At 50.3% G+C, this 277,487-nt stretch overlaps 10 protein-coding genes, 4 long non-coding RNA genes and 1 pseudogene across 14 annotated transcripts in view; all 15 read left to right on the forward strand.

The window, feature by feature from the left end:
- Positions 1–1,206, forward strand: part of LOC134517335 (sentrin-specific protease 2-like) — a 3,577-nt gene extending 2,371 nt beyond the window's left edge. Inside the window, exons 5-6 of the mRNA XM_063338735.1 lie at positions 484–579; positions 1,144–1,206. Of these exons, the coding sequence (XP_063194805.1) occupies positions 484–579; positions 1,144–1,206 (159 nt within the window). The remainder of the gene's footprint in view (positions 1–483; positions 580–1,143) is intronic.
- Positions 1,207–10,840: 9,634 nt separating this feature from the next.
- LOC134517336 (uncharacterized) lies at positions 10,841–14,584 on the forward strand. Its single transcript, XR_010071601.1, has 4 exons — positions 10,841–11,140; positions 11,289–11,346; positions 12,343–12,505; positions 14,385–14,584. It is a non-coding gene; the product is annotated as an uncharacterized LOC134517336 (long non-coding RNA).
- Positions 14,585–46,942: 32,358 nt separating this feature from the next.
- LOC134517432 (uncharacterized) lies at positions 46,943–48,571 on the forward strand. Its single transcript, XR_010071627.1, has 3 exons — positions 46,943–47,242; positions 47,391–47,448; positions 48,447–48,571. It is a non-coding gene; the product is annotated as an uncharacterized LOC134517432 (long non-coding RNA).
- A 1,310-nt stretch (positions 48,572–49,881) lies between these two features.
- On the forward strand, positions 49,882–53,163 carry LOC134517430 (sentrin-specific protease 2-like). The gene is made up of 6 exons (XM_063338930.1): positions 49,882–50,050; positions 50,453–50,656; positions 50,776–50,855; positions 51,246–51,330; positions 52,034–52,129; positions 52,570–53,163. The coding sequence occupies exons 1-6, from the start codon at positions 49,922–49,924 to the stop codon at positions 52,630–52,632; spliced, it is 657 nt and encodes a 218-aa protein (XP_063195000.1). The 5' UTR covers positions 49,882–49,921; the 3' UTR covers positions 52,633–53,163.
- A 36,452-nt stretch (positions 53,164–89,615) lies between these two features.
- LOC134517421 (sentrin-specific protease 2-like) lies at positions 89,616–93,013 on the forward strand. Its single transcript, XM_063338880.1, has 6 exons — positions 89,616–89,744; positions 90,156–90,359; positions 90,479–90,558; positions 90,946–91,030; positions 91,734–91,829; positions 92,263–93,013. Exons 1-6 carry the CDS (start codon positions 89,616–89,618, stop codon positions 92,323–92,325), a joined length of 657 nt encoding a protein of 218 aa, XP_063194950.1. The 3' UTR covers positions 92,326–93,013.
- Positions 93,014–96,979: 3,966 nt separating this feature from the next.
- LOC134517875 (sentrin-specific protease 2-like) lies at positions 96,980–201,250 on the forward strand (annotated as a pseudogene).
- LOC134517343 (sentrin-specific protease 2-like) lies at positions 115,324–116,361 on the forward strand (the record flags this gene model as incomplete). The annotated part of the gene is made up of 3 exons (XM_063338747.1): positions 115,324–115,700; positions 115,820–115,899; positions 116,289–116,361. Coding segments are annotated over exons 1-3 (366 nt in total), but the record flags the coding sequence as incomplete, so codon positions are not given.
- LOC134518030 (sentrin-specific protease 2-like) lies at positions 130,850–139,999 on the forward strand. Its single transcript, XM_063340245.1, has 7 exons — positions 130,850–130,897; positions 136,351–136,482; positions 136,901–137,104; positions 137,224–137,306; positions 138,422–138,506; positions 139,210–139,305; positions 139,747–139,999. Exons 1-7 carry the CDS (start codon positions 130,850–130,852, stop codon positions 139,807–139,809), a joined length of 711 nt encoding a protein of 236 aa, XP_063196315.1. The 3' UTR covers positions 139,810–139,999.
- Positions 148,844–150,872, forward strand: LOC134517522 (uncharacterized). Its single transcript, XR_010071658.1, has 3 exons — positions 148,844–149,143; positions 149,292–149,349; positions 150,352–150,872. It is a non-coding gene; the product is annotated as an uncharacterized LOC134517522 (long non-coding RNA).
- On the forward strand, positions 152,332–153,234 carry LOC134517344 (sentrin-specific protease 2-like; the record flags this gene model as incomplete). Its single annotated transcript, XM_063338749.1, has 3 exons — positions 152,332–152,573; positions 152,693–152,772; positions 153,162–153,234. Coding segments are annotated over exons 1-3 (366 nt in total), but the record flags the coding sequence as incomplete, so codon positions are not given.
- Positions 164,404–179,814, forward strand: LOC134517108 (sentrin-specific protease 2-like). The gene is made up of 9 exons (XM_063338274.1): positions 164,404–164,414; positions 165,177–165,241; positions 167,781–167,854; positions 176,201–176,332; positions 176,751–176,954; positions 177,074–177,156; positions 178,272–178,356; positions 179,060–179,155; positions 179,597–179,814. The coding sequence occupies exons 1-9, from the start codon at positions 164,404–164,406 to the stop codon at positions 179,657–179,659; spliced, it is 813 nt and encodes a 270-aa protein (XP_063194344.1). The 3' UTR covers positions 179,660–179,814.
- A 1,819-nt stretch (positions 201,251–203,069) lies between the features above and the next one.
- On the forward strand, positions 203,070–227,107 carry LOC134517876 (sentrin-specific protease 2-like). Its single transcript, XM_063339862.1, has 9 exons — positions 203,070–203,209; positions 211,524–211,588; positions 215,044–215,117; positions 223,350–223,481; positions 223,900–224,103; positions 224,223–224,305; positions 225,412–225,496; positions 226,200–226,295; positions 226,859–227,107. The coding sequence occupies exons 1-9, from the start codon at positions 203,070–203,072 to the stop codon at positions 226,919–226,921; spliced, it is 942 nt and encodes a 313-aa protein (XP_063195932.1). The 3' UTR covers positions 226,922–227,107.
- Positions 227,108–247,437: 20,330 nt separating this feature from the next.
- LOC134517419 (sentrin-specific protease 2-like) lies at positions 247,438–250,740 on the forward strand. The gene is made up of 6 exons (XM_063338879.1): positions 247,438–247,566; positions 247,978–248,181; positions 248,301–248,380; positions 248,770–248,854; positions 249,557–249,652; positions 250,094–250,740. The coding sequence occupies exons 1-6, from the start codon at positions 247,438–247,440 to the stop codon at positions 250,154–250,156; spliced, it is 657 nt and encodes a 218-aa protein (XP_063194949.1). The 3' UTR covers positions 250,157–250,740.
- A 6,153-nt stretch (positions 250,741–256,893) lies between these two features.
- The window catches only part of LOC134517420 (uncharacterized), a 26,010-nt gene continuing 5,416 nt past the window's right edge, over positions 256,894–277,487 (forward strand). The window contains exon 1 of the long non-coding RNA XR_010071624.1: positions 256,894–257,057. This is a non-coding gene — a long non-coding RNA (uncharacterized LOC134517420). The remainder of the gene's footprint in view (positions 257,058–277,487) is intronic.
- LOC134517109 (sentrin-specific protease 2-like) lies at positions 262,212–276,209 on the forward strand. The gene is made up of 12 exons (XM_063338275.1): positions 262,212–262,251; positions 262,845–262,936; positions 264,403–264,537; positions 269,690–269,700; positions 270,739–270,808; positions 271,525–271,674; positions 272,754–272,885; positions 273,304–273,507; positions 273,627–273,709; positions 274,824–274,908; positions 275,610–275,705; positions 276,147–276,209. The coding sequence occupies exons 1-12, from the start codon at positions 262,212–262,214 to the stop codon at positions 276,207–276,209; spliced, it is 1,161 nt and encodes a 386-aa protein (XP_063194345.1).

Below are 277,487 nucleotides of genomic sequence, written 5' to 3' on the forward strand. Positions count from 1 at the left end.
TCTGCCACGTGAAGGTGAATTTGGCTTTGCCCCCATTTCACAAGTCAAATTTCAAGTCTCTTTAGCAGTTGTCAGAGAACGTGGGCTGCTTGTTTGCAGCCCAGATCCTGGCACGTGACAAAGCAAGGGCTTGGGCTGATGTTTCTCGACAAGTTAATAGTGAAAAGCAGCACCGAAAGCCTCGATTTAAGGGATGTCACTTTAGAAAGACACTGTAGAAACCTCCAGACACCTTGCAGGGAGGAAGCCTGCTGTCCCTTATCAGCCTGCCAGCAATTTGGCTTGTAACATCCGAGCGTAGGAAGCCGAGGGGAGGGATGATGTGCAGTTCCTGGGGTCTGTTCCTTGTGTTGGGGAGCAGTTACTGGGGATGGTGCAAGTTCAGGAGTGTCTGGTTAGGGTATTTTTGGTAATGGGTGCTGCTTCCAAGTTGCTTTTCCTTGAAGACAGAGGCAAATTCTCCATCTTCTTTGCATTCATTAGGAAATCCCTCAGCAATCAAACGGAAGCGACTGTGGCATTTTCACCTGCAAATACGCAGATTACATCTCGAGAGACAGACCGCTGACCTTTACACAGGTGAGTGAAGGTTCTAAACAGCTCCAGCCCCTTTCGCACAGAGACAAGAGCCAGGGAAGTTACGCAGCGGCTGTTCATTGCGTCTGGCGCAGCGGCTGAGGTTTTGTACCTCTCTCCGTTCTTGGGAGATAGTGGCTGGGCTGGAACTTCCAAGTGGCCTCAGCAGGGCAGAGCTGTGTTCTCCATCCTGGCGTCCGGTATCTGCTCCCAGTGAGATTCCTCTTGGGCGAGATACTGCAGCCAGGGGGTTTGTGAGATCTGGCCTTGGGATCTTTGGGAGAAATGGGTCTCACCCTTTGACCAGTGAAGACACTGGTTCTTTTCCAAGGCAGTGCTCTTCTGTGAAAGTGCTTGTGAGCTGTTGTGTGGTCAAGGATTATCTGGTTTTGGTGGCATGTCACCCTCTTAGGAGCTGTGCGGGTGAAAGCCAGGTTGTACTGGAAGGGCAAGCGTTGACAGTTCTTAAAAGGAAGTGTATATTAAGGAAGTAACTGGGTGTTTCTGCGTATTTTGTGTCTCTTTCTGCCATGATGTGTATTTAATGGATTTTTCTTTTCTTTTCAGATCCACATGCCTTATTTCCGCGAGAGGATGGTCTGGGAAATACTCCATCGAGAGCTGCTGTGAGGCATGCGCTACCAGAGTAACACTGTCATCACCTTTGGGTGACTACCTCTTCTTTTAGTTACTTTTCTACTACCTCATTTGAAATAGCAGCAGGCACACAAGTTTTTCTCTTTAGGTTAAGTAGTAGTGGTTAAGATTGTTATTTCCCCCCCTGCCTGCCCCTATTTTGGAGACAGCAACTCTCCTTGAAATTAGCTAACACACCTTAAGCGCAAGCTGGAAAGGTTGGTGTCACCTGGGCAAGGAAATGGTTAACAACAAATGCTGTGAACTTCCATCGCAGAGAGGGCTGCTCACACCTCGCAGCGCACGTGGCCGCGTTCTGGACGAATGGGACTCATCTGGTGGTGGTGACATTGCACGAGTGGAACTTCTCTCACAGCACACGTGGTCACGTTATGGACAAATGGGACTCATCTGGTGGTGGCAACAGTTGTGTGAGCTGACCTTCTCTTCCCAACAAGAAGGAGCTGAACTGCTGTTTCCTCAAAGAGAGCTTTCTTCTGTTTCTGGAGTAATCTACCATCTACTTGATGCCTACAAGTGGATTTGTGATGACCATCAGAAGAAAGCATTTACCATCTTTTGATTTGCGAGAGAAACCCCTGTGGTTGGGGTTGGTTTGTTTTATTTCTGTCTCCAGGGAGTTCTGTAATGTGACAAGAGAAGTATTTATTTATTTTAATTAAAATAAATATTTAAATTATTTAAAGAGCCTTACTGGCATGAAACTTGATCTGGTAATGAGAGTGATTTAGGGTTTTTTTGTCTTTGAAAATAAGGTTGACATATCAATGTGGGTTTTAGCTCCCTCACAGTCTATGGATGAAGAAGACTCTGGCCAGGCTGGGTATCAGAGCACCAGAACCTCCAAGCGATTGTCCCAAAATGCTGAAGGGACAACCAGGACGTTGTTCAGCAGTGAGAATCCCAGGAACAGCCAAGTAGGAGATTATTGCTGCTCTGCCGCAGGCGCTGCCTCCAGGCGTCTGCCCAATGAAGAGCTTGTGTCGATCCTCGCTCTGTTACGCTCAGACCCAGCTAGATCAGTTTAAACATGGCGTTTCCCCCTTTCTTTCATTTTGCCACGCCCCCTCTAGTTTACGCTCCAGAGCTGGAGTGGGATTTCAGGTCTTTCCTTGACCATTGTAGAGGAAAAATTGCCCAAGAGGTGGTTTGGAAGCCCCGTGTTGGAACGCTTGTACAAATGACCGTGTGGTGGTGTTTCTGTAATGGCAGTTACCATCATGTGAGGTGATTCCTGCCCGCTGATGCGGTCTCTCCTCTCCTCGTCTTCGGGGGGAAAGCTGGTGATTTTGGGGCCATGCCCTCTGTCGCCGTGGGTGGGATCAGCCTTCCCGGTGCTGCTCCTCGCCTGAAGGTCTGCTCTCCTGGGCCGGCTGACGCGGTGGTTTGGCTGTGGTGCGGGTCAGCAGCCACATCGCCCTCTGCTTTCAAAGTGATGAGCTTAATCCGTCCCCAAATCAGAGGAGGTTCTCCAAAGGAAGGACTATTGCAAAGGCAATGTGTCGCGGCTTGTCCCTCCATGAGATACTTCATCTTCCCGGGCTCCCGGAGGACGTGGAAGATTTTAGCTGTTTATTACCGCTAGGACGCAGTAGCTGAACGCTTGAAGCGTCCTTTCCCCTTCCCTTGGGTTCTCGCCATCTGGGGGCTGCAGTTTTGAGGCTGACCCTGTGCTCTGCTGAGTACAAAAGCAGGATTTTGTCCCCCGTCCTCCGTCAGGGGATCCCTGCTGCTGGTCGCTTGGCAGCGCTGGTGGCTGCTGAAAGCCTCTGCGTCTGAGGTGGTGGGGAAATGGTAGGCGTAGCAGCCACCGTCCCCTCTGTCTACAGGGTCACCTCCTGGGCTCTGGCCCTTCAGCCGGGGCTCGTGTCCTTGTGCCCCAAGGAGGTTCTCGGGGAGCAGCCCCTGGGGAGCAACAGCCTGTTAACACTGTGCTCTGGGTGAGCAGTTGGGTGGGAGCTGGGCCTCGCTTCTCCTTAGGAAATGGCCTTTTGGAGGGGACGAGCCATGGGATGAGGGGGAAGGGTTTTTCACTGGAAGAGGGGAGATTTAGATGAGATGTGAGGAAGCAATTCTTGGCTGTGAGGGCGGTGGGACGCTGGCCCAGGCTGCCCAGAGAAGCTGTGGCTGCCCCATCCCTGGAGGGGTTCAAGGCCAGGTTGGACGGGGCTGGGAGCAGCCTGGGCTGGTGGGAGGTGTCCCGGCCCAGGGCAGGGGGTGGCACTGGGTGGGCTTGAAGGTCCCTTCCAAGCCAACCCCTTCTCTGCTTCCATGAAAGACAGGATCCTGGCCTTGGCCCCGCTCGGGCGGGCAGGACCAGCTCCACCGGGCACCGGAGCTGTCTCTGAAGGGGCCGCTCGTCGGGTTCCGCCCCCCCGGCCCCCAGCAGCTCCCGAGCCCGGGCAGGAGGGGGCCACCCCCGGCGCCCGCCGCCAGCCGCCACGGCCTCCCGCCAGGGCCGCCGCGGGGCGGGGCCTCCCCTCAGGGCCGGCGGCGGGGGAGGCGGGGCCTGGCGCGGGGGCCCGCGCGCCGGCGGGGCGGCGTCACTTCCTCTGCGGAGAGCGCTGGCGCCGGGGACGGTCGGGTCGGGTCGGGTCGGGTCGGCGGTGCCGGTGGCGGGGAGCGGCGGGACGATGAGCGACAGCGGGGAGCAGAACTACGGCGAGCGGGTAATACACGGAGCCTGAGTGCGCTGCCCGGCCGGGACAGCCCGCGCTCCCCTCCATCCCTCCCTCCGCCGCCCCTCTCCGGGCGGCGCCGCGGCCCGAGGGGAGGAGCCGCCGCGGGAAGGGCCCGCCGTGGCCCCGGCGGCGGCGTCGGGGTCGGGGTCGGGGTGTGTTTCCTTTGGGAAATGAGCCTTGTTTTCCTTCGAGGTCTTTAGTTTTTACGGAGAAGTGCAGTGCCGGGGTCAGCGCTGTGGTTTGGGTGCTTTTTTCCCTCATCAGCCTGTACTTTTTGAACTTCTCGCAGCCTCAGCAGGAGCTGTGGAGGTGATGAGTAGTTTGAAGTTTTAGCCTTCACTGGAGGTGGCAAAAAATCCATTTTGAAGAGAACGTAACAATTCTGAGCAGGAAATTGGAGTGTCTTGCTTTGGGTAGGGCCTTTTCTCTTTCAGATGCCCTGTAAGAAGCTTTAATAGTGCAAGTGTTTGTCCTTCCGTGGAGCTGAGGTTAGGAAAACTTGGTCTGCGGGAGGTTAAAAATGCTGCATGGGAATGAATGCTGAAAGACAGGGATTAGAGAATAGGCTCGTGCCGCCCCCGGTCTTCCCTCTCCGTTGGTGTCTTCACGTCGTTCTTCCAACTGTTGTGTTGTTGGGGAGGAACTCTTAGTTCTGACTTGCTCAAGGTGGATTTCTGTGGGTTAGTTTTTTTTATAAAAGGTTGATTGAATTGCTGTTGTGCAAGTCCACTGAAAAGCAGTTCAAGACGGCAGCCGACCTTTAGTAAAAGTTTGGCAGGATAACCTGCGCTGTATTTCCAATCAGAAGGAGTGGAAACACGAAGACCTTTCGAGCAAAGTCTTTTGGAAAGGTAACTGTGCAGGGTGTGATAGGACAGCAATTGCTATCCCCCCTACTTCCTAGTCTGTACTTTCCCATTCTTCCTGCTTCCCTGTTCTTCCCTTTTCTATACTCGGATCTAATCTAGGATATGACTTTCCGACTGTCTGTTGAGCTGCTCCAAGTCCACGCTGCCAACAAGAATTGTGCTCCTGAAAACGTGTTCTGCTTTCTCCCTTATACTAGTGTTTGGACAGCCAGTCGGATCTGGGAATTAAATCAGCTGATTTATTTTTTTTTCCCCGATTGCGTTTCCAGCTGCATTGCTTTGCAGGCTTGACTGGACTGTGGAGCCACGAGTCCTAATGTCAGCATTGGGGATGGAGAAGAAATACCAGGTGCTTTCGCAAGTAATGGGACTTGCTATTTCAGCAGCAAAGCAAACTGAAACTGGTTTATGTCACAGTTTAAAAAGGGAGGGGTGTGTGAAAAAAAGAAGGGAAAGAAAATCCCCGCTCACATTCTCTCTCAGAGTTTATAGTCCACAGTGGGATTAAACTCCGGGAGCTCTTTTTAACTGAAGAGGCTCTAAGTTATTAGGTGCTACTAATACTTCGAATACTGGAACACACTTGAGATACCATCGGTATGCTGTAATAATTGCCACGTTTTTTCAAGTCGCTTGTATTGTGTTTTCCTTCATTGAACTTGTGCTCACTGGAGTGCATGTGATTCAGGCATGGGAGGGCTGGGAAGAAGACTAGTTAAAGGGAAAAGTAGTGAGTCTCGTTGTGTGAATTAGTTAATGGTGGTGGTGATTACTTGGTACGTGCCTGGTCAGCAATGGTTTAATATGGTAGTCGGGTCTTTTGGTTGGTTTTTTTTTTTTTAATCAGAGTAACTTGAATAGTAGAAATGCTCAAGGTATAGATGTACTTACAAGATACTTAAGGCATCTATTTTTAAAAATGCTGATTTTTATTAGTAAGTTGTGGCAGAAGAAGTAAGGAAGCAGTTTGAGAAGGTTCGAAACAATCTGATAGCTTGATGCCACCAAAAGGACAGGTCGTTCTTTGTGTTCCTCCTTCATCAGCTGCCCTTGAGCTGACTTTTTGTTGGGCCGGTCGGTACCCGAAGCTGTCAGAAAATCCTTTGCTTTTTGCTGCTGGACTAGTCTCCTGCCAGCTTGGTGGCACGGAGTGAGCCCCAGGGCCAGTGCAAGCGGCAGAGGTGGAGGGAGGAAGCTGGGCTTCCGTGCTTCTTGTCTGATAGTCTCATTTTTCAAAACACATTCTTGTCTTTTTTTAGCCTTTTTTTTTTTTTCTTTTTGGTGGAGTGTGGGAACTGTCATGGGAAGGGGCTGCTCTGCTTTCCCTCCCAGTGGATTCGCAGCCCCCCCAGCAGTGATCTGGTCTGGTGCTGGTGTGCTTCAGGGGGAGAGAGGCAAAAGCTGTTCCTTCCAGGTGTTCCAGTCCACAAGCCTGGACTTCAGGGCTTCCATCTCAATTGCAGTAGTGGCCAATGAAGGGGAAGAACTGTTGGTAACGATCAAGGGATCTGGTGATTTTGGAAATGTACACGTCGTCACAAATTGAAGGTTAGAATAAAATGGTTATTTAATAGCAAACACCAGTCGTGATCTGCTTACCGGCAGAGTTTGAATATAGGGAGGGTAAAGTCGTCTGTTTTTTCTTCTTTTGTTATTGCATATTCCTTACAGGAGCCTAGTTTGGCAAAAGAGCAAAAATTAGGCAGAGAAAATGTCTGAAGAACAACCAAAGGAGGTAGTAGAAACTCTGTGATTTCAGTGAGCTGTGGGAGTGGCTTGTAGGAGCCCTCAGTATGTGTCAGGATAATGGGGCATAAACTGCTTTTGGAGTGATGCAGGCTCCTGGTGTTTGACATTTTAGGTCGGGAGGATTTCCTGGGGCTTGGGGGGCGGGTAAGAGCTTTGACATTTTAGGGGTTATTGCCAGTCTTAGCGATAGGCGGAGCAGGTGAGGTGCCAGGAATTCCTTTGGGGCTGGAAGTACTAAAGAAGTGGCATAATCCTGTAAAATGGGGGAGATTGAAGAGAGAGGTTTCAACGAATGATGATCTGGAAACAAAAATGTGGATGTTTAAAAACTGGAAAATGTTGTAAAATCCAAAAGGGCTGAATGAACCTAAGCCAGCTGTTTAATTTTCTGGTTTAGATACACATCTGTTTCCTCTCAGATCACAGGTGTCCCGCTTCCACATCCATCTTAACGTAATGTAGCAAAGGTTGTTGTAAAAATATGTCAAAGGGATGAAGACTTCAGTCATTTGCTTAAGCTAAAATGATTTCTCTACTCATTTCTTCAAAGCTTATTAACTTCTAAACACTAGAAAGGGGTACGGGGTATGTGGATGGGCAAGATTCTCCCTGCTGCTTCCCTCCAGTTGTGCATTTCTTGTGTCCTTCTCAGTGTCAGACCACCCGTATTTCAAATTATGATTTGTTTGGAAGTGTGAAGCCTGCATACGTAATGACGCTTGTGCAGGTGTGTATATAGATGTCTCTCTGTATTTGTGTATATAGATGTCTCTCTGTATTTATAACCATTCAGTATAAACGAGAAAGTTTGCTGCAGAGTTCTCTCCCCCTTGCTGGCTGCCATCCTGAGCACTCCTTGCCCCGGTGCCGGAGCCCTGAGCCCTTCCCTTCCTCCGGACGCCGCAGCACTCGCAGGGTCCCACATTGGCTGTCCCTGCTGGGAGAGCACGGCTTCTGCTGATGGGATGGGCTGGGAATAGTCCTTGTGCATTTTCTGTTGGTATCGGGATCAATACTGGTTCTTTAGTGTTCTCAATGTTAATTGTCTAGTCTTATTCTATTAAACCTGTTTGAATTTCAGTCCTCGGCTTTCCTTGTTTTTTCCCAGTTCCCCTTCCTGGGTGGGGAGGGGCCATCGGGTGAGAGAATACCTGTCTAAACGACAGTAAATTGTTGTGGGTTTCTCAGAGCAGAAGAGGGAGTTACGTTGGAGCAGTTACAGGAAGAAGTTGCCACCCGCAGCCGACTGCTGAGCCGTTCCCAAACAAGCGGGGCTTTCCCAGGAGGCCCCCGTGGCTGCCCTGAAGGCGCTGGCCCTTCCCTGCCAGGTACCACGCAGCAGGGGAGGGAGCAGAGCCCATCTCCAGGAGTGCTGGGCACCTCTCTGGTGACACCGGGAGGACAGAGCAGGGTCTCCGCACGCCTCCCCCAAAGCCATCCTGCCAGCCCAGACCAGATGTGGAGCAGACGCTGCAGCGGGGCTTCGCTGAGCTGATGTGCCACCTCCATGCAAGCCCCTGCCATGGCAATGGTGGCGGGAAGCTGAGGGACCCCTGCCCGGCACTCCTAGTCCTTCTGGGTCCACAAAGTGGTGGTGATGGCGGTGTCCCTTCTGAGCTGAGTGACAAACACCACCGCGACAGCCCGTGGAGGAGGAGGAACGTCTGGGAGGGGTTGGTGGGCAGGGGAGAAGACGGGCAGGAATTCAGATGTGCCCTGCTCAGCTCAGGCAGGAGCCGAGTTCACGTTCTGCCATTTTACACCCCGAGTAAGACCGCCCAGACCCGTGCTTGGCCACGAGACGGAGTCTGCCTCCCGGAGTGCCCGTTTTGGGGTGGGAAGCAGGGACGAGCTGCGAGGTGCCTTTAGGTGCCGACGGGCTAAACACACACGAGCCATAAGGCAGCTGTGGTGACAAACTGACTCATATCCAGGGGGATGGTACCCAAGGCAAAGAACCGCCGAGATTAGCCAGCGAAAGCCCCAGCAAAGGCGCGCTGCGGGGAGTCGCAGTGCTGGTTTGGAGTCTGGGGTAGCGCTGTGCCACCCGGCATCATCCCGAACACATGCGAAATAAAGAGATTGAAATGCCAGATTAAGCATATTACGCTTTCCATACCTAAAAGTAGGGGTATAGCTAAAATGACCAATCCTTCCTCCAGCCCTAAGGTTAATTGTTCAGTTTGTTATGCCACTAATTGGAAATATGCTGCTTCAGCACCCAGGTGTGTGAAGCTGCTTTCACACTGAAGCTGCTCTAAAGGCACAGACTTTGGGTAACGCACAATTAATGAGCTCAGATTCTGGAATGAACCGCATTCACTATCGGATCGGAGATGGGACTCCAGTAATCCATGCGGATGTAAACATCTGGTAACGGGATTCCAGATTTTCGTGCACCAAAGAGCCTAATTTTGAGTCCTTACGCATCAATGTACTGAGCAAGAAGCTCAAAGGCACAGTAAGGAATTAAGTCATGACCATCAGCTGCATCAATTACAGGCACTGAGAAATGTAACTGATGTAAAACTGCACTGTAAAGACGTGCCAGGAATTACAACAGGCAGCCTCTGGCACATCCAGCTGTTGTATTTGCCTTTAGAAAAATGGGAATTTTTTGCCAGAGACGTGAGACAAGGGAGGGGAAAAAAAAAAGCATTTAATATAAAGTGCAACAAGAGACTCCCCTCCAAGAAGAAAGACTCTCAGTCTGGTGGCATTAATTTAATGAAATGGTAACTTCTTGATGTGTTTGGTTATTGATGTTTAGAGAGCACAGCAGTCTTCCCACCAAACACCACCCCCAAAGCAATCAGATTGCGTAACTCCACAGCCCGAGTTCAGCGCTCCGGCTTTCTCTCCACCGTGGACAGAAACGGGAGTGTTGCAGGTGAGTTTTGGCTTCACAGAGAGAAACCCAGAAAAACCTCGCATCTTTCTTTACCCAGGAACTCAAATGCCCTGTGCCCCCTCCAGCTCTCGGCTGCAGGATTCAGCTAACACCGGCGGGATGGGGAGAGGAGAGGGAGGCAGAAGCCGACTGAAGAGGCATCTCCAAGTCGCAGGCCCTGCGGGGGGCTGCCCTGCCCTCTGCCGGGCTGCTTCCACCGCCCACCCTGCCTGCAGCCTGCCTGCAGCGCCTCTGCCATGGCCACTCCTGCCTCCAGCGCTCAGGCATCTTCCTGGGCCAGAGCCCTGAAGCATAAAGTGGAGCGGCAATTAAGTTCCTCAAGTAATGAGCAAGGTCGTTGTCATTAAACCAGACACCACCACCACTTCAGACTCCCTGCAGGCATAAAAGGCTAGTGGGACCTCCTGTGACAAGGGCTGCTCCAAACGGCCATTCCTGCCCTGAGCCCTTTCATCTGCCCCCTTTGCTCCTCTTAGACTTAAAAACTTGTTTTCACGCCTCATGTGTCTCTCCAGGAGAGAAAAACCTCTCCAGGACGCGGCTGCAGCAACACATGCACATTTCCAACCCAGAGGCAACAGCTGGTAAACCATTAGGAAGCACCGTATTAAAACCCCCCCCTGGACAGCGGGGCAGGGCAAGGCATTGCCCACGAGAGCCAGCCCGGGCCACCAGGAGCCAGCTCAGCACTCGCCAGCCCCACAGCGGCCGCTTTAGCCGGGCTCCCTGCAGCGGGCCCTTGGCCGCCGCTACATCACAGTCGGTCACCAGGGTCGAACGCAGCGTCCGCGTCCCTAGTTGCAGCGGAGCCATGGCGGAACCGCACGCAGCGCCTGCAGCTCCCCAGCGGAGCGGCACAAAGCGCCGCTTGGGCCGTGAGGCCAGGGCTGGGTAAGCCCGGCAATGCCATTCCCTCACCGCCGCAGAGCACAGGAGGCAGTAGCGGGCGCGCAAGAGCCCGTGTCGCCGGGCCGTGTGGCCCGCCCCCGTCCTGCGGGAGGCGGAACGGCTTCTCCAGCCTCTGGGTCCTCCATGGGGCCCCTGCGGCCTCCGACGGGCCCCCCGGGCCTCTGTGGGTCCCCCGCGAGGTCCCTCCGGCCTCGGTTGGGCCCCTGCGGCCGCCCCTCCGGGCTCTGCGGGGCCTCTCCCTAAAGGGAGACGGGCCTCTCTCCCCCGACGTCCATCCAGGGCTCGGCTCGGGGCTTTCTGGGAGGGAAAGCTCCCCGCCTGGCCGGGGGCGGGCCGGCACAGGCCCGGCCCCAGCGGGGAGGAGGCGGCGGAGGGCTGGGCGGCCGCTCCCGCCTCCCTCAGGCGGCGCCAAGATGGCTCCGCCTGCCCGTCCCTCCCCTCCGTTTCGCAGGGGCGGGGCGGCGCTCCCCGGCAGCCAATAGGGAGGCGGCGCCGGGCGCGCGGGCCGGGCGCATTTCCGGCGCGGGGGGTGTGTCCCGATGGCTGCTGGGGGCCCTCGGCGCCCTCCTCGCCGCCGCCCGCCGCCCCGCGCCGCCCGCGGGCCTTTGGCCGGAGGGGGCAACCTTTGGGCTCTGGAAAGTACCTTTGGAAGTTTGGGCCCTGTGAAGGGAAGTCAGCCTGGTAGAAGCTGAAGGAAGTTTCAAGCCGCGGTTCTGTGTGTTCTTTCCTCAGCACTTGTGCGCCCGCGGACGATCGTGCCGAGTCTGAGGCAAAAAAGAGGAGGACAGGTATTGCACGGAACAGAAGTCTTGAATGTGCCTGGTTTTTCTGAGGTTTCGTCTGCCTTAGAAAGCTCTGGCTTCTGTGCTTGTTTTTACTTGAAAAGCAAAATTGCAAGTTGACGTATTTTTCTAATACTGCTGCTTTTCTGTGCAGGTATCACATGGGTGGATGTTTGCTGCCCAGAGCCATCTCAGGGCGATGTTGTGACCAGGTAGAGTCTCTTTTCATCATGGTTCTTGTTTCTTTTGGCTCTGTGCGCGTGTCTCTTTCCGTGCCTGTTCTTCTCCCCGCTTTAAAGCCTAGCGCTCTCTTTAGCCGTGCGGCACTGTTGTGTGCTGGGATTGTCCGTGGTTCACCTGAGCTCGAGGGGAGAGAAGGAAAGAAAGGAACTGAGAGGGTAGGATGGGTTCCAGTGAAAGGAACATTTTCTTGCCTTTTTTTGTGGATTTAACTACCAAGGGAAGTCATTTGATGAAGCTTGTGATAGCTACTCTTACCACGCTGGACTGAAAGTGGAGAATACTGTGAGAGTCTGTTGTAGGTCTCCCTCCTGGAAAAGGTCTCCCTGCCCTTGTCTTTGGTGACAAGGCAAATTCTTGGTTTTGAAGAAGGCACATGTGTACGGACAACTTTACTGTCTGTGTGTTGCTCTTCAGAGTTTGCGTGGTTTTACTGGTAATCCTCTCCAAACGGGGACAGTCACTCTCTTGACTAGCCTACAGAAGGCAAGTAAATATCCTGTAGGTGTCCCATTTTTAGTTCCCTGTGCTGGTCTTAGTTCCCGTAAGCTAACTGTATGTGGCTGCAGGTAGAGTTGCGGGTGTTCATGTTATACCTTGCAGTATAAGCCCTAGCACGCAGCATTTATCCCCAGTAGATCCCAGAGCACTTGACAGAGGAAGTGCTGGTTGCTTCCCTGTTTTCCAAATAATGAAACTGATCAAGGGAAACCAAAGGAGTCTTGCACAGGGAGGTGGGAAGGAATTTACAAAGCCTCCAGCGCTTCCTTCTATGCCAGTCTCGCTGCTCCGAAAGAACCGTGCTGGAAGCGGAGACGATGTTGTCACACGTGTGCAACCGAGGCTGTAGTCAGCAGGAGCCTTGAAAAAGCATTTCTTGTCCAGAAGGTGAATTCTTGAGAATTCCGTGGGACAGTACAGGTCCACAGCTCACTGCTCTCTCTCTTTCTCTCTCCTGCTCCTCGCAGGGGCTCCCCACCAGCAGAAGCTACTCCGCAACAGCATGGACCAGCGAAACAAGCGGTACCCCTGGCACCTGGTGAGACCAAAAAGTCACCTGCCTGTGAGGTGGAAGAAAAGAAACCGCCAAGGCTGCAGAAAAGAGCAGAAGGCTTTACTCCACTCACAGAGGTACCGTAGCTGACAGGCTGTTAGACAAAACTGAAGGCTGTGAAACAGCTGCAAGGAACTCCATTTGTTACAGGTGGTTCTTCAGGCTTTTTGAAATCTGAAGAACTTGCATTTAAGCTGTTAGGGAGTGTCTGCAGCTGTGACTTCCCAGTGCAAAGGTCAGCACTAAAGCTGGTTTGAAGGATTGAAAGGATTTAAGCATTTGATGCTCCACGCACTCCTTGAGTTGTGCTCTAACCTAAGGGTTGGTGGGTCTTCTGTTACTCGGACAAAAATGAGTCCAGGTTTAACAGCAGTCTCCCAGAGCAGTGCTGACCTGATTCCTACAGTTATATGGGATCTGCCTCTCAACCTGTCCTAGCATGAAGATAGAACTTGAAATAGAAGCTTTTACTGCTCCGTGGTGTTGCCTTGCTTGTGGGGGACCTGAGCATCTTGCGTACGTCCTCGGGATGTCACCGAGGCGTGGATGCGCTCTGGGCACGGTTGCACTGCGTGTAGCAGTGGTCACAGGAGTTCACTTAGTTACGCTATGCAACAGGGGGTGGGAGTTGAGGTTCCCCTGCTTGTCTGAATGTTGGCTGCTCTTATTCTTGGGAGTTGCCGTCTAATTGAGCGTCCCCTTTTTTGCCTCTTGAGGATTGACTTGGAAAGGGTTAGCAAGTCCAGAGTTTACAAAGTCTGCGGGGTGATGCTCAGTACAAGGAAAACCAGGGGTTTTTCTTATCCTGCTAGCCCACGTTCAACCCAGAAGAAGATGCTCTGGCAGTTCAGAGTATTTTATACTAACAGACCCAGTGGTTTATTTGCGTTCCTTAAGCGGACTTGGATGGAAACGTCCAAATGACAACCAGTTGCATGCACCGCCTGGACTCCCGATTGCCTGACTGCAGTGTAGCTGCCTCGGTTTCCCCCTTTGCTGGTACTTCAGCTCCCTTGAAGTTCCCCCACCTTCCCATTCTTTCAGGCTCCTGACGTAGCTGCCTTGGCATGGAGAATGCCTGCTGCGGTTGCCTTAAACCTCAGCGTTGCGAGGGCTGCAGCATCGCATGGGAAAGGCGTTTGCTGTGTGTTTGCTCGTCCCTGCGTTTTATCTCAGCTTCCTTGGTGAAAACAAATTGAGGCAAACCTGGGCCCTGAAGTTCCAAGTCAGGATGCTGACACCAACCAACCAACCAAAAAGGGCGATTGCTAACCTAGCCGAAAGCCGGCAAAGGCAGTTGCTCTGTCACCTGAGCTTCATTTCCAGGCCGTGTTTGAGTTGAAAGCTGCCCACAGGTTGGCATGCTCGATGCTCTGTTTCACAAGTCCTTCCCCATTTAATTGTCCATTTCAGGCCATGGAGAGAGAGGTCGTTGCCGCATTAGGCAAAGGTGAGCCAGAGGAGATAATGAGCAGTGCCTTCAAACTGAGGGTCACTCGTGAAGACATCCACACCCTAAGGAAGCTTTGCTGGCTAAATGATGAGGTAAAAGTAGCTGCAGCACAGGGATCTTCTAATGGAGCGTTTATTTCAAAATACCCCTTCAGCGTGTACACAAGTCTTTGCAAAGTTATTTGATGACCTGCACTGCAGAGCCTAGAAATCTCTGTACGGTTCTTATTTTAGGTACTGAAGGGTCCGGTGCTTCTGGCAGTTCCTTTACTTTTATTGTGCCGCTTCCAGGAGTTAGTGTAGGTTCTTGGAGTGGGTGGCAGGTGTTTTTATCAAACTGCAGATGTCACCAAGTGGGAAATTCTCACAACAAAAGCTGACAGCTGAGGCTGGAGTTCTCTCAGCTGCGTACTTCAGGGTGGCCAGAAAAGAGATGTTGCTGTGCTTTTCATTTGGTAAGCTAGTGTCTTGTTTTACATCTCAAGCTTACTCTTTATGGTACAGGTCATCAATTTCTACATGGGTCTAGTGATGGAAAGAAGTAAGAAGGAGGGATATCCATCAGTCCACGCTTTTAGTTCGTTCTTTTATGAAAAACTTGCTTCTGGGGGCTACAAAGCTGTAGGAAGATGGACGAGGCGTGTGGATGTCTTCAACAAGGACATCATCTTAGTGCCCATTAACTTGCGTTTGCACTGGACACTAGCGGTGAGTGAAACGGGCTTGTTATTTAGAGTTGGGTGGGGAGAAAAAGCTGGGAAGAAAAGTCATGTAGGTTTGTGCAGCACAAGGTGGTGCTTTGTCTAACAGTCACCTTTGAATAACAGGTCATAGACACCAGAAAGAAGACCGTCAAATACTACGACTCCCTGGGACAAGGAGGGGACAAGATTTGTGAGACTTTGCTGTAAGTAACTGCTCAGTCAGTGCTTTTGTGTTGTGAATGAGGAGAAGGTTTTTGGGATTTTGCCTCTGTGACAGGGCTGCAAGTTTCCACATGTCTTGTAGATAACAAACCAGAAATCTTGGATTCGCTTGCTGCGAGTTGTCTGACAGTGACTCCTTCCCTAGTCTCACGTCGTCCCCTCCACCCAGCGTCTTGGGTGCCTGGGTTCTGCCACCTTCCCCCTATAGCACAGACAAAGACATGGTAGCCCCGTGGCACACGGGCACCAACCTTGTTAGTGATCAATAAAACCCTCCTGCCACTCATCTTCCTGTGATCTTTCAGCAGCTCTTTTTTTCTCGGCCTGAATTACAGCGATGAAGAGTGATTTTTTTCTTTTGTTTTAACCAGCAAATACCTGCAAGAAGAAAGCTGTGAAAAAAGAAACGTGAAGCTGAATGTTTCGGAGTGGACTGTTCACAGCATGGAGCCACATGTGAGTGAGCACTGCTTGCACTTGAAACGTGAACTAGAACTCCTTGTCACGAAGTTCTTAACGCTTTCTCATAAGGCCAGGACTTTAGAGAACAGCCATAAGCATCTTCTTCTGGTACCACATCGGGCTGCAAGTGGACCAGGAAACCATGCTGGGATGAAATCTTTGCGCAGTGCCTCTCCTTGCTGGCTGAATACTTTCTTGGGTTTTTTTTAATTGCTCTGCCACGTGAAGGTGAATTTGGCTTTGCCCCCATTTCACAAGTCAAATTTCAAGTCTCTTTAGCAGTTGTCAGAGAACGTGGGCTGCTTGTTTGCAGCCCAGATCCTGGCACGTGACAAAGCAAGGGGTTGGGCTGATGTTTCTCGACAAGTTAATAGTGAAAAGCAGCACCTAAAGATTCAGTTTAAGGGATGTCACTTTAGAAAGACACTGTAGAAACCTCCAGACACCTTGCAGGGAGGAAGCCTGCTGTCCCTTATCAGCCTGCCAGGAATTTGGCTTGTAACATCCGAGCGTAGGAAGCCGAGGGGAGGGATGATGTGCAGTTCCTGGGGTCTGTTCCTTGTGTTGGGGAGCGGTTACTGGGGATGGTGCAAGTTCAGGAGTGTCTGGTTAGGGTATTTTTGGTAATGGGTGCTGCTTCCAAGTTGCTTTTCCTTGAAGATAGAGGCAAATTCTCCATCTTCTCTGCATTCGTTAGGAAATCCCTCAGCAATCAAACGGAAGCGACTGCGGCGTTTTCACCTGCAAATACGCAGATTACATCTGCAGAGACAGACCGCTGACCTTTACACAGGTGAGTGAAGGTTCTAAACAGCTCCAGCCCCTTTCGCACAGAGACAAGAGCCAGGGAAGTTACGCAGCGGCTGAGGTGTCTGCTCCCCGTGAGATTCCTCTTGGGCGAGGTACTGCAGCCAGGGGGTTTGTGAGATCTGGCCTTGGGACCTTTGGGAGAAATGGGTCTCAGCCTTTGACCAGTGAAGACACTGGTTCTTTTCCAAGGCAGTGCTCTTCTGTGAAAGTGCTTGTGAGCTGTTGTGTGGTCAAGGAGATCTGGTTTTGGTGGCATGTCACCCTCTTAGGAGCTGTGCGGGTGAAAGCCAGGCTGTACCTGAAGGGCAAGTGTTGACAGTTCTTAAAAGGAAGTGTATATTAAGGAAGTAACTGGGTGTTTCTGCGTATTTTGTGTCTCTTTCTGCCATGACGTGTATTTCACGGTGTTTTCTTTTCTTTTCAGAGCCACATGCCTTACTTCCGTAAGAAGATGGTGTGGGAAATACTCCATCAAGAGCTGCTGTGACACCTGCACTACAGGAGTAACCCTGGGGTCACCTTTGGGTGACCAACTCTTTTTCTAGTTACTTTTTTAATACTTTGTTGTTGTTGTTAGAAATTTTTCTCTGTAGGTTAAGGAAAACATTTTTCTCTGTAGGTTAAGAAGTAGTGGTTAAGATTGTTATTCCCCCCCCACCCACCCCACCTGCCCCTATTTTGGAGACAGTAACTCTCTTTGAAATTAGCTAACACACCTTAAGTGCAAGCTGGAAAGGTTGGTGTCACCTGGGCAAGGGAAAGCTTAAGAACAAATGCTGTGAACTTCCATCGCAGAGAGGGCTGCTCACACCTCGCAGCGCACGTGGCCACCTTATGGACGAATGGGACTCATCTGGTGGTGGTGACATTGCACAAGTGGAACTTCTCTCACAGCACACGTGGTCACGTTATGGACAAATGGGACTCATCTGGTGGTGGCAACAGTTGTGTGAGCTGAACTTCTCATCCCAACAAGAAGGTGCTGAACTGCTGTTTCCTCAAAGAGAGTTTTCTTCTGTTTCTGGAGTAATCTACCATCTACTTGATGCCTACAAGTGGATTTGTGATGACCATCAGAAGAAAGCATTTACCATCTTTTGATTTGCGAGAGAAACCCCTGTGGTTGGGGTTGGTTTGGTTTTTTTCTGTCTCCAGGGAGTTTTATAATGTGAAAAGAGAAGTATTTATTTATTTTTGTTGAAATATATATTTAAATTATTTAAAGAGCCTTACTGGAATGAAACTTGATCTGGTAAGGAGAGTGGTTTATTTTTTTTTGTCTTTGAAAATAAGGTTGACGTATCAATGTGGGTTTTAGCTCACTGACAGTCTATGGAGGAAGACGACTCTGGCCAGGCTGGGTATCAGAGCACCAGAACCTCCAAGCGATTGTCCCAAAATGCTGAAGGGACAACCAGGACGTTGTTCAGCAGCGAGAATCCCAGGAACAGCCAAGTAGGAGATTATTGCTGCTCTGCCGCAGGCGCTGCCTCCAGGCGTCTGCCCAATGAAGAGCTTGTGTCGATCCTCGCTCTGTTACGCTCAGACCCAGCTAGATCAGTTTAAACATGGCGTTTCCCCCTTTCTTTCATTTTTACCCCCCCCCCCTCTAGTTTACGCTCCAGAGCTGAAGTGGGATTTCAGGTCTTTCCTTGACCATCGCAGGGGAAAAATTGCCCAAGGGGTGGTTTGGAAGCCCCGTGTTGGAACGCTTGTACAAATGATCGTGTGGTGTTGTTTCTGTAATGGCAGTTACCATCATGTGAGGTGATTCCTGCCCGCTGATGCGGTCTCTCCTCTCCTCGGCTTTGGGGGAAAGCTGGTGATTTTGGGGCCATGCCCTCTGTCGCCGTGGGTGGGATCAGCCTTCCCGGGCTGCTCCTCGCCTGAAGGTCTGCTCTCCTGGGCCGGCTGACGCGGTGGTTTGGCTGTGGTGTGGGTCAGCAGCCACATCGCCCTCTGCTTTCAAAGTGATGAGCTTAATCCGTCCCCAAATCAGAGGAGGTTCTCCAAAGGAAGAACTATTGCAAAGGCAATGTGTCGTGGTTTGTCCCTCCACGAGATATTACATCTTCCCGGGCTCCCGGAGGACGTGGAAGATTTTAGCTGTTTATTACCGCTAGGACGCAGTAAGTGAATGCTTGAAGTGTCCTTTCCCCTTCCCTTGGGTTCTCGCTGTCTGGGGGCTGCAGTTTTGAGGCTGACCCTGTGCTCTGCTGAGTACAAAAGCAGAATCTGGGGGAAAAAGCCCAATGAACCAGCAAACAAGCCCTGCAGAGGGGCGAGTGGGGTAAGGACCCTGCCCAGGTCCTCCTGGGCCCCCCCTGTTAAGCAGAGGGGGCTCGGGGGTGTGATGGAAGGAGCAGGGTGATGCTGCTGTGAACACCTTACCTGGTGCCTTCTCTGTCCTCTCCGCGACCCGCCAAGGACTTGTGTGGAGTAAACCCCGTCGGGGGACACCTGCTGCCGGTCGCTTGGCAGCGCTTGTGGCTGCTGAGAGCCTCTGTGTATGAGGCGGTGGGGAAATTGTACGCGTAGCAGCCGCCGTCCCCTCTGATCCATGGCTCTGGCCCTTCAGCCGGGGCTCGTGTCCTTGTGCCCCGAGGCGGTTCCCTGAGAGCAGCCCCTGGGGAGCAACAGCCTGTTAACACTGTGCTCTGGGTGAGCAGTTGGGTGGGAGCTGGGCCTCGCTTCTCCTTAGGAGATGGCCTTTTGGAGATGACGAGCTTGCTCTTTTTCGTGCTGATGGGCAAGCGCGTGTGCGGTGTGAGTAATGCCCTGCCGCCCTCGGCGGGGCAGGGGGGACACACGCTCCTCATGGGGCTTCTTCGCACAGTTGTGACGCTGCCGGCTGCCCCGTGAGGTGGTCCTTGCTCACAGGAAGGCCGTGGAGTGACTGGTTCGTTAGTGACTGGTTGACAAAGTCCCCTGGGAGGCAGTCCTCCAGGGCAAAGGAGCCCAGGAAGCCTGGATGGTTTTCAAGAAGGAAGTCTTAGAGGCGCAGGAGCAGGCTGTCCCCATGTGCCGGAAGACAAGCCGTCGGGGAAAAAGACCGGCCTGGCTAAACAGGGAGCTAGTGTTGCAACCTAGGGAAAAAAAGAGGATCTATGGCCTTTGGAAGGAAGGGCAGGCCACTCAAGAGGACTACAAAGAGGTAGTGAAGCTATGTAGGGAAAAAATCAGGAGGGCCAAAGCCCAGCTGGAACTAGACCTGGCTTCTGTTGTCAAGGACAACAAAAAAAGTTTCTATAAATATATTAGCAATAAAAAGAGGACTAAGGACAATCCCTGTCCTCTAGTAGATGGGGCCGGTAACATAGTGACCAAGGATGAGGAAAAGGCTGAGGTACTTACTGCCGTCTTTGCCCCAGTCTTCAGCAGTAGGACCAGTTGTGCCCTGAGTACCCAGACCCCTGAGCTAGAAGACAGGGATGGGGAGCAGAATGAAGCCCCTGTAATCCAAAGGGAAATGGTGAGGGACCTGCTTCAGCGCCTGGAGGTGCACAAATCTGTGGGGCCGGATGGGATCCACCCAAAGGTACTGAAGGAGCTGGCGGAAGTGCTCGCCAGGCCACTTTGCATCATTTATGAGCAGTCCTGGACAACCGGGGAGGTCCCAGCTGACTGGAGGTTGGCAAATGTGACAGCCATCCACAAGAAGGGCCGGAAGGGGGATCCGGGGAACTACAGGCCAGTCAGTCTGACCTCGGTGCCTGGGACGGTCATGGAACAGATCCTCCTCAGTGCCATTACACGGCACGTGCAGGAGAACAGGGTGACCAGGCCCAGTCAGCATGGGTTTGTGAAGGTGACCCACTTAGTGGATGAGGGAAAGGCTGTGGATGTTGTCTACCTGGATTTTTGCACAGCTTTTGACACCGTTTCCCACAGCATTCTCCTGGAGAAACTGGCTGCTCCTGGCCTGGACAGGTGTACTCTTCGCTGGGTAAAAAACTGGTTGGATGGCCGTGCCCAGAGCGTGGTGGTAGATGGAGTTAAATCCAGTTGGTGTCCGGTCACAAGTGGCGTCCCCCAGGGCTCGGTCCTGGGGCCAGTTCTCTTTAATATCTTTACAATGACCTGGAGGAGGGGATCGAATGCACCCTCAGTAAGTTCGCAGATGACACTAAACTGGGCGGGCGTGTTGATCTGCTTGAGGGAAGGTTGGCTCTGCAGAGGGATCTGGACAGGCTGGACCGATGGGCTGAGGTCAGTGGTATGAGGTTCAACAAGGCCAAGGGCTGGGTCCTGCACTTGGGTCACAACCACCCCATGCAGCGCTACAAGATTGGGGCGGAGTGGCTCGAAAGCTGCCCGGCAGAAAAGGACCTGGGGGTGTTGGTGGACAGCCAGCTGAATATGAGCCAGCAGCGTGCCCAGGTGGCCAAGAAGGCCAACAGCCTCCTAGCCTGTATGAGGAATAGTGTGGTGAGCCGGACTAGGGAAGTGATCGTCCCCCTGTACTCGGCACTGGTGAGGCCCCACCTCGAGTACTGCGTTCAGTTTTGGGCCCCTCACTCCAAGAAGGACATTGAGGTGTCGGAGCATGTCCAGAGAAGGGCTCCAAAGCTGGTGAGGGGTCTGGAGGACAAACCTTATGAGGAACGACTGAGGGAGCTGGGGTTGTTTAGCCTGGAGAAGAGGAGGCTGAGGGGAGACCTTACCGCCCTCTACAACCACCTGAAAGGAGGTTGTAGAGAGATGGGGGCTGACCTCTTCTCCCTGGTGACAAGCGATAGGACGAGAGGAAACGGGTTCAAGTTATGTCAGAGGAGGTTTACATTGGATATGAGGAAACATTTTTTCACTGAAAGGGTTATTAAACGTTGGAATAGGCTGCCCAGGGAGGTGGTGGAGTCACCATCCCTGGAGGTGTTTAAAAAAAGGGTAGATGTGGTACTTAGGGACATGGCTTAGAAGCGGTTTTTTTGTCAGGGTAGGTTAATGGTTGGACTCGGTGATCTTAAAGGTCCCTTCCAACCTCAGCGATTCTATGATTCTGTGATTCTCTGTGTTAGTTTTTTTATAAAAAGTTGATGTAGTTGCTAGTGTGCAAGTCAACTGAAAACCAGTTCAAGACGGCAGCCGAACTTTAGTAAAAGTTTGGCAGGATAACCTGCGCTGTATTTCCAATCAGAAGGAGTGGGAACACGAAGACCTTTCGAGCAAAGTCTTTTTGAAACAGAATCATGCAGGGTACGACAGGACAGCAATTGCTATCCCACCTGCTCCCCTAGTCTCTGCTCTTCTGTTCTTCCTGCTTCCCTATTCTTCCCTTTCCTATACTTTGATTTCAAACAAAAAAATAATAAAATCCTGTGCAGACAGTCTTCAGCAAGGCTTAAAATGAGTGATGTCTGAACTTTTGTGAGTCATAAATAGGCAAGTTGTACGCAATGTAGGCATTTGTAAAATTAAGAGAGAAGAGCACAGAGCTACAACCTGCTATTTCAGACTAGATGAGGGAGCGGCTTTTCTAATGCTCTTGCTAGTGTTATTTATGACATTTTTGGCTTACTTAAGGCTTCTATTTTACCGAGTCAATGGCTTTTCTACTTTTTAAAGCGGGAAGCGCTCAAGTCTCTGCAGAGTAGCAGCAGCGTTTGGATAAAGAATCTAGGATATGACTTTCCGACTGTCTGTTGAGCTGCTCCAAGTCCACGCTGCCAACAAGAATTGTGCTCCTGAAAACGTGTTCTGCTTTCTCCCTTATACTAGTGTTTGGACAGCCAGTCGGATCTGGGAATTAAATCAGCTGATTTATTTTTTTTTCCTCGATTGCGTTTCCACCTGCACTGCTTTGCAGGCTTGACTGGACTGTGGAGCCACGAGTCCTAATGTCAGCATTGGGGATGGAGAAGAAATACCAGGTGCTTTCGCAAGTAATGGGACTTAAAAAAAATTGGAAGTTGTGGATAAGAACTAAGGAAGCAGTTTGAGAAGGTTCGAAACAATCTGATAGCTTGATGCCACCAAAAGGACAGGTCGTTCTTTGTGTTCCTCCTTCATCAGCTGCCCTTGATCTGACTTTTTGTTGGGCTGGTCGGTACCCGAAGCTGTCAGAAAATCCTTTGCTTTTTGCTGCTGGACTAGTCTCCTGCCGGCTTGGTGGCACGGAGTGAGCCCCAGGGCCAGTGCAAGCGGCAGAGGTGGTGGGAGGAAACTGGGCGTCCGTGCTTCTTGTCTGATAGTCTCATTTTTCAAAACACATTCTTGTCTTTTTTTCGCCTTTTTTTTTTTCTTTTTGGTGGATTGTGGGAACTGTCATGGGAAGGGGCTGCTCTGCTTTCCCTCCCAGTGGATTCCCAGCCCCCCAGCAGTGATCTGGTCTGGTGCTGGTGTGCTTCAGGGGGAGAGAGGCAAAAGCTGTTCCTTCTCTGTTGGATCGATTGCTAAATTGAGTAGCAGGGAGGTGGAAGGAGTGTGAAGTGAGCGCAATTACACCTTGCGTAAATGTTATCGTAGATTTGATGATGTGTAATGTGGGGCTGCAGCTTTCCTTAAGAAAACACGTGGAAATACATCATTTTATAGGAATTTAGGATTTAAAAAATACTTCAATCACTCTATTTGCCGGTATCTTCCACTAAGGAAGTGAAACCTGTAACTTGGATCCCCGTGAGGAAAACCTGGATCTCGGAAGCGCAAAGAACACGCGGTCCTCACTTCCATACCTTACGGCTGCTTCTGTCCACGGAACCCTTTTCTGTCTGCTGCCCCCCAAATAATGCTGCTGCCCTGGCATTCCCTGCCTGTGGAGCAGAGGACTGTAACGCACCTTGATGAACGTGCTCAGAAATGTCATCCCTACAGCATTCCCCGTTGTTTTCAATATGCTTCAAGGATGGAGAGAATGATTTGGAAACACACAAGCCTGGACTTCAGGGCTTCCACCTCGATGCCAGCAATGGCCAATGAAGGGGAAGAACTGTTGGTAACCATCAAGGGAGCTGGAGATTTTTAAAATGGACACGTCACAAATTCAAGGTCAGAACAAAATGGTTATTTAATACTAACACCAGTCCTGATCTGCTTACCAGCAGAGTTGGAATAGAGGGAGGATAAAGAAGTTTGGCTTTTCTTCTTTTTTCTTCCGCATTCATTCCAGGAGCCTGGTTTGGCAAGAGAGCAAGGATTAGGAAGAGAAAATGCCTGAAGAACAACAGAATGAGCGAGTAGAGACTGTGGAATTTGGGTGAGCTGTGGGAGTGGCTTGTACGAAGCCTCAATATGTGTCAGGATGCTGGGGCGTAAACTGCTTTTGGAGGGATGCAGGCTCCTGGTGTTTGACATTTTAGCCAGGGAGGATTTCCTGGGACTTTGTGGGGGGTAAGAGCTTTGCCATTGTAGGGGTTATTACCAGTCTCAGGAATATCTGGAGCAGGTGAGGTGCCAGGAGTTCCTTGGAGGCTGGAAGTACTAAAGAAGTGGCATAATCCTGTAAAATGGGGTAGATTGAAGAGGGAGGTTTCAAAGAATGATGATCTGGGAACAAAAACGTGGGTGTTCAAAAACTGGACAACGTTGTAACGTCCAAAAGAGCGGAATGGATCTAAGCCAGCTGTTTAATTTTCTGGTTTAGATACACATCTCTCTCTTCTCAGATCACAGGTGTCCCGCTTCCACATCCATCTTAACATAACAGAGCAAAGATTGTTCTAAAAATATAGCAAATAGATGAAGATGTCAGTCATTGGCTTATGCTCTTGGAATTTCTCTGCTGATTTCTTCAAAGCTTATTAACTTCTAAAAACTAACAAGGGGTACGGGGTATGTTTGTGGGCAAGATCCTCCCTGCGGCTTCCCTCCAGTTGTGCATTTCTGGTGTCCTTCTCGGTATCAGACCACCCGTATTTCGACAAGGTTCCTTCTGTCTTGCCTGATCCCGCCAAGAGGGTGAAGTTTTATGAACAGAAGTCTTTTTCCCCAAAGGAAGAACAGCCTTAGTTTGGGGTTTTGGCCCTTCTTTAATCTGGCGTTGTCTAACTCTTTTACAAAGAGTTGAAGGCTGCTTACAGCGCTATTAATGTATTAACTCAGAACTCATGTCTGTGGATTGTTTCCTTTGGAAGGGAATAACGCATTGAGGTTAAATTTGTTGTTTGTAACCTAAATTAGTTCTCAGGATTTGCACTGCCCTTTGCAGGGTTAATATGTGAGGTGGCCATAGTTTAGGACACCTCCTCCAATATTTTGATGGAGAAGAATATGGCCTTGATTCTCTTGCTCCTGGAATTCACTGAAAATCTGCTTCATCCTGCGAGTTGTGTCCCACCCCGTCCCCACAGTGTTGGATGGGAGGCAATTGTAAATAGTTCAACTTGAAGTTGTTTGGAAGTGGTTTAAGCACGATCCCATGTTGGTTTAGCAAATGAATTTCGGAATGCTTAATCTGGAATGCCCATTAGGCTGAATATTCAGGTTCAAGAGATGCTACAAAGGTAAAGCAGGTGATTTTTGAAAAAAATCCGGTACTGCGGTGTCATGGCTGAGCGTTCTTGATCAGAATTGACACAAAATTTGGAACTGTGTGGTTTCAGGAAAAAATAGAATTCTGCTGCTGCTGAACTTGAAATGTTCTTTAATCTCTTGAAAGAAAGAAAACCTTCTGGTGTGGTCAAACCAAGCGTTTAGGCAACGGGACTGAAGTTAAGCTTTATACTGATTAAAAAAAAGTCTCCAATGCTAATGAGGGTCTGTCATTACCAAAGAAGATTACAAGTAAATAACAGAGTAGAGGGGGTATTATTTGAGAACAGTGTCTGAGCGTGTGACACAGAACTGCATTTTCGGTCGGTGCAAAATGAGGATTTGTTTGGAAGTGTGAAGCCTGCACATGTAATGACGCTTGTGCCGGTGTGTGTATATATGGATATATACGCACCACGCGGCAGGGGAGGGAGCAGAGCCCATCTCCAGGAGTGCTGGGCACCTCTCTGGTGACAGCGGGAGGACAGAGCAGGGTCTCTGCACGCCTCCCCCAAAGCCATCCTCCCAGCCCAGACCAGATGTGGAGCAGACGCTGCAGCGGGGCTTCGCTGAGCTGATGTGCCACCTCCATGCAAGCCCCTGCCACGGCAATGGTGGCGGGAAGCTGAGGGACCCCTGCCCGGCACTCCTAGTCCTTCTGGGTCCACAAAGAGGTGGTGATGGCCACTAATCTGGCCACTGTTATGCCACTAATTTGAAATATGCTGCTTCAGCATCCAGTTCTATGAAGCTGCTTTCACACTTTTCTCCACCGTGGACAGAAACGGGAGTGTTGCAGGTGAGTTTTGGCTTCACAGAGAGAAACCGAGAAAAACCTCGCGTCTTTCCTCACCCAGGAACTCAAATGCCCTGCGCCCCCTCCAGCTCTCGGCTGCAGGATTCAGCTAACACCGGCGGGATGGGGAGAGGAGAGGGAGGCAGAAGCCGACTGAAGAGGCATCTCCAAGTCGCAGGCCCTGCGGGGGGCTGCCCTGCCCTCTGCCGGGCTGCTTCCACCGCCCACCCTGCCTGCAGCCTGCCTGCAGCGCCTCTGCCATGGCCACTCCTGCCTCCAGCGCTCAGGCATCTTCCTGGGCCAGAGCCCTGAAGCATAAAGTGGAGCGGCAATTCAATTAAGGTCCTAAAGTAATGAGGAAGGTCGTTGTCATTAAACCAGACACCACCACCACTTAAGACTCCCTGCAGGCGTCAAAAGCCAGGGGGACCTCCTGTGACAAGGGCTGTCCCAAAGGGCCATTCCTGCCCTGAGCCCTTTCATCTGCCCCCTTTGCTCCTCTTGCACTTAACCCTTCATTTTCATTCCTCATGTGGAAAAGGCTCTCCAGGACGTGGCTGCAGCAGCACGGGCACATTTCCACCCCAGAGGCAACACCTGATAAACCACTAGGAAGAACCCTATTAAACCCCCCACCCCTTAACAGCGGGGCAGGGCAGGGGATGGCCCCCGAGAGCCAGCCAAGGCCACCAGGAGCCAGCTCAGCACTCGCCAGCCCCACAGCGGCCGCTTTAGCCGGGCTCCCTGCAGCGGGCCCTTGGCCGCCGCTACATCACAGTCGGTCACCAGGGTCGAACGCAGCGTCCGCGTCCCTAGTTGCAGCGGAGCCATGGCGGAACCGCACGCAGCGCCTGCAGCTCCCCAGCGGAGCGGCACAAAGCGCCGCTTGGGCCGTGAGGCCAGGGCTGGGTAAGCCCGGCAATGCCATTCCCTCACCGCCGCAGAGCACAGGAGGCAGTAGCGGGCGCGCAAGAGCCCGTGTCGCCGGGCCGTGTGGCCCGCCCCCGTCCTGCGGGAGGCGGAACGGCTTCTCCCGCCTCCCTCAGGCAGCGCCAAGATGGCGCCGCCTCCCCGTCCCTCCCCTCCCTTTCGTTAGCCGCTCTGCGGGCTGGGGCGCAGTGTGGTGTCCTGCCCCGGGGTTCCCGCCACGCTCCTGGGCTGGGCTCGGCCCCTTGAGGCTTTTCCATGAGAGAAAGATGAACAATTACGGGCATGAGTGGTGAAGGTGGTGGGCAAAGGAGATAAGCGTTAGCTACTCTCGTACTGCACTGCTGCAGCGCAGTCTGCGATTTTTTGGGATGGGGGGTTACCCTGTGAAAACTTGAATTTTTTACAAATTCGAATTATAAATCTTAATGAAGTGCCCTCAACACTAGTGGGGGAGGAGGTTTTGAAAAGAGGAGGGCCTGAGCCTCTGTGGGAGCCTACAGAGTTGTTGAGTTTTCCTAATACCTTCTTTCTTTCCTGTCCTTGCTAAGGAGACAAGTCAAATGCTGGGCGTAAATAGGTGCTGTCTCCTGTAGAGCGTGGAGAAGGACATGAATGCGTCTCTCCCTGGAGAGCGGTCTCAAGTTGCTTTTATGTTCTGGCCCGTTTTTTCGGCATGTTTCAAATACTACTCAACACTCTGTGCGCTTCCCTGTTTCTGGCGGGTCCTTGGCAAAACCCCAGTTGCAATGACACAGTTTAACCTCCTCCCGGGGTTGTGTATTCCCATGGGAGACAGAGGTAGCTAGGCTTAGATTGATTTTTTCCTTCCCTTTTGTCCATGCACGTTCCCTGGCCATGCCCACTTCAGAACAGCAAAGGTTTCCACGTTTATTTCTGAACTGGCAAGAGAGAATTCATCTTTTCTTGTGATCCACGTAATTCTAGCCCTCCAAGTGTCTGTTAAAGTGCAAAAGGAGAAGACAAGGCTGTCACAGGTGTTGGGTGCTCTGGTAAAGGTGGAGAAAGAGGCACTTGTGTTCACAAACTGTGGTTATGAACCGCAGTCAGGCGTTTAAACCGTGCTTCTCTGAGGAAGTAGCCTTGAGGAGGCTGGATTGTGCCGATCCCTGCAGAAGAATGAGGCTGGAAAGCTTTCGCTGAAAAGCAGCCCAGAATGAGCTAGCTCTTGCTGAAGTCGAGCAGGAGGATACCAAGATTTTGGGTTCCTTAGTTTTGCCTTCTGCCATGTCAAATATGCTGAGTAAGGTTGCATTTTTATTATAGTGTATTTGCCTTTCAGACCTCCCTCCCCGATATTTTCTGCCTGACTTTAACAGCATAGTAAAAGCAAATATTCTTGGTATTGTATGAAAGGTGCCGCTAAGGATATCGGTTCCTTTTTGTGCTCCTGATACAGAGAGAAGATGAGATAGTCCATAAGTGGTGATAGCAGCAGGTTTTGGGGGCCTAACAGTTGAAAAGGAATGATTTTGTGTAAGAAAGACGGAAGAATTCTTCAAAGAATCCTTGGCGTCTGTCATGGCATTTTGTGGGGCAAATAGAGGAAAAAACCAACTAGGAGCAACCTTTGTGCTCCATTCCCAAAGTAAAAATGTGTACTGGATTTTATGGTTGTTATCAAGTGATAGAATATTTGGACATACGCTTAATAAGAAAGGGTGCAGCTAAGAATCCTTTGAAGAACGAGTTCCCGAGCACTGCTTTAGCAGTAAGTTATTGCAGTGGGTGTCTGCATGAGTTGCTTTCCCACCTTTTGTTTCCTGTCCTACTTAGTCTTTTCTTTGCAACTCCGTGTAGTGACTGAGGAACTTGGAAGGCTTAGTAGTGGCTGGTATGCTGCTTTCCTTGAGGAAGGAGCAAAACTTGGCATCGTAACTTCTGCAAGTTTTTGGTGATAGGAACAGATGTAAAAGGTTAGGAAGCATTAGGAGAATGAGGAAAAGAGGCCTACTAGGGTGTAGTGGGATAATGAGCTGTGTGTGAGCGGTCCGTTGCCTGGGAGAGGTTGTGGGGGGTTGATGGGGGATGCTCAGCGGTGTGCTCAGGGTGGGTGTGTGTGCCTGAGATGATCGCAGGGGTGCTCGGAGGAGGAGACCTTTGGGCTATGAAAAGTAACTTTGGAAGTTTGGGTCCTGTGAAGGGAAGTGAGCCTGGTAGAAGCCTCAGGAAGTTTCAAACCACTCTTCTGTGTGTTCTTTCCTCAGCATTTGTACACCTGCGGAGGATCCCGATGAGCCTCCAGCCAAAAAGAGAAGAACAGGTATTGGACGTTACAGAAGTCTTTAATAAGCCTGATTTTTCTTATGTGTGGAGGGGGGAGGAGGATAAATTGCACCCTGTGCTGCTTCTCCGGAAACAGGGAATGTTCCCCAAAGCAGGGTTTTTTTGCAGATCTGGCTGGCAGACTCACGGGTGGGTTAGTCTTTGAGCTGTGGCTCTTGAGGGGCTGCTCAGTGAGGCAACTAATACAAAAATTGCCACCAAGTGCTGTTGGCAGAAGGGTGTGAAACTTGAAATGGGTTACAGTGCTTTAGCTGTGGCGTTGATGCAAATAGAAATCCTAATCTCCTTTCCTATCATGTTCTTATATGGCCTGTCTTTGCTTTTTTAGATTATGACGACTCCAAGGATGGAGAGAAACCTGAACAAGTTGCCACTGTGGGAAAGTTGCAACGCAAGGCAACTAAACGCCGGAGAGCGTCAGTCAGGGATGATGCTCCGAGCAGAGAGTCTGGGGAAGAGGTTAGCAAGGGTTGGGAAAATAGGGCAAATCTGTGGAAGATGAAAGAGCAAGCGTCTCTCCCTGAAGCGTCCTGAAGTTGGGCCTGCTCTGAGCCTGTGCAGCAGTAGGTGGTTCTTTTCCATTTCTAGCAGGCAGCTCGTGTGTGCTGGGTTTGCCTTCCTCAGCTCTGCGTCCTCTGCTCTGGCACTTGCGGCCGAGGAAGGAGCAAAGCGTTTGTTGCCTTCCAGATACTTTCCCATCATCCCAGTTTATGGTTGTCCTGTGTTTGTAAACTGTTGTTACTCTCTTTCTCAAGCTTGTAGTTAAGGAATCAAAATACACTACTTTGCAAGAAAAACTGCGTACTTCCTCTGGATAAACCTCCTTCTGATAGGTTCATAATCCACCATTCCGGGGGAGGATGCCTGTAGGACTGGGACTCTGTCAAAATGAGTCATGAGCTGCTTGACTTCCCAGTTTGGTTCAAGTAGTAGTGCTATTTTTCTTATTGCCCTATAGGATAAGAGGAATAAGAATCTGTCATGCTCTGACTGTTCGTTCGTGAGAGAGTCATTCACTCTTATTTGTTCAAAATATGTTTTTGAAGGGCTAAACTACCACACTTTGGACTAGTGATAACTGCGTGACAAGCTTATATTGTTTTAATCACTGCAGGTATGAGAGCCTGTATTAAAAAACTAAAGTGTACTCGTCAGAGATCCTGCAAAGATTGTCATTCTTCTGCAGTCTGAGCGGGCAAATCATGGTCCCCAAGTCAGAACAGAGTTGACTAAATTTCAGGAAGTTTATGTTTGCTGGCGTTCACATGGAATTCATGTTTTACTCTCGTTGTTTTCATTTTTTTTGTTTGCAGTCCACCTTTTCTGAGCCTCCAGCTAAAAGACCAAGATGGTGTATGGAAGAAGGAGGAACGCTACGGATTGGTAAGGCTGACATGGAGTTATGAACTCGTTTCTTTTTCACCCGCCCTTGTGCACCGTACAGCTGGAGCCCTAGAGTTCTGTAGGGCTTATTGCAGGCACAATACTAGGCAGCGTCTGGGAATACTTGAGTGTGAGCTCTGATTCCTGCCTGCATCCTTGCATTGCCTCTGGAGTGGAGCCAGGCGTTGATCTTGTCGTCTCAGTAGACGAGCTGCCTTGGATGCAGTCCTTCAGTTCTGATATGTCCACTGTTGGCTTGCCAGAAGTCAGTTGTTTGAAAAGCTGATTTTGGGTAGTAGGTCCTGATAACCCTTTTTTATTTCGGGTTTTGGCTGGCAGTACCTTGCGTGCACAAGTTTCTGTAGTTGCCAGTATGAAACTCTGAAACTCTTCTCAAGTGACATAACACAAATAAAATTATGATGTAGGAGAGAAAATGACAAGTTTTCTTTTGTGAAGCTCTTGACTGTAAACTCATAAAACCCTTCAATTTCTTTTTGTAGTTACTGATGCCTTACGCTCACTGTCCCTTTGTGACAAGACAATTCCGCGTCTGAGGTAAAAATCCTTCCGTTTTCTTGGAGTTCTTCTCCGAAAGGTTTATTGCCTTTCACTTTGGTTGTTGAACTTCCTGCGTATTGCCTAACATTTGTATTTGTGTCCACAGAGCAATATTTCCCCAAGGTAGCCTGGAACTCCCTCAGGCTGCTGTACTAAGGGAGGTCTCCAGCTGCTTTTTTGTTTTTTTCTCCCCCAACCGATTTTAAGCTTTTTCTTTAAATCCAGATACTTCATAGCCACAGGAGATTAGATAAAGATTAAAGGTCTGTGGTAAGAGGAAGTGTAGAACTTGAGAAGAGGCTGAGCTGACAAACAGCAGTGTATCTTCAAGGCAGTTATTCTGATTTTTGCTTTGACTTCTCTGTACTTTCTACATCTAAAGGTTGTAAACCTTTATATGTGAATTGGTGTGTACTGATAACAAACGCCCTGTGTATAAAAATTGTGATTCTCCTCTGGTGTTTTTGCTGCACCAAAGGGTTGAAACCTATTCCAAGGAACCTGTGATGAGTGACCCGGAAGAAACAAAAGGAGGAGGAGAGGTTTATCCATATGCAACTCTGAGGACTGGTGAGTATCCCCATGATTCAAATCCGTTCCAGTTTGTAGGTAGACTTCAAATGAAAATAGGGCATTTCCTATACACTCCCACATGATATTCAAAGTTCACACTGCTTGCCAGAGTTCAAACATCCTAACCGTACAGTCATAATTTAAATATATTTTTTTAAATTTATCCCTCAGAAAAGGAGAGCTACGTACATCTGATGGCAATCGAAAGTTGACTTATTTTTTTAATACTACTGCTTTTCTGTGCAGGTATCAAATTGGTAGGTGTTTGCTGCCCAGAGCTGTCTCAGGGAGATGTTGTGACCAGGTAGAGTCTCTTTTAGTCATGGTTCTTGTTTCTTTTGGCTCTGTGCGCGTGTCTCTTTCCGTGCCTGTTCTTCTCCCCGCTTTAAAGCCTAGCGCTCTCTTTAGCCGTGCGGCACTGTTGTGTGCTGGGATTGTCCGTGGTTCACCTGAGCTCGAGGGGAGAGAAGGAAAGAAAGGAACTGAGAGGGTAGAATGGGTTCCAGTGAAAGGAACATTTTCTTGCCTTTTTTTGTGGATTTAACTACCAAGGGAAGTCATTTGACAAAGCTTGTGATACCTACTCTTACCACGCTGGACTGAAAGTGGAGAATACTGTGAGAGTCTGTTGTAGGTCTCCCTCCTGAAAAAGGGGGTCTTTGGTGACAAGGCAAATTCTTGGTTTTGAGGAAGGCACGTATAGACAGACAAGGTTACTGTCTGTGTATGTGTTTGCTCTTCAGAGTCTGCGTGGTTTTACTGGTAATCCTCTCCAAATGGGGACAGTCACTCTCTTGACTAGCCTACAGGAGGCAAGTAAATATCCTGTAGGTGTCCCATTTTTAGTTCCCTGTGCTGGTCTTAGTTCCCGTAAGCTAACTGTATGTGGCTGCAGGTAGAGTTGCGGGTGTTCATGTTATACCTTGCAGTATAAGCCCTAGCACGCAGCATTTATCCCCAGTAGATCCCAGAGCACTTGACAGAGGAAGTGCTGGTTGCTTCCCTGTTTTCCAAATAATGAAACTGATCAAGAGAAACCAAAGGAGTCTTGCACAGGGAGATGGGAAGGAATTTACAAAGCTCCAGCGCTTCCTTCTATGCCAGTCTGGCTGCTCCGAAAGAACCGTGCTGGAAGTGGAGACGATGTTGTCACACGTGTGCAACCGAGGCTGTAGTCAGCAGGAGCCTTGAAAAAGCATTTCTTGTCCAGAAGGTGAATTCTTGAGAATTCCATGGGACAGTACAGGTCCACAGCTCACTGCTCTCTCTCTTTCTCTCTCCCGCTCCTCGCAGGGGCTCCCCACCAGCAGAACAATCTCTGGAACAGGACGGAGAGGTGAAACAAGCTGTTGCAGTTGCAGGGGTAAGCTTGTGTTATTCATGATTTCATGTTTTAGGAAAATGTATCTGGTTGTGATCAGAAATTTTTGCGCTCCTCCCTTTCATTACTTCCTCAACAATATCTGTATTCGTCCAGGTCGTTTTTCCCAAGGGAAGCGGGAGCATGATTTGTTGAGTAGCACGATCACAAAGGGTTTCCCGCTGCCGTTCATTTTGTTTCTGGACTATGATGAGCGCACTACCCTATACTATTTTTCTTCTTCCCCTTTGATGTGTTGGGTACAGCCTCAGAGTCTTTACTGCACGGGCTTGGTTGACCTGCAGAGCTGGACTGTGGTATCTTTAGTGGTGTCTTGTTTTGTGAGATAGGAAGTACGTCTCTTTGACTTTCGTCTCTGGTCAGGATTGAGATCAAAATAAAATTTTAGTCCTGGAAATCAGAGCTATTAATCTCCATCTCAACCTGATACCTACCTGCGGAGGCTTTTCTGGGGTTCTTAACGCTACTCCAAGGCAAACTAACTTCCTGCCTCTCTTGCCTCCGTTTAGTTTTGAGTGCAGCACTACATGGGTGCGCAGTTGGAATGCAGTCCTCGACAAAAAGTAACTTTGGAGTTGGCTGGTTAGATGTGTGTACAAAAGCCCTTCCAGTTTTAGGCATGAGCAAGATTCTCTGTGCTATCCCCTAGCAAAAAAATCTGTGGTGGATTGGTAGCTTGACGTCCTTTTGTCTCACAGGAACAGCGTGGAGCTCAGATCGCAGAAGGTGTGTTACGCCAAGTACCTCTGGCACCCGCCGAGGCCAAAAAGTCACCCGCCCTTGCCATCAAAGGAAAGAAAGTCATAAGGCTGAGAAGAATAGGAAAAGACTTTACTCCGCTCACAGAGGTACCGTAGCTGACAGGCTGTTTGACAAAAGAGAAGGTTGTGAAACAGCTGCAAGGAACTCCATTTGTTATAGGTGGTTCTTCAGGCTTTTTGAAATCTGAAGAACTTGCATTTAAGCTGTTAGGGAGCGTCTGCAGCTGTGACTTGAAGTTCCCCCACCTTCCCATTCTTTCAGGCTCCTGACTTAGCTGCCCTGGCATGGAGAATGCCTGCTGCGGTTGCCTTAAACCTCAGCGTTGCGAGGGCTGCAGCATCGCATGGGAAAGGCGTTTGCTGTGTGTTTGCTCGTCCCTGCGTTTTATCTCAGCTTCCTTGGTGAAAACAAATTGAAGCAAACCTGGGCCCTGAAGTTGCAAGTCAGGATGCTGAAACCAACCAACCAACCAAAAAGGGCGATTGCTAACCTAGCCGAAAGCCGGCAAAGGCAGTTGCTCTGTCACCTGAGCTTCATTTCCAGGCCGTGTTTGAGTTGAAAGCTGCCCACAGGTTGGCATGCTCGATGCTCTGTTTCACAAGTCCTTCCCCATTCAATTGTCCATTTCAGGCCATGGAGAGAGAGGTCGTTGCCGCATTAGGCAAAGGTGAGCCAGAGGAGATCATGAGCAGTGCCTTCAACCTAAAGGTGACTCGTGAGGACGTCCACACCCTAAGGAAGGGTTGCTGGCTAAACGATGAGGTAAAACTAGCTGCAGCACAGGGATCTTCTAATTGAGCATTTCTTTAAAAATACCCCTTCACCGTGTTCTTTTCAAAGTTATTTGATGACCTGCACTGCAGAGGCTAGAAATCTCTGTGCAGTTCTTATTTTAGGTACTGAAGGGTCCAGTGTTCCTGGCAGTTCCTTTACTTGTTGTGTTATGCGCTTCCAGGAGTTAGTCCAGGTTCTTGGAGTGGGTGGCAGGTGTTTTTATCAAGCTGCAGTTTGATAAACAACTGTAACCAAGTGGGAAATTCTCACGACAAAAGCTGACAGCTGAGGCTGGAGTTCTCTCAGCTGCGTACTTCAGGGTGGCCAGAAAAGAGATGTGGCTGTATTTTTCGTTTGGTAAGCTAGCGTCTGATTTTACATCTCCGGTTTACTCTTTGTGGTACAGGTCATTAATTTCTACATGGGTCTTGTGATGGAGAGAAGTAAGAAGGCAGGATATCCATCAGTCCACGCTTTTAGTTCCTTGTTTTATGAAAAACTAGCTTCTGGGGGCTACAGGACAGTAAGAAGATTGACCAGACGTGTGGATGTCTTCCAGAAGGACATCATCTTCGTGCCCATTAACTTGAGCTTGCACTGGGCACTAGCGGTGAGTCAAACGGGCTTGTTATTTAGAGTTGGGTGGGGAGAAAAAGCTGGGAAGAAAAGTCATTGAGGTTTGTGCAGCACAAGGTGGTGCTTTGTCTAACAGTCACCTTTGAATAACAGGTCATAGACACCAGAAAGAAGACCTTCAAATACTACGACTCCCTGGGACAAGAAGGAGGGGACAAGATTTGTGAGACTTTGCTGTAAGTAACTGCTCCGTCAGTGCTTTTGTGTTGTGAATGAGGAGAACGTTTTGGGATTTTGCCCCTGTGACAGGGCTGCAAGTTTCCACATGTCTTGTAGATAACAAACCAGAAATCTTGGATTCGCTTGCTGCGAGTTGTCTGACAGTGACTCCTTCCCTAGTCTCACGTCGTCCCCTGCACCCAGCGTCTTGGATGCCTGGGTTCTGCCACCTTCCCCCTATAGCACAGACAAAGACATGGTAGCCCCGTGGCACACGGGCACCAACTTTGTTAGTGATCAATAAAATGGGGCTATTGACGAAAGGGAAGAAGTTGAGGGCAGAAGTGTTTGAAGATACCGCTGGGTGCTCTTTGTAATTCTGACATTCTCGTTCAAGACAGATACCGTGTAGCCAGCTTTTGCAGCTGTGTCAGCTGGCACGCACACCTCTCCAACGTAACGGGGACAGGTTTTCCTGTTGTGCAAGCAGGCGTCCTTAGAAGTCTCTGCCACTGATGCAGAGGTAGTCAAACCCTTAATCCAGCAGCTTTGTAGCCCAAGAGCAAGGAGAGCGGCCCCGCAGAGACAAACCAAGCGTTGGTTTAGTCCGGTGCTGTCCTGAACAGTTAAGAGCAGGTGCCTGGGAAAGGCTATAAGAACAGGTCTGCATCCAGTCCTTTTTTCCAGCAACTGGTGGCCTGGAAACTTCCTCAGCCAGAGGTGCTGGCCCAAAAGCTTTTGTATTTGTCCTTCCGGAGGCGCACGCAGTGTGTGGGACTCAGGCACGTGGTGGGCTGACGACATTAGGGTTCCTTGCTTGGTTTTTCTGTTCTTCCTCTGACAACATGGGATTTGGGGTTTTTTGACCTCTGCTAAGCAATGACCTTATTTGGAATTGTCGGAATTGTCGGTCTCATTCCTGATGGTTAGCTCGCAGCCTCTCGCGGTGTTTGTAAATTTAAGATTTGGATTTTTCCTCCAAATGCCTGAAATCAGCTGCTGTGAGGATCCTCTGACATTTTACTCTCCTGCCATTCATCTTCCTGTGATCTTTCAGCAGCTCTTTTTTTCTTGGCCTAAATTACAGCGATGAAGAGTGGTTTTTCTTTTGTTTTCAACAGCAAATACCTGCAAGAGGAGAGCCGTGAAAAAAGACACGTGAAGCTGAATGTTTCGGAGTGGACTGTTCACAGCATGGAGCCACATGTGAGTGAGCACTGCTTGCACTTGAAATGTGAACTAGAACTCCTTGTCACGAAGCTCTTAACGCTTTCTCATAAGGCCAGGACTTCAGAGAACAGCCATAAGCATCTTCTTCTGGTACCACATCGGGCTGCAAGTGGACCAGGAAACCATGCTGGGATGAAATCTTTGCGCAGTGCCTCTCCTTGCTGGCTGAATACTTTCTTGGGTTTTTTTTAATTGCTCTGCCACGTGAAGGTGAATTTGGCTTTGCCCCCATTTCACAAGTCAAATTTCAAGTCTCTTTAGCAGTTGTCAGAGAACGTGGGCTGCTTGTTTGCAGCCCAGATCCTGGCACGTGACAAAGCAAGGGGTTGGGCTGATGTTTCTCAACAAGTTAATAGTGAAAAGCAGCACCGAAAGCCTCGATTTAAGGGATGTCACTTCAGAAAGACACTGTAGAAACCTCCAGACACCTTGCAGGGAGGAAGCCTGCTGTCCCTTATCAGCCTGCCAGGAATTTGGCTTGTAACATCCGAGCGTAGGAAGCCGAGGGGAGGGATGATGTGCAGTTCCTGGGGTCTGTTCCTTGTGTTGGGGAGCGGTTACTGGGGACGGTGCAAGTTCAGGAGTGTCTGGTTAGGGTATTTTTGGTAATGGGTGCTGCTTCCAAGTTGCTTTTCCTTGAAGATAGAGGCAAATTCTCCATCTTCTTTGCATTCATTAGGAAATCCCTCAGCAATCAAACGGAAGCGACTGTGGCGTTTTCACCTGCAAATACGCAGATTACATCTCGAGAGACAGACCGCTGACCTTTACACAGGTGAGTGAAGGTTCTAAACAGCTCCAGCCCCTTTCGCACAGAGACAAGAGCCAGGGAAGTTACGCAGCGGCTGTTCATTGCGTCTGGCGCAGCGGCTGAGGTTTTGTACCTCTCTCCGTTCTTGGGAGATAGTGGCTGGGCTGGAACTTCCAAGTGGCCTCAGCAGGGCAGAGCTGTGTTCTCCATCCTGGCGTCCGGTATCTGCTCCCAGTGAGATTCCTCTTGGGGGAGATACTGCAGCCAGGGGGTTTGTGAGATCTGGCCTTGGGATCTTTGGGAGAAATGGGTCTCACCCTTTGACCAGTGAAGACACTGGTTCTTTTCCAAGGCAGTGCTCTTCTATGAACATGCTTGTGAGCTGTTGTGTGGTCAAGGAGATCTGTTTTTGGTGGCATGTCACCCTCTTAGGAGCTGTGCGGGTGAAAGCCAGGCTGTACCGGAAGGGCAAGTGTTGACGGTTCTTAAAAGGAACTTCTTAGTAAAGAATTAAGTGGGTGTTTCTGCGTATTTTGTGTCTCTTTCTGCCATGATGTGTTTTTAATGGATTTTTCTTTTCTTTTCAGATCCACATGCCTTATTTCCGCGAGAGGATGGTCTGGGAAATACTCCATCAAGAGCTGCTGTGAGGCATGCGCTACCAGAGTAACACTGTCATCACCTTTGGGTGACTACCTCTTCTTTTAGTTACTTTTCTACTACCTCATTTGAAATAGCAGCAGGCACACAAGTTTTTCTCTTTAGGTTAAGTAGTAGTGGTTAAGATTGTTATTTCCCCCGCTGCCTGCCCCTATTTTGGAGACAGCAACTCTCCTTGAAATTAGCTAACACACCTTAAGTGCAAGCTGGAAAGGTTGGTGTCACCTGGGCAAGGAAATGGTTAAGAACAAATGCTGTGAACTTCCATCGCAGAGAGGGCTGCTCACACCTCGCAGCGCACGTGGCCGCGTTCTGGACGAATGGGACTCATCTGGTGGTGGTGACATTGCACGAGTGGAACTTCTCTCACAGCACACGTGGTCACGTTATGGACAAATGGGACTCATCTGGTGGTGGCAACAGTTGTGTGAGCTGACCTTCTCTTCCCAACAAGAAGGTGCTGAACTGCTGTTTCCTCAAAGAGAGTTTTCTTCTGTTTCTGGAGTAATCTACCATCTACTTGATGCCTACAAGTGGATTTGTGATGACCATCAGAAGAAAGCATTTACCATCTTTTGATTTGCGAGAGAAACCCCTGTGGTTGGGGTTGGTTTGTTTTATTTCTGTCTCCAGGGAGTTCTGTAATGTGAAAAGAGAAGTATTTATTTATTTTTATTAAAATAAATATTTAAATTATTTAAAGAGCCTTACTGGAATGAAACTTGATCTGGTAATGAGAGTGATTTAGGGTTTTTTTGTCTTTGAAAATAAGGTTGACATATCAATGTGGGTTTTAGCTCACTGACAGTCTATGGAGGAAGACGACTCTGGCCAGGCTGGGTATCAGAGCACCAGAACCTCCAAGCGATTGTCCCAAAATGCTGAAGGGACAACCAGGACGTTGTTCAGCAGCGAGAATCCCAGGAACAGCCAAGTAGGAGATTATTGCTGCTCTGCCGCAGGCGCTGCCTCCAGGCGTCTGCCCAATGAAGAGCTTGTGTCGATCCTCGCTCTGTTACGCTCAGACCCAGCTAGATCAGTTTAAACGTGGTGTTTCTTCCCCCTTTCTTTCATTTTCCCACGCCCCCCCAGCTTACACTCTGCAGCTGGAGTGGGATTTCAGGTCTTTCCTTGACCATCGTAGAGGAAAAATTGCCCAAGAGGTGGTTTGGAAGCCCCGTGTTGGAACACTTGTACAAATGACCGTGTGGTGGTGTTTCTGTAATGGCAGTTCCATCATGTGAGGTGATTCCTGCCCGCTGATGCGGTCTCTCCTCTCCTCAGCTTTGGGGGAAAGCTGGTGATTTTGGGGCCATGCCCTCTGTCGCTGTGGGTGGGATCAGCCTTCCCGGGCTGCTCCTCGCCTGAAGGTCTGCTCTCCTGGGCCGGCTGACGCGGTGGTTTGGCTGTGGTGCGGGTCAGCAGCCACATCGCCCTCTGCTTTCAAAGTGATGAGCTTAATCCGTCCCCAAATCAGAGGTGGTTCTCCAAAGGAAGAACTATTGCAAAGGCAATGTGTCGCGGCTTGTCCCTCCATGAGATACTACATCTTCCCGGGCTCCCGGAGGACGTGGAAGATTTTAGCTGTTTATTACCGCTAGGACGCAGTAACTGAATGCTTGAAGTGTCCTTTCCCCTTCCCTTGGGTTCTCGCCGTCTGGGGGCTGCAGTTTTGAGGCTGACCCTGTGCTCTGCTGAGTACAAAAGCAGGATTTTGTCCCCCGTCCTCCGTCAGGGGATCCCTGCTGCTGGTCTCTTGGCAGCGCTGGTGGCTGCTGAAAGCCTCTGCGTCTGAGGTGGTGGGGAAATGGTAGGCGTAGCAGCCACCGTCCCCTCTGTCTACAGGGTCACCTCCTGGGCTCTGGCCCTTCAGCCGGGGCTCGTGTCCTTGTGCCCCGAGGAGGTTCTCGGAGAGCAGCCCCTGGGGAGCAACAGCCTGTTAACACTGTGCTCTGGGTGAGCAGTTGGGTGGGAGCTGGGCCTCGCTTCTCCTTAGGAAATGGCCTTCTGGAGGGGACGAGCCATGGGATGAGGGGGAAGGGTTTTTCACTGGAAGAGGGGAGATTGAGATGAGATGTGAGGAAGCAATTCTTTGCTGTGAGGGTGGTGGGACGCTGGCCCAGGCTGCCCAGAGAAGCTGTGGCTGCCCCATCCCTGGAGGGGTTCAAGGCCAGGTTGGACGGGGCTGGGAGCAGCCTGGGCTGGTGGGAGGTGTCCCGGCCCAGGGCAGGGGGTGGCACTGGGTGGGCTTGAAGGTCCCTTCCAAGCCAACCCCTTCTCTGCTTCCATGAAAGACAGGATCCTGGCCTTGGCCCCGCTCGGGCGGGCAGGACCAGCTCCACCGGGCACCGGAGCTGTCTCTGAAGGGGCCGCTCGTCGGGTTCCGCCCCCCCGGCCCCCAGCAGCTCCCGAGCCCGGGCAGGAGGGGGCCACCCCCGGCGCCCGCCGCCAGCCGCCACGGCCTCCCGCCAGGGCCGCCGCGGGGCGGGGCCTCCCCTCAGGGCCGGCGGCGGGGGAGGCGGGGCCTGGCGCGGGGGCCCGCGCGCCGGCGGGGCGGCGTCACTTCCTCTGCGGAGAGCGCTGGCGCCGGGGACGGTCGGGTCGGGTCGGGTCGGGTCGGGTCGGCGGTGCCGGTGGCGGGGAGCGGCGGGACGATGAGCGACAGCGGGGAGCAGAACTACGGCGAGCGGGTAATACACGGAGCCTGAGTGCGCTGCCCGGCCGGGACAGCCCGCGCTCCCCTCCATCCCTCCCTCCGCCGCCCCTCTCCGGGCGGCGCCGCGGCCCGAGGGGAGGAGCCGCCGCGGGAAGGGCCCGCCGTGGCCCCGGCGGCGGCGTCGGGGTCGGGGTGTTTTTCCTTTGGGAAATGAGCCTTGTTTTCCTTCGAGGTCTTTAGTTTTTACGGAGAAGTGCAGTGCCGGGGTCAGCGCTGTGGTTTGGGTGCTTTTTTCCCTCATCAGCCTGTACTTTTTGAACTTCTCGCAGCCTCAGCAGGAGTTGTGGAGGTGATGAGTAGTTTGAGGTTTTAGCCTTCACTGGAGGTGGCAAAAAATCCATTTTGAAGAGAACGTAACAATTCTGAGCAGGCAATTGGAGTGTCTTGCTTTGGGTAGGGCCTTTTCTCTTTCAGATGCCCTGTAAGAAGCTTTAATAGTGCAGGTGTTTGTCCTTCCATGGAGCTGAGGTTAGGAAAACTTGGTCTGCGGGAGGTTAAAAATGCTGCATGGGAATGAATGCTGAAAGACAGGGATTAGAGAATAGGCTCGTGCCGCCCCCGGTCTTCCCTCTCCGTTGGTGTCTTCACGTCGTTCTTCCAACTGTTGTGTTGTTGGGGAGGAACTCTTAGTTCTGACTTGCTCAAGGTGGATTTCTGTGGGTTAGTTTTTTTTATAAAAGGTTGATTGAATTGCTGTTGTGCAAGTCCACTGAAAAGCAGTTTAAGACGGCAGCCGACGTTTAGTAAAAGTTTGGCAGGATAACCTGCGCTGTATTTCCAATCAGAAGGAGTGGAAACACGAAGACCTTTCGAGCAAAGTCTTTTGGAAAGGTAACTGTGCAGGGTGTGATAGGACAGCAATTGCTATCCCCCCTACTTCCTAGTCTGTACTTTCCCATTCTTCCTGCTTCCCTGTTCTTCCCTTTTCTATACTTTTATTTACAAAAATAAAATCACGTGCGGGCAGTCTTCAGCAAGGCTTAAAATGAGTGATGTCTGAACTTTTGTGAGTCATAAGTAGGCAAGTTGTACGCAATGTAGGCATTTGTAAAATTAAGAGAGAAGAGCACAGAGCTACAACCTGCTATTTCAGACTAGATGAGGGAGCGGCTTTTCTAATGCTCTTGCTAGTGTTATTTATGACATTTTTGGCTTACTTAAGGCTTCTATTTTACCGAGTCAATGGCTTTTCTACTTTTTGAAGCGGGAAGCGCTCAAGTCTCTGCAGAGTAGCAGCAGCGTTTGGATAAAGAATCTAGGATATGACTTTCCAACTGTCTGTTGAGCTGCTCCAAGTCCATGCTGCCAACAAGAATTGTGCTCCTGAAAACGTGTTCTGCTTTCTCCCTTATACAAGTGTTTGGACAGCCAGTCGGATCTGGGAATTAAATCAGCTGATTTATTTTTTTTTCCCCGATTGCGTTTCCAGCTGCATTGCTTTGCAGGCTTGACTGGACTGTGGAGCCACGAGTCCTAATGTCAGCATTGGGGATGGAGAAGAAATACCAGGTGCTTTCGCAAGTAATGGGACTTGCTATTTCAGCAGCAAAGCAAACTGAAACTGGTTTATGTCACAGTTTAAAAAGGGAGGGGTGTGTGGAAAAAAAGAAGGGAAAGAAAATCCCCGCTCAAATTCTCTCTCAGAGTTTATAGTCCACAGTGGGATTAAACTCCGGGAGCTCTTTTTAACTGAAGAGGCTCTAAGTTATTAGGTGCTACTAATACTTCGAATACTGGAACACACTTGAGATACCATCGGTATGCTGTAATACCGATGTTACTGTTGGTAACGATCAAGGGATCTGGTGATTTTGGAAATGTACACGTCATCACAAATTGAAGGTTAGAATAAAATGGTTATTTAATAGCAAACACCAGTCGTGATCTGCTTACCGGCAGAGTTTGAATATAGGGAGGGTAAAGAAGTCTGTTTTTTCTTCTTTTGTTATTGCATATTCCTTACAGGAGCCTAGTTTGGCAAAAGAGCAAAAATTAGGCAGAGAAAATGTCTGAAGAACAACCAAAGGAGGTAGTAGAAACTCTGTGATTTCAGTGAGCTGTGGGAGTGGCTTGTAGGAGCCCTCAGTATGTGTCAGGATAATGGGGCATAAACTGCTTTTGGAGTGATGCAGGCTCCTGGTGTTTGACATTTTAGGTCGGGAGGATTTCCTGGGGCTTGGGGGGCGGGTAAGAGCTGTGACATTTTAGGGGTTATTGCCAGTCTTAGCGATACGCAGAGCGCGTGAGGTGCCAGGAATTCCTTTGGGGCTGGAAGTACTAAAGAAGTGGCATAATCCTGTAAAATGGGGGAGATTGAAGAGAGAGGTTTCAACGAATGATGATCTGGAAACAAAAATGTGGATGTTTAAAAACTGGAAAATGTTGTAAAATCCAAAAGGGCTGAATGAACCTAAGGCAGCTGTTTAATTTTCTGGTTTAGATACACATCTGTTTCCTCTCAGATCACAGGTGTCCCGCTTCCACATCCATCTTAACGTAATGTAGCAAAGGTTGTTGTAAAAATATGTCAAAGGGATGAAGACTTCAGTCATTTGCTTACGCTAATATGATTTCTCTACTGATTTCTTCAAAGCTTATTAACTTCTAAACACTAGAAAGGGGTACGGGGTATGTTTGTGGGCAAGATCCTCCCTGCTGCTTCCCTCCAGTTGTGCATTTCTTGTGTCCTTCTCAGTGTCAGACCACCCGTATTTCAAATTATGATTTGTTTGGAAGTGTGAAGCCTGCATACGTAATGACGCTTGTGCAGGTGTGTATATAGATGTCTCTCTGTATTTGTGTATATAGATGTCTCTCTGTATTTATAACCATTCAGTATAAATGAGAAAGTTTGCTGCAGAGTTCTCTCCCCCTTGCTGGCTGCCATCCTGAGCACTCCTTGCCCCGGTGCTGGGGCCCTGAGCCCTTCCCTTCCTCCGGACGCCGCAGCACTCGCAGGGTCCCACATTGGCTGTCCCTGCTGGGAGAGCACGGCTTCTGCTGATGGGATGGGCTGGGAATAGTCCTTGTGCATTTTCTATTGGTATCGGGATCAATACTGGTTCTTTATGTTCTTAATGTTAATTGTCTAGTCTTATTCTATTAAACCTGTTTGAATTTCAGTCCTCGGCTTTCCTTGTTTTTTCCCAGTTCCCCTTCCTGGGTGGGGAGGGGCCATCGGGTGAGAGAATACCTGTCTAAACGACAATAAATTGTTGTGGGTTTCTCAGAGCAGAAGAGGGAGTTACGTTGGAGCAGTTACAGGAAGAAGTTGCCACCCGCAGCCGACTGCTGAGCCGTTCCCAAACAAGCGGGGCTTTCCCAGGAAGCCCCTGTGGCCGCCCTGAAGGCGCTCGCCCTTCCCTGCCAGGTACCACGCAGCAGGGGAGGGAGCAGAGCCCACCTCCAGGAGTGCTGGGCACCTCTCTGGTGACACCGGGAGGACAGAGCAGGGTCTCCGCACGCCTCCCCCAAAGCCATCCTCCCAGCCCAGACCAGATGTGGAGCAGACGCTGCAGCGGGGCTTCGCTGAGCTGATGTGCCACCTCCATGCAAGCCCCTGCCATGGCAATGGTGGCGGGAAGCTGAGGGACCCCTGCCCGGCACTCCTAGTCCTTCTGGGTCCACAAAGTGGTGGTGATGGCGGTGTCCCTTCTGAGCTGAGTGACAAACACCACCGCGACAGCCCGTGGAGGAGGAGGAACGTCTGGGAGGGGTTGGTGGGCAGGGGAGAAGACGGGCAGGAATTCAGATGTGCCCTGCTCAGCTCAGGCAGGAGCCGAGTTCACGTTCTGCCATTTTACACCCCGAGTAAGACCGCCCAGACCCGTGCTTGGCCACGAGACGGAGTCTGCCTCCCGGAGTGCCCGTTTTGGGGTGGGAAGCAGGGACGAGCTGCCAGGTGCCTTTTGGTGCCGACGGGCTAAACACACACAAGCCATAAGGCAGCTGTGGTGACAAACTGACTCATATCCAGGGGGATGGTACCCAAGGCAAAGAACCGCCGAGATTAGCCAGCGAAAGCCCCAGCAAAGGCGCGCTGCGGGGAGTCGCAGTGCTGGTTTGGAGTCTGGGATAGCGCTGTGCCACCCGGCATCATCCCGAACACATGCGAAATAAAGAGATTGAAATGCCAGATTAAGCAGATTACGCTTTCCATACCTAAAAGTAGGGGTATAGCTAAAATGACCAAGCATTCCTCCAGCCCTAAGGTTAATTGTTCAGTTTGTTATGCCACTAATTGGAAATATGCTGCTTCAGCACCCAGGTGTGTGAAGCTGCTTTCACACTGAAGCTGCTCTAAAGGCACAGACTTTGGGTAACGCACAATTAATGAGCTCAGATTCTGGAATGATCCGCATTCACTATCGGATCGGAGATGGGACTCCAGTAATCCATGCGGATGTAAACGTCTGGTAACGGGATTCCAGATTTTCGTGCACCAAAGAGCCTAATTTTGAGTCCTTACGCATCAATGGACTGAGCAAGAAGCTCAAAGGCACAGTAAGGAATTAAGTCATGACCATCAGCTGCATCAATTACAGGCACTGAGAAATGTAACTGATGCAAAACTGCACTGTAAAGACGTGCCAGGAATTACAACAGGCAGCCTCTGGCACATCCAGCTGTTGTTTTATTTGCTTTTAGAAAAATGGGAATTTTTTGCCATATGCAGGGCAGAGAGGAGAAAAAAACCCAAAACATTTAATGTAAGGTGCAACAAGAGACTCCCCTCCAAAAAGAAAGACCCTCAGTCTGGTGGCATTAATTTAATGAAATGGTAACTTCTTGATGTGTTTGGTTATTGACGTCTAGAGATCACAACAGGCTCCACACCAAACACCACGCACAAAGGAATCCGACTGGGACAAAACCTTTGGACGGGCACCGCAGTCACACTGACCCTGCTGCCACTGTCAGGTACTTTTCTGGCACACACAAAGCCATTCACGCAGGTGTTTTCAAATCATTTAACAGCATTCAAATCCCTGTCCTGGTGTGGACAAGGAAGTGGTGTTACCAGGAAGCACAGAGGAGCTGCTTTAGAATAACCACCACAGTTCCCAGAGAAGATTTCTCATCTTTTTCTGAGCATTGTCCTGCGGTGGGTTATGCTGCAGGGTGGAAGAAACTGCGGCTGGGGGGACATGCCTGGCAGAGGAATCCTGCAGCCCCAGGGCTGGCTCCACACCTGTGCCCAGGGTAGGGGGTCCCAAGGCAGGAGAGAAGCCTCAGCATCACCCTGTGGCACAGGGCAGCTGTACGAGTCTCACGTGGGCCACATCTGCCTTGGGAGCAGGGAAGAGCCCTTCCCCAAAAGACCATCCTTCCCCCTTTCCTAGAATATTGTCCAGTGGGTTCAGCGCTCTGGCTTTCTCTCTGCTGTGGACAGAAACAGGAGTGCTGCAGGTGAGTTTTGGCTTCACAGAGCTAAACCGAGAAAAACCTGGCATCTTTCCTTATTCAGGACCTCAAACAAATGGATGGGGAGAGGAGAGGGAGGCAGAAGGCGACTGAAGAGGCATCTCCAAGTCGCAGGCCCTGCGGGGGGCTGCCCTGCCCTCTGCCGGGCTGCTTCCACCGCCCACCCTGCCTGCAGCCTGCCTGCAGCGCCTCTGCCATGGCCACTCCTGCCTCCAGCGCTCAGGCATCTTCCTGGGCCAGAGCCCTGAAGCAGAAGTGAAGCGGCAATTAAGTTCCTAAAGCAATGAGCAAGGTCGTTGTCATTAAACCAGACACCACCACCACTTCAGACTCCCTGCAGGCATAAAAGGCTAGTGGGACCTCCTGACAAGGGCTGCTCCAAACGGCCATTCCTGCCCTGAGCCCTTTCATCTGCCCCCTTTGCTCCTCTTAGACTTAAAAACTTGTTTTCACGCCTCATGTGTCTCTCCAGGAGAGAAAAACCTCTCCAGGACGCGGCTGCAGCAACACATGCACATTTCCAACCCAGAGGCAACAGCTGGTAAACCATTAGGAAGCACCGTATTAAAAAACCCCCCTGGACAGCGGGGCAGGGCAAGGCATTGCCCCCGAGAGCCAGCCCGGGCCACCAGGAGCCAGCTCAGCACTCGCCAGCCCCACAGCGGCCGCTTTAGCCGGGCTCCCTGCAGCGGGCCCTTGGCCGCCGCTACATCACAGTCGGTCACCAGGGTCGAACGCAGCGTCCGCGTCCCTAGTTGCAGCGGAGCCATGGCGGAACCGCACGCAGCGCCTGCAGCTCCCCAGCGGAGCGGCACAAAGCGCCGCTTGGGCCGTGAGGCCAGGGCTGGGTAAGCCCGGCAATGCCATTCCCTCACCGCCGCAGAGCACAGGAGGCAGTAGCGGGCGCGCAAGAGCCCGTGTCGCCGGGCCGTGTGGCCCGCCCCCGTCCTGCGGGAGGCGGAACGGCTTCTCCAGCCTCTGGGTCCTCCATGGGGATCCTCCGGCCTCCGACGGGCCCCCCGGGCCTCTGTGGGTCCCCCGCGAGGTCCCTCCGGCCTCGGTTCGGCCCCTGACGGCCGCCCCTCCGGGCTCTGCGGGGCCTCTCCCTAAAGGCAGACGGGCCTGTCGCCCTCCACGGCCGTCCAGGGCTCGGCTCGGGGCTTTCTGGGAGGGAAAGCTCCCCGCCTGGCCGGGGGCGGGCCGGCACAGGCCCGGCCCCAGCGGGGAGGAGGCGGCGGAGGGCTGGGCGGCCGTTCCCGCCTCCCTCAGAGAGCGCCAAGATGGCTCCGCCTGCCCGTCCCTCCCCTCCGTTTCGCAGGGGCGGGGCGGCGCTCCCCGGCAGCCAATAGGGAGGCGGCGCCGGGCGCGCGGGCCGGGCGCATTTCCGGCGCGGGGGGTGTGTCCCGATGGCTGCTGGGGGCCCTCGGCGCCCTCCTCGCCGCCGCCCGCCGCCCCGCGCCGCCCGCGGGCCTTTGGCCGGAGGGGGCAACCTTTGGGCTCTGGAAAGTACCTTTGGAAGTTTGGGCCCTGTGAAGGGAAGTCAGCCTGGTAGAAGCTGAAGGAAGTTTCAAGCCGCGGTTCTGTGTGTTCTTTCCTCAGCACTTGTGCGCCCGCGGACGATCGTGCCGAGTCTGAGGCAAAAAAGAGGAGGACAGGTATTGCACGGAACAGAAGTCTTGAATGTGCCTGGTTTTTCTGAGGCTTCGTCTGCCTGAGAGAACTCTGGCTTCTGTGCTTGTTTTTACTTGAAAAGTAAAATTGCAAGTTGACGTATTTTTCTAATACTGCTGCTTTTCTGTGCAGGTATCACATGGGTGGATGTTTGCTGCCCAGAGCCATCTCAGGGCGATGTTGTGACCAGGTAGAGTCTCTTTTCATCACGGTTCTTGTTTCTTTTGGCTCTGTGCGCGTGTCTCTTTCCGTGCCTGTTCTTCTCCCCGCTTTAAAGCCTAGCGCTCTCTTTAGCCGTGCGGCACTGTTGTGTGCTGGGATTGTCCGTGGTTCACCTGAGCTCGAGGGGAGAGAAGGAAAGAAAGGAACTGAGAGGGTAGGATGGGTTCCAGTGAAAGGAACATTTTCTTGCCTCTTTTTTGTGGATTTAACTACCAAGGGAAGTCATTTGATGAAGCTTGTGATAGCTACTCTTACCACGCTGGACTGAAAGTGGAGAATACTGTGAGAGTCTGTTGTAGGTCTCCCTCCTGGAAAAGGTCTCCCTGCCCTTGTCTTTGGTGACAAGGCAAATTCTTGGTTTTGAAGAAGGCACGTGTATATGGACAACTTTACTGTCTGTCTGTTTGCTCTTCAGAGTCTGTGTGGTTTTACTGGTAATCCTCTCCAAACGGGGACAGTCACTCTCTTGACTAGCCTACAGAAGGCAAGTAAATATCCTGTAGGTGTCCCATTTTTAGTTCCCTGTGCTGGTCTTAGTTCCCGTAAGCTAACTGTATGTGGCTGCAGGTGTAGTTGCGGGTGTTCATGTTATACCTTGCAGTATAAGCCCTAGCACGCAGCATTTCTCACCAGTAGATCCCAGAGCACTTGACAGAGGAAGTGCTGGTTGCTTCCCTGTTTTCCAAATAATGAAACTGATCAAGGGAAACCAAAGGAGTCTTGCACAGGGAGGTGGGAAGGAATTTACAAAGCCTCCAGCGCTTCCTTCTATGCCAGTCTGGCTGCTCCGAAAGAACCGTGCTGGAAGCGGAGACGATGTTGTCACAGGGGTGCAACCGAGGCTGTAGTCAGCAGGAGCCTTGAAAAAGCATTTCTTGTCCAGAAGGTGAATTCTTGAGAATTCCGTGGGACAGTACAGGTCCACAGCTCACTGCTCTCTCTCTTTCTCTCTCCCGCTCCTCGCAGGGGCTCCCCACCAGCAGAAGATACTCTGCAACAGGATGGACCTGGTGAGGCCAAAAAGTCACCTGCCTGTGAGGTGGAAGAAAAGAAACCGCCAAGGCTGCAGAAAAGAGCAGAAGGCTTTACTCCGCTCACAGAGGTACCGTAGCTGACAGGCTGTTTGACAAAAGAGAAGGTTGTGAAACAGCTGCAAGGAACTCCATTTGTTATAGGTGGTTCTTCAGGCTTTTTGAAATCTGAAGAACTTGCATTTAAGCTGTTAGGGAGTGTCTGCAGCTGTGACTTCCCAGTGCAAAGGTCAGCACTAAAGCTGGTTTGAAGGATTTCAAGGATTTAAGCATCTTAGGCTCCACACACTCCTTGAGTTGTGCTCTAACCTAAGGGTTGGTGAGTCTTCTGCTACTCGGACAAAAATGAGTCCAGGTTTAACAGCAGTCTCCCAGAGCAGCGCTGACCTGATTCCTACAGTTATATGGGATCTGCCTCTCAACCTGTCCTAGCATGAAGATAGAACTTGAAATAGAAGCTTTTACTGCTCCGTGGTGTTGCCTTGCTTGTGGGGGACCTGAGCATCTTGCGTACGTCCTCGGGATGTCACCGAGCCGCGGATGCGCTCTGGGCACGGTTGCACTGCGTGTAGCAGTGGTCACAGGAGTTCACTTAGTTACGCTATGCAACAGGGAGTGGGAGTTGAGGTTCCCCTGCTTGTCTGAATGTTGGCTGCTCTTATTCTTGGGAGTTGCCGTCTAATTGAGTGCCCCCTTTTTTGCCCCTTGAGGATTGACTTGGAAAGGGCTAGCAAGTCCAGAGTTTACAAAGTCTGCGGGGTGATGCTCAGTACAAGGAAAACCAGGGGTTTTTCTTATCCTGCTAGCCCACGTTCAACCCAGAAGAAGATGCTCTGGCAGTTCAGAGTATTTTATACTAACAGACCTAGTGGTTTATTTGCGTTCCTTAAGCGGACTTGGATGGAAACGTCCAAATGACAACCAGTTGCATGCACAGCCTGGACTCCCGATTGCCTGACTGCAGTGTAGCTGCCTCGGTTTCCCCCTTTGCTGGTACTTCAGCTCCCTTGAAGTTCCCCCACCTTCCCATTCTTTCAGGCTCCTGACGTAGCTGCCTTGGCATGGAGAATGCCTGCTGCAGTTGCCTTAAACCTCAGCGTTGCGAGGGCTGCAGCATCGCATGGGAAAGGCGTTTGCTGTGTGTTTGCTCGTCCCTGCGTTTTATCTCAGCTTCCTTGGTGAAAACAAATTGAGGCAAACCTGGGCCCTGAAGTTCCAAGTCAGGATGCTGAAACCAACCAACCAACCAAAAAGGGCGATTGCTAACCTAGCCGAAAGCCGGCAAAGGCAGTTGCTCTGTCACCTGAGCTTCATTTCCAGGCCGTGTTTGAGTTGAAAGCTGCCCGCAGGTTGGCATGCTCGATGCTCTGTTTCACAAGTCCTTCCCCATTTAATTGTCCATTTCAGGCCATGGAGAGAGAGGTCGTTGCCGCATTAGGCAAAGGTGAGCCAGAGGAGATAATGAGCAGTGCCTTCAAACTGAGGGTCACTCGTGAAGACATCCACACCCTAAGGAAGCTTTGCTGGCTAAATGATGAGGTAAAAGTAGCTGTAGCACAGGGATCTTCTAATGGAGCGTTTATTTCAAAATACCCCTTCAGCGTGTACTTTTCAGTTATTTGATGACCTGCACTGCAGAGCCTAGAAATCTCTGTGCAGTTCTTATTTTAGGTACTGAAGGGTCCGGTGCTTCTGTCAGTTCCTTTACTTGTATTGTGCCGCTTCCAGGAGTTAGTGTAGGTTCTTGGAGTGGGTGGCAGGTGTTTTTATCAAACTGCAGATGTCACCAAGTGGGAAATTCTCACAACAAAAGCTGACAGCTGAGGCTGGAGTTCTCTCAGCTGCGTACTTCAGGGTGGCCAGAAAAGACATCTTGCTGTGCTTTTCATTTGGTAAGCTAGTGTCTTGTTTTACATCTCAAGCTTCCTCTTTATGGTACAGGTCATCAATTTCTACATGGGTCTAGTGATGGAAAGAAGTAAGAAGGCAGGATATCCATCAGTCCACGCTTTTAGTTCGTTCTTTTATGAAAAACTTGCTTCTGGGGGCTACAAAGCCGTGGGAAGATGGACGAGGCGTGTGGATGTCTTCCAGAGGGACATCATCTTAGTGCCCATTAACTTGCGTTTGCACTGGACACTAGCGGTGAGTCAAACGGGCTTGTTATTTAGAGTTGGGTGGGGAGAAAAAGCTGGGAAGAAAAGTCATGTAGGTTTGTGCAGCACAAGGTGGTGCTTTGTGTAACAGTCACCTTTGAATAACAGGTCATAGACACCAGAAAGAAGACCATCAAATACTACGACTCCCTGGGACAAGGAGGGGACAAGATTTGTGAGACTTTGCTGTAAGTAACTGCTCAGTCAGTGCTTTTGTGTTGTGAATTAGGAGAAGGGTTTTGGGATTTTGCCCCTGTGACAGGGCTGCAAGTTTCCACATGTCTTGTAGATAACAAACCAGAAATCCTGGATTCGCTTGCTGCGAGTTGTCTGACAGTGACTCCTTCCCTAGTCTCACGTCGTCCCCTCCACCCAGCGTCTTGGATGCCTGGGTTCTGCCACTTTCCCCCTATAGCACAGACAAAGACATGGTAGCCCCGTGGCACACGGGCACCAACCTTGTTAGTGATCAATAAAACCCTCCTGCCACTCATCTTCCTGTGATCTTTCAGCAGCTCTTTTTTTCTCGGCCTGAATTACAGCGATGAAGAGTGATTTTTTTCTTTTGTTTTCAACAGCAAATACCTGCAAGAAGAAAGCTGTGAAAAAAGACACGTGAACCTGAATGTTTCAGAGTGGACTGTTCACAGCATGGAGCCACATGTGAGTGAGCACTGCTTGCACTTGAAATGTGAACTAGAACTCCTTGTCACGAAGCTCTTAACGCTTTCTCATAAGGCCAGGACTTCAGAGAACAGCCATAAGCATCTTCTTCTGGTACCACATGGGGCTGCAAGTGGACCAGGAAACCATGCTGGGATGAAATCTTTGCGCAGTGCCTCTCCTTGCTGGCTGAATACTTTCTTGGGTTTTTTTTAATTGCTCTGCCACGTGAAGGTGAATTTGGCTTTGCCCCCATTTCACAAGTCAAATTTCAAGTCTCTTTAGCAGTTGTCAGAGAACGTGGGCTGCTTGTTTGCAGCCCAGATCCTGGCACGTGACAAAGCAAGGGCTTGGGCTGATGTTTCTCGACAAGTTAATAGTGAAAAGCAGCACCTAAAGATTCAGTTTAAGGCGTGTCACTTCAGAAAGACACTGTAGAAAGCTCCAGACACCTTGCAGGGAGGAAGCCTGCTGTCCCTTATCAGCCTGCCAGGAATTTGGCTTGTAACATCCGAGCGTAGGAAGCCGAGGGGAGGGATGATGTGCAGTTCCTGGGGTCTGTTCCTTGTGTTGGGGAGCGGTTACTGGGGATGGTGCAAGTTCAGGAGTGTCTGGTTAGGGTATTTTTGGTAATGGGTGCTGCTTCCAAGTTGCTTTTCCTTGAAGATAGAGGCAAATTCTCCATCTTCTTTGCATTCGTTAGGAAATCCCTCAGCAATCGAATGGAAGCGACTGTGGCGTTTTCACCTGCAAATACGCAGATTACATCTCGAGAGACAGACCGCTGACCTTTACACAGGTGAGTGAAGGTTCTAAACAGCTCCAGCCCCTTTCGCACAGAGACACGAGCCAGGGACGTTACGCAGCGGCTGAGGTGTCTGCTCCCAGTGAGATTCCTCTTGGGGGAGATACTGCAGCCAGTGGGTTTGTGGGATCTGGCCTTGGGATCTTTGGGAGAAATGGGTCTCAGCCTTTGACCAGTGAAGACACTGGTTCTTTTCCAAGGCAGTGCTCTTCTGTGAAAGTGCTTGTGAGCTGTTGTGTGGTCAAGGAGATCTGGGTTTGGTGGCATGTCACCCTCTTAGGAGCTGTGTGGGTGAAAGCCAGGCTGTACCTGAAGGGCAAGTGTTGACAGTTCTTAAAAGGAAGTGTATATTAAGGAAGTAACTGGGTGTTTCTGCGTATTTTGTGTCTCTTTCTGCCATGAGGTGCATTTCATGGATTTTCTTTTCTTTTCAGAGCCACATGCCTTACTTCCGTAAGAAGATGGTCTGGGAAATACTCCACCAAGAGCTGCTGTGACACCTGCACTACAGGAGTAACCCTGGGGTCACCTTTGGGTGACCAACTCTTTTTCTAGTTACTTTTTTAATACTTTGTTGTTGTTGTTAGAAATTTTTCTCTGTAGGTTAAGGAAAACATTTTTCTCTGTAAGTTAAGAAGTAGTGGTTAAGATTGTTATTCCCCCCCACCCACCCCACCTGCCCCTATTTTGGAGACAGTAACTCTCTTTGAAATTAGCTAACACACCTTAAGTGCAAGCTGGAAAGGTTGGTGTCACCTGGGCAAGGGAAAGCTTAAGAACAAATGCTGTGAACTTCCATCGCAGAGAGGGCTGCTCACACCTCACAGCGCACGTGGCCACCTTATGGACGAATGGGACTCATCTGGTGGTGGCAACAGTTGCATGAGCTGAACTTCTCTCACAGCACACGTGGTCACGTTATGGACAAATGGGACTCATCTGGTGGTGGCAACAGTTGTGTGAGCTGACCTTCTCTTCCCAACAAGAAGGTGCTGAACTGCTGTTTCCTCAAAGAGAGTTTTCTTCTGTTTCTGGAGTAATCTACCATCTACTTGATGCCTACAAGTGGATTTGTGATGACCATCAGAAGAAAGCATTTACCATCTTTTGATTTGCGAGAGAACCCCCTGTGGTTGGGGTTGGTTTGTTTTATTTCTGTCTCCAGGGAGTTCTGTAATGTGAAAAGAGAAGTATTTATTTATTTTTATTGAAATATATATTTAAATTATTTAAAGAGCCTTACTGGAATGAAACTTGATCTGGTAATGAGAGTGGTTCATTTTTTTTTGTCTTTGAAAATAAGGTTGACGTATCAATGTGGGTTTTAGCTCACTGACAGTCTATGGAGGAAGACGACTCTGGCCAGGCTGGGTATCAGAGCACCAGAACCTCCAAGCGATTGTCCCAAAATGCTGAAGGGACAACCAGGACGTTGTTCAGCAGCGAGAATCCCAGGAACAGCCAAGTAGGAGATTATTGCTGCTCTGCCGCAGGCGCTGCCTCCAGGCGTCTGCCCAATGAAGAGCTTGTGTCGATCCTCGCTCTGTTACGCTCAGACCCAGCTAGATCAGTTTAAACATGGCGTTTCCCCCTTTCTTTCATTTTTACCCCCCTCCCCCATAGTTTACGCTCCAGAGCTGGAGTGGGATTTCAGGTCTTTCCTTGACCATCGTAGAGGAAAAATTGCCCAAGAGGTGGTTTGGAAGCCCCGTGTTGGAACGCTTGTACAAATGACCGTGTGGTGTTGTTTCTGTAATGGCAGTTACCATCATGTGAGGTGATTCCTGCCCGGTGATGCGGTCTCTCCTCTCCTCAGCTTTGGGGGAAAGCTGGTGATTTTGGGGCCATGCCCTCTGTCGCCGTGGGTGGGATCAGCCTTCCCGGTGCTGCTCCTCGCCTGAAGGTCTGCTCTCCTGGGCCGGCTGACGCGGTGGTTTGGCTGTGGTGCGGGTCAGCAGCCACATCGCTCTCTGCTTTCAAAGTGATGAGCTTAATCCGTCCCCAAATCAGAGGAGGTTCTCCAAAGGAAGGACTATTGCAAAGGCAATGTGTCGCGGCTTGTCCCTCCATGAGATACTTCATCTTCCCGGGCTCCCGGAGGACATGGAAGATTTTAGCTGTTTATTACCGCTAGGACGCAGTAGCTGAATGCTTGAAGTGTCCTTTCCCCTTCCCTTGGGTTCTCGCTGTCTGGGGGCTGCAGTTTTGAGGCTGACCCTGTGCTCTGCTGAGTACAAAAGCAGAATCTGGGGGTTTTTTTGGGAAAAAGCCCAATGAAGCAGAAAACAAGCCCTGCAGAGGGGCGAGTGGGGTAAGGACACTGCCCAAGTCCTCCTGGGCCCCCCCTGTTAAGCAGAGGGGGCTCGGGGGTGTGATGGAAGGAGCAGGGTGATGCTGCTGTGAACACCTTACCTGGTGCCTTCTCTGTCCTCTCCTCGACCCGCCAAGGACTTGTGTGGAGTAAACCCCATCGGGGGACACCTGCTGCTGGTCGCTTGGCAGCGCTTGTGGCTGCTGAGAGCCTCTGTGTATGAGGCGGTGGGGAAATTGTACGCGTAGCAGCCGCCGTCCCCTCTGATCCATGGCTCTGGCCCTTCAGCCGGGGCTCGTGTCCTTGTGCCCCGAGGCGGTTCCCTGAGAGCAGCCCCTGGGGAGCAACAGCCTGTTAACACTGTGCTCTGGGTGAGCAGTTGGGTGGGAGCTGGGCCTCGCTTCTCCTTAGGAAACGGCCTTTTGGAGATGACGAGCTTGCTCTTTTTCGTGCTGATGGGCGAGCGCGTGTGCGGTGTGAGTAACGCCCTGCCGCCCTCGGCGGGGCAGGGGGGACACACGCTCCTCATGGGGCTTCTTCGCACAGTTGTGACGCTGCCGGCTGCCCCGTGAGGTGGTCCTTGCTCACAGGAAGGCCGTGGAGTGACTGGTTCGTTAGTGACTGGTTGACAAAGTCCCCTGGGAGGCAGTCCTCCAGGGCAAAGGAGCCCAGGAAGCCTGGATGGTTTTCCAGAAGAAAGTCTTAGAGGCGCAGGAGCAGGCTGTCCCCATGTGCCGGAAGACAAGCTGTCGGGGAAAAAGACCGGCCTGGCTAAACAGGGAGCTAGTGTTGCAACCTAGGGAAAAAAAGAGGATCTATGGCCTTTGGAAGGAAGGGCAGGCCACTCAAGAGGACTACAAAGAGGTAGTGAAGCTATGTAGGGAAAAAATCAGGAGGGCCAAAGCCCAGCTGGAACTAAACCTGGCTTCTGTTGTCAAGGACAACAAAAAAAGTTTCTATAAATATATTAGCAATAAAAAGGGGACTAAGGACAATCCCTGTCCTCTAGTAGATGGGGCCGGTAACATAGTGACCAAGGATGAGGAAAAGGCTGAGGTACTTACTGCCGTCTTTGCCCCAGTCTTCAGCAGTAGGACCAGTTGTGCCCTGAGTACCCAGACCCCTGAGCTAGAAGACAGGGATGGGGAGCAGAATGAAGCCCCTGTAATCCAAAGGGAAATGGTGAGGGACCTGCTTCAGCGCCTGGAGGTGCACAAATCTGTGGGGCCGGATGGGATCCACCCAAAGGTACTGAAGGAGCTGGCGGAAGTGCTCGCCAGGCCACTTTGCATCATTTATGAGCAGTCCTGGACAACCGGGGAGGTCCCAGCTGACTGGAGGTTGGCAAATGTGACAGCCATCCACAAGAAGGGCCGGAAGGGGGATCCGGGGAACTACAGGCCAGTCAGTCTGACCTCGGTGCCTGGGAAGGTCATGGAACAGATCCTCCTCAGTGCCATTACACGGCACGTGCAGGAGAACAGGGTGACCAGGCCCAGTCAGCATGGGTTTGTGAAGGTGACCCACTTAGTGGATGAGGGAAAGGCTGTGGATGTTCTCTACCTGGATTTTTGCACAGCTTTTGACACCGTTTCCCACAGCATTCTCCTGGAGAAACTGGCTGCTCCTGGCCTGGACAGGTGTACTCTTCGCTGGGTAAAAAACTGGTTGGATGGCCGTGCCCAGAGCGTGGTGGTAGATGGAGTTAAATCCAGTTGGTGTCCGGTCACAAGTGGCGTCCCCCAGGGCTCGGTCCTGGGGCCAGTTCTCTTTAATATCTTTACAATGACCTGGAGGAGGGGATCGAATGCACCCTCAGTAAGTTCGCAGATGACACTAAACTGGGCGGGCGTGTTGATCTGCTTGAGGGAAGGTTGGCTCTGCAGAGGGATCTGGACAGGCTGGACCGATGGGCTGAGGTCAGTGGTATGAGGTTCAACAAGGCCAAGGGCTGGGTCCTGCACTTGGGTCACAACAACCCCATGCAGCGCTACAAGATTTGGGGCCGAGTGGCTCGAAAGCTGCCCGGCAGAAAAGGACCTGGGGGTGTTGGTGGACAGCTGGCTGAATATGAGCCAGCAGCGTGCCCAGGTGGCCAAGAAGGCCAACAGCCTCCTAGCCTGTATGAGGAATAGTGTGGTGAGCCGGACTAGGGAAGTGATCGTCCCCCTGTACTCGGCACTGGTGAGGCCCCACCTCGAGTACTGCGTTCAGTTTTGGGCCCCTCACTCCAAGAAGGACATTGAGGTGTCGGAGCGTGTCCAGAGAAGGGCTCCAAAGCTGGTGAGGGGTCTGGAGGACAAACCTTATGAGGAACGACTGAGGGAGCTGGGGTTGTTTAGCCTGGAGAAGAGGAGGCTGAGGGGAGACCTTACCGCCCTCTACGACTACCTGAAAGGAGGTTGTAGAGAGATGGGGGCTGACCTCTTCTCCCTGGTGACAAGCGATAGGACGAGAGGAAACGGGTTCAAGTTATGTCAGGGGAGGTTTACATTGGATATGAGGAAACATTTTTTCACTGAAAGGGTTATTAAGCATTGGAATAGGCTGCCCAGGGAGGTGGTGGAGTCACCATCCCTGGAGGTGTTTAAAAAAAGGGTAGATGTGGTACTTAGGGACATGGCTTAGAAGTGGTTTTTTTGTCAGGGTAGGTTAATGGTTGGACTTGGTGATCTTAAAAGTCCCTTCCAACCTCAGCGATTCTATGATTCTGTGATTCTCTGTGTTAGTTTTTTTATAACAAGTTGATGTAGTTGCTAGTGTGCAAGTCAACTGAAAACCAGTTCAAGACGGCAGCCGAACTTTAGTAAAGGTTTGGCAGGATAACCTGCGCTGTATTTCCAATCAGAAGGAGTGGAAACACGAAGACCTTTCGAGCAAAGTCTTTTTGAAACAGAATTCTGCAGGGTACGACAGGACAGCAATTGCTATCCCACCTGCTCCCCTAGTCTCTGCTCTTCTGTTCTTCATGCTTCCCTATTCTTCCCTTTCCTATACTTTGATTTCAAACAAAAAATAATAAAATCCCGTGCAGACAGTCTTCAGCAAGGCTTAAAATGAGTGATGTCTGAACTTCTGTGAGTCATAAATAGGCAAGTTGTACGCAATGTAGGCATTTGTAAAATTAAGAGAGAAGAGCACAGAGCTACAACCTGCTATTTCAGCCTAGATGAGGGAGCGGCTTTTCTAATGCTCTTGCTAGTGTTATTTATGACATTTTTGGCTTACTTAAGGCTTCTATTTTACCGAGTCAATGGCTTTTCTACTTTTTCAAGCGGGAAGCGCTCAAGCCTCTGCAGAGTAGCAGCAGCGTTTGGATAAAGAATCTAGGATATGACTTTCCGACTGTCTGTTGAGCTGCTCCAAGTCCACGCTGCCAACAAGAATTGTGCTCCTGAAAATGTGTTCTGCTTTCTCCCTTATACTAGTGTTTGGACAGCCAGTCGGATCTGGGAATTAAATCAGCTGATTTATTTTTTTTTCCCCGATTGCGTTTCCAGCTGCATTGCTTTGCAGGCTTGACTGGATTGTGGAGCCACGAGTCCTAATGTCAGCATTGGGGATGGAGAAGAAATACCAGGTGCTTTCGCAAGTAATGGGACTTAAAAAAAATTGGAAGTTGTGGATAAGAACTAAGGAAGCAGTTTGAGAAGGTTCGAAACAATCTGATAGCTTGATGCCACCAAAAGGACAGGTCGTTCTTTGTGTTCCTCCTGCATCAGCTGCCCTTGAGCTGACTTTTTGTTGGGCTGGTCGGTACCCGAAGCTGTCAGAAAATCCTTTGCTTTTTGCTGCTGGACTAGTCTCCTGCCGGCTTGGTGGCACGGAGTGAGCCCCAGGGCCAGTGCAAGCGGCAGAGGTGGTGGGAGGAAGCTGGGCGTCCGTGCTTCTTGTCTGATAGTCTCATTTTTCAAAACACATTCTTGTCTTTTTTTTTTTTCTTTTTGGTGGAGTGTGGGAACTGTCATGGGAAGGGGCTGCTCTGCTTTCCCTCCCAGTGGATTCCCAGCCCCCCAGCAGTGATCTGGTCTGGTGCTGGTGTGCTTCAGGGGGAGAGAGGCAAAAGCTGTTCCTTCTCTGTTGGATCGGTTGCTAAATTGAGTAGCAGGGAGGTGGAAGGAGTGTGAGGTGAGCGCAATTACACCTTGCATAAATGTTATCGTAGATTTGATGATGTGTAATGTGGGGCTGCAGCTTTCCTTAAGAAAATACGTGGAAATACATAATTTTATAGGAATTTAGGATTTTAAAAGTACTTCAATCCCTTTATTTGCCGGTATGTTCCACTAAGGAAGTGAAACCTGTAACTTGGGTCCCCGTGAGGAAAACCTGGATCTCGGAAGTGCAAAGAACACGCGGTCCTCACTTCCATACCTTACGGCTGCTTCTGTCCACGGAACCCTTTTCTGTCTGCTGCCCCCCAAATAATGCTGCTGCCCTGGCATTCCCTGCCTGTGGAGCAGAGGACTGTAACGCACCTTGATGAACGTGCTCAGAAATGTCACCCCTACAGCATTCCCCATTGTTTTCAATATGCTTCAAGGATGGAGAGAATGATTTGGAAACACACAAGCCTGGACTTCAGGGCTTCCACCTCGATGCCAGCAATGGCCAATGAAGGGGAAGAACTGTTGGTAACCATCAAGGGAGCTGGAGATTTGTAAAATGGACACGTCACAAATTCAAGGTCAGAACAAAATGGTTATTTAATACTAACACCAGTCCTGATCTGCTTACCAGCAGAGTTGGAATAGAGGGAGGATAAAGAAGTTTGGCTTTTCTTCTTTTTTCTTCCGCATTCATTCCAGGAGCCTGGTTTGGCAAGAGAGCAAGGATTAGGAAGAGAAAATGCCTGAAGAACAACAGAATGAGCGAGTAGAGACTGTGGAATTTGGGTGAGCTGTGGGAGTGGCTTGTACGAAGCCTCAATATGTGTCAGGATGCTGGGGCGTAAACTGCTTTTGGAGGGATGCAGGCTCCTGGTGTTTGACATTTTAGCCAGGGAGGATTTCCTGGGACTTTGTGGGGGGTAAGAGCTTTGCCATTGTAGGGGTTATTACCAGTCTCAGGAATATCTGGAGCAGGTGAGGTGCCAGGAGTTCCTTGGAGGCTGGAAGTACTAAAGAAGTGGCATAATCCTGTAAAATGGGGGAGATTGAAGAGGGAGGTTTCAAAGAATGATGATCTGGAAACAAAAACGTGGGTGTTTAAAAACTGGACAACGTTGTAACGTCCAAAAGAGCGGAATGGATCTAAGCCAGCTGTTTAATTTTCTGGTTTAGATACACGTCTCTCTCTTCTCAGATCACAGGTGTCCCGCTTCCACATCCATCTTAACGTAAGAGAGCAAAGATTGTTCTAAAAATATAGCAAAGGGATGAAGACGTCAGTCATTTGCTTATGCTCATGGAATTTCTCTGCTGATTTCTTCAAAGCTTATTAACTTCTAAAAACTAACAAGGGGTACGGGGTATGTCTGTGGGCAAGATCCTCCCTGCGGCTTCCCTCCAGTTGTGCATTTCTGGTGTCCTTCTCGGTATCAGACCACCCGTATTTCGACAAGGTTCCTTCTGTCTTGCCTGATCCCGCCAAGAGGGTGAAGTTTTATGAACAGAAGTCTTTTTCCCCAAAGGAAGAACAGCCTTAGTTTGGGGTTTGGCCCTTCTTTAATCTGGCGTTGTCTAACTCTTTTACAAAGAGTTGAAGGCTGCTTACAGCGCTATTAATACATTAACTCAGAACTCATGTCTGTGGATTGTTTCCTTTGGAAGGGAATAACGCGTTGAGGTTAAATTTGTTGTTTGTAACCTAAATTAGTTCTCAGGATTTGCACTGCCCTTTGCAGGGTTAATATGTGAGGTGGCCATAGTTTAGGACACCTCCTCCAATATTTTGACGGAGAAGAATATGGCCTTGATTCTCTTGCTCCTGGAATTCACTGAAAATCTGCTTCATCCTGCGAGTTGTGTCCCACCCCGTCCCCACAGTGTTGGATGGGAGGCAATTGTAAATAGTTCAACTTGAAGTTGTTTGGAAGTGGTTTAAGCACGATTCCATGTTGGTTTAGCAAATGAATTTCGGAATGCTTAATCTGGAATGCCCATTAGGCTGAATATTCAGGTTTAAGAGATGCTACAAAGGTAAAGCAGGTGATTTTTGAAAAAAATCCGGTACTGCGGTGTCATGGCTGAGCGTTCTTGATCAGAATTGACACAAAATTTAGAACTGTGTGGTTTCAGGAAAAAATAGAATTCTGCTGCTGCTGAACTTGAAATGTTCTTTAATCTCTTGAAAGAAAGAAAACCTTCTGGTGTGGTCAAACCAAGCGTTTAGGCAACGGGACTGAAGTTAAGCTTTATACTGATTAAAAAAAAGTCTCCAATGCTAATGAGGGTCTGTCATTACCAAAGAAGATTACAAGTAAATAACAGAGTAGAGGGGGTATTATTTGAGAACAGCGTCTGAGCGTGTGACACAGAATTGCATTTTCGGTCGGTGCAAAATGAGGATTTGTTTGGAAGTGTGAAGCCTGCACATGTAATGACACTTGTGCCGGTGTGTGTATATATGGATATATATGCACCACGCGGCAGGGGAGGGAGCAGAGCCCATCTCCAGGAGTGCTGGGCACCTCTCTGGTGACACCGGGAGGACAGAGCAGGGTCTCCGCACGCCTCCCCCAAAGCCATCCTCCCAGCCCAGCCCAGATGTGGAGCAGACGCTGCAGCGGGGCTTCGCTGAGCTGATGTGCCACCTCCATGCAAGCCCCTGCCATGGCAATGGTGGCGGGAAGCTGAGGGACCCCTGCCCGGCACTCCTAGTCCTTCTGGGTCCACAAAGTGGTGGTGATGGCCACTAATCTGGCCACTGTTATGCCACTAATTTGAAATATGCTGCTTCAGCATCCAGTTCTATGAAGCTGCTTTCACGCTTTTCTCCACCGTGGACAGAAACAGGAGTGTTGCAGGTGAGTTTTGGCTTCACAGAGAGAAACCGAGAAAAACCTGGCATCTTTCCTCACCCAGGAACTCAAATGCCCTGCGCCCCCTCCAGCTCTCGGCTGCAGGATTCAGGTAACACCGGCGGGATGGGGAGAGGAGAGGGAGGCAGAAGCCGACTGAAGAGGCATCTCCAAGTCGCAGGCCCTGCGGGGGGCTGCCCTGCCCTCTGCCGGGCTGCTTCCACCGCCCACCCTGCCTGCAGCCTGCCTGCAGCGCCTCTGCCATGGCCACTCCTGCCTCCAGCGCTCAGGCATCTTCCTGGGCCAGAGCCCTCAAGCATAAAGTGGAGCGGCAATTAAGGTCCTAAAGTAATGAGGAAGGTCGTTGTCATTAAACCAGACACCACCACCACTTAAGACTCCCTGCAGGCGTCAAAACCCAGGGGGACCTCCTGTGACAAGGGCTGTCCCAAAGGGCCATTCCTGCCCTGAGCCCTTTCATCTGCCCCCTTTGCTCCTCTTGCACTTAACCCTTCATTTTCATTCCTCATGTGGAAAAGGCTCTCCAGGACGTGGCTGCAGCAGCACGGGCACATTTCCACCCCAGAGGCAACACCTGATAAACCACTAGGAAGAACCCTATTAAACCCCCCACCCCTTAACAGCGGGGCAGGGCAGGGGATGGCCCCCGAGAGCCAGCCAAGGCCACCAGGAGCCAGCTCAGCACTCGCCAGCCCCACAGCGGCCGCTTTAGCCGGGCTCCCTGCAGCGGGCCCTTGGCCGCCGCTACATCACAGTCGGTCACCAGGGTCGAACGCAGCGTCCGCGTCCCTAGTTGCAGCGGAGCCATGGCGGAACCGCACGCAGCGCCTGCAGCTCCCCAGCGGAGCGGCACAAAGCGCCGCTTGGGCCGTGAGGCCAGGGCTGGGTAAGCCCGGCAATGCCATTCCCTCACCGCCGCAGAGCACAGGAGGCAGTAGCGGGCGCGCAAGAGCCCGTGTCGCCGGGCCGTGTGGCCCGCCCCCGTCCTGCGGGAGGCGGAACGGCTTCTCCCGCCTCTGGGTCCTCCATGGGGACCCTCCGGCCTCCGACGGGCCCCCCGGGCCTCTGTGGGTCCCCCGCGAGGTCCCTCCGGCCTCGGTTGGGCCCCTGCGGCCTCCAACCCGCCCTTTGCGGGGCCTCTACCCTAAAGGGAAACGGGCCCAGGCCCGCCAGGGAGGCCTTAGCAGCGTCCCACGGCCGTCCAGGGCCCGGCTCGGGGCTTTCTGAGAGAGAAAGCTCCTCGCCTGGACGGAGGGGGCGGGCAGGCACCGGCCCAGCCCCAGCGGGGAGGAGGCGGCGGAGGGCTGGGCGGCCGCTCCCGCCTCCCTCAGGCAGCGCCAAGATGGCGCCGCCTCCCCGTCCCTCCCCTCCCTTTCGTTAGCCGCTCTGCGGGCTGGGGCGCAGTGTGGTGTCCTGCCCCGGGGTCCCCGCCACGCTCCTGGGCTGGGCTCGGCCCCTTGAGGCTTTTCCATGAGAGAAAGATGAACAATTACGGGCATGAGTGGTGAAGGTGGTGGGCAAAGGAGATAAGCGTTAGCTACTCTCGTACTGCACTGCTGCAGCGCAGTCTGCGATTTTTTGGGATGGGGGGTTACCCAGTGAAAACTTGAATTTTTTACAAATTCGAATTATAAATCTTAATGAAGTGCCCTCAACACTGGTGGGGGAGGAGGTTTTGAAAAGAGGAGGGCCTGAGCTTCTGTGGGAGCCTACAGAGTTGTTGAGTTTTCCTAATACCTTCTTTCTTTCCTGTCCTTGCTAAGGAGGCAAGTCAAATGCTGGGCGTAAATAGGTGCTGTCTCCTGTAGAGCGTGGAGAAGGACATGAATGCGTCTCTCCCTGGAGAGCGGTCTCAAGTTGCTTTTATGTTCTGGCCCGTTTTTTCGGCATGTTTCAAATACTGCTCAACACTCTGTGCGCTTCCCTGTTTCTGGCGGGTCCTTGGCAAAACCCCAGTTGCAATGACACAGTTTAACCTCCTCCCGGGGTTGTGTATTCCCATGGGAGACAGAGGTAGCTAGGCTTAGATTGATTTTTTCCTTCCCTTTTGTCCATGCACGTTCCCTGGCCATGCCCACTTCAGAACAGCAAAGGTTTCCACGTTTATTTCTGAACTGGCAAGAGAGAATTCATCTTTTCTTGTGATCCAAGTAATTCTAGCCCTCCAAGTGTCTGTTAAAGTGCAAAAGGAGAAGACAAGGCTGTCACAGGTGTTGGGTGCTCTGGTAAAGGTGGAGAAAGAGGCACTTGTGTTCACAAACTGTGGTTATGAACCGCAGTCAGGCGTTTAAACCGTGCTTCTCTGAGGAAGTAGCCTTGAGGAGGCTGGATTGTGCCGATCCCTGCAGAAGAATGAGGCTGGAAAGCTTTCGCTGAAAAGCAGCCCAGAATGAGCTAGCTCTTGCTGAAGTCGAGCAGGAGGATACCAAGATTTTGGGTTCCTTAGTTTTGCCTTCTGCCATGTCAAATATGCTGAGTAAGGTTGCATTTTTATTATAGTGTATTTGCCTTTCAGACCTCCCTCCCCGATATTTTCTGCCTGACTTTAACAGCATAGTAAAAGCAAATATTCTTGGTATTGTATGAAAGGTGCCGCTGAGGATATCGGTTCCTTTTTGTGCTCCTGATACAGAGAGAAGATGAGATAGTCCATAAGTGGTGATAGCAGCAGGTTTTGGGGGCCTAACAGTTGAAAAGGAATGATTTTGTGTAAGAAAGACGGAAGAATTCTTCAAAGAATCCTTGGCGTCTGTCATGGCATTTTGTGGGGCAAATAGAGGAAAAAAACAACTAGGAGCAACCTTTGTGCTCCATTCCCAAAGTAAAAATGTGTACTGGATTTTATCGTTGTTATCAAGTGATAGAATATTTGGACATACGCTTAATAAGAAAGGGTGCAGCTAAGAATCCTTTGAAGAACGAGTTCCCGAGCACTGCTTTAGCAGTAAGTTATTGCAGTGGGTGTCTGCATGAGTTGCTTTCCCACCTTTTGTTTCCTGTCCTACTTAGTCTTTTCTTTGCAACTCCGTGTAGTGACTGAGGAACTTGGAAGGCTTAGTAGTGGCTGGTATGCTGCTTTCCTTGAGGAAGGAGCAAAACTTGGCATCGTAACTTCTGCAAGTTTTTGGTGATGGGAACAGATGTAAAACGTTAGGAAGCATTAAGAGAATGAGGAAAAGAGGCCTAATAGGGTGTAGTGGGATAATGAGCTGTGTGTGAGCGGTCCGTTGCCTGGGAGAGGTTGTGGGGGGTTGATGGGGGATGCTCAGCGGTGTGCTCAGGGTGGGTGTGTGTGCCTGAGATGATCGCAGGGGTGCTCGGAGGAGGAGACCTTTGGGCTATGAAAAGTAACTTTGGAAGTTTGGGTCCTGTGAAGGGAAGTGAGCCTGGTAGAAGCCTCAGGAAGTTTCAAACCACTCTTCTGTGTGTTCTTTCCTCAGCATTTGTACACCTGCGGAGGATCCCGATGAGCCTCCAGCAAAAAAGAGAAGAACAGGTATTGGACGTTACAGAAGTCTTTAATAAGCCTGATTTTTCTTATGTGTGGAGGGGGGAGGAGGATAAATTGCACCCTGTGCTGCTTCTCCGGAAACAGGGAATGTTCCCCAAAGCAGGGTTTTTTTGCAGATCTGGCTGGCAGACTCACGGGTGGGTTAGTCTTTGAGCTGTGGCTCTTGAGGGGCGGCTCAGTGAGGCAACTAATACAAAAATTGCCACCAAGTGCTGTTGGCAGAAGGGTGTGAAACTTGAAATGGGTTACAGTGCTTTAGCTGTGGCTTTGTTGCCAATAGAAATCCTAATCTCCTTTCCTATCATGTTCTTATATGGCCTGTCTTTGCTTTTTTAGATTATGACGACTCCAAGGATGGAGAGAAACCTGAAGAAGTTTCCTCTCTGGTGAAGTTGCAACGCAAGGCAACTAAACGCCGGAGAGCGTCAGTCAGGGACGATGCTGTGAGCAGAGAGTCTGGGGAAGAGGTTAGGAAGGGTTGGGAAAATAGGGCGAATCAGTGGAAGATGAAAGGGCAAGCGTCTCTCCCTGAAGCGTCCTGAAGTTGGGCCTGCTCTGAGCCTGTGCAGCAGTAGGTGGTTCTTTTCCATTTCTAGCAGGCAGCTCGTGTGTGCTGGGTTTGCCTTCCTCAGCTCTGCGTCCTCTGCTCTAGCACTTGCGGCCGAGGAAGGAGCAAAGCGTTTGTTGCCTTCCAGATACTTTCCCATCATCCCAGTTTATGATTGTCCTGTGCTTGTAAACTGTTGTTACTCTCTCTCTCAAGCTTGTAGTTAAGGAATCAAATTACACTACTTTGCAAGAAAAACTGCGTACTTCCTCTGGATAAACCTCCTTCTGATAGGTTCAGAATCGTTCCATTCCGTTCCATCCTCCGTTCCATCCAATCCTCCATCACCGTTCCAGGGGAGGATGCCTGTAGGACTGGGACTCTGTCAAAATGAGTCATGAGCTGCTTGACTTCCCAGTTTGGTTCAAGTAGTAGTGCTATTTTTCTTATTGCCCTATAGGATAAGAGGAATAAGAATCTGTCATGCTCTGACTATTCGTTCGTGAGAGAGTCATTCTCTCTTATTTGTTCAAAATATGTTTTTGAAGGGCTAAACTACCACACTTTGGACTAGTGATAACTGCGTGACAAGCTTATATTGTTTTAATCACTGCAGGTATGAGAGCCTGTATTAAAAAACTAAAGTGTACTCGTCAGAGATCCTGCAAAGATTGGCATTCTTCTGCAGTCTGAGCGGGCATATCATGGTCCCCAAGTCAGAACAGAGTTGACTAAATTTCAGGAAGTTTATGTTTGCTGGCGTTCACATGGAATTCATGTTTTACTCTCATTGTTTTCCTTTTTTTTGTTTGCAGTCCATCTTTTCTGAGCCTCCAGCTAAAAGGGCAAGATGGTGTATGGAAGAAGGAGGAACGCTACGGATTGGTAAGGCTGACATGGAGTTATGAACTCGTTTCTTTTTCACCCGCCCTTGTGCACCGTACAGCTGGAGCCCTAGAGTTCTGTAGGGCTTATTGCAGGCACAATACTAGGCAGCGTCTGGGAATACTTGAGTGTGAGCTCTGATTCCTGCCTGCATCCTTGCATTGCCTCTGGAGTGGAGCCAGGCGTTGATCCTGTCATCTCAGTGAAAGAGCTGCCTTGGATGCAGTCCTTCAGTTCTGATATGTCCACTGTTGGCTTGCCAGAAGTCAGTAGTTTGAAAAGCTGATTTTGGGTAGTAGGTCCTGATAACCCTTTTTTATTTCGGGTTTTGGCTGGCAGTACCTTGTGTGCACAAGTTTCTGTAGTTGCCAGTATGAAACTCTGAAACTCTCCTCAAGTGACATAACACAAATAATATTATGATGTAGGAGAGAAAATGAGAAGTTTTCTTTTGTGAAGCTCTTGACTGTAAACTCATAAAACCCTTCAATTTCTTTTTGTAGTTACTTCCGCAGCAGGCTGGCGCGGGGCCTATGTACGAACGGCTGCTGGGGGCCCTTGGCATCGTCCTCGCCACCGCTGCCCACAGCCCCGTGCCACCCGAAGGCCTTGTTGCCCTCCAAGAGGCCACCCCCGAGGTCAGCGAGCCGCCCCGCCGCCTGCGGGCCACCCGTGGTCCTCTCCCCCTCCCATCACCCCGTCCCATTGCCAGACCCCGTCCCCCGTGGCCTGCCCCGGCTCTGGGGCCTTGTGGGACCCCCCCAGGGCCTGCTTGGGGGTGGCAGGAGCCTCGGCCTGAGGGGCTTGAGCCGTTAGCCGCTCTGCGGGCTGGGGCGCAGTGTGGTGTCTTGCCCTGGGGTCCCCGCCACGCTCCTGGGTTGGGCTCGGCCCCTCTGCCCGCCCAGAGCCCCCCCTGCGGGGCGGCAGGGCTCGGCGTGGGCTCCCAGGTGCCATGCGCCGCCCTCTCCCACCCTGGCACCCCTCTTCCCGGCCCGGCTCTTGCCTTGTGTGGCTGGCCGTTGGTCCCGCCGCTGTCGGGTCGCCCTGTGCCCGCAGCCAGAGTTGTTCACTCGTGATGCTGAGATGAGTGTGGGTTCCAGACGTTCCCCCCGACTCGCTTTCCCTCTGCACATTGTAGGGGTTTGAAAAGAAAGAAAAGGGGAGGAGACTTGGAGTAGGAGTGTTGAAGGAGCAGGGAACAGTCTGTATACATGTAGGGATATCTTGGGTGGAGGAGAGGCATGGCATGGGGATGTGGCAGGTATGTGGGGTGGAAGACAGGGGGATGCCTTCCCAGACGTTAAGCGTTGCAGGTGCCCCAGAGCTCCCAGTGACAGATGGCTGAGCCATCTGCGTGCCTGTCGCATGTGTCTCTCCAAGGAGAGGGAACATCTGGGAACACGTGCCACGTTATGGGGAGTGTGGTTGCTCCCTCTGGGAGCAACTTGCTCCAGGAGGCTCTGCGGAGCGTCTCATGTTCCCCGGTGAATGGGAGAAGCGAAGGTCTTCTGGAAGGAGCCACTCGTTGCACAAGCAGTAGTTCACAGCTGCTGTGCAGAGCACAATCCCAAAGTGAAGAATGCGCCTTTGTGGGCGCTGCAGGCTGTCGTGTCATGGCCTGACCAGGAGACCCAGTTTTGCTAAGAGTTCACTGGGAGTGACAGGCGAAGCAATTAGGATGAAAGTCAAGCGAAAGTGTGTTAGACGGCTTGAGAAGCTGTCCTGCTGAAAATAAGTTTTCTAACAATGGTCTCCGAGCTATACAGTAAAATAGCAAAGCTCCCTTGTGTGAGTCTCTTGAAGGCAATCTAAAGCACAAGGTGGTTGTTATTGCTGCCCCTTGAGGTTTTTCCGTGATAGAAAGATGAACAATGATGGGCATGAGTGGTGAAGCTGGTGGGCAAAGGAGATAAGCATTAGCTTATCTACTACTGTAGGTAATAAACTGCATGCGTGTGGATGTATACGTAATAAACACATACACCTGACAAACTGCATGCATGTGCGGAGGTGGGAGGAGGATAAATTGCACCCTGTGCTGCTACTCCAGAAACAGGGAATGTTCCCGAAAGCAGGGTTTTTTTGCAGATCTGGCCGGCAGACTCACGGGTGGGTTAGTCTTTGAGCTGTGGCTCTGAGGGGCTGCTCAGTGAGGCAACTCATACAAAAATTGCCACCAAGTGCTGTTGGCAGAAGGGCGCGTAACATGGAATGGGTTACACTGCTTTAGCTGGGACTAAGAGGGGCTTTGGTGCCAATAGAAATCCTAATCTCCTTTCCTATCATGTTCTTATATGGCCTGTCTTTGCTTTTTTAGATTATGACAACTCCAAGGATGGAGAGAAACCTGAACAAGTTGCCACTGTGGGAAAGTTGCAACGCAAGGCAACGAAACGCCCAAGAGCATCAGTGAGCGACGATGCTGCGAGCAGAGAGTCTGGGGAAGAGGTTAGCAAGGGTTGGGAAAATAGGGCGAATCTGTGGAAGATGAAAGAGCAAGCGTCTCTCCCTGAAGCGTCCTGAAGTTGGGCCTGCTCTGAGCCTGTGCAGCAGTAGGTGGTTCTTTTCCATTTCTAGCAGGCAGCTCGTGTGTGCTGGGTTTGCCTTCCTCAGCTCTGCGTCCTCTGCTCTGGCACTTGCGGCCGAGGAAGGAGCAAAGCGTTTGTTGCCTTCCAGATACTTTCCCGTCATCCCAGTTTATGGTTGTCCTGTGCTTGTAAACTGTTGTTACTCTCTTTCTCAAGCTTGTAGTTAAGGAATGAAAATACACAACTTTGCAAGAAAAACTGTGTACTTCCTCTGGATAAACCTCCTTCTGATAGGTTCATAATCCACCATTCCAGGGGAGCATTCCTGTAGATTGCCATTCTTCCACAGTCTGAGCGGGCAAATCATGGTCCCCAAGTCAGAACAGAGTTGACTAAATCTCAGGAAGTTTCTGTTTGCTGGCGTTCACATGGAATTCACGTTTTACTCTCGTTGTTTTCCTTTTTTTTGTTTGCAGTCCACCTTTTCTGAGCCTCCAGCTAAAAGGGCAAGATGGTGTACGGAAGAAGGAGGAACGCTACGGATTGGTAAGGCTGACATGGAGTTATGAACTCATTTCTTTTTCACCCGCCCTTGTGCACCGTACAGCTGGAGCCCTAGAGTTCTGTAGGGCTTATTGCAGGCACAATACTAGGCAGCGTCTGGGAATACTTGAGTGTGAGCTCTGTTTCCTGCCTGCATCCTGCATTGCCTCTGGAGTGGAGCCAGGCGTTGATCTTGTCGTCTCAGTAGACGAGCTGCCTTGGATGCAGTCCTTCAGTTCTGATATGTCCACTGTTGGCTTGCCAGAAGTCAGTAGTTTGAAAAGCTGATTTTGGGTAGTAGGTCCTGATAACCCTTTTTTATTTCGGGTTTTGGCTGGCAGTACCTTGTGTGCACAAGTTTCTGTAGTTGCCAGTATGAAACTCTGAAACTCTCCTCAAGTGACATAACACAAATAATATTATGATGTAGGAGAGAAAATGACAAGTTTTCTTTTGTGAAGCTCTTGACTGTAAACTCATAAAACCCTTCAATTTCTTTTTGTAGTTACTGATGCCTTACGTTCACTGTCCCTTTGTGACAAGACAATTCTGCGTCTGAGGTAAAAATCCTTCCGTTTTCTTGGAGTTCTTCTCCGAAAGGTTTATTGCCTTTCTCTTTTATTGTTGAACTTCCTCCGTATTGCCTAACATTTGTATTTGTGTCCACAGAGCAATATTTCCCCAAGGTAGCCTGGAACTCCCTCAGGCTGCTGTACTAAGGGAGGTCTCCAGCTGCTTTTTTGGTTTTTTTCTCCCCCAATTGATTTTAAGCTTTTTCTTTAAATCCAGATACTTCATAGCCACAGGAGATTAGATAAAGATTAAAGGTCTGTGGTAAGAGGAAGTGTAGAACTTGAGAAGAGGCTGAGGTGACAAACAGCAGTGTATCTTCAAGGCAGTTATTCTGATTTTCGCTTTGACTTCTCTGTACTTTCTACATCTAAAGGTTGTAAACCTTTATATGTGAATTGGTGTGTACTGATAACAAACGCCCTGTGTATAAAAATTGTGATTCTCCTCTGGTGTTTTTGCTGCACCAAAGGGTTGAAGCCTATTCCAAGGAACCTGTGATGACTGACCCGGAAGAAACAAAAGGAGGAGGAGAGGTTTATCCATATGCAACTCTGAGGACTGGTGAGTATCCCCATGATTCAAATCCGTTCCAGTTTGTAGGTAGACTTCAAATGAAAATAGGGCATTTCCTATACACTCCCACATGATATTCAAAGTTCACACTGCTTGCCAGAGTTCAAACTTCCTAACCGTACAGTCGTCATTTAAATATATTTTTTTAAATTTATCCCTCAGAAATGGAGAGCTACGTACATCTGATGGCAATCGAAAGTTGACTTATTTTTTTAATACTACTGCTTTTCTGTGCAGGTATCAAATTGGTAGGTGTTTGCTGCCCAGAGCTGTCTCAGGGAGATGTTGTGACCAGGTAGAGTCTCTTTTAGTCATGGTTCTTGTTTCTTTTGGCTCTGTGCGCGTGTCTCTTTCCGTGCCTGTTCTTCTCCACGCTTTAAAGCCTAGCGCTCTCTTTAGCCGTGCGGCACTGTTGTGTGCTGGGATTGTCAGTGGTTCACCTAAGCTCGAGGGGAGAGAAGGAAATAAAGGAACGGATAGAGTATGACGGGTTGAAGTAAAAGGAACATTTTCTTGCCTTTTTTTGTGGATTTAACTACTCAGTGAAGTCATTTGATGAAGCTTGTGAATACCTGCTCTTCCCCTGCTGGACTGAAAGGGGAGAATACCATGAGAGTCTGTTGTAGGTCTCCCTCCTGAAAAAGGGGGTCTTTGGTGACAAGGCAAATTCTTGGTTTTGAGGAAGGCACGTATAGACAGACAAGGTTACTGTCTGTGTATTTGTTTGCTCTTCAGAGTCTGCGTGGTTTTACTGGTAATCCTCTCCAAATGGGGACAGTCACTCTCTTGACTAGCCTACAGAAGGCAAGTAAATATCCTGTAGGTGTCCCATTTTTAGTTCCCTGTGCTGGTCTTAGTTCCCGTAAGCTAACTGTATGTGGCTGCAGGTAGAGTTGCGGGTGTTCATGTTATACCTTGCAGTATAAGCCCTAGCACGCAGCATTTATCCCCAGTAGATCCCAGAGCACTTGACAGAGGAAGTGCTGGTTGCTTCCCTGTTTTCCAAATAATGAAACTGATCAAGAGAAACCAAAGGAGTCTTGCACAGGGAGATGGGAAAAAATGTACAAAGCTCCAGCGCTTCCTTCTATGCCAGTCTCGCTGCTCCGAAAGAATCGTGCTGGAAGCGGAGACGATGTTGTCACACGTGTGCAACTGAGGCTGTAGTCAGCAGGAGCCTTGAAAAAGCATTTCTTGTCCAGAAGGTGAATTCTTGAGAATTCCGTGGGACAGTACAGGTCCACAGCTCACTGCTCTCTCTCTTTCTCTCTCCCGCTCCTCGCAGGGGCTCCCCACCAGCAGAACAATCTCTGGAACAGGACGGAGAGGTGAAACAAGCTGTTGCAGTTGCAGGGGTAAGCTTGTGTTATTCATGATTTCATGTTTTAGGAAAATGTATCTGGTTGTGATGAGAAATTTTTGCGCTCCTCCCTTTCATTACTTCCTCAACAATATCTGTATTCGTCCAGGTCGTTTTTCCCAAGGGAAGCGGGAGCATGATTTCTTGAGTAGCACGATCACAAAGGGTTTCCCGCTGCCGTTCATTTTGTTTCTGGACTATGATGAGCGCACTACCCTATACTATTTTTCTTCTTCCCCTTTGATGTGTTGGGTACAGCCTCAGAGTCTTTACTGCACGGGCTTGGTTGACCTGCAGAGCTGGACTGTGGTATCTTCAGTGGTGTCTTTTTTTGTGAGATAGGAAGTTGGAATGCAGTCCTCGACAAAAAGTAACTTTGGAGTTGGCTGGTTAGATGTGTGTACAAAAGCCCTTCCAGTTTTAGACATGAGCAAGATTTTCTGTGCTATCCCCTAGCAAAAAAATCTGTGCTGGATTGGTAGCTTAACGTCCTTTTGTCTCACAGGAACAGCGTGGAGCTCAGATCGCAGAAGGTGTGTTATGCCAAGTACCTCTGGCACCCGCCCAGGCCAAAAAGTCACCCGCCCTTGCCGTGAAAGGAAAGAAAGTCATAAGGCTGAGAAGAATAGGAAAAGACTTTACTCCGCTCACAGAGGTACCGTAGCTGACAGGCTGTTTGACAAAAGAGAAGGCTGTGAAACAGCTGCAAGGAACTCCATTTGTTATAGGTGGTTCTTCAGGCTTTTTGAAATCTGAAGAACTTGCATTTAAGCTGTTAGGGAGTGTCTGCAGCTGTGACTTCCCAGTGCAAAGGTCAGCACTAAAGCTGGTTTGAAGGATTGAAAGGATTTAAGCATTTGATGCTCCACGCACTCCTTCAGTTGTGCTAACCTAAGGGTTGGTGGGTCTTCTGTTACTCGGACAAAAAGGAGTCCACGTTTAACAACAGCCTCCCCTGCTTGTCTGAGTGTTGGCAGCTTTTATTCTTGGGAGTTGCAGTCTGATCGAGCGCCCCCTTTTTTGTCTCTTGAGGATTGACTTGGAAAGGGCTAGCAAGTCCAGAGTTTACAACGTCTGCAGAGTGATGCTCAGTACAAGGAAAACCAGGGGTTTTCTTATCCTGCTAGCCCACGTTCAACCCAGAAGAAGATGCTCTGGCAGTTCAGAGTATTTTATACTAACAGACCCAGTGGTTGCTTTGCATTCCCTAAGCAGAATTTCCTTTGCATGGAAACCTGCAAATGACAACCAGTTGCATGCACAGCCTGGACTCCCGATTGCCTGACTGCAGTGTAGCTGCCTCGGTTTCCCCCTTTGCTGGTACTTCAGCTCCCTTGAAGTTCCCCCACCTTCCCATTCTTTCAGGCTCCTGACTTAGCTGCCCTGGCATGGAGAATGCCTGCTGCGGTTGCCTTAAACCTCAGCGTTGCGAGGGCTGCAGCATCGCATGGGAAAGGCGTTTGCTGTGTGTTTGCTCATCCCTGCGTTTTATCTCAGCTTCCTTGGTGAAAACAAATTGAGGCAAACCTGGGCCCTGAAGTTCCAAGTCAGGATGCTGAAACCAACCAACCAACCAAAAAGGGCGATTGCTAACCTAGCCGAAAGCTGGCAAAGGCAGTTGCTCTGTCACCTGAGCTTCATTTCCAGGCCGTGTTTGAGTTGAAAGCTGCCCACAGGTTGGCATGCTCGATGCTCTGTTGCACAAGTCCTTCCCCATTTAATTGTCCATTTCAGGCCATGGAGAGAGAGGTCGTTGCCGCATTAGGCAAAGGTGAGCCAGAGGAGATCATGAGCAGTGCCTCCAACCTAAAGGTGACTCGTGAGGACATCCACACCCTAAGGAACCTTTGCTGGCTAAACGATGAGGTAAAACTAGCTGCAGCACAGGGATCTTCTAATTGAGCATTTCTTTAAAAATACCCCTTCACCGTGTACTTTTCAAAGTTATTTGATGACCTGCACTGCAGAGGCTAGAAACCTCTGTGCAGTTCTTATTTTAGGTACTTGAGGGTCCAGTGCTTCTGGCAGTTCCTTTACTTGTATTGTGCCGCTTCCAGGAGTTAGTGTAGGTTCTTGGAGTGGGTGGCAGGTGTTTTTACCAAAGTGCAGTTTGATAAACAGCTGTAACCAAGTGGGAAATTCTCACAACAAAAGCTGACAGCTGAGGCTGGAGTTCTCTCAGCTGCGTACTTCAGGGTGGCCAGAAAAGAGATGTGGCTGTATTTTTCGTTTGGTAAGCTAGCGTCTGATTTTACATCTCCAGTTTACTCTTTATGGTACAGGTTATTAATTTCTACATGGGTCTTGTGATGGAGAGAAGTAAGAAGGCAGGATATCCATCAGTCCACGCTTTTAGTTCCTTGTTTTATGAAAAACTAGCTTCTGGGGGCTACAGGACAGTAAGAAGATTGACCAGACGCGTGGATGTCTTCCAGAAGGACATCATCTTCGTGCCCATTAACTTGAGCTTGCACTGGGCACTAGCGGTGAGTGAAACGGGCTTGTTATTTAGAGTTGGGTGGGGAGAAAAAGCTGGGAAGAAAAGTCATTGAGGTTTGTGCAGCACAAGGTGGTGCTTTGTCTAACAGTCACCTTTGAATAACAGGTCATAGACACCAGAAAGAAGACCGTCAAATACTTTGACTCCCTGGGGCAAGAAGGAGGGGACAAGATTTGTGAGACTTTGCTGTAAGTAACTGCTCAGTCAGTGCTTTTGTGTTGTGAATGAGGAGAACGTTTTGGGATTTTGCCCCTGTGACACGGCTGCAAGTTTCCACGTGTCTTGTAGATAACAAACCAGAAATCTTGGATTCGCTTGCTGCGAGTTGTCTGACAGTGACTCCTTCCCTGGTCTCACGTCCTCCCCTCCACCCAGCGTCTTGGATGCCTGGGTTCTGCCACCTTCCCCCTAGAGCACAGACAAAGACATGGTAGCCCCGTGGCACACGGGCACCAACCTTGTTAGTGATCAATAAAATGGGGCTATTGACGAAAGGGAAGAAGTTGAGGGCAGAAGTGTTTGAAGATACCGCTGGGTGCTCTTTGTAATTCTGACATTCTCGTTCAAGACAGATACCGTGTAGCCAGCTTTTGCAGCTGTGTCAGCTGGCACGCACACCTCTCCAACGTAACGGGGACAGGTTTTCCTGTTGTGCAAGCAGGTGTCCTTAGAAGTCTCTGCCACTGATGCAGAGGTAGTCAAACCCCTTAATCCAGCAGCTTTGTAGCCCAAGAGCAAGGAGAGCGGCCCCGCAGAGACAAACCAAGCGTTGGTTTAGTCCGGTGCTGTCCTGAACAGTTAAGAGCAGGTCCCTGGGAAAGGCTATAAGAACAGGTCTGCATCCAGTCCTTTTTTCCAGCAACTGGTGGCCTGGAAACTTCCTCAGCCAGAGGTGCTGGCCCAAAAGCTTTTGTATTTGTCCTTCCGGAGGCGCACGCAGTGTGTGGGACTCAGGCACGTGGTGGGCTGACAACATTAGGGTTCCTTGCTTGGTTTTTCTGTTCTTCCTCTGACAACATGGGATTTGGGGTTTTTTGACCTCTGCTAAGCAATGAACTTAGGCTTTTGTGGAAGCCTCTGTTGGAATTGTCGGTCTCATTCCTGATGGTTAGCTCGCAGCCTCTCGCGGTGTTTGTAAATTTAAGATTTGGATTTTTCCTCCAAATGCCTGAAATCAGCTGCTGTGAGGATCCTCTGACATTTTACTCTCCTGCCATTCATCTTCCTGTGATCTTTCAGCAGCTCTTTTTTTCTTGGCCTAAATTACAGCGATGAAGAGTGGTTTTTCTTTTGTTTTCAACAGCAAATACCTGCAAGAGGAGAGCCGTGAAAAAACACACGTGAAGCTGAATGTTTCAGAGTGGACTGTTCACAGCATGGAGCCACATGTAAGCGAACACTACTTGCACTTGAAATGTGAACTAGAACTCCTTGTCACGAAGCTCTTAACGCTTTCTCATAAGGCCAGGACTTTAGAGAACAGCCATAAGCATCTTCTTCTGGTACCACATCGGGCTGCATGTGGACCAGGAAACAGTGCTGGGATGAAATCTTTGCGCAGTGCCTCTCCTTGCTGGCTGAATACTTTCTTGGGTTTTTTTTAATTGCTCTGCCACGTGAAGGTGAATTTGGCTTTGCCCCCATTTCACAAGTCAAATTTCAAGTCTCTTTAGCAGTTGTCAGAGAACATGGGCTGCTTGTTTGCAGCCCAGATCCTGGCACGTGACAAAGCAAGGGGTTGGGCTGATGTTTCTTGCCAAGTTAATAGTGAAAAGCAGCACCGAAAGCCTTGATTTAAGGGATGTCACTTTAGAAAGACACTGTAGAAACCTCCAGACACCTTGCAGGGAGGAAGCCTGCTGTCCCTTATCAGCCTGCCAGGAATTTGGCTTGTAACATCCGAGCGTAGGAAGCCGAGGGGAGGGATGATGTGCAGTTCCTGGGGTCTGTTCCTTGTGTTGGGGGGCGGTTACTGGGGATGGTGCAAGTTCAGGAGTGTCTGGTTAGGGTATTTTTGGTAATGGGTGCTGCTTCCAAGTTGCTTTTCCTTGAAGATAGAGGCAAATTCTCCATCTTCTTTGCATTCATTAGGAAATCCCTCAGCAATCGAATGGAAGCGACTGCGGCGTTTTCACCTGCAAATACGCAGATTACATCTCGAGAGAGAAACCGCTGACCTTTACACAGGTGAGTGAAGGTTCTAAACAGCTCCAGCCCCTTTCGCACAGAGACAAGAGCCAGGGAAGTTACGCAGCGGCTGTTCATTGCGTCTGGCGCAGCGGCTGAGGTTTTGTACCTCTCTCCGTTCTTGGGAGATAGTGGCTGGGCTGGAACTTCCAAGTGGCCTCAGCAGGGCAGAGCTGTGTTCTCCATCCTGGCGTCCGGTATCTGCTCCCAGTGAGATTCCTCTTGGGCGAGGTACTGCAGCCAGGGGGTTTGTGAGATCTGGCCTTGGGATCTTTGGGAGAAATGGGTCTCACCCTTTGACCAGTGAAGACACTGGTTCTTTTCCAAGGCAGTGCTCTTCTGTGAAAGTGCTTGTGAGCTGTTGTGTGGTCAAGGATTATCTGGTTTTGGTGGCATGTCACCCTCTTAGGAGCTGTGCGGGTGAAAGCCAGGTTGTACCGGAAGGGCAAGCGTTGACAGTTCTTAAAAGGAAGTGTATATTAAGGAAGTAACTGGGCGTTTCTGCGTATTTTGTGTCTCTTTCTGCCATGATGTGTATTTAATGGATTTTTCTTTTCTTTTCAGATCCACATGCCTTATTTCCGCGAGAGGATGGTCTGGGAAATACTCCATCGAGAGCTGCTGTGAGGCATGCGCTACCAGAGTAACACTGTCATCACCTTTGGGTGACTACCTCTTCTTTTAGTTACTTTTCTACTACCTCATTTGAAATAGCAGCAGGCACACAAGTTTTTCTCTTTAGGTTAAGTAGTAGTGGTTAAGATTGTTATTTCCCCCCCTGCCTGCCCCTCTTTTGGAGACAGCAACTCTCCTTGAAATTAGCTAACACACCTTAAGTGCAAGCTGGAAAGGTTGGTGTCACCTGGGCAAGGGAAAGCTTAAGAACAAATGCTGTGAACTTCCATCGCAGAGAGGGCTGCTCACACCTCGCAGCGCACGTGGCCGCGTTCTGGACGAATGGGACTCATCTGGTGGTGGCAACAGTTGCATGAGCTGAACTTCTCTCACAGCACACGTGGTCACGTTATGGACAAATGGGACTTATCTGGTGGTGGCAACAGTTGTGTGAGCTGAACTTCTCTTCCCAACAAGAAGGTGCTGAACTACTGTTTCCTCAAAGAGAGTTTTCTTCTGTTTCTGGAATAATCTACCATCTACTTGATGCCTACAAGTGGATTTGTGATGACCATCAGAAGAAAGCATTTACCATCTTTTGATTTGCGAGAGAAACCCCTGTGGTTGGGGTTGGTTTGTTTTATTTCTGTCTCCAGGGAGTTCTGTAATGTGACAAGAGAAGTATTTATTTATTTTTATTAAAATAAATATTTAAATTATTTAAAGAGCCTTACTGGCATGAAACTTGATCTGGTAATGAGAGTGATTTAGGGTTTTTTTGTCTTTGAAAATAAGGTTGACATATCAATGTGGGTTTTAGCTCACTCACAGTCTATGGATGAAGAAGACTCTGGCCAGGCTGGGTATCAGAGCACCAGAACCTCCAAGCGATTGTCCCAAAATGCTGAAGGGACAACCAGGACGTTGTTCAGCAGCGAGAATCCCAGGAACAGCCAAGTAGGAGTTTATTACTGCTCTCTCTGCAGCAGGCGCTGCCTCCAGGCGTCTGCCCAATGAAGAGCTTGTGTCGATCCTCGCTCTGTTACGCTCAGACCCAGCTAGATCAGTTTAAACATGGCGTTTCCCCCTTTCTTTCATTTTGCCACGCCCCCTCTAGTTTACGCTCCAGAGCTGGAGTGGGATTTCAGGTCTTTCCTTGACCATTGTAGAGGAAAAATTGCCCAAGAGGTGGTTTGGAAGCCCCGTGTTGGAACGCTTGTACAAATGACCGTGTGGTGGTGTTTCTGTAATGGTAGTTACCATCATGTGAGGTGATTCCTGCCCGCTGATGCGGTCTCTCCTCTCCTCGTCTTCGGGGGGAAAGCTGGTGATTTTGGGGCCATGCCCTCTGTCGCCGTGGGTGGGATCAGCCTTCCCGGGCTGCTCCTCGCCTGAAGGTCTGCTCTCCTGGGCCGGCTGACGCGGTGGTTTGGCTGTCGTGCGGGTCAGCAGCCACATCGCCCTCTGCTTTCAAAGTGATGAGCTTAATCCGTCCCCAAATCAGAGGAGGTTCTCCAAAGGAAGGAGTATTGCAAAGGCAATGTGTCGCGGCTTGTCCCTCCATGAGATACTACATCTTCCCAGGCTCCCGGAGGACGTGGAAGATTTTAGCTGTTTATTACCGCTAGGACGCAGTAGCTGAACGCTTGAAGTGTCCTTTCCCCTTCCCTTGGGTTCTCGCCATCTGGGGGCTGCAGTTTTGAGGCTGACCCTGTGCTCTGCTGAGTACAAAAGCAGGATTTTGTCCCCCGTCCTCCGTCAGGGGATCCCTGCTGCTGGTCGCTTGGCAGCGCTGGTGGCTGCTGAAAGCCTCTGCGTCTGAGGTGGTGGGGAAATGGTAGGCGTAGCAGCCACCGTCCCCTCTGTCTACAGGGTCACCTCCTGGGCTCTGGCCCTTCAGCCGGGGCTCGTGTCCTTGTGCCCCGAGGAGGTTCTCGGAGAGCAGCCCCTGGGGAGCAACAGCCTGTTAACACTGTGCTCTGGGTGAGCAGTTGTGTGGGAGCTGGGCCTCGCTTCTCCTTAGGAAATGGCCTTTTGGAGGGGACGAGCCATGGGATGAGGGGGAAGGGTTTTTCACTGGAAGAGGGGAGATTTAGATGAGATCTGAGGAAGCAATTCTTTGCTGTGAGGGTGGTGGGACGCTGGCCCAGGCTGCCCAGAGAAGCTGTGGCTGCCCCATCCCTGGAGGGGTTCAAGGCCAGGTTGGACGGGGCTGGGAGCAGCCTGGGCTGGTGGGAGGTGTCCCGGCCCAGGGCAGGGGGTGGCACTGGGTGGGCTTGAAGGTCCCTTCCAAGCCAACCCCTTCTCTGCTTCCATGACAGACAGGATCCTGGCCTTGGCCCCGCTCGGGCGGGCAGGACCAGCTCCACCGGGCACCGGAGCTGTCTCTGAAGGGGCCGCTCGTCGGGTTCCGCCCCCCCGGCCCCCAGCAGCTCCCGAGCCCGGGCAGGAGGGGGCCACCCCCGGCGCCCGCCGCCAGCCGCCACGGCCTCCCGCCAGGGCCGCCGCGGGGCGGGGCCTCCCCTCAGGGCCGGCGGCGGGGGAGGCGGGGCCTGGCGCGGGGGCCCGCGCGCCGGCGGGGCGGCGTCACTTCCTCTGCGGAGAGCGCTGGCGCCGGGGACGGTCGGGTCGGGTCGGGTCGGGTCGGCGGTGCCGGTGGCGGGGAGCGGCGGGACGATGAGCGACAGCGGGGAGCAGAACTACGGCGAGCGGGTAATACACGGAGCCTGAGTGCGCTGCCCGGCCGGGACAGCCCGCGCTCCCCTCCATCCCTCCCTCCGCCGCCCCTCTCCGGGCGGCGCCGCGGCCCGAGGGGAGGAGCCGCCGCGGGAAGGGCCCGCCGTGGCCCCGGCGGCGGCGTCGGGGTCGGGGTCGGGGTGTTTTTCCTTTGGGAAATGAGCCTTGTTTTCCTTCGAGGTGTTTAGTTTTTACGGAGAAGTGCAGTGCCGGGGTCAGCGCTGTGGTTTGGGTGCTTTTTTCCCTCATCAGCCTGTACTTTTTGAACTTCTCGCAGCCTCAGCAGGAGCTGTGGAGGTGATGAGTAGTTTGAAGTTTTAGCCTTCACTGGAGGTGGCAAAAAATCCATTTTGAAGAGAACGTAACAATTCTGAGCAGGAAATTGGAGTGTCTTGCTTTGGGTAGGGCCTTTTCTCTTTCAGATGCCCTGTAAGAAGCTTTAATAGTGCAAGTGTTTGTCCTTCCATGGAGCTGAGGTTAGGAAAACTTGGTCTGCGGGAGGTTAAAAATGCTGCATGGGAATGAATGCTGAAAGACAGGGATTAGAGAATAGGCTCGTGCCGCCCCCGGTCTTCCCTCTCCGTTGGTGTCTTCACGTCGTTCTTCCAACTGTTGTGTTGTTGGGGAGGAACTCTTAGTTCTGACTTGCTCAAGGTGGGTTTCTGTGGGTTAGTTTTTTTTATAAAAGGTTGATTGAATTGCTGTTGTGCAAGTCCACTGAAAAGCAGTTTAAGACAGCAGCCGACCTTTAGTAAAAGTTTGGCAGGATAACCTGCGCTGTATTTCCAATCAGAAGGAGTGGCAACACGAAGACCTTTCGAGCAAAGTCTTTTGGAAAGGTAACTGTGCAGGGTGTGATAGGACAGCAATTGCTATCCCCCCTACTTCCTAGTCTGTACTTTCCCATTCTTCCTGCTTCCCTCTTCTTCCCTTTTCTATACTCGGATCTAATCTAGGATATGACTTTCCGACTGTCTGTTGAGCTGCTCCAAGTCTATGCTGCCAACAAGAATTGTGCTCCTGAAAACGCGTTCTGCTTTCTCCCTTATACTAGTGTTTGGACAGCCAGTCGGATCTGGGAATTAAATCAGCTGATTTATTTTTTTTTCCCCGATTGCGTTTCCAGCTGCATTGCTTTGCAGGCTTGACTGGATTGTGCAGCCACGAGTCCTAATGTCAGCATTGGGGATGGAGAAGAAATACCAGGTGCTTTTACAAGTAATGGGACTTGCTATTTCAGCAGCAAAGCAAACTGAAACTGGTTTATGTCACAGTTTAAAAAGGGGGGGGGGTGAAAAAAAGAAGGGAAAGAAAATCCCCGCTCAAATCCTCTTTCAGAGTTTATAGTCCATAGTGGGATTAAACTCCGGAAGCTCTTTTTAACTGAAGAGGCTCTAAGTTATTAGGTGCTACTAATACTTCGAATACTGGAACACACTTGAGATACCATCGGTATGCTGTAATAATTGCCACGTTTTTCCAAGTCGCTTGTATTGTGTTTTCCTTCATTGAAATTGTGCTCACTGGAGTGCATGTGATTCAGGCATGGGAGGGCTGGGAAGAAGACTAGTTAAAGGGAAAAGTAGTGAGTCTCGTTGTGTGAATTAGTTAATGGTGGTGGTGATTACTTGGTACGTGCCTGGTCAGCAATGGTTTAATATGGTAGTCGGGTCTTTTGGTTGGTTGGTTGTTTTTTTTTAATCAGAGTAACTTGAATAGTAGAAATGCTCAAGGTATAGATGTACTTACAAGATACTTAAGGCATCTCTTTTTAAAAATGCTGATTTTTATTAGTAAGTTGTGGAAGAAGAACTAAGGAAGCAGTTTGAGAAGGTTCGAAACAATCTGATAGCTGGATGCCACCAAAAGGACAGGTCGTTCTTTGTGTTCCTCCTTCATCAGCTGCCCTTGAGCTGACTTTTTGTTGGGCTGGTCGGTACCCGAAGCTGTCAGAAAATCCTTTGCTTTTTGCTGCTGGACTAGTCTCCTGCCGGCTTGGTGGCACGGAGTGAGCCCCAGGGCCAGTGCAAGCGGCAGAGGTGGTGGGAGGAAGCTGGGCGTCCGTGCTTCTTGTCTGATGGTCTCATTTTTCAAAACACATTCTTGTCTTTTTTTTTTTTTTTTCTTTTTGGTGGAGTGTGGGAACTGTCATGGGAAGGGGCTGCTCTGCTTTCCCTCCCAGTGGATTCCCAGCCCCCCCAGCAGTGATCTGGTCTGGTGCTGGTGTGCTTCAGGGGGAGAGAGGCAAAATCTGTTCCTTCCAGTTGTTCCAGTCCACAAGCCTGGACTTCAGGGCTTCCACCTCAATTCCAGTAGTGGCCAATGAAGGGGAAGAACTGTTGGTAACGATCAAGGGATCTGGTGATTTTGGGAATGTACACGTCGTCACAAATTGAAGGTTAGAATAAAATGCTTATTTAATAGCAAACACCAGTCGTGATCTGCTTACCAGCAGAGTTTGAATACAGGGAGGGTAAAGAAGTCTGTTTTTTCTTCTTTTGTTATTGCATATTCCTTACAGGAGCCTAGTTTGGCAAAAGAGCAAAAATTAGGCAGAGAAAATGTCTGAAGAACAACCAAAGGAGGTAGTAGAAACTCTGCGATTTCAGTGAGCTGTGGGGAGTGGCTTGTAGGAACCCTCAGTATGTGTCAGGATAATGGGGCATAAACTGCTTTTGGAGTGATGCAGGCTCCTGGTGTTTGACATTTTAGCCAGGGAGCATTTCCTGGGGCTTGGGGGGCGGGTAAGACCTGTGACATTTTAGGGGTTATTGCCAGTCTTAGCGATAGGCGGAGCAGGTGAGGTGCCAGGAGTTCCTTGGAGGCTGGAAGTACTAAAGAAGTGGCATAATCCTGTAAAATGGGGGAGATTGAAGAGGGAGGTTTCAACGAATGGTGATCTGGAAACAAAAATGTGGATGTTTAAAAACTGGAAAATGTTGTAAAATCCAAAAGGGCTGAATGAACCTAAGCCAGCTGTTTAATTTTCTGGTTTAGATACACATCTGTTTCCTCTCAGATCACAGGTGTCCCGCTTCCACATCCATCTTAACGTAATGTAGCAAAGGTTGTTGTAAAAATATGTCAAAGGGATGAAGACTTCAGTCATTTGCTTAAGCTAAAATGATTTCTCTACTCATTTCTTCAAAGCTTATTAACTTCTAAACACTAGAAAGGGGTACGGGGTATGTGGATGGGCAAGATTCTCCCTGCTGCTTCCCTCCAGTTGTGCATTTCTTGTGTCCTTCTCAGTGTCAGACCACCCGTATTTCAAATTATGATTTGTTTGGAAGTGTGAAGCCTGCATACGTAATGACACTTGTGCAGGTGTGTATATAGATGTCTCTCTGTATTTGTGTATATAGATGTCTCTCTGTATTTATAACCATTCAGTATAAACGAGAAAGTTTGCTGCAGAGTTCTCTCTCCCTTGCTGGCTGCCATCCTGAGCACTCCTTGCCCCGGTGCCGGGGCCCTGAGCCCTTCCCTTCCTCCGGACGCCGCAGCACTCGCAGGGTCCCACATTGGCTGTCCCTGCTGGGAGAGCACGGCTTCTGCTGATGGGATGGGCTGGGAATAGTCCTTGTGCATTTTCTGTTGGTATCGGGATCAATACTGGTTCTTTAGTGTTCTCAATGTTAATTGTCTAGTCTTATTCTACTAAACCTGTTTGAATTTCAGTCCTCGGGTTTCCTTGTTTTTTCCCAGTTCCCCTTCCTGGGTGGGGAGGGGCCATCGGGTGAGAGAATACCTGTCTAAACGACAGTAAATTGTTGTGGGTTTCTCAGAGCAGAAGAGGGAGTTACGTTGGAGCAGTTACAGGAAGAAGTTGCCACCCGCAGCCGACTGCTGAGCCGTTCCCAAACAAGCGGGGCTTTCCCAGGAAGCCCCCGTGGCCGCCCTGAAGGCGCTCGCCCTTCCCTGCCAGGTACCACGCAGCAGGGGAGGGAGCAGAGCCCATCTCCAGGAGTGCTGGGCACCTCTCTGGTGACACCGGGAGGACAGAGCAGGGTCTCCGCACGCCTCCCCCAAAGCCATCCTCCCAGCCCAGACCAGATGTGGAGCAGACGCTGCAGCGGGGCTTCGCTGAGCTGATGTGCCACCTCCATGCAAGCCCCTGCCGTGGCAATGGTGGCGGGAAGCTGAGGGACCCCTGCCCGGCACTCCTAGTCCTTCTGGGTCCACAAAGTGGTGGTGATGGCGGTGTCCCTTCTGAGCTGAGTGACAAACACCACCGCGACAGCCCGTGGAGGAGGAGGAACGTCTGGGAGGGGTCGGTGGGCAGGGGAGAAGACGGGCAGGAATTCAGATGTGCCCTGCTCAGCTCAGGCAGGAGCCGAGTTCACGTTCTGCCATTTTACACCCCGAGTAAGACCGCCCAGACCCGTGCTTGGCCACGAGACGGAGTCTGCCTCCCGGAGTGCCCGTTTTGGGGTGGGAAGCAGGGACGAGCTGCCAGGTGCCTTTAGGTGCCGACGGGCTAAACACACACGAGCCATAAGGCAGCTGTGGTGACAAACTGACTCATATCCAGGGGGATGGTACCCAAGGCAAAGAACCGCCGAGATTAGCCAGCGAAAGCCCCAGCAAAGGCGCGCTGCGGGGAGTCGCAGTGCTGGTTTGGAGTCTGGGATAGCGCTGTGCCACCCGGCATCATCCCGAACACATGCGAAATAAAGAGATTGAAATGCCAGATTAAGCATATTACGCTTTCCATACCTAAAATTAGGGGTATAGCTAAAATGGCCAACCATTCCTCCAGCCCTAAGGTTAATTGTTCAGTTTGTTATGCCACTAATTGGAAATATGCTGCTTCAGCACCCAGGTGTGTGAAGCTGCTTTCACACTGAAGCTGCTCTAAAGGCACAGACTTTGGGTAACGCACAATTAATGAGCTCAGATTCTGGAATGATCTGCATTCACTATCGGATCGGAGATGGGACTCCAGTAATCCATGCGGATGTAAACGTCTGGTAACGGGATTCCAGATTTTCGTGCACCAAAGAGCCTAATTTTGAGTCCTTACGCATCAATGGACTGAGCAAGAAGCTCAAAGGCACAGTAAGGAATTAAGTCATGACCATCAGCTGCATCAATTACAGGCACTGAGAAATGTAACTGATGTAAAACTGCACTGTAAAGACGTGCCAGGAATTACAACAGGCAGCCTCTGGCACATCCAGCTGTTGTATTTGCCTTTAGAAAAATGGGAATTTTTTGCCATATACAGGACAGAGAGGAGAAAAAAACCCAAAACATTTAGTGTAAGGTGCAACAAGAGACTCCCCTCCAAAAAGAAAGACCCTCAGTCTGGTGGCATTAATTTAATGAAATGGTAACTTCTTGATGTGTTTGGTTATTGACGTCTAGAGATCACAAGAGTCTCCACACCAAACACCACGCACAAAGGAATCCGACTGGGACAAAACCTTTGGACGGGCACCGCAGTCACACTGACCCTGCTGCCACTGTCAGGTACTTTTCTGGCACACACAAAGCCATTCACGCAGGTGTTTTCAAATCATTTAACAGCATTCAAACCCCTGTCCTGGTGTGGACAAGGAAGTGGTGTTACCAGGAAGCACAGAGGAGCTGCTTTAGAATAACCACCACAGTTCCCAGAGAAGATTTCTCATCTTTTTCTGAGCATTGTCCTGCGGTGGGTTATGCTGCAGGGTGGAAGAAACTGCGGCTGGGGGGACATGCCTGGCAGAGGAATCCTGCAGCCCCAGGGCTGGCTCCACACCTGTGCCCAGGGTAGGGGGTCCCAAGGCAGGAGAGAAGCCTCAGCATCACCCTGTGGCACAGGGCAGCTGTACGAGTCTCACGTGGGCCACATCTGCCTTGGGAGCAGGGAAGAGCCCTTCCCCAAAAGACCATCCTTCCCCCTTTGCTAGAATGGCCCCCGAGAGCCAGCCAAGGCCACCAGGAGCCAGCTCAGCACTCGCCAGCCCCACAGCGGCCGCTTTAGCCGGGCTCCCTGCAGCGGGCCCTTGGCCGCCGCTACATCACAGTCGGTCACCAGGGTCGAACGCAGCGTCCGCGTCCCTAGTTGCAGCGGAGCCATGGCGGAACCGCACGCAGCGCCTGCAGCTCCCCAGCGGAGCGGCACAAAGCGCCGCTTGGGCCGTGAGGCCAGGGCTGGGTAAGCCCGGCAATGCCATTCCCTCACCGCCGCAGAGCACAGGAGGCAGTAGCGGGCGCGCAAGAGCCCGTGTCGCCGGGCCGTGTGGCCCGCCCCCGTCCTGCGGGAGGCGGAACGGCTTCTCCAGCCTCTGGGTCCTCCATGGGACCCCTCCGGCCTCCGACGGGGCCCCCGGGCCTCTGTGGGTCCCCCGCGAGGTCCCTCCGGCCTCGGTTGGGCCCCTGACGGCCGCCCCTCCGGGCTCTGCGGGGCCTCTCCCTAAAGGGAGACGGGCCTCTCTCCCCCCACGTCCATCCAGGGCTCGGCTCGGGGCTTTCTGGGAGGGAAAGCTCCCCGCCTGGCCGGGGGCGGGCCGGCACAGGCCCGGCCCCAGCGGGGAGGAGGCGGCGGAGGGCTGGGCGGCCGCTCCCGCCTCCCTCAGGCGGCGCCGCGCATGCGCGCGCCCCGCCGCCTGCCCGTCCCTCCCCTCCGTTTCGCAGGGGCGGGGCGGCGCTCCCCGGCAGCCAATAGGGAGGCGGCGCCGGGCGCGCGGGCCGGGCGCATTTCCGGCGCGGGGGGTGTGTCCCGATGGCTGCTGGGGGCCCTCGGCGCCCTCCTCGCCGCCGCCCGCCGCCCCGCGCCGCCCGCGGGCCTTTGGCCGGAGGGGGCAACCTTTGGGCTCTGGAAAGTACCTTTGGAAGTTTGGGCCCTGTGAAGGGAAGTCAGCCTGGTAGAAGCTGAAGGAAGTTTCAAGCCGCGGTTCTGTGTGTTCTTTCCTCAGCACTTGTGCGCCCGCGGACGATCGTGCCGAGTCTGAGGCAAAAAAGAGGAGGACAGGTATTGCACGGTACAGAAGTCTTGAATGTGCCTGGTTTTTCTGAGGCTTCGTCTGCCTGAGAGAACTCTGGCTTCTGTGCTTGTTTTTACTTGAAAAGCAAAATTGCAAGTTGACGTATTTTTCTACTACTGCTGCTTTTCTGTGCAGGTATCACATGGGTGGATGTTTGCTGCCCAGAGCCATCTCAGGGCGATGTTGTGACCAGGTAGAGTCTCTTTTCATCACGGTTCTTGTTTCTTTTGGCTCTGTGCGCGTGTCTCTTTCCGTGCCTGTTCTTCTCCCCGCTTTAAAGCCTAGCGCTCTCTTTAGCCGTGCGGCACTGTTGTGTGCTGGGATTGTCCGTGGTTCACCTGAGCTCGAGGGGAGAGAAGGAAAGAAAGGAACTGAGAGGGTAGGATGGGTTCCAGGGAAAGGAACATTTTCTTGCCTCTTTTTGTGGATTTAACTACTCAGTGAAGTCATTTGATGAAGCTTGTGATACCGACTCTTACCACGCTGGACTGAAAGTGGAGAATACTGTGAGAGTCTGTTGTAGGTCTCCCTCCTGGAAAAGGTCTCCCTGCCCTTGTCTTTGGTGACAAGGCAAATTCTTGGTTTTGAAGAAGGCACATGTGTTCGGACAACTTTACTGTCTGTGTGTTTGCTCTTCAGAGTTTGCGTGGTTTTACTGGTAATCCTCTCCAAATGGGGACAGTCACTCTCTTGACTAGCCTACAGAAGGCAAGTAAATATCCTGTAGGTGTCCCATTTTTAGTTCCCTGTGCTGGTCTTAGTTCCCGTAAGCTAACTGTATGTGGCTGCAGGTAGAGTTGCGGGTGTTCATGTTATACCTTGCAGTATAAGCCCTAGCACGCAGCATTTATCCCCAGTAGATCCCAGAGCACTTGACAGAGGAAGTGCTGGTTGCTTCCCTGTTTTCCAAATAATGAAACTGATCAAGAGAAACCAAAGGAGTCTTGCACAGGGAGATGGGAAGGAATTTACAAAGCCTCCAGCGCTTCCTTCTATGCCAGTCTTGCTGCTCCGAAAGAACCGTGCTGGAAGCGGAGACGATGTTGTCACACGTGTGCAACCGAGGCTGTAGTCAGCAGGAGCCTTGAAAAAGCATTTCTTGTCCAGAAGGTGAATTCTTGAGAATTCCGTGGGACGGTACAGGTCCACAGCTCACTGCTCTCTCTCTTTCTCTCTCCCGCTCCTCGCAGGGGCTCCCCACCAGCAGACTATACTCTGCAACAGGATGGACCTGGTGAGGCCAAAAAGTCACCTGCCTGTGAGGTGGAAGAAAAGAAACCACCAAGGCTGCAGAAAAGAGCAGAAGGCTTTACTCCACTCACAGAGGTACTGTAGCTGACAGGCTGTTAGACAAAACTGAAGGCTGTGAAACAGCTGCAAGGAACTCCATTTGTTACAGGTGGTTCTTCAGGCTTTTTGAAATCTGAAGAACTTGCATTTAAGCTGTTAGGGAGTGTCTGCAGCTGTGACTTCCCAGTGCAAAGGTCAGCACTAAAGCTTTTTTGAAGGATTGAAAGGATTTAAGCATCTTAGGCTCCACACGCTCCTTGAGCTGTGCTCTAACCTAAGGGTTGGTGAGTCTTCTGTTACTCGGACAAAAATGAGTCCAGGTTTAACAGCAGTCTCCCAGAGCAGCGCTGACCTGATTCCTACAGTTATATGGGATCTGCCTCTCAACCTGTCCTAGCATGAAGATAGAACTTGAAATAGAAGCTTTTCCTGCTCCGTGGTGTTGCCTTGCTTGTGGGGCACCTGAGCATCTTGCGTACGTCCTCGGGATGTCACCGAGCCGCGGATGCGCTCTGGGCACGGTTGCACTGCGTGTAGCAGTGGTCACAGGAGTTCACTTAGTTACGCTATGCAACAGGGAGTGGGAGTTGAGGTTCCCCTGCTTGTCTGAATGTTGGCTGCTCTTATTCTTGGGAGTTGCCGTCTAATTGAGCGCCCCCTTTTTTGCCTCTTGAGGATTGACTTGGAAAGGGCTAGCAAGTCCAGAGTTTACAAAGTCTGCTCAGTACAAGGAAAACCAGGGGTTTTTCTTATCCTGCTAGCCCACGTTCAACCCAGAAGAAGATGCTCTGGCAGTTCAGAGTATTTTATACTAACAGACCCAGTGGTTTATTTGCGTTCCTTAAGTGGACTTAGACGGAAACGTCCAAATGTCAACCAGTTGCATGCACAGCCTGGACTCCCGATTGCCTGACTGCAGTGTAGCTGCCTCGGTTTCCCCCTTTGCTGGTACTTCAGCTCCCTTGAAGTTCCCCCACCTTCCCATTCTTTCAGGCTCCTGACATAGCTGCCTTGGCATGGAGAATGCCTGCTGCGGTTGCCTTAAACCTCAGCGTTGCGAGGGCTGCAGCATCGCATGGGAAAGGCGTTTGCTGTGTGTTTGCTCGTCCCTGCGTTTTATCTCAGCTTCCTTGGTGAAAACAAATTGAGGCAAACCTGGGCCCTGAAGTTCCAAGTTGGGATGCTGACACCAACCAACCAACCAAAAAGTGCAATTGCTAACCTAGCCGCGAACCGGCAAAGGCAGTTGCTCTGTCACCTGAGCTTCATTTCCAGGCCATGTTTGAGTTGAAAGCTGCCCGCAGGTTGGCATGCTCGATGCTCTGTTTCACAAGTCCTTCCCCATTTAATTGTCCATTTCAGGCCATGGAGAGAGAGGTCGTTGCTGCATTAGGCAAAGGTGAGCCGAATGAGATAATGAGCAGTGCCTTCAAACTGAGGGTCACTCGTGAAGACATCCACACCCTAAGGAAGCTTTGCTGGCTAAATGATGAGGTAAAAGTAGCTGCAGCACAGGGATCTTCTAATGGAGCGTTTATTTCAAAATACCCCTTCAGCGTGTACACAAGTCTTTGCAAAGTTATTTGATGACCTGCACTGCAGAGGCTAGAAATCTCTGTACGGTTCTTATTTTAGGTACTGAAGGGTCCGGTGCTTCTGGCAGTTCCTTTACTTGTATTGTGCCGCTTCCAGGAGTTAGTGTAGGTTCTTGGAGTGGGTGGCAGGTGTTTTTATCAAACTGCAGATGTCACCAAGTGGGAAATTCTCACAACAAAAGCTGGCAGCTGAGGCTGGAGTTCTCTCAGCTGCGTACTTCAGGGTGGCCAGAAAAGACATCTTGCTGTGCTTTTCATTTGGTAAGCTAGTGTCTTGTTTTACATCTCAAGCTTACTCTTTATGGTACAGGTCATCAATTTCTACATGGGTCTAGTGATGGAAAGAAGTAAGAAGGAGGGATATCCATCAGTCCACGCTTTTAGTTCGTTCTTTTATGAAAAACTTGCTTCTGGGGGCTACAAAGCCGTGGGAAGATGGACGAGGCGTGTGGATGTCTTCAACAAGGACATCATCTTAGTGCCCATTAACTTGCGTTTGCACTGGACACTAGCGGTGAGTCAAATGGGCTTGTTATTTAGAACTGGCTCGGGAGAAAAAGCTGGGAAGAAAAGTCATGTAGGTTTGTGCAGCACAAGGTGGTGCTTTGTCTAACAGTCACCTTTGAATAACAGGTCATAGACACCAGAAAGAAGACCATCAAATACTACGACTCCCTGGGACAAGGAGGGGACAAGATTTGTGAGACTTTGCTGTAAGTAACTGCTCAGTCAGTGCTTTTGTGTTGTGAATGAGGAGAAGGTTTTTGGGTTTTGCCCCTGTGACAGGGCTGCAAGTTTCCACATGTCTTGTAGATAACAAACCAGAAATCTTGGATTCGCTTGCTGCGAGTTGTCTGACATTGACTCCTTCCCTAGTCTCACGTCGTCCCCTCCACCCAGCGTCTTGGGTGCCTGGGTTCTGCCACCTTCCCCCTATAGCACAGACAAAGACATGGTAGCCCCGTGGCACACGGGCACCAACCTTGTTAGTGATCAATAAAACCCTCCTGGCACTCATCTTCCTGTGATCTTTCAGCAGCTCTTTTTTTCTCGGCCTGAATTACAGCAATGAAGAGTGATTTTGCTTTTGTTTTAACCAGCAAATACCTGCAAGAGGAGAGCCGTGAAAAAAGACACGTGAACCTGAATGTTTCAGAGTGGACTGTTCACAGCATGGAGCCACATGTGAGTGAGCACTGCTTGCACTTGAAACGTGAACTAGAACTCCTTGTCACGAAGCTCTTAACGCTTTCTCATAAGGCCAGGACTTCAGAGAACAGCCATAAGCATCTTCTTCTGGTACCACATCGGGCTGCAAGTGGACCAGGAAACCATGCTGGGATGAAATCTTTGCGCAGTGCCTCTCCTTGCTGGCTGAATACTTTGTTGGGTTTTTTTTAATTGCTCTGCCACGTGAAGGTGAATTTGGCTTTGCCCCCATTTCACAAGTCAAATTTCAAGTCTCTTTAGCAGTTGTCAGAGAACGTGGGCTGCTTGTTTGCAGCCGAGATCCTGGCACGTGACAAAGCAAGGGGTTGGGCTGATGTTTCTCGACAAGTTAATAGTGAAAAGCAGCACCGAAAGCCTCGATTTAAGGGATGTCACTTCAGAAAGACACTGTAGAAACCTCCAGACACCTTGCAGGGAGGAAGCCTGCTGTCCCTTATCAGCCTGCCAGGAATTTGGCTTGTAACATCCGAGCGTAGGAAGCCGAGGGGAGGGATGATGTGCAGTTCCTGGGGTCTGTTCCTTGTGTTGGGGGGCGGTTACTGGGGATGGTGCAAGTTCAGGAGTGTCTGGTTAGGGTATTTTTGGTAATGGGTGCTGCTTCCAAGTTGCTTTTCCTTGAAGATAGAGGCAAATTCTCCATCTTCTTTGCATTCATTAGGAAATCCCTCAGCAATCAAACGGAAGCGACTGCGGCGTTTTCACCTGCAAATACGCAGATTACATCTGCAGAGACAGACCGCTGAGCTTTACACAGGTGAGTGAAGGTTCTAAACAGCTCCAGCCCCTTTCGCACAGAGACACGAGCCAGGGAAGTTACGCAGCGGCTGAGGTGTCTGCTCCCAGTGAGATTCCTCTTGGGGGAGATACTGGAGCCAGGGGGTTTGTGGGATCTGGCCTTGGGATCTTTGGGAGAAATGGGTCTCAGCCTTTGACCAATGTAGACACTGGTTCTTTTCCAAGGCAGTGCTCTTCTGTGAAAGTGCTTGTGAGCTGTTGTGTGGTCAAGGAGATCTGGTTTTGGTGGAATGTCACCCTCTTAGGAGCTGTGCGGGTGAAAGCCAGGCTGTACCTGAAGGGCAAGTGTTGACAGTTCTTAAAAGGAAGTGTATATTAACTGGGTGTTTCTGCGTATTTTGTGTCTCTTTCTGCCATGACGTGTATTTCACGGTGTTTTCTTTTCTTTTCAGAGCCACATGCCTTACTTCCGTAAGAAGATGGTGTGGGAAATACTCCACCAAGAGCTGCTGTGACACCTGCACTACAGGAGTAACCCTGGGGTCACCTTTGGGTGACCAACTCTTCTTCTAGTTACTTTTTTAATACTTTGTTGTTGTTGTTAGAAATTTTTCTCTGTAGGTTAAGGAAAACATTTTTCTCTGTAGGTTAAGAAGTAGTGGTTAAGATTGTTATTCCCCCCCACCCACCCCACCTGCCCCTATTTTGGAGACAGTAACTCTCTTTGAAATTAGCTAACACACCTTAAGTGCAAGCTGGAAAGGTTGGTGTCACCTGGGCAAGGGAAAGCTTAAGAACAAATGCTGTGAACTTCCATCGCAGAGAGGGCTGCTCACACCTCGCAGCGCACGTGGCCGCGTTCTGGACGAATGGGACTCATCTAGTGGTGGCAACAGTTGCATGAGCTGAACTTCTCTCACAGCGCACGTGGTCACGTTATGGACAAATGGGACTCATCTGGTGGTGGCAACAGTTGTGTGAGCTGAACTTCTCATCCCAACAAGAAGGTGCTGAACTACTGTTTCCTCAAAGAGAGTTTTCTTCTGTTTCTGGAGTAATCTACCATCTACTTGATGCCTACAAGTGGATTTGTGATGACCATCAGAAGAAAGCATTTACCATCTTTTGATTTGCGAGAGAAACCCCTGTGGTTGGGGTTGGTTTGGTTTTTTTCTGTCTCCAGGGAGTTTTATAATGTGAAAAGAGAAGTATTTATTTATTTTTATTGAAATATATATTTAAATTATTTAAGAGCCTTACTGGAATGAAACTTGATCTGGTAATGAGAGTGATTTAGGGTTTTTTTGCCTTTGAAAATAAGGTTGACGTATCAATGTGGGTTTTAGCTCACTCACAGTCTATGGAGGAAGACGACTCTGGCCAGGCTGGGTATCAGAGCACCAGAACCTCCAAGCGATTGTCCCAAAATGCTGAAGGGACAACCAGGACGTTGTTCAGCAGCGAGAATCCCAGGAACAGCCAAGTAGGAGATTATTGCTGCTCTGCCGCAGGCGCTGCCTCCAGGCGTCTGCCCAATGAAGAGCTTGTGTCGATCCTCGCTCTGTTACGCTCAGACCCAGCTAGATCAGTTTAAACATGGCGTTTCCCCCTTTCTTTCATTTTTTCCCCCCCTCTAGCTTACACTCTGCAGCTGGAGTGGGATTTCAGGTCTTTCCTTGACCATCGTAGAAGAAAAATTGCCCAAGAGGTGGTTTGGAAGCCCCGTGTTGGAACGCTTGTACAAATGACCGTGTGGTGGTGTTTCTGTAATGGCAGTTACCATCATGTGAGGTGATTCCTGCCTGCTGATGCGGTCTCTCCTCTCCTCGTCTTCGGGGGGAAAGCTGGTGATTTTGGGGCCATGCCCTCTGTCGCCGTGGGTGGGATCAGCCTTCCCGGTGCTGCTCCTCGCCTGAAGGTCTGCTCTCCTGGGCCGGCTGACGCGGTGGTTTGGCTGTGGTGCGGGTCAGCAGCCAAATCGCCCTCTGCTTTCAAAGTGATGAGCTTAATCCGTCCCCAAATCAGAGGAGGTTCTCCAAAGGAAGGACTATTGCAAAGGCAATGTGTCGTGGTTTGTCCCTCCATGAGATACTACATCTTCCCGGGCTCCCGGAGGACGTGGAAGATTTTAGCTGTTTATTACCGCTAGGACGCAGTAGCTGAATGCTTGAAGTGTCCTTTCCCCTTCCCTTGGGTTCTCGCTGTCTGGGGGATGCAGTTTTGAGGCTGACCCTGTGCTCTGCTGAGTACAAAAGCAGAATCTGGGGTTTTTTTTGGGGAAAATGTCCCATGAACCAGACAACAAGCCCTGCAGAGGGGCGAGTGGGGTAAGGACACTTCCCACGTCCTCCTGGGCCCCCCCCGTTAAGCAGAGGGGGCTCGGGAGTGTGATGGAAGGAGCAGGGTGATGCTGCTGTGAACACCTTACCTGGTGCCTTCGCACTATGACACTTCGCAGATGACACTAAACTGGGCGGGCGTGTTGATCTGCTTGAGGGAAGGTTGGCTCTGCAGAGGGATCTGGACAGGCTGGACCGATGGGCTGAGGTCAGTGGTATGAGGTTCAACAAGGCCAAGGGCTGGGTCCTGCACTTGGGTCACAACCACCCCACGCAGCGCTACAAGATTGGGGCGGAGTGGCTCGAAAGCTGCCCGGCAGAAAAGGCCCTGGGGGTGTTGGTGGACAGCCGGCTGAATATGAGCCAGCAGCGTGCCCAGGTGGCCAAGAAGGCCAACAGCCTCCTAGCCTGTATCGGGAATAGTGTGGTGAGCCGGACTAGGAAGTGATCGTCCCCCTGTACTCGGCACTGGTGAGGCCCCACCTCGAGTACTGCGTTCAGTTTTGGGCCCCTCGCTACAAGATGGACATTGAGGTGTTGGAGCGTGTCCAGAGAAGGGCTCCAAAGCTGGTGAGGGGTCTGGAGGACAAACCTTATGAGGAACGACTGAGGGAGCTGGGGTTGTTTAGCCTGGAGAAGAGGAGGCTGAGGGGAGACCTTACCGCCCTCTACAACTACCTGAAAGGAGGTTGTAGAGAGATGGGGGCTGACCTCTTCTCCCTGGTGACAAGCGATAGGACGAGAGGAAACGGGTTCAAGTTATGTCAGGGGAGGTTTAGATTGGATATGAGGAAACATTTTTTCACTGAAAGGGTTATTAAGCATTGGAATAGGCTGCCCAGGGAGGTGGTGGATTCACCATCCCTGGAGGTGTTTAAAAAAAGGGTAGATGTGGTACTCAGGGACATGGTTTAGAAGTGGCTCTTGTCAGGGTAGGCTAATGGTTGGACTCGATGATCTTAAAGGTCCCTTCCAACCTCAACAATTCTATGATTCTATGATGGGCGAGCGCGTGTGCGGTGTGAGTAATGCCCTGCCGCCCTCGGCGGGGCAGGGGGGACACACAGTCCCCATGGGGCTTGGCACGGTTGTGATGCTGCCGGCTGCCCCGTGAGGTGGTCCTTGCTCACAGGAAGGCCGTGGAGGGGGCTCAGCCCCCAAGGCTGGCTCAGACCTGGCCTCACATGGCCAGTGACCACAGGTCTACCAGGAGCAGAGTCATCCTCGGCTGGGGATGGCGGGGGGACAGCAAAGGTGAAAACTGATGCTCTCTTTGTGATTGCTCATGCTAGAGGCAGGGAGGGGATTTATTTTGTTTCCAAAACACGTGGGCGTGACGAGTGCCCTGATTTGGTGCTTTGAAGTGTTACAGGAGCGGCACCGGAGCCTTCCCCCCTCGGGGGCCACCTCTCCGTGGCACTGTGTCCCTGGTGCCCGATGGGTGGGAGGGAAAGAGCACAGCTCTAGGGACCGTGGGGGTTCCCGTGAGAGCCCGCGTTTGGAGCACTGCATCCAGCTCTGGTGCCACCAAGAGCAGAAGGACACGGAGCTGTTGGAGCGGGGCCAGAGGAGGCCCCGGAGATGCTGGGAGGGCTGGAGCCCCTCTGCTGGGAGGACAGGCTGAGGGAGTTGGGGTGTCCAGCCTGGAGAAGAGAAGGCTCCGGGGAGACCTCCCAGCCCCTTCCAGTCCCTAAAGGGGCTCCAGGAAAGCTGGGGAGGGACTCTGGATTAGGGAGGGGAGCGACAGAACAAGGGGTGCTGGTTTCAGAGGGAAGGAGGGGAGATTTAGATAAGATCTCGGGCAGAAATTCTTTGCTGTGAGGGTGGTGAGCCCCTGGCCCAGGTTGCCAAGAGAAGCTGTGGCTGCCCCATCCCTGGAGGTGTCCAAGGCCAGGTTGGAGGGGGCTTGGAGCAACCTGGGCTGGTGGGAGGTGTCCCTGCCCATGGGATCTCTCAGATGATCTTTAAGGTCCCTTCCAACCCAAGCCATTCTCTGCTTCTCTGATTCCACAGAAGACAGGATCCTGGCCTTGGCCCTGCTCGGCTGGGCAGGACCACCTTTTTTTCCTCATCAGCCTGTAATTTTTTAACTTATTGCAGCATCAGGAGGAGTTGTGGAGGTGATAAGGAGTTTAAATTTTTAACCTTCCCTGGAGGTGGCAAAAAAAAAATATTAAAGAGAACGTAATAATTCTGAGCAGGAAACTGCAGTGTCTGGCTTGGAATATGGCCTTTTCTCTTTCAGATTCACTGTGAGAAGCTTTAATAGTACAAGTGTTTCTACTTCAGTGCAGATGAGGTTAGGAAAATTTGGTTCCCAGGAGGTTAAAAATGCTACATGGGAATGAATGCTGAAAGACAGGGATGAGAGAACAGACTCGTCCCGCCCCCGGTATCACCTCTGCGTTGATGTCTTCATGTCCTTCCTACAACTGTTATGTTTTTAGGGAGGTACTATTACTTGTGACTTGCTCAAGGTGGATTTCTGTGTGTTAGTTTTTTTATAACAAGTTGATGTAGTTGCTGTTGTGCAAGTCAACTGAAAACCAGTTCAAGACGGCAGCCGAACTTTAGTAAAAGTTTGCCAGGATAACCTGCGCTGTATTTCCAATCAGAAGGAGTGGGAACACGAAGACCTTTCGAGCAAAGTCTTTTTGAAACAGAATCGTGCAGGGTACGACAGGACAGCAATTGCTATCCCACCTGCTTCCCTAGTCTCTGCTCTTCTGTTCTTCATGCTTCCCTATTCTTCCCTTTCCTATACTTTGATTTCAAACAAAAAATAATAAAATCACGTGCGGGCAGTCTTCACCAAGGCTTCAAATGAGCGATGGCTGAACTTTTGTGAGTTATAACTAGGTAAGGTGTATGTGTGGGGGTGTGCTCTCCCCTTTTCCCCCCCCGGCTCCTGCTCAAGCCATGGCCATCAGCGGGAGTTGTTATGAGTTGCACTTGAACTGTGGGAGATGGCTGGCGACACAACCAAAGCACTGTCTGGAGTGGGACCCTAGGTACCCTGTTCCCATGAGCATATGACTATAGGTCCATTATCTTACTCCATAAAGAGTGGACAGCCCAAGAGCCCTTTGAGCTCTCCTGCACGGCAGCGGGCTGCACGACAGGATCTCCCCTTGAGTGGGGACGCTCGCTTAAGGCTCTTCTCCTCGAGGCTGAGCGATTCCTTGCTGCAACAGATTCTCGGTAAGTGACTGACAGCACGCTAAACTTTGCAATCTTAGCTAAGTGATCTAAGGATTGATTGCGCATACATAATCCTTTAGACATAAACCGTTGAGCAGGTCTGAGACTAGGATTGGATCCAGCCGCACCTCGACTCCTCTCTGAGAAGGAGTTTAGAAAGCAAGGGGGTCCTTTCTGAACCTCGTGACTCAACGGGAGGGTCTCCCTGAGAGCTTGTCTGACCCTGGCCTCTATGCAGTGACTAACCCAGTGTACCCTGGCATCGCATCGCGTAAAACACTGTCGCATTCTCTACTAACTTTGTTACATCGCTGTTTTATGTTCATAAACGTTTCACTACTCTCTTACAAGCGAAGTTATTCACTCCGCCCAAGACAGTATGCAATGTACGTGTTTGTAAAATTAAGAGAGAAAAGCACAGAGCTACAACCTGCTATTTCAGACTAGATGAGGGAGCGGCTTTTCTAATGCTCTTGCTAGTGTTATTTATGATAGTTTTGGCTTACTTAAGGCTTCTATTTCTTCGGGTCAATGGCTTTTCTACTTTTTGAAGCGGGAAGCGCTCAAGTCTCTGCAGAGTAGCAGCAGCGTTTGGATAAAGAATCTAGGATATGACTTTCCGACTCTCTGTTGAGCTGCTCCAAGTCCATGCTGCCAACAAGAATTGTGCTCCTGAAAACGTGTTCTGCTTTCTCCCTTATACTAGTGTTTGGACAGCCAGTCGGATCTGGGAATTAAATCAGCTGATTTATCTTTTTTTCCCCGATTGCGTTTCCAGCTGCACTGCTTTGCAGGCTTGACTGGATTGTGCAGCCACGAGTCCTAATGTCAGCATTGGGGATGGAGAAGAAATACCAGGTGCTTTCGCAAGTAATGGGACTTGCTATTTCAGCAGCAAAGCAAACTTAAACTGGTTTATGTCACAGTTTAAAAAGGGAGGGGAAAAAACAAAAAAGAAGGGAAAAAAAATTGGAAGTTGTGGAAGAAGAACTAAGGAAGCAGTTTGAGAAGGTTAGAAACAATCTGATAGCTGGATGCCACCAAAAGGACAGGTCGTTCTTTGTGTTCCTCCTTCATCAGCTGCCCTTGATCTGACTTTTTGTTGGGCTGGTCGGTACCCGAAGCTGTCAGAAAATCCTTTGCTTTTTGCTGCTGGACTAGTCTCCTGCCGGCTTGGTGGCACGGAGTGAGCCCCAGGGCCAGTGCAAGCGGCAGAGGTGGTGGGAGGAAGCTGGGCGTCCGTGCTTCTTGTCTGATAGTCTCATTTTTCAAAACACATTCTTGTCTTTTTTTGGCTTTTTTTTTTCTTTTTGGTGGAGTGTGGGAACTGTCATGGGAAGGGGCTGCTCTGCTTTCCCTCCCAGTGGATTCGCAGCCCCCCCAGCAGTGATCTGGTCTGGTGCTGGTGTGCTTCAGGGGGAGAGAGGCAAAAGCTGTTCCTTCTCTGTTGGATCGGTTGCTAAATTGAGTAGCAGGGAGGTGGAAGGAGTGTGAGGTGAGCGCAATTACACCTTGCGTAAATGTTATCGTAGATTTGATGATGTGTAATGTGGGGCTGCAGCTTGCCTTAAGAAAACAAGTGGAACTACGTAATTGTATAGGAATTTAGGATTTAAAATATACTTCAATCCCTTTATTTGCCGGTATCTTCCACTAAGGAAGTGAAACCTGTAACTTGGGTCCCCGTGAGGAAAACCTGGATCTCGGAAGCGCAAAGAACACGCGGTCCTCACTTCCATACCTTACGGCTGCTTCTGTCCACGGAACCCTTTTCTGTCTGCTGCCCCCCAAATAATGCTGCTGCCCTGGCATTCCCTGCCTGTGGAGCAGATGACTGTAACGCACCTTGATGAACGTGCTCAGAAATGTCATCCCTACAGCATTCCCCGTTGTTTTCAATATGCTTCAAGGATGGAGAGAATGATTTGGAAACACACAAGCCTGGACTTCAGGGCTTCCACCTCGATGCCAGCAATGCCCAATGAAGGGGAAGAACTGTTGGTAACCATCAAGGGAGCTGGGGTATGTTTGTGGGCAAGATCCTCCCTGCTGCTTCCCTCCAGTTGTGCATTTCTGGTGTCCTTCTCGGTATCAGACCACCCGTATTTCGACAAGGTTCCTTCTGTCTTGCCTGATCCCGCCAAGAGGGTGAAGTTTTATGAACAGAAGTCTTTTTCCCCAAAGGAAGAACAGCCTTAGTTTGGGGTTTGGCCCTTCTTTAATCTGGCGTTGTCTAACTCTTTTACAAAGAGTTGAAGGCTGCTTACAGCGCTATTAATACATTAACTCAGAACTCATGTCTGTGGATTGTTTCCTTTGGAAGGGAATAACGCGTTGAGGTTAAATTTGTTGTTTGTAACCTAAATTAGTTCTCAGGATTTGCACTGCCCTTTGCAGGGTTAATATGTGAGGTGGCCATAGTTTAGGACACCTCCTCCAATATTTTGACCGAGAAGAATATGGCCTTGATTCTCTTGCTCCTGGAATTCACTGAAAATCTGCTTTGTCCTGCGAGTTGTGTCCCACCCCGTCCCCACAGTGTTGGATGGGAGGCAGTTGTAAATAGTTCAACTTGAAGTTGTTTGGAAGTGGTTTAAGCACGATCCCATGTTGGTTTAGCAAATGAATTTCGGAATGCTTAATCTGGAATGCCCATTAGGCTGAATATTCAGGTTTAAGAGATGCTACAAAGGTAAAGCAGGTGATTTTTGAAAAAAATCCGGTACTGCGGTGTCATGGCTGAGCGTTCTTGATCAGAATTGACAGAAAATTTGGAACTGTTTGGTTTTAGGAAAAAATAGAATTCTGCTGCTGCTGAACTTGAAATGTTCTTTAATCTCTTGAAAGAAAGAAAACCTTCTGGTGTGGTCAAACCAAGCGTTTAGGCAACGGGACTGAAGTTAAGCTTTATACTGATTAAAAAAAAGTCTCCAATGCTAATGAGGGTCTGTCATTACCAAAGAAGATTACAAGTAAATAACAGAGTAGAGGGGGTATTATTTGAGAACAGTGTCTGAGCGTGTGACACAGAACTGCATTTTCGGTCGGTGCAAAATGAGGATTTGTTTGGAAGTGTGAAGCCTGCACATGTAATGACACTTGTGCCGGTGTGTGTATATATGGATATATATGCACCACGCGGCAGGGGAGGGAGCAGAGCCCATCTCCAGGAGTGCTGGGCACCTCTCTGGTGACACCGGGAGGACAGAGCAGGGTCTCCGCACGCCTCCCCCAAAGCCATCCTCCCAGCCCAGACCAGATGTGGAGCAGACGCTGCAGCGGGGCTTCGCTGAGCTGATGTGCCACCTCCATGCAAGCCCCTGCCATGGCAATGGTGGCGGGAAGCTGAGGGACCCCTGCCCGGCACTCCTAGTCCTTCTGGGTCCACAAAGAGGTGGTGATGGCCCCTAATCTGGCCACTGTTATGCCACTAATTTGAAATATGCTGCTTCAGCATCCAGTTCTATGAAGCTGTTTTCACACTTTTCTCCACCGTGGACAGAAACGGGAGTGTTGCAGGTGAGTTTTGGCTTCACAGAGAGAAACCGAGAAAAACCTCGCATCTTTCCTCACCCAGGAACTCAAATGCCCTGCGCCCCCTCCAGCTCTCGGCTGCAGGATTCAGCTAACACCGGCGGGATGGGGAGAGGAGAGGGAGGCAGAAGCCGACTGAAGAGGCATCTCCAAGTCGCAGGCCCTGCGGGGGGCTGCCCTGCCCTCTGCCGGGCTGCTTCCACCGCCCACCCTGCCTGCAGCCTGCCTGCAGCGCCTCTGCCATGGCCACTCCTGCCTCCAGCGCTCAGGCATCTTCCTGGGCCAGAGCCCTGAAGCATAAAGTGGAGCGGCAATTAAGGTCCTAAAGTAATGAGCAAGGTCGTTGTCATTAAACCACAGCCCACCACCACTTAAGACTCCCTGCAGGCGTCAAAAGCCAGGGGGACTTTTGTCCCAAAGGGCCATTCCTGCCCTGAGCCCTTTCATCTGCCCCCTTTGCTCCTCTTGCACTTAACCCTTCATTTTCATTCCTCATGTGGAAAAGGCTCTCCAGGACGTGGCTGCAGCAGCACGGGCACATTTCCACCCCAGAGACAACACCTGATAAACCACTAGGAAGAACCCTATTAAACCCCCCACCCCTTAACAGCGGGGCAGGGCAGGGGATGGCCCCCGAGAGCCAGCCAAGGCCACCAGGAGCCAGCCCAGCACTCGCCAGCCCCACAGCGGCCGCTTTAGCCGGGCTCCCTGCAGCGGGCCCTTGGCCGCCGCTACATCACAGTCGGTCACCAGGGTCGAACGCAGCGTCCGCGTCCCTAGTTGCAGCGGAGCCATGGCGGAACCGCACGCAGCGCCTGCAGCTCCCCAGCGGAGCGGCACAAAGCGCCGCTTGGGCCGTGAGGCCAGGGCTGGGTAAGCCCGGCAATGCCATTCCCTCACCGCCGCAGAGCACAGGAGGCAGTAGCGGGCGCGCAAGAGCCCGTGTCGCCGGGCCGTGTGGCCCGCCCCCGTCCTGCGGGAGGCGGAACGGCTTCTCCAGCCTCTGGGTCCTCCATGGGGACCCTCCGGCCTCCGACGGGCCCCCCGGGCCTCTGTGGGTCCCCCGCGAGGTCCCTCCGGCCTCGGTTGGGCCCCTGCGGCCTCCAACCCCCCCTCTGCGGGGCCTCTAACCTAAAGGGAAACGGGCCCAGGCCCGCCAGGGAGGGTTTAGCAGCGTCCCACGGCCGTCCAGGGTCCGGCTCGGGGCTTTCTGAGAGGGAAAGCTCCTCGCCTGGACGGAGGGGGCGGGCAGGCACCGGCCCAGCCCCAGCGGGGAGGAGGCGGCGGAGGGCTGGGCGGCCGCTCCCGCCTCCCTCAGGCAGCGCCAAGATGGCGCCGCCTCCCCGTCCTTCCCCTCCCTTTCGTTAGCCGCTCTGCGGGCTGGGGCGCAGTGTGGTGTCCTGCCCCGGGGTCCCCGCCACGCTCCTGGGCTGGGCTCGGCCCCTTGAGGCTTTTCCATGAGAGAAAGATGAACAATTACGGGCATGAGTGGTGAAGGTGGTGGGCAAAGGAGATAAGCGTTAGCTACTCTCGTACTGCACTGCTGCAGCGCAGTCTGCGATTTTTTGGGATGGGGGGTTACCCTGTGAAAACTTGAATTTTTTACAAATTCAAATTATAAATCTTAATGAAGTGCCCTCAACACTGGTGGGGGAGGAGGTTTTGAAAAGAGGAGGGCCTGAGCTTCTGTGGGAGCCTACAGAGTTGTTGAGTTTTCCTAATACCTTCTTTCTTTCCTGTCCTTGCTAAGGAGGCAAGTCAAATGCTGGGCATAAATAGGTGCTGTCTCCTGTAGAGCGTGGAGAAGGACATGAATGCGTCTCTCCCTGGAGAGCGGTCTCAAGTTGCTTTTATGTTCTGGCCCGTTTTTTCGGCATGTTTCAAATACTGCTCAACACTCTGTGCGCTTCCCTGTTTCTGGCGGGTCCTTGGCAAAACCCCAGTTGCAATGACACAGTTTAACCTCCTCCCGGGGTTGTGTATTCCCATGGGAGACAGAGGTAGCTAGGCTTAGATTGATTTTTTCCTTCCCTTTTGCCCATCCACGTTCCCTGGCCATGCCCACTTCAGAACAGCAAAGGTTTCCACGTTTATTTCTGAACTGGCAAGAGAGAATTCATCTTTTCTTGTGATCCACGTAATTCTAGCCCTCCAAGTGTCTGTTAAAGTGCAAAAGGAGAAGACAAGGCTGTCACAGGTGTTGGGTGCTCTGGTAAAGGTGGAGAAAGAGGCACTTGTGTTCACAAACTGTGGTTATGAACCGCAGTCAGGCGTTTAAACCGTGCTTCTCTGAGGAAGTAGCCTTGAGGAGGCTGGATTGTGCCGATCCCTGCAGAAGAATGAGGCTGGAAAGCTTTCACTGAAAAGCAGCCCAGAATGAGCTAGCTCTTGCTGAAGTCGAGCAGGAGGATACCAATATTTTGGGTTCCTTAGTTTTGCCTTCTGCCATGTCAAATATGCTGAGTAAGGTTGCATTTTTATTATAGTGTATTTGCCTTTCAGACCTCCCTCCCCGATATTTTCTGCCTGACTTTAACAGCATAGTAAAAGCAAATATTCTTGGTATTGTATGAAAGGTGCCGCTGAGGATATCGGTTCCTTTTTGTGCTCCTGATACAGAGAGAAGATAAGATAGTCCATAAGTGGTGATAGCAGCAGGTTTTGGGGGCCTAACAGTTGAAAAGGAATGATTTTGTGTAAGAAAGACGGAAGAATTCTTCAAAGAATCCTTGGCGTCTGTCATGGCATTTTGTGGGGCAAATAGAGGAAAAAACCAACTAGGAGCAACCTTTGTGCTCCATTCCCAAAGTAAAAATGTGTACTGGATTTTATGGTTGTTATCAAGTGATAGAATATTTGGACATACGCTTAATAAGAAAGGGTGCAGCGAAGAATCCTTTGAAGAACGAGTTCCCGAGCACTGCTTTAGCAGTAAGTTATTGCAGTGGGTGTCTGCATGAGTTGCTTTCCCACCTTTTGTTTCCTGTACTACTTAGTCTTTTCTTTGCAACTCCGTGTAGTGACTGAGGAACTTGGAAGGCTTAGTAATGGCTGGTATGCGGCTTTCCTTGAGGAAAGAGGAAGACTTGGCATCGTAACTGCTGCAAGTTTTTGGTGATAGGAACAGATGTAAAACGTTAGGAAGCATTAGGAGAATGAGGAAAAGAGGCCTAATAGGGTGTAGTGGGATAATGAGCTGTGTGTGAGCGGTCCGTTGCCTGGGAGAGGTTGTGGGGGGTTGATGGGGGATGCTCAGCGGTGTGCTCAGGTTGGGTGTGTGTGCCTGAGATGATCGCAGGGGTGCTCGGAGGGGGAAACCTTTGGGCTATGAAAAGTAACTTTGGAAGTTTGGGTCCTGTGAAGGGAAGTGAGCCTGGTAGAAGCTTCAGGAAGTTTCAAACCACTCTTCTGTGTGTTCTTTCCTCAGCATTTCTACACCTGTGGAGGATCCCGATGAGCCTCCAGCCAAAAAGAGAAGAACAGGTATTGGACGTTACAGAAGTCTTTAATAGGCCTGATTTTTCTTCGGTTTCATCTGCCTTAGAAAACTCTGGCTTTTGTACTTCTTTTTACTTTTCTACTTTTTCTATTTTAGTTTATTACTTTTGTAATAACCACGTACACGTAATAAACTGCATGCATGTGTGGAGGGGGGAGGAGGATGAATTGCACCCTGTGCTGCTTCTCCAGAAACAGGGAATGTTCCCCAAAGCAGGGTTTTTTTGCAGATCTGGCTGGCAGACTCACGGGTGGGTTAGTCTTTGAGCTGTGGCTCTGAGGGGCTGCTCAGTGAGGCAACTAATACAAAAATTGCCACCAAGTGCTGTTGGCAGAAAGGCGCGTAACATGGAATGGGTTACACTGCTTTAGCTGGGACTAAGAGGAGGGGCTTTGGTGCCAATAGAAATCCTAATCTCCTTTCCTATCATGTTCTTATATGGCCTGTCTTTGCCTTTTTAGATTATGACAACTCCAAGAATGGAGAGAAACCTGGAGAAGTTGCCACTGTGGGCAAGTTGCAAACCAAGGCAACTAAACGACGGAGAGTATCAGTGAGCAACGATGCTGCGAGCACAGAGTCTGGGGAAGAGGTTAGCAAGGGTTGGGAAAATAGGGCGAATCTGTGGAAGATGAAAGAGCAAGCGTCTCTCCCTGAAACGTCCTGAAGTTGGGCCTGCTCTGAGCCTGTGCAGCAGTAGGTGGTTCTTTTCCATTTCTAGCAGGCAGCTCGTGTGTGCTGGGTTTGCCTTCCTCAGCTCTGCGTCCTCTGCTCTGGCACTTGCAGCCGAGGAAGGAGCAAAGCGTTTGTTGCCTTCCAGATACTTTCCCGTCATCCCAGTTTATGGTTGTCCTGTGCTTGTAAACTGTTGTTACTCTCTTTCTCAAGCTTGTAGTTAAGGAATCAAAATACACAACTTTGCAAGAAAAACTGCGTACTTCCTCTGGATAAACCTCCTTCTGATAGGTTCCTAATCCACCGTTCCAGGGGAGGATGGCTGTAGGACTGGGACTCTGTCAAAATGAGTCATGAGCTGCTTGACTTCCCAGTTTGGTTCAAGTAGTAGTGCTATTTTTCTTATTGCCCTATAGGATAAGAGGAACAAGAAGCCGTCGTGCTGTAATTATTTGTTCGTGAGAGAGTCATTCTCTCTTATTTGTTCAAAATATGTTTTTGAAGGGCTAAACTACCACACTTTGGACTAGTGATAACTGCGTGACAAGCTTATATTGTTTTAATCACTGCAGGTATGAGAGCCTGTATTAAAAAACTAAAGTGTACTCGTCAGAGATCCTGCAAAGATTGGCATTCTTCTGCAGTCTGAGCGGGCAAATCATGGTCCCCAAGTCAGAACAGAGTTGACTAAATTTCAGGAAGTTTCTGTTTGCTGGCATTCACATGGAATTCACGTTTTACTCTCGTTGTTTTCCTTTTCTTTGTTTGTAGTCCACCTTTTCTGAGCCTCCAGCTAAAAGACCAAGATGGTCTATGGAAGAAGGAGGAACGCAACGGATTGGTAAGGCTGACATGGAGTTATGAACTCGTTTCTTTTTCACCCGCCCTTGTGCACCGTACAGCTGGAGCCCTAGAGTTCTGTAGGGCTTATCGCAGGCACAATACTAGGCAGCGTCTGGGAATACTTGAGTGTGAGCTCTGTTTCCTGCCTGCATCCTTGCATTGCCTCTGGAGTGGAGCAAGGCGTTGATCTTGTCGTCTCAGTAGACGAGCTGCCTTGGATGCAGTCCTTCAGTTCTGATATGTCCACTGTTGGCTTGCCAGAAGCAATTGTTTGAAAAGCTGATTTGGGGTAGTAGGTCCTGATAACCCTTTTTTATTTCGGGTTTTGGCTGGCAATCCCTTGTGTGCACAAGTTTCTGTAGTTGCCAGTATGAAACTCTGAAACTCTCCTCAAGTGACATAACACAAATAATATTATGATGTAGGAGAGAAAATGAGAAGTTTTCTTTTGTGAAGCTCTTGACTGTAAACTCATAAAACCCTTCAATTTCTTTTTGTAGTTACTTCCGCAGCAGGCCGGCGCGGGGCCTATGTACGAACGGCTGCTGGGGGCCCTTGGCGTCGTCCTCGCCACCGTTGCCCACCGCCCCGCGCCACCCAAAGGCCTCGTCGCAGTCCAAGAGGCCACCCCCGAGGTCAGCGAGCCGCCCTGCCCGCCTGCGGGCCACCCACGGGCCTCTCCCCCTCCCATCGCCCCGTCCCATTGCCAAACCCTGTCCCCCGTGGCCTGCCCCGGCTCTGGGGCCTTTGTGGGACCCCCCCGGGGCCTGTTTGGGGGTGGCAGGAGCCTCGGCCCCATGGCCTCGGCCTGAGGGGCTTGAACCATTAGCTGCTCTGCAGGCTGGGGCGCAGTGTGGTGTCTTGCCCTGGGGTCCCCGCCACGCTCCTGGGTTGGGCTTGTCCCCTCTGCCCGCCCAGAGCCCCCCCTGCGGGGCGGCAGGGCTCGGCGTGGGCTCCCAGGTGCCATGCGCCGCCCTCTCCCACCCTGGCACCCCTCCTCCCGGCCCGGCTCTTGGCTTGTGTGGCTGGCCGTTGGTCCCGCCGCTGTCGGGTCGCCCTGTGCCCGCGGCCAGAGTTGTTCACTCGTGATGCTGAGATGAGTGTGGGTTCCAGACGTTCCCCCCGACTCGCTTTCCCTCTGCACAGTGTAGGGGTTTGAAAAGAAAGAAAAGGGGAGGAGACTTGGAGTAGGAGTGTTGAAGGAGCAGGGAACAGTCTGTATACATGTAGGGATATCTTGGGTGGTGGAGAGGCATGGCATGGGGATGTGGCAGGTATGTGGGGTGGAAGACAGGGGGATGCCTTCCCAGACGTTAAGCATTGCAGGTGCCCCAGAGCTCCCAGTGACAGATGGCTGAGCCATCTGCGTGCCTGTCGCATGTGTCTCTCCAAGGAGAGGGAACATCTGGGAACACGTGCCATGTTTTGGGGAGTGTGGTTGCTCCCTCTGGGAGCAACTTGCTCCAGGAGGCTCTGCTGAGCGTCTCATGCTCCCCGGTGAATGGGAGAAGCGAAGGTCTTCTGGAAGGAGCCACTCGTTGCACAAGCAGTAGTTCACAGCTGCTGTGCAGAGCACAATCCCAAAGTGAAGAATGCGCCTTTGTGGGCGCTGCAGGCTGTCGTGTCACGGCCTGACCAGGAGACCCAGTTTTGCTAAGAGTTCACTGGGAGTGACAGGCGAAGCAATTAGGATGAAAGTCAAGCGAAAGTGTGTTAGACGGCTTGAGAAGCTGTCCTGCTGAAAATAAGTTTTCTAACAATGGTCTCCGAGATATGCAGTAAAATAGCAAAGCTCCCTTGTGTGAGTCTCTTGAAGGCAATCTAAAGCACAGGGTGGTTGTTATTGCTGCCCCTTGAGGTTTTTCCGTGATAGAAAGATGAACAACGATGGGCATGAGTGGTGAAGCTGGTGGGCAAAGGAGATAACCATTAGCTTATCTACTACTGTAGGTAATAAACTGCATGCGTGTGGATGTATACGTAATAAACACATACACCTGACAAACTGCATGCATGTGTGGAGGTGGGAGGAGGATAAATTGCACCCTGTGCTGTTTCTCCGGAAACAGGGAATGTTCCCGAAAGCAGGGTTTTTTTGCAGATCTGGCCGGCAGACTCACGGGTGGGTTCGTCTTTGAGCTGTGGCTCTGAGGGGCTGCTCAGTGAGGCAACTCATACAAAAATTGCCACCAAGTGCTGTTGGCAGAAGGGCGCGTAACATGGAATGGGTTACACTGCTTTAGCTGGGACTAAGAGGAGGGGCTTTGGTGCCAATAGAAATCCTAATCTCCTTTCCTATCATGTTCTTATATGGCCTGTCTTTGCTTTTTTAGATTATGACAACTCCAAGGATGGAGAGAAACCTGAACAAGTTGCCACTGTGGGCAAGTTGCAAACCAAGGCAACGAAACGCCCAAGAGCATCAGTGAGCGACGATGCTGCGAGCAGAGAGTCTGGGGAAGAGGTTAGCAAGGGTTGGGAAAATAGGGCGAATCTGTGGAAGATGAAAGAGCAAGCGTCTCTCCTCCTCTTCCTGAAGTTGGGCCTGCTCTGAGCCTGTGCAGCAGTAGGTGGTTCTTTTCCATTTCTAGCAGGCAGCTCGCGTGTGCTGGGTTTGCCTTCCTCAGCTCTGCGTCCTCTGCTCTGGCACTTGCGGCCGAGGAAGGAGCAAAGCGTTTGTTGCCTTCCAGATACTTTCCCATCATCCCAGTTTATGGTTGTCCTGTGTTTGTAAACTGTTGTTACTCTCTTTCTCAAGCTTGTAGTTAAGGAATCAAAATACACTACTTTGCAAGAAAAACTGCGTACTTCCTCTGGATAAACCTCCTTCTGATAGGTCCATAATCCACCATTCCAGGGGAGGATTCCTGTAGATTGTCATTCTTCTGCAGTCTGAGCGGGCAAATCATGGTCCCCAAGTCAGAACAGAGTTGACTAAATTTCAGGAAGTTTCTGTTTGCTGGCGTTCACATGGAATTCACGTTTTACTCTCGTTGTTTTCCTTTTTTTGTTTGCAGTCCATCTTTTCTGAGCCTCCAGCTAAAAGGGCAAGATGGTGTATGGAAGAAGGAGGAACGCTACGGATTGGTAAGGCTGACATGGAGTTATGAACTCGTTTCTTTTTCACCCGCCCTTGTGCACCGTACAGCTGGAGCCCTAGAGTTCTGTAGGGCTTATTGCAGGCACAATACTAGGCAGCGTCTGGGAATACTTGAGTGTGAGCTCTGTTTCCTGCCTGCATCCTTGCATTGCCTCTGGAGTGGAGCCAGGCGTTGATCTTGTCATCTCAGTAAAAGCTGCCTTGGATGCAGTCCTTCAGTTCTGATATGTCCACTGTTGGCTTGCCAGAAGTCAGTTGTTTGAAAAGCTGATTTTGGGTAGTAGGTCCTGATAACCCTTTTTTATTTCGGGTTTTGGCTGGCAGTACCTTGTGTGCACAAGTTTCTGTAGTTGCCAGTATGAAACTCTGAAACTCTCCTCAAGTGACATAACACAAATAATATTATGATGTAGGAGAGAAAATGACAAGTTTTCTTTTGTGAAGCTCTTGACTGTAAATTCATAAAACCCTTCAATTTCTTTTTGTAGTTACTGATGCCTTACGCTCACTGTCCCTTTGTGACAAGACAATTCCGCGTCTGAGGTAAAAATCCTTCCATTTTCTTGGAGTTCTTCTCCGAAAGGTTTATTGCCTTTCTCTTTTGTTGTTGAACTTCCTCCGTACTGCCTAACATTTGTATTTGTGTCCACAGAGCAATATTCCTCCAAGGTAGCCTGGAACTCCCTCAGGCTGCTGTACTAAGGGAGGTCTCCAGCTGCTTTTTTGGTTTTTTTCTCCCCCAGCCGATTTTAAGCTTTTTCTTTAAATCCAGATACTTCATAGCCACAGGAGATTAGATAAAGATTAAAGGTCTGTGGTAAGAGGAAGTGTAGAACTTGAGAAGAGGCTGAGGTGACAAACAGCAGTGTATCTTCAAAGCACTTATTCTGATTTTTGTTTTGACTTCTCTGTACTTTCTACTGATGGAACAGCTCGTTCTGGGTGTCATCTCAAGGCACATGGAGGAAAGGAAAGCTATCAGAAGTACTCAGCATGTATTCACCAAGGGGAAATCATGTCTGACTAACCTGATAGCCTTCTACGATGGCATGACTAGATGGATAGATGAGGGGAGGGCGGTAGATGTGGTCTACCTTGACTTAAGCAAGGCGTTTGACACGGTCTCCCACAGCATCCTCATAGGGAAGCTTAGGAAGTGTGGGTTAGATGAATGGACAGTGGGGTGGATAGAAAACTGGTTGAAAGATAGAGCTCAGAGGGTTCTGATTAGGGGCACAGAGTTTAGTTGGAGACCAGTGACGAGTGGTGTTCCCCAGGGGTCAGTACTGGGTCCAGTCCTGTTCAACATATTCATCAATGACCTGGATGAGGGGATAGAGTGCACCCTCAGCAAGTTTGCTGATGACACCAAGCTGGGTGGGGTGGCTGACACACCGGAAGGCTGTGCCGCCATACAGAGAGACCTGGACAGGTTGGCGATCTGGGCAGAGAGAAACCTTATGAAGTTCAACAAGGGCAAGTGTAGGGTGCTGCACCTGGGGAGGAACAACCCCATGCACCAGTACAGGTTGGGTGCTGACCTGCTGGAGAGCAGCTCTGTGGAAAGAGACCTGGGAGTCCTGGTGGACAACAGGATGACCATGAGTCAGCAATGTGCCCTTGTGGCCAAGAAGGCCAATGGCATCCTGGGGTGCATCAAGAAGAGCGTGGCCAGCAGGTCAAGGGAGGTCATCCTCCCCCTCTACTCTGCCTTGGTGAGGCCGCACCTGGAGTACTGTGTCCAGTTCTGGGCTCCCCGGTTCAAGAGGGACGGGGAACTGCTGGAAAGGGTGCAGCGGAGGGCTACAAAGATGATTAGGGGACTGGAACACCTCTCTTATGAGGAAAGGCTGAGGGATTTGGGTCTCTTCAGTCTGGAAAAAAGACGTCTGAGGGGTGACCTTATCAACGCTTATAAATACTTAAAGGGTGGGTGTCAGGACGATGGGGCGAGGCTCTTTTCAGTGGTGCCCGGGGACAGGACAAGAGGCAATGGGCACAAACTGGAACATAGGAAGTTCCACCTAAACATGAGGAGGAACTTCTTTACCCTGAGGGTGGCAGAGCACTGGAACAGGCTGCCCAGAGAGGTGGTGGAGTCTCCAACTCTGGAGACATTCAAAACCCACCTGGACGTGTTCCTGTGTAACCTGCTCTAGGTGACCCTGCTCTGGCAGGGGGGTTGGACTAGATGATCTCCAGAGGTCCCTTCCAACCCTATGATTCTATGATTCTATGATCTAAAGGTTGTAAACCTTTATATGTGAATTGGTGTGTACTGATAACAAACGCCCTGTGTATAAAAATTGTGATTCTCCTCTGGTGTTTTTGCTGCACCAAAGGGTTGAAGCCTATTCCAAGGAACCTGTGATGAGTGACCCGGAAGAAACAAAAGGAGGAGGAGAGGTTTATCCATATGCAACTCTGAGGACTGGTGAGTATCCCCATGATTCAAATCCGTTCCAGTTTGTAGGTAGACTTCAAATGAAAATAGGGCATTTCCTATACACTCCCACATGATATTCAAAGTTCACACTGCTTGCCAGAGTTCAAACTTCCTAACCGTACAGTCGTCATTTAAATATATTTTTTTAAATTTATCCCTCAGAAAAGGAGAGCTACGTACATCTGATGGCAATCGAAAGTTGACTTATTTTTTTAATACTACTGCTTTTCTGTGCAGGTATCAAATTGGTAGGTGTTTGCTGCCCAGAGCTGTCTCAGGGAGATGTTGTGATCAGGTAGAGTCTCTTTTAGTCATGGTTCTTGTTTCTTTTGGCTCTGTGCGCGTGTCTCTTTCCGTGCCTGTTCTTCTCCCTGCTTTAAAGCCTAGCGCTCTCTTCAGCCGTGTGGCACTGTTGTGTGCTTAAATTGTCAGTGGTTCACCTAAGCTCGAGGGGAGAGAAGGAAATAAAGGAACGGATAGAGTATGATGGGTTGAAGTAAAAGGAACATTTTCTTGCCTTTTTTTGTGGATTTAACTACTCAGTGAAGTCATTTGATGAAGCTTGTGAATACCTGCTCTTCCCCTGCTGGACTGAAAGGGGAGAATACCATGAGAGTCTGTTGTAGGTCTCCCTCCTGATAAAGGGGGTCTTTGGTGACAAGGCAAATTCTTGGTTTTGAGGAAGGCACGTATAGACAGACAAGGTTACTGTCTGTGTATGTGTTTGCTCTTCAGAGTCTGCATGGTTTTACTGGTAATCCTCTCCAAATGGGGACAGTCACTCTCTTGACTAGCCTACAGAAGGCAAGTAAATATCCTGTAGGTGTCCCATTTTTAGTTCCCTGTGCTGGTCTTAGTTCCCGTAAGCTAACTGTATGTGGCTGCAGGTAGAGTTGCGGGTGTTCCTGTTATACCTTGCAGTATAAGCCCTAGCACGCAGCATTTATCCCCAGTAGATCCCAGAGCACTTGACAGAGGAAGTGCTGTTTGCTTCCCTGTTTTCCAAATAATGAAACTGATCAAGGGAAACCAAAGGAGTCTTGCACAGGGAGGTGGGAAGGAATTTACAAAGCCTCCAGCGCTTCCTTCTATGCCAGTCTGGCTGCTCCGAAAGAACCGTGCTGGAAGCGGAGACGATGTTGTCACACGTGTGCAACCGAGGCTGTAGTCAGCAGGAGCCTTGAAAAAGCATTTCTTGTCCAGAAGGTGAATTCTTGAGAATTCCGTGGGACAGTACAGGTCCACAGCTCACTGCTCTCTCTCTTTCTCTCTCCCTCTCCACGCAGGGGCTCCCCACCAGCAGAACAATCTCTGGAACAGGCCACAGCAGTGAAACAAACTGTTGCAGGGGTAAGCTTGTGTTATTCATTATTTCGTTTTTTAGGAAAATTTAGCTATTTGTGATGAGAAATTTTTGCGTGCCTCACTTTCAGTACTTACTCCACAGTATCTGTATTTGTGCGGGCCGTCTTCCCCAGAGAAAGCAGGAGCGTGATTTGTTGAGTAGCACTATCAGAAAGGGTTTCCCGCTACTTTTCTTCTTCCCCTTTAATGTGCTGGGTACGGCCTCAAAGCCTTTACTGCACGGGCTTGGTTGACCTGCAGAGCTGGACTGTGGTATCTTTAGTGGTGTCTTGTTTTGTGAGACAGGAAGTACATCTCTTTGACTTTCGTCTCTGGTCAGGATTGAGATGAGAATTAAATTTTAGTCCTGGAAATCAGAACTGTTAATCTCCATCTCAACCTGATACCTACCTGCGGAGGCTTTTCTGGGGTTCTTAACGCTACTCCAAGGCAAACTAACTTCCTGCCTCTCTTGCCTCCGTTTAGTTTTGAGTGCAGCACTACATGGGTGCGCAGTTGGGATGCAGTCCTCAATAAAAAGTAACTTTGGAGTTGGCTGGTTAGATGCGTGTACAAAAGGCCTTCAGGTTTTAGACATGAGCAAGATTTTCTGTACTATCCTCTACCAAAAAAAAATCTGTGCTGGATTGGTAGCTTGACATCCTTTTGTCTCACAGGAACAGCGTGGAGCTCAGATCGCAGAAGATGCCTTATTGCAAGTACCTCTGGCACCTGCCCAGGCCAAAAAGTCACCTGCCTGTGATATGCAGGAAAAGAAACTGCCAAGGCTGCAAAACAGAGCAGAAGGCTTTACTCCACTCACAGAGGTACCGTAGCTGACAGGCCATTTGATAAAAGAGAAGGCTGTGAAACAGCTGCAAGGAACTCCATTTGTTACAGGTGGTTCTTCAGGCTTTTTGAAATCTGAAGAACTTGCATTTAAGCTGTTAGGGAGTGTCTGCAGCTGTGACTTCCCAGTGCAAAGGTCAGCACTAAAGCTGGTTTGAAGGATTTCAAGGATTTAAGCATCTTAGGCTCCACACACTCCTTGAGTTGTGCTCTAACCTAAGGGTTTGTGGGGCTTCTGTTACTCGGACAAAAATGAGTCCAGGTTTAACAGCAGTCTCCCAGAGCAGCGCTGACCTGATTCCTACAGTTATATGGGATCTGCCTCTCAACCTGTCCTAGCATGAAGATAGAACTTGAAATAGAAGCTTTTCCTGCTCCGTGGTGTTGCCTTGCTTGTGGGGGACCTGAGCATCTTGCGTACGTCCTCGGGATGTCACCGAGCCGCGGATGCGCTCTGGGCACGGTTGCACTGCGTGTAGCAGTGGTCACAGGAGTTCACTTAGTTACGCTATACAACAGGGGGTGGGAGTTGAGGTTCCCCTGCTTGTCTGAATGTTGGCTGCTCTTATTCTTGGGAGTTGCCGTCTAATTGAGCGCCCCCTTTTTTGCCTCTTGAGGATTGACTTGGAAAGGGCTAGCAAGTCCAGAGTTTACAACGTCTGCGGGGTGATGCTCAGTACAAGGAAAACCAGGGGTGTTCTTATCCTGCTAGCCCACGTTCAACCGAGAACAAGATGCTCTGGCAGCTCAGAGTATTTTATACTAACAGACCTAGTGGTTTATTTGCGTTCCTTAAGTGGACTTAGACGGAAACGTCCAAATGACAACCAGTTGCATGCAGAGCCTGGACTCCCGATTGCCTGACTGCAGTGTAGCTGCCTCGGTTTCCCCCTTTGCTGGTACTTCAGCTCCCTTGAAGTTCCCCCACCTTCCCATTCTTTCAGGCTCCTGACGTAGCTGCCTTGGCATGGAGAATGCCTGCTGCGGTTGCCTTAAACCTCAGCGTTGCGAGGGCTGCAGCATCGCATGGGAAAGGCGTTTGCTGTGTGTTTGCTCGTCCCTGCGTTTTATCTCAGCTTCCTTGGTGAAAACAAATTGAGGCAAACCTGGGCCCTGAAGTTCCAAGTCAGGATGCTGAAACCAACCAACCAACCAAAAAGTGCAATTGCTAACCTAGCCGAAAGCCGGCAAAGGCAGTTGCTCTGTCACCTGAGCTTCCTTTCCAGGCCGTGTTTGAGTTGAAAGCTGCCCACAGGTTGGCATGCTCGATGCTCTGTTTCACAAGTCCTTCCCCATTTAATTGTCCATTTCAGGCCATGGAGAGAGAGGTCGTTGCCGCATTAGGCAAAGGTGAGCCAGAGGAGATCCTGAGCAGTGCCTTCAAACTAAGGGTCACGCGCCAGGACGTCCGCACCCTAAGGAAGCTTTGCTGGCTAAATGATGAGGTAAAACTAGCTGCAGCACAGGGATCTTCTAATGGAGCGTTTATTTCAAAATACCCCTTCAGCGTGTACACAAGTCTTTGCAAAGTTATTTGATGACCTGCACTGCAGAGGCTAGAAATCTCTGTACGGTTCTTATTTTAGGTACTGAAGGGTCCGGTGCTTCTGGCAGTTCCTTTACTTGTATTGTGCCGCTTCCAGGAGTTAGTGTAGGTTCTTGGAGTGGGTGGCAGGTGTTTTTATCAAACTGCAGATGTCACCAAGTGGGAAATTCTCACAACAAAAGCTGACAGCTGAGGCTGGAGTTCTCTCAGCTGCGTACTTCAGGGTGGCCAGAAAAGAGATGTTGCTGTGCTTTTCATTTGGTAAGCTAGTGTCTTGTTTTACATCTCAAGCTTACTCTTTATGGTACAGGTCATCAATTTCTACATGGGTCTTGTGACGGAAAGAAGTAAGAGGGAGGGATATCCATCAGTCCATGCTTTTAGTTCGTTCTTTTATGAAAAACTTACTTCTGGGGGCTACAAAGCCGTGGGAAGATGGACGAGGCGTGTGGATCTCTTCCAGAGGGACATCATCTTAGTGCCCATTAACTTGCGTTTGCACTGGACACTAGCGGTGAGTCAAACGGGCTTGTTATTTAGAGTTGGGTGGGGAGAAAAAGCTGGGAAGAAAAGTCATGTAGGTTTGTGCAGCACAAGGTGGTGCTTTGTCTAACAGTCACCTTTGAATAACAGGTCATAGACACCAGAAAGAAGACCATCAAATACTACGACTCCCTGGGACAAGGAGGGGACAAGATTTGTGAGACTTTGCTGTAAGTAACTGCTCAGTCAGTGCTTTTGTGTTGTGAATTAGGAGAAGGTTTTTGGGTTTTGCCTCTGTGACAGGGCTGCAAGTTTCCACATGTCTTGTAGATAACAAACCAGAAATCCTGGATTCGCTTGCTGCGAGTTGTCTGACAGTGACTCCTTCCCTAGTCTCACGTCGTCCCCTCCACCCAGCGTCTTGGCTGCCTGGGTTCTGCCACCTTCCCCCTACAGCACAGACAAAGACATGGTAGCCCCGTGGCACATGGGCACCAACCTTGTTAGTGATCAATAAAACCCTCCTGCCACTCATCTTCCTGTGATCTTTCAGCAGCTCTTTTTTTCTCGGCCTGAATTACAGCGATGAAGAGTGATTTTTTTCTTTTGTTTTAACCAGCAAATACCTGCAAGAAGAAAGCTGTGAAAAAAGACACGTGAAGCTGAATGTTTCAGAGTGGACTGTTCACAGCATGGAGCCACACGTAAGCAAACACTACTTGCACTTGAAACGTGAACTAGAACTCCTTGTCACGAAGCTCTTAACGCTTTCTCATAAGGCCAGGACTTCAGAGAACAGCCATAAGCATCTTCTTCTGGTACCACATGGGGCTGCAAGTGGACCAGGAAACCATGCTGGGATGAAATCTTTGCGCAGTGCCTCTCCTTGCTGGCCGAATACTTTCTTTTTGGTTTTTTTTTAATTGCTCTGCCACGTGAAGGTGAATTTGGCTTTGCCCCCATTTCACAAGTCAAATTTCAAGTCTCTTTAGCAGTTGTCAGAGAACGTGGGCTGCTTGTTTGCAGCCCAGATCCTGGCACGTGACAAAGCAAGGGGTTGGGATGATGTTTCTCGACAAGTTAATAGTGAAAAGCAGCACCGAAAGCCTCGATTTAAGGGATGTCACTTCAGAAAGACACTGTAGAAACCTCCAGACACCTTGCAGGGAGGAAGCCTGCTGTCCCTTATCAGCCTGCCAGGAATTTGGCTTGTAACATCCGAGCGTAGGAAGCCGAGGGGAGGGATGATGTGCAGTTCCTGGGGTCTGTTCCTTGTGTTGGGGAGCGGTTACTGGGGACGGTGCAAGTTCAGGAGTGTCTGGTTAGGGTATTTTTGGTAATGGGTGCTGCTTCCAAGTTGCTTTTCCTTGAAGATAGAGGCAAATTCTCCATCTTCTTTGCATTCGTTAGGAAATCCCTCAGCAATCAAACGGAAGCGACTGCGGCGTTTTCACCTGCAAATACGCAGATTACATCTGCAGAGACAGACCGATGACCTTTACACAGGTGAGTGAAGGATCTAAACAGCTCCAGCCCCTTTCGCACAGAGACACGAGCCAGGGAAGTTACGCAGCGGCTGAGGTGTCTGCTCCCCGTGAGATTCCTCTTGGGGGAGATACTGGAGCCAGGGGGTTTGTGGGATCTGGCCTTGGGATCTTTGGGAGAAATGGGTCTCACCCTTTGACCAGTGAAGACACTGGTTCTTTTCCAAGGCAGTGCTCTTCTGTGAAAGTGCTTGTGAGCTGTTGTGTGGTCAAGGAGATCTGGTTTTGGTGGCATGTCACCCTCTTAGGAGCTGTGCGGGTGAAAGCCAGGCTGTACCTGAAGGGCAAGTGATGACAGTTCTTAAAAGGAACTTCATAGTAAAGAATTAAGTGGGTGTTTCTGCGTATTTTGTGTCTCTTTCTGCCATGAGGTGCATTTCATGGATTTTCTTTTCTTTTCAGAGCCACATGCCTTACTTCCGTAAGAAGATGGTGTGGGAAATACTCCATCAAGAGCTGCTGTGACACCTGCACTACAGGAGTAACCCTGGGGTCACCTTTGGGTGACCAACTCTTCTTCTAGTTACTTTTTTAATACTTTGTTGTTGTTGTTAGAAATTTTTCTCTGTAGGTTAAGGAAAACATTTTTCTCTGTAGGTTAAGAAGTAGTGGTTAAGATTGTTATTCCCCCCCACCCACCCCACCTGCCCCTATTTTGGAGACAGTAACTCTCTTTGAAATTAGCTAACACACCTTAAGTGCAAGCTGGAAAGGTTGGTGTCACCTGGGCAAGGGAAAGCTTAAGAACAAATGCTGTGAACTTCCATCGCAGAGAGGGCTGCTCACACCTCGCAGCGCACGTGGCCACCTTATGGACGAATGGGACTCATCTGGTGGTGGCAACAGTTGCATGAGCTGAACTTCTCTCACAGCACACGTGGTCACGTTATGGACAAATGGGACTCATCTGGTGGTGGCAACAGTTGTGTGAGCTGACCTTCTCTTCCCAACAAGAAGGTGCTGAACTACTGTTTCCTCAAAGAGAGCTTTCTTCTGTTTCTGGAATAATCTACCATCTACTTGATGCCTACAAGTGGATTTGTGATGACCATCAGAAGAAAGCATTTACCATCTTTTGATTTGCAAGAGAAACCCCTGTGGTTGGGGTTGGTTTGGTTTTTTTCTGTCTCCAGGGAGTTTTATAATGTGAAAAGAGAAGTATTTATTTATTTTTGTTGAAATATATTTTTAAATTATTTAAAGAGCCTTACTGGAATGAAACTTGATCTGGTAAGGAGAGTGGTTTATTTTTTTTTGTCATTGAAAATAAGGTTGACGTATCAATGTGGGTTTTAGCTCACTGACAGTCTATGGAGGAAGACGACTCTGGCCAGGCTGGGTATCAGAGCACCAGAACCTCCAAGCGATTGACCCAAAATGCTGAAGGGACAACCAGGACGTTGTTCAGCAGCGAGAATCCCAGGAACAGCCAAGTAGGAGATTATTGCTGCTCTGCCGCAGGCGCTGCCTCCAGGCGTCTGCCCAGTGAAGAGCTTGTGTCGATCCTCGCTCTGTTACGCTCAGACCCAGCTAGATCAGTTTAAACGTGGTGTTTCCCCCTTTCTTTTATTTCCCCCCCGCCCCTAGTTTATGCTCCAGAGCTGGAGTGGGATTTCAGGTCTTTCCTTGACCATCGTAGAGGAAAAATTGCCCAAGAGGTGGTTTGGAAGCCCCGTGTTGGAACGCTTGTACAAATGACCGTGTGGTGTTGTTTCTGTAATGGCAGTTACCATCATGTGAGGTGATTCCTGCCCGCTGATGCGGTCTCTCCTCTCCTCGGCTTTGGGGGAAAGCTGGTGATTTTGGGGCCATGCCCTCTGTCGCAGTAGGTGGGATCAGCCTTCCCGGTGCTGCTCCTCGCCTGAAGGTCTGCTCTCCTGGGCCGGCTGACGCGGTGGTTTGGCTGTGGTGCGGGTCAGCAGCCACATCGCCCTCTGCTTTCAAAGTGATGAGCTTAATCCGTCCCCAAATCAGAGGAGGTTCTCCAAAGGAAGAACTATTGCAAAGGCAATATGTCGCGGCTTGTCCCTCCATGAGATACTTCATCTTCCCGGGCTCCCGGAGGACGTGGAAGATTTTAGCTGTTTATTACCGCTAGGACGCAGTAGCTGAATGCTTGAAGTGTCCTTTCCCCTTCCCTTGGGTTCTCGCTGTCTGGGGGCTGCAGTTTTGAGGCTGACCCTGTGCTCTGCTGAGTACAAAAGCAGAATCTGGGGGTTTTTTTGGGAAAAAGCCCAATGAAGCAGAAAACAAGCCCTGCAGAGGGGCGAGTGGGGTAAGGACACTGCCCAGGTCCTCCTGGGCCCCCCCTGTTAAGCAGAGGGGGCTCGGGGGTGTGATGGAAGGAGCAGGGTGATGCTGCTGTGAACACCTTACCTGGTGCCTTCTCTGTCCTCTCCGCGACCTGCCAAGGACTTGTGTGGAGTAAACCCCGTCGGGGGACACCTGCTGCTGGTCGCTTGGCAGCGCTTGTGGCTGCTGAGAGCCTCTGTGTATGAGGGGGTGGGGAAATTGTACGCGTAGCAGCCGCCGTCCCCTCTGATCCATGGCTCTGGCCCTTCAGCCGGGGCTCGTGTCCTTGTGCCCCGAGGCGGTTCCCTGAGAGCAGCCCCTGGGGAGCAACAGCCTGTTAACACTGTGCTCTGGGTGAGCAGTTGGGTGGGAGCTGGGCCTCGCTTCTCCTTAGGAAATGGCCTTTTGGAGATGACGAGCTTGCTCTTTTTTGTGCTGATGGGCGAGCGCGTGTGCGGTGTGAGTAATGCCCTGCCGCCCTCGGCGGGGCAGGGGGGACACACACTCCTCATGGGGCTTCTTCGCACAGTTGTGACGCTGCCGGCTGCCCCGTGAGGTGGTCCTTGCTCACAGGAAGGCCGTGGAGTGACTGGTTCGTTAGTGACTGGTTGACAAAGTCCCCTGGGAGGCAGTCCTCCAGGGCAAAGGAGCCCAGGAAGCCTGGATGGTTTTCCAGAAGGAAGTCTTAGAGGCGCAGGAGCAGGCTGTCCCCATGTGCCGGAAGACAAGCTGTCGGGGAAAAAGACCGGCCTGGCTAAACAGGGAGCTAGTGTTGCAACTTAGGGAAAAAAAGAGGATCTATGGCCTTTGGAAGGAAGGGCAGGCCACTCAAGAGGACTACAAAGAGGTAGTGAAGCTATGTAGGGAAAAAATCAGGAGGGCCAAAGCCCAGCTGGAACTAAACCTGGCTTCTGTTGTCAAGGACAACAAAAAAAGTTTCTATAAATATATTAGCAATAAAAAGAGGACTAAGGACAATCCCTGTCCTCTAGTAGATGGGGCCGGTAACATAGTGACCAAGGATGAGGAAAAGGCTGAGGTACTTACTGCCGTCTTTGCCCCAGTCTTCAGCAGTAGGACCAGTTGTGCCCTGAGTACCCAGACCCCTGAGCTAGAAGACAGGGATGGGGAGCAGAATGAAGCCCCTGTAATCCAAAGGGAAATGGTGAGGGACCTGCTTCAGCGCCTGGAGGTGCACAAATCTGTGGGGCCGGATGGGATCCACCCAAAGGTACTGAAGGAGCTGGCGGAAGTGCTCGCCAGGCCACTTTGCATCATTTATGAGCAGTCCTGGACAACCGGGGAGGTCCCAGCTGACTGGAGGTTGGCAAATGTGACAGCCATCCACAAGAAGGGCCGGAAGGAGGATCCGGGGAACTACAGGCCAGTCAGTCTGACCTCGGTGCCTGGGAAGGTCATGGAACAGATCCTCCTCAGTGCCATTACACGGCACGTGCAGGAGAACAGGGTGACCAGGCCCAGTCAGCATGGGTTTGTGAAGGTGACCCACTTAGTGGATGAGGGAAAGGCTGTGGATGTTCTCTACCTGGATTTTTGCACAGCTTTTGACACCGTTTCCCACAGCATTCTCCTGGAGAAACTGGCTGCTCCTGGCCTGGACAGGTGTACTCTTCGCTGGGTAAAAAACTGGTTGGATGGCCGTGCCCGAGCGTGGTGGTAGATGGAGTTAAATCCAGTTGGTGTCCGGTCACAAGTGGCGTCCCCCAGGGCTCGGTCCTGGGGCCAGTTCTCTTTAATATCTTTACAATGACCTGGAGGAGGGGATCGAATGCACCCTCAGTAAGTTCGCAGATGACACTAAACTGGGCGGGCGTGTTGATCTGCTTGAGGGAAGGTTGGCTCTGCAGAGGGATCTGGACAGGCTGGACCGATGGGCTGAGGTCAGTGGTATGAGGTTCAACAAGGCCAAGGGCTGGGTCCTGCACTTGGGTCACAACCACCCCACGCAGCGCTACAGGATTGGGGCGGAGTGGCTCGAAAGCTGCCCGGCAGAAAAGGCCCTGGGGGTGTTGGTGGACAGCCAGCTGAATATGAGCCAGCAGCGTGCCCAGGTGGCCAAGAAGGCCAACAGCCTCCTAGCCTGTATGAGGAATAGTGTGGTGAGCCGGACTAGGGAAGTGATCGTCCCCCTGTACTCGGCACTGGTGAGGCTCCACCTCGAGTACTGCGTTCAGTTTTGGGCCCCTCACTCCAAGAAGGACATTGAGGTGTCGGAGCGTGTCCAGAGAAGGGCTCCAAAGCTGGTGAGGGGTCTGGAGGACAAACCTTATGAGGAACGACTGAGGGAGCTGGGGTTGTTTAGCCTGGAGAAGAGGAGGCTGAGGGGAGACCTTACCGCCCTCTACAACTACCTGAAAGGAGGTTGTAGAGAGATGGGGGCTGACCTCTTCTCCCTGGTGACAAGCGATAGGACGAGAGGAAACGGGTTCAAGTTATGTCAGGGGAGGTTTAGATTGGATATGAGGAAACATTTCTTCACTGAAAGGGTTATTAAGCATTGGAATAGGCTGCCCAGGGAGGTGGTGGAGTCACCATCCCTGGAGGTGTTTAAAAAAAGGGTAGATGTGGTACTTAGGGACATGGCTTAGAAGCGGTTTTTTTGTCAGGGTAGGTTAATGGTTGGACTTGATGATCCTAAAGGTCCCTTCCAACCTCAGCGATTCTATGATTCTGTGATTCTCTGTGTTAGTTTTTTTATAACAAGTTGATGTAGTTGCTGTTGTGCAAGTCAACTGAAAACCAGTTCAAGACGGCAGCCGAACTTTAGTAAAAGTTTGCCAGGATAACCTGCGCTGTATTTCCAATCAGAAGGAGTGGAAACACGAAGACCTTTCGAGCAAAGTCTTTTTGAAACAGAATCATGCAGGGTACGACAGGACAGCAATTGCTATCCCACCTGCTTCCCTAGTCTCTGCTCTTCTGTTCTTCCTGCTTCCCTATTCTTCCCTTTCCTATACTTTGATTTCAAACAAAAAATAATAAAATCACGTGTGGGCAGTCTTCCCCAAGGCTTCAAATGAGCGATGGCTGAACTTTTGTGAGTCATAACTAGGTGAGGTGTATGCAACGTACGTGTTTGTAAAATTAAGAGAGAAAAGCCCAGAGCCACAACCTGCTATTTCAGACTAGATGAGGGAGCGGCTTTTCTAATGCTCTTGCTAGTGTTATTTATGACATTTTTGGCTTACTTAAGGCTTCTATTTTACCGAGTCAATGGCTTTTCTACTTTTTGAAGCGGGAAGCGCTCAAGTCTCTGCAGAGTAGCAGCAGCGTTTGGATAAAGAATCTAGGATATGACTTTCCGACTGTCTGTTGAGCTGCTCCAAGTCCATGCTGCCAACAAGAATTGTGCTCCTGAAAACGTGTTCTGCTTTCTCCCTTATACTAGTGTTTGGACAGCCAGTCGGATCTGGGAATTAAATCAGCTGATTTATTTTTTTTTCCCCGATTGCGTTTCCAGCTGCACTGCTTTGCAGGCTTGACTGGACTGTGGAGCCACGAGTCCTAATGTCAGCATTGGGGATGGAGAAGAAATACCAGGTGCTTTCGCAAGTAATGGGACTTAAAAAAAATTGGAAGTTGTGGATAAGAACTAAGGAAGCAGTTTGAGAAGGTTAGAAACAATCTGATAGCTGGATGCCACCAAAAGGACAGGTCGTTCTTTGTGTTCCTCCTTCATCAGCTGCCCTTGATCTGACTTTTTGTTGGGCTGGTCGGTACCCAAAGCTGTCAGAAAATCCTTTGCTTTTTGCTGCTGGACTAGTCTCCTGCCGGCTTGGTGGCACGGAGTGATCCCCAGGGCCAGTGCAAGCGGCAGAGGTGGTGGGAGGAAGCTGGGCTTCCGTGCTTCTTGTCTGATAGTCTCATTTTTCAAAACACATTCTTGTCTTTTTTTGGCTTTTTTTTTTTCTTTTTGGTGGAGTGTGGGAACTGTCAAGGGAAGGGGCTGCTCTGCTTTCCCTCCCAGTGGATTCGCAGCCCCCCCAGCAGTGATCTGGTCTGGTGCTGGTGTGCTTCAGGGGGAGAGAGGCAAAAGCTGTTCCTTCTCTGTTGGATCGGTTGCTAAATTGAGTAGCAGGGAGGTGGAAGGAGTGTGAAGTGAGCGCAATTACACCTTGCGTAAATGTTATCGTAGATTTGATGATGTGTAATGTGGGGCTGCAGCTTTCCTTAAGAAAACACGTGGAAATACATCATTTTATAGGAATTTAGGATTTAAAAAATACTTCAATCGCTTTATTTGCCGGTATCTTCCACTAAGGAAGTGAAACCTGTAACTTGGATCCCCGTGAGGAAAACCTGGATCTCGGAAGCGCAAAGAACACGCGGTCCTCACTTCCATACCTTACGGCTGCTTCTGTCCACGGAACCCTTTTCTGTCTGCTGCCCCCCAAATAATGCTGCTGCCCTGGCATTCCCTGCCTGTGGAGCAGAGGACTGTAACGCACCTTGATGAACGTGCTCAGAAATGTCATCCCTACAGCATTCCCCGTTGTTTTCAATATGCTTCAAGGATGGAGAGAATGATTTGGAAACACACAAGCCTGGACTTCAGGGCTTCCACCTCGATGCCAGTAATGCCCAGTGAGGGGGAAGAACTGTTGGTAACCATCAAGGGAGCTGGAGATTTTTAAAATGGACACGTCACAAATTCAAGGTCAGAACAAAATGGTTATTTAATACTAACACCAGTCCTGATCTGCTTACCAGCAGAGTTGGAATAGAGGGAGGATAAAGAAGTTTGGCTTTTCTTCTTTTTTCTTCCACATTCATTCCAGGAGCCTGGTTTGGCAAGAGAGCAAGGATTAGGAAGAGAAAATGCCTGAAGAACAACAGAATGAGCGAGCAGAGACTGTGGAATTTGGGTGAGCTGTGGGAGTGGCTTGTACGAAGCCTCAATATGTGTCAGGATGCTGGGGCGTAAACTGCTTTTGGAGGGATGCAGGCTCCTGGTGTTTGACATTTTAGCCAGGGAGGATTTCCTGGGACTTTGTGGGGGGTAAGAGCTTTGCCATTGTAGGGGTTATTACCAGTCTCAGGAATATCTGGAGCAGGTGAGGTGCCAGGAGTTCCTTGGAGGCTGGAAGTACTAAAGAAGTGGCATAATCCTGTAAAATGGGGGAGATTGAAGAGGGAGGTTTCAAAGAATGATGATCTGGAAACAAAAACGTGGGTGTTCAAAAACTGGACAACGTTGTAACGTCCAAAAGAGCGGAATGGATCTAAGCCAGCTGTTTAATTTTCTGGTTTAGATACACGTCTCTTTCTTCTCAGATCACAGGTGCCCCGCTTCCACATCCATCTTAACGTAACAGAGCAAAGATTGTTCTAAAAATATAGCACATAGATGAAGACGTCAGTCATTTGCTTATGCTCATGGAATTTCTCTACTGATTTCTTCAAAGCTTATTAACTTCTAAACACTAACAAGGGGTACGGGGTATGTTTGTGGGCAAGATCCTCCCTGCTGCTTCCCTCCAGTTGTGCATTTCTGGTGTCCTTCTCGGTATCAGACCACCCGTATTTCGACAAGGTTCCTTCTGTCTTGCCTGATCCCGCCAAGAGGGTGAAGTTTTATGAACAGAAGTCTTTTTCCCCAAAGGAAGAACAGCCTTAGTTTGGGGTTTTGGCCCTTCTTTAATCTGGCGTTGTCTAACTCTTTTACAAAGAGTTGAAGGCTGCTTACAGCGCTATTAATACATTAACTCAGAACTCATGTCTGTGGATTGTTTCCTTTGGAAGGGAATAACGCATTGAGGTTAAATTTGTTGTTTGTAACCTAAATTAGTTCTCAGGATTTGCACTGCCCTTTGCAGGGTTAATATGTGAGGTGGCCATAGTTTAGGACACCTCCTCCAATATTTTGACGGAGAAGAATATGGCCTTGATTCTCTTGCTCCTGGAATTCACTGAAAATCTGCTTCGTCCTGCGAGTTGTGTCCCACCCCGTCCCCACAGTGTTGGATGGGAGGCAATTGTAAATAGTTCAACTTGAAGTTGTTTGGAAGTGGTTTAAGCACGATCCCATGTTGGTTTAGCAAATGAATTTCGGAATGCTTAATCTGGAATGCCCATTAGGCTGAATATTCAGGTTTAAGAGATGCTACAAAGGTAAAGCAGGTGATTTTTGAAAAAAATCCGGTACTGCGGTGTCATGGCTGAGCGTTCTTGATCAGAATTGACAGAAAATTTAGAACTGTGTGGTTTCAGGAAAAAATAGAATTCTGCTGCTGCTGAACTTGAAATGTTCTTTAATCTCTTGAAAGAAAGAAAACCTTCTGGTGTGGTCAAACCAAGCGTTTAGGCAACGGGACTGAAGTTAAGCTTTATACTGATTAAAAAAAAGTCTCCAATGCTAATGAGGGTCTGTCATTACCAAAGAAGATTACAAGTAAATAACAGAGTAGAGGGGGTATTATTTGAGAACAGTGTCTGAGCATGTGACACAGAATTGCATTTTCGGTCGGTGGAAAATGAGGATTTGTTTGGAAGTGTGAAGCCTGCACATGTAATGACACTTGTGCCGGTGTGTGTATATATGGATATATATGCACCACGCGGCAGGGGAGGGAGCAGAGCCCATCTCCAGGAGTGCTGGGCACCTCTCTGGTGACACCGGGAGGACAGAGCAGGGTCTCCGCACGCCTCCCCCAAAGCCATCCTCCCAGCCCAGACCAGATGTGGAGCAGACGCTGCAGCGGGGCTTCGCTGAGCTGATGTGCCACCTCCATGCAAGCCCCTGCCATGGCAATGGTGGCGGGAAGCTGAGGGACCCCTGCCCGGCACTCCTAGTCCTTCTGGGTCCACAAAGTGGTGGTGATGGCGGTGTCCCTTCTGAGCTGAGTGACAAACACCACCGCGACAGCCCGTGGAGGAGGAGGAACGTCTGGGAGGGGTTGGTGGGCAGGGGAGAAGACGGGCAGGAATTCAGATGTGCCCTGCTCAGCTCAGGCAGGAGCCGAGTTCACGTTCTGCCATTTTACACCCCGAGTAAGACCGCCCAGACCCGTGCTTGGCCACGAGACGGAGTCTGCCTCCCGGAGTGCCCGTTTTGGGGTGGGAAGCAGGGACGAGCTGCCAGGTGCCTTTAGGTGCTGACGGGCTAAACACACACGAGCCATAAGGCAGCTGTGGTGACAAACTGACTCATATCCAGGGGGATGGTACCCAAGGCAAAGAACCGCCGAGATTAGCCAGCGAAAGCCCCAGCAAAGGCGCGCTGCGGGGAGTCGCAGTGCTGGTTTGGAGTCTGGGATAGCGCTGTGCCACCCGGCATCATCCCGAACACATGCGAAATAAAGAGATTGAAATGCCAGATTAAGCATATTACGCTTTCCACACCTAAAAGTAGGGGTATAGCTAAAATGACCAAGCATTCCTCCAGCCCTAAGGTTAATTGTTCAGTTTGTTATGCCACTAATTGGAAATATGCTGCTTCAGCATCCAGGTGTGTGAAGCTGCTTTCACACTGAAGCTGCTCTAAAGGCACAGACTTTGGGTAACGCACAATTAATGAGCTCAGATTCTGGAATGATCTGCATTCACTATCGGATCGGAGATGGGACTCCAGTAATCCATGCGGATGTAAACGTCTGGTAACGGGATTCCAGATTTTCGTGCACCAAAGAGCCTAATTTTGAGTCCTTACGCGTCAATGGACTGAGCAAGAAGCTCAAAGGCACAGTAAGGAATTAAGTCGTGACCATCAGCTGCATCAATTACAGGCACTGAGAAATGTAACTGATGTAAAACTGCACTGTAAAGACGTGCCAGGAATTACGACATGCAGCCTCTGGCACATCCAGCTCTTGCATTTGCCTTTAGAAAAATGGGAATTTTTTGCCATATACAGGACACAGAGGAGAAAAAAACCCAAAACATTTAGTGTAAGGTGCAACAAGAGACTCCCCTCCAAGAAGAAAGACCCTCAGTCTGGTGGCATTAATTTAATGAAATTGTAACTTCTTGATGTGTTTGGTTATTGACGTCTAGAGATCACAACAGGCTCCACACCAAACACCACGCACAAAGGAATCCGACTGGGACAAAACCTTTGGACGGGCACCGCAGTCACACTGACCCTGCTGCCACTGTCAGGTACTTTTCTGGCACACACAAAGCCATTCACGCAGGTGTTTTCAAATCATTTAACAGCATTCAAACCCCTGTCCTGGTGAGGACAAGGAAGTGGTGTTACCAGGAAGCACAGAGGAGCTGCTTTAGAATAACCACCACAGTTCCCAGAGAAGATTTCTCATCTTTTTCTGAGCATTGTCCTGCGGTGGGTTATGCTGCAGGGTGGAAGAAACTGCGGCTGGGGGGACATGCCTGGCAGAGGAATCCTGCAGCCCCAGGGCTGGCTCCACACCTGTGCCCAGGGTAGGGGGTCCCAAGGCAGGAGAGAAGCCTCAGCATCACCCTGTGGCACAGGGCAGCTGTACGAGTCTCACGTGGGCCACATCTGCCTTGGGAGCAGGGAAGAGCCCTTCCCCAAAAGACCATCCTTCCCCCTTTCCTAGAATGGCCCCCGAGAGCCAGCCAAGGCCACCAGGAGCCAGCTCAGCACTCGCCAGCCCCACAGCGGCCGCTTTAGCCGGGCTCCCTGCAGCGGGCCCTTGGCCGCCGCTACATCACAGTCGGTCACCAGGGTCGAACGCAGCGTCCGCGTCCCTAGTTGCAGCGGAGCCATGGCGGAACCGCACGCAGCGCCTGCAGCTCCCCAGCGGAGCGGCACAAAGCGCCGCTTGGGCCGTGAGGCCAGGGCTGGGTAAGCCCGGCAATGCCATTCCCTCACCGCCGCAGAGCACAGGAGGCAGTAGCGGGCGCGCAAGAGCCAGCGCCGCCGGGCCGTGTGGCCCGCCCCCGTCCTGCGGGAGGCGGAACGGCTTCTCCAGCCTCTGGGTCCTCCATGGGGCCCCTCCGGCCTCCGACGGGCCCCCCGGGCCTCTGTGGGTCCCCCGCGAGGTCCCTCCGGCCTCGGTTGCGCCCCTGCGGCCGCCCCTCCGGGCTCTGCGGGGCCTCTAACCTAAAGGGAAACGGGCCCAGGCCCGCCAGGGAGGGCTTAGCAGCGTCCCTCGGCCGTCCAGGGCCCGGCTCGGGGCTTTCTGAGAGGGAAAGCTCCTCGCCTGGACGGAGGGGGCGGGCAGGCACCGGCCCAGCCCCAGCGGGGAGGAGGCGGCGGAGGGCTGGGCGGCCGCTCCCGCCTCCCTCAGGCAGCGCCAAGATGGCGCCGCCTCCCCGTCCCTCCCCTCCCTTTCGTTAGCCGCTCTGCGGGCTGGGGCGCAGTGTGGTGTCCTGCCCCGGGGTCCCCGCCACGCTCCTGGGCTGGGCTCGGCCCCTTGAGGCTTTTCCATGAGAGAAAGATGAACAATTACGGGCATGAGTGGTGAAGGTGGTGGGCAAAGGAGATAAGCGTTAGCTACTCAGCGCAGTCTGCGATTTTTTGGGATGGGGGGTTACCCAGTGAAAACTTGAATTTTTTACAAATTCGAATTATAAATCTTAATGAAGTGCCCTCAACACTGGTGGGGGAGGAGGTTTTGAAAAGAGGAGGGCCTGAGCTTCTGTGGGAGCCTACAGAGTTGTTGAGTTTTCCTAATACCTTCTTTCTTTCCTGTCCTTGCTAAGGAGGCAAGTCAAATGCTGGGCGTAAATAGGTGCTGTCTCCTGTAGAGCGTGGAGAAGGACATGAATGCGTCTCTCCCTGGAGAGCGGTCTCAAGTTGCTTTTATGTTCTGGCCCGTTTTTTCGGCATGTTTCAAATACTGCTCAACACTCTGTGCGCTTCCCTGTTTCTGGCGGGTCCTTGGGAAAACCCCAGTTGCAATGACAGAGTTTAACCTCCTCCCGGGGTTGTGTATTCCCATGGGAGACAGAGGTAGCTAGGCTTAGATTGATTTTTTCCTTCCCTTTTGTCCATGCACGTTCCCTGGCCATGCCCACTTCAGAACAGCAAAGGTTTCCACGTTTATTTCTGAACTGGCAAGAGAGAATTCATCTTTTCTTGTGATCCAAGTAATTCTAGCCCTCCAAGTGTCTGCTAAAGTGAAAAAGGAGAAGACAAGGCTGTCACAGGTGTTGGGTGCTCTGGTAAAGGTGGAGAAAGAGGCACTTGTGTTCACAAACTGTGGTTATGAACCGCAGTCAGGCGTTTAAACCGTGCTTCTCTGAGGAAGTAGCCTTGAGGAGGCTGGATTGTGCCGATCCCTGCAGAAGAATGAGGCTGGAAAGCTTTCACTGAAAAGCAGCCCAGAATGAGCTAGCTCTTGCTGAAGTCGAGCAGGAGGATACCAATATTTTGGGTTCCTTAGTTTTGCCTTCTGCCATGTCAAATATGCTGAGTAAGGTTGCATTTTTATTATAGTGTATTTGCCTTTCAGACCTCCCTCCCCGATATTTTCTGCCTGACTTTAACAGCATAGTAAAAGCAAATATTCTGTATGAAAGGTGCCGCTAAGGATATCGGTTCCTTTTTGTGCTCCTGATACAGAGAGAAGATGAGATAGTCCGTAAGTGGTGATAGCAGCAGGTTTTGGGGGCCTAACAGTTGAAAAGGAATGATTTTGTGTAAGAAAGACGGAAGAATTCTTCAAAGAATCCTTGGCGTCTGTCATGGCATTTTGTGGGGCAAATAGAGGAAAAAACCAACTAGGAGCAACCTTTGTGCTCCATTCCCAAAGTAAAAATGTGTACTGGATTTTATCGTTGTTATCAAGTGATAGAATATTTGGACATACGCTTAATAAGAAAGGGTGCAGCGAAGAATCCTTTGAAGAACGAGTTCCCGAGCACTGCTTTAGCAGTAAGTTATTGCAGTGGGTGTCTGCATGAGTTGCTTTCCCACCTTTTGTTTCCTGTCCTACTTAGTCTTTTCTTTGCAACTCCGTGTAGTGACTGAGGAACTTGGAAGGCTTAGTAATGGCTGGTATGCGGCTTTCCTTGAGGAAAGAGGAAGACTTGGCATCGTAACTTCTGCAAGGTTTTGGTGATAGGAACAGATGTAAAAGGTTAGGAAGCATTAAGAGAATGAGGAAAAGAGGCCTACTAGGGTGTAGTGGGATAATGAGCTGTGTGTGAGCGGTCCGTTGCCTGGGAGAGGTTGTGGGGCGTTGATGGGGGATGCTCAGCGGTGTGCTCAGGGTGGGTGTGTGTGCCTGAGATGATCGCAGGGGTGCTCGGAGGAGGAGACCTTTGGGCTATGAAAAGTAACTTTGGAAGTTTGGGTCCTGTGAAGGGAAGTGAGCCTGGTAGAAGCCTCAGGAAGTTTCAAACCACTCTTCTGTGTGTTCTTTCCTCAGCATTTGTACACCTGTGGAGGATCCCGATGAGCCTCCAGCCAAAAAGAGAAGAACAGGTATTGGACGTTACAGAAGTCTTTAATAGGCCTGATTTTTCTTAGGTTTCATCTGCCTTAGAAAACTCTGGTTTTTCTACTTCTTTTGACTTTTCTACTTTTTCTACTTTAGTTTATTACTTTTGTGGTAAATGCGTACACGTAATAAACTGCATGCATGTGTGGAGGTGGGAGGAGGATGAATTGCACCCTGTGCTGCTTCTCCAGAAACAGGGAATGTTCCCCAAAGCAGGGTTTTTTTGCAGATCTGGCTGGCAGACTCACGGGTGGGTTAGTCTTTGAGCTGTGGCTCTTGAGGGGCTGCTCAGTGAGGCAACTCATACAAAAATTGCCTCCAAGTGCTGTTGGCAGAAGGGTGTGAAACTTGAAATGGGTTACAGTGCTTTAGCTGTGGCGTTGATGCCAATAGAAATCCTAATCTCCTTTCCTGTCATGTTCTTATATGGCCTGTCTTTGCTTTTTTAGATTTTGATGACTCTGAGCATGGAGAGAAACATGGAGAAGTTGCCACTCTGGTGAAGTTGCGAGCCAAGGCAACTAAACGCCGGAGAGCGTCAGCCAGCCATGATGCTGCGAGCAGAGAGTCTGGGGAAGAGGTTAGCAAGGGTTGGGAAAATAGGGCGAATCTGTGGAAGATGAAAGAGCAAGCGTCTCTCCCTGAAGCGTCCTGAAGTTGGGCCTGCTCTGAGCCTGTGCAGCAGTAGGTGGTTCTTTTCCATTTCTAGCAGGCAGCTCGTGTGTGCTGGGTTTGCCTTCCTCAGCTCTGCGTCCTCTGCTCTGGCACTTGCGGCCGAGGAAGGAGCAAAGCGTTTGTTGCCTTCCAGATACTTTCCCATTATCCCAGTTTATGGTTGTCCTGTGTTTGTAAACTGTTGTTACTCTCTTTCTCAAGCTTGTAGTTAAGGAATCAAAATACACTACTTTGCAAGAAAAACTGCGTACTTCCTCTGGATAAACCTCCTTCTGATAGGTTCATAATCCACCGTTCCGGGGGAGGATGCCTGTAGGACTGGGACTCTGTCAAAATGAGTCATGAGCTGCTTGACTTCCCAGTTTGGTTCAAGTAGTAGTGCTATTTTTCTTATTGCCCTATAGGATAAGAGGAATAAGAATCTGTCATGCTCTGACTATTCGTTCGTGAGAGAGTCATTCACTCTTATTTGTTCAAAATATGTTTCTGAAGGGCTAAACTACCACACTTTGGACTAGTGATAACTGCGTGTCAAGCTTATATTGTTTTAATCACTGCAAGTATGAGAGCCTGTATTAAAAAACTAAAGTGATTAAAAAAGTGATTAAAGTGAAAAAACTAAAGTGATTAAAAAACTAAAGTCAGAGATCCTGCAAAGATTGGCATTCTTCTGCAGTCTGAGCGGGCAAATCATGGTCCCCAAGTCAGAACAGAGTTGACTAAATTTCAGGAAGTTTATGTTTGCTGGCGTTCACATGGAATTCACATTTTACTCTCGTTGTTTTCCTTTTTTTTGTTTGCAGTCCATCTTTTCTGGGCCTCCAGCTAAAAGACCAAGATGGTCTATGGAAGAAGGAGGAATGCTACGGATTGGTAAGGCTGACATGGAGTTATGAACTCGTTTCTTTTTCACCCGCCCTTGTACACCATACAGCTGGAGCCCTAGAGTTCTGTAGGGCTTATTGCAGGCACAATACTAAGCAGCGTCTGGGAATACTTGAGTGTGAGCTCTGATTCCTGCCTGCATCCTTGCATTGCCTCTGGAGTGGAGCCAGGCGTTGATCTTGTCGTCTCAGTAGACGAGCTGCCTTGGATGCAGTCCTTCAGTTCTGATATGTCCACTGTTGGCTTGCCAGAAGTCAGTAGTTTGAAAAGCTGATTATGGGTAGTAGGTCCTGATAACCCTTTTTTATTTCGGGTTTTGGCTGGCAGTACCTTGTGTGCACAAGTTTCTGTAGTTGCCAGTATGAAACTCTGAAACTCTCCTCAAGTGACATAACACAAATAATATTATGATGTAGGAGAGAAAATGACAAGTTTTCTTTTGTGAAGCTCTTGACTGTAAACTCATAAAACCCTTCAATTTCTTTTTGTAGTTATCGATGCCTTACGCTCACTGTCCCTTTGTGACAAGACAATTCCGCGTCTGAGGTAAAAATCCTTCTGTTTTCTTGGAGTTCTTCTCCGAAAGGTTTATTGCCTTTCACTTTTGTTGTTGAACTTCCTCCGTATTGCCTAACATTTGTATTTGTGTCCACAGAGCAATATTTCCCCAAGGTAGCCTGGAACTCCCTCAGGCTGCTGTACTAAGGGAGGTCTCCAGCTGCTTTTTTGGTTTTTTTCTCCCCCAGCCGATTTTAAGCTTTTTCTTTAAATCCAGATACTTCATAGCCACAGGAGATTAGATAAAGATTAAAGGTCTGTGGTAAGAGGAAGTGTAGAACTTGAGAAGAGGCTGAGGTGACAAACAGCAGTGTATCTTCAAGGCAGTTATTCTGATTTTCGCTTTGACTTCTCTGTACTTTCTACATCTAAAGGTTGTAAACCTTTATATGTGAATTGGTGTGTACTGATAACAAACGCCCTGTGTATAAAAATTGTGATTCTCCTCTGGTGTTTTTGCTGCACCAAAGGGTTGAAGCCTATTCCAAGGAACCTGTGATGACTGACCCGGAAGAAACAAAAGGAGGAGGAGAGGTTTATCCATATGCAACTCTGAGGACTGGTGAGTATCCCCATGATTCAAATCCGTTCCAGTTTGTAGGTAGACTTCAAATGAAAATAGGGCATTTCCTATACACTCCCACATGATATTCAAAGTTCACACTGCTTGCCAGAGTTCAAACATCCTAACCGTACAGTCATCATTTAAATATATTTTTTTAAATTTATCCCTCAGAAAAGGAGAGCTACGTACATCTGATGGCAATCGAAAGTTGACTTATTTTTTTAATACTACTGCTTTTCTGTGCAGGTATCAAATTGGTAGGTGTTTGCTGCCCAGAGCTGTCTCAGGGAGATGTTGTGACCAGGTAGAGTCTCTTTTAGTCATGGTTCTTGTTCTTTTGGCTCTGTGCACGTGTCTCTTTCCGTGCCTGTTCTTCTCCCCGCTTTAAAGCCTAGCGCTCTCTTTAGCCGTGCGGCACTGTTGTGTGCTGGGATTGTCCGTGGTTCACCTGAGCTCGAGGGGAGAGAAGGAAAGAAAGGAACTGAGAGGGTAGGATGGGTTCCAGTGAAAGGAACATTTTCTTGCCTCTTTTTGTGGATTTAACTACCAAGGGAAGTCATTTGACAAAGCTTGTGATACCTACTCTTACCACGCTGGACTGAAAGTGGAGAATACTGTGAGAGTCTGTTGTAGGTCTCCCTCCTGATAAAGGGGGTCTTTGGTGACAAGGCAAATTCTTGGTTTTGAGGAAGGCACGTATAGACAGACAAGGTTACTGTCTGTGTATTTGTTTGCTCTTCAGAGTCTGCGTGGTTTTACTGGTAATCCTCTCCAAATGGGGACAGTCACTCTCTTGACTAGCCTACAGAAGGCAAGTAAATATCCTGTAGGTGTCCCATTTTTAGTTCCCTGTGCTGGTCTTAGTTCCCGTAAGCTAACTGTATGTGGCTGCAGGTAGAGTTGCGGGTGTTCATGTTATACCTTGCAGTATAAGCCCTAGCACGCAGCATTTATCCCCAGTAGATCCCAGAGCACTTGACAGAGGAAGTGCTGGTTGCTTCCCTGTTTTCCAAATAATGAAACTGATCAAGAGAAACCAAAGGAGTCTTGCACAGGGAGATGGGAAAAAATGTACAAAGCTCCAGCGCTTCCTTCTATGCCAGTCTGGCTGCTCCGAAAGAACCGTGCTGGAAGCGGAGACGATGTTGTCACACGGGTGCAACCGAGGCTGTAGTCAGCAGGAGCCTTGAAAAAGCATTTCTTGTCCAGAAGGTGAATTCTTGAGAATTCCGTGGGACAGTACAGGTCCGCAGCTCACTGCTCTCTCTCTTTCTCTCTCCCTCTCCTCGCAGGGGCTCCCCACCAGCAGAAGAATGTCTGGAACAGGACGGAGCGGTGAAACAAGCTGTTGCAGTTGCAGGGGTAAGCTTGTGTTATTCATGATTTCATGTTTTAGGAAAATGTATCTGGTTGTGATGAGAAATTTTTGCGCTCCTCCCTTTCATTACTTCCTCAACAATATCTGTATTCGTCCAGGTCGTTTTTCCCAAGGGAAGCGGGAGCATGATTTCTTGAGTAGCACGATCACAAAGGGTTTCCAGCTGCCGTTCATTTTGTTTCTGGACTATGATGAGCGCACTACCCTATGCTATTTTTCTTCTTCCCCTTTGATGTGTTGGGTACAGCCTCAGAGTCTTTACTGCACAGGCTTGGTTGACCTGCAGAGCTGGACTGTGGTATCTTTAGTGGTGTCTTTTTTTGTGAGATAGGAAGTACGTCTCTTTGACTTTCGTCTCTGGTCAGGATTGAGATCAAAATAAAATTTTAGTCCTGGAAATCAGAGCTATTAATCTCCATCTCAACCTGATACCTACCTGCGGAGGCTTTTCTGGGGTTCTTAACGCTACTCCAAGGCAAACTAACTTCCTGCCTCTCTTGCCTCCGTTTAGTTTTGAGTGCAGCACTACATGGGTGCGCAGTTGGAATGCAGTCCTCGACAAAAAGTAACTTTGGAGTTGGCTGGTTAGATGTGTGTACAAAAGCCCTTCCAGTTTTAGGCATGAGCAAGATTCTCTGTGCTATCCCCTAGCAAAAAAATCTGTGCTGGATTGGTAGCTTAACGTCCTTTTGTCTCACAGGAACAGCGTGGAGCTCAGATCGCAGAAGGTGTGTTATGCCAAATACCTCTGGCACCCGCCGAGGCCAAAAAGTCACCCGCCCTTGCCATGAAAGGAAAGAAAGTCATAAGGCTGAGAAGAATAGGAAAAGACTTTACTCCGCTCACAGAGGTACCGTAGCTGACAGGCTGTTTGACAAAAGAGAAGGTTGTGAAACAGCTGCAAGGAACTCCATTTGTTATAGGTGGTTCTTCAGGCTTTTTGAAATCTGAAGAACTTGCATTTAAGCTGTTAGGGAGCGTCTGCAGCTGTGACTTGAAGTTCCCCCACCTTCCCATTCTTTCAGGCTCCTGACTTAGCTGCCTTGGCATGGAGAATGCCTGCTGCGGTTGCCTTAAACCTCAGCGTTGCGAGGGCTGCAGCATCGCATGGGAAAGGCGTTTGCTGTGTGTTTGCTCGTCCCTGCGTTTTATCTCAGCTTCCTTGGTGAAAACAAATTGAGGCAAACCTGGGCCCTGAAGTTCCAAGTCAGGATGCTGAAACCAACCAACCAACCAGAAAGGGCGATTGCTAACCTAGCCGAAAGCCGGCAAAGGCAGTTGCTCTGTCACCTGAGCTTCATTTCCAGGCCGTGTTTGAGCTGAAAGCTGCCCACAGGTTGGCATACTCAACGCTCTGTTGCACAAGTCCTTCCCCATTTAATTGTCCATTTCAGGCCATGGAGAGAGAGGTCGTTGCCGCATTAGGCAAAGGTGAGCCAGAGGAGATCATGAGCAGTGCCTTCAACCTAAAGGTGACTCGTGAGGACGTCCACACCCTAAGGAACGGTAGCTGGCTAAACGATGAGGTAAAACTAGCTGCAGCACAGGGATCTTCTAATTGAGCATTTCTTTAAAAATACCCCTTCACCGTGTTCTTTGCAAAGTTATTTGATGACCTGCACTGCAGAGGCTAGAAATCTCTGTGCAGTTCTTATTTTAGGTACTGAAGGGTCCAGTGTTCCTGGCAGTTCCTTTACTTGTTGTGTTATGCGCTTCCAGGAGTTAGTCCAGGTTCTTGGAGTGGGTGGCAGGTGTTTTTATCAAGCTGCAGTTTGATAAACAACTGTAACCAAGTGGGAAATTCTCACAACAAAAGCTGACAGCTGAGGCTGGAGTTCTCTCAGCTGCGTACTTCAGGGTGGCCAGAAAAGAGATGTGGCTGTATTTTTCGTTTGGTAAGCTAGCGTCTGATTTTACATCTCCGGTTTACTCTTTGTGGTACAGGTCATTAATTTCTACATGGGTCTTGTGATGGAGAGAAGTAAGAAGGCAGGATATCCATCAGTCCACGCTTTTAGTTCCTTGTTTTATGAAAAACTAGCTTCTGGGGGCTACAGGACAGTAAGAAGATTGACCCGACGCGTGGATGTCTTCCAGAAGGACATCATCTTCGTGCCCATTAACTTGAGCTTGCACTGGGCACTAGCGGTGAGTCAAACGGGCTTGTTATTTAGAGTTGGGTGGGGAGAAAAAGCTGGGAAGAAAAGTCATGTAGGTTTGTGCAGCACAAGGTGGTGCTTTGTCTAACAGTCACCTTTGAATAACAGGTCATAGACACCAGAAAGAAGACCATCAAATACTTTGACTCCCTGGGGCAAGAAGGAGGGGACAAGATTTGTGAGACTTTGCTGTAAGTAACTGCTCAGTCAGTGCTTTTGTGTTGTGAATTAGGAGAAGGTTTTTGGGTTTTGCCTCTGTGACAGCGCTGCAAGTTTCCACATGTCTTGTAGATAACAAACCAGAAATCCTGGATTCGCTTGCTGCGAGTTGTCTGACAGTGACTCCTTCCCTAGTCTCACGTCGTCCCCTGCACCCAGCGTCTTGGATGCCTGGGTTCTGCCACCTTCCCCCTAGAGCACAGACAAAGACATGGTAGCCCCGTGGCACACGGGCACCAACCTTGTTAGTGATCAATAAAATGGGGCTATTGACGAAAGGGAAGAATTTGAGGGCAGAAGTGTTTGAAGATACCGCTGGGTGCTCTTTGTAATTCTGACATTCTCGTTCAAGACAGATACCGTGTAGCCAGCTTTTGCAGCTGTGTCAGCTGGCACGCACACCTCTCCAACGTAACGGGGACAGGTTTTCCTGTTGTGCAAGCAGGCGTCCTTAGAAGTCTCTGCCACTGATGCAGAGGTAGTCAAACCCCTTAATCCAGCAGCTTTGTAGCCCAAGAGCAAGGAGAGCGGCCCCGCAGAGACAAACCAAGCGTTGGTTTAGTCCGGTGCTGTCCTGAACAGTTAAGAGCAGGTGCCTGGGAAAGGCTATAAGAACAGGTCTGCATCCAGTCCTTTTTTCCAGCAACTGGTGGCCTGGAAACTTCCTCAGCCAGAGGTGCTGGCCCAAAAGCTTTTGTATTTGTCCTTCCGGAGGCGCACGCAGTGTGTGGGACTCAGGCACGTGGTGGGCTGACAACATTAGGGTTCCTTGCTTGGTTTTTCTGTTCTTCCTCTGACAACATGGGATTTGGGGTTTTTTGGCCTCTGCTAAGCAATGAACTTAGGCTTTTGTGGAAGCCTCTGTTGGAATTGTCGGTCTCATTCCTGATGGTTAGCTCGCAGCCTCTCGCGGTGTTTGTAAATTTAAGATTTGGATTTTTCCTCCAAATGCCTGAAACCAGCTGCTGTGAGGATCCTCTGACATTTTACTCTCCTGCCATTCGTCTTCCTGTGATCTTTCAGCAGCTCTTTTTTTCTTGGCCTAAATTACAGCGATGAAGAGTGGTTTTTCTTTTGTTTTCAACAGCAAATACCTGCAAGAGGAGAGCCGTGAAAAAAGACACGTGAAGCTGAATGTTTCAGAGTGGACTGTTCACAGCATGGAGCCACACGTAAGCGAACACTACTTGCACTTGAAATGTGAACTAGAACTCCTTGTCACGAAGCTCTTAACGCTTTCTCATAAGGCCAGGACTTCAGAGAACAGCCATAAGCATCTTCTTCTGGTCCCACATGGGGCTGCAAGTGGACCAGGAAACCGTGCTGGGATGAAATCTTTGCGCAGTGCCTCTCCTTGCTGGCTGAATACTTTCTTGGGTTTTTTTTAATTGCTCTGCCACGTGAAGGTGAATTTGGCTTTGCCCCCATTTCACAAGTCAAATTTCAAGTCTCTTTAGCAGTTGTCAGAGAACGTGGGCTGCTTGTTTGCAGCCCAGATCCTGGCACGTGACAAAGCAAGGGCTTGGGCTGATGTTTCTTGCCAAGTTAATAGTGAAAAGCAGCACCGAAAGCCTCGATTTAAGGGATGTCACTTCAGAAAGACACTGTAGAAACCTCCAGACACCTTGCAGGGAGGAAGCCTGCTGTCCCTTATCAGCCTGCCAGGAATTTGGCTTGTAACATCCGAGCGTAGGAAGCCGAGGGGAGGGATGATGTGCAGTTCCTGGGGTCTGTTCCTTGTGTTGGGGAGCGGTTACTGGGGACGGTGCAAGTTCAGGAGTGTCTGGTTAGGGTATTTTTGGTAATGGGTGCTGCTTCCAAGTTGCTTTTCCTTGAAGACAGAGGCAAATTCTCCATCTTCTTTGCATTCATTAGGAAATCCCTCAGCAATCAAACGGAAGCGACTGCGGCGTTTTCACCTGCAAATACGCAGATTACATCTCGAGAGAGAAACCGCTGACCTTTACACAGGTGAGTGAAGGTTCTAAACAGCTCCAGCCCCTTTCGCACAGAGACAAGAGCCAGGGAAGTTACGCAGCGGCTGAGGTGTCTGCTCCCAGTGAGATTCCTCTTGGGCGAGGTACTGCAGCCAGGGGGTTTGTGAGATCTGGCCTTGGGATCTTTGGGAGAAATGGGTCTCACCCTTTGACCAGTGAAGACACTGGTTCTTTTCCAAGGCAGTGCTCTTCTATGAACGTGCTTGTAAGCTGTTGTGTGGTCAAGGAGATCTGGTTTTGGTGGCATGTCACCCTCTTAGGAGCTGTGCAGGTGAAAGCCAGGTTGTACCGGAAGGGCAAGCGTTGGCGGTTCTTAAAAGGAAGTGTATATTAAGGAAGTAACTGGGTGTTTCTGCGTATTTTGTGTCTCTTTCTGCCATGATGTGTATTTAATGGATTTTTCTTTTCTTTTCAGATCCACATGCCTTATTTCCGCGAGAGGATGGTCTGGGAAATACTCCATCAAGAGCTGCTGTGAGGCATGCGCTACCAGAGTAACACTGTCATCACCTTTGGGTGACTACCTCTTCTTTTAGTTACTTTTCTACTACCTCATTTGAAATAGCAGCAGGCACACAAGTTTTTCTCTTTAGGTTAAGTAGTAGTGGTTAAGATTGTTATTTCCCCCCCTGCCTGCCCCTATTTTGGAGACAGTAACTCTCCTTGAAATTAGCTAACACACCTTAAGCGCAAGCTGGAAAGGTTGGTGTCACCTGGGCAAGGGAATGGTTAAGAACAAATGCTGTGAACTTCCATCGCAGAGAGGGCTGCTCACACCTCGCAGCGCACGTGGCCGCGTTCTGGACGAATGGGACTCATCTGGTGGTGGTGACATTGCACGAGTGGAACTTCTCTCACAGCACACGTGGTCACGTTATGGACAAATGGGACTCATCTGGTGGTGGCAACAGTTGTGTGAGCTGAACTTCTCTTCCCAACAAGAAGGTGCTGAACTGCTGTTTCCTCAAAGAGAGTTTTCTTCTGTTTCTGGAGTAATCTACCATCTACTTGATGCCTACAAGTGGATTTGTGATGACCATCAGAAGAAAGCATTTACCATCTTTTGATTTGCGAGAGAACCCCCTGTGGTCGGGGTTGGTTTGTTTTATTTCTGTCTCCAGGGAGTTCTGTAATGTGAAAAGAGAAGTATTTATTTATTTTTATTAAAATAAATATTTAAATTATTTAAAGAGCGTTACTGGCATGAAACTTGATCTGGTAATGAGAGTGGTTTAGGGTTTTTCTGTCTTTGAAAATAAGGTTGACATATCAATGTGGGTTTTAGCTCACTCACAGTCTATGGAGGAAGACGACTCTGGCCAGGCTGGGTATCAGAGCACCAGAACCTCCAAGCGATTGTCCCAAAATGCTGAAGGGACAACCAGGACGTTGTTCAGCAGCGAGAATCCCAGGAACAGCCAAGTAGGAGATTATTGCTGCTCTGCCGCAGGTGCTGCCTCCAGGCGTCTGCCCAATGAAGAGCTTGTGTCGATCCTCGCTCTGTTGCGCTCAGACCCAGCTAGATCAGTTTAAACATGGCGTTTCCCCCTTTCTTTCATTTTTTCCCCCCCTCTAGCTTACACTCTGCAGCTGGAGTGGGATTTCAGGTCTTTCCTTGACCATCGCAGAGGAAAAATTGCCCAAGAGGTGGTTTGGAAGCCCCGTGTTGGAACGCTTGTACAAATGACCGTGTGGTGGTGTTTCTGTAATGGCAGTTACCATCATGTGAGGTGATTCCTGCCCGCTGATGCGGTCTCTCCTCTCCTCAGCTTTGGGGGAAAGCTGGTGATTTTGGGGCCATGCCCTCTGTCGCCGTGGGTGGGATCAGCCTTCCCGGTGCTGCTCCTCGCCTGAAGGTCTGCTCTCCTGGGCCGGCTGACGCGGTGGTTTGGCTGTGGTGCGGGTCAGCAGCCACATCGCCCTCTGCTTTCAAAGTGATGAGCTTAATCCGTCCCCAAATCAGAGGAGGTTCTCCAAAGGAAGAACTATTGCAAAGGCAATGTGTCGCGGCTTGTCCCTCCATGAGATACTACATCTTCCCAGGCTCCCGGAGGACTGGGAAGATTTTAGCTGTTTATTACCGCTAGGACGCAGTAGCTGAATGCTTGAAGTGTCCTTTCCCCTTCCCTTGGGTTCTCGCTGTCTGGGGGATGCAGTTTTGAGGCTGACCCTGTGCTCTGCTGAGTACAAAAGCAGGATTTTGTCCCCCGTCCTCCGTCAGGGGATCCCTGCTGCTGGTCGCTTGGCAGCGCTGGTGGCTGCTGAAAGCCTCTGCGTCTGAGGTGGTGGGGAAATGGTAGGCGTAGCAGCCACCGTCCCCTCTGTCTACAGGGTCACCTCCTGGGCTCTGGCCCTTCAGCCGGGGCTCGTGTCCTTGTGCCCCAAGGAGGTTCTCGGAGAGCAGCCCCTGGGGAGCAACAGCCTGTTAACACTGTGCTCTGGGTGAGCAGTTGGGTGGGAGCTGGGCCTCGCTTCTCCTTAGGAAATGGCCTTTTGGAGGGGACGAGCCATGGGATGAGGGGGAAGGGTTTTTCACTGGAAGAGGGGAGATTTAGATGAGATGTGAGGAAGCAATTCTTGGCTGTGAGGGTGGTGGGACGCTGGCCCAGGCTGCCCAGAGAAGCTGTGGCTGCCCCATCCCTGGAGGGGTTCAAGGCCAGGTTGGACGGGGCTGGGAGCAGCCTGGGCTGGTGGGAGGTGTCCCGGCCCAGGGCAGGGGGTGGCACTGGGTGGGCTTGAAGGTCCCTTCCAAGCCAACCCCTTCTCTGCTTCCATGAAAGACAGGACCCTGGCCTTGGCCCCGCTCGGGCGGGCAGGACCAGCTCCACCGGGCACCGGAGCTGTCTCTGAAGGGGCCGCTCGTCGGGTTCCGGCCCCCAGCAGCTCCCGAGCCCGGGCAGGAGGGGGCCACCCCCGGCGCCCGCCGCCAGCCGCCACGGCCTCCCGCCAGGGCCGCCGCGGGGCGGGGCCTCCCCTCAGGGCCGGCGGCGGGGGAGGCGGGGCCTGGCGCGGGGGCCCGCGCGCCGGCGGGGCGGCGTCACTTCCTCTGCGGAGAGCGCTGGCGCCGGGGACGGTCGGGTCGGGTCGGGTCGGCGGTGCCGGTGGCGGGGAGCGGCGGGACGATGAGCGACAGCGGGGAGCAGAACTACGGCGAGCGGGTAATACACGGAGCCTGAGTGCGCTGCCCGGCCGGGACAGCCCGCGCTCCCCTCCATCCCTCCCTCCGCCGCCCCTCTCCGGGCGGCGCCGCGGCCCGAGGGGAGGAGCCGCCGCGGGAAGGGCCCGCCGTGGCCCCGGCGGCGGCGTCGGGGTCGGGGTGTTTTTCCTTTGGGAAGTGAGCCTTGTTTTCCTTCGAGGTCTTTAGTTTTTACGGAGAAGTGCAGTGCCGGGGTCAGCGCTGTGGTTTGGGTGCTTTTTTCCCTCATCAGCCTGTACTTTTTGAACTTCTCGCAGCCTCAGCAGGAGTTGTGGAGGTGATGAGTAGTTTGAGGTTTTAGCCTTCACTGGAGGTGGCAAAAAATCCATTTTGAAGAGAACGTAACAATTCTGAGCAGGCAATTGGAGTGTCTTGCTTTGGGTAGGGCCTTTTCTCTTTCAGATGCCCTGTAAGAAGCTTTAATAGTGCAAGTGTTTGTCCTTCCGTGGAGCTGAGGTTAGGAAAACTTGGTCTGCGGGAGGTTAAAAATGCTGCATGGGAATGAATGCTGAAAGACAGGGATTAGAGAATAGGCTCGTGCCGCCCCCGGTCTTCCCTCTCCGTTGGTGTCTTCACGTCGTTCTTCCAACTGTTGTGTTGTTGGGGAGGAACTCTTAGTTCTGACTTGCTCAAGGTGGATTTCTGTGGGTTAGTTTTTTTTATAAAAGGTTGATTGAATTGCTGTTGTGCAAGTCCACTGAAAAGCAGTTGAAGACGGCAGCCGACCTTTAGTAAAAGTTTGGCAGGATAACCTGCGCTGTATTTCCAATCAGAAGGAGTGGAAACACGAAGACCTTTCGAGCAAAGTCTTTTGGAAAGGTAACTGTGCAGGGTGTGATAGGACAGCAATTGCTATCCCCCCTACTTCCTAGTCTGTACTTTCCCATTCTTCCTGCTTCCCTGTTCGTCCCTTTTCTATAATTTTATTTACAAAAATAAAATCCCGTGCAGACAGTCTTCAGCAAGGCTTAAAATGAGTGATGTCTGAACTTTTGTGAGTCATAAATAGGCAAGTTGTACGCAATGTAGGCATTTGTAAAGTTAAGAGAGAAGAGCACAGAGCTACAACCTGCTATTTCAGACTAGATGAGGGAGCGGCTTTTCTAATGCTCTTGCTAGTGTTATTTATGACATTTTTGGCTTACTTAAGGCTTCTATTTTACCGAGTCAATGGCTTTTCTACTTTTTCAAGCGGGAAGCGCTCAAGTCTCTGCAGAGTAGCAGCAGCGTTTGGATAAAGAATCTAGGATATGACTTTCCGACTGTCTGTTGAGCTGCTCCAAGTCCACGCTGCCAACAAGAATTGTGCTCCTGAAAACGTGTTCTGCTTTCTCCCTTATACTAGTGTTTGGACAGCCAGTCGGATCTGGGAATTAAATCAGCTGATTTATTTTTTTTTCCCCGATTGCGTTTCCAGCTGCGTTGCTTTGCAGGCTTGACTGGATTGTGGAGCCACGAGTCCTAGTGTCAGCATTGGGGATGGAGAAGAAATACCAGGTGCTTTCGCAAGTAATGGGACTTGCTATTTCAGCAGCAAAGCAAACTGAAACTGGTTTATCTCACAGTTTAAATAGGGAGAGGGGTGTGAAAAAAAGAAGGGAAAAAAAATCCCCGCTCAAATTCTCTTTCAGAGTTTATAGTCCACAGTGGGATTAAACTCCGGAAGCTCTTTTTAACTGAAGAGGCTCTAAGTTATTAGGTGCTACTAATACTTCGAATACTGGAACACACTTGAGATACCATCGGTATGCTGTAATAATTGCCACGTTTTTCCAAGTCGCTTGTATTGTGTTTTCCTTCATTGAAATTGCGCACACTGGAGTGCATGTGATTCAGGCATGGGAGGGCTGGGAAGAAGACTAGTTAAAGGGAAAAGTAGTGAGTCTCGTTGTGTGAATTAGTTAATGGTGGTGGTGATTACTTGGTATGTGCCTGGTCAGCAATGGTTTAATATGGTAGTCGGGTCTTTTGTTTGGTTGGTTGGTTTTTTTTTTTAATCAGAGTAACTTCCACATCCATCTTAACGTAATGTAGCAAAGGTTGTTGTAAAAATATGTCAAAGGGATGAAGACTTCAGTCATTTGCTTACGCTAATATGATTTCTCTACTCATTTCTTCAAAGCTTATTACCTTCTAAACACTAGAAAGGGGTACGGGGAATGTTTGTGGGCAAGATTCTCCCTGCTGCTTCCCTCCAGTTGTGCATTTCTTGTGTCCTTCTCAGTGTCAGACCACCCGTATTTCAAATTATGATTTGTTTGGAAGTGTGAAGCCTGCATACGTAATGACGCTTGTGCAGGTGTGTATATAGATGTCTCTCTGTATTTGTGTATATAGATGTCTCTCTGTATTTATAACCATTGAGTATAAACGAGAAAGTTTGCTGCAGAGTTCTCTCCCCCTTGCTGGCTGCCATCCTGAGCACTCCTTGCCCCGGTGCTGGGGCCCTGAGCCCTTCCCTTCCTCCGGACGCCGCAGCACTCGCAGGGTCCCACATTGGCTGTCCCTGCTGGGAGAGCACGGCTTCTGCTGATGGGATGGGCTGGGAATAGTCCTTGTGCATTTTCTATTGGTATCGGGATCAATACTGGTTCTTTAGTGTTCTTAATGTTAATTGTCTAGTCTTATTCTATTAAACCTGTTTGAATTTCAGTCCTCGGGTTTCCTTGTTTTTTCCCAGTTCCCCTTCCTGGGTGGGGAGGGGCCATCGGGTGAGAGAATACCTGTCTAAACGACAATAAATTGTTGTGGGTTTCTCAGAGCAGAAGAGGGAGTTACGTTGGAGCAGTTACAGGAAGAAGTTGCCACCCGCAGCCGACTGCTGAGCCGTTCCCAAACAAGCGGGGCTTTCCCAGGAAGCCCCCGTGGCCGCCCTGAAGGCGCTCGCCCTTCCCTGCCAGGTACCACGCAGCAGGGGAGGGAGCAGAGCCCATCTCCAGGAGTGCTGGGCACCTCTCTGGTGACACCGGGAGGACAGAGCAGGGTCTCCGCACGCCTCCCCCAAAGCCATCCTCCCAGCCCAGACCAGATGTGGAGCAGACGCTGCAGCGGGGCTTCGCTGAGCTGATGTGCCACCTCCATGCAAGCCCCTGCCATGGCAATGGTGGCGGGAAGCTGAGGGACCCCTGCCCGGCACTCCTAGTCCTTCTGGGTCCACAAAGTGGTGGTGATGGCGGTGTCCCTTCTGAGCTGAGTGACAAACACCACCGCAACAGCCCGTGGAGGAGGAGGAACGTCTGGGAGGGGTTGGTGGGCAGGGGAGAAGACGGGCAGGAATTCAGATGTGCCCTGCTCAGCTCAGGCAGGAGCCGAGTTCACGTTCTGCCGTTTTACACCCCGAGTACGACCGCCCAGACCCGTGCTTGGCCACGAGACGGAGTCTGCCTCCCGGAGTGCCCGTTTTGGGGTGGGAAGCAGGGACGAGCTGCGAGGTGCCTTTAGGTGCCGACGGGCTAAACACACACGAGCCATAAGGCAGCTGTGGTGACAAACTGACTCATATCCAGAGGGATGGTACCCAAGGCAAAGAACCGCCGAGATTAGCCAGCGAAAGCCCCAGCAAAGGCGCGCTGCGGGGAGTCGCAGTGCTGGTTTGGAGTCTGGGATAGCGCTGTGCCACCCGGCATCATCCCGAACACATGCGAAATAAAGAGATTGAAATGCCAGATTAAGTAGATTACGCTTTCCATACCTAAAAGTAGGGGTATAGCTAAAATGACCAAGCATTCCTCCAGCCCTAAGGTTAATTGTTCAGTTTGTTATGCCACTAATTGGAAATATGCTGCTTCAGCACCCAGGTGTGTGAAGCTGCTTTCACACTGAAGCTGCTCTAAAGGCACAGACTTTGGGTAACGCACAATTAATGAGCTCAGATTCTGGAATGATCCGCATTCACTATCGGATCGGAGATGGGACTCCAGTAATCCATGCGGATGTAAACGTCTGGTAACGGGATTCCAGATTTTCGTGCACCAAAGAGCCTAATTTTGAGTCCTTACGCATCAATGGACTGAGCAAGAAGCTCAAAGGCACAGTAAGGAATTAAGTCATGACCATCAGCTGCATCAATTACAGGCACTGAGAAATGTAACTGATGTAAAACTGCACTGTAAAGACGTGCCAGGAATTACGACATGCAGCCTCTGGCACATCCAGCTGTTGTATTTGCCTTTAGAAAAATGGGAATTTTTTGCCATATGCAGGACAGAGAGGAGAAAAAAACCCAAAACATTTATTGTAAGGTGCAACAAAAGACTCCCCTCCAAAAAGAAAGACCCTCAGTCTGGTGGCATTAATTTAATGAAATGGTAACTTCTTGATGTGTTTGGTTATTGACGTCTAGAGATCACAAGAGTCTCCACACCAAACACCACGCACAAAGGAATCCGACTGGGACAAAACCTTTGGACGGGCACCGCAGTCACACTGACCCTGCTGCCACTGTCAGGTACTTTTCTGGCACACACAAAGCCATTCACGCAGGTGTTTTCAAATCATTTAACAGCATTCAAACCCCTGTCCTGGTGTGGACAAGGAAGTGGTGTTACCAGGAAGCACAGAGGAGCTGCTTTAGAATAACCACCACAGTTCCCAGAGAAGATTTCTCATCTTTTTCTGAGCATTGTCCTGCGGTGGGTTATGCTGCAGGGTGGAAGAAACTGCGGCTGGGGGGACATGCCTGGCAGAGGAATCCTGCAGCCCCAGGACTGGCTCCACACCTGTGCCCAGGGTAGGGGGTCCCAAGGCAGGAGAGAAGCCTCAGCATCACCCTGTGGCACAGGGCAGCTGTACGAGTCTCACGTGGGCCACATCTGCCTTGGGAGCAGGGAAGAGCCCTTCCCCAAAAGACCATCCTTCCCCCTTTCCTAGAATATTGTCCAGTGGGTTCAGCGCTCTGGCTTTCTCTCTGCTGTGGACAGAAACAGGAGTGCTGCAGGTGAGTTTTGGCTTCACAGAGCTAAACCGAGAAAAACCTGGCATCTTTCCTTATTCAGGACCTCAAACAAATGGATGGGGAGAGGAGAGGGAGGCAGAAGCCGACTGAAGAGGCATCTCCAAGTCGCAGGCCATGCGTGGGGCTGCCCTGCCCTCTGCCGGGCTGCTTCCACCGCCCACCCTGCCTGCAGCCTGCCTGCAGCGCCTCTGCCATGGCCACTCCTGCCTCCAGCGCTCAGGCATCTTCCTGGGCCAGAGCCCTGAAGCAGAAGTGAAGCGGCAATTAAGTTCCTAAAGCAATGAGGAAGGTCGTTGTCATTAAACCAGACACCACCATCACTTCAGACTCCCTGCAGGCATAAAAGGCTAGTGGGACCTCCTGTGACAAGGGCTGTCCCAAAGGGCCATTCCTGCCCTGAGCCCTTTCATCTGCCCCCTTTGCTCCTCTTAGACTTAAAAACTTGTTTTCACGCCTCATGTGTCTCTCCAGGAGAGAAAAACCTCTCCAGGACGCGGCTGCAGCAACACATGCACATTTCCAACCCAGAGGCAACACCTGATAAACCACTAGGAAGCACCGTATTAAAAAACCCCCCTGGACAGCGGGGCAGGGCAAGGCATTGCCCCCGAGAGCCAGCCCGGGCCACCAGGAGCCAGCCCAGCACTCGCCAGCCCCACAGCGGCCGCTTTAGCCGGGCTCCCTGCAGCGGGCCCTTGGCCGCCGCTACATCACAGTCGGTCACCAGGGTCGAACGCAGCGTCCGCGTCCCTAGTTGCAGCGGAGCCATGGCGGAACCGCACGCAGCGCCTGCAGCTCCCCAGCGGAGCGGCACAAAGCGCCGCTTGGGCCGTGAGGCCAGGGCTGGGTAAGCCCGGCAATGCCATTCCCTCACCGCCGCAGAGCACAGGAGGCAGTAGCGGGCGCGCAAGAGCCCGTGTCGCCGGGCCGTGTGGCCCGCCCCCGTCCTGCGGGAGGCGGAACGGCTTCTCCAGCCTCTGGGTCCTCCATGGGACCCCTCCGGCCTCCGACGGGCCCCCCGGGCCTCTGTGGGTCCCCCGCGAGGTCCCTCCGGCCTCGGTTGGGCCCCTGACGGCCGCCCCTCCGGGCTCTGCGGGGCCTCTCCCTAAAGGGAGACGGGCCTCTCTCCCCCCACGTCCATCCAGGGCTCGGCTCGGGGCTTTCTGGGAGGGAAAGCTCCCCGCCTGGCCGGGGGCGGGCCGGCACAGGCCCGGCCCCAGCGGGGAGGAGGCGGCGGAGGGCTGGGCGGCCGTTCCCGCCTCCCTCAGGCGGCGCCGCGCATGCGCGCGCCCCGCCGCCTGCCCGTCCCTCCCCTCCGTTCCGCAGGGGCGGGGGCCGCTCCCCGGCAGCCAATAGGGAGGCGGCGCCGGGCGCGCGGGCCGGGCGCATTTCCGGCGCGGGGGGTGTGTCCCGATGGCTGCTGGGGGCCCTCGGCGCCCTCCTCGCCGCCGCCCGCCGCCCCGCGCCGCCCGCGGGCCTTTGGCCGGAGGGGGCAACCTTTGGGCTCTGGAAAGTACCTTTGGAAGTTTGGGCCCTGTGAAGGGAAGTCAGCCTGGTAGAAGCTGAAGGAAGTTTCAAGCCGCGGTTCTGTGTGTTCTTTCCTCAGCACTTGTGCGCCCGCGGACGATCGTGCCGAGTCTGAGGCAAAAAAGAGGAGGACAGGTATTGCACGGTACAGAAGTCTTGAATGTGCCTGGTTTTTCTGAGGCTTCGTCTGCCTGAGAGAACTCTGGCTTCTGTGCTTGTTTTTACTTGAAAAGCAAAATTGCAAGTTGACGTATTTTTCTACTACTGCTGCTTTTCTGTGCAGGTATCACATGGGTGGATGTTTGCTGCCCAGAGCCATCTCAGGGCGATGTTGTGACCAGGTAGAGTCTCTTTTCATCACGGTTCTTGTTTCTTTTGGCTCTGTGCGCGTGTCTCTTTCCGTGCCTGTTCTTCTCCCCGCTTTAAAGCCTAGCGCTCTCTTTAGCCGTGCGGCACTGTTGTGTGCTGGGATTGTCCGTGGTTCACCTGAGCTCGAGGGGAGAGAAGGAAAGAAAGGAACTGAGAGGGTAGGATGGGTTCCAGTGAAAGGAGCATTTTCTTGCCTTTTTTTGTGGATTTAACTACCAAGGGAAGTCATTTGACAAAGCTTGTAAATACCTGCTCTTCCCCTGCTGGACTGAAAGTGGAGAATACTGTGAGAGTCTGTTGTAGGTCTCCCTCCTGGAAAAGGTCTCCCTGCCCTTGTCTTTGGTGACAAGGCAAATTCTTGGTTTTGAAGAAGGCACATGTGTACAGACAGCGTTACTGTCTGTGTATGTGTTTGCTCTTCAGAGTCTGTGTGGTTTTACTGGTAATCCTCTCCAAACGGGGACAGTCACTCTCTTGACTAGCCTATAGGAGGCAAGTAAATATCCTGTAGGTGTCCCATTTTTAGTTCCCTGTGCTGGTCTTAGTTCCCGTAAGCTAACTGTATGTGGCTGCAGGTAGAGTTGCGGGTGTTCATGTTATACCTTGCAGTATAAGCCCTAGCACGCAGCATTTATCCCCAGTAGATCCCAGAGCACTTGACAGAGGAAGTGCTGGTTGCTTCCCTGTTTTCCAAATAATGAAACTGATCAAGGGAAACCAAAGGAGTCTTGCACAGGGAGGTGGGAAGGAATTTACAAAGCCTCCAGCGCTTCCTTCTATGCCAGTCTTGCTGCTCCGAAAGAACCGTGCTGGAAGCGGAGACGATGTTGTCACAGGGGTGCAACCGAGGCTGTAGTCAGCAGGAGCCTTGAAAAAGCATTTCTTGTCCAGAAGGTGAATTCTTGAGAATTCCGTGGGACGGTACAGGTCCACAGCTCACTGCTCTCTCTCTTTCTCTCTCCCTCTCCTCGCAGGGGCTCCCCACCAGCAGAAGATACTCTGCAACAGGATGGACCTGGTGAGGCCAAAAAGTCACCTGCCTGTGAGGTGGAAGAAAAGAAACCGCCAAGGCTGCAGAAAAGAGCAGAAGGCTTTACTCCACTCACAGAGGTACCGTAGCTGACAGGCTGTTAGACAAAACTGAAGGCTGTGAAACAGCTGCAAGGAACTCCATTTGTTACAGGTGGTTCTTCAGGCTTTTTGAAATCTGAAGAACTTGCATTTAAGCTGTTAGGGAGTGTCTGCAGCTGTGACTTCCCAGTGCAAAGGTCAGCACTAAAGCTGGTTTGAAGGATTTCAAGGATTTAAGCATCTTAGGCTCCACACACTCCTTGAGTTGTGCTCTAACCTAAGGGTTGGTGGGGCTTCTGTTACTTGGACAAAAATGAGTCCAGGTTTAACAGCAGTCTCCCAGAGCAGCGCTGACCTGATTCCTACAGTTATATGGGATCTGCCTCTCAACCTGTCCTAGCATGAAGATAGAACTTGAAATAGAAGCTTTTCCTGCTCCGTGGTGTTGCCTTGCTTGTGGGGGACCTGAGCATCTTGCGTACGTCCTCGGGATGTCACCGAGCCGCGGATGCGCTCTGGGCACGGTTGCACTGCGTGTAGCAGTGGTCACAGGAGTTCACTTAGTTACGCTATGCAACAGGGAGTGGGAGTTGAGGTTCCCCTGCTTGTCTGAATGTTGGCTGCTCTTATTCTTGGGAGTTGCCGTCTAATTGAGCGCCCCCTTTTTTGCCTCTTGAGGATTGACTTGGAAAGGACTAGCAAGTCCAGAGTTTACAAAGTCTGCGGGGTGATGCTCAGTACAAGGAAAACCAGGGGTGTTCTTATCCTGCTAGCCCACGTTCAACCGAGAAGAAGATGCTCTGGCAGCTCAGAGTATTTTATACTAACAGACCTAGTGGTTTATTTGCGTTCCTTAAGTGGACTTAGACGGAAACGTCCAAATGACAACCAGTTGCATGCAGAGCCTGGACTCCCGATTGCCTGACTGCAGTGTAGCTGCCTCGGTTTCCCCCTTTGCTGGTACTTCAGCTCCCTTGAAGTTCCCCCACCTTCCCATTCTTTCAGGCTCCTGACGTAGCTGCCTTGGCATGGAGAATGCCTGCTGCGGTTGCCTTAAACCTCAGCGTTGCGAGGGCTGCAGCATCGCATGGGAAAGGCGTTTGCTGTGTGTTTGCTCGTCCCTGCGTTTTATCTCAGCTTCCTTGGTGAAAACAAATTGAGGCAAACCTGGGCCCTGAAGTTCCAAGTCAGGATGCTGAAACCAACCAACCAACCAACCAAAAAGGGCGATTGCTAACCTAGCCGAAAGCCGGCAAAGGCAGTTGCTCTGTCACCTGAGCTTCATTTCCAGGCCGTGTTTGAGTTGAAAGCTGCCCACAGGTTGGCATGCTCGATGCTCTGTTTCACAAGTCCTTCCCCATTTAATTGTCCATTTCAGGCCATGGAGAGAGAGGTCGTTGCTGCATTAGGCAAAGGTGAGCCAGAGGAGATCCTGAGCAGTGCCTTCAAACTAAGGGTCACGCGCCAGGACGTCCACACCCTAAGGAAGCTTTGCTGGCTAAATGATGAGGTAAAAGTAGCTGCAGCACAGGGATCTTCTAATGGAGCGTTTATTTCAAAATACCCCTTCAGCGTGTACACAAGTCTTTGCAAAGTTATTTGATGACCTGCACTGCAGAGCCTAGAAATCTCTGTACGGTTCTTATTTTAGGTACTGAAGGGTCCGGTGCTTCTGGCAGTTCCTTTACTTGTATTGTGCCGCTTCCAGGAGTTAGTGTAGGTTCTTGGAGTGGGTGGCAGGTGTTTTTATCAAACTGCAGATGTCACCAAGTGGGAAATTCTCACAACAAAAGCTGACAGCTGAGGCTCGAGTTCTCTCAGCTGCGTACTTCAGGGTGGCCAGAAAAGACATCTTGCTGTGCTTTTCATTTGGTAAGCTAGTGTCTTGTTTTACATCTCAAGCTTACTCTTTATGGTACAGGTCATCAATTTCTACATGTGTCTTGTGACGGAAAGAAGTAAGAGGGAGGGATATCCATCAGTCCATGCTTTTAGTTCGTTCTTTTATGAAAAACTTACTTCTGGGGGCTACAAAGCCGTGGGAAGATGGACGAGGCGTGTGGATCTCTTCCAGAGGGACATCATCTTAGTGCCCATTAACTTGCGTTTGCACTGGACACTAGCGGTGAGTCAAACGGGCTTGTTATTTAGAGTTGGGTGGGGAGAAAAAGCTGGGAAGAAAAGTCATGTAGGTTTGTGCAGCACAAGGTGGTGCTTTGTCTAACAGTCACCTTTGAATAACAGGTCATAGACACCAGAAAGAAGACCATCAAATACTACGACTCCCTGGGACAAGGAGGGGACAAGATTTGTGAGACTTTGCTGTAAGTAACTGCTCAGTCAGTGCTTTTGTGTTGTGAATTAGGAGAAGGTTTTTGGGTTTTGCCTCTGTGACAGGGCTGCAAGTTTCCACATGTCTTGTAGATAACAAACCAGAAATCCTGGATTCGCTTGCTGCGAGTTGTCTGACAGTGACTCCTTCCCTAGTCTCACGTCGTCCCCTCCACCCAGCGTCTTGGATGCCTGGGTTCTGCCACCTTCCCCCTATAGCACAGACAAAGACATGGTAGCCCCGTGGCACACGGGCACCAACCTTGTTAGTGATCAATAAAACCCTCCTGCCACTCATCTTCCTGTGATCTTTCAGCAGCTCTTTTTTTCTCGGCCTGAATTACAGCGATGAAGAGTGATTTTTTTCTTTTGTTTTAACCAGCAAATACCTGCAAGAAGAAAGCTGTGAAAAAAGACACGTGAAGCTGAATGTTTCAGAGTGGACTGTTCACAGCATGGAGCCACACGTAAGCAAACACTACTTGCACTTGAAACGTGAACTAGAACTCCTTGTCACGAAGCTCTTAACGCTTTCTCATAAGGCCAGGACTTCAGAGAACAGCCATAAGCATCTTCTTCTGGTACCACATGGGGCTGCAAGTGGACCAGGAAACCATGCTGGGATGAAATCTTTGCGCAGTGCCTCTCCTTGCTGGCCGAATACTTTCTTTTTGGTTTTTTTTTAATTGCTCTGCCACGTGAAGGTGAATTTGGCTTTGCCCCCATTTCACAAGTCAAATTTCAAGTCTCTTTAGCAGTTGTCAGAGAACGTGGGCTGCTTGTTTGCAGCCCAGATCCTGGCACGTGACAAAGCAAGGGGTTGGGATGATGTTTCTCGACAAGTTAATAGTGAAAAGCAGCACCGAAAGCCTCGATTTAAGGGATGTCACTTCAGAAAGACACTGTAGAAACCTCCAGACACCTTGCAGGGAGGAAGCCTGCTGTCCCTTATCAGCCTGCCAGGAATTTGGCTTGTAACATCCGAGCGTAGGAAGCCGAGGGGAGGGATGATGTGCAGTTCCTGGGGTCTGTTCCTTGTGTTGGGGAGCGGTTACTGGGGACGGTGCAAGTTCAGGAGTGTCTGGTTAGGGTATTTTTGGTAATGGGTGCTGCTTCCAAGTTGCTTTTCCTTGAAGATAGAGGCAAATTCTCCATCTTCTTTGCATTCGTTAGGAAATCCCTCAGCAATCAAACGGAAGCGACTGCGGCGTTTTCACCTGCAAATACGCAGATTACATCTGCAGAGACAGACCGCTGACCTTTACACAGGTGAGTGAAGGATCTAAACAGCTCCAGCCCCTTTCGCACAGAGACAAGAGCCAGGGAAGTTACGCAGCGGCTGAGGTGTCTGCTCCCCGTGAGATTCCTCTTGGGCGAGGTACTGCAGCCAGGGGGTTTGTGGGATCTGGCCTTGGGATCTTTGGGAGAAATGGGTCTCACCCTTTGACCAGTGAAGACACTGGTTCTTTTCCAAGGCAGTGCTCTTCTGTGAAAGTGCTTGTGAGCTGTTGTGTGGTCAAGGAGATCTGGTTTTGGTGGCATGTCACCCTCTTAGGAGCTGTGCGGGTGAAAGCCAGGCTGTACCTGAAGGGCAAGTGATGACAGTTCTTAAAAGGAACTTCATAGTAAAGAATTAAGTGGGTGTTTCTGCGTATTTTGTGTCTCTTTCTGCCGTGACGTGTATTTCACGGTGTTTTCTTTTCTTTTCAGAGCCACATGCCTTACTTCCGTAAGAAGATGGTGTGGGAAATACTCCACCAAGAGCTGCTGTGACACCTGCACTACAGGAGTAACCCTGGGGTCACCTTTGGGTGACCAACTCTTCTTCTAGTTACTTTTTTAATACTTTGTTGTTGTTGTTAGAAATTTTTCTCTGTAGGTTAAGGAAAACATTTTTCTCTGTAGGTTAAGAAGTAGTGGTTAAGATTGTTATTCCCCCCCACCCACCCCACCTGCCCCTATTTTGGAGACAGTAACTCTCTTTGAAATTAGCTAACACACCTTAAGTGCAAGCTGGAAAGGTTGGTGTCACCTGGGCAAGGGAAAGCTTAAGAACAAATGCTGTGAACTTCCATCGCAGAGAGGGCTGCTCACACCTCGCAGCGCACGTGGCCACCTTATGGACGAATGGGACTCATCTGGTGGTGGCAACAGTTGCATGAGCTGAACTTCTCTCACAGCACACGTGGTCACGTTATGGACAAATGGGACTCATCTGGTGGTGGCAACAGTTGTGTGAGCTGAACTTCTCATCCCAACAAGAAGGAGCTGAACTGCTGTTTCCTCAAAGAGAGTTTTCTTCTGTTTCTGGAATAATCTACCATCTACTTGATGCCTACAAGTGGATTTGTGATGACCATCAGAAGAAAGCATTTACCATCTTTTGATTTGCGAGAGAACCCCCTGTGGTTGGGGTTGGTTTGGTTTTTTTCTGTCTCCAGGGAGTTTTATAATGTGAAAAGAGAAGTATTTATTTATTTTTGTTGAAATATATATTTAAATTATTTAAAGAGCCTTACTGGAATGAAACTTGATCTGGTAATGAGAGTGATTTAGGGTTTTTTCGTCATTGAAAGTAAGGTTGACATATCAATGTGGGTTTTAGCCCACTGACAGTCTATGGAGGAAGACGACTCTGGCCAGGCTGGGTATCAGAGCACCAGAACCTCCAAGCGATTGTCCCAAAATGCTGAAGGGACAACCAGGACGTTGTTCAGCAGCGAGAATCCCAGGAACAGCCAAGTAGGAGATTATTGCTGCTCTGCCGCAGGCGCTGCCTCCAGGCGTCTGCCCAATGAAGAGCTTGTGTCGATCCTCGCTCTGTTACGCTCAGACCCAGCTAGATCAGTTTAAACATGGCGTTTCCCCCTTTCTTTCATTTTTACACCCCCCCCCCCCCCATAGTTTATGCTCCAGAGCTGGAGTGGGATTTCAGGTCTTTCCTTGATCATCGCAGGGGAAAAATTGCCCAAGAGGTGGTTTGGAAGCCCCGTGTTGGAACGCTTGTACAAATGACCGTGTGGTGGTGTTTCTGTAATGGCAGTTACCATCATGTGAGGTGATTCCTGCCCGGTGATGCGGTCTCTCCTCTCCTCGGCTTTGGGGGAAAGCTGGTGATTTTGGGGCCATGCCCTCTGTCGCCGTGGGTGGGATCAGCCTTCCCGGGCTGCTCCTCGCCTGAAGGTCTGCTCTCCTGGGCCGGCTGACGCGGCGGTTTGGCTGTGGTGCGGGTCAGCAGCCACATCGCCCTCTGCTTTCAAAGTGATGAGCTTAATCCGTCCCCAAATCAGAGGAGGTTCTCCAAAGGAAGAACTATTGCAAAGGCAATGTGTCGCGGCTTGTCCCTCCATGAGATACTACATCTTCCCGGGCTCCCGGAGAACGTGGAAGATTTTAGCTGTTTATTACCGCTAGGACGCAGTAGCTGAATGCTTGAAGTGTCCTTTCCCCTTCCCTTGGGTTCTCGCTGTCTGGGGGATGCAGTTTTGAGGCTGACCCTGTGCTCTGCTGAGTACAAAAGCAGAATCTGGGGTTTTTTTTGGGAAAAAGCCCAATGAAGCAGAAAACAAGCCCTGCAGAGGGGCGAGTGGGGTAAGGACACTGCCCAGGTCCTCCTGGGCCCCCCCCGTTAAGCAGAGGGGGCTCGGGGGTGTGATGGAAGGAGCAGGGTGATGCTGCTGTGAACACCTTACCTGGTGCCTTCTCTGTCCTCTCCGCAACCCGCCAAGGACTTGTGTGGAGTAAACCCCGTCGGGGGACACCTGCTGCTGGTCGCTTGGCAGCGCTGGTGGCTGCTGAGAGCCTCTGTGTATGAGGCGGTGGGGAAATTGTACGCGTAGCAGCCGCCGTCCCCTCTGATCCATGGCTCTGGCCCTTCAGCCGGGGCTCGTGTCCTTGTGCCCCGAGGCGGTTCCCTGAGAGCAGCCCCTGGGGAGCAACAGCCTGTTAACACTGTGCTCTGGGTGAGCAGTTGGGTGGGAGCTGGGCCTCGCTTCTCCTTAGGAAATGGCCTTTTGGAGATGACGAGCTTGCTCTTTTTCGTGCTGATGGGCGAGCGCGTGTGCGGTGTGAGTAACGCCCTGCCGCCCTCGGCGGGGCAGGGGGGACACACACTCCTCATGGGGCTTCTTCGCACAGTTGTGACGCTGCCGGCTGCCCCGTGAGGTGGTCCTTGCTCACAGGAAGGCCGTGGAGTGACTGGTTCGTTAGTGACTGGTTGACAAAGTCCCCTGGGAGGCAGTCCTCCAGGGCAAAGGAGCCCAGGAAGCCTGGATGGTTTTCCAGAAGGAAGTCTTAGAGGCGCAGGAGCAGGCTGTCCCCATGTGCCGGAAGACAAGCTGTCGGGGAAAAAGACCGGCCTGGCTAAACAGGGAGCTAGTGTTGCAACTTAGGGAAAAAAAGAGGATCTATGGCCTTTGGAAGGAAGGGCAGGCCACTCAAGAGGACTACAAAGAGGTAGTGAAGCTATGTAGGGAAAAAATCAGGAGGGCCAAAGCCCAGCTGGAACTAAACCTGGCTTCTGTTGTCAAGGACAACAAAAAAAGTTTCTATAAATATATTAGCAATAAAAAGAGGACTAAGGACAATCCCTGTCCTCTAGTAGATGGGGCCGGTAACATAGTGACCAAGGATGAGGAAAAGGCTGAGGTACTTACTGCCGTCTTTGCCCCAGTCTTCAGCAGTAGGACCAGTTGTGCCCTGAGTACCCAGACCCCTGAGCTAGAAGACAGGGATGGGGAGCAGAATGAAGCCCCTGTAATCCAAAGGGAAATGGTGAGGGACCTGCTTCAGCGCCTGGAGGTGCACAAATCTGTGGGGCCGGATGGGATCCACCCAAAGGTACTGAAGGAGCTGGCGGAAGTGCTCGCCAGGCCACTTTGCATCATTTATGAGCAGTCCTGGACAACCGGGGAGGTCCCAGCTGACTGGAGGTTGGCAAATGTGACAGCCATCCACAAGAAGGGCCGGAAGGAGGATCCGGGGAACTACAGGCCAGTCAGTCTGACCTCGGTGCCTGGGACGGTCATGGAACAGATCCTCCTCAGTGCCATTACACGGCACGTGCAGGAGAACAGGGTGACCAGGCCCAGTCAGCATGGGTTTGTGAAGGTGACCCACTTAGTGGATGAGGGAAAGGCTGTGGATGTTCTCTCCCTGGATTTTTGCGCAGCTTTTGACACCGTTTCCCACAGCATTCTCCTGGAGAAACTGGCTGCTCCTGGCCTGGACAGGTGTACTCTTCGCTGGGTAAAAAACTGGTTGGATGGCCGTGCCCGAGCGTGGTGGTAGATGGAGTTAAATCCAGTTGGTGTCCGGTCACAAGTGGCGTCCCCCAGGGCTCGGTCCTGGGGCCAGTTCTCTTTAATATCTTTACAATGACCTGGAGGAGGGGATCGAATGCACCCTCAGTAAGTTCGCAGATGACACTAAACTGGGCGGGCGTGTTGATCTGCTTGAGGGAAGGTTGGCTCTGCAGAGGGATCTGGACAGGCTGGACCGATGGGCTGAGGTCAGTGGTATGAGGTTCAACAAGGCCAAGGGCTGGGTCCTGCACTTGGGTCACAACCACCCCACGCAGCGCTACAGGATTGGGGCGGAGTGGCTCGAAAGCTGCCCGGCAGAAAAGGCCCTGGGGGTGTTGGTGGACAGCCGGCTGAATATGAGCCAGCAGCGTGCCCAGGTGGCCAAGAAGGCCAACAGCCTCCTAGCCTGTATCAGGAATAGTGTGGTGAGCCGGACTAGGGAAGTGATCGTCCCCCTGTACTCGGCACTGGTGAGGCCCCACCTCGAGTACTGCGTTCAGTTTTGGGCCCCTCACTCCAAGAGGGACATTGAGGTGTCGGAGCGTGTCCAGAGAAGGGCTCCAAAGCTGGTGAGGGGTCTGGAGGACAAACCTTATGAGGAACGACTGAGGGAGCTGGGGTTGTTTAGCCTGGAGAAGAGGAGGCTGAGGGGAGACCTTACCGCCCTCTACAACTACCTGAAAGGAGGTTGTAGAGAGATGGGGGCTGACCTCTTCTCCCTGGTGACAAGCGATAGGACGAGAGGAAACGGGTTCAAGTTATGTCAGGGGAGGTTTAGATTGGATATGAGGAAGCATTTCTTCACTGAAAGGGTTATTAAGCATTGGAATAGGCTGCCCAGGGAGGTGGTGGAGTCACCATCCCTGGAGGTGTTTAAAAAAAGGGTAGATGTGGTACTTAGGGACATGGCTTAGAAGCGGTTTTTTTGTCAGGGTAGGTTAATGGTTGGACTTGATGATCCTAAAGGTCCCTTCCAACCTCAGCGATTCTATGATTCTGTGATTCTCTGTGTTAGTTTTTTTATAACAAGTTGATGTAGTTGCTGTTGTGCAAGTCAACTGAAAACCAGTTCAAGACGGCAGCCGAACTTTAGTAAAGGTTTGGCAGGATAACCTGCGCTGTATTTCCAATCAGAAGGAGGGGAAACACGAAGACCTTTCGAGCAAAGTCTTTTTGAAACAGAATCGTGCAGGGTACGACAGGACAGCAATTGCTATCCCACCTGCTCCCCTAGTCTCTGCTCTTCTGTTCTTCATGCTTCCCTATTCTTCCCTTTCCTATACTTCGACTTCAAACAAAAAATAATAAAATCACGTGCGGGCAGTCTTCACCAAGGCTTCAAATGAGCGATGGCTGAACTTTTGTGAGTCATAACTGGGTAAGGTGTATGCAACGTACGTGTTTGTAAAATTAAGAGAGAAGAGCACAGAGCTACAACCTGCTATTTCAGACTAGATGAGGGAGCGGCTTTTCTAATGCTCTTGCTAGTGTTATTTATGACATTTTTGGCTTACTTAAGGCTTCTATTTTACCGAGTCAATGGCTTTTCTACTTTTTGAAGCGGGAAGCGCTCAAGTCTCTGCAGAGTAGCAGCAGCGTTTGGATAAAGAATCTAGGATATGACTTTCCGACTGTCTGTTGAGCTGCTCCAAGTCCACGCTGCCAACAAGAATTGTGCTCCTGAAAACGTGTTCTGCTTTCTCCCTTATACTAGTGTTTGGACAGCCAGTCGGATCTGGGAATTAAATCAGCTGATTTTTTGTCCCGATTCTGTTTCCAGCTGCATTGCTTTGCAGGCTTGACTGGATTGTGGAGCCACAAGTCCTAGTGTCAGCATTGGGGATGGAGAAGAAATACCAGGTGCTTTCGCAAGTAATGGGACTTAAAAAAAATTGGAAGTTGTGGATAAGAACTAAGGAAGCAGTTTGAGAAGGTTCGAAACAATCTGATAGCTTGATGCCACCAAAAGGACAGGTCGTTCTTTGTGTTCCTCCTGCATCAGCTGCCCTTGATCTGACTTTTTGTTGGGCTGGTCGGTACCCGAAGCTGTCAGAAAATCCTTTGCTTTTTGCTGCTGGACTAGTCTCCTGCCGGCTTGGTGGCACGGAGTGAGCCCCAGGGCCAGTGCAAGCGGCAGAGGTGGTGGGAGGAAGCTGGGCGTCCGTGCTTCTTGTCTGATAGTCTCATTTTTCAAAACACATTCTTGTCTTTTTTTGGCTTTTTTTTTTCTTTTTGGTGGAGTGTGGGAACTGTCATGGGAAGGGGCTGCTCTGCTTTCCCTCCCAGTGGATTCCCAGCCCCCCCAGCAGTGATCTGGTCTGGTGCTGGTGTGCTTCAGGGGGAGAGAGGCAAAAGCTGTTCCTTCTCTGTTGGATCGGTTGCTAAATTGAGTAGCAGGGAGGTGGAAGGAGTGTGAGGTGAGCGCAATTTCACCTTGCGTAAATGTTATCGTAGATTTGATGATGTATAATGTGGGGCTGCAGCTTTCCTTAAGAAAACACGTGGAAATACATCATTTTATAGGAATTTAGGATTTAAAAAATACTTCAATCGCTTTATTTGCCGGTATCTTACACTAAGGAAGTGAAACCTGTAACTTGGATCCCCGTGAGGAAAACCTGGATCTCGGAAGCGCAAAGAACACGCGGTCCTCACTTCCATACCTTACGGCTGCTTCTGTCCACGGAACCCTTTTCTGTCTGCTGCCCCCCAAATAATGCTGCTGCCCTGGCATTCCCTGCCTGTGGAGCAGAGGACTGTAACGCACCTTGATGAACGTGCTCAGAAATGTCATCCCTACAGCATTCCCCGTTGTTTTCAATATGCTTCAAGGATGGAGAGAATGATTTGGAAACACACAAGCCTGGACTTCAGGGCTTCCACCTCGATGCCAGCAATGCCCAATGAAGGGGAAGAACTGTTGGTAACCATCAAGGGAGCTGGAGATTTGTAAAATGGACACGTCACAAATTCAAGGTCAGAACAAAATGGTTATTTAATACTAACACCAGTCCTGATCTGCTTACCAGCAGAGTTGGAATAGAGGGAGGATAAAGAAGTTTGGCTTTTCTTCTTTTTTCTTCCGCATTCATTCCAGGAGCCTGGTTTGGCAAGAGAGCAAGGATTAGGAGGAGAAAATGCCTGAAGAACAACAGAATGAGCGAGTAGAGACTGTGGAATTTGGGTGAGCTGTGGGAGTGGCTTGTACGAAGCCTCAATATGTGTCAGGATGCTGGGGCGTAAACTGCTTTTGGAGGGATGCAGGCTCCTGGTGTTTGACATTTTAGCCAGGGAGGATTTCCTGGGACTTTGTGGGGGGTAAGAGCTTTGCCATTGTAGGGGTTATTGCCAGTCTCAGGAATATCTGGAGCAGGTGAGGTGCCAGGAGTTCCTTGGAGGCTGGAAGTACTAAAGAAGTGGCATAATCCTGTAAAATGGGGGAGATTGAAGAGGGAGGTTTCAACGAATGATGATCTGGAAACAAAAACGTGGGTGTTTAAAAACTGGACAACGTTGTAACATCCAAAAGAGCGGAATGGATCTAAGCCAGCTGTTTAATTTTCTGGTTTAGATACACGTCTCTTTCTTCTCAGATCACAGGTGTCCCGCTTCCACATCCATCTTAACGTGACAGAGCAAAGATTGTTCTAAAAATATAGCAAATAGATGAAGACTTCAGTCATTTTTTTGATTATCAAGATATAACAAAGCTATGCAGGGGGAAGATTAGAAGGGCCAAAGCTCAATCAGAACTCAGCTTGGCCACTGCAGTTAAAGACAACAAGAAGAGATTTTTCCAGTATATCAACAGAAAAAGGAAAACTAGGGAAAATATAGGTCCACTGATGAATGAGACGGGTGCCCTAGTGGTGGAAGACACAGAGAAGGCAGAGTTACTGAATGCCTTCTTTTCTTCGGTCTTCACTGATAAAGCCGTCCCTCACGAATCCCATACCCTGGAGGCAAGGGGGAAGGTCGGGAGAGAGGAAGACTTTCCCTTAGTTGAGGAGGACCGGGTCAGAGACCACTTGGCCAAGCTGGACATTCATAAATCCACGGGCCCTGACGGGATGCACCCGCGAGTGCTGAGAGAGCTGGCAGATGTTATCGCTAGACGGCTCTCCATTGTCTTTGCAAGGTCATGGGGAACAGGAGAGGTGCCTGAGGACTGGAGGAAGGCTGACATCACTCCAATCTTCAAAAAAGGCAAGAAGGAGGACCCAGGGAACTACAGACCGGTTAGTCTCACCTCTGTCCCTGGGAAGGTAATGGAGCGACTCATTCTGGATGTCGTCTCCAAACACATAGAGAAACAGGAAGTTATTGGAAGTGGTCAGCATGGATTTACCAAGGGCAAATCATGCCTGACCAATCTGATAGCTTTCTATGATGTTATAACGGGTTGGCTGGACGAGGGGAGAGCCGTAGATGTCATCTACCTTGACCTTAGCAAGGCTTTTGACACTGTCTCCCATAACATCCTCATTAGGAAGCTGAGGAAGTATGGGCTAGATGAGGTGACAGTGAGGTGGATCGAGAGCTGGCTGAGTGACAGAACTCAGAGGGTTGTGATCAGCGGCACAGAGTCCAGTTGGAGGCCTGTAACCAGTGGTGTCCCTCAGGGGTCAATACTTGGACCAATTTTGTTCAATATATTCATTAATGACCTAGATGAGGGGACAGAGTGTATCCTCAGCAAGTTTGCTGATGATACCAAGCTGGGAGGGGTGGCCGACACTCCAGAGGGCCGTGCTGCCATCCAGCATGATCTGGACAGGCTGGAGAGCTGGGCAGAGAAGAACCTAATGAGGTTCAACAAAAGCAAGTGTAAGGTCCTGCACCTGGGAAGGAAGAATGCCAAACACCAGTATAGGTTAGGGGCGGACATGCTGGGAAGCAGCTCTGAGGAGAAGGACCTGGGGGTCCTAGTAGACAGCAAATTATCCATGAGCCAGCAGTGTGCCCTTGTCGCCAAGAAGGCCAATGGCATCCTGGGCTGCATAGGGAAGACTGTGGCCAGTAGGTCGAGGGAGGTCATTCTCCCCCTCTACTCTGCACTGGTGAGGCCACAACTGGAGTACTGTGTCCAGTTTTGGGCTCCCCAGTTCAAGAGGGACAGGGAACTACTGGAGCGAGTCCAGCGAGGGGCAACCAAGATGATAATGGGACTGGAGCATCTCCCTTATGAGGAAAGGCTGAAAGAGCTGGGACTCTTTAGCCTGGAGAAGAGAAGGTTGAGGGGGGACCTGATTAATGTTTGCAAGTATCTAAAGGGTGGGTTTAAGGAGGACGGAGCCAGGATCTTTTCAATGGTTCCCAGCGACAGGACAAGGGGCAATGGGCACAAGCTAGAACATAGGAAGTTCCGTTCAAATACACGGAAAAACTTCTTTACAGTGAGGGTGACAGAGCACTGGAACAGGCTGCCCGGGGAGGTTGTGGAGTCCCCTTCTCTGGAGATTTTCAAGACCTGCCTGGATGCAGCCCTGAGGGATGTCCTTTAGGTAATCCTGCTCTAGCAGGGGAGTTGGACTAGATGATCTCTAGAGGTCCCTTCCAACTCTGAAGATTCCGTGATTCCGTGATTTGCTTATGCTCATGTAATTTCTCTACTGATTTCTTCAAAGCTTATTAACTTCTAAAAACCAAAAAGGGGTACGGGGTATGTCTGTGGGCAAGATCCTCCCTGCTGCTTCCCTCCAGTTGTGCATTTCTGGTGTCCTTCTCGGTATCAGACGACCCGTATTTCGACAAGGTTCCTTCTGTCTTGCCTGATCCCGCCAAGAGGGTGAAGTTTTATGAACAGAAGTCTTTTTCCCCAAAGGAAGAACAGCCTTAGTTTGGGGTTTGGCCCTTCTTTAATCTGGCGTTGTCTAACTCTTTTACAAAGAGTTGAAGGCTGCTTACAGCGCTATTAATACATTAACTCAGAACTCATGTCTGTGGATTGTTTCCTTTGGAAGGGAATAACGCGTTGAGGTTAAATTTGTTGTTTGTAACCTAAATTAGTTCTCAGGATTTGCACTGCCCTTTGCAGGGTTAATATGTGAGGTGGCCATAGTTTAGGACACCTCCTCCAGTATTTTGACGGAGAAGAATATGGCCTTGATTCTCTTGCTCCTGGAATTCACTGAAAATCTGCTTCATCCTGCGAGTTGTGTCCCACCCCGTCCCCACAGTGTTGGATGGGAGGCAATTGTAAATAGTTCAACTTGAAGTTGTTTGGAAGTGGTTTAAGCACGATCCCATGTTGGTTTAGCAAATGAATTTCGGAATGCTTAATCTGGAACGCCCATTAGGCTGAATATTCAGGTTCAAGAGATGCTACAAAGGTAAAGCAGGAGATTTTTGAAAAAAATCCGGTACTGCGGTGTCATGGCTGAGCGTTCTTGATCAGAATTGACAGAAAATTTAGAACCGTTTGGTTTTAGGAAAAAATAGAATTCTGCTGCTGCTGAACTTGAAATGTTCTTTAATCTCTTGAAAGAAAGAAAACCTTCTGGTGTGGTCAAACCAAGCGTTTAGGCAACGGGACTGAAGTTAAGCTTTATACTGATTAAAAAAAAGTCTCCAATGCTAATGAGGGTCTGTCATTACCAAAGAAGATTACAAGTAAATAACAGAGTAGAGGGGGTATTATTTGAGAACAGTGTCTGAGCGTGTGACACAGAATTGCATTTTCGGTCGGTGGAAAATGAGGATTTGTTTGGAAGTGTGAAGCCTGCACATGTAATGACACTTGTGCCGGTGTGTGTATATATGGATATATATGCACCACGCGGCAGGGGAGGGAGCAGAGCCCATCTCCAGGAGTGCTGGGCACCTCTCTGGTGACACCGGGAGGACAGAGCAGGGTCTCCGCACGCCTCCCCCAAAGCCATCCTCCCAGCCCAGACCAGATGTGGAGCAGACGCTGCAGCGGGGCTTCGCTGAGCTGATGTGCCACCTCCATGCAAGCCCCTGCCATGGCAATGGTGGCGGGAAGCTGAGGGACCCCTGCCCGGCACTCCTAGTCCTTCTGGGTCCACAAAGAGGTGGTGATGGCCACTAATCTGGCCACTGTTATGCCACTAATTTGAAATATGCTGCTTCAGCATCCAGTTCTATGAAGCTGCTTTCACGCTTTTCTCCACCGTGGACAGAAACGGGAGTGTTGCAGGTGAGTTTTGGCTTCACAGAGAGAAACCGAGAAAAACCTCGCGTCTTTCCTCACCCAGGAACTCAAATGCCCTGCGCCCCCTCCAGCTCTCGGCTGCAGGATTCAGCTAACACCGGCGGGATGGGGAGAGGAGAGGGAGGCAGAAGCCGACTGAAGAGGCATCTCCAAGTCGCAGGCCCTGCGGGGGGCTGCCCTGCCCTCTGCCGGGCTGCTTCCACCGCCCACCCTGCCTGCAGCCTGCCTGCAGCGCCTCTGCCATGGCCACTCCTGCCTCCAGCGCTCAGGCATCTTCCTGGGCCAGAGCCCTGAAGCATAAAGTGGAGCGGCAATTAAGTTCCTCAAGTAATGAGCAAGGTCGTTGTCATTAAACCAGACACCACCACCACTTAAGACTCCCTGCAGGCGTCAAAAGCCAGGGGGACCTCCTGTGACAAGGGCTGTCCCAAAGGGCCATTCCTGCCCTGAGCCCTTTCATCTGCCCCCTTTGCTCCTCTTGCACTTAACCCTTCATTTTCATTCCTCATGTGGAAAAGGCTCTCCAGGACGTGGCTGCAGCAGCACGGGCACATTTCCACCCCAGAGGCAACACCTGATAAACCACTAGGAAGAACCCTATTAAACCCCCCACCCCTTAACAGCGGGGCAGGGCAGGGGATGGCCCCCGAGAGCCAGCCAAGGCCACCAGGAGCCAGCTCAGCACTCGCCAGCCCCACAGCGGCCGCTTTAGCCGGGCTCCCTGCAGCGGGCCCTTGGCCGCCGCTACATCACAGTCGGTCACCAGGGTCGAACGCAGCGTCCGCGTCCCTAGTTGCAGCGGAGCCATGGCGGAACCGCACGCAGCGCCTGCAGCTCCCCAGCGGAGCGGCACAAAGCGCCGCTTGGGCCGTGAGGCCAGGGCTGGGTAAGCCCGGCAATGCCATTCCCTCACCGCCGCAGAGCACAGGAGGCAGTAGCGGGCGCGCAAGAGCCCGTGTCGCCGGGCCGTGTGGCCCGCCCCCGTCCTGCGGGAGGCGGAACGGCTTCTCCAGCCTCTGGGTCCTCCATGGGGCCCCTCCGGCCTCCGACGGGCCCCCCGGGCCTCTGTGGGTCCCCCGCGAGGTCCCTCCGGCCTCGGTTGGGCCCCTGCGGCCTCCAACCCCCCCTCTGCGGGGCCTCTAACCTAAAGGGAAACGGGCCCAGGCCCGCCAGGGAGGGTTTAGCAGCGTCCCACGGCCGTCCAGGGCCCGGCTCGGGGCTTTCTGAGAGGGAAAGCTCCTCGCCTGGACGGAGGGGGCGGGCAGGCACCGGCCCAGCCCCAGCGGGGAGGAGGCGGCGGAGGGCTGGGCGGCCGCTCCCGCCTCCCTCAGGCAGCGCCAAGATGGCGCCGCCTCCCCGTCCCTCCCCTCCCTGTCGTTAGCCGCTCTGCGGGCTGGGGCGCAGTGTGGTGTCCTGCCCCGGGGTCCCCGCCACGCTCCTGGGCTGGGCTCGGCCCCTTGAGGCTTTTCCATGAGAGAAAGATGAACAATTACGGGCATGAGTGGTGAAGGTGGTGGGCAAAGGACATAAGCGTTAGCTGCTCTCGTACTGCACTGCTGCAGCGCAGTCTGCGATTTTTTGGGATGGGGGGTTACCCTGTGAAAACTTGAATTTTTTACAAATTCAAATTATAAATCTTAATGACGTGTCCTCAACAGTGGTCGGGGAGGAGGTTTTGAAAAGAGGAGGGCCTGAGCTTCTGTGGGAGCCTACAGAGTTGTTGAGTTTTCCTAATACCTTCTTTCTTTCCTGTCCTTGCTAAGGAGGCAAGTCAAATGCTGGGCGTAAATAGGTGCTGTCTCCTGTAGAGCGTGGAGAAGGACATGAATGCATCTGTCATGGCATTTTGTGGGGCAAATAGAGGAAAAAAACAACTAGGAGCAACCTTTGTGCTCCATTCCCAAAGTAAAAATGTGTACTGGATTTTATTGTTGTTATCAAGTGATAGAATATTTGGACATACGCTTAATAAGAAAGGGTGCAGCTAAGAATCCTTTGAAGAACGAGTTCCCGAGCACTGCTTTAGCAGTAAGTTATTGCAGTGGGTGTCTGCATGAGTTGCTTTCCCACCTTTTGTTTCCTGTCCTACTTAGTCTTTTCTTTGCAACTCCGTGTAGTGACTGAGGAACTTGGAAGGCTTAGTAGTGGCTGGTATGCGGCTTTCCTTGAGGAAAGAGGAAAACTTGGCATCTTAACTTCTGCAAGTTTTTGGTGATAGGAACAGATGTAAAAGGTTAGGAAGCATTAGGAGAATGAGGAAAAGAGGCCTAATAGGGTGTAGTGGGATAATGAGCTGTGTGTGAGCGGTCCGTTGCCTGGGAGAGGTTGTGGGGGGTTGATGGGGGATGCTCAGCGGTGTGCTCAGGTTGGGTGTGTGTGCCTGAGATGATCGCAGGGGTGCTCGGAGGAGGAGACCTTTGGGCTATGAAAAGTAACTTTGGAAGTTTGGGTCCTGTGAAGGGAAGTGAGCCTGGTAGAAGCCTCAGGAAGTTTCAAACCACTCTTCTGTGTGTTCTTTCCTCAGCATTTGTACACCTGCGGAGGATCCCGATGAGCCTCCAGCCAAAAAGAGAAGAACAGGTATTGGACGTTACAGAAGTCTTTAATAGGCCTGATTTTTCTTAGGTTTCATCTGCCTTAGAAAACTCTGGCTTTTGTACTTCTTTTGACTTTTCTACTTTTTCTACTTTAGTTTATTACTTTTGTAATAACCACGTACACGTAATAAAGTGCATGCATGTGTGGAGGTGGGAGGAGGATGAATTGCACCCTGTGCTGCTTCTCCAGAAACAGGGAATGTTCCCCAAAGCAGGGTTTTTTTGCAGATCTGGCTGGCAGACTCACGGGTGGGTTAGTCTTTGAGCTGTGGCTCTTGAGGGGCTGCTCAGTGAGGCAACTCATACAAAAATTGCCACCAAGTGCTGTTGGCAGAAGGGTGTGAAACTTGGAATGGGTTACAGTGCTTTAGCTGTGGCGTTGATGCAAATAGAAATCCTAATCTCCTTTCCTATCATGTTCTTATATGGCCTGTCTTTGCTTTTTTAGATTTTGACGACTCTGAGCATGGAGAGAAACCTGGAGAAGTTGCCACTGTGGTGAAGTTGCAACGCAAGGCAACTAAACGCCGGAGAGCGTCAATCAGGGATGATGCTCCGAGCAGAGGGTCTGGGGAAGAGGTTAGCAAGGGTTGGGAAAATAGGGCGAATCTGTGGAAGATGAAAGAGCAAGCGTCTCTCCCTGAAGCGTCCTGAAGTTGGGCCTGCTCTGAGCCTGTGCAGCAGGAGGTGGTTCTTTTCCATTTCTAGCAGGCAGCTCGTGTGTGCTGGGTTTGCCTTCCTCAGCTCTGCGTCCTCTGCTCTGGCACTTGCGGCCGAGGAAGGAGCAAAGCGTTTGTTGCCTTCCAGATACTTTCCCATCATCCCAGTTTATGGTTGTCCTGTGCTTGTAAACTGTTGTTACTCTCTTTCTCAAGCTTGTAGTTAAGGAATCAAAATACACTACTTTGCAAGAAAAACTGCGTACTTCCTCTGGATAAACCTCCTTCTGATAGGTTCATAATCCACCGTTCCAGGGGAGGATGGCTGTAGGACTGGGACTCTGTCAAAATGAGTCATGAGCTGCTTGACTTCCCAGTTTGGTTCAAGTAGTAGTGCTATTTTTCTTATTGCCCTATAGGATAAGAGGAATAAGAAGCCGTCGTGCTGTAATTATTTGTTCGTGAGAGAGTCATTCTCTCTTATTTGTTCAAAATATGTTTTTGAAGGGCTAAACTACCACACTTTGGACTAGTGATAACTGCGTGACAAGCTTATATTGTTTTAATCACTGCAGGTATCAGAGCCTGTATTAAAAGCCTAAAGTGTACTTGTCAGAGATCCTGCAAAGATTGTCATTCTTCTGCAGTCTGAGCGGGCAAATCATGGTCCCCAAGTCAGAACAGACTTGAATAAATTTCAGGAAGTTTCTGTTTGCTGGCATTCACATGGAATTCATGTTTTACTCTCGTTGTTTTCCTTTTTTTGTTTGCAGTCCACCTTTTCTGAGCCTCCAGCTAAAAGGGCAAGATGGTCTATGGAAGAAGGAGGAACGCTACGGATTGGTAAGGCTGACATGGAGTTATGAACTCGTTTCTTTTTCACCCGCCCTTGTGCACCGTACAGCTGGAGCCCTAGAGTTCTGTGGGGCTTATCGCAGGCACAATACTAGGCAGCGTCTGGGAATACTTGGGTGTGAGCTCTGTTTCCTGCCTGCATCCTTGCATTGCCTCTGGAGTGGAGCCAGGCGTTGATCTTGTCATCTCAGTAGACGAGCTGCCTTGGATGCAGTCCTTCAGTTCTGATATGTCCACTGTTGGCTTGCCAGAAGTCAGTTGTTTGAAAAGCTGATTTTGGGTAGTAGGTCCTGATAACCCTTTTTTATTTCGGGTTTTGGCTGGCAGTACCTTGTGTGCACAAGTTTCTGTAGTTGCCAGTATGAAACTCTGAAACTCTCCTCAAGTGACATAACACAAATAATATTATGATGTAGGAGAGAAAATGACAAGTTTTCTTTTGTGAAGCTCTTGACTGTAAACTCATAAAACCCTTCAATTTCTTTTTGTAGTTACTTCCGCAGCAGGCTGGCGCGGGGCCTATGTACGAACGGCTGCTGGGGGCCCTTGGCGTCGTCCTCGCCACCGCTGCCCACCGCCCCATGCCGCCCAAAGGCCTCGTCGCCATCCAAGAGGCCACCCCCGAGGTCAGCGAGCCGCCCCGCCGCCTGCGGGCCACCCGTGGTCCTCTCCCTCTCCCATCACCCCATCCCATTGCCAGACCACGTCCCCCGTGGCCTGCCCCGGCTCTGGGGCCTTGCGGGACACCCCCGGGGCCTGCTTGGGGGTGGCAGGAGCCTCGGCCCCATGGCCTCGGCCTGAGGGGCTTGAGCCGTTAGCCGCTCTGCAGGCTGGGGCGCAGTGTGGTGTCTTGCCCTGGGGTCCCCGCCACGCTCCTGGGTTGGGCTTGTCCCCTCTGCCCGCCCAGAGCCCCCCCTGCGGGGCGGCAGGGCTCGGCGTGGGCTCCCAGGTGCCATGCGCCGCCCTCTCCCACCCTGGCACCCCTCCTCCCGGCCCGGCTCTTGCCTTGTGTGGCTGGCCATTGGTCCCACCGCTTTTGGGTCACCCTGTGCCCGCGGCCAGAGTTGTTCACTCGTGATGCTGAGATGAGTGTGGGTTCCAGACGTTCCCCCTGACTCGCTTTCCCTCTGCACAGTGTAGGGGTTTGAAAAGAAAGAAAAGGGGAGGAGACTTGGAGTAGGAGTGTTGAAGGAGCAGGGAACAGTCTGTATACATGTAGGGATATCTTGGGTGGAGGAGAGGCATGGCATGGGGATGTGGCAGGTATGTGGGGTGGAAGACAGGGGGATGCCTTCCCAGACGTTAAGCGTTGCAGGTGCCCCAGAGCTCCCAGTGACAGACGGCTGAGCCATCTGCGTGCCTGTCGCATGTGTCTCTCCAAGGAGAGGGAACATCTGGGAACACGTGCCACATTTTGGGGAGTGTGGTTGCTCCAGGAGGCTCTGCTGAGCGTCTCATGTTCCCCGGTGAATGGGAGGAGCGAAGGTCTTCTGGAAGGAGCCACTCGTTGCACAAGCAGTAGTTCACAGCTGCTGTGCAGAGCACAATCCCAAAGTGAAGAACGCGCCTTTGTGGGCGCTGCAGGCTGTCGTGTCACGGCCTGACCAGGAGACCCAGTTTTGCTAAGAGTTCACTGGGAGTGACAGGCGAAGCAATTAGGATGAAAGTCAAGCGAAAGTGTGTTAGACGGCTTGAGAAGCTGTCCTGCTGAAAATAAGTTTTCTAACAATGGTCTCCGAGATATGCAGTAAAATAGCAAAGCTCCCTTGTGTGAGTCTCTTGAAGGCAATCTAAAGCACAGGGTGGTTGTTATTGCTGCCCCTTGAGGTTTTTCCGTGATAGAAAGATGAACAATGATGGGCATGAGTGGTGAAGCTGGTGGGCAGAGGAGATAAGCATTAGCTTATCTACTACTGTAGGTAATAAACTGCATGCGTGTGGATGTATACGTAATAAACACATACACCTGACAAACTGCATGCGTGTGTGGAGGTGGGAGGAGGATAAATTGCACCCTGTGCTGCTTCTCCGGAAACAGGGAATGTTCCCCAAAGCAGGGTTTTTTTGCAGATCTGGCCGGCAGACTCACGGGTGGGTTAGTCTTTGAGCTGTGGCTCTGAGGGGCTGCTCAGTGAGGCAACTCATACAAAAATTGCCTCCAAGTGCTGTTGGCAGAAGGGCGCGTAACATGGAATGGGTTACACTGCTTTAGCTGGGACTAAGAAGAGGGGTTTGGTGCCAATAGAAATCCTAATCTCCTTTCCTATCATGTTCTTATATGGCCTGTCTTTGCTTTTTTAGTTTTTGACGGCTCCGAGAATGGACAGAAACCTGGAGAAGTTGCCACTGTGGGAAAGTTGCAAAGCAAGGCAACTAAACGCCCGAGAGCATCAGTGAGCGACGATGCTACGAGCAGAGAGTCTGGGGAAGAGGTTAGCAAGGGTTGGGAAAATAGGGAGAATCTGTGGAAGATGAAAGAGCAAGCGTCTCTCCCTGAAGCGTCCTGAAGTTGGGCCTTCCAGATACTTTCCCGTCATCCCAGTTCATGGTTGTCCTGTGTTTGTAAACTGTTGTTACTCTCTCTCTCAAGCTTGTAGTTAAGGAATCAAGATACACAACTTTGCAAGAAAAACTGCATACTTCCTCTGGATAAACCTCCTTCTGATAGGTTCCTAATCCACCATTCCAGGGGAGGATTCCTGTAGATTGCCATTCTTCCGCAGTCTGAGCGGGCAAATCATGGTCCCCAGGTCATACCAGAGTTGACTAAATTTCAGGAAGTTTCTGTTTGCTGGCATTCACATGGAATTCATGTTTTACTCTCGTTGTTTTCCTTTTTTTGTTTGCAGTCCACCTTTTCTGAGCCTCCAGCTAAAAGGGCAAGATGGTCTATGGAAGAAGGAGGAACGCTACGGATTGGTAAGGCTGACATGGAGTTATGAACTCGTTTCTTTTTCACCCGCCCTTGTACACCATACAGCTGGAGCCCTAGAGTTCTGTAGGGCTTATTGCAGGCACAATACTAGGCAGCGTCTGGGAATACTTGAGTGTGAGCTCTGATTCCTGCCTGCATCCTTGCATTGCCTCTGGAGTGGAGCCAGGCGTTGATCTTGTCATCTCAGTAGACGAGCTGCCTTGGATGCAGTCCTTCAGTTCTGATATGTCCACTGTTGGCTTGCCAGAAGTCAGTTGTTTGAAAAGCTGATTATGGGTAGTAGGTCCTGATAACCCTTTTTTATTTCGGGTTTTGGCTGGCAGTACCTTGTGTGCACAAGTTTCTGTAGTTGCCAGTATGAAACTCTGAAACTCTCCTCAAGTGACATAACACAAATAATATTATGATGTAGGAGAGAAAATGACAAGTTTTCTTTTGTGAAGCTCTTGACTGTAAACTCATAAAACCCTTCAATTTCTTTTTGTAGTTACTGATGCCTTACGCTCACTGTCCCTTTGTGACAAGACAATTCCGCGTCTGAGGTAAAAATCCTTCCGTTTTCTTGGAGTTCTTCTCCGAAAGGTTTATTGCCTTTCACTTTTGTTGTTGAACTTCCTCCGTATTGCCTAACATTTGTATTTGTGTCCACAGAGCAATATTTCCCCAAGGTAGCCTGGAACTCCCTCAGGCTGCTGTACTAAGGGAGGTCTCCAGCTGCTTTTTTGTTTTTTTTCTCCCCCAATTGATTTTAAGCTTTTTCTTTAAATCCAGATACTTCATAGCCACAGGAGATTAGATAAAGATTAAAGGTCTGTGGTAAGAGGAAGTGTAGAACTTGAGAAGAGGCTGAGGTGACAAACAGCAGTGTATCTTCAAGGCAGTTATTCTGATTTTCGCTTTGACTTCTCTGTACTTTCTACATCTAAAGGTTGTAAACCTTTATATGTGAATTGGTGTGTACTGATAACAAACGCTCTGTGTATAAAAATTGTGATTCTCCTCTGGTGTTTTTGCTGCACCAAAGGGTTGAAGCCTATTCCAAGGAACCTGTGATGAGTGACCCGGAAGAAACAAAAGGAGGAGGAGAGGTTTATCCATATGCAACTCTGAGGACTGGTGAGTATCCCCATGATTCAAATCCATTCCAGTTTGTAGGTAGACTTCAAATGAAAATAGGGCATTTCCTATACACTCCCACATGATATTCAAAGTTCACACTGCTTGCCAGAGTTCAAACTTCCTAACCGTACAGTCGTCATTTAAATATATTTTTTTAAATTTATCCCTCAGAAACGGAGAGCTACGTACATCTGATGGCAATCGAAAGTTGACTTATTTTTTTAATACTACTGCTTTTCTGTGCAGGTATCAAATTGGTAGGTGTTTGCTGCCCAGAGCTGTCTCAGGGAGATGTTGTGACCAGGTAGAGTCTCTTTTAGTCACGGTTCTTGTTTCTTTTGGCTCTGTGCGCGTGTCTCTTTCCGTGCCTGTTCTTCTCCCCGCTTTAAAGCCTAGCGCTCTCTTTAGCCGTGCGGCACTGTTGTGTGCTTAAATTGTCAGTGGTTCACCTAAGCTCGAGGGGAGAGAAGGAAATATAGGAACGGATAGAGTATGACGGGTTCAAGTGAAAGGAACATTTTCTTGCCTTTTTTTGTGGATTTAACTACTCAGTGAAGTCATTTGATGAAGCTTGTGAATACCTGCTCTTCCCCTGCTGGACTGAAAGTGGAGAATACCATGAGAGTCTGTTGTAGGTCTCCCTCCTGAAAAAGGGGGTCTTTGGTGACAAGGCAAATTCTTGGTTTTGAGGAAGGCACGTATAGACAGACAAGGTTACTGTCTGTGCATTTGTTTGCTCTTCAGAGTCTGCGTGGTTTTACTGGTAATCCTCTCCAAATGGGGACAGTCACTCTCTTGACTAGCCTATAGGAGGCAAGTAAATATCCTGTAGGTGTCCCATTTTTAGTTCCCTGTGCTGGTCTTAGTTCCCGTAAGCTAACTGTATGTGGCTGCAGGTAGAGTTGCGGGTGTTCATGTTATACCTTGCAGTATAAGCCCTAGCACGCAGCATTTATCCCCAGTAGATCCCAGAGCACTTGACAGAGGAAGTGCTGGTTGCTTCCCTGTTTTCCAAATAATGAAACTGATCAAGAGAAACCAAAGGAGTCTTGCACAGGGAGATGGGAAGAAATGTACAAAGCTCCCAGCGCTTCCTTCTATGCCAGTCTTGCTGCTCTGAAAGAACCGTGCTGGAAGCAGAGACGATGTTGTCACAGGGGTGCGACCGAGGCTATAGTCAGCAGGAGCCTTGAAAAAGCATTTCTTGTCCAGAAGGTGAATTCTTGAGAATTCCGTGGGACAGTACAGGTCCACAGCTCACTGCTCTCTCTCTTTCTCTCTCCCGCTCCTCGCAGGGGCTCCCCACCAGCAGAACAATCTCTGGAACAGGATGGAGCGGTGAAACAAGCTGTTGCAGTTGCAGGGGTAAGCTTGTGTTATTCATGATTTCATTTTTTAGGAAAATGTATCTGGTTGTGATCAGAAATTTTTGCGCTCCTCCCTTTCATTACTTCCTCAACAATATCTGTATTCGTCCAGGTCGTTTTTCCCAAGGGAAGCGGGAGCATGATTTGTTGAGTAGCACGATCACAAAGGGTTTCCCGCTGCCGTTCATTTTGTTTCTGGACTATGATGAGCGCACTACCCTATACTATTTTTCTTCTTCCCCTTTGATGTGTTGGGTACAGCCTCAGAGTCTTTTCTGCACAGGCTTGGTTGACCTGCAGAGCTGGACTGTGGTATCTTTAGTGGTGTCTTTTTTTGTGAGATAGGAAGTACGTCTCTTTGACTTTCGTCTCTGGTCAGGATTGAGATCAAAATTAAATTTTAGTCCTGGAAATCAGAGCTATTAATCTCCATCTCAACCTGATACCTACCTGCGGAGGCTTTTCTGGGGTTCTTAACGCTACTCCAAGACAAACTAACTTCCTGCCTCTCTTGCCTCCGTTTAGTTTTGAGTGCAGCACTACATGGGTGCGCAGTTGGGATGCAGTCCTCGACAAAAAGTAACTTTGGAGTTGGCTGGTTAGATGTGTGTACAAAAGCCCTTCCAGTTTTAGACATGAGCAAGATTTTCTGTGCTATCCCCTAGCAAAAAAATCTGTGCTGGATTGGTAGCTTGACGTCCTTTTGTCTCACAGGAACAGCGTGGAGCTCAGATTGCAGAAGGTGTGTTATGCCAAGTACCTCTGGCACCCGCCCAGGCCAAAAAGTCACCCGCCCTTGCCGTGAAAGGAAAGAAAGTCATAAGGCTGAGAAGAATAGGAAAAGACTTTACTCCGCTCACAGAGGTACCGTAGCTGGCAGGCTGTTTGACAAAAGAGAAGGCTGTGAAACAGCTGCAAGGAACTCCATTTGTTATAGGTGGTTCTTCAGGCTTTTTGAAATCTGAAGAACTTGCATTTAAGCTGTTAGGGAGCGTCTGCAGCTGTGACTTGAAGTTCCCCCACCTTCCCATTCTTTCAGGCTCCTGACTTAGCTGCCTTGGCATGGAGAATGCCTGCTGCGGTTGCCTTAAACCTCAGCGTTGCGAGGGCTGCAGCATCGCATGGGAAAGGCATTTGCTGTGTGTTTGCTCGTCCCTGCGTTTTATCTCAGCTTCCTTGGTGAAAACAAATTGAGGCAAACCTGGGCCCTGAAGTTCCAAGTCAGGATGCTGAAACCAACCAACCAACCAACCAAAAAGGGCGATTGCTAACCTAGCCGAAAGCCGGCAAAGGCAGTTGCTCTGTCACCTGAGCTTCATTTCCAGGCCGTGTTTGAGTTGAAAGCTGCCCACGGGTTGGCATGCTCGATGCTCTGTTGCACAAGTCCTTCCCCATTCAATTGTCCATTTCAGGCCATGGAGAGAGAGGTCGTTGCCGCATTAGGCAAAGGTGAGCCAGAGGAGATCATGAGCAGTGCCTCCAACCTAAAGGTGACTCGTGAGGACATCCACACCCTAAGGAACGGTTGCTGGCTAAACGATGAGGTAAAACTAGCTGCAGCACAGGGATCTTCTAATTGAGCATTTCTTTAAAAATACCCCTTCACTGTGTACTTTTCAAAGTTATTTGATGACCTGCACTGCAGAGGCTAGAAATCTCTGTGCAGTTCTTATTTTAGGTACTGAAGGGTCCAGTGTTCCTGGCAGTTCCTTTACTTGTTGTGTTATGCGCTTCCAGGAGTTAGTCCAGGTTCTTGGAGTGGGTGGCAGGTGTTTTTATCAAACTGCAGTTTGATAAACAACTGTAACCAAGTGGGAAATTCTCACAACAAAAGCTGACAGCTGAGGCTGGAGTTCTCTCAGCTGCGTACTTCAGGGTGGCCAGAAAAGAGATGTGGCTGTATTTTTCGTTTGGTAAGCTAGCGTCTGATTTTACATCTCCAGTTTACTCTTTGTGGTACAGGTCATTAATTTCTACATGGGTCTTGTGATGGAGAGAAGTAAGAAGGCAGGATATCCATCAGTCCACGCTTTTAGTTCCTTGTTTTATGAAAAACTAGCTTCTGGGGGCTACAGGACAGTAAGAAGACTGACCAGACGCGTGGATGTCTTCCAGAAGGACATCATCTTAGTGCCCATTAACTTGAGCTTGCACTGGGCACTAGCGGTGAGTCAAACAGGCTTGTTATTTAGAGTTGGGTGGGGAGAAAAAGCTAGCAAGAAAAGTCACGTAGGTTTGTGCAGCACAAGGTGGTGCTTTGTCTAACAGTCACCTTTGAATAACAGGTCATAGACACCAGAAAGAAGACCGTCAAATACTTTGACTCCCTGGGGCAAGAAGGAGGGGATAAGATTTGTGAGACTTTGCTGTAAGTAGCTGCTCAGTCAGTGCTTTTGTGTTGTGAATGAGGAGAAGGGTTTGGGATTTTGCCCCTGTGACAGGGCTGCAAGTTTCCACATGTCTTGTAGATAACAAACCAGAAATCCTGGATTCGCTTGCTGCGAGTTGTCTGACAGTGACTCCTTCCCTGGTCTCACGTCGTCCCCTCCACCCAGCGTCTTGGATGCCTGGGTTCTGCCACCTTCCCCCTATAGCACAGGCAAAGACATGGTAGCCCCGTGGCACACGGGCACCAACCTTGTTAGTGATCAATAAAATGGGGCTATTGACGAAAGGGAAGAAGTTGAGGGCAGAAGTGTTTGAAGATACCGCTGGGTGCTCTTTGTAATTCTGACATTCTCGTTCAAGACAGATACCGTGTAGCCAGCTTTTGCAGCTGTGTCAGCTGGCACGCACACCTCTCCAACGTAACGGGGACAGGTTTTCCTGTTGTGCAAGCAGGCGTCCTTAGAAGTCTCTGCCACTGATGCAGAGGTAGTCAAACCCCTTAATCCAGCAGCTTTGTAGCCCAAGAGCAAGGAGAGCGGCCCCGCAGAGACAAACCAAGCGTTGGTTTAGTCCGGTGCTGTCCTGAACAGTTAAGAGCAGGTGCCTGGGAAAGGCTATAAGAACAGGTCTGCATCCAGTCCTTTTTTCCAGCAACTGGTGGCCTGGAAACTTCCTCAGCCAGAGGTGCTGGCCCAAAAGCTTTTGTATTTGTCCTTCCGGAGGCGCACGCAGTGTGTGGGATTCAGGCACGTGGTGGGATGACGACATTAGGGTTCCTTGCTTGGTTTTTCTGTTCTTCCTCTGACAACATGGGATTTGGGGTTTTTTGGCCTCTGCTAAGCAATGAACTTAGGCTTTTCTGAAAGCCTTTGTTGGAATTGTCGGTCTCATTCCTGATGGTTAGCTTGCAGCCTCTCGTGGTGTTTGTAAATTTAAGATTTGGATTTTTCCTCCAAATGCCTGAAACCAGCTGCTGTGAGGATCCTCTGACATTTTACTCTCCTGCCATTCGTCTTCCTGTGATCTTTCAGCAGCTCTTTTTTTCTTGGCCTGAATTACAGCGATGAAGAGTGGTTTTTCTTTTGTTTTCAACAGCAAATACCTGCAAGAGGAGAGCCGTGAAAAAAGACACGTGAAGCTGAATGTTTCAGAGTGGACTGTTCACAGCATGGAGCCACACGTAAGCGAACACTACTTGCACTTGAAATGTGAACTAGAACTCCTTGTCACGAAGCTCTTAACGCTTTCTCATAAGGCCAGGACTTCAGAGAACAGCCATAAGCATCTTCTTCTGGTCCCACATCGGGCTGCAAGTGGCCCAGGAAACCATGCTGGGATGAAATCTTTGCGCAGTGCCTCTCCTTGCTGGCTGAATACTTTCTTGGGTTTTTTTTAATTGCTCTGCCACGTGAAGGTGAATTTGGCTTTGCCCCCATTTCACAAGTCAAATTTCAAGTCTCTTTAGCAGTTGTCAGAGAACGTGGGCTGCTTGTTTGCAGCCCAGATCCTGGCACGTGACAAAGCAAGGGCTTGGGCTGATGTTTCTCGACAAGTTAATAGTGAAAAGCAGCACCGAAAGCCTCGATTTAAGGGATGTCACTTCAGAAAGACACTGTAGAAACCTCCAGACACCTTGCAGGGAGGAAGCCTGCTGTCCCTTATCAGCCTGCCAGGAATTTGGCTTGTAACATCCGAGCGTAGGAAGCCGAGGGGAGGGATGATGTGCAGTTCCTGGGGTCTGTTCCTTGTGTTGGGGAGCGGTTACTGGGGACGGTGCAAGTTCAGGAGTGTCTGGTTAGGGTATTTTTGGTAATGGGTGCTGCTTCCAAGTTGCTTTTCCTTGAAGACAGAGGCAAATTCTCCATCTTCTTTGCATTCGTTAGGAAATCCCTCAGCAATCAAACGGAAGCGACTGCGGCGTTTTCACCTGCAAATACGCAGATTACATCTCGAGAGAGAAACCGCTGACCTTTACACAGGTGAGTGAAGGTTCTAAACAGCTCCAGCCCCTTTCGCACAGAGACAAGAGCCAGGGAAGTTACGCAGCGGATGAGGTGTCTGCTCCCAGTGAGATTCCTCTTGGGCGAGGTACTGCAGCCAGGGGGTTTGTGGGATCTGGCCTTGGGATCTTTGGGAGAAATGGGTCTCACCCTTTGACCAGTGTAGACACTGGTTCTTTTCCAAGGCAGTGCTCTTCTGTGAAAGTGCTTGTGAGCTGTTGTGTGGTCAAGGAGATCTGGTTTTGGTGGCATGTCACCCTCTTAGGAGCTGTGCGGGTGAAAGCCAGGTTGTACCGGAAGGGCAAGCGTTGGCGGTTCTTAAAAGGAAGTGTATATTAAGGAAGTAACTGGGTGTTTCTGCGTATTTTGTGTCTCTTTCTGCCATGATGTGTTTTTAATGGATTTTTCTTTTCTTTTCAGATCCACATGCCTTATTTCCGCGAGAGGATGGTCTGGGAAATACTCCATCAAGAGCTGCTGTGAGGCATGCGCTACCAGAGTAACACTGTCATCACCTTTGGGTGACTACCTCTTCTTTTAGTTACTTTTCTACTACCTCATTTGAAATAGCAGCAGGCACACAAGTTTTTCTCTTTAGGTTAAGTAGTAGTGGTTAAGATTGTTATTTCCCCCCCTGCCTGCCCCTATTTTGGAGACAGTAACTCTCCTTGAAATTAGCTAACACACCTTAAGTGCAAGCTGGAAAGGTTGGTGTCACCTGGGCAAGGGAATGTTTAAGAACAAATGCTGTGAACTTCCATCGCAGAGAGGGCTGCTCACACCTCGCAGCGCACGTGGCCACATTATGGACGAATGGGACTCATCTGGTGGTGGTGACATTGCACGAGTGGAACTTCTCTCACAGCACACGTGGTCACGTTATGGACAAATGGGACTCATCTGGTGGTGGCAACAGTTGTGTGAGCTGACCTTCTCTTCCCAACAAGAAGGTGCTGAACTGCTGTTTCCTCAAAGAGAGTTTTCTTCTGTTTCTGGAATAATCTACCATCTACTTGATGCCTACAAGTGGATTTGTGATGACCATCAGAAGAAAGCATTTACCATCTTTTGATTTGCGAGAGAACCCCCTGTGGTCGGGGTTGGTTTGTTTTATTTCTGTCTCCAGGGAGTTCTGTAATGTGAAAAGAGAAGTATTTATTTATTTTTATTAAAATAAATATTTAAATTATTTAAAGAGCGTTACTGGCATGAAACTTGATCTGGTAATGAGAGTGGTTTAGGGTTTTTCTGTCTTTGAAAATAAGGTTGACATATCAATGTGGGTTTTAGCTCACTGACAGTCTATGGAGGAAGACGACTCTGGCCAGGCTGGGTATCAGAGCACCAGAACCTCCAAGCGATTGTCCCAAAATGCTGAAGGGACAACCAGGACGTTGTTCAGCAGCCAGAATCCCAGGAACAGCCAAGTAGGAGATTATTGCTGCTCTGCCGCAGGCGCTGCCTCCAGGCGTCTGCCCAATGAAGAGCTTGTGTCGATCCTCGCTCTGTTACGCTCAGACCCAGCTAGATCAGTTTAAACATGGCGTTTCCCCCTTTCTTTCATTTTTCCCCCCCCTCTAGCTTACACTCTGGAGCTGGAGTGGGATTTCAGGTCTTTCCTTGACCATTGCAGAGGAAAAATTGCCCGATAGCTGGTTTGGTGTTGCGTGATACGGTGGGTCCGTAGACCCCTTGACAGAAGAGGTAGAGATTGCAGTGTACCCATAAGAAGGCCGAGAGTTGCGTCATATAAGGACAAGGTAACAAAAAGGAGAAAGAAGAAGATTGCTTCAGAGAACAAGGAGAGTTAGGCTGTGAGAAAGCCAGATTTTGAGCAATGCGAAGAGGATTTCAATAACCACTCGTATTGTAGCTACGAGTGCGTGTGCTATGTAACCTAACCAATTGAAAGCGTAGAAAGAACGCGTGAACGGAGCGTGAACAAAAGATTAGATATATAAGAAAGCCAAGTTTGTAGTAAAGAGAGAGCTTAACTTAACTCTTCAAGGAGGGTCTTGTCGTTTGTCCGTCCCGACTGAAACGACAATTGGTGACCCCGACGTGATGCTGAGGAAGAAGACGACTGGAAATAGTCGTGGGGACGGAGCCCAGTGAAGCTGAAGACAGCAGGCAGAGCTGTTGAGGGATCTGGATGATATTTAAGAAGACACCTGTAGTAGGTGAGCCACTGGGCACATGGGAGAGAAGGTAAATAAGGAAGAGCAGACTCTACTCTCCACATGGACGCTGCTGTTAAAGCGGCAGGGTGTAATCCTCCCTGAAGTGACTTTGCGAAAAATGCTATTGTGTGGAAAGGAACAGCGAGTAGAAGTAATGTCGGCTACGGCATTTAGTGTAACGCAATGGACGAACCTAGGGCAGACGTTATTTGAGGAAGCTACGCGTGGCTCAAAAACGGCTTTTGAACTGTTAACAACGTGGTGACTTTTGTTAGAGACATTAAAGAACTTTAAGGAGCAGAAAGATTTAGCGGAAGGGAGTGAACAGCCGCCCGCAGCCCCTGAGCCCTTGGCCTTAAAACCTCCCGTTGATGATATGAAGGGGCGGGAGATTGCTGTTAAAGAAAATAAGGGACTGCTCCCGATGAACACAAAAGATAAACAGTATAAATACGTGTTGCCTCGTGACCAAATAGCAGCTGTAAAAGAGACTCAAAGAGGGATGGGTGTTATCCACCCTGAAGGACTGGTGCGTCCCTCCGCAGCCCCTGCTCCAGCCTTGGGGGAAACAGAGGCATGGCCTTCTCCTCCTATTTCTACTAACCCCATCTCGAGTCTGGGTTTTCCATCCTTGCCACCTGAGTCAGACGACGAGGAGGGCAGTCATATAACGGGTGAGGAAGGCACTGAAGTGGTGGACTCTGGGGAGCCGCACCCATCGTACACAAGGTGCCCCTGGATGCTTGGGGGCCAATTGGCAAAGGTTTAAGTGCCTTACTAATAGGAAGATCTAGTACCACCTTACAAGGCCTCATGGTACGTGTTGCAGTGATTGATGCTGGTTACACAGGACAAATATGTGCCGTGGTATCGACAGCTACACCACCTGTGACTATTGAGAAAGGAACTCGACTTGCTCAGTTAGTCCCATTTCGAAGTTGTGTTCCACAAACGGACAACGTTACACGTGGTAATGGTGGTTTTGGCTCTACGGGAAAGCCACAAGTCTATTGGGTGCAGACGGTATCTGATCAACGCCCACAAATGCATTGTGTTCTTGAACTTAGTGATGCCACTCCCGAGAAGGTACGACTGGCTGGATTATTAGACACTGGAGCAGATGTGACGATCATTTCTTTAAGGGAGTGGCCTGCTGCTTGGCCATTAACCTCCAATGCCTTGGGAGTGGCAGGACTCGGAGGGGTTGCCAATAGTTATGTGTCCACTAACCCTATTGCGATTGTAAACTCAGAAGGGCAAAGGGCTACAGTGTGGCCATGTGTGACCTCAACTCCTTTAAACCTATGGGGAAGGGACTGCTTAGGCCAATGGGGAGTTCGCGTAACTACGGATTTTTAGTCGGGGCCGCTGTATTGCAGGGTGGTTCTCGGCCCACTTTAGCTCTAAAATGGCTCACAGAAAAACCAGTGTGGGTTGATCAGTGGCCCCTTAGCCAAGAGAAATTAACGGCCCTGCAGTCTCTGGTAACGGAACAACTTGTTGCAGGACACATAGAAGCCTCACATAGCCCTTGGAATACCCCAGTATTTGTTATCAAAAAGAAATCGGGGAAACGGAGATTGTTGCATGATTTGAGAAAGATTAATGATGTCATGGCAACAATGGGAGCACTACAACCGGGATTACCTTCGCCTACTATGATACCTATGGGGTGGGAAATTGTTGTAATGGATTTAAAAGATTGTTTTTTTACCATCCCTCTGGCAGAACAAGACAGAGAAAAATTTGCATTTACTGTTCTGTCTGTGAATAACGTGGAGCCTACCAAAAGACATCGGCGGAAAGTGTTGCCACAAAGTATAAAAAACTCGCCTACAATTTGTCAATGGTTTGTAGCAAAAGCCTTGAGTCCAACACCTGCCCTCTTCCCATCTGATTACTGTCACCATTACATGGATGACACTCTGCTAGCGGCTGCAACACCGCAACAGTTAGAAAAAATGGAACAGAAAACACGAGAATCATTGTGTGAATACGGCTTAATAATCGCCCCAGAAAGGGTACAAAGGCAACAACCGTGGTTATACCTGGGAATGAAAGTATTAGCTCAGACAGTCATGCCACAACCTATCCAACTACAAATAGAAGTAAAAATGTTGAATGATGTACAAAAATTAGCAGGAATGATTAATTGGATTTGGCCCTATGTTGGTATTCCATCTTCCAAATTACAACCTCTCTTTGAGCTATTAAAAGGTGACACTAATATTTTAGCCCCACGAATGTTAACTGAGGAAGCGAAAAAAGTGGTAGCTGAGATAGAACAAGCTATTAGTAGTAAACATGTACGGAGACTTGACTTAGCGGTTTCGGTGCAGGCCTTTGTGTTAGTAGATCAATTAGTGCCATTTGCTATGATTGCTCAATGGTGTGAACAACGGGATGATCCCTTACATGTTTTAGAATGGTTTTTTTTGCCTAACAAGACGAAGAAAACAGCCCCTGGTCTATTTGAGCTAATAGCACAAGTTATTATAAAAATTAGAACTCGATGTTCAGAACTGACGGGAAGAGACCCCGAACAGATTGTAGTCCCTGTACAGAGTGATTATTTTGAACGGTGCTTAGCTAACAGCACTGCCCTACAAGCAGCCACGACCAATTATACAGGGCAGGTGAGCTGCCATTTACCTTCACACCCACTGATCAAATTGGGCACCCAAATGGCCTTTGCACAGAAAAATCTCAGTCACAGAAACCCAGTGGAGGGCCCCACGGTGTTCACAGATGGATCAGGAAAAACTGGAAAAGCTGCCATTGTCTGGAGACAAGGAACACAATGGCAACATAAGACCGAACATCAAGAAGGTTCACCCCAGGTCGTAGAATTACGGGCGATGACCATGGTGTTTCAGAACTTCCCCGGCCCTGTCAACATTGTGACAGATTCGGCTTATGTGGCTGGACTGGTACAACGTTTAGATAAGGCTGTTTTAGGTAATGTAACCAATGAATGGCTGTTGGGTGTATTGAAACTGTTATGGATAACAATACAAAAGCGACAGCAAGAATATTACGTGATGCATATTAAAAGTCATACCCAGTTGCCAGGATTTATTGTAGAAGGCAATGCACAAGCTGATGCTTTAGTGTCTGCAGTGGCCCTGGCACCTGTGCCCAATGTTAAACAGCAAGCGATGGCATCGCATAGTTTTTATCATCAGGGATATCGTGCTTTAAAACGTCAGTTTAATCTTAGTAACGCTGAGGCTCGCAATATTATTGCAGCCTGCCCTGATTGTCAAGATCAACGTGTACCTATATATTATGGCCCCAGTCCACGAGGATTACGTGCTTTACAGCTTTGGCAAACTGATGTCACACATATTACTGAATTCGTCCGTTTGAGGTATATACATGTATCAATCGATACTTTTTCTTCTGCCCTCGTTGCCACTGCTCACCCTGGAGAATCAGCTCAGGACGCCCTGCGCCATTGGCAGCGTGCATTTTCTCTTCTAGGTGTCCCACAGCAGATCAAAACTGATAATGGTCCTGCTTATGTATCGCAAAAAGTAGCTTGTTTTTTACAACTCTGGGGCATGACACATGTCACAGGCATCCCCCACTCACCCACGGGTCAGAGTATTGTTGAGCGTGCACACGGTACCCTGAAACGCCTTTTACAAAAACAAAAAGGGGGAATGCTAGGGGAAACCCCTGAGGCACGAATAGCTAAAGCTGTATATGTATGGAACTTTTTGCAGCTTGCTGATGATACTCCTGCTGCGATGCCACCCCTCCTTCGGCACTTTGGTTCTCTTGTGACCCAGGAACGGGTGGGTCCTGGAGCAAAAGTGCTGATGCGGGACCTCAGGACAGGACAGCGGTTGGGCCCGCATGACTTAATCACGTGGGGAAGGGGTTATGCTTGTGTTTCCACAGATCACGGACCACGGTGGGTGCCCGCAAGATGCGTCCGCCCGTATTTGAAGATAACCGGGACGGGGGAACAAAGCGAACCGGCATGATGAGTCCGTCTATTTTGCTCACCATCCACCTTAACATATTTACTGCACTCTCCTCAAGGGTTTGGATTCCAGCTCAACCAAAGAATAATGTATGGGTCACCCTGGCTAACCTAACGGGCCAGGACACGCTTTGTTTGTCAACCTCATCACCGGAGAATCCATTCTCAACGTGTCTGGTGGGACAGCCCTTAGATGCCTGGCCTGTGCCGGAGTTTCGGAAGCGCTTGACAAAAGGGGGTGAGGTAGTTGATAACTGGGGTGCTGGGGTACCCTATCTGCAACACAGTAACCTCGAACCACAAGAACTAGAATTACGGGGTTCTGTTGAAAGGGATTACTGCTTATATTTTAATTATAGAGGCAAAAATCAGTCAAACATTCAATGTGTGAATTCTAGCCTGATTGTTTATAGAAATGAATCTGTTTGGTGCAACTACACATCAACCAATGTCTCTAAATCTACTAATCACCCTCTTAGCGTGCCAGCAGGAATCTTTCTCATCTGCGGAGATAGAGCATGGCCTGGTTTCCCCTCTCATGTTAAAGGGGGCCCCTGTAGTTTAGGAAGATTAACCCTACTAACACCAAATACATCTATGATTGTGCAGCGCTATAGGCGCCCAAAACGAAGTGCTCACGCATTCAGAAATAGCTGCGAGGACAATGTACAATTTTGGAACCCTGGAGAAATAATCGCGGCATCCTTTTTAGCCCCCGGGGTGGCGTCAGCTAAAGCGCTCGCTACGCTTAACAAGCTTGGATGTTGGCTGGCTAAGCAATCTCATGCTACTTCTCTAGTTTTGAGTAGTTTCCTGTTAGATGTAGACTCAGTTAGCCATGCCACACTGCAGAATCGAGCTGCGATGGATTTTTTGTTGCTGGCTCAAGGTCATGGCTGCCAAGATTTTGATGGGATGTGCTGCATGAATTTATCAGACCACTCTCGATCTATTCATGCATGCATACAAGAGTTGATGGAACGAACGAAAAAGTTAAAGGAAGAGGATGTGTTCTTCTCTCTTGATCACCTTTTGCAAAACTGGGGACTCTCGGGATGGCTGATTTCAATAGTCAAAGCAGGATTAATAATACTGTTGATAGTTGTAGTTGTGCTAATGATGGTGCCATGTCTCATCTCCCTACTGCAAAGGGCCCTGCAGCGGGTGATGGGGGCGGCATTTGTAGCACAAAAACAAAAAGGGGGAATTGTTGGGGGATACGGCGGGTCCATAGACCCCTTGACAGAAGAGACAGAGATTGCAGTGTACCCATAAGAAGGCCGAGAGTTGCGTCATATAAGGACAAGGTAACAAAAAGGAGAAAGAAGAAGATTGCCTCAGAGAACAAAGAGATTTAGGCTGTGAGAAAGCCAGATTTTGAGCAATGCGAAGAGGATTTCAATAACCAATCGTATTGTAGCTACGAGCGCGTGTGCTATGTAACCTAACCAATTGAAAGCGTAGAAAGAACGCGTGAACGGAGCGTGAACAAAAGATTAGATATATAAGAAAGCCAAGTTTGTAGTAAAGAGAGAGCTTAACTTCACTCTTCAAGGAGGGTCTTGTCATTTGTCCGTCCCGACTGAAACGACAGTTTGGAAGCCCTGTGTTGGAACGCTTGTACAAATGACCGTGTGGTGTTGTTTCTGTAATGGCAGTTACCATCATGTGAGGTGATTCCTGCCCACTGATGCGGTCTCTCCTCTCCTCAGCTTTGGGGGAAAGCTGGTGATTTTGGGGCCATGCCCTCTGTCGCCGTGGGTGGGATCAGCCTTCCCGGGCTGCTCCTCGCCTGAAGGTCTGCTCTCCTGGGCCGGCTGACGCGGTGGTTTGGCTGTGGTGCGGGTCAGCAGCCACATCGCCCTCTGCTTTCAAAGTGATGAGCTTAATCCGTCCCCAAATCAGAGGAGGTTCTCCAAAGGAAGGACTATTGCAAAGGCCATTTGTCGTGGTTTGTCCCTCCATGAGATACTACATCTTCCCGGGCTCCCGGAGGACGTGGAAGATTTTAGCTGTTTATTACCGCTAGGACGCAGTAGATGAATGCTTGAAGTGTCCTTTCCCCTTCCCTTGGGTTCTCGCCATCTGGGGGCTGCGGTTTTGAGGCTGACCCTGTGCTCTGCTGAGTACAAAAGCAGGATTTTGTCCCCCGTCCTCCGTCAGGGGATCCCTGCTGCTGGTCGCTTGGCAGCGCTGGTGGCTGCTGAAAGCCTCTGCGTCTGAGGTGGTGGGGAAATGGTAGGCGTAGCAGCCACCGTCCCCTCTGTCTACAGGGTCACCTCCTGGGCTCTGGCCCTTCAGCCGGGGCTCGTGTCCTTGTGCCCCAAGGAGGTTCTCGGAGAGCAGCCCCTGGGGAGCAACAGCCTGTTAACACTGTGCTCTGGGTGAGCAGTTGGGTGGGAGCTGGGCCTCGCTTCTCCTTAGGAAATGGCCTTTTGGAGGGGACGAGCCATGGGATGAGGGGGAAGGGTTTTTCACTGGAAGAGGGGAGATTTAGATGAGATGTGAGGAAGCAATTCTTTGCTGTGAGGGTGGTGGGACGCTGGCCCAGGCTGCCCAGAGAAGCTGTGGCTGCCCCATCCCTGGAGGGGTTCAAGGCCAGGTTGGACGGGGCTGGGAGCAGCCTGGGCTGGTGGGAGGTGTCCCGGCCCAGGGCAGGGGGTGGCACTGGGTGGGCTTGAAGGTCCCTTCCAAGCCAACCCCTTCTCTGCTTCCATGAAAGACAGGATCCTGGCCTTGGCCCCGCTCGGGCGGGCAGGACCAGCTCCACCGGGCACCGGAGCTGTCTCTGAAGGGGCCGCTCGTCGGGTTCCGCCCCCCCGGCCCCCAGCAGCTCCCGAGCCCGGGCAGGAGGGGGCCACCCCCGGCGCCCGCCGCCAGCCGCCACGGCCTCCCGCCAGGGCCGCCGCGGGGCGGGGCCTCCCCTCAGGGCCGGCGGCGGGGGAGGCGGGGCCTGGCGCGGGGGCCCGCGCGCCGGCGGGGCGGCGTCACTTCCTCTGCGGAGAGCGCTGGCGCCGGGGACGGTCGGGTCGGCGGTGCCGGTGGCGGGGAGCGGCGGGACGATGAGCGACAGCGGGGAGCAGAACTACGGCGAGCGGGTAATACACGGAGCCTGAGTGCGCTGCCCGGCCGGGACAGCCCGCGCTCCCCTCCATCCCTCCCTCCGCCGCCCCTCTCCGGGCGGCGCCGCGGCCCGAGGGGAGGAGCCGCCGCGGGAAGGGCCCGCCGTGGCCCCGGCGGCGGCGTCGGGGTCGGGGTCGGGGTGTGTTTCCTTTGGGAAATGAGCCTTGTTTTCCTTCGAGGTCTTTAGTTTTTACGGAGAAGTGCAGTGCCGGGGTCAGCGCTGTGGTTTGGGTGCTTTTTTCCCTCATCAGCCTGTACTTTTTGAACTTCTCGCAGCCTCAGCAGGAGTTGTGGAGGTGATGAGTAGTTTGAGGTTTTAGCCTTCACTGGAGGTGGCAAAAAATCCATTTTGAAGAGAACGTAACAATTCTGAGCAGGAAATTGGAGTGTCTTGCTTTGGGTAGGGCCTTTTCTCTTTCAGATGCCCTGTAAGAAGCTTTAATAGTGCAAGTGTTTGTCCTTCCGTGGAGCTGAGGTTAGGAAAACTTGGTCTGCGGGAGGTTAAAAATGCTGCATGGGAATGAATGCTGAAAGACAGGGATTAGAGAATAGGCTCGTGCCGCCCCCGGTCTTCCCTCTCCGTTGGTGTCTTCACGTCGTTCCTACAACTGTTGTGTTGTTGGGGAGGAACTCTTAGTTCTGACTTGCTCAAGGTGGGTTTCTGTGGGTTAGTTTTTTTTATAAAAGGTTGATTGAATTGCTGTTGTGCAAGTCCACTGAAAAGCAGTTCAAGACGGCAGCCGACCTTTAGTAAAAGTTTGGCAGGATAACCTGCGCTGTATTTCCAATCAGAAGGAGTGGAAACACGAAGACCTTTCGAGCAAAGTCTTTTGGAAAGGTAACTGTGCAGGGTGTGATAGGACAGCAATTGCTATCCCCCCTACTTCCTAGTCTGTACTTTCCCATTCTTCCTGCTTCCCTCTTCTTCCCTTTTCTATACTCGGATCTAATCTAGGATATGACTTTCCGACTGTCTGTTGAGCTGCTCCAAGTCTATGCTGCCAACAAGAATTGTGCTCCTGAAAACGTGTTCTGCTTTCTCCCTTATACTAGTGTTTGGACAGCCAGTCCGTTCTGGAAATTAAATCAGCTGATGACTTTTTTTTTCCCCGATTGCGTTTCCAGCTGCGTTGCTTTGCAGGCTTGACTGGATTGTGCAGCCACGAGTCCTAATGTCAGCATTGGGGATGGAGAAGAAATACCAGGTGCTTTCGCAAGTAATGGGACTTGCTATTTCAGCAGCAAAGCAAACTGAAACTGGTTTATGTCACAGTTTAAAAAGGGAGGGGTGTGTGAAAAAAAGAAGGGAAAGAAAATCCCCGCTCAAATTCTCTCTCAGAGTTTATAGTCCACAGTGGGATTAAACTCCGGGAGCTCTTTTTAACTGAAGAGGCTCTAAGTTATTAGGTGCTACTAATACTTCGAATACTGGAACACACTTGAGATACCATCGGTATGCTGTAATAATTGCCACGTTTTTCCAAGTCGCTTGTATTGTGTTTTCCTTCATTGAAATTGCGCTCACTGGAGTGCATGTGATTCAGGCATGGGAGGGCTGGGAAGAAGACTAGTTAAAGGGAAAAGTAGTGAGTCTCGTCGTGTGAATTAGTTAATGGTGGTGGTGATTACTTGGTACGTGCCTGGTCAGCAATGGTTTAATATGGTAGTCGGGTCTTTTGGTTGTTTTTTTTTTTTTTAATCAGAGTAACTTGAATAGTAGAAATGCTCAAGGTATAGATGTACTTACAAGATACTTAAGGCATCTCTTTTTAAAAATGCTGATTTTTATTAGTAAGTTGTGGCAGAAGAAGTAAGGAAGCAGTTTGAGAAGGTTCGAAACAATCTGATAGCTTGATGCCACCAAAAGGACAGGTCGTTCTTTGTGTTCCTCCTTCATCAGCTGCCCTTGAGCTGACTTTTTGTTGGGCTGGTCGGTACCCGAAGCTGTCAGAAAATCCTTTGCTTTTTGCTGCTGGACTAGTCTCCTGCCGGCTTGGTGGCACGGAGTGAACCCCAGGGCCAGTGCAAGCGGCAGAGGTGGTGGGAGGAAGCTGGGCTTCCGTGCTTCTTGTCTGATAGTCTCATTTTTCAAAACACATTCTTGTCTTTTTTTAGCCTTTTTTTTTTTTTCTTTTTGGTGGAGTGTGGGAACTGTCATGGGAAGGGGCTGCTCTGCTTTCCCTCCCAGTGGATTCGCAGCCCCCCCAGCAGTGATCTGGTCTGGTGCTGGTGTGCTTCAGGGGGAGAGAGGCAAAAGCTGTTCCTTCCAGGTGTTCCAGTCCACAAGCCTGGACTTCAGGGCTTCCACCTCAATTGCAGTAGTGGCCAATGAAGGGGAAGAACTGTTGGTAACGATCAAGGGATCTGGTGATTTTGGGAATGTACAAGTCATCACAAATTGAAGGTTAGAATAAAATGGTTATTTAATAGCAAACACCAGTCGTGATCTGCTTACCGGCAGAGTTTGAATATAGGGAGGGTAAAGAAGTCTGTTTTTTCTTCTTTTGTTATTGCATATTCCTTACAGGAGCCTAGTTTGGCAAAAGAGCAAAAATTAGGCAGAGAAAATGTCTGAAGAACAACCAAAGGAGGTAGTAGAAACTCTGTGATTTCAGTGAGCTGTGGGAGTGGCTTGTAGGAACCCTCAGTATGTGTCAGGATAATGGGGCATAAACTGCTTTTGGAGTGATGCAGGCTCCTGGTGTTTGACATTTTAGGTCGGGAGGATTTCCTGGGGCTTGGGGGGCGGGTAAGAGCTTTGACATTTTAGGGGTTATTGCCAGTCTTAGCAATACGCGGAGCGCGTGAGGTGCCAGGAGTTCCTTGGAGGCTGGAAGTACTAAAGAAGTGGCATAATCCTGTAAAATGGGGGAGATTGAAGAGGGAGGTTTCAACAAATGATGATCTGGAAACAAAAATGTGGATGTTTAAAAACTGGAAAATGTTGTAAAATCCAAAAGGGCTGAATGAACCTAAGGCAGCTGTTTAATTTTCTGGTTTAGATACACATCTGTTTCCTCTCAGATCACAGGTGTCCCGCTTCCACATCCATCTTAACGTAATGTAGCAAAGGTTGTTGTAAAAATATGTCAAAGGGATGAAGACTTCAGTCATTTGCTTACGCTAATATGATTTCTCTACTCATTTCTTCAAAGCTTATTAACTTCTAAACACTAGAAAGGGGTACAGGGTATGTGGATGGGCAAGATTCTCCCTGCTGCTTCCCTCCAGTTGTGCATTTCTTGTGTCCTTCTCAGTGTCAGACCACCCGTATTTCAAATTATGATTTGTTTGGAAGTGTGAAGCCTGCATACGTAATGACGCTTGTGCAGGTGTGTATATAGATGTCTCTCTGTATTTGTGTATATAGATGTCTCTCTGTATTTATAACCATTCAGTATAAATGAGAAAGTTTGCTGCAGAGTTCTCTCCCCCTTGCTGGCTGCCATCCTGAGCACTCCTTGCCCCGGTGCCGGAGCCCTGAGCCCTTCCCTTCCTCCGGACGCCGCAGCACTCGCAGGGTCCCACATTGGCTGTCCCTGCTGGGAGAGCACGGCTTCTGCTGATGGGATGGGCTGGGAATAGTCCTTGTGCATTTTCTATTGGTATCGGGATCAATACTGGTTCTTTATGTTCTTAATGTTAATTGTCTAGTCTTATTCTATTAAACCTGTTTGAATTTCAGTCCTCGGGTTTCCTTGTTTTTTCCCAGTTCCCCTTCCTGGGTGGGGAGGGGTCATCGGGTGAGAGAATACCTGTCTAAACGACAATAAATTGTTGTGGGTTTCTCAGAGCAGAAGAGGGAGTTACGTTGGAGCAGTTACAGGAAGAAGTTGCCACCCGCAGCCGACTGCTGAGCCGTTCCCAAACAAGCGGGGCTTTCCCAGGAAGCCCCTGTGGCCGCCCTGAAGGCGCTCGCCCTTCCCTGCCAGGTACCACGCAGCAGGGGAGGGAGCAGAGCCCATCTCCAGGAGTGCTGGGCACCTCTCTGGTGACACCGGGAGGACAGAGCAGGGTCTCCGCACGCCTCCCCCAAAGCCATCCTCCCAGCCCAGCCCAGATGTGGAGCAGACGCTGCAGCGGGGCTTCGCTGAGCTGATGTGCCACCTCCATGCAAGCCCCTGCCATGGCAATGGTGGCGGGAAGCTGAGGGACCCCTGCCCGGCACTCCTAGTCCTTCTGGGTCCACAAAGTGGTGGTGATGGCGGTGTCCCTTCTGAGCTGAGTGACAAACACCACCGCGACAGCCTGTGGAGGAGGAGGAACGTCTGGGAGGGGTTGGTGGGCAGGGGAGAAGACGGGCAGGAATTCAGATGTGCCCTGCTCAGCTCAGGCAGGAGCCGAGTTCACGTTCTGCCATTTTACACCCCGAGTAAGACCGCCCAGACCCGTGCTTGGCCACGAGACGGAGTCTGCCTCCCGGAGTGCCCGTTTTGGGGTGGGAAGCAGGGACGAGCTGCCAGGTGCCTTTAGGTGCCGACGGGCTAAACACACACGAGCCATAAGGCAGCTGTGGTGACAAACTGACTCAGATCCAGGGGGATGGTACCCAAGGCAAAGAACCGCCGAGATTAGCCAGCGAAAGCCCCAGCAAAGGCGCGCTGCGGGGAGTCGCAGTGCTGGTTTGGAGTCTGGGATAGCGCTGTGCCACCCGGCATCATCCCGAACACATGCGAAATAAAGAGATTGAAATGCCAGATTAAGCATATTACGCTTTCCATACCTAAAAGTAGGGGTATAGCTAAAATGTCCAACCATTCCTCCAGCCCTAAGGTTAATTGTTCAGTTTGTTATGCCACTAATTGGAAATATGCTGCTTCAGCACCCAGGTGTGTGAAGCTGCTTTCACACTGAAGCTGCTCTAAAGGCACAGACTTTGGGTAACACACAATTAATGAGCTCAGATTCTGGAATGATCCGCATTCACTATCGGATCGGAGGTGGGACTCCAGTAATCCATGCGGATGTAAACGTCTGGTAACGGGATTCCAGATTTTCGTGCACCAAAGAGCCTAATTTTGAGTCCTTACGCATCAATGGACTGAGCAAGAAGCTCAAAGGCACAGTAAGGAATTAAGTCATGACCATCAGCTGCATCAATTACAGGCACTGAGAAATGTAACTGATGTAAAACTGCACTGTAAAGACGTGCCAGGAATTACAACAGGCAGCCTCTGGCACATCCAGCTGTTGCTTTATTTGCCTTTAGAAAAATGGGAATTTTTTGCCATATACAGGACAGAGAGGAGAAAAAAACCCAAAACATTTAGTGTAAGGTGCAACAAGAGACTCCACTCTAAAAGGAAAGACCCTCAGTCTGGTGGCATTAATTTAATGAAATGGTAACTTCTTGATGTGTTTGGTTATTGACGTCTAGAGATCACAAGAGTCTCCACACCAAACACCACGCACAAAGGAATCCGACTGGGACAAAACCTTTGGACGGGCACCGCAGTCACACTGACCCTGCTGCCACTGTCAGGTACTTTTCTGGCACACACAAAGCCATTCACGCAGGTGTTTTCAAATCATTTAACAGCATTCAAACCCCTGTCCTGGTGAGGACAAGGAAGTGGTGTTACCAGGAAGCACAGAGGAGCTGCTTTAGAATAACCACCACAGTTCCCAGAGAAGATTTCTCATCTTTTTCTGAGCATTGTCCTGCGGTGGGTTATGCTGCAGGGTGGAAGAAACTGCGGCTGGGGGGACATGCCTGGCAGAGGAATCCTGCAGCCCCAGGGCTGGCTCCACACCTGTGCCCAGGGTAGGGGGTCCCAAGGCAGGAGAGAAGCCTCAGCATCACCCTGTGGCACAGGGCAGCTGTACGAGTCTCACGTGGGCCACATCTGCCTTGGGAGCAGGGAAGAGCCCTTCCCCAAAAGACCATCCTTCCCCCTTTCCTAGAATGGCCCCCGAGAGCCAGCCAAGGCCACCAGGAGCCAGCCCAGCACTCGCCAGCCCCACAGCGGCCGCTTTAGCCGGGCTCCCTGCAGCGGGCCCTTGGCCGCCGCTACATCACAGTCGGTCACCAGGGTCGAACGCAGCGTCCGCGTCCCTAGTTGCAGCGGAGCCATGGCGGAACCGCACGCAGCGCCTGCAGCTCCCCAGCGGAGCGGCACAAAGCGCCGCTTGGGCCGTGAGGCCAGGGCTGGGTAAGCCCGGCAATGCCATTCCCTCACCGCCGCAGAGCACAGGAGGCAGTAGCGGGCGCGCAAGAGCCCGTGTCGCCGGGCCGTGTGGCCCGCCCCCGTCCTGCGGGAGGCGGAACGGCTTCTCCCGCCTCTGGGTCCTTCAGGGCTCCTCTGCGGCCTCCGACGGGGCCCCCGGGCCTCTGTGGGTCCCCCGCGAGGTCCCTCCGGCCTCGGTTGGGCCCCTGACGGCCGCCCCTCCGGGCTCTGCGGGGCCTCTCCCTAAAGGGAGACGCGCCTCTCTCCCCCCACGTCCATCCAAGGCTCGGCTCGGGGCTTTCTGGGAGGGAAAGCTCCCCGCCTGGCCGGGGGCGGGCCGGCACAGGCCCGGCCCCAGCGGGGAGGAGGCGGCGGAGGGCTGGGCGGCCGCTCCCGCCTCCCTCAGGCGGCGCCGCGCATGCGCGCGCCCCGCCGCCTGCCCGTCCCTCCCCTCCGTTTCGCAGGGGCGGGGCGGCGCTCCCCGGCAGCCAATAGGGAGGCGGCGCCGGGCGCGCGGGCCGGGCGCATTTCCGGCGCGGGGGGTGTGTCCCGATGGCTGCTGGGGGCCCTCGGCGCCCTCCTCGCCGCCGCCCGCCGCCCCGCGCCGCCCGCGGGCCTTTGGCCGGAGGGGGCAACCTTTGGGCTCTGGAAAGTACCTTTGGAAGTTTGGGCCCTGTGAAGGGAAGTCAGCCTGGTAGAAGCTGAAGGAAGTTTCAAGCCGCGGTTCTGTGTGTTCTTTCCTCAGCACTTGTGCGCCCGCGGACGATCGTGCCGAGTCTGAGGCAAAAAAGAGGAGGACAGGTATTGCACGGAACAGAAGTCTTGAATGTGCCTGGTTTTTCTGAGGCTTCGTCTGCCTGAGAGAACTCTGGCTTCTGTGCTTGTTTTTACTTGAAAAGTAAAATTGCAAGTTGACGTATTTTTCTAATACTGCTGCTTTTCTGTGCAGGTATCACATGGGTGGATGTTTGCTGCCCAGAGCCATCTCAGGGCGATGTTGTGACCAGGTAGAGTCTCTTTTCATCACGGTTCTTGTTTCTTTTGGCTCTGTGCGCGTGTCTCTTTCCGTGCCTGTTCTTCTCCCCGCTTTAAAGCCTAGCGCTCTCTTTAGCCGTGCGGCACTGTTGTGTGCTGGGATTGTCCGTGGTTCACCTGAGCTCGAGGGGAGAGAAGGAAAGAAAGGAACTGAGAGGGTAGGATGGGTTCCAGGGAAAGGAACATTTTCTTGCCTCTTTTTGTGGATTTAACTACCAAGGGAAGTCATTTGATGAAGCTTGTGATACTGACTGTTACCACGCTGGACTGAAAGTGGAGAATACTGTGAGAGTCTGTTGTAGGTCTCCCTCCTGGAAAAGGTCTCCCTGCCCTTGTCTTTGGTGACAAGGCAAATTCTTGGTTTTGAAGAAGGCAGATGTGTACGGACAACTTTACTGTCTGTGTGTTTGCTCTTCAGAGTTTGCGTGGTTTTACTGGTAATCCTCTCCAAATGGGGACAGTCACTCTCTTGACTAGCCTACAGAAGGGAAGTAAGTATCCTGTAGGTGTTCCATTTTTAGTTCCCTGTGCTGGTCTTAGTTTCCGTAAGCTAACTGTATGTGGCTGCAGGTAGAGTTGCGGGTGTTCATGTTATACCTTGCAGTATAAGCCCTAGCACGCAGCATTTATCCCCAGTAGATCCCAGAGCACTTGACAGAGGAAGTGCTGGTTGCTTCCCTGTTTTCCAAATAATGAAACTGATCAAGAGAAACCAAAGGAGTCTTGCACAGGGAGGTGGGAAGGAATTTACAAAGCCTCCAGCGCTTCCTTCTATGCCAGTCTCGCTGCTCCGAAAGAACCGTGCTGGAAGCGGAGACGATGTTGTCACACGTGTGCAACTGAGGCTGTAGTCAGCAGGAGCCTTGAAAAAGCATTTCTTGTCCAGAAGGTGAATTCTTGAGAATTCCGTGGGACAGTACAGGTCCACAGCTCACTGCTCTCTCTCTTTTTCTCTCCCGCTCCTCGCAGGGGCTCCCCACCAGCAGAAGATACTCTGCAACAGGATGGACCTGGTGAGGCCAAAAAGTCACCTGCCTGTGAGGTGGAAGAAAAGAAACCACCAAGGCTGCAGAAAAGAGCAGAAGGCTTTACTCCACTCACAGAGGTACTGTAGCTGACAGGCTGTTAGACAAAACTGAAGGCTGTGAAACAGCTGCAAGGAACTCCATTTGTTACAGGTGGTTCTTCAGGCTTTTTGAAATCTGAAGAACTTGCATTTAAGCTGTTAGGGAGTGTCTGCAGCTGTGACTTCCCAGTGCAAAGGTCAGCACTAAAGCTGGTTTGAAGGATTTCAAGGATTTAAGCATCTTAGGCTCCACACACTCCTTGAGTTGTGCTCTAACCTAAGGGTTGGTGAGTCTTCTGCTACTCGGACAAAAATGAGTCCAGGTTTAACAGCAGTCTCCCAGAGCAGCGCTGACCTGATTCCTACAGTTATATGGGATCTGCCTCTCAACCTGTCCTAGCATGAAGATAGAACTTGAAATAGAAGCTTTTACTGCTCCGTGGTGTTGCCTTGCTTGTGGGGGACCTGAGCATCTTGCGTACGTCCTCGGGATGTCACCGAGCCGCGGATGCGCTCTGGGCATGGTTGCACTGCGTGTAGCAGTGGTCACAGGAGTTCACTTAGTTACGCTATGCAACAGGGAGTGGGAGTTGAGGTTCCCCTGCTTGTCTGAATGTTGGCTGCTCTTATTCTTGGGAGTTGCCGTCTAATTGAGCGCCCCCTTTTTTGCCTCTTGAGGATTGACTTGGAAAGGGCTAGCAAGTCCAGAGTTTACAACGTCTGCGGGGTGATGCTCAGTACAAGGAAAACCAGGGGTTTTTCTTATCCTGCTAGCCCACGTTCAACCCAGAAGAAGATGCTCTGGCAGTTCAGAGTATTTTATACTAACAGACCCAGTGGTTTATTTGCGTTCCTTAAGCGGACTTAGACGGAAACGTCCAAATGACAACCAGTTGCATGCACAGCCTGGACTCCCGATTGCCTGACTGCAGTGTAGCTGCCTCGGTTTCCCCCTTTGCTGGTACTTCAGCTCCCTTGAAGTTCCCCCCACCCTCACATTCTTTCAGGCTCCTGACTTAGCTGCCTTGGCATGGAGAATGCCTGCTGCGGTTGCCTTAAACCTCAGCGTTGCGAGGGCTGCAGCATTGCATGGGAAAGGCGTTTGCTGTGTGTTTGCTTGTCCCTGCGTTTTATCTCAGCTTCCTTGGTGAAAACAAATTGAGGCAAACCTGGGCCCTGAAGTTCCAAGTCAGGATGCTGAAACCAACCAACCAACCAAAAAGGGCGATTGCTAACCTAGCCGAAAGCCGGCAAAGGCAGTTGCTCTGTCACCTGAGCTTCATTGCCAGGCCGTGTTTGAGTTGAAAGCTGCCCACAGGTTGGCATACTCAACGCTCTGTTTCACAAGTCCTTCCCCATTTAATTGTCCATTTCAGGCCATGGAGAGGGAGGTCGTTGCCGCATTAGGCAAAGGTGAGCCGGATGAGATCCTGAGCAGTGCCTTCAAACTGAGGGTCACGCGCGAGGACATCCACACCCTAAGGAAGCTTTGCTGGCTAAATGATGAGGTAAAAGTAGCTGCAGCACAGGGATCTTCTAATGGAGCGTTTATTTCAAAATACCCCTTCAGCGTATACACAAGTCTTTGCAAAGTTATTTGATGACCTGCACTGCAGAGCCTAGAAATCTCTGTACGGTTCTTATTTTAGGTACTGAAGGGTCCGGTGCTTCTGGCAGTTCCTTTACTTGTATTGTGCCGCTTCCAGGAGTTAGTGTAGGTTCTTGGAGTGGGTGGCAGGTGTTTTTATCAAACTGCAGATGTCACCAAGTGGGAAATTCTCACAACAAAAGCTGACAGCTGAGGCTGGAGTTCTCTCAGCTGCGTACTTCAGGGTGGCCAGAAAAGAGATGTTGCTGTGCTTTTCATTTGGTAAGCTAGTGTCTTGTTTTACATCTCAAGCTTCCTCTTTATGGTACAGGTCATCAATTTCTACATGGGTCTTGTGACGGAAAGAAGTAAGAAGGCAGGATATCCATCAGTCCACGCTTTTAGTTCGTTCTTTTATGAAAAACTTGCTTCTGGGGGCTACAAAGCCGTGGGAAGATGGACGAGGCGTGTGGATGTCTTCAACAAGGACATCATCTTAGTGCCCATTAACTTGCGTTTGCACTGGACACTAGCGGTGAGTGAAATGGGCTTGTTATTTAGAACTGGCTCGGGAGAAAAAGCTGGGAAGAAAAGTCATGTAGGTTTGTGCAGCACAAGGTGGTGCTTTGTCTAACAGTCACCTTTGAATAACAGGTCATAGACACCAGAAAGAAGACCATCAAATACTACGACTCCCTGTGACAAGGAGGGGACAAGATTTGTGAGACTTTGCTGTAAGTAACTGCTCAGTCAGTGCTTTTGTGTTGTGAATGAGGAGAACGTTTTGGGATTTTGCCCCTGTGACAGGGCTGCAAGTTTCCACATGTCTTGTAGATAACAAACCAGAAATCCTGGATTCGCTTGCTGCGAGTTGTCTGACAGTGACTCCTTCCCTGGTCTCACGTCGTCCCCTCCACCCAGCGTCTTGGATGCCTGGGTTCTGCCACCTTCCCCCTATAGCACAGACAAAGACATGGTAGCCCCGTGGCACACGGGCACCAACCTTGTTAGTGATCAATAAAACCCTCCTGCCACTCATCTTCCTGTGATCTTTCAGCAGCTCTTTTTTTCTCGGCCTGAATTACAGCGATGAAGAGTGATTTTCTTCTTTTGTTTTAACCAGCAAATACCTGCAAGAGGAGAGCCGTGAAAAAAGAAACGTGAACCTGAATGTTTCAGAGTGGACTGTTCACAGCATGGAGCCACATGTGAGTGAGCACTGCTTGCACTTGAAATGTGAACTAGAACTCCTTGTCACGAAGCTCTTAACGCTTTCTCATAAGGCCAGGACTTTAGAGAACAGCCATAAGCATCATCTTCTGGTACCACATGGGGCTGCAAGTGGACCAGGAAACCGTGCTGGGATGAAATCTTTGTGCAGTGCCTCTCCTTGCTGGCTGCATACTTTGTTGGGTTTTTTTTAATTGCTCTGCCACGTGAAGGTGAATTTGGCTTTGCCCCCATTTCACAAGTCAAATTTCAAGTCTCTTTAGCAGTTGTCAGAGAACGTGGGCTGCTTGTTTGCAGCCCAGATCCTGGCACATGACAAAGCAAGGGCTTGGGCTGATGTTTCTCGACAAGTTAATAGTGAAAAGCAGCACCGAAAGCCTCGATTTAAGGGATGTCACTTCAGAAAGACACTGTAGAAAGCTCCAGACACCTTGCAGGGAGGAAGCCTGCTGTCCCTTATCAGCCTGCCAGGAATTTGGCTTGTAACATCCGAGCGTAGGAAGCCGAGGGGAGGGATGATGTGCAGTTCCTGGGGTCTGTTCCTTGTGTTGGGGAGCGGTTACTGGGGATGGTGCAAGTTCAGGAGTGTCTGGTTAGGGTATTTTTGGTAATGGGTGCTGCTTCCAAGTTGCTTTTCCTTGAAGATAGAGGCAAATTCTCCATCTTCTTTGCATTCATTAGGAAATCCCTCAGCAATCAAACGGAAGCGACTGCGGTGTTTTCACCTGCAAATACGCAGATTACATCTGCAGAGACAGACCGATGACCTTTACACAGGTGAGTGAAGGTTCTAAACAGCTCCAGCCCCTTTCGCACAGAGACAAGAGCCAGGGAAGTTACGCAGCGGCTGAGGTGTCTGCTCCCAGTGAGATTCCTCTTGGGCGAGGTACTGCAGCCAGGGGGTTTGTGAGATCTGGCCTTGGGATCTTTGGGAGAAATGGGTCTCAGCCTTTGACCAGTGAAGACACTGGTTCTTTTCCAAGGCAGTGCTCTTCTATGAACGTGCTTGTAAGCTGTTGTGTGGTCAAGGAGATCTGGTTTTGGTGGCATGTCACCCTCTTAGGAGCTGTGCGGGTGAAAGCCAGGCTGTACGCGAAGGGCAAGTGATGACAGTTCTTAAAAGGAACTTCATAGTAAAGAATTAAGTGGGTGTTTCTGCGTATTTTGTGTCTCTTTCTGCCATGAGGTGCATTTCATGGAGTTTTCTTTTCTTTTCAGAGCCACATGCCTTACTTCCGTAAGAAGATGGTGTGGGAAATACTCCATCAAGAGCTGCTGTGACACCTGCACTACAGGAGTAACCCTGGGGTCACCTTTGGGTGACCAACTCTTCTTCTAGTTACTTTTTTAATACTTTGTTGTTGTTGTTAGAAATTTTTCTCTGTAGGTTAAGGAAAACATTTTTCTCTGTAGGTTAAGAAGTAGTGGTTAAGATTGTTATTCCCCCCCACCCACCCCGCCCGCCCCTATTTTGGAGACAGTAACTCTCTTTGAAATTAGCTAACACACCTTAAGTGCAAGCTGGAAAGGTTGGTGTCACCTGGGCAAGGAAATGTTTAAGAACAAATGCTGTGAACTTCCATCGCAGAGAGGGCTGCTCACACCTCGCAGCACACGTGGCCACCTTATGGACGAATGGGACTCATCTGGTGGTGGTGACATTGCACGAGTGGAACTTCTCTCACAACACATATGGTCACGTTATGGACAAATGGGACTCATCTGGTGGTGGGAACAGTTGCATGAGCTGAACTTCTCATCCCAACAAGAAGGTGCTGAACTACTGTTTCCTCAAAGAGAGTTTTCTTCTGTTTCTGGAATAATCTACCATCTACTTGATGCCTACAAGTGGATTTGTGATGACCATCAGAAGAAAGCATTTACCATCTTTTGATTTGCGAGAGAAACCCCTGTGGTTGGGGTTGGTTTGGTTTTTTTCTGTCTCCAGGGAGTTTTATAATGTGAAAAGAGAAGTATTTATTTATTTGTGTTGAAATATATATTTAAATTATTTAAAGAGCCTTACTGGCATGAAGCTTGATCTGGTAAGGAGAGTGGTTAATTTTTTTTTGTCATTGAAGAAAAGGTTGACGTATCAATGTGGGTTTTAGCTCACTGACAGTCTATGGAGGAAGACGACTCTGGCCAGGCTGGGTATCAGAGCACCAGAACCTCCAAGCGATTGTCCCAAAATGCTGAAGGGACAACCAGGACGTTGTTCAGCAGCGAGAATCCCAGGAACAGCCAAGTAGGAGATTATTGCTGCTCTGCCGCAGGCGCTGCCTCCAGGCGTCTGCCCAATGAAGAGCTTGTGTCGATCCTCGCTCTGTTACGCTCAGACCCAGCTAGATCAGTTTAAACATGGCGTTTCCCCCTTTCTTTCATTTTTACCCCCCCCACCCATAGTTTACGCTCCAGAGCTGGAGTGGGATTTCAGGTCTTTCCTTGACCATCGCAGAGGAAAAATTGCCCAAGAGGTGGTTTGGAAGCCCCGTGTTGGAACGCTTGTACAAATGACCGTGTGGTGTTGTTTCTGTAATGGCAGTTACCATCATGTGAGGTGATTCCTGCCCGCTGATGCGGTCTCTCCTCTCCTCGTCTTCGGGGGGAAAGCTGGTGATTTTGGGGCCATGCCCTCTGTCGCCGTGGGTGGGATCAGCCTTCCCGGTGCTGCTCCTCGCCTGAAGGTCTGCTCTCCTGGGCCGGCTGACGCGGCGGTTTGGCTGTGGTGCGGGTCAGCAGCCACATCGCTCTCTGCTTTCAAAGTGATGAGCTTAATCCGTCCCCAAATCAGAGGAGATTCTCCAAAGGAAGAACTATTGCAAAGGCAATGTGTCGCGGCTTGTCCCTCCATGAGATACTTCATCTTCCCGGGCTCCCGGAGGACGTGGAAGATTTTAGCTGTTTATTACCGCTAGGACGCAGTAGCTGAATGCTTGAAGTGTCCTTTCCCCTTCCCTTGGGTTCTCGCTGTCTGGGGGCTGCAGTTTTGAGGCTGACCCTGTGCTCTGCTGAGTACAAAAGCAGAATCTGGGGGAAAAAGTCCAATGAACCAGCAAACAAGCCCTGCAGAGGGGCGAGTGGGGTAAGGACACTGACCAGGTCCTCCTGGGCCCCCCCTGTTAAGCAGAGGGGGCTCGGGGGTGTGATGGAAGGAGCAGGGTGATGCTGCTGTGAACACCTTACCTGGTGCCTTCTCTGTCCTCTCCGCGACCCGCCAAGGACTTGTGTGGAGTAAACCACATCGGGCGACACCTGCTGCTGGTCGCTTGGCAGCGCTGGTGGCTGCTGAGAGCCTCTGTGTATGAGGCGGTGGGGAAATTGTACGCGTAGCAGCCGCCGTCCCCTCTGATCCATGGCTCTGGCCCTTCAGCCGGGGCTCGTGTCCTTGTGCCCTGAGGCGGTTCCCTGAGAGCAGCCCCTGGGGAGCAACAGCCTGTTAACACTGTGCTCTGGGTGAGCAGTTGGGTGGGAGCTGGGCCTCGCTTCTCCTTAGGAAATGGCCTTTTGGAGATGACGAGCTTGCTCTTTTTCGTGCTGATGGGCGAGCGCGTGTGCGGTGTGAGTAATGCCCTGCCGCCCTCGGCGGGGCAGGGGGGACACACGCTCCTCATGGGGCTTCTTCGCACAGTTGTGACGCTGCCGGCTGCCCCGTGAGGTGGTCCTTGCTCACAGGAAGGCCGTGGAGTGACTGGTTCGTTAGTGACTGGTTGACAAAGTCCCCTGGGAGGCAGTCCTCCAGGGCAAAGGAGCCCAGGAAGCCTGGATGGTTTTCAAGAAGGAAGTCTTAGAGGCGCAGGAGCAGGCTGTCCCCATGTGCCGGAAGACAAGCTGTCAGGGAAAAAGACCGGCCTGGCTAAACAGGGAGCTAGTGTTGCAACTTAGGGAAAAAAAGAGGATCTATGGCCTTTGGAAGGAAGGGCAGGCCACTCAAGAGGACTACAAAGAGGTAGTGAAGCTATGTAGGGAAAAAATCAGGAGGGCCAAAGCCCAGCTGGAACTAAACCTGGCTTCTGTTGTCAAGGACAACAAAAAAAGTTTCTATAAATATATTAGCAATAAAAAGAGGACTAAGGACAATCCCTGTCCTCTAGTAGATGGGGCCGGTAACATAGTGACCAAGGATGAGGAAAAGGCTGAGGTACTTACTGCCGTCTTTGCCCCAGTCTTCAGCAGTAGGACCAGTTGTGCCCTGAGTACCCAGACCCCTGAGCTAGAAGACAGGGATGGGGAGCAGAATGAAGCCCCTGTAATCCAAAGGGAAATGGTGAGGGACCTGCTTCAGCGCCTGGAGGTGCACAAATCTGTGGGGCCGGATGGGATCCACCCAAAGGTACTGAAGGAGCTGGCGGAAGTGCTCGCCAGGCCACTTTGCATCATTTATGAGCAGTCCTGGACAACCGGGGAGGTCCCGGCTGACTGGAGGTTGGCAAATGTGACACCCATCCACAAGAAGGGCCGGAAGGAGGATCCGGGGAACTACAGGCCAGTCAGTCTGACCTCGGTGCCTGGGAAGGTCATGGAACAGATCCTCCTCAGTGCCATTACACGGCACGTGCAGGAGAACAGGGTGATCAGGCCCAGTCAGCATGGGTTTGTGAAGGTGACCCACTTAGTGGATGAGGGAAAGGCTGTGGATGTTCTCTACCTGGATTTTTGCACAGCTTTTGACACCGTTTCCCACAGCATTCTCCTGGAGAAACTGGCTGCTCGTGGCCTGGACAGGTGTACTCTTTGCTGGGTAAAAAACTGGTTGGATGGCCGTGCCCAGAGCGTGGTGGTAGATGGAGTTAAATCCAGTTGGTGTCCGGTCACAAGTGGCGTCCCCCAGGGCTCGGTCCTGGGGCCAGTTCTCTTTAATATCTTTACAATGACCTGGAGGAGGGGATCGAATGCACCCTCAGTAAGTTCGCAGATGACACTAAACTGGGCGGGCGTGTTGATCTGCTTGAGGGAAGGTTGGCTCTGCAGAGGGATCTGGACAGGCTGGACCGATGGGCTGAGGTCAGTGGTATGAGGTTCAACAAAGCCAAGGGCTGGGTCCTGCACTTGGGTCACAACCACCCCATGCAGCGCTACAAGTTTGGGGCAGAGTGGCTCGAAAGCTGCCCGGCAGAAAAGGCCCTGGGGGTGTTGGTGGACAGCCAGCTGAATATGAGCCAGCAGCGTGCCCAGGTGGCCAAGAAGGCCAACAGCCTCCTAGCCTGTATCAGGAATAGCGTGGTGAGCCGGACTAGGGAAGTGATCGTCCCCCTGTACTCGGCACTGGTGAGGCCCCACCTCGAGTACTGCGTTCAGTTTTGGGCCCCTCACTCCAAGAAGGACATTGAGGTGTCGGAGCGTGTCCAGAGAAGGGCTCCAAAGCTGGTGAGGGGTCTGGAGGACAAACCTTATGAGGAACAACTGAGGGAGCTGGGGTTGTTTAGCCTGGAGAAGAGGAGGCTGAGGGGAGACCTTACCGCCCTCTACGACTACCTGAAAGGAGGTTGTAGAGAGATGGGGGCTGACCTCTTCTCCCTGGTGACAAGCGATAGGACGAGAGGAAACGGGTTCAAGTTATGTCAGGGGAGGTTTAGATTGGATATGAGGAAACATTTTTTTCATTGAAAGGGTTATTAAGCATTGGAATAGGCTGCCCAGGGAGGTGGTGGATTCACCATCCCTGGAGGTGTTTAAAAAAAGGGTAGATGGGGCACTTAGGGACATGGCTTAGAAGCGGTTTTTTTTGTCAGGGTAGGTTAATGGTTGGACTTGATGATCCTAAAGGTCCCTTCCAACCTCAGCGATTCTGTGATTCTGTGTGTTAGTTTTTTTATAACAAGTTGATGTAGTTGCTGTTGTGCAAGTCAACTGAAAACCAGTTCAAGACGGCAGCCGAACTTTAGTAAAGGTTTGCCAGGATAACCTGCGCTGTATTTCCAATCAGAAGGAGTGGGAACCTGAAGACCTTTCGAGCAAAGTCTTTTTGAAACAGAATCATGCAGGGTACGACAGGACAGCAATTGCTATCCCACCTGCTTCCCTAGTCTCTGCTTTTCTATTCTTCCTGCTTCCCTATTCTTCCCTTTCCTATACTTTGATTTCAAACAAAAAATAATAAAATCACGTGCGGGCAGTCTTCCCCAAGGCTTCAAATGAGTGATGGCTGAACTTTTGTGAGTCATAACTAGGTAAGGTGTATGCAACGTACGTGTTTGTAAAATTAAGAGAGAAAAGCCCAGAGCTACAACCTGCTATTTCAGCCTAGATGAGGGAGCAGCTTTTCTAATGCTCTTGCTAGTGTTATTTATGACATTTTTGGCTTACTTAAGGCTTCTATTTTACCGAGTCAATGGCTTTTCTACTTTTTGAAGCGGGAAGCGCTCAAGTCTCTGCAGAGTAGCAGCAGCGTTTGGATAAAGAATCTAGGATATGACTTTCCGACTGTCTGTTGAGCTGCTCCAAGTCCACGCTGCCAACAAGAATTGTGCTCCTGAAAATGTGTTCTGCTTTCTCCCTTATACTAGTGTTTGGACAGCCAGTCGGATCTGGGAATTAAATCAGCTGATTTTTTGTCCCGATTCTGTTTCCAGCTGCATTCCTTTGCAGGCTTGACTGGATTGTGGAGCCACGAGTCCTAGTGTCAGCATTGGGGATGGAGAAGAAATACCAGGTGCTTTCGCAAGTAATGGGACTTGCTATTTCAGCAGCAAAGCAAACTGAAACTGGTTTATGTCACGGTTTAAACAGGGAGGGGAAAAAACAAAAAAGAAAGAAAAAAAATTGGAAGTTGTGGAAGAAGAACTAAGGAAGCAGTTTGAGAAGGTTCGAAACAATCTGATAGCTGGATGCCACCAAAAGGACAGGTCGTTCTTTGTGTTCCTCCTTCATCAGCTGCCCTTGATCTGACTTTTTGTTGGGCTGGTCGGTACCCGAAGCTGTCAGAAAATCCTTTGCTTTTTGCTGCTGGACTAGTCTCCTGCCGGCTTGGTGGCACGGAGTGAGCCCCAGGGCCAGTGCAAGCGGCAGAGGTGGTGGGAGGAAGCTGGGCGTCCGTGCTTCTTGTCTGATAGTCTCATTTTTCAAAACACATTCTTGTCTTTATTTGGCCTTTTTTTTTTTTTCTTTTTGGTGGAGTGTGGGAACTGTCATGGGAAGGGGCTGCTCTGCTTTCCCTCCCAGTGGATTCGCAGCCCCCCCAGCAGTGATCTGGTCTGGTGCTGGTGTGCTTCAGGGGGAGAGAGGCAAAAGCTGTTCCTTCTCTGTTGGATCGGTTGCTAAATTGAGTAGCAGGGAGGTGGAAGGAGTGTGAAGTGAGCGCAATTACACCTTGCGTAAATGTTATCGTAGATTTGATGATGTGTAATGTCGGGCAGCAGCTTTCCTTAAGAAAACACGTGGAAATACATCATTTTATAGGAATTTAGGATTTAAAAAATACTTCAATCGCTTTATTTGCCGGTATCTTCCATTAAGGAAGTGAAACCTGTAACTTGGATCCCCGTGAGGAAAACCTGGATCTCGGAAGCGCAAAGAACACGCGGTCCTCACTTCCATACCTTACGGCTGCTTCTGTCCACGGAACCCTTTTCTGTCTGCTGCCCCCCAAATAATGCTGCTGCCCTGGCATTCCCTGCCTGTGGAGCAGATGACTGTAACGCACCTTGATGAACGTGCTCAGAAATGTCATCCCTACAGCATTCCCCGTTGTTTTCAATATGCTTCAAGGATGGAGAGAATGATTTGGAAACACACAAGCCTGGACTTCAGGGCTTCCACCTCGATGCCAGCAATGCCCAATGAAGGGGAAGAACTGTTGGTAACCATCAAGGGAGCTGGTGGTTTGTAAAATGGACACGTCACAAATTCAAGGTCAGAACAAAATGGTTATTTAATACTAACACCAGTCCTGATCTGCTTACCAGCAGAGTTGGAATAGAGGGAGGATAAAGAAGTTTGGCTTTTCTTCTTTTTTCTTCCGCATTCATTCCAGGAGCCTGGTTTGGCAAGAGAGCAAGGATTAGGAAGAGAAAATGCCTGAAGAACAACAGAATGAGCGAGTAGAGACTGTGGAATTTGGGTGAGCTGTGGGAGTGGCTTGTACGAAGCCTCAATATGTGTCAGGATGCTGGGGCGTAAACTGCTTTTGGAGGGATGCAGGCTCCTGGTGTTTGACATTTTAGCCAGGGAGGATTTCCTGGGACTTTGTGGGGGGTAAGAGCTTTGCCATTGTAGGGGTTATTACCAGTCTCAGGAATATCTGGAGCAGGTGAGGTGCCAGGAGTTCCTTGGAGGCTGGAAGTACTAAAGAAGTGGCATAATCCTGTAAAATGGGGGAGATTGAAGAGGGAGGTTTCAACGAATGATGATCTGGAAACAAAAACGTGGGTGTTCAAAAACTGGACAACGTTGTAACGTCCAAAAGAGCGGAATGGATCTAAGCCAGCTGTTTAATTTTCTGGTTTAGATACACGTCTCTTTCTTCTCAGATCACAGGTGTCCCGCTTCCACATCCATCTTAACGTGACAGAGCAAAGATTGGTCTAAAAATATAGCAAATAGATGAAGCCGTCAGTCATTGTTTTGATTATCAAGATATAACAAAGCTATGCAGGGGGAAGATTAGAAGGGCCAAAGCAATCAGAACTCAGCTTGGCCACTGCAGTTAAAGACAACAAGAAGAGATTTTTCCAGTATATCAACAGAAAAAGGAAAACTAGGGAAAACATAGGTCCACTGATGAATGAGACGGGTGCCCTAGTGGTGGAAGACACAGAGAAGGCAGAGTTACTGAATGCCTTCTTTTCTTGGGTCTTCACTGATAAAGCCGTCCCTCATGAATCCCATACCCTGGAGGCAAGGGGGAAGGTCGGGAGAGAGGAAGACTTTCCCTTAGTTGAGGAGGACCGGGTCAGAGACCACTTGGCCAAGCTGGACATTCATAAATCCATGGGCCCTGACGGGATGCACCCGCGAGTGCTGAGAGAGCTGGCAGATGTTATCGCTAGACGGCTCTCCATTGTCTTTGCAAGGTCACGGGGAACAGGAGAGGTTCCTGAGGACTGGAGGAAGGCTGACATCACTCCAATCTTCAAAAAAGGCAAGAAGGAGGACCCAGGGAACTACAGACCGGTTAGTCTCACCTCTGTCCCTGGGAAGGTAATGGAGCGACTCATTCTGGATGTCGTCTCCAAACACATAGAGAAACAGGAAGTTATTGGAAGTGGTCAGCATGGATTTACCAAGGGCAAATCATGCCTGACCAATCTGATAGCTTTCTATGATGTTATAACGGGTTGGCTGGACGAGGGGAGAGCCGTAGATGTCATCTACCTTGACCTTAGCAAGGCTTTTGACACTGTCTCCCATAACATCCTCATTAGGAAGCTGAGGAAGTATGGGCTAGATGAGGTGACAGTGAGGTGGATCGAGAGCTGGCTGAGTGACAGAACTCAGAGGGTTGTGATCAGCGGCACAGAGTCCAGTTGGAGGCCTGTAACCAGTGGTGTCCCTCAGGGGTCAATACTTGGTCCAATTTTGTTCAATATATTCATTAATGACCTAGATGAGGGGACAGAGTGTATCCTCAGCAAGTTTGCTGATGATACCAAGCTGGGAGGGGTGGCCGACACTCCAGAGGGCCGTGCTGCCATCCAGCATGACCTGGACAGGCTGGAGAGCTGGGCAGAGAAGAACCTAATGAGGTTCAACAAAAGCAAGTGTAAGGTCCTGCACCTGGGAAGGAAGAATGCTAAGCACCAGTATAGGTTAGGGGCGGACATGCTGGGAAGCAGCTCTGAGGAGAAGGACCTGGGGGTCCTAGTAGACAGCAAATTATCCATGAGCCAGCAGTGTGCCCTTGTCGCCAAGAAGGCCAATGGCATCCTGGGCTGCATAGGGAAGACTGTGGCCAGTAGGTCGAGGGAGGTCATTCTCCCCCTCTACTCTGCACTGGTGAGGCCACAACTGGAGTACTGTGTCCAGTTTTGGGCTCCCCAGTTCAAGAGGGACAGGGAACTACTGGAGCGAGTCCAGCGAGGGGCAACCAAGATGATAATGGGACTGGAGCATCTCCCTTATGAGGAAAGGCTGAAAGAGCTGGGACTCTTTAGCCTGGAGAAGAGAAGGTTGAGGGGGGACCTGATTAATGTTTGCAAGTATCTAAAGGGTGGGTTTAAGGAGGACGGAGCCAGACTCTTTTCAGTGGTTCCCAGCGACAGGACAAGGGGCAATGGGCACAAGCTAGAACATAGGAAGTTCCGTTCAAATACACGGAAAAACTTCTTTACAGTGAGGGTGACAGAGCACTGGAACAGGCTGCCCGGGGAGGTTGTGGAGTCCCCTTCTCTGGAGATTTTCAAGACCCGCCTGGATGCAGCCCTGAGGGATGTCCTTTAGGTAATCCTGCTCTAGCAGGGGAGTTGGACTAGATGATCTCTAGAGGTCCCTTCCAACTCTGAAGATTCCGTGATTCCGTGATTTGCTTATGCTCATGTAATTTCTCTACTGATTTCTTCAAAGCTTATTAACTTCTAAAAACCAAAAAGGGGTACGGGGTATGTCTGTGGGCAAGATCCTCCCTGCTGCTTCCCTCCAGTTGTGCATTTCTGGTGTCCTTCTCGGTATCAGACCACCCGTATTTCGACAAGGTTCCTTCTGTCTTGCCTGATCCCGCCAAGAGGGTGAAGTTTTATGAACAGAAGTCTTTTTCCCCAAAGGAAGAACAGCCTTAGTTTGGGGTTTGGCCCTTCTTTAATCTGGCGTTGTCTAACTCTTTTACAAAGAGTTGAAGGCTGCTTACAGCGCTATTAATACATTAACTCAGAACTCATGTCTGTGGATTGTTTCCTTTGGAAGGGAATAACGCGTTGAGGTTAAATTTGTTGTTTGTAACCTAAATTAGTTCTCAGGATTTGCACTGCCCTTTGCAGGGTTAATATGTGAGGTGGCCATAGTTTAGGACACCTCCTCCAATATTTTGACCGAGAAGAATATGGCCTTGATTCTCTTGCTCCTGGAATTCACTGAAAATCTGCTTTGTCCTGCGAGTTGTGTCCCACCCCGTCCCCACAGTGTTGGATGGGAGGCAATTGTAAATAGTTCAACTTGAAGTTGTTTGGAAGTGGTTTAAGCACGATCCCATGTTGGTTTAGCAAATGAATTTCAGAATGTTTAATCTAGAACGCCCATTAGGCTGAATATTCAGGTTCAAGAGATGCTACAAAGATAAACCAGGTGATTTTTGAAAAAAATCCAGTACTGCGGTGTCAGCAGTGAGCATTCTTGATCAGAATTGACAGAAAATTTAGAACTGTTTGGTTTTAGGAAAAAGTAGAATTCTGCTGCTGCTGAACTTGAAATGTTCTTTAATCTCTTGAAAGAAAGAAAACCTTCTGGTGTGGTCAAACCAAGCGTTTAGGCGATGGGACTGAAGTTAAGCTTTATACTGATTAAAAAAAAGTCTCCAATGCTAATGAGGGTCTGTCATTACCAAAGAAGATTACAAGTAAATAACAGAGTAGAGGGGGTATTATTTGAGAACAGTGTCTGAGCGTGTGACACAGAATTGCATTTTCGGTCGGTGGAAAATGAGGATTTGTTTGGAAGTGTGAAGCCTGCACATGTAATGACACTTGTGCCGGTGTGTGTATATATGGATATATATGCACCACGCGGCAGGGGAGGGAGCAGAGCCCATCTCCAGGAGTGCTGGGCACCTCTCTGGTGACAGCGGGAGGACAGAGCAGGGTCTCCGCACGCCTCCCCCAAAGCCATCCTCCCAGCCCAGACCAGATGTGGAGCAGACGCTGCAGCGGGGCTTCGCTGAGCTGATGTGCCACCTCCATGCAAGCCCCTGCCATGGCAATGGTGGCGGGAAGCTGAGGGACCCCTGCCCGGCACTCCTAGTCCTTCTGGGTCCACAAAGAGGTGGTGATGGCCACTAATCTGGCCACTGTTATGCCACTAATTTGAAATATGCTGCTTCAGCATCCAGTTCTATGAAGCTGCTTTCACGCTTTTCTCCACCGTGGACAGAAACGGGAGTGTTGCAGGTGAGTTTTGGCTTCACAGAGAGAAACCGAGAAAAACCTCGCGTCTTTCCTCACCCAGGAACTCAAATGCCCTGCGCCCCCTCCAGCTCTCGGCTGCAGGATTCAGCTAACACCGGCGGGATGGGGAGAGGAGAGGGAGGCAGAAGCCGACTGAAGAGGCATCTCCAAGTCGCAGGCCCTGCGGGGGGCTGCCCTGCCCTCTGCCGGGCTGCTTCCACCGCCCACCCTGCCTGCAGCCTGCCTGCAGCGCCTCTGCCATGGCCACTCCTGCCTCCAGCGCTCAGGCATCTTCCTGGGCCAGAGCCCTGAAGCAGAAGTGAAGCGGCAATTAAGTTCCGCTCAATTAATGAGCAAGGTCGTTGTCATTAAACCAGACACCACCACCACTTAAGACTCCCTGCAGGCGTCAAAAGCCAGGGGGACCTCCTGTGACAAGGGCTGTCCCAAAGGGCCATTCCTGCCCTGAGCCCCTTCATCTGCCCCCTTTGCTCCTCTTGCACTTAACCCTTCATTTTCATTCCTCATGTGGAAAAGGCTCTCCAGGACGTGGCTGCAGCAGCACGGGCACATTTCCACCCCAGAGGCAACACCTGATAAACCACTAGGAAGAACCCTATTAAACCCCCCACCCCTTAACAGCGGGGCAGGGCAGGGGATGGCCCCCGAGAGCCAGCCAAGGCCACCAGGAGCCAGCTCAGCACTCGCCAGCCCCACAGCGGCCGCTTTAGCCGGGCTCCCTGCAGCGGGCCCTTGGCCGCCGCTACATCACAGTCGGTCACCAGGGTCGAACGCAGCGTCCGCGTCCCTAGTTGCAGCGGAGCCATGGCGGAACCGCACGCAGCGCCTGCAGCTCCCCAGCGGAGCGGCACAAAGCGCCGCTTGGGCCGTGAGGCCAGGGCTGGGTAAGCCCGGCAATGCCATTCCCTCACCGCCGCAGAGCACAGGAGGCAGTAGCGGGCGCGCAAGAGCCCGTGTCGCCGGGCCGTGTGGCCCGCCCCCGTCCTGCGGGAGGCGGAACGGCTTCTCCAGCCTCTGGGTCCTCCATGGGGATCCTCCGGCCTCCGACGGGCCCCCGGGCCTCTGTGGGTCCCCCGCGAGGTCCCTCCGGCCTCGGTTGGGCCCCTGCGGCCTCCAACCCGCCCTCTGCGGGGCCTCTAACCTAAAGGGAAACGGGCCCAGGCCCGCCAGGGAGGGCTTAGCAGGGCCCCACGGCCGTCCAGGGCCCGGCTCGGGGCTTTCTGAGAGGGAAAGCTCCTCGCCTGGACGGAGGGGGCGGGCAGGCACCGGCCCAGCCCCAGCGGGGAGGAGGCGGTGGAGGGCTGGGCGGCCGCTCCCGCCTCCCTCAGGCAGCGCCAAGATGGCGCCGCCTCCCCGTCCCTCCCCTCCCTTTCGTTAGCCGCTCTGCGGGCTGGGGCGCAGTGTGGTGTCCTGCCCCGGGGTCCCCGCCACGCTCCTGGGCTGGGCTCGGCCCCTTGAGGCTTTTCCATGAGAGAAAGATGAACAATTACGGGCATGAGTGGTGAAGGTGGTGGGCAAAGGAGATAAGCGTTAGCTACTCTCGTACTGCACTGCTGCAGCGCAGTCTGCGATTTTTTGGGATGGGGGGTTACCCTGTGAAAACTTGAATTTTTTACAAATTCAAATTATAAATCTTAATGAACTGCCCTCAACACTGGTGGGGGAGGAGGTTTTGAAAAGAGGAGGGCCTGAGCTTCTGTGGGAGCCTACAGAGTTGTTGAGTTTTCCTAATACCTTCTTTCTTTCCTGTCCTTGCTAAGGAGGCAAGTCAAATGCTGGGCGTAAATAGGTGCTGTCTCCTGTAGAGCGTGGAGAAGGACATGAATGCGTCTCTCCCTGGAGAGCGGTCTCAAGTTGCTTTTATGTTCTGGCCCATTTTTTCGGCATGTTTGAAATACTACTCAACACTCTGTGCGCTTCCCTGTTTCTGGCGGGTCCTTGGCAAAACCCCAGTTGCAATGACAGAGTTTAACCTCCTCCCGGGGTTGTGTATTCCCATGGGAGACAGAGGTAGCTAGGCTTAGATTGATTTTTTCCTTCCCTTTTGTCCATGCACGTTCCCTGGCCATGCCCACTTCAGAACAGCAAAGGTTTCCACGTTTATTTCTGAACTGGCAAGAGAGAATTCATCTTTTCTTGTGATCCAAGTAATTCTAGCCCTCCAAGTGTCTGTTAAAGTGCAAAAGGAGAAGACAAGGCTGTCACAGGTGTTGGGTGCTCTGGTAAAGGTGGAGAAAGAGGCACTTGTGTTCACAAACTGTGGTTATGAACCGCAGTCAGGCGTTTAAACCGTGCTTCTCTGAGGAAGTAGCCTTGAGGAGGCTGGATTGTGCCGATCCCTGCAGAAGAATGAGGCTGGAAAGCTTTCACTGAAAAGCAGCCCAGAATGAGCTAGCTCTTGCTGAAGTCGAGCAGGAGGATACCAATATTTTGGGTTCCTTAGTTTTGCCTTCTGCCATGTCAAATATGCTGAGTAAGGTTGCATTTTTATTATAGTGTATTTGCCTTTCAGACCTCCCTCCCCGATATTTTCTGCCTGACTTTAACAGCATAGTAAAAGCAAATATTCTTGGTGTTGTATGAAAGGTGCCGCTAAGGATATCGGTTCCTTTTTGTGCTCCTGATACAGAGAGAAGATAAGATAGTCCATAAGTGGTGACAGCAGCAGGTTTTGGGGGCCTAACAGTTGAAAAGGAATGATTTTGTGTAAGAAAGACGGAAGAATTCTTCAAAGAATCCTTGGCGTCTGTCATGGCATTTTGTGGGGCAAATAGAGGAAAAAACCAACTAGGAGCAACCTTTGTGCTCCATTCCCAAAGTAAAAATGTGTACTGGATTTTATGGTTGTTATCAAGTGATAGAATATTTGGACATACGCTTAATAAGAAAGGGTGCAGCGAAGAATCCTTTGAAGAACGAGTTCCCGAGCACTGCTTTAGCAGTAAGTTATTGCAGTGGGTGTCTGCATGAGTTGCTTTCCCACCTTTTGTTTCCTGTCCTACTTAGTCTTTTCTTTGCAACTCCGTGTAGTGACTGAGGAACTTGAAAGGCTTAGTAATGGCTGGTATGCTGCTTTCCTTGAGGAAGGAGCAAAACTTGGCATCGTAACTTCTGCAAGTTTTTGGTGATGGGAACAGATGTAAAAGGTTAGGAAGCATTAGGAGAATGAGGAAAAGAGGCCTAATAGGGTGTAGTGGGATAATGAGCTGTGTGTGAGCGGTCCGTTGCCTGGGAGAGGTTGTGGGGGGTTGATGGGGGATGCTCAGCGGTGTGCTCAGGGTGGGTGTGTGTGCCTGAGATGATCGCAGGGGTGCTCGGAGGAGGAGACCTTTGGGCTATGAAAAGTAACTTTGGAAGTTTGGGTCCTGTGAAGGGAAGTGAGCCTGGTAGAAGCCTCAGGAAGTTTCAAACCACTCTTCTGTGTGTTCTTTCCTCAGCATTTGTACACCTGCGGAGGATCCCGATGAGCCTCCAGCAAAAAAGAGAAGAACAGGTATTGGACGTTACAGAAGTCTTTAATAAGCCTGATTTTTCTTATGTGTGGAGGGGGGAGGAGGATAAATTGCACCCTGTGCTGCTTCTCCGGAAACAGGGAATGTTCCCCAAAGCAGGGGTTTTTTGCAGATCTGGCTGGCAGACTCACGGGTGGGCTAGTCTTTGAGCTGTGGCTCTTGAGGGGCTGCTCAGTGAGGCAACTAATACAAAAATTGCCACCAAGTGCTGTTGGCAGAAGGGTGTGAAACTTGAAATGGGTTACACTGCTTTAGCTGGGACTAAGAGGAGGGGCTTTGGTGCCAATAGAAATCCTAATCTCCTTTCCTATCATGTTCTTATATGGCCTGTCTTTGCCTTTTTAGATTATGATGACTCCAAGAATGGAGAGAAACCTGGAGAAGTTGCCACTGTGGGCAAGTTGCAAACCAAGGCAACTAAACGACGGAGAGTATCAGTGAGCAACGATGCTGCGAGCAGAGAGTCTGGGGAAGAGGTTAGCAAGGGTTGGGAAAATAGGGCGAATCTGTGGAAGATGAAAGAGCAAGCGTCTCTCCCTGAAGCGTCCTGAAGTTGGGCCTGCTCTGAGCCTGTGCAGCAGTAGGTGGTTCTTTTCCATTTCTAGCAGGCAGCTCGTGTGTGCTGGGTTTGCCTTCCTCAGCTCTGCGTCCTCTGCTCTGGCACTTGCGGCCGAGGAAGGAGCAAAGCGTTTGTTGCCTTCCAGATACTTTCCCGTCATCCCAGTTTATGGTTGTCCTGTGTTTGTAAACTGTTGTTACTCTCTTTCTCAAGCTTGTAGTTAAGGAATCAAAATACACTACTTTGCAAGAAAAACTGCGTACTTCCTCTGGATAAACCTCCTTCTGATAGGTTCATAATCCACCATTCTTTGGGAGGATGCCTGTAGGACTGGGACTCTGTCAAAATGAGTCATGAGCTGCTTGACTTCCCAGTTTGGTTCAAGTAGTAGTGCTATTTTTCTTATTGCCCTATAGGATAAGAGGAATAAGAATCTGTCATGCTCTGACTATTCGTTCGTGAGAGAGTCATTCTCTCTTATTTGTTCAAAATATGTTTTTGAAGGGCTAAACTACCACACTTTGGACTAGTGATAACTGCGTGACAAGCTTATATTGTTTTAATCACTGCAGGTATCAGAGCCTGTATTAAAAGCCTAAAGTGTACTCGTCAGAGATCCTGCAAAGATTGTCATTCTTCTGCAGTCTGAGCGGGCAAATCATGGTCCCCAAGTCAGAACAGACTTGAATAAATTTCAGGAAGTTTCTGTTTGCTGGCATTCACATGGAATTCATGTTTTACTCTCGTTGTTTTCCTTTTTTTGTTTGCAGTCCACCTTTTCTGAGCCTCCAGCTAAAAGGGCAAGATGGTCTATGGAAGAAGGAGGAACGCTACGGATTGGTAAGGCTGACATGGAGTTATGAACTCGTTTCTTTTTCACCCGCCCTTGTGCACCGTACAGCTGGAGCCCTAGAGTTCTGTAGGGCTTATTGCAGGCACAATACTAGGCAGCGTCTGGGAATACTTGGGTGTGAGCTCTGTTTCCTGCCTGCATCCTTGCATTGCCTCTGGAGTGGAGCCAGGCGTTGATCTTGTCGTCTCAGTAGACGAGCTGCCTTGGATGCAGTCCTTCAGTTCTGATATGTCCACTGTTGGCTTGCCAGAAGTCAGTAGTTTGAAAAGCTGATTTGGGGTAGTAGGTCCTGATAACCCTTTTTTATTTCGGGTTTTCGCTGGCAATCCCTTGTGTGCACAAGTTTCTGTAGTTGCCAGTATGAAACTCTGAAACTCTCCTCAAGTGACATAACACAAATAAAATTATGATGTAGGAGAGAAAATGACAAGTTTTCTTTTGTGAAGCTCTTGACTGTAAACTCATAAAACCCTTCAATTTCTTTTTGTAGTTACTTCCGCAGCAGGCTGGCGCGGGGCCTATGTACGAACGGCTGCTGGGGGCCCTTGGCGTCGTCCTCGCCACCGATGCCCATCGCCCCGTGCCGCCCAAAGGCCTCGTCACCATCCAAGAGGCCACCCCCGAGGTCAGCGAGCCGCCCCGCCGCCTGCGGGCCACCCGTGGTCCTCTCCCCCTCCCATCACCCCATCCCATTGCTAGACCACGTCCCCCGTGGCCTGCCCCGGCTCTGGGGCCTTGCGGGACACCCCCGGAGCCTGCTTGGGGGTGGCAGGAGCCTCGGCCCCATGGCCTCGGCCTGAGGGGCTTGAGCCGTTAGCCGCTCTGCAGGCTGGGGCGCAGTGTGGTGTCTTGCCCTGGGGTCCCCGCCACGCTCCTGGGTTGGGCTCGGCCCCTCTGCCCGCCCAGAGCCCCCCCTGCGGGGCGGCAGGGCTCGGCGTGGGCTCCCAGGTGCCATGCGCCGCCCTCTCCCACCCTGGCACCCCTCCTCCCGGCCCGGCTCTTGGCTTGTGTGGCTGGCCGTTGGTCCCACCGCTGTCGGGTCGCCCTGTGCCCGCGGCCAGAGTTGTTCACTCGTGATGCTGAGATGAGTGTGGGTTCCAGACGTTCCCCCCGACTCGCTTTCCCTCTGCACAGTGTAGGGGTTTGAAAAGAAAGAAAAGGGGAAGAGACTTGGAGTAGGAGTGTTGAAGGAGCAGGGAACAGTCTGTATACATGTAGGGATATCTTGGGTGGAGGAGAGGCATGGCATGGGGATGTGGCAGGTATGTGGGGTGGAAGACAGGGGGATGCCTTCCCAGACGTTAAGCGTTGCAGGTGCCCCAGAGCTCCCAGTGACAGATGGCTGAGCCATCTGCGTGCCTGTCGCATGTGTCTCTCCAAGGAGAGGGAACATCTGGGAACACGTGCCACATTTTGGGGAGTGTGGTTGCTCCAGGAGGCTCTGCTGAGCGTCTCATGTTCCCCGGTGAATGGGAGGAGCGAAGGTCTTCTGGAAGGAGCCACTCATTGCACAAGCAGTAGTTCACAGCTGCTGTGCAGAGCACAATCCCAAAGTGAAGAATGCGCCTTTGTGGGCGCTGCAGGCTGTCGTGTCACGGCCTGACCAGGAGACCCAGTTTTGCTAAGAGTTCACTGGGAGTGACAGGCGAAGCAATTAGGATGAAAGTGAAGTAAAAGTGTTAGACGGCTTGAGAAGCTGTCCTGCTGAAAATAAGTTTTCTAACAATGCTCTCCGAGATATGCAGGAAAATAGCAAAGCTCCCTTGTGTGAGTCTCTTGAAGGCAATCTAAAGCACAGGGTGGTTGTTATTGCTGCCCCTTGAGGTTTTTCCGTGATAGAAAGATGAACAATGATGGGCATGAGTGGTGAAGCTGGTGGGCAGAGGAGATAAGCATTAGCTTATCTACTACTGTAGGTAATAAACTGCATGCGTGTGGATGTATACGTAATAAACACATACACCTGACAAACTACATGCGTGTCTGGAGGTGGGAGGAGGATAAATTGCACCCTGTGCTGCTTCTCCGGAAACAGGGAATGTTCCCCAAAGCAGGGGTTTTTTGCAGATCTGGCTGGCAGACTCACGGGTGGGTTAGTCTTTGAGCTGTGGCTCTGAGGGGCTGCTCAGTGAGGCAACTCATACAAAAATTGCCACCAAGTGCTGTTGGCAGAAGGGCGCGTAACATGGAATGGGTTACACTGCTTTAGCTGGGACTAAGAAGAGGGGCTTTGGTGCCAATAGAAATCCTAATCTCCTTTCCTATCATGTTCTTATATGGCCTGTCTTTGCTTTTTTAGTTTTTGACGGCTCCGAGAATGGACAGAAACCTGGAGAAGTTGCCACTGTGGGAAAGTTGCAAAGCAAGGCAACTAAACGCCCGAGAGCATCAGTGAGCGACGATGCTACGAGCAGAGAGTCTGGGGAAGAGGTTAGCAAGGGTTGGGAAAATAGGGAGAATCTGTGGAAGATGAAAGAGCAAGCGTCTCTCCCTGAAGCGTCCTGAAGTTGGGCCTTCCAGATACTTTCCCGTCATCCCAGTTCATGGTTGTCCTGTGTTTGTAAACTGTTGTTACTCTCTCTCTCAAGCTTGTAGTTAAGGAATCAAGATACACAACTTTGCAAGAAAAACTGCATACTTCCTCTGGATAAACCTCCTTCTGATAGGTTCATAATCCACCATTCCAGGGGAGGATTCCTGTAGATTGCCATTCTTCCGCAGTCTGAGCAGGCAAATCATGGTCCCCAGGTCATACCAGAGTTGACTAAATTTCAGGAAGTTTCTGTTTGCTGGCATTCACATGGAATTCATGTTTTACTCTCGTTGTTTTCCTTTTTTTGTTTGCAGTCCACCTTTTCTGAGCCTCCAGCTAAAAGGGCAAGATGGTCTATGGAAGAAGGAGGAACGCTACGGATTGGTAAGGCTGACATGGAGTTATGAACTCGTTTCTTTTTCACCCGCCCTTGTGCACCGTACAGCTGGAGCCCTAGAGTTCTGTAGGGCTTATTGCAGGCACAATACTAGGCAGGGTCTGGGAATACTTGAGTGTGAGCTCTGTTTCCTGCCTGCATCCTTGCATTGCCTCTGGAGTGGAGCCAGGCGTTGATCTTGTCGTCTCAGTAGACGAGCTGCCTTGGATGCAGTCCTTCAGTTCTGATATGTCCACTGTTGGCTTGCCAGAAGTCAGTTGTTTGAAAAGCTGATTTTGGGTAGTAGGTCCTGATAACCCTTTTTTATTTCGGGTTTTGGCTGGCAGTACCTTGTGTGCACAAGTTTCTGTAGTTGCCAGTATGAAACTCTGAAACTCTCCTCAAGTGACATAACACAAATAATATTATGATGTAGGAGAGAAAATGACAAGTTTTCTTTTGTGAAGCTCTTGACTGTAAACTCATAAAACCCTTCAATTTCTTTTTGTAGTTACTGATGCCTTACGCTCACTGTCCCTTTGTGACAAGACAATTCCGCGTCTGAGGTAAAAATCCTTCCGTTTTCTTGGAGTTCTTCTCCGAAAGGTTTATTGCCTTTCTCTTTTGTTGTTGAACTTCCTCCGTATTGCCTAACATTTGTATTTGTGTCCACAGAGCAATATTTCCCCAAGGTAGCCTGGAACTCCCTCAGGCTGCTGTACTAAGGGAGGTCTCCAGCTGCTTTTTTGGTTTTTTTCTCCCCCAATTGATTTTAAGCTTTTTCTTTAAATCCAGATACTTCATAGCCACAGGAGATTAGATAAAGATTAAAGGTCTGTGGTAAGAGGAAGTGTAGAACTTGAGAAGAGGCTGAGGTGACAAACAGCAGTGTATCTTCAAGGCAGTTATTCTGATTTTCGCTTTGACTTCTCTGTACTTTCTACATCTAAAGGTTGTAAACCTTTATATGTGAATTGGTGTGTACTGATAACAAACGCCCTGTGTATAAAAATTGTGATTCTCCTCTGGTGTTTTTGCTGCACCCAAGGGTTGAAGCCTATTCCAAGGAACCTGTGATGACTGACCCGGAAGAAACAAAAGGAGGAGGAGAGGTTTATCCATATGCAACTCTGAGGACTGGTGAGTATCCCCATGATTCAAATCCATTCCAGTTTGTAGGTAGACTTCAAATGAAAATAGGGCATTTCCTATACACTCCCACATGATATTCAAAGTTCACACTGCTTGCCAGAGTTCAAACTTCCTAACCGTACAGTCGTCATTTAAATATATTTTTTTAAATTTATCCCTCAGAAACGGAGAGCTACGTACATCTGATGGCAATCGAAAGTTGACTTATTTTTTTAATACTACTGCTTTTCTGTGCAGGTATCAAATTGGTAGGTGTTTGCTGCCCAGAGCTGTCTCAGGGAGATGTTGTGACCAGGTAGAGTCTCTTTTAGTCACGGTTCTTGTTTCTTTTGGCTCTGTGCGCGTGTCTCTTTCTGTGCCTGTTCTTCTCCCCGCTTTAAAGCCTAGCGCTCTCTTTAGCACTGTTGTGTGCTTAAATTGTCAGTGGTTCATCTAAGCTCGAGGGGAGAGAAGGAAATATAGGAACGGATAGAGTATGACGGGTTGAAGTAAAAGGAACATTTTCTTGCCTTTTTTTGTGGATTTAACTACTCAGTGAAGTCATTTGATGAAGCTTGTGAATACCTGCTCTTCCCCTGCTGGACTGAAAGTGGAGAATACCATGAGAGTCTGTTGTAGGTCTCCCTCCTGAAAAAGGGGGTCTTTGGTGACAAGGCAAATTCTCGGTTTTGAGGAAGGCACGTATAGACAGACAAGGTTACTGTCTGTGTATGTGTTTGCTCTTCAGAGTCTGCGTGGTTTTACTGGTAATCCTCTCCAAATGGGGACAGTCACTCTCTTGACTAGCCTATAGGAGGCAAGTAAATATCCTGTAGGTGTCCCATTTTTAGTTCCCTGTGCTGGTCTTAGTTCCCGTAAGCTAACTGTATGTGGCTGCAGGTAGAGTTGCGGGTGTTCATGTTATACCTTGCAGTATAAGCCCTAGCACGCAGCATTTATCCCCAGTAGATCCCAGAGCACTTGACAGAGGAAGTGCTGGTTGCTTCCCTGTTTTCCAAATAATGAAACTGATCAAGAGAAACCAAAGGAGTCTTGCACAGGGAGATGGGAAGAAATGTACAAAGCTCCCAGCGCTTCCTTCTATGCCAGTCTTGCTGCTCCGAAAGAACCGTGCTGGAAGCGGAGACGATGTTGTCACAGGGGTGCGACCGAGGCTATAGTCAGCAGGAGCCTTGAAAAAGCATTTCTTGTCCAGAAGGTGAATTCTTGAGAATTCCGTGGGACAGTACAGGTCCACAGCTCACTGCTCTCTCTCTTTCTCTCTCCCGCTCCTCGCAGGGGCTCCCCACCAGCAGAACAATCTCTGGAACAGGATGGAGCGGTGAAACAAGCTGTTGCAGTTGCAGGGGTAAGCTTGTGTTATTCATGATTTCATGTTTTAGGAAAATGTATCTGGTTGTGATCAGAAATTTTTGCGCTCCTCCCTTTCATTACTTCCTCAACAATATCTGTATTTGTCCAGGTCGTTTTTCCCAAGGGAAGAGGGAGCATGATTTGTTGAGTAGCACGATCACAAAGGGTTTCCCGCTGCCGTTCATTTTGTTTCTGGACTATGATGAGCGCACTACCCTATGCTATTTTTCTTCTTCCCCTTTGATGTGTTGGGTACAGCCTCAGAGTCTTTACTGCACGGGCTTGGTTGACCTGCAGAGCTGGACTGTGGTATCTTTAGTGGTGTCTTTTTTTGTGAGATAGGAAGTACGTCTCTTTGACTTTCGTCTCTGGTCAGGATTGAGATCAAAATAAAATTTTAGTCCTGGAAATCAGAGCTATTAATCTCCATCTCAACCTGATACCTACCTGCGGAGGCTTTTCTGGGGTTCTTAACGCTACTCCAAGACAAACTAACTTCCTGCCTCTCTTGCCTCCGTTTAGTTTTGAGTGCAGCACTACATGGGTGTGCAGTTGGGATGCAGTCCTCGACAAAAAGTAACTTTGGAGTTGGCTGGTTAGATGCGTGTACAAAAGCCCTTCCAGTTTTAGACATGAGCAAGATTTTCTGTGCTATCCCCTAGCAAAAAAATCTGTGCTGGATTGGTAGGTTGACGTCCTTTTGTCTCACAGGAACAGCGTGGAGCTCAGATCGCAGAAGGTGTGTTACGCCAAGTACCTCTGGCACCCGCCCAGGCCAAAAAGTCACCCGCCCTTGCCGTGAAAGGAAAGAAAGTCATAAGGCTGAGAAGAATAGGAAAAGACTTTACTCCACTCACAGAGGTACCGTAGCTGGCAGGCTGTTTGACAAAAGAGAAGGCTGTGAAACAGCTGCAAGGAACTCCATTTGTTACAGGTGGTTCTTCAGGCTTTTTGAAATCTGAAGAACTTGCATTTAAGCTGTTAGGGAGCGTCTGCAGCTGTGACTTGAAGTTCCCCCACCTTCCCATTCTTTCAGGCTCCTGACGTAGCTGCCTTGGCATGGAGAATGCCTGCTGCGGTTGCCTTAAACCTCAGCGTTGCGAGGGCTGCAGCATCGCATGGGAAAGGCGTTTGCTGTGTGTTTGCTCGTCCCTGCGTTTTATCTCAGCTTCCTTGGTGAAAACAAATTGAGGCAAACCTGGGCCCTGAAGTTCCAAGTCAGGATGCTGAAACCAACCAACCAACCAAAAAGGGCGATTGCTAACCTAGCCGAAAGCCGGCAAAGGCAGTTGCTCTGTCACCTGAGCTTCCTTTCCAGGCCGTGTTTGAGTTGAAAGCTGCCCACAGGTTGGCATGCTTGATGCTCTGTTTCACAAGTCCTTCCCCATTCAGTTGTCCATTTCAGGCCATGGAGAGAGAGGTCGTTGCCGCATTAGGCAAAGGTGAGCCAGAGGAGATCATGAGCAGTGCTTCCAACCTAAAGGTGACTCGTGAGGATGTCCACACCCTAAGGAACGGTTGCTGGCTAAACGACGAGGTAAAACTAGCTGCAGCACAGGGATCTTCTAATTGAGCATTTCTTTAAAAATACCCCTTCACCGTGTACTTTTCAAAGTTATTTGATGACCTGCACGGCAGAGGCTAGAAATCTCTGTGCAGTTCTTATTTTAGGTACTGAAGGGTCCAGTGTTCCTGGCAGTTCCTTTACTTGTTGTGTTATGCGCTTCCAGGAGTTAGTCCAGGTTCTTGGAGTGGGTGGCAGATGTTTTTATCAAGCTGCAGTTTGATAAACAGCTGTAACCAAGTGCGAAGTTCTCACAACAAAAGCTGACAGCTGAGGCTGGAGTTCTCTCAGCTGCGTACTTCAGGGTGGCCAGAAAAGAGATGTGGCTGTATTTTTCGTTTGGTAAGCTAGCGTCTGATTTTACATCTCCAGTTTACTCTTTGTGGTACAGGTCATTAATTTCTACATGGGTCTTGTGATGGAGAGAAGTAAGAAGGCAGGATATCCATCAGTCCACGCTTTTAGTTCCTTGTTTTATGAAAAACTAGCTTCTGGGGGCTACAGGACAGTAAGAAGACTGACCAGACGCGTGGATGTCTTCCAGAAGGACATCATCTTAGTGCCCATTAACTTGAGCTTGCACTGGGCACTAGCGGTGAGTCAAACGGGCTTGTTATTTAGAGTTGGGTGGGGAGAAAAAGCTAGCAAGAAAAGTCACGTAGGTTTGTGCAGCACAAGGTGGTGCTTTGTCTAACAGTCACCTTTGAATAACAGGTCATAGATATGAGAAAGAAGACCATCAAATACTTTGATTCCCTGGGACAAGAAGGAGGGGACAAGATTTGTGAGACTTTGCTGTAAGTAACTGCTCAGTCAGTGCTTTTGTGTTGTGAATGAGGAGAAGGGTTTGGGATTTTGCCCCTGTGACAGGGCTGCAAGTTTCCACATGTCTTGTAGATAACAAACCAGAAATCTTGGATTCGCGTGCTGCAAGTTGTCTGACAGTGACTCCTTCCCTGGTCTCACGTCGTCCCCTCCACCCAGCGTCTTGGATGCCTGGGTTCTGCCACCTTCCCCCTAGAGCACAGACAAAGACATGGTAGCCCCGTGGCACACGGGCACCAACCTTGTTAGTGATCAATAAAATGGGGCTATTGACGAAAGGGAAGAAGTTGAGGGCAGAAGTGTTTGAAGATACCGCTGGGTGCTCTTTGTAATTCTGACATTCTCGTTCAAGACAGATACTGTGTAGCCAGCTTTTGCAGCTGTGTCAGCTGGCACGCACACCTCTCCAACGTAACGGGGACAGGTTTTCCTGTTGTGCAAGCGGGCGTCCTTAGAAGTCTCTGCCACTGATGCAGAGGTAGTAAAACCCCTTAATCCAGCAGCTTTGTAGCCCAAGAGCAAGGAGAGCGGCCCCGCAGAGACAAACCAAGCGTTGGTTTAGTCCGGTGCTGTCCTGAACAGTTAAGAGCAGGTGCCTGGGAAAGGCTATAAGAACAGGTCTGCATCCAGTCCTTTTTTCCAGCAACTGGTGGCCTGGAAACTTCCTCAGCCAGAGGTGCTGGCCCAAAAGCTTTTGTATTTGTCCTTCCGGAGGCGCACGCAGTGTGTGGGATTCAGGCACGTGGTGGGCTGACGACATTAGGGTTCCTTGCTTGGTTTTTCTGTTCTTCCTCTGACAACATGGGATTTGGGGTTTTTTGACCTCTGCTAAGCAATGACCTTATTTGGAATTGTCGGAATTGTCGGTCTCATTCCTGATGGTTAGCTCGCAGCCTCTCGCAGTGTTTGTAAATTTAAGATTTGGATTTTTCCTCCAAATGCCTGAAATCAGCTGCTGTGAGGATCCTCTGACATGTTTACTGTCCTGCCATTCATCTTCCTGTGATCTTTGAGCAGCTCTTTTTTTCTTGGCCTAAATTACAGCGATGAAGAGTGGTTTCTCTTTTGTTTTCAACAGCAAATACCTGCAAGAGGAGAGCCGTGAAAAAAGACACGCGAAGCTGAATGTTTCGGAGTGGACTGTTCACAGCATGGAGCCACATGTGAGTGAGCACTGCTTGCACTTGAAATGTGAACTAGAACTCCTTGTCACGAAGCTCTTAACGCTTTCTCATAAGGCCAGGACTTTAGAGAACAGCCATAAGCATCTTCTTCTGGTACCACATGGGGCTGCAAGTGGACCAGGAAACCATGCTGGGATGAAATCTTTGAGCAGTGCCTCTCCTTGCTGGCTGAATACTTTCTTGGGTTTTTTTTAATTGCTCTGCCACGTGAAGGTGAATTTGGCTTTGCCCCCATTTCACAAGTCAAATTTCAAGTCTCTTTAGCAGTTGTCAGAGAACGTGGGCTGCTTGTTTGCAGCCCAGATCCTGGCACGTGACAAAGCAAGGGGTTGGGCTGATGTTTCTCAACAAGTTAATAGTAAAAAGCAGCACCGAAAGCCTCGATTTAAGGGATGTCACTTCAGAAAGACACTGTAGAAACCTCCAGACACCTTGCAGGGAGGAAGCCTGCTGTCCCTTATCAGCCTGCCAGGAATTTGGCTTGTAACATCCGAGCGTAGGAAGCCGAGGGGAGGGATGATGTGCAGTTCCTGGGGTCTGTTCCTTGTGTTGGGGAGCGGTTACTGGGGATGGTGCAAGTTCAGGAGTGTCTGGTTAGGGTATTTTTGGTAATGGGTGCTGCTTCCAAGTTGCTTTTCCTTGAAGATAGAGGCAAATTCTCCATCATCTTTGCATTCATTAGGAAATCCCTCAGCAATCGAATGGAAGTGACTGCGGCGTTTTCACCTGCAAATACGCAGATTACATCTCGAGAGAGAAACCGCTGACCTTTACACAGGTGAGTGAAGGTTCTAAACAGCTCCAGCCCCTTTCGCACAGAGACAAGAGCCAGGGAAGTTACGCAGCGGCTGTTCATTGCGTCTGGCGCAGCGGCTGAGGTTTTGTACCTCTCTCCGTTCTTGGGAGATAGTGGCTGGGCTGGAACTTCCAAGTGGCCTCAGCAGGGCAGAGCTGTGTTCTCCATCCTGGCGTCTGGTATCTGCTCCCAGTGAGATTCCTCTTGGGCGAGATACTGCAGCCAGGGGGTTTGTGGGATCTGGCCTTGGGATCTTTGGGAGAAATGGGTCTCACCCTTTGACCAGTGAAGACACTGGTTCTTTTCCAAGGCAGTGCTCTTCTATGAACTTGCTTGTAAGCTGTTGTGTGATCAAGGAGATCTGGTTTTGGTGGCATGTCACCCTCTTAGGAGCTGTGCGGGTGAAAGCCAGGTTGTACCGGAAGGGCAAGCGTTGGCGGTTCTTAAAAGGAAGTGTATATTAAGGAAGTAACTGGGTGTTTCTGCGTATTTTGTGTCTCTTTCTGCCATGATGTGTTTTTAATGGATTTTTCTTTTCTTTTCAGATCCACATGCCTTATTTCCGCGAGAGGATGGTGTGGGAAATACTCCATCAAGAGCTGCTGTGAGGCATGCGCTACCAGAGTAACACTGTCATCACCTTTGGGTGACTACCTCTTCTTTTAGTTACTTTTCTACTACCTCATTTGAAATAGCAGCAGGCACACAAGTTTTTCTCTTTAGGTTAAGTAGTAGTGGTTAAGATTGTTATTTCCCCCCCTGCCTGCCCCTATTTTGGAGACAGCAACTCTCCTTGAAATTAGCTAACACACCTTAAGCGCAAGCTGGAAAGGTTGGTGTCACCTGGGCAAGGAAATGGTTAAGAACGAATGCTGTGAACTTCCATCGCAGAGAGGGCTGCTCACACCTCGCAGCGCACGTGGCCGCGTTCTGGACGAATGGGACTCATCTGGTGGTGGTGACATTGCACGAGTGGAACTTCTCTCACAGCACACGTGGTCACGTTATGGACAAATGGGACTCATCTGGTGGTGGCAACAGTTGTGTGAGCTGAACTTCTCATCCCAACAAGAAGGTGCTGAACTGCTGTTTCCTCAAAGAGAGCTTTCTTCTGTTTCTGGAATAATCTACCATCTACTTGATGCCTACAAGTGGATTTGTGATGACCATCAGAAGAAAGCATTTACCATCTTTTGATTTGCGAGAGAAACCCCTGTGGTTGGGGTTGGTTTGTTTTATTTCTGTCTCCAGGGAGTTCTGTAATGTGACAAGAGAAGTATTTATTTATTTTTATTAAAATAAATATTTAAATTATTTAAAGAGCCTTACTGGAATGAAACTTGATCTGGTAATGAGAGTGATTTATTTTTTTTTTGTCATTGAAAATAAGGTTGACATATCAATGTGGGTTTTAGCTCACTCACAGTCTATGGAGGAAGAAGACTCTGGCCAGGCTGGGTATCAGAGCACCAGAACCTCCAAGCGATTGTCCCAAAATGCTGAAGGGACAACCAGGACGTTGTTCAGCAGCGAGAATCCCAGGAACAGCGAAGTAGGAGATTATTGCTGCTCTGCCGCAGGCGCTGCCTCCAGGCGTCTGCCCAGTGAAGAGCTTGTGTCGATCCTCGCTCTGTTACGCTCAGACCCAGCTAGATCAGTTTAAACATGGCGTTTCCCCCTTTCTTTCATTTTTCCCCCCCTCTAGCTTACACTCCGGAGCTGGAGTGGGATTTCAGGTCTTTCCTTGACCATCGCAGAGGAAAAATTGCCCGATAGCTGGTTTGGTGTTGCGTGATACGGCGGGTCCGTAGACCCCTTGACAGAAGAGATAGAGATTGCAGTGTACCCATAAGAAGGCCGAGAGTTGCGTCATATAAGGACAAGGTAACAAAAAGGAGAAAGAAGAAGATTGCTTCAGAGAACAAGGAGAGTTAGGCTGTGAGAAAGCCAGATTTTGAGCAATGCGAAGAGGATTTCAATAACCAATCGTATTGTAGCTACGAGCGCGTGTGCTATGTAACCTAACCAATTGAAAGCGTAGAAAGAACGCGTGAACGGAGCGTGAACAAAAGATTAGATATATAAGAAAGCCAAGTTTGTAGTAAAGAGAGAGCTTAACTTAACTCTTCAAGGAGGGTCTTGTCGTTTGTCCGTCCCGACTGAAACGACAATTGGTGACCCCGACGTGATGCTGAGGAAGAAGACGACTGGAAATAGTCGTGGGGACGGAGCCCAGTGAAGCTGAAGACAGCGGGCAGAGCTGTTGAGGGATCTGGATGATATTTAAGAAGACACCTGTAGTAGGTGAGCCACTGGGCACATGGGAGAGAAGGTAAATAAGGAAGAGCAGACTCTACTCTCCACATGGACGCTGCTGTTAAAACGGCAGGGTGTAATCCTCCCTGAAGTGACTTTGCGAAAAATGCTATTGTGTGGAAAGGAACAGGGAGTAGAAGTAATGTCGGCTACGGCATTTAGTGTAACGCAATGGACGAACCTAGGGCAGACGTTTTTTGAGGAAGCTACGCGTGGCTCAAAAACGGCTATTGAACTGTTAACAATGTGGCTACTTTTGTTAGAGACCTTAAAGAACTTTAAGGAGCAGAAAGATTTAGTGGAAGGGAGTGAACAGCCGCCCGCAGCCCCTGAGCCCTTGGCCTTAAAACCTCCCGTTGATGATATGAAGGGGCAGGAGATTGCTGTTAAAGAAAATAAGGGACTGCTCCCGATGAACACAAAAGATAAACAGTATAAATACGTGTTGCCTCGTGACCAAATAGCAGCTGTAAAAGAGACTCAAAGAGGGATGGGTGTTATCCACCCTGAAGGACTGGTGCGTCCCTCCGCAGCCCCTGCTCCAGCCTTGGGGGAAACAGAGGCATGGCCTTCTCCTCCTATTTCTACTAACCCCATCTCGAGTCTGGGTTTTCCATCCTTGCCACCTGAGTCAGACGATGAGGAGGGCAGTCATATAACGGGTGAGGAAGGCACTGAAGTGGTGGACTCTGGGGAGCCACACCCATCGTACACAAGGTGCCCCTGGATGCTTGGGGGCCAATTGGCAAAGGTTTAAGTGCCTTACTAATAGGAAGATCTAGTACCACCTTACAAGGCCTCATGGTACATGTTGCAGTGATTGATGCTGGTTACACAGGACAAATATGTGCCGTGGTATCGACAGCTACACCACCTGTGACTATTGAGAAAGGAACTTGACTTGCTCAGTTAGTCCCATTTCGAAGTTGTGTTCCACAAACGGACAACGTTACACGTGGTAATGGTGGTTTTGGCTCTACGGGAAAGCCACAAGTCTATTGGGTGCAGACGGTATCTGATTAACGCCCACAAATGCATGGTGTTCTTGAACTTAGTGATGCCACTCCCGAGAAGGTACGACTGGCTGGATTATTAGACACTGGAGCAGATGTGACGATCATTTCTTTAAGGGAGTGGCCTGCTGCTTGGCCATTAACCTCCAGTGCCTTGGGAGTGGCAGGACTCGGAGGGGTTGCCAATAGTTATGTGTCCACTAACCCTATTGCGATTGTAAACTCAGAAGGGCAAAGGGCTACAGTGTGGCCATATGTGACCTCAACTCCTTTAAACCTATGGGGAAGGGACTGCTTAGGCCAATGGGGAGTTCGCGTAACTACGGATTTTTAGTCGGGGCCGCTGTATTGCAGGGCGTTTCTCGGCCCACTTTAGCTCTAAAATGGCTCACAGAAAAACCAGTGTGGGTTGATCAGTGGCCCCTTAGCCAAGAGAAATTAACGGCCCTGCAGTCTCTGGTAACGGAACAACTTGTTGCAGGACACATAGAAGCCTCACATAGCCCTTGGAATACCCCAGTATTTGTTATCAAAAAGAAATCGGGGAAATGGAGATTGTTGCGTGATTTGAGAAAGATTAATGATGTCATGGCAACAATGGGAGCACTACAACCGGGATTACCTTCGCCTACTATGATACCTATGGGGTGGGAAATTGTTGTAATGGATTTAAAAGATTGTTTTTTTACCATCCCTCTGGCAGAACAAGACAAAGAAAAATTTGCATTTACTGTTCTGTCTGTGAATAACGTGGAGCCTACCAAAAGACATCGGCGGAAAGTGTTGCCACAAAGTATAAAAAACTCGCCTACAATTTGTCAATGGTTTGTAGCAAAAGCCTTGAGTCCAACACCTGCCCTCTTCCCATCTGATTACTGTCACCATTACATGGATGACACTCTGCTAGCGGCTGCAACACCGCAACAGTTAGAAAAAATGGAACAGAAAACACGAGAATCATTGTGTGAATATGGCTTAATAATCGCCCCAGAAAGGGTACAAAGGCAACAACCGTGGTTATACCTGGGAATGAAAGTATTAGCTCAGACAGTCATGCCACAACCTATCCAACTACAAGTAGAAGTAAAAATGTTGAATGATGTACAAAAATTAGCAGGAATGATTAATTGGATTTGGCCCTATGTTGGTATTCCATCTTCCAAATTACAACCTCTCTTTGAGCTATTAAAAGGTGACACTAATATTTTAGCCCCACGAATGTTAACTGAGGAAGCGAAAAAAGTGGTAGCTGAGATAGAACAAGCTATTAGTAGTAAACATGTACGGAGACTTGACTTAGCGGTTTCGGTGCAGGCCTTTGTGTTAGTAGATCAATTAGTGCCATTTGCTATGATTGCTCAATGGTGTGAACAACGGGATGATCCCTTACATGTTTTAGAATGGTTTTTTTTGCCTAACAAGACGAAGAAAACAGCCCCTGGTCTATTTGAGCTAATAGCACAAGTTATTATAAAAATTAGAACTCGATGTTCAGAACTGACGGGAAGAGACCCCGAACAGATTGTAGTCCCTGTACAGAGTGATTATTTTGAACGGTGCTTAGCTAACAGCACTGCCCTACAAGCAGCCACGACCAATTATACAGGGCAGGTGAGCTGCCATTTACCTTCACACCCACTGATCAAATTGGGCACCCAAATGGCCTTTGCACAGAAAAATCTCAGTCACAGAAACCCAGTGGAGGGCCCCACGGTGTTCACAGATGGATCAGGAAAAACTGGAAAAGCTGCCATTGTCTGGAGACAAGGAGCACAATGGCAACATAAGACCGAACATCAAGAAGGTTCACCCCAAGTCGTAGAATTACGGGCGATGACCACGGTGTTTCAGAACTTCCCCGGCCCTGTCAACATTGTGACAGATTCGGCTTATGTGGCTGGACTGGTACAACGTTTAGATAAGGCTGTTTTAGGTAATGTAACCAATGAAGGGCTGTTGGGTGTATTGAAACTGTTATGGATAACAATACAAAAGCGACAGCAAGAATATTACGTGATGCATATTAAAAGTCATACCCAGTTGCCAGGATTTATTGTAGAAGGCAATGCACAAGCTGATGCTTTAGTGTCTGCAGTGGCCCTGGCACCTGTGCCCAATGTTAAACAGCAAGCGATGGCATCGCATAGTTTTTATCATCAGGGATATCGTGCTTTAAAACGTCAGTTTAATCTTAGTAACGCTGAGGCTCGCAATATTATTGCAGCCTGCCCTGATTGTCAAGATCAACGTGTACCTATATATTATGGCCCCAGTCCACGAGGATTACGTGCTTTACAGCTTTGGCAAACTGATGTCACACATATTACTGAATTCGTCCGTTTGAGGTATATACATGTATCAATCGATACTTTTTCTTCTGCCCTCGTTGCCACTGCTCACCCTGGAGAATCAGCTCAGGACGCCCTGCGCCATTGGCAGCGTGCATTTTCTCTTCTAGGTGTCCCACAGCAGATCAAAACTGATAATGGTCCTGCTTATGTATCGCAAAAAGTAGCTTGTTTTTTACAACTCTGGGGCATGACACATGTCACAGGCATCCCCCGCTCACCCACGGGTCAGAGTATTGTTGAGCGTGCACACGGTACCCTGAAACGCCTTTTACAAAAACAAAAAGGGGGAATGCTAGGGGAAACCCCTGAGGCACGAATAGCTAAAGCTGTATATGTATGGAACTTTTTGCAGCTTGCTGATGATACTCCTGCTGCGATGCCACCCCTCCTTCGGCACTTTGGTTCTCTTGTGACCCAGGAACGGGTGGGTCCTGGAGCAAAAGTGCTGATGCGGGACCTCAGGACAGGACAGCGGTTGGGCCCGCATGACTTAATCACGTGGGGAAGGGGTTATGCTTGTGTTTCCACAGATCACGGACCACGGACCACGGTGGGTGCCTGCAAGATGCGTCCGCCCGTATTTGAAGATAACCGGGACGGGGGAACAAAGCGAACCGGCATGATGAGTCCGTCTATTTTGCTCACCATCCACCTTAACATATTTACTGCACTCTCCTCAAGGGTTTGGATTCCAGCTCAACCAAAGAATAATGTATGGGTCACCCTGGCTAACTTAACGGGCCAGGACACGCTTTGTTTGTCAACCTCATCACCGGAGAATCCATTCTCAACGTGTCTGGTGGGACAGCCCTTAGATGCCTGGCCTGTGCCGGAGTTTCGGAAGCGCTTGACAAAAGGGGGTGAGGTAGTTGATAACTGGGGTGCTGGGGTACCCTATCTGCAACACAGTAACCTCGAACCACAAGAACTAGAATTACGGGGTTCTGTTGAAAGGGATTACTGCTTATATTTTAATTATAGTGGCAAAAATCAGTCAAACATTCAACGTGTGAATTCTAGCCTGATTGTTTATAGAAATGAATCTGTTTGGTGCAACTACACATCAACCAATGTCTCTAAATCTACTAATCACCCTCTTAGCGTGCCAGCAGGAATCTTTCTCATCTGCGGAGATAGAGCATGGCCTGGTTTCCCCTCTCATGTTAAAGGGGGCCCCTGTAGTTTAGGAAGATTAACCCTACTAACACCAAATACATCTATGATTGTGCAGCGCTATAGGCGCCCAAAACGAAGTGCTCACGCATTCAGAAATAGCTGCGAGGACAATGTACAATTTTGGAACCCTGGAGAAATAATCGCGGCATCCTTTTTAGCCCCCGGGGTGGCGTCAGCTAAAGCGCTCGCTACGCTTAACAAGCTTGGATGTTGGCTGGCTAAGCAATCTCATGCTACTTCTCTAGTTTTGAGTAGTTTCCTGTTAGATGTAGACTCAGTTAGCCATGCCACGCTGCAGAATCGAGCTGCGATGGATTTTTTGTTGCTGGCTCAAGGTCATGGCTGCCAAGATTTTGATGGGATGTGCTGCATGAATTTATCAGACCACTCTCGATCCATTCATGCACGCATACAAGAGTTGACGGAACGAACGAAAAAGTTAAAGGAAGAGGATGTGTTCTTCTCTCTTGATCACCTTTTGCAAAATTGGGGACTCTCGGGATGGCTGATTTCAATAGTCAAAGCAGGATTAATAATACTGTTGATAGTTGTAGTTGTGCTAATGATGGTGCCATGTCTCATCTCCCTACTGCAAAGGGCCCTGCAGCGGGTGATGGGGGCGGCATTTGTAGCACAAAAACAAAAAGGGGGAATTGTTGGGGGATACGGCGGGTCCGTAGACCCCTTGACAGAAGAGATAGAGATTGCAGTGTACCCCTAAGAAGGCCGAGAGTTGCGTCATATAAGGACAAGGTAACAAAAAGGAGAAAGAAGAAGATTGCTTCAGAGAACAAGGAGAGTTAGGCTGTGAGAAAGCCAGATTTTGAGCAATGCGAAGAGGATTTCAATAACCAATCGTATTGTAGCTACGAGCGCGTGTGCTATGTAACCTAACCAATTGAAAGTGTAGAAAGAACGCGTGAACGGAGCGTGAACAAAAGATTAGATATATACGAAAGCCAAGTTTGTAGTAAAGAGAGAGCTTAACTTCACTCTTCAAGGAGGGTCTTGTCAGTTGTCCGTCCCGACTGAAACGACAGTTTTGAAGCCCCGTGTTGGAACGCTTGTACAAATGACCGTGCGGTGTTGTTTCTGTAATGGCAGTTACCATCATGTGAGGTGATTCCTGCCCGCTGATGCGGTCTCTCCTCTCCTCGTCTTCGTGGGGAAAGCTGGTGATTTTGGGGCCATGCCCTCTGTTGCCGTGGGTGGGATCAGCCTTCCCGGTGCTGCTCCTCGCCTGAAGGTCTGCTCTCCTGGGCCGGCTGACGCGGTGGTTTGGCTGTGGTGCGGGTCAGCAGCCACATCGCCCTCTGCTTTCAAAGTGATGAGCTTAATCCGTCCCCAAATCAGAGGAGGTTCTCCAAAGGAAGAACTATTGCAAAGGCCATTTGTCGTGGTTTGTCCCTCCATGAGATACTTCATCTTCCCAGGCTCCCGGAGGACGTGGAAGATTTTAGCTGTTTATTACCGCTAGGACGCAGTAGCTGAATGCTTGAAGTGTCCTTTCCCCTTCCCTTGGGTTCTCGCCATCTGGGGGCTGCAGTTTTGAGGCTGACCCTGTGCTCTGCTGAGTACAAAAGCAGGATTTTGTCCCCCGTCCTCCGTCAGGGGATCCCTGCTGCTGGTCGCTTGGCAGCGCTGGTGGCTGCTGAAAGCCTCTGCGTCTGAGGTGGTGGGGAAATGGTAGGCGTAGCAGCCACCGTCCCCTCTGTCTACAGGGTCACCTCCTGGGCTCTGGCCCTTCAGCCGGGGCTCGTGTCCTTGTGCCCCGAGGCGGTTCCCTGAGAGCAGCCCCTGGGGAGCAACAGCCTGTTAACACTGTGCTCTGGGTGAGCAGTTGGGTGGGAGCTGGGCCTCGCTTCTCCTTAGGAAATGGCCTTTTGGAGGGGACGAGCCATGGGATGAGGGGGAAGGGTTTTTCACTGGAAGAGGGGAGATTTAGATGAGATGTGAGGAAGCAATTCTTTGCTGTGAGGGCGGTGGGACGCTGGCCCAGGTTGCCCAGAGCAGCTGTGGCTGCCCCATCCCTGGAGGGGTTCAAGGCCAGGTTGGACGGGGCTGGGAGCAGCCTGGGCTGGTGGGAGGTGTCCCGGCCCAGGGCAGGGGGTGGCACTGGGTGGGCTTGAAGGTCCCTTCCAAGCCAACCCCTTCTCTGCTTCCATGAAAGACAGGATCCTGGCCTTGGCCCCGCTCGGGCGGGCAGGACCAGCTCCACCGGGCACCGGAGCTGTCTCTGAAGGGGCCGCTCGTCGGGTTCCGCCCCCCCGGCCCCCAGCAGCTCCCGAGCCCGGGCAGGAGGGGGCCACCCCCGGCGCCCGCCGCCAGCCGCCACGGCCTCCCGCCAGGGCCGCCGCGGGGCGGGGCCTCCCCTCAGGGCCGGCGGCGGGGGAGGCGGGGCCTGGCGCGGGGGCCCGCGCGCCGGCGGGGCGGCGTCACTTCCTCTGCGGAGAGCGCTGGCGCCGGGGACGGTCGGGTCGGGTCGGGTCGGGTCGGCGGTGCCGGTGGCGGGGAGCGGCGGGACGATGAGCGACAGCGGGGAGCAGAACTACGGCGAGCGGGTAATACACGGAGCCTGAGTGCGCTGCCCGGCCGGGACAGCCCGCGCTCCCCTCCATCCCTCCCTCCGCCGCCCCTCTCCGGGCGGCGCCGCGGCCCGAGGGGAGGAGCCGCCGCGGGAAGGGCCCGCCGTGGCCCCGGCGGCGGCGTCGGGGTCGGGGTCGGGGTGTTTTTCCTTTGGGAAATGAGTCTTGTTTTCCTTTGAGGTCTTTAGTTTTTACGGAGAAGTGCAGTGCCGGGGTCAGCGCTGTGGTTTGGGTGCTTTTTTCCCTCATCAGCCTGTACTTTTTGAACTTCTCGCAGCCTCAGCAGGAGCTGTGGAGGTGATGAGTAGTTTGAGGTTTTAGCCTTCACTGGAGGTGGCAAAAAATCCATTTTGAAGAGAACGTAACAATTCTGAGCAGGAAATTGGAGTGTCTTGCTTTGGGTAGGGCCTTTTCTCTTTCAGATGCCCTGTAAGAAGCTTTAATAGTGCAAGTGTTTGTCCTTCCATGGAGCTGAGGTTAGGAAAACTTGGTCTGCGGGAGGTTAAAAATGCTGCATGGGAATGAATGCTGAAAGACAGGGATTAGAGAATAGGCTCGTGCCGCCCCCGGTCTTCCCTCTCCGTTGGTGTCTTCACGTCGTTCTTCCAACTGTTGTGTTGTTGGGGAGGAACTCTTAGTTCTGACTTGCTCAAGGTGGATTTCTGTGGGTTAGTTTTTTTTATAAAAGGTTGATTGAATTGCTGTTGTGCAAGTCCACTGAAAAGCAGTTCAAGACGGCAGCCGACCTTTAGTAAAAGTTTGGCGGGATAACCTCCGCTGTATTTCCAATCAGAAGGAGTGGAAACACGAAGACCTTTCGAGCAAAGTCTTTTGGAAAGGTAACTGTGCAGGGTGTGATAGGACAGCAATTGCTATCCCCCCTACTTCCTAGTCTGTACTTTCCCATTCTTCCTGCTTCCCTCTTCTTCCCTTTTCTATACTCGGATCTAATCTAGGATATGACTTTCCGACTGTCTGTTGAGCTGCTCCAAGTCCACGCTGCCAACAAGAATTGTGCTCCTGAAAACGTGTTCTGCTTTCTCCCTTATACTAGTGTTTGGACAGCCAGTCGGATCTGGGAATTAAATCAGCTGATTTATTTTTTTTTCCCCGATTGCGTTTCCAGCTGCATTGCTTTGCAGGCTTGACTGGATTGTGCAGCCACGAGTCCTAATGTCAGCATTGGGGATGGAGAAGAAATACCAGGTGCTTTCGCAAGTAATGGGACTTGCTATTTCAGCAGCAAAGCAAACTGGAACCGGTTTATGTCACAGTTTAAAAAGGGAGGGGTGTGTGAAAAAAAGAAGGGAAAGAAAATCCCCGTTCAAATTCTCTCTCAGAGTTTATAGTCCACAGTGGGATTAAACTCCGGGAGCTCTTTTTAACTGAAGAGGCTCTAAGTTATTAGGTGCTACTAATACTTCGAATACTGGAACACACTTGAGATACCATCGGTATGCTGTAATAATTGCCACGTTTTTTCAAGTCGCTTGTATTGTGTTTTCCTTCATTGAAATTGCGCTCACTGGAGTGCATGTGATTCAGGCATGGCAGGGCTGGGAAGAAGACTAGTTAAAGGGAAAAGTAGTGAGTCTCGTTGTGTGAATTAGTTAATGGTGGTGGTGATTACTTGGTACGTGCCTGGTCAGTAATGGTTTAATATGGTAGTCGGGTCTTTTGGTTGGTTGGTTGGTTGTTTTTAATCAGAGTAACTTGAATAGTAGAAATGCTCAACGTACAGATGTACTTACAAGATACTTAAGGCATCTCTTTTTAAAAATGCTGATTTTTATTAGTAAGTTGTGGCAGAAGAACTAAGGAAGCAGTTTGAGAAGGTTCGAAACAATCTGATAGCTGGATGCCACCAAAAGGACAGGTCGTTCTTTGTGTTCCTCCTTCATCAGCTGCCCTTGATCTGACTTTTTGTTGGGCTGGTCGGTACCCGAAGCTGTCAGAAAATCCTTTGCTTTTTGCTGCTGGACTAGTCTCCTGCCGGCTTGGTGGCACGGAGTGAGCCCCAGGGCCAGTGCAAGCGGCAGAGGTGGTGGGAGGAAGCTGGGCTTCCGTGCTTCTTGTCTGATAGTCTCATTTTTCAAAACACATTCTTGTCTTTTTTTGGCCTTTTTTTTTTTTTCTTTTTGGTGGAGTGTGGGAACTGTCATGGGAAGGGGCTGCTCTGCTTTCCCTCCCAGTGGATTTGCAGCCCCCCCAGCAGTGATCTGGTCTGGTGCTGGTGTGCTTCAGGGGGAGAGAGGCAAAAGCTGTTCCTTCCAGGTGTTCCAGTCCACAAGCCTGGACTTCAGGGCTTCCACCTCAATTCCAGTAGTGGCCAAAGAAGGGGAAGAACTGTTGGTAACGATCAAGGGATCTGGTGATTTTGGAAATGTACACGTCGTCACAAATTGAAGGTTAGAATAAAATGGTTATTTAATAGCAAACACCAGTCGTGATCTGCTTACCGGCAGAGTTTGAATATAGGGAGGGTAAAGTCGTCTGTTTTTTCTTCTTTTGTTATTGCATATTCCTTACAGGAGCCTAGTTTGGCAAAAGAGCAAAAATTAGGCAGAGAAAATGTCTGAAGAACAACCAAAGGAGGTAGTAGAAACTCTGCGATTTCAGTGAGCTGTGGGAGTGGCTTGTAGGAACCCTGAGTATGTGTCAGGATAATGGGGCATAAACTGCTTTTGGAGTGATGCAGGCTCCTGGTGTTTGACATTTTAGGTCGGGAGCATTTCCTGGGACTTGGGGGGCGGGTAAGAGCTTTGACATTTTAGGGGTTATTGCCAGTCTTAGCGATAGGCGGAGCAGGTGAGGTGCCAGGAGTTCCTTGGAGGCTGGAAGTACTAAAGAAGTGGCATAATCCTGTAAAATGGGGGAGATTGAAGAGAGAGGTTTCAACGAATGGAGATCTGGAAACAAAAACGTGGATGTTTAAAAACTGGAAAATGTTGTAAAATCCAAAAGGGCTGAATGAACCTAAGCCAGCTGTTTAATTTTCTGGTTTAGATACACATCTGTTTCCTCTCAGATCACAGGTGTCCCGCTTCCACATCCATCTTAACGTAATGTAGCAAAGGTTGTTGTAAAAATATGTCAAAGGGATGAAGACTTCAGTCATTTGCTTAAGCTAAAATGATTTCTCTACTGATTTCTTCAAAGCTTATTAACTTCTAAACACTAGAAAGGGGTACGGGGTATGTTTGTGGGCAAGATTCTCCCTGCTGCTTCCCTCCAGTTGTGCATTTCTTGTGTCCTTCTCAGTGTCAGACCACCCGTATTTCAAATTATGATTTGTTTGGAAGTGTGAAGCCTGCATACGTAATGACGCTTGTGCAGGTGTGTATATAGATGTCTCTCTGTATTTGTGTATATAGATGTCTCTCTGTATTTATAACCATTCAGTATAAACGAGAAAGTTTGCTGCAGAGTTCTCTCTCCCTTGCTGGCTGCCATCCTGAGCACTCCTTGCCCCGGTGCCGGAGCCCTGAGCCCTTCCCTTCCTCCGGACGCCGCAGCACTCGCAGGGTCCCACATTGGCTGTCCCTGCTGGGAGAGCACGGCTTCTGCTGATGGGATGGGCTGGGAATAGTCCTTGTGCATTTTCTATTGGTATCGGGATCAATACTGGTTCTTTAGTGTTCTCAATGTTAATTGTCTAGTCTTATTCTATTAAACCTGTTTGAATTTCAGTCCTCGGGTTTCCTTGTTTTTTCCCAGTTCCCCTTCCTGGGTGGGGAGGGGTCATCGGGTGAGAGAATACCTGTCTAAACGACAATAAATTGTTGTGGGTTTCTCAGAGCAGAAGAGGGAGTTACGTTGGAGCAGTTACAGGAAGAAGTTGCCACCCGCAGCCGACTGCTGAGCCGTTCCCAAACAAGCGGGGCTTTCCCAGGAAGCCCCTGTGGCCGCCCTGAAGGCGCTCGCCCTTCCCTGCCAGGTACCACGCGGCAGGGGAGGGAGCAGAGCCCATCTCCAGGAGTGCTGGGCACCTCTCTGGTGACACCGGGAGGACAGAGCAGGGTCTCCGCACGCCTCCCCCAAAGCCATCCTCCCAGCCCAGACCAGATGTGGAGCAGACGCTGCAGCGGGGCTTCGCTGAGCTGATGTGCCACCTCCATGCAAGCCCCTGCCATGGCAATGGTGGCGGGAAGCTGAGGGACCCCTGCCTGGCACTCCTAGTCCTTCTGGGTCCACAAAGTGGTGGTGATGGCGGTGTCCCTTCTGAGCTGAGTGACAAACACCACCGCGACAGCCCGTGGAGGAGGAGGAACGTCTGGGAGGGGTTGGTGGGCAGGGGAGAAGACGGGCAGGAATTCAGATGTGCCCTGCTCAGCTCAGGCAGGAGCCGAGTTCACGTTCTGCCATTTTACACCCCGAGTAAGACCGCCCAGACCCGTGCTTGGCCACGAGACGGAGTCTGCCTCCCGGAGTGCCCGTTTTGGGGTGGGAAGCAGGGACGAGCTGCGAGGTGCCTTTAGGTGCCGACGGGCTAAACACACACGAGCCATAAGGCAGCTGTGGTGACAAACTGACTCATATCCAGGGGGATGGTACCCAAGGCAAAGAACCGCCGACATTAGCCAGCGAAAGCCCCAGCAAAGGCACGCTGCGGGGAGTCGCAGTGCTGGTTTGGAGTCTGGGATAGCGCTGTGCCACCCGGCATCATCCCGAACACATGCGAAATAAAGAGATTGAAATGCCGGATTAAGCATATTACGCTTTCCGTACCTAAAAGTAGGGGTATAGCTAAAATGACCAAGCATTCCTCCAGCCCTAAGGTTAATTGTTCAGTTTGTTATGCCACGAATTGGAAATATGCTGCTTCAGCACCCAGGTGTGTGAAGCTGCTTTCACACTGAAGCTGCTCTAAAGGCACAGACTTTGGGTAACGCACAATTAATGAGCTCAGATTCTGGAATGATCCGCATTCACTATCGGATCAGAGATGGGACTCCAGTAATCCATGCGGATGTAAACGTCTGGTAACGGGATTCCAGATTTTCGTGCACCAAATATCCTAATTTTGAGTCATTACGCGTCAATGGACTGAGCAAGAAGCTCAAAGGCACAGTAAGGAATTAAGTCATGACCATCAGCTGCATCAATTACAGGCACTGAGAAATGTAACTGATGCAAAACTGCACTGTAAAGACGTGCCAGGAATTATAACAGGCAGCCTCTGGCACATCCAGCTGTTGTTTTATTTGCTTTTAGAAAAATGGGAATTTTTTGCCATATACAGGACAGAGAGGAGAAAAAAAAAAAAGCATTTAATGTAAGGTGCAACAAGAGACTCCCCTCCAAAAAGAAAGACCCTCAGTCTGGTGGCATTAATTTAATGAAATGGTAACTTCTTGATGTGTTTGGTTATTGACGTTTAGAGATCACAACAGGCTCCACACCAAACACCACGCACAAAGGAATCCGACTGGGACAAAACCTTTGGACGGGCACCGCAGTCACACTGACCCTGCTGCCACTGTCAGGTACTTTTCTGGCACACACAAAGCCATTCACGCAGGTGTTTTCAAATCATTTAACAGCATTCAAACCCCTGTCCTGGTGTGGACAAGGAAGTGGTGTTACCAGGAAGCACAGAGGAGCTGCTTTAGAATAACCACCACAGTTCCCAGAGATTTCTAATCTTTTTCTGAGCATTGTCCTGCGGTGGGTTATGCTGCAGGGTGGAAGAAACTGCGGCTGGGGGGACATGCCTGGCAGAGGAATCCTGCAGCCCCAGGGCTGGCTCCACACCTGTGCCCAGGGTAGGGGGTCCCAAGGCAGGAGAGAAGCCTCAGCATCACCCTGTGGCACAGGGCAGCTGTACGAGTCTCACGTGGGCCACATCTGCCTTGGGAGCAGGGAAGAGCCCTTCCCCAAAAGACCATCCTTCCCCCTTTCCTAGAATATTGTCCAGTGGGTTCAGCGCTCCGGCTTTCTCTCTGCTGTGGACAGAAACAGGAGTGCTGCAGGTGAGTTTTGGCTTCACAGAGCTAAACCGAGAAAAACCTGGCATCTTTCCTTATTCAGGACCTCAAACAAATGGATGGGGAGAGGAGAGGGAGGCAGAAGCCAACTGAAGAGGCATCTCCAAGTCGCAGGCCCTGCGGGGGGCTGCCCTGCCCTCTGCCGGGCTGCTTCCACCGCCCACCCTGCCTGCAGCCTGCCTGCAGCGCCTCTGCCATGGCCACTCCTGCCTCCAGCGCTCAGGCATCTTCCTGGGCCAGAGCCCTGAAGCAGAAGTGGAGCGGCAATTAAGTTCCTAAAGTAATGAGGAAGGTCGTTGTCATTAAACCAGACACCACCATCACTTAAGACTCCCTGCAGGCATAAAAGGCTAGTGGGACCTCCTGTGACAAGGGCTGCTCCAAACGGCCATTCCTGCCCTGAGCCCTTTCATCTGCCCCCTTTGCTCTTCTTAGACTTAAAAACTTGTTTTCACGCCTCATGTGTCTCTCCAGGAGAGAAAAACCTCTCCAGGACGCGGCTGCAGCAACACATGCACATTTCCAACCCAGAGGCAACAGCTGATAAACCACTAGGAAGCACCGTATTAAAAAACCCCCCTGGACAGCGGGGCAGGGCAAGGCATTGCCCCCGAGAGCCAGCCCGGGCCACCAGGAGCCAGCCCAGCACTCGCCAGCCCCACAGCGGCCGCTTTAGCCGGGCTCCCTGCAGCGGGCCCTTGGCCGCCGCTACATCACAGTCGGTCACCAGGGTCGAACGCAGCGTCCGCGTCCCTAGTTGCAGCGGAGCCATGGCGGAACCGCACGCAGCGCCTGCAGCTCCCCAGCGGAGCGGCACAAAGCGCCGCTTGGGCCGTGAGGCCAGGGCTGGGTAAGCCCGGCAATGCCATTCCCTCACCGCCGCAGAGCACAGGAGGCAGTAGCGGGCGCGCAAGAGCCCGTGTCGCCGGGCCGTGTGGCCCGCCCCCGTCCTGCGGGAGGCGGAACGGCTTCTCCAGCCTCTGGGTCCTCCGTGGGGCCCCTCCGGCCTCCGACGGGCCCCCCGGGCCTCTGTGGGTCCCCCGCGAGGTCCCTCCGGCCTCGGTTGGGCCCCTGCGGCCGCCCCTCCGGGCTCTGCGGGGCCTCTCCCTAAAGGGAGACGGGCCTGTCACCCTCCACGTCCATCCAGGGCTCGGCTCGGGGCTTTCTGGGAGGGAAAGCTCCCCGCCTGGCCGGGGGCGGGCCGGCACAGGCCCGGCCCCAGCGGGGAGGAGGCGGCGGAGGGCTGGGCGGCCGCTCCCGCCTCCCTCAGGCGGCGCCGCGCATGCGCGCGCCCCGCCGCCTGCCCGTCCCTCCCCTCCGTTTCGCAGGGGCGGGGCGGCGCTCCCCGGCAGCCAATAGGGAGGCGGCGCCGGGCGCGCGGGCCGGGCGCATTTCCGGCGCGGGGGGTGTGTCCCGATGGCTGCTGGGGGCCCTCGGCGCCCTCCTCGCCGCCGCCCGCCGCCCCGCGCCGCCCGCGGGCCTTTGGCCGGAGGGGGCAACCTTTGGGCTCTGGAAAGTACCTTTGGAAGTTTGGGCCCTGTGAAGGGAAGTCAGCCTGGTAGAAGCTGAAGGAAGTTTCAAGCCGCGGTTCTGTGTGTTCTTTCCTCAGCACTTGTGCGCCCGCGGACGATCGTGCCGAGTCTGAGGCAAAAAAGAGGAGGACAGGTATTGCACGGTACAGAAGTCTTGAATGTGCCTGGTTTTTCTGAGGCTTCGTCTGCCTGAGAGAACTCTGGCTTCTGTGCTTGTTTTTACTTGAAAAGTAAAATTGCAAGTTGACGTATTTTTCTACTACTGCTGCTTTTCTGTGCAGGTATCACATGGGTGGATGTTTGCTGCCCAGAGCCATCTCAGGGCGATGTTGTGACCAGGTAGAGTCTCTTTTCATCACGGTTCTTGTTTCTTTTGGCTCTGTGCGCGTGTCTCTTTCCGTGCCTGTTCTTCTCCCCGCTTTAAAGCCTAGCGCTCTCTTTAGCCGTGCGGCACTGTTGTGTGCTGGGATTGTCCGTGGTTCACCTGAGCTCGAGGGGAGAGAAGGAAAGAAAGGAACTGAGGGGGTAGGATGGGTTCCAGTGAAAGGAGCATTTTCTTGCCTTTTTTTGTGGATTTAACTACTGAGGGAAGTCATTTGACAAAGCTTGTGATACCGACTCTTACCACGCTGGACTGAAAGTGGAGAATACTGTGAGAGTCTGTTGTAGGTCTCCCTCCTGGAAAAGGTCTCCCTGCCCTTGTCTTTGGTGACAAGGCAAGTTCTTGGTTTTGAAGAAGGCACATGTGTACGGACAACTTTACTGTCTGTGTGTTTGCTCTTCAGAGTTTGCGTGGTTTTAAATTTATCCCTCAGAAATGGAGAGCTACATACATCTGATGGCAATCGAAAGTTGACTTATTTTTTTAATACTACTGCTTTTCTGTGCAGGTATCAAATTGGTAGGTGTTTGCTGCCCAGAGCTGTCTCAGGGAGATGTTGTGACCAGGTAGAGTCTCTTTTAGTCATGGTTCTTGTTTCTTTTGGCTCTGTGCGCGTGTCTCTTTCCGTGCCTGTTCTTCTCCCCGCTTTAAAGCCTAGCGCTCTCTTTAGCCGTGCGGCACTGTTGTGTGCTGGGATTGTCAGTGGTTCACCTAAGCTCGAGGGGAGAGAAGGAAATAAAGGAACGGATAGAGTGTGACGGGTTGAAGTAAAAGAAACATTTTCTTGCCTTTTTTTGTGGATTTAACTACCAAGGGAAGTCATTTGATGAAGCTTGTGAATACCTGCTCTTCCCCTGCTGGACTGAAAGGGGAGAATACCATGAGAGTCTGTTGTAGGTCTCCCTCCTGAACAAGGGGGTCTTTGGTGACAAGGCAAATTCTCGGTTTTGAGGAAGGCACGTATAGACAGACAAGGTTACTGTCTGTGTATTTGTTTGCTCTTCAGAGTCTGCATGGTTTTACTGGTAATCCTCTCCAAATGGGGACAGTCACTCTCTTGACTAGCCTACAGAAGGCAAGTAAATATCCTGTAGGTGTCCCATTTTTAGTTCCCTGTGCTGGTCTTAGTTCCCGTAAGCTAACTGTATGTGGCTGCAGGTAGAGTTGCGGGTGTTCCTGTTATACCTTGCAGTATAAGCCCTAGCACGCAGCATTTATCCCCAGTAGATCCCAGAGCACTTGACAGAGGAAGTGCTGGTTGCTTCCCTGTTTTCCAAATAATGAAACTGATCAAGAGAAACCAAAGGAGTCTTGCACAGGGAGGTGGGAAGGAATTTACAAAGCCTCCAGCGCTTCCTTCTATGCCAGTCTGGCTGCTCCGAAAGAACCGTGCTGGAAGCGGAGACGATGTTGTCACACGTGTGCAACCGAGGCTGTAGTCAGCAGGAGCCTTGAAAAAGCATTTCTTGTCCAGAAGGTGAATTCTTGAGAATTCCGTGGGACAGTACAGGTCCACAGCTCATTGCTCTCTCTCTTTCTCTCTCCCGCTCCTCGCAGGGGCTCCCCACCAGCAGAACAATCTCTGGAACAGGCCACAGCAGTGAAACACACTGTTGCAGGGGTAAGCTTGTGTTATTCACTATTTTGTTTTTTAGGAAAATTTAGCTATTTGTGATGAGAAATTTTTGCGCGCCTCACTTTCAGTACTTACTCCACAGTATCTGTATTTGTGCGGGCCGTCTTCCACAGAGAAAGCAGGAGCGTGATTTGTTGAGTAGCACTATCAGAAAGGGTTTCCCGCTACTTTTCTTCTTCCCCTTTAATGTGCTGGGTACAGCCTCAGAGTCTTTACTGCACGGGCTTGGTTGACCTGCAGAGCTGGACTGTGGTATCTTTAGTGGTGTCTTGTTTTGTGAGATAGGAAGTACGTCTCTTTGACTTTCGTCTCTGGTCAGGATTGAGATCAAAATAAAATTTTAGTCCTGGAAATCAGAACTGTTAATCTCCATCTCAACCTGATACCTACCTGCGGAGGCTTTTCTGGGGTTCTTAACGCTACTCCAAGGCAAACTAACTTCCTGCCTCTCTTGCCTCCGTTTAGTTTTGAGTGCAGCACTACATGGGTGCGCAGTTGGAATGCAGTCCTCGACAAAAAGTAACTTTGGAGTTGGCTGGTTAGATGCGTGTACAAAAGGCCTTCCAGTTTTAGACATGAGCAAGATTTTCTGTACTATCCCCTACCAAAAAAAAATCTGTGCTGGATTGGTAGCTTGACGTCCTTTTGTCTCACAGGAACAGCGTGGAGCTCAGATTGCAGAAGATGCCTTATTGCAAGTACCTCTGGCACCTGCCCAGGCTAAAAAGTCACCTGCCTGTGATGTGCAGGAAAAGAAACTGCCAAGGCTGCAAAACAGAGCAGAAGGCTTTACTCCACTCACAGAGGTACCGTAGCTGACAGGCCGTTTGACAAAAGAGAAGGCTGTGAAACTGCTGCAAGGAACTCCATTTGTTATAGGTGGTTCTTCAGGCTTTTTGAAATCTGAAGAACTTGCATTTAAGCTGTTAGGGAGTGTCTGCAGCTGTGACTTCCCAGTGCAAAGGTCAGCACTAAAGCTGGTTTGAAGGATTTCAAGGATTTAAGCATCTTAGGCTCCACACACTCCTTGAGTTGTGCTCTAACCTAAGGATTGGTGAGTCTTCTGTTACTCGGACAAAAATGAGTCCAGGTTTAACAGCAGTCTCCCAGAGCAGTGCTGACCTGATTCCTACAGTTATATGGGATCTGCCTCTCAACCTGTCCTAGCATGAAGATAGAACTTGAAATAGAAGCTTTTACTGCTCCGTGGTGTTGCCTTGCTTGTGGGGGACCTCAGCATCTTGCGTACGTCCTCGGGATGTCACCGAGCCGCGGATGCGCTCTGGGCACGGTTGCACTGCGTGTAGCAGTGGTCACAGGAGTTCACTTAGTTACGCTATGCAACAGGGAGTGGGAGTTGAAGTTCCCCTGCTTGTCTGAATGTTGGCTGCTCTTATTCTTGGGAGTTGCCATCTAATTGAGTGCCCCCTTTTTTGCCTCTTGAGGATTGACTTGGAAAAGGCTAGCAAGTCCAGAGTTCACAAAGTCTGCGGGGTGATGCTCAGTACAAGGAAAACCAGGGGTTTTTCTTATTCTGCTAGCCCACGTTCAACCCAGAAGAAGATGCTCTGGCAGTTCAGAGTATTTTATACTAACAGACCCAGTGGTTTATTTGCGTTCCTTAAGCGGACTTAGACGGAAACGTCCAAATGACAACCAGTTGCATGCACAGCCTGGACTCCCGATTGCCTGACTGCAGTGTAGCTGCCTCGGTTTCCCCCTTTGCTGGTACTTCAGCTCCCTTGAAGTTCCCCCCACCTTCCCATTCTTTCAGGCTCCTGACTTAGCTGCCTTGGCATGGAGAATGCCTGCTGCGGTTGCCTTAAACCTCAGCGTTGCGAGGGCTGCAGCATCGCATGGGAAAGGCGTTTGCTGTGTGTTTGCTCGTCCCTGCGTTTTATCTCAGCTTCCTTGGTGAAAACAAATTGAGGCAAACCTGGGCCCTGAAGTTCCAAGTCAGGATGCTGAAACCAACCAACCAACCAAAAAGGGCGATTGCTAACCTAGCCGAAAGCCGGCAAAGGCAGTTGCTCTGTCACCTGAGCTTCATTTCCAGGCCGTGTTTGAGTTGAAAGCTGCCCACAGGTTGGCATGCTCGATGCTCTGTTGCACAAGTCCTTCCCCATTCAATTGTCCATTTCAGGCCATGGAGAGAGAGGTCGTTGCCGCATTAGGCAAAGGTGAGCCGGATGAGATCCTGAGCAGTGCCTTCAAACTGAGGGTCACTCGTGAAGACATCCACACCCTAAGGAAGCTTTGCTGGCTAAATGATGAGGTAAAAGTAGCTGCAGCACAGGGATCTTCTAATGGAGCGTTTATTTCAAAATACCCCTTCAGCGTGTACACAAGTCTTTGCAAAGTTATTTGATGACCTGCACTGCAGAGCCTAGAAATCTCTGTGCAGTTCTTATTTTAGGTACTGAAGGGTCCGGTGCTTCTGGCAGTTCCTTTACTTGTATTGTGCCGCTTCCAGGAGTTAGTGTAGGTTCTTGGAGTGGGTGGCAGGTGTTTTTATCAAACTGCAGATGTCACCAAGTGGGAAATTCTCACAACAAAAGCTGACAGCTGAGGCTGGAGTTCTCTCAGCTGCGTACTTCAGGGTGGCCAGAAAAGAGATGTTGCTGTGCTTTTCATTTGGTAAGCTAGTGTCTTGTTTTACATCTCCAGTTTACTCTTTATGGTACAGGTCATCAATTTCTACATGAGTCTTGTGACGGAAAGAAGTAAGAAGGAGGGATATCCATCAGTCCACGCTTTTAGTTCGTTCTTTTATGAAAAACTTGCTTCTGGGGGCTACAAAGCCGTGGGAAGATGGACGAGGCGTGTGGATGTCTTCCAGAGGGACATCATCTTAGTGCCCATTAACTTGCGTTTGCACTGGACACTAGCGGTGAGTCAAACGGGCTTGTTATTTAGAGTTGGGTGGGGAGAAAAAGCTGGGAAGAAAAGTCATGTAGGTTTGTGCAGCACAAGGTGGTGCTTTGTCTAACAGTCACCTTTGAATAACAGGTCATAGATATGAGAAAGAAGACCGTCAAATACTACGACTCCCTGGGACAAGGAGGGGACAAGATTTGTGAGACATTGCTGTAAGTAACTGCTCAGTCAGTGCTTTTGTGTTGTGAATTAGGAGAAGGTTTTTGGGTTTTGCCTCTGTGACAGGGCTGCAAGTTTCCACATGTCTTGTAGATAACAAACCAGAAATCTTGGATTCGCTTGCTGCGAGTTGTCTGACAGTGACTCCTTCCCTAGTCTCATGTCGTCCCCTCCACCCAGCGTCTTGGATGCCTGGGTTCTGCCACCTTCTCCCTATAGCACAGACAAAGACATGGTAGCCCCGTGGCACACGGGCACCAACCTTGTTAGTGATCAATAAAACCCTCCTGCCACTCATCTTCCTGTGATCTTTCAGCAGCTCTTTTTTTCTCGGCCTGAATTACAGCGATGAAGAGTGATTTTTTTCTTTTGTTTTAACCAGCAAATACCTGCAAGAAGAAAGCTGTGAAAAAAGACACGTGAAGCTGAATGTTTCAGAGTGGACTGTTCACAGCATGGAGCCACACGTGAGTGAGCACTGCTTGCACTTGAAATGTGAACTAGAACTCCTTGTCACGAAGCTCTTAACGCTTTCTCATAAGGCCAGGACTTTAGAGAACAGCCATAAGCATCTTCTTCTGGTCCCACATGGGGCTGCAAGTGGACCAGGAAACAGTGCTGGGATGAAATCTTTGCGCAGTGCCTCTCCTTGCTGGCTGAATACTTTCTTGGGTTTTTTTTAATTGCTCTGCCACGTGAAGGTGAATTTGGCTTTGCCCCCATTTCACAAGTCAAATTTCAAGTCTCTTTAGCAGTTGTCAGAGAACGTGGGCTGCTTGTTTGCAGCCCAGATCCTGGCACGTGACAAAGCAAGGGCTTGGGCTGATGTTTCTTGCCAAGTTAATAGTGAAAAGCAGCACCAAAGCCTCGATTTAAGGGATGTCACTTCAGAAAGACACTGTAGAAACCTCCAGACACCTTGCAGGGAGGAAGCCTGCTGTCCCTTATCAGCCTGCCAGGAATTTGGCTTGTAACATCCGAGCGTAGGAAGCCGAGGGGAGGGATGATGTGCAGTTCCTGGGGTCTGTTCCTTGTGTTGGGGAGCGGTTACTGGGGACGGTGCAAGTTCAGGAGTGTCTGGTTAGGGTATTTTTGGTAATGGGTGCTGCTTCCAAGTTGCTTTTCCTTGAAGATAGAGGCAAATTCTCCATCTTCTTTGCATTTGTTAGGAAATCCCTCAGCAATCAAATGGAAGCGACTGCGGCGTTTTCACCTGCAAATACGCAGATTACATCTCGAGAGACAGACCGCTGACCTTTACACAGGTGAGTGAAGGTTCTAAACAGCTCCAGCCCCTTTCGCACAGAGACAAGAGCCAGGGAAGTTACGCAGCGGCTGAGGTGTCTGCTCCCAGTGAGATTCCTCTTGGGCGAGGTACTGCAGCCAGGGGGTTTGTGGGATCTGGCCTTGGGATCTTTGGGAGAAATGGGTCTCAGCCTTTGACCAGTGAAGACACTGGTTCTTTTCCAAGGCAGTGCTCTTCTGTGAAAGTGCTTGTGAGCTGTTGTGTGGTCAAGGAGATCTGGTTTTGGTGGCATGTCACCCTCTTAGGAGCTGTGCGGGTGAAAGCCAGGCTGTACCTGAAGGGCAAGTGTTGACGGTTCTTAAAAGGAATTTCATAGTAAAGAATTAAGTGGGTGTTTCTGTGTATTTTGTGTCTCTTTCTGCCATGACGTGTATTTCACGGTGTTTTCTTTTCTTTTCAGAGCCACATGCCTTACTTCCGTAAGAAGATGGTCTGGGAAATACTCCATCAAGAGCTGCTGTGACACCTGCACTACAGGAGTAACCCTGGGGTCACCTTTGGGTGACCAACTCTTTTTCTAGTTACTTTTTTAATACTTTGTTGTTGTTGTTAGAAATTTTTCTCTGTAGGTTAAGGAAAACTTTTTTCTCTGTAGGTTAAGAAGTAGTGGTTAAGATTGTTATTCCCCCCCACCCACCCCGCCCGCCCCTATTTTGGAGACAGTAACTCTCTTTGAAATTAGCTAACACACCTTAAGTGCAAGCTGGAAAGGTTGGTGTCACCTGGGCAAGGGAAAGCTTAAGAACAAATGCTGTGAACTTCCATCGCAGAGAGGGACGCTCACACCTCGCAGCGCACGTGGCCACCTTATGGAGGAATGGGACTCATCTGGTGGTGGCAACAGTTGTGTGAGCTGAACTTCTCTTCCCAACAAGAAGGTGCTGAACTGCTGTTTCCTCAAAGAGAGCTTTCTTCTGTTTCTGGAGTAATCTACCATCTACTTGATGCCTACAAGTGGATTTGTGATGACCATCAGAAGAAAGCATTTACCATCTTTTGATTTGCGAGAGAACCCCCTGTGGTTGGGGTTGGTTTGGTCTTTTTCTTTCTCCAGGGAGTTTTATAATGTGAAAAGAGAAGTATTTATTTATTTTTGTTGAAATATATATTTAAATTATTTAAAGAGCCTTACTGGAATGAAGCTTGATCTGGTAAGGAGAGTGGTTTATTTTTTTCTGTCATTGAAAATAAGGTTGACATATCAATGTGGGTTTTAGCTCACTGACAGTCTATGGAGGAAGACGACTCTGGCCAGGCTGGGTATCAGAGCACCAGAACCTCCAAGCGATTGTCCCAAATTGCTGAAGGGACAACCAGGACGTTGTTCAGCAGGGAGAATCCCAGGAACAGCCAAGTAGGAGATTATTGCTGCTCTGCCGCAGGCGCTGCCTCCAGGCGTCTGCCCAATGAAGAGCTTGTGTCGATCCTCGCTCTGTTACGCTCAGACCCAGCTAGATCAGTTTAAACGTGGTGTTTCCCCCTTTCTTTCATTTTTACCCCCCCCCATAGTTTACGCTCCAGAGCTGGAGTGGGATTTCAGGTCTTTCCTTGACCATCGCAGGGGAAAAATTGCCCAAGAGGTGGTTTGGAAGCCCCGTGTTGGAACGCTTGTACAAATGACCGTGTGGTGGTGTTTCTGTAATGGCAGTTACCATCATGTGAGGTGATTCCTGCCTGCTGATGCGGTCTCTCCTCTCCTCGTCTTCGGGGGAAAGCTGGTGATTTTGGGGCCATGCCCTCTGTCGCCGTGGGTGGGATCAGCCTTCCCGGGCTGCTCCTCGCCTGAAGGTCTGCTCTCCTGGGCCGGCTGACGCGGTGGTTTGGCTGTGGTGCGGGTCAGCAGCCACATCGCCCTCTGCTTTCAAAGTGATGAGCTTAATCTGTCCCCAAATCAGAGGAGGTTCTCCAAAGGAAGAACTATTGCAAAGGCAATGTGTCGCGGCTTGTCCCTCCGTGAGATACTTCATCTTCCCGGGCTCCCGGAGGACGTGGAAGATTTTAGCTGTTTATTACCGCTAGGACGCAGTAGCTGAATGCTTGAAGTGTCCTTTCCCCTTCCCTTGGGTTCTCGCCATCTGGGGGCTGCAGTTTTGAGGCTGACCCTGTGCTCTGCTGAGTACAAAAGCAGAATTTGGGGGTTTTTTGGGGGAAAAAGCCCCATGAAGCAGAACACAAGCCCTGCAGAGGGGCGAGTGGGTAAGGACACTGCCCAGGTCCTCCTGGGCCCCCCCCGTTAAGCAGAGGGGGCTCGGGGGTGTGATGGAAGGAGCAGGGTGATGCTGCTGTGAACACCTTACCTGGTGCCTTCTCTGTCCTCTCCGTGACCCGCCAAGGACTTGTGTGGAGTAAACCCCGTCGGGGGACACCTGCTGCTGGTCGCTTGGCAGCGCTTGTGGCTGCTGAGAGCCTCTGTGTATGAGGCGGTGGGGAAATTGTACGCGTAGCAGCCGCCGTCCCCTCTGATCCATGGCTCTGGCCCTTCAGCTGGGGCTCGTGTCCTTGTGCCCCGAGGCGGTTCCCTGAGAGCAGCCCCTGGGGAGCAACAGCCTGTTAACACTGTGCTCTGGGTGAGCAGTTGGGTGGGAGCTGGGCCTCGCTTCTCCTTAGGAAATGGCCTTTTGGAGATGACGAGCTTGCTCTTTTGCGTGCTGATGGGCGAGCGCGTGTGTGGTGTGAGTAATGCCCTGCCGCCCTCGGCGGGGCAGGGGGGACACACACTCCTCATGGGGCTTCTTCGCACAGTTGTGACGCTGCCGGCTGCCCCGTGAGGTGGTCCTTGCTCACAGGAAGGCCGTGGAGTGACTGGTTCGTTAGTGACTGGTTGACAAAGTCCCCTGGGAGGCAGTCCTCCAGGGCAAAGGAGCCCAGGAAGCCTGGATGGTTTTCCAGAAGGAAGTCTTAGAGGCGCAGGAGCAGGCTGTCCCCATGTGCCGGAAGACAAGCTGTCGGGGAAAAAGACCGGCCTGGCTAAACAGGGAGCTAGTGTTGCAACCTAGGGAAAAAAAGAGGATCTATGGCCTTTGGAAGGAAGGGCAGGCCACTCAAGAGGACTACAAAGAGGTAGTGAAGCTATGTAGGGAAAAAATCAGGAGGGCCAAAGCCCAGCTGGAACTAAACCTGGCTTCTGTTGTCAAGGACAACAAAAAAAGTTTCTATCAATATATTAGCAATAAAAAGAGGACTAAGGACAATCCCTGTCCTCTAGTAGATGGGGCCGGTAACATAGTGACCAAGGATGAGGAAAAGGCTGAGGTACTTACTGCCGTCTTTGCCCCAGTCTTCAGCAGTAGGACCAGTTGTGCCCTGAGTACCCAGACCCCTGAGCTAGAAGACAGGGATGGGGAGCAGAATGAAGCCCCTGTAATCCAAAGGGAAATGGTGAGGGACCTGCTTCAGCGCCTGGAGGTGCACAAATCTGTGGGGCCGGATGGGATCCACCCAAAGGTACTGAAGGAGCTGGCGGAAGTGCTCGCCAGGCCACTTTGCATCATTTATGAGCAGTCCTGGACAACCGGGGAGGTCCCGGCTGACTGGAGGTTGGCAAATGTGACAGCCATCCACAAGAAGGGCCGGAAGGAGGATCCGGGGAACTACAGGCCAGTCAGTCTGACCTCGGTGCCTGGGACGGTCATGGAACAGATCCTCCTCAGTGCCATTACACGGCACGTGCAGGAGAACAGGGTGACCAGGCCCAGTCAGCATGGGTTTGTGAAGGTGACCCACTTAGTGGATGAGGGAAAGGCTGTGGATGTTCTCTACCTGGATTTTTGCACAGCTTTTGACACCGTTTCCCACAGCATTCTCCTGGAGAAACTGGCTGCTCCTGGCCTGGACAGGTGTACTCTTCGCTGGGTAAAAAACTGGTTGGATGGCCGTGCCCAGAGCGTGGTGGTAGATGGAGTTAAATCCAGTTGGTGTCTGGTCACAAGTGGCGTCCCCCAGGGCTCGGTCCTGGGGCCAGTTCTCTTTAATATCTTTACAATGACCTGGAGGAGGGGATCGAATGCACCCTCAGTAAGTTCGCAGATGATACTAAACTGGGTGGGCGTGTTGATCTGCTTGAGGGAAGGTTGGCTCTGCAGAGGGATCTGGACAGGCTGGACCGATGGGCTGAGGTCAGTGGTATGAGGTTCAACAAGGCCAAGGGCTGGGTCCTGCACTTGGGTCACAACCACCCCACGCAGCGCTACAAGATTGGGGCGGAGTGGCTCGAAAGCTGCCCGGCAGAAAAGGCCCTGGGGGTGTTGGTGGACAGCCAGCTGAATATGAGCCAGCAGCGTGCCCAGGTGGCCAAGAAGGCCAACAGCCTCCTAGCCTGTATGAGGAATAGTGTGGTGAGCCGGACTAGGGAAGTGATCGTCCCCCTGTACTCGGCACTGGTGAGGCCCCACCTCGAGTACTGCGTTCAGTTTTGGGCCCCTCACTCCAAGAAGGACATTGAGGTGTCGGAGCGTGTCCAGAGAAGGGCTCCAAAGCTGGTGAGGGGTCTGGAGGACAAACCTTATGAGGAACGACTGAGGGAGCTGGGGTTGTTTAGCCTGGAGAAGAGGAGGCTGAGGGGAGACCTTACCGCCCTCTACAACTACCTGAAAGGAGGTTGTAGAGAGATGGGGGCTGACCTCTTCTCCCTGGTGACAAGCGATAGGACGAGAGGAAACGGGTTCAAGTTATGTCAGGGGAGGTTTAGATTGGATATGAGGAAACATTTCTTCACTGAAAGGGTTATTAAGCATTGGAATAGGCTGCCCAGGGAGGTGGTGGAGTCACCATCCCTGGAGGTGTTTAAAAAAAGGGTAGATGTGGTACTTAGGGACATGGCTTAGAAGTGGTTTTTTTGTCAGGGTAGGTTAATGGTTGGACTTGGTGATCCTAAAGGTCCCTTCCAACCTCAGCGATTCTATGATTCTGTGATTCTCTGTGTTAGTTTTTTTATAACAAGTTGATGTAGTTGCTAGTGTGCAAGTCAACTGAAAACCAGTTCAAGACGGCAGCCGAACTTTAGTAAAGGTTTGGCAGGATAACCTGCGCTGTATTTCCAATCAGAAGGAGTGGAAACACGAAGACCTTTCGAGCAAAGTCTTTTTGAAACAGAATTCTGCAGGGTACGACAGGACAGCAATTGCTATCCCACCTGCTCCCCTAGTCTCTGCTCTTCTGTTCTTCCTGCTTCCCTATTCTTCCCTTTCCTATACTTTGATTTCAAACAAAAAATAATAAAATCCCGTGCAGACAGTCTTCAGCAAGGCTTAAAATGAGTGATGTCTGAACTTTTGTGAGTCATAAATAGGCAAGTTGTACGCAATGTAGGCATTTGTAAAATTAAGAGAGAAGAGCACAGAGCTACAACCTGCTATTTCAGACTAGATGAGGGAGCGGCTTTTCTAATGCTCTTGCTAGTGTTATTTATGACATTTTTGGCTTACTTAAGGCTTCTATTTTACCGAGTCAATGGCTTTTCTACTTTTTAAAGCGGGAAGCGCTCAAGTCTGCAGAGTAGCAGCAGCGTTTGGATAAAGAATCTAGGATATGACTTTCCGACTGTCTGTTGAGCTGCTCCAAGTCCACGCTGCCAACAAGAATTGTGCTCCTGAAAACGTGTTCTGCTTTCTCCCTTATACTAGTGTTTGGACAGCCAGTCGGATCTGGGAATTAAATCAGCTGATTTATTTTTTTTTCCCCGATTGCGTTTCCAGCTGCATTGCTTTGCAGGCTTGACTGGATTGTGGAGCCACGAGTCCTAATGTCAGCATTGGGGATGGAGAAGAAATACCAGGTGCTTTCGCAAGTAATGGGACTTAAAAAAAATTGGAAGTTGTGGATAAGAACTAAGGAAGCAGTTTGAGAAGGTTCGAAACAATCTGATAGCTTGATGCCACCAAAAGGACAGGTCGTTCTTTGTGTTCCTCCTTCATCAGCTGCCCTTGATCTGACTTTTTGTTGGGCTGGTCGGTACCCAAAGCTGTCAGAAAATCCTTTGCTTTTTGCTGCTGGACTAGTCTCCTGCCGGCTTGGTGGCACGGAGTGAGCCCCAGGGCCAGTGCAAGCGGCAGAGGTGGTGGGAGGAAGCTGGGCATCCGTGCTTCTTGTCTGATAGTCTCATTTTTCAAAACACATTCTTGTCTTTTTTTTTTTTTTTCTTTTTGGTGGAGTGTGGGAACTGTCATGGGAAGGGGCTGCTCTGCTTTCCCTCCCAGTGGATTCGCAGCCCCCCCAGCAGTGATCTGGTCTGGTGCTGGCGTGCTTCAGGGGGAGAGAGGCAAAAGCTGTTCCTTCTCTGTTGGATCGGTTGCTAAATTGAGTAGCAGGGAGGTGGAAGGAGTGTGAGGTGAGCGCAATTACACCTTGCGTAAATGTTATCGTAGATTTGATGATGTGTAATGTCGGGCAGCAGCTTTCCTTAAGAAAACACGTGGAAATACATCATTTTATAGGAATTTAGGATTTAAAATATACTTCAATCGCTTTATTTGCCGGTATCTTCCACTAAGGAAGTGAAACCTGTAACTTGGATCCCCGTGAGGAAAACCTGGATCTCGGAAGCGCAAAGAACACGCGGTCCTCACTTCCATACCTTACGGCTGCTTCTGTCCACGGAACCCTTTTCTGTCTGCTGCCCCCCAAATAATGCTGCTGCCCTGGCATTCCCTGCCTGTGGAGCAGAGGACTGTAACGCACCTTGATGAACGTGCTCAGAAATGTCATCCCTACAGCATTCCCCGTTGTTTTCAATATGCTTCAAGGATGGAGAGAATGATTTGGAAACACACAAGCCTGGACTTCAGGGCTTCCACCTCGATGCCAGCAATGCCCAATGAAGGGGAAGAACTGTTGGTAACCATCAAGGCAGCTGGAGATTTGTAAAATGGACACGTCACAAATTCAAGGTCAGAACAAAATGGTTATTTAATACTAACACCAGTCCTGATCTGCTTACCAGCAGAGTTGGAATAGAGGGAGGATAAAGAAGTTTGGGTTTTCTTCTTTTTTCTTCCGCATTCATTCCAGGAGCCTGGTTTGGCAAGAGAGCAAGGATTAGGAAGAGAAAATGCCTGAAGAACAACAGAATGAGCGAGTAGAGACTGTGGAATTTGGGTGAGCTGTGGGAGAGGCTTGTACGAACCCTCAATATGTGTCAGGATGCTGGGGCGTAAACTGCTTTTGGAGGGATGCAGGCTCCTGGTGTTTGACATTTTAGCCAGGGAGGATTTCCTGGGACTTTGTGGGGGGTAAGAGCTTTGCCATTGTAGGGGTTATTACCAGTCTCAGGAATATCTGGAGCAGGTGAGGTGCCAGGAGTTCCTTGGAGGCTGGAAGTACTAAAGAAGTGGCATAATCCTGTAAAATGGGGGAGATTGAAGAGGGAGGTTTCAAAGAATGATGATCTGGAAACAAAAACGTGGGTGTTTAAAAACTGGACAACGTTGTAAAGTCCAAAAGAGCGGAATGGATCTAAGCCAGCTGTTTAATTTTCTGGTTTAGATACACATCTCTCTCTTCTCAGATCACAGGTGTCCCGCTTCCACATCCATCTTAACGTAACAGAGCAAAGATTGTTCTAAAAATATAGCAAATAGATGAAGACGTCAGTCATTTGCTTATGCTCATGGAATTTCTCTGCTGATTTCTTCAGAGCTGATTAACTTCTAAACACTAGAAAGGGGTACGGGGTATGTTTGTGGGCAAGATCCTCCCTGCTGCTTCCCTCCAGTTGTGCATTTCTGGTGTCCTTCTCGGTATCAGACCACCCGTATTTCGACAAGGTTCCTTCTGTCTTGCCTGATCCCGCCAAGAGGGTGAAGTTTTATGAACAGAAGTCTTTTTCCCCAAAGGAAGAACAGCCTTAGTTTGGGGTTTGGCCCTTCTTTAATCTGGCGTTGTCTAACTCTTTTACAAAGAGTTGAAGGCTGCTTACAGCGCTATTAATACATTAACTCAGAACTCATGTCTGTGGATTGTTTCCTTTGGAAGGGAATAACGCGTTGAGGTTAAATTTGTTGTTTGTAACCTAAATGAGTTCTCAGGATTTGCACTGCCCTTTGCAGGGTTAATATGTGAGGTGGCCATAGTTTAGGACACCTCCTCCAATATTTTGACGGAGAAGAATATGGCCTTGATTCTCTTGCTCCTGGAATTCACTGAAAATCTGCTTCATCCTGCGAGTTGTGTCCCACCCCGTCCCCACAGTGTTGGATGGGAGGCAATTGTAAATAGTTCAACTTGAAGTTGTTTGGAAGTGGTTTAAGCACGATCCCATGTTGGTTTAGCAAATGAATTTCGGAATGCTTAATCTGGAATGCCCATTAGGCTGAATATTCAGGTTCAAGAGATGCTACAAAGGTAAAGCAGGTTATTTTTGAAAAAAATCCGGTACTGCGGTGTCATGGCTGAGCGTTCTTGATCAGAATTGACAGAAAATTTAGAACTGTTTGGTTTTAGGAAAAAATAGAATTCTGCTGCTGCTGAACTTGAAATGTTCTTTAATCTCTTGAAAGAAAGAAAACCTTCTGGTGTGGTCAAACCAAGCATTTAGGCAACGGGACTGAAGTTAAGCTTTATACTGATTAAAAAAAAGTCTCCAATGCTAATGAGGGTCTGTCATTACCAAAGAAGATTACAAGTAAATAACAGAGTAGAGGGGGTATTATTTGAGAACAGTGTCTGAGCGTGTGACACAGAATTGCATTTTCGGTCGGTGGAAAATGAGGATTTGTTTGGAAGTGTGAAGCCTGCACATGTAATGACACTTGTGCCGGTGTGTGTATATATGGATATATATGCACCACGCGGCAGGGGAGGGAGCAGAGCCCATCTCCAGGAGTGCTGGGCACCTCTCTGGTGACACCGGGAGGACAGAGCAGGGTCTCCGCACGCCTCCCCCAAAGCCATCCTCCCAGCCCAGACCAGATGTGGAGCAGACGCTGCAGCGGGGCTTCGCTGAGCTGATGTGCCACCTCCATGCAAGCCCCTGCCATGGCAATGGTGGCGGGAAGCTGAGGGACCCCTGCCCGGCACTCCTAGTCCTTCTGGGTCCACAAAGAGGTGGTGATGGCCACTAATCTGGCCACTGTTATGCCACTAATTTGAAATATGCTGCTTCAGCATCCAGTTCTATGAAGCTGCTTTCACACTTTTCTCCACCGTGGACAGAAACGGGAGTGTTGCAGGTGAGTTTTGGCTTCACAGAGAGAAACCGAGAAAAACCTCGCGTCTTTCCTCACCCAGGAACTCAAATGCCCTGCGCCCCCTCCAGCTCTCGGCTGCAGGATTCAGCTAACACCGGCGGGATGGGGAGAGGAGAGGGAGGCAGAAGCCGACTGAAGAGGCATCTCCAAGTCGCAGGCCCTGCGGGGGGCTGCCCTGCCCTCTGCCGGGCTGCTTCCACCGCCCACCCTGCCTGCAGCCTGCCTGCAGCGCCTCTGCCATGGCCACTCCTGCCTCCAGCGCTCAGGCATCTTCCTGGGCCAGAGCCCTGAAGCATAAAGTGGAGCGGCAATTAAGGTCCTAAAGTAATGAGCAAGGTCGTTGTCATTAAACCACAGCCCACCACCACTTAAGACTCCCTGCAGGCGTCAAAAGCCAGGGGGACCTCCTGTGACAAGGGCTGTCCCAAAGGGCCATTCCTGCCCTGAGCCCTTTCATCTGCCCCCTTTGCTCCTCTTGCACTTAACCCTTCATTTTCATTCCTCATGTGGAAAAGGCTCTCCAGGACGTGGCTGCAGCAGCACGGGCACATTTCCACCCCAGAGGCAACACCTGATAAACCACTAGGAAGAACCCTATTAAACCCCCCACCCCTTAACAGCGGGGCAGGGCAGGGGATGGCCCCCGAGAGCCAGCCCGGGCCACCAGGAGCCAGCTCAGCACTCGCCAGCCCCACAGCGGCCGCTTTAGCCGGGCTCCCTGCAGCGGGCCCTTGGCCGCCGCTACATCACAGTCGGTCACCAGGGTCGAACGCAGCGTCCGCGTCCCTAGTTGCAGCGGAGCCATGGCGGAACCGCACGCAGCGCCTGCAGCTCCCCAGCGGAGCGGCACAAAGCGCCGCTTGGGCCGTGAGGCCAGGGCTGGGTAAGCCCGGCAATGCCATTCCCTCACCGCCGCAGAGCACAGGAGGCAGTAGCGGGCGCGCAAGAGCCAGCGTCGCCGGGCGCTGTGGCCCGTCCCCGTCCTGCGGGAGGCGGAACGGCTTCTCCAGCCTCTGGGTCCTCCAGGGGATCCTCCGGCCTCCGACGGGCCCCCCGGGCCTCTGTGGGTCCCCCGCGAGGTCCCTCCGGCCTCGGTTGGGCCCCTGCGGCCTCCAACCCGCCCTCTGCGGGGCCTCTAACCTAAAGGGAAACGGGCCCAGGCCCGCCAGGGAGGGCTTAGCAGGGCCCCACGGACGTCCAGGGCCCGGCTCGGGGCTTTCTGGGAGGGAAAGCTCCTCGCCTGGACGGAGGGGGCGGGCAGGCACCGGCCCAGCCCCAGCGGGGAGGAGGCGGCGGAGGGCTGGGCGGCCGCTCCCGCCTCCCTCAGGCAGCGCCAAGATGGCGCCGCCTCCCCGTCCCTCCCCTCCCTTTCGTTAGCCGCTCTGCGGGCTGGGGCGCAGTGTGGTGTCCTGCCCCGGGGTCCCCGCCACGCTCCTGGGCTGGGCTCGGCCCCTTGAGGCTTTTCCATGAGAGAAAGATGAACAATTACGGGCATGAGTGGTGAAGGTGGTGGGCAAAGGAGATAAGCGTTAGCTACTCTCGTACTGCACTGCTGCGGCGCAGTCTGCGATTTTTTGGGATGGGGGGTTACCCTGTGAAAACTTGAATTTTTTACAAATTCGAATTATAAATCTTAATGAAGTGCCCTCAACACTGGTGGGGGAGGAGGTTTTGAAAAGAGGAGGGCCTGAGCTTCTGTGGGAGCCTACAGAGTTGTTGAGTTTTCCTAATACCTTCTTTCTTTCCTGTCCTTGCTAAGGAGGCAAGTCAAATGCTGGGCGTAAATAGGTGCTGTCTCCTGTAGAGCGTGGAGAAGGACATGAATGCGTCTCTCCCTGGAGAGCGGTCTCAAGTTGCTTTTATGTTCTGGCCCGTTTTTTCGTCATGTTTCAAATACTACTCAACACTCTGTGCGCTTCCCTGTTTCTGGCGGGTCCTTGGCAAAACCCCAGTTGCAATGACAGAGTTTAACCTCCTCCCGGGGTTGTGTATTCCCATGGGAGACAGAGGTAGCTAGGCTTAGATTGATTTTTTCCTTCCCTTTTGTCCATGCACGTTCCCTGGCCATGCCCACTTCAGAACAGCAAAGGTTTCCACGTTTATTTCTGAACTGGCAAGAGAGAATTCATCTTTTCTTGTGATCCAAGTAATTCTAGCCCTCCAAGTGTCTGTTAAAGTGCAAAAGGAGAAGACAAGGCTGTCACAGGTGTTGGGTGCTCTGGTAAAGGTGGAGAAAGAGGCACTTGTGTTCACAAACTGTGGTTATGAACCGCAGTCAGGCGTTTAAACCGTGCTTCTCTGAGGAAGTAGCCTTGAGGAGGCTGGATTGTGCCGATCCCTGCAGAAGAATGAGGCTGGAAAGCTTTCACTGAAAAGCAGCCCAGAATGAGCTAGCTCTTGCTGAAGTCGAGCAGGAGGATACCAATATTTTGGGTTCCTTAGTTTTGCCTTCTGCCATGTCAAATATGCTGAGTAAGGTTGCATTTTTATTATAGTGTATTTGCCTTTCAGACCTCCCTCCCCGATATTTTCTGCCTGACTTTAACAGCATAGTAAAAGCAAATATTCTTGGTATTGTATGAAAGGTGCCGCTGAGGATATCGGTTCCTTTTTGTGCTCCTGATACAGAGAGAAGATAAGATAGTCCATAAGTGGTGATAGCAGCAGGTTTTGGGGGCCTAACAGTTGAAAAGGAATGATTTTGTGTAAGAAAGACGGAAGAATTCTTCAAAGAATCCTTGGCGTCTGTCATGGCATTTTGTGGGGCAAATAGAGGAAAAAACCAACTAGGAGCAACCTTTGTGCTCCATTCCCAAAGTAAAAATGTGTACTGGATTTTATCGTTGTTATCAAGTGATAGAATATTTGGACATACGCTTAATAAGAAAGGGTGCAGCTAAGAATCCTTTGAAGAACGAGTTCCCGAGCACTGCTTTAGCAGTAAGTTATTGCAGTGGGTGTCTGCATGAGTTGCTTTCCCACCTTTTGTTTCCTGTCCTACTTAGTCTTTTCTTTGCAACTCCGTGTAGTGACTGAGGAACTTGGAAGGCTTAGTAGTGGCTGGTATGCGGCTTTCCTTGAGGAAAGAGGAAGACTTGGCATCGTAACTTCTGCAAGTTTTTGGTGATAGGAACAGATGTAAAATGTTAGGAAGCATTAGGAGAATGAGGAAAAGAGGCCTAATAGGGTGTAGTGGGATAATGAGCTGTGTGTGAGCGGTCCGTTGCCTGGGAGAGGTTGTGGGGGGTTGATGGGGGATGCTCAGCGGTGTGCTCAGGGTGGGTGTGTGTGCCTGAGATGATCGCAGGGGTGCTCGGAGGGGGAAACCTTTGGGCTATGAAAAGTAACTTTGGAAGTTTGGGTCCTGTGAAGGGAAGTGAGCCTGGTAGAAGCTTCAGGAAGTTTCAAACCACTCTTCTGTGTGTTCTTTCCTCAGCATTTGTACACCTGCGGAGGATCCCGATGAGCCTCCAGCAAAAAAGAGAAGAACAGGTATTGGACGTTACAGAAGTCTTTAATAGGCCTGATTTTTCTTCGGTTTCATCTGCCTTAGAAAACTCTGGCTTTTGTACTTCTTTTTACTTTTCTACTTTTTCTATTTTAGTTTATTACTTTTGTAATAACCACGTACACGTAATAAACTGCATGCATGTGTGGAGGGGGGAGGAGGATGAATTGCACCCTGTGCTGCTTCTCCAGAAACAGGGAATGTTCCCCAAAGCAGGGTTTTTTTGCAGATCTGGCTGGCAGACTCACGGGTGGGTTAGTCTTTGAGCTGTGGCTCTGAGGGGCTGCTCAGTGAGGCAACTAATACAAAAATTGCCACCAAGTGCTGTTGGCAGAAAGGCGCGTAACATGGAATGGGTTACGCTGCTTTAGCTGGGACTAAGAGGAGGGGCTTTGGTGCCAATAGAAATCCTAATCTCCTTTCCTATCATGTTCTTATATGGCCTGTCTTTGCCTTTTTAGATTATGACAACTCCAAGAATGGAGAGAAACCTGGAGAAGTTGCCACTGTGGGCAAGTTGCAAACCAAGGCAACTAAACGACGGAGAGTATCAGTGAGCAACGATGCTGCGAGCAGAGAGTCTGGGGAAGAGGTTAGCAAGGGTTGGGAAAATAGGGCGAATCTGTGGAAGATGAAAGAGCAAGCGGCTCTCCCTGAAGCGTCCTGAAGTTGGGCCTGCTCTGAGCCTGTGCAGCAGTAGGTGGTTCTTTTCCATTTCTAGCAGGCAGCTCGTGTGTGCTGGGTTTGCCTTCCTCAGCTCTGCGTCCTCTGCTCTGGCACTTGCGGCCGAGGAAGGAGCAAAGCGTTTGTTGCCTTCCAGATACTTTCCCGTCATCCCAGTTTATGGTTGTCCTGTGCTTGTAAACTGTTGTTACTCTCTTTCTCAAGCTTGTAGTTAAGGAATCAAAATACACAACTTTGCAAGAAAAACTGCGTACTTCCTCTGGATAAACCTCCTTCTGATAGGTTCCTAATCCACCGTTCCAGGGGAGGATGGCTGTAGGACTGGGACTCTGTCAAAATGAGTCATGAGCTGCTTGACTTCCTAGTTTGGTTCAAGTAGTAGTGCTATTTTTCTTATTGCCCTATAGGATAAGAGGAATAAGAAGCCGTCGTGCTGTAATTATTTGTTCGTGAGAGAGTCATTCTCTCTTATTTGTTCAAAATATGTTTTTGAAGGGCTAAACTACCACACTTTGGACTAGTGATAACTGCGTGACAAGCTTATATTGTTTTAATCACTGCAGGTATGAGAGCCTGTATTAAAAAACTAAAGTGTACTCGTCAGAGATCCTGCAAAGATTGGCATTCTTCTGCAGTCTGAGCGGGCAAATCATGGTCCCCAAGTCATACCAGAGTTGACTAAATTTCAGGAAGTTTCTGTTTGCTGGCATTCACATGGAATTCACGTTTTACTCTCGTTGTTTTCCTTTTTTTTGTTTGTAGTCCACCTTTTCTGAGCCTCCAGCTAAAAGACCAAGATGGTCTATGGAAGAAGGAGGAACGCTACGGATTGGTAAGGCTGACATGGAGTTATGAACTCGTTTCTTTTTCACCCGCCCTTGTGCACCGTACAGCTGGAGCCCTAGAGTTCTGTAGGGCTTATTGCAGGCACAATACTAGGCAGCGTCTGGGAATACTTGAGTGTGAGCTCTGTTTCCTGCCTGCATCCTTGCATTGCCTCTGGAGTGGAGCCAGGCGTTGATCTTGTCGTCTCAGTAGACGAGCTGCCTTGGCTGCAGTCCTTCAGTTCTGATATGTCCACTGTTGGCTTGCCAGAAGTCAGTTGTTTGAAAAGCTGATTTTGGGTAGTAGGTCCTGATAACCCTTTTTTATTTCGGGTTTTGGCTGGCAATCCCTTGTGTGCACAAGTTTCTGTAGTTGCCAGTATGAAACTCTGAAACTCTCCTCAAGTGACATAACACAAATAATATTATGATGTAGGAGAGAAAATGAGAAGTTTTCTTTTGTGAAGCTCTTGACTGTAAACTCATAAAACCCTTCAATTTCTTTTTGTAGTTACTTCCGCAGCAGGCCGGCGCGGGGCCTATGTACGAACGGCTGCTGGGGGCCCTTGGCGTCGTCCTCGCCACCGTTGCCCACCGCCCCGCGCCGCCCAAAGGCCTCGTCGCAGTCCAAGAGGCCACCCCCGAGGTCAGCGAGCCGCCCTGCCCGCCTGCGGGCCACCCACGGGCCTCTCCCCCTCCCATCGCCCCGTCCCATTGCCAAACCCTGTCCCCCGTGGCCTGCCCCGGCTCTGGGGCCTTTGTGGGACCCCCCCGGGGCCTGTTTGGGGGTGGCAGGAGCCTCGGCCCCATCGCCTCGGCCTGAGGGGCTTGAACCATTAGCTGCTCTGCAGGCTGGGGCGCAGTGTGGTGTCTTGCCCTGGGGTCCCCGCCACGCTCCTGGGTTGGGCTTGTCCCCTCTGCCCGCCCAGAGCCCCCCCTGCGGGGCGGCAGGGCTCGGCGTGGGCTCCCAGGTGCCATGCGCCGCCCTCTCCCACCCTGGCACCCCTCCTCCCGGCCCGGCTCTTGCCTTGTGTGGCTGGCCATTGGTCCCGCCGCTGTCGGGTCGCCCTGTGCCCGCGGCCAGAGTTGTTCACTCGTGATGCTGAGATGAGTGTGGGTTCCAGACGTTCCCCCCGACTCGCTTTCCCTCTGCACAGTGTAGGGGTTTGAAAAGAAAGAAAAGGGGAGGAGACTTGGAGTAGGAGTGTTGAAGGAGCAGGGAACAGTCTGTATGCATGTAGGGATATCTTGGGTGGTGGAGAGGCATGGCATGGGGATGTGGCAGGTATGTGGGGTGGAAGACAGGGGGATGCCTTCCCAGACGTTAAGCATTGCAGGTGCCCCAGAGCTCCCAGTGACAGATGGCTGAGCCATCTGCGTGCCTGTCGCATGTGTCTCTCCAAGGAGAGGGAACATCTGGGAACACGTGCCATGTTTTGGGGAGTGTGGTTGCTCCCTCTGGGAGCAACTTGCTCCAGGAGGCTCTGCTGAGCGTCTCATGTTCCCCGGTGAATGGGAAAAGCGAAGGTCTTCTGGAAGGAGCCACTCGTTGCACAAGCAGTAGTTCACAGCTGCTGTGCAGAGCACAATCCCAAAGTGAAGAATGCGCCTTTGTGGGCGCTGCAGGCTGTCGTGTCACGGCCTGACCAGGAGACCCAGTTTTGCTAAGAGTTCACTGGGAGTGACAGGCGAAGCAATTAGGATGAAAGTCAAGCGAAAGTGTGTTAGACGGCTTGAGAAGCTGTCCTGCTGAAAATAAGTTTTCTAACAATGGTCTCCGAGATATGCAGGAAAATAGCAAAGCTCCCTTGTGTGAGTCTCTTGAAGGCAATCTAAAGAACAGGGTGGTTGTTATTGCTGCCCCTTGAGGTTTTTCCGTGATAGAAAGATGAACAACGATGGGCATGAGTGGTGAAGCTGGTGGGCAAAGGAGATAAGCATTAGCTTATCTACTACTGTAGGTAATAAACTGCATGCGTGTGGATGTATACGTAATAAACACATACACCTGACAAACTGCATGCATGTGTGGAGGTGGGAGGAGGATAAATTGCACCCTGTGCTGTTTCTCCGGAAACAGGGAATGTTCCCGAAAGCAGGGTTTTTTTGCAGATCTGGCCGGCAGACTCACGGGTGGGTTAGTCTTTGAGCTGTGGCTCTGAGGGGCTGCTCAGTGAGGCAACTCATACAAAAATTGCCACCAAGTGCTGTTGGCAGAAGGGCGCGTAACATGGAATGGGTTACGCTGCTTTAGCTGGGACTAAGAGGAGGGGCTTTGGTGCCAATAGAAATCCTAATCTCCTTTCCTATCATGTTCTTATATGGCCTGTCTTTGCTTTTTTAGATTATGACAACTCCAAGGATGGAGAGAAACCTGAACAAGTTGCCACTGTGGGAAAGTTACAACGTAAGGCAACGAAACGCCCAAGAGCATCAGTGAGCGACGATGCTGCGAGCAGAGAGTCTGGGGAAGAGGTTAGCAAGGGTTGGGAAAATAGGGCGAATCTGTGGAAGATGAAAGAGCAAGCGTCTCTCCTCCTCTTCCTGAAGTTGGGCCTGCTCTGAGCCTGTGCAGCAGTAGGTGGTTCTTTTCCATTTTTAGCAGGCAGCTCGTGTGTGCTGGGTTTGCCTTCCTCAGCTCTGTGTCCTCTGCTCTGGCACTTGCGGCCGAGGAAGGAGCAAAGCGTTTGTTGCCTTCCAGATACTTTCCCATCATCCCAGTTTATGGTTGTCCTGTGTTTGTAAACTGTTGTTTCTCTCTTTCTCAAGCTTGTAGTTAAGGAATCAAAATACACTACTTTGCAAGAAAAACTGCGTACTTCCTCTGGATAAACCTCCTTCTGATAGGTTCATAATCCACCATTCCAGGGGAGCATTCCTGTAGATTGGCATTCTTCTGCAGTCTGAGCGGGCAAATCATGGTCCCCAAGTCATACCAGAGTTGACTAAATTTCAGGAAGTTTCTGTTTGCTGGCATTCACATGGAATTCATGTTTTACTCTCATTGTTTTCCTTTTTTTTGTTTGCAGTCCATCTTTTCTGGGCCTCCAGCTAAAAGACCAAGATGGTGTATGGAAGAAGGAGGAACACTACGGATTGGTAAGGCTGACATGGAGTTATGAACTCGTTTCTTTTTCACCCGCCCTTGTGCACCGTACAGCTGGAGCCCTAGAGTTCTGTAGGGCTTATTGCAGGCACAATACTAGGCAGCGTCTGGGAATACTTGAGTGTGAGCTCTGATTCCTGCCTGCATCCTTGCATTGCCTCTGGAGTGGAGCCAGGCGTTGATCTTGTCGTCTCAGTAGACGAGCTGCCTTGGCTGCAGTCCTTCAGTTCTGATATGTCCACTGTTGGCTTGCCAGAAGTCAGTTGTTTGAAAAGCTGATTTTGGGTAGTAGGTCCTGATAACCCTTTTTTATTTCGGGTTTTGGCTGGCAATCCCTTGTGTGCACAAGTTTCTGTAGTTGCCAGTATGAAACTCTGAAACTCTCCTCAAGTGACATAACACAAATAATATTATGATGTAGGAGAGAAAATGAGAAGTTTTCTTTTGTGAAGCTCTTGACTGTAAACTCATAAAACCCTTCAATTTCTTTTTGTAGTTACTGATGCCTTACGCTCACTGTCCCTTTGTGACAAGACAATTCCGCGTCTGAGGTAAAAATCCTTCCATTTTCTTGGAGTTCTTCTCCGAAAGGTTTATTGCCTTTCACTTTTGTTGTTGAACTTCCTCCGTATTGCCTAACATTTGTATTTGTGTCCACAGAGCAATATTCCTCCAAGGTAGCCTGGAACTCCCTCAGGCTGCTGTACTAAGGGAGGTCTCCAGCTGCTTTTTTGGTTTTTTTCTCCCCCAGCCGATTTTAAGCTTTTTCTTTAAATCCAGATACTTCATAGCCACAGGAGATTAGATAAAGATTAAAGGTCTGTGGTAAGAGGAAGTGTAGAACTTGAGAAGAGGCTGAGGTGACAAACAGCAGTGTATCTTCAAGGCAGTTATTCTGATTTTTGCTTTGACTTCTCTGTACTTTCTACTGATGGAACAGCTCGTTCTGGGTGTCATCTCAAGGCACGTGGAGGAAAGGAAAGCTATCAGAAGTACTCAGCATGGATTCACCAAGGGGAAATCATGTCTGACTAACCTGATAGCCTTCTACGATGGCATGACTAGATGGATAGATGAGGGGAGGGCGGTAGATGTGGTCTACCTTGACTTAAGCAAGGCGTTTGACACGGTCTCCCACAGCATCCTCATAGGGAAGCTTAGGAAGTGTGGGTTAGATGAATGGACAGTGGGGTGGATAGAAAACTGGTTGAAAGATAGAGCTCAGAGGGTTGTGATTAGGGGCACAGAGTCTAGTTGGAGACCAGTGACGAGTGGTGTTCCCCAGGGGTCAGTACTGGGTCCAGTCCTGTTCAACATATTCATCAATGACCTGGATGAGGGGATAGAGTGCACCCTCAGCAAGTTTGCTGATGACACCAAGCTGGGTGGGGTGGCTGACACACCGGAAGGCTGTGCCGCCATACAGAGAGACCTGGACAGGTTGGAGATCTGGGCAGAGAGAAACCTTATGAAGTTCAACAAGGGCAAGTGTAGGGTGCTGCACCTGGGGAGGAACAACCCCATGCACCAGTACAGGTTGGGTGCTGACCTGCTGGAGAGCAGCTCTGTGGAAAGAGACCTGGGAGTCCTGGTGGACAACAGGATGACCATGAGTCAGCAATGTGCCCTTGTGGCCAAGAAGGCCAATGGCATCCTGGGGCGCATCAAGAAGAGCGTGGCCAGCAGGTCAAGGGAGGTCATCCTCCCCCTCTACTCTGCCTTGGTGAGGCCGCACCTGGAGTACTGTGTCCAGTTCTGGGCTCCCCGGTTCAAGAGGGACGGGGAACTGCTGGAAAGGGTGCAGCAGAGGGCTACAAAGATGATTAGGGGACTGGAACACCTCTCTTATGAGGAAAGGCTGAGGGATTTGGGTCTTTTCAGTCTGGAAAAAAGACGTCTGAGGGGTGATCTTATCAACGCTTATAAATACTTAAAGGGTGGGTGTCAGGACGATGGGGCGAGGCTCTTTTCAGTGGTGCCCGGGGACAGGACAAGAGGCAATGGGCACAAACTGGAACATAGGAAGTTCCACCTAAACATGAGGAGGAACTTCTTTACCCTGAGGGTGGCAGAGCACTGGAACAGGCTGCCCAGAGAGGTGGTGGAGTCTCCAACTCTGGAGACATTCAAAACCCACCTGGACGTGTTCCTGTGTAACCTGCTCTAGGTGACCCTGCTCTGGCAGGGGGGTTGGACTAGATGATCTCCAGAGGCCCCTTCCAACCCTATGATTCTATGATTCTATGATCTAAAGGTTGTAAACCTTTATATGTGAATTGGTGTGTACTGATAACAAACGCCCTGTGTATAAAAATTGTGATTCTCCTCTGGTGTTTTTGCTGCACCCAAGGGTTGAAGCCTATTCCAAGGAACCTGTGATGACTGACCCGGAAGAAACAAAAGGAGGAGGAGAGGTTTATCCATATGCAACTCTGAGGACTGGTGAGTATCCCCATGATTCAAATCCGTTCCAGTTTGTAGGTAGACTTCAAATGAAAATAGGGCATTTCCTATACACTCCCACATGATATTCAAAGTTCACACTGCTTGCCAGAGTTCAAACTTCCTAACCGTACAGTCGTCATTTAAATATATTTTTTTTCAATTTATCCCTCAGAAATGGAGAGCTACGTACATCTGATGGCAATCGAAAGTTGACTTATTTTTTTAATGCTACTGCTTTTCTGTGCAGGTATCAAATTGGTAGGTGTTTGCTGCCCAGAGCTGTCTCAGGGAGATGTTGTGACCAGGTAGAGTCTCTTTTCATCACGGTTCTTGTTTCTTTTGGCTCTGTGCGCGTGTCTCTTTCCGTGCCTGTTCTTCTCCCCGCTTTAAAGCCTATCGCTCTCTTTAGCCGTGCGGCACTGTTGTGTGCTTAAATTGTCCGTGGTTCACCTAAGCTCGAGGGGAGAGAAGGAAATAAAGGAACGGATAGAGTATGACGGGTTCAAGTGAAAGGAACATTTTCTTGCCTTTTTTTGTGGATTTAACTACTCAGTGAAGTCATTTGATGAAGCTTGTGAATACCTGCTCTTCCCCTGCTGGACTGAAAGTGGAGAATACTGTGAGAGTCTGTTGTAGGTCTCCCTCCTGAAAAAGGGTGTCTTTGGTGACAAGGCAAATTCTTGGTTTTGAGGAAGGCACGTATAGACAGACAAGGTTACTGTCTGTGTATGTGTTTGCTCTTCAGAGTTTGCGTGGTTTTACTGGTAATCCTCTCCAAATGGGGACAGTCACTCTCTTGACTAGCCTACAGAAGGCAAGTAAATATCCTGTAGGTGTCCCATTTTTAGTTCCCTGTGCTGGTCTTAGTTCCCGTAAGCTAACTGTATGTGGCTGCAGGTAGAGTTGCGGGTGTTCATGTTATACCTTGCAGTATAAGCCCTAGCACGCAGCATTTATCCCCAGTAGATCCCAGAGCACTTGACAGAGGAAGTGCTGGTTGCTTCCCTGTTTTCCAAATAATGAAACTGATCAAGAGAAACCAAAGGAGTCTTGCACAGGGAGATGGGAAGAAATGTACAAAGCTCCCAGCGCTTCCTTCTATGCCAGTCTCGCTGCTCCGAAAGAATCGTGCTGGAAGCGGAGACGATGTTGTCACAGGGGTGCGACCGAGGCTGTAGTCAGCAGGAGCCTTGAAAAAGCATTTCTTGTCCAGAAGGTGAATTCTTGAGAATTCCGTGGGACAGTACAGGTCCACAGCTCACTGCTCTCTCTCTTTCTCTCTCCTGCTCCTCGCAGGGGCTCCCCACCAGCAGAACAATCTCTGGAACAGGACGGAGAGGTGAAACAAGCTGTTGCAGTTGCAGGGGTAAGCTTGTGTTATTCATGATTTCATGTTTTAGGAAAATGTATCTGGTTGTGATGAGAAATTTTTGCGCTCCTCCCTTTCATTACTTCCTCAACAATATCTGTATTCGTCCAGGTCGTTTTTCCCAAGGGAAGCGGGAGCATGATTTGTTGAGTAGCACGATCACAAAGGGTTTCCCGCTGCCGTTCATTTTGTTTCTGGACTATGATGAGCGCACTACCCTATACTATTTTTCTTCTTCCCCTTTGATGTGTTGGGTGCAGCCTCAGAGTCTTTACTGCACGGGCTTGGTTGACCTGCAGAGCTGGACTGTGGTATCTTTAGTGGTGTCTTTTTTTGTGAGATAGGAAGTACGTCTCTTTGACTTTCGTCTCTGGTCAGGATTGAGATCAAAATAAAATTTTAGTCCTGGAAATCAGAGCTATTAATCTCCATCTCAACCTGATACCTACCTGCAGAGGCTTTTCTGGGGTTCTTAACGCTACTCCAAGGCAAACTAACTTCCTGCCTCTCTTGCCTCCGTTTAGTTTTGAGTGCAGCACTACATGGGTGCGCAGTTGGAATGCAGTCCTCGATAAAAAGTGACTTTGGAGTTGGCTGGTTAGATGTGTGTACAAAAGCCCTTCCAGTTTTAGACATGAGCAAGATTTTCTGTGCTATCCCCTAGCAAAAAAATCTGTGCTGGATTGGTAGCTTGACGTCCTTTTGTCTCACAGGAACAGCGTGGAGCTCTGATCGCAGAAGGTGTGTTATGCCAAGTACGTCTGGCACCCGCCCAGGCCAAAAAGTCACCCGTCCTTGCCGTGAAAGGAAAGAAAGTCATAAGGCTGAGAAGAATAGGAAAAGACTTTACTCCACTCACAGAGGTACCGTAGCTGACAGGCTGTTTGACAAAAGAGAAGGCTGTGAAACAGCTGCAAGGAACTCCATTTGTTATAGGTGGTTCTTCAGGCTTTTTGAAATCTGAAGAACTTGCATTTAAGCTGTTAGGGAGCGTCTGCAGCTGTGACTTCCCAGTGCAAAGGTCAGCACTAAAGCTGGTTTGAAGGATTGAAAGGATTTAAGCATTTGATGCTCCACGCACTCCTTCAGTTGTGCTAACCTAAGGGTTGGTGGGTCTTCTGTTACTCGGACAAAAAGGAGTCCACGTTTAACAACAGCCTCCCCTGCTTGTCTGAATGTTGGCCGCTTTTATTCTTGGGAGTTGCAGTCTGATCGAGCGCCCCCTTTTTTGCCTCTTGAGGATTGACTTGGAAAGGGCTAGCAAGTCCAGAGTTTACAACGTCTGCAGAGTGATGCTCAGTACAAGGAAAACCAGGGGTGTTCTTATCCTGCTAGCCCACGTTCAACCGAGAAGAAGATGCTCTTGCAGTTCAGAGTATTTTATACTAACAGACCCAGTGGTTGCTTTGCATTCCCTAAGCAGAATTTCCTTTGCATGGAAACCTGCAAATGACAACCAGTTGCATGCACAGCCTGGACTCCTGATTGCCTGACTGCAGTGTAGCTGCCTCGGTTTCCCCCTTTGCTGGTACTTCAGCTCCCTTGAAGTTCCCCCACCTTCCCATTCTTTCAGGCTCCTGACTTAGCTGCCTTGGCATGGAGAATGCCTGCTGCGGTTGCCTTAAACCTCAGCGTTGCGAGGGCTGCAGCATCGCATGGGAAAGGCGTTTGCTGTGTGTTTGCTCGTCCCTGCGTTTTATCTCAGCTTCCTTGGTGAAAACAAATTGAGGCAAACCTGGGCCCTGAAGTTGCAAGTCAGGATGCTGAAACCAACCAACCAACCAAAAAGGGCGATTGCTAACCTAGCCGAAAGCCGGCAAAGGCAGTTGCTCTGTCACCTGAGCTTCATTTCCAGGCCGTGTTTGAGTTGAAAGCTGCCCACAGGTTGGCATGCTCGATGCTCTGTTGCACGAGTCCTTCCCCATTCAATTGTCCATTTCAGGCCATGGAGAGAGAGGTCGTTGCCGCATTAGGCAAAGGTGAGCCAGAGGAGATCATGAGCAGTGCCTTCAACCTAAAGGTGACTCGTGAGGACGTCCACACCCTAAGGAACGGTTGCTGGCTAAATGATGAGGTAAAACTAGCTGCAGCACAGGGATCTTCTAATTGAGCATTTCTTTAAAAATACCCCTTCAGCGTGTACTTTTCGAAGTTATTTGATGACCTGCACTGCAGAGGCTAGAAATCTCTGTGCAGTTCTTATTTTAGGTACTGAAGGGTCCAGTGTTCCTGGCAGTTCCTTTACTTGTTGTGTTATGTGCTTCCAGGAGTTAGTCCAGGTTCTTGGAGTGGGTGGCAGGTGTTTTTATCAAACTGCAGTTTGATAACCAACTGTAACCAAGTGGGAAATTCTCACAACAAAAGCTGACAGCTGAGGCTGGAGTTCTCTCAGCTGCGTACTTCAGGGTGGCCAGAAAAGAGATGTGGCTGTATTTTTCGTTTGGTAAGCTAGCGTCTGATTTTACATCTCCAGTTTACTCTTTGTGGTACAGGTCATTAATTTCTACATGGGTCTTGTGATGGAGAGAAGTAAGAAGGCAGGATATCCATCAGTCCACGCTTTTAGTTCCTTGTTTTATGAAAAACTAGCTTCTGGGGGCTACAGGACAGTAAGAAGACTGACCCGACGCGTGGATGTCTTCCAGAAGGACATCATCTTCGTGCCCATTAACTTGAGCTTGCACTGGGCACTAGCGGTGAGTCAAACGGGCTTGTTATTTAGAGTTGGCTGGGGAGAAAAAGCTGGGAAGAAAAGTCATTGAGGTTTGTGCAGCACAAGGTGGTGCTTTGTCTAACAGTCACCTTTGAATAACAGGTCATAGACACCAGAAAGAAGACCGTCAAATACTTTGACTCCCTGGGGCAAGAAGGAGGGGACAAGATTTGTGAGACTTTGCTGTAAGTAACTGCTCAGTCAGTGCTTTTGTGTTGTGAATGAGGAGAACGTTTTGGGATTTTGCCCCTGTGACACGACGGCAAGTTTCCACATGTCTTGTAGATAACAAACCAGAAATCCTGGATTCGCTTGCTGCGAGTTGTCTGACAGTGACTCCTTCCCTGGTCTCACGTCGTCCCCTCCACCCAGCGTCTTGGATGCCTGGGTTCTGCCACCTTCCCCCTATAGCACAGACAAAGACATGGTAGCCCCGTGGCACACGGGCACCAACCTTGTTAGTGATCAATAAAATGGGGCTATTGACGAAAGGGAAGAAGTTGAGGGCAGAAGTGTTTGAAGATACCGCTGGGTGCTCTTTGTAATTCTGACATTCTCGTTCAAGACAGATACCGTGTAGCCAGCTTTTGCAGCTGCGTCAGCTGGCACGCACACCTCTCCAACGTAACGGGGACAGGTTTTCCTGTTGTGCAAGCAGGCGTCCTTAGAAGTCTCTGCCACTGATGCAGAGGTAGTCAAACCCTTAATCCAGCAGCTTTGTAGCCCAAGAGCAAGGAGAGCGGCCCCGCAGAGACAAACCAAGCGTTGGTTTAGTCCGGTGCTGTCCTGAACAGTTAAGAGCAGGTGCCTGGGAAAGGCTATAAGAACAGGTCTGCATCCAGTCCTTTTTTCCAGCAACTGGTGGCCTGGAAACTTCCTCAGCCAGAGGTGCTGGCCCAAAAGCTTTTGTATTTGTCCTTCCGGAGGCGCACGCAGTGTGTGGGATTCAGGCACGTGGTGGGCTGACAACATTAGCGTTCCTTGCTTGGTTTTTCTGTTCTTCCTCTGACAACATGGGATTTGGGGTTTTTTGGCCTCTGCTAAGCAATGAACTTAGGCTTTTGTGGAAGCCTCTGTTGGAATTGTCGGTCTCATTCCTGATGGTTAGCTCGCAGCCTCTCGTGGTGTTTGTAAATTTAAGATTTGGATTTTTCCTCCAAATGCCTGAAACCAGCTGCTGTGAGGATCCTCTGACATTTTACTCTCCTGCCATTCGTCTTCCTGTGATCTTTCAGCAGCTCTTTTTTTCTTGGCCTAAATTACAGCGATGAAGAGTGGTTTTTCTTTTGTTTTCAACAGCAAATACCTGCAAGAGGAGAGCCGTGAAAAAAGACACGTGAAGCTGAATGTTTCAGAGTGGACTGTTCACAGCATGGAGCCACACGTAAGCAAACACTACTTGCACTTGAAACGTGAACTAGAACTCCTTGTCACGAAGCTCTTAACGCTTTCTCATAAGGCCAGGACTTTAGAGAACAGCCATAAGCATCTTCTTCTGGTACCACATGGGGCTGCAAGTGGACCAGGAAACCGTGCTGGGATGAAATCTTTGCGCAGTGCCTCTCCTTGCTGGCTGAATACTTTCTTGGGTTTTTTTTAATTGCTCTGCCACGTGAAGGTGAATTTGGCTTTGCCCCCATTTCACAAGTCAAATTTCAAGTCTCTTTAGCAGTTGTCAGAGAACGTGGGCTGCTTGTTTGCAGCCCAGATCCTGGCACGTGACAAAGCAAGGGCTTGGGCTGATGTTTCTTGCCAAGTTAATAGTGAAAAGCAGCACCTAAAGATTCAGTTTAAGGGATGTCACTTCAGAAAGACACTGTAGAAACCTCCAGACACCTTGCAGGGAGGAAGCCTGCTGTCCCTTATCAGCCTGCCAGGAATTTGGCTTGTAACATCCGAGCGTAGGAAGCCGAGGGGAGGGATGATGTGCAGTTCCTGGGGTCTGTTCCTTGTGTTGGGGAGCGGTTACTGGGGATGGTGCAAGTTCAGGAGTGTCTGGTTAGGGTATTTTTGGTAATGGGTGCTGCTTCCAAGTCTTTTCCTTGAAGACAGAGGCAAATTCTCCATCTTCTTTGCATTCATTAGGAAATCCCTCAGCAATCAAACGGAAGCGACTGCGGCGTTTTCACCTGCAAATACGCAGATTACATCTCGAGAGAGAAACCGCTGACCTTTACACAGGTGAGTGAAGGTTCTAAACAGCTCCAGCCCCTTTCGCACAGAGACAAGAGCCAGGGAAGTTACGCAGCGGCTGAGGTGTCTGCTCCCAGTGAGATTCCTCTTGGGCGAGGTACTGCAGCCAGGGGGTTTGTGAGATCTGGCCTTGGGATCTTTGGGAGAAATGGGTCTCACCCTTTGACCAGTGAAGACACTGGTTCTTTTCCAAGGCAATGCTCTTCTATGAACGTGCTTGTGAGCTGTTGTGTGGTCAAGGAGATCTGGTTTTGGTGGCATGTCACCCTCTTAGGAGCTGTGCGGGTGAAAGCCAGGTTGTACCGGAAGGGCAAGCGTTGGCGGTTCTTAAAAGGAAGTGTATATTAAGGAAGTAACTGGGTGTTTCTGCGTATTTTGTGTCTCTTTCTGCCATGATGTGTATTTAATGGATTTTTCTTTTCTTTTCAGATCCACATGCCTTATTTCCGCGAGAGGATGGTCTGGGAAATACTCCATCAAGAGCTGCTGTGAGGCATGCACTACCAGAGTAACACTGTCATCACCTTTGGGTGACTACCTCTTCTTTTAGTTACTTTTCTACTACCTCATTTGAAATAGCAGCAGGCACACAAGTTTTTCTCTTTAGGTTAAGTAGTAGTGGTTAAGATTGTTATTTCCCCCCCTGCCTGCCCCTATTTTGGAGACAGTAACTCTCCTTGAAATTAGCTAACACACCTTAAGCGCAAGCTGGAAAGGTTGGTGTCACCTGGGCAAGGGAATGGTTAAGAACAAATGCTGTGAACTTCCATCGCAGAGAGGGCTGCTCACACCTCGCAGCGCACGTGGCCGCGTTCTGGACGAATGGGACTCATCTGGTGGTGGTGACATTGCACGAGTGGAACTTCTCTCACAGCACACGTGGTCACGTTATGGACAAATGGGACTCATCTGGTGGTGGCAACAGTTGTGTGAGCTGACCTTCTCTTCCCAACAAGAAGGTGCTGAACTGCTGTTTCCTCAAAGAGAGTTTTCTTCTGTTTCTGGAATAATCTACCATCTACTTGATGCCTACAAGTGGATTTGTGATGACCATCAGAAGAAAGCATTTACCATGTTTTGATTTGCGAGAGAAACCTCTGTGGTCGGGGTTGGTTTCTTTTATTTCTGTCTCCAGGGAGTTCTGTAATGTGAAAAGAGAAGTATTTATTTATTTTTATTAAAATAAATATTTAAATTGTTTAAAGAGGTTACTGGCATGAAACTTGATCTGGTAATGAGAGTGGTTTAGGGTTTTTCTGTCTTTGAAAATAAGGTTGACATATCAATGTGGGTTTTAGCTCACTCACAGTCTATGGAGGAAGACGACTCTGGCCAGGCTGGGTATCAGAGCACCAGAACCTCCAAGCGATTGTCCCAAAATGCTGAAGGGACAACCAGGACGTTGTTCAGCAGCGAGAATCCCAGGAACAGCCAAGTAGGAGATTATTGCTGCTCTGCCGCAGGCGCTGCCTCCAGGCGTCTGCCCAATGAAGAGCTTGTGTCGATCCTCGCTCTGTTGCGCTCAGACCCAGCTAGATCAGTTTAAACATGGCGTTTCCCCCTTTCTTTCATTTTTTCCCCCGCTCTAGCTTACACTCTGGAGCTGGAGTGGGATTTCAGGTCTTTCCTTGACCATTGTAGAGGAAAAATTGCCCAAGAGGTGGTTTGGAAGCCCCGTGTTGGAACGCTTGTACAAATGACCGTGTGGTGGTGTTTCTGTAATGGCAGTTACCATCATGTGAGGTGATTCCTGCCCGCTGATGCGGTCTC

Source organism: Chroicocephalus ridibundus, chromosome 6 (genome assembly GCF_963924245.1).
Source record: "Chroicocephalus ridibundus chromosome 6, bChrRid1.1, whole genome shotgun sequence".
Lineage (NCBI taxonomy): Eukaryota > Metazoa > Chordata > Aves > Charadriiformes > Laridae > Chroicocephalus > Chroicocephalus ridibundus.

What these genes read in the sequence shown, in the direction of transcription:
- LOC134517430 (XM_063338930.1), top strand. Translation starts at nt 49,922, where the DNA reads ATGGAGAGAGAGGTCGTTGCCGCATTAGGCAAAGGTGAGCCAGAGGAG. An exon ending in TTTGCTGGCTAAATGATGAG is followed by an intron (nt 50,051 to 50,452) that starts GTAAAAGTAGCT and finishes TTTATGGTACAG; the next exon opens with GTCATCAATTTCTACATGGG. An exon ending in GACCGCTGACCTTTACACAG is followed by an intron (nt 52,130 to 52,569) that starts GTGAGTGAAGGT and finishes TTTTCTTTTCAG; the next exon opens with AGCCACATGCCTTACTTCCG.
- LOC134517421 (XM_063338880.1), top strand. Translation starts at nt 89,616, where the DNA reads ATGGAGAGAGAGGTCGTTGCTGCATTAGGCAAAGGTGAGCCGAATGAG. An exon ending in AAGATTTGTGAGACTTTGCT is followed by an intron (nt 90,559 to 90,945) that starts GTAAGTAACTGC and finishes TGTTTTAACCAG; the next exon opens with CAAATACCTGCAAGAGGAGA. An exon ending in TTCACAGCATGGAGCCACAT is followed by an intron (nt 91,031 to 91,733) that starts GTGAGTGAGCAC and finishes TGCATTCATTAG; the next exon opens with GAAATCCCTCAGCAATCAAA.
- LOC134518030 (XM_063340245.1), top strand. Translation starts at nt 130,850, where the DNA reads ATGAGCCTCCAGCCAAAAAGAGAAGAACAGGTATTGGACGTTACAGAA. An exon ending in AAGATTTGTGAGACTTTGCT is followed by an intron (nt 137,307 to 138,421) that starts GTAAGTAACTGC and finishes TGTTTTCAACAG; the next exon opens with CAAATACCTGCAAGAGGAGA. An exon ending in TTCACAGCATGGAGCCACAC is followed by an intron (nt 138,507 to 139,209) that starts GTAAGCGAACAC and finishes TGCATTCATTAG; the next exon opens with GAAATCCCTCAGCAATCAAA.
- LOC134517108 (XM_063338274.1), top strand. An exon ending in CAGAAACGGGAGTGTTGCAG is followed by an intron (nt 165,242 to 167,780) that starts GTGAGTTTTGGC and finishes TTCTTTCCTCAG; the next exon opens with CATTTGTACACCTGCGGAGG. An exon ending in AACCGCTGACCTTTACACAG is followed by an intron (nt 179,156 to 179,596) that starts GTGAGTGAAGGT and finishes TTTTCTTTTCAG; the next exon opens with ATCCACATGCCTTATTTCCG.
- LOC134517876 (XM_063339862.1), top strand. Translation starts at nt 203,070, where the DNA reads ATGACGAGCTTGCTCTTTTTCGTGCTGATGGGCGAGCGCGTGTGCGGT. An exon ending in GCTTGCACTGGGCACTAGCG is followed by an intron (nt 224,104 to 224,222) that starts GTGAGTCAAACG and finishes TTTGAATAACAG; the next exon opens with GTCATAGATATGAGAAAGAA. An exon ending in AAGATTTGTGAGACTTTGCT is followed by an intron (nt 224,306 to 225,411) that starts GTAAGTAACTGC and finishes TGTTTTCAACAG; the next exon opens with CAAATACCTGCAAGAGGAGA.
- LOC134517419 (XM_063338879.1), top strand. Translation starts at nt 247,438, where the DNA reads ATGGAGAGAGAGGTCGTTGCCGCATTAGGCAAAGGTGAGCCGGATGAG. An exon ending in TTCACAGCATGGAGCCACAC is followed by an intron (nt 248,855 to 249,556) that starts GTGAGTGAGCAC and finishes TGCATTTGTTAG; the next exon opens with GAAATCCCTCAGCAATCAAA. An exon ending in GACCGCTGACCTTTACACAG is followed by an intron (nt 249,653 to 250,093) that starts GTGAGTGAAGGT and finishes TTTTCTTTTCAG; the next exon opens with AGCCACATGCCTTACTTCCG.
- LOC134517109 (XM_063338275.1), top strand. Translation starts at nt 262,212, where the DNA reads ATGAAAAGTAACTTTGGAAGTTTGGGTCCTGTGAAGGGAA. An exon ending in GTTGCTGGCTAAATGATGAG is followed by an intron (nt 272,886 to 273,303) that starts GTAAAACTAGCT and finishes TTTGTGGTACAG; the next exon opens with GTCATTAATTTCTACATGGG. An exon ending in AACCGCTGACCTTTACACAG is followed by an intron (nt 275,706 to 276,146) that starts GTGAGTGAAGGT and finishes TTTTCTTTTCAG; the next exon opens with ATCCACATGCCTTATTTCCG.